General features: G+C 44.1%; 2 protein-coding genes across 8 annotated transcripts; one reads left to right on the top strand and one right to left on the bottom strand.

Moving 5' to 3' along the window:
• The first annotated feature begins 91,732 nt into the window (after positions 1 to 91,732).
• On the top strand, positions 91,733 to 154,929 carry FAM163A (family with sequence similarity 163 member A). 4 transcript variants are annotated; one of them, XR_008846189.1, is made up of 5 exons: positions 91,733 to 91,859; positions 137,795 to 137,888; positions 143,195 to 143,308; positions 146,422 to 153,772; positions 153,833 to 154,929. XR_008846189.1 is itself a non-coding variant. In XM_056529790.1 (4 exons), exons 3-4 carry the CDS (start codon positions 143,216 to 143,218, stop codon positions 146,728 to 146,730), a joined length of 402 nt encoding a protein of 133 aa, XP_056385765.1. In that variant the 5' UTR covers positions 91,733 to 91,859; positions 137,795 to 137,888; positions 143,195 to 143,215; the 3' UTR covers positions 146,731 to 154,929. The 4 variants fall into 4 exon arrangements, 3 of the variants coding, with proteins under 3 accessions (XP_056385765.1, XP_056385767.1, XP_056385766.1); XM_056529790.1 differs by having other exon boundaries at positions 146,422 to 154,929; XM_056529791.1 differs by lacking the exon at positions 91,733 to 91,859 and adding an exon at positions 126,099 to 126,228 and having other exon boundaries at positions 146,422 to 154,929.
• A 10,962-nt stretch (positions 154,930 to 165,891) lies between these two features.
• LOC130282101 (ADAMTS-like protein 2) lies at positions 165,892 to 285,615 on the bottom strand. 4 transcript variants are annotated; one of them, XM_056529998.1, is made up of 16 exons: positions 285,499 to 285,615; positions 215,756 to 215,875; positions 212,767 to 212,842; positions 210,871 to 210,973; positions 210,522 to 210,667; positions 207,290 to 207,407; positions 205,658 to 205,738; positions 198,538 to 198,713; positions 192,998 to 193,256; positions 189,069 to 189,312; positions 184,799 to 184,890; positions 178,300 to 178,426; positions 177,741 to 177,954; positions 176,978 to 177,133; positions 175,959 to 176,103; positions 165,892 to 166,970 (listed from the first exon to the last, which is right to left on the bottom strand). In XM_056529998.1, the coding sequence occupies exons 1-16, from the start codon at positions 285,513 to 285,515 to the stop codon at positions 166,852 to 166,854; spliced, it is 2,193 nt and encodes a 730-aa protein (XP_056385973.1). In that variant the 5' UTR covers positions 285,516 to 285,615; the 3' UTR covers positions 165,892 to 166,851. The 4 variants fall into 4 exon arrangements, with proteins under 4 accessions (XP_056385973.1, XP_056385972.1, XP_056385974.1 ...); XM_056529997.1 differs by lacking the exon at positions 285,499 to 285,615 and adding an exon at positions 244,597 to 244,800 and having other exon boundaries at positions 215,756 to 215,880; XM_056529999.1 differs by lacking the exon at positions 285,499 to 285,615 and adding an exon at positions 235,792 to 236,241.
• Positions 285,616 to 288,358: the final 2,743 nt, after the last annotated feature.

Below are 288,358 nucleotides of genomic sequence, written 5' to 3'. Positions count from 1 at the left end.
CGGTGATTGGTGCCTGGTCCTTCCCTTGTGTTATTTAAGGCCGTTCCTCCCCCTCTTCCCTGCCGAATCTTCAGTGCCCATTGCCTGAGATTAAGCGTACTTTTGTATGTTTGCCTTGCCCGTGTCCTAGACCCTTTCGCCATGTTTTTGAATACGCACCATTGCCACCTGCCTAGACCTTTCTGCTAAGTCAGACTACGCCTTTGCCTCATCCTTTTGTACCTCGCCTCACGCAGCTACCAGTGTGATCGAATCGTTTCGGGGGTAGCGACCTGGGTGTCACCTGCAAGCCCATGCAGCGGACTCTGGTGAAGACCAGTGGCACCTTAGACTCGGCATCGTGTCATCAGCCACACAGGTCAGTGGATCCACATTCAGCTCTGATACAAATTGAAGAAAAAATAGCATTTTGTAAATTTTGGAGGCTGCTCTACGCAGTACATTTTTCGAAGAAGTCAAGGGCTGTCCGGGCATGCTGGGAGTTGTAGTTTTGCAACATCTGAAGGTCCGTAGGTTGGAGACCACTGCACTAGCTCATTAGTTCCCTATACCATTAAAGAAGGGAGGGCTCAATATTCGTGAATATGCACATATAATTTTGCATATGCGCAAAAAAAATGAATATAATGAATATGCGAATTTCGCGAATATATGATGAATATTCGTCCATATATGCGCGAAATATCGTGAATTTGAATATGGCCTCTGCCGCTCATCACTTATCATAACCTCTGACTCCTGGACTACAAACTTACTATAGTGGGGGCAGGGTAACTTAAGCTGTCTGCTGCAGTAAAAGTTCCCTGAGAATTCCTACCATCCCGTGCGCTGTCAGACTGCCAGCTACCTATATTACCTGGATTCTGATAAAGAGCCTAATTCTTACTGTTGGGACATCATAATAGTAGTGAAATAGTATTACTGTCGGGATTTGAACCTGTGACCAGCCACATCCCAGGCAGTAGCCCTGCTTACTAGGCTACCGTCTTCTCTGGACATTCCTTCCTGAAACCTATCATGTAACCTTAGTTTTGACAAGCCTTGCTCATCACCCATGATTCCCCACACCTGGTACTTCACTATACAAGTCCAGCCCCTTGCACTCTAGCTTGCTGATTATTGAGCTCCTGAGCCTTGATCAAGCGTCTCCTCATCTACTGCTCTTGCTACTACTGAAGTCCACTGCTGACCAGGAATTGCCTACCGACTACTCTTCTGCTTTGTCCCTACTTACTGAACTGCTACCACCGTTGCCATCTAGATTTTCTGACCACGCTTACTGCTGCCTGCCCTGACCCACCGCCTGCCTACTGACTACGCCTCTGCCAGACTTCCTGCACTTACTACCTGCCTGTGGTCCTTGCCACTGGGCTCCACTCCTACCTCCAGCCAGTGGTCCTCTGACTCAGGTGAGCCTGTAGGATTGTTACAGAATAATCAGCCACACTATGGAGTCCGCAATGGCCTCTCTGCGTAAGCAGGTCTCCGAACTTCAAGAATTTGGCACTACATATCAGGAGAAATTTGCCCAGCTCCAAGGCGTAGTCCAAAGCCAACAGAGGGAGATTATTGAACTACAGAGGCAACTCCTGGACGTCTGCGGCGCATCCGCAGACACCCGCATGCCACTCCCATCAAGATTCAGCGGCGACAGACGCCAGTATCGGGGGTTTCTAAACCAATGCCGCATCTATTTTCAAATATACCCGGCCCCCTTCACCACCGAGAAAAAGAAGGTGCTATTTGTGGTCAATCTCCTGACGGATGAAGCATTAGCATGGGCATCACCATACGTAGAGACTAACAGTCACCTCCTGGACAACCTTAACAACTTCATCACCGCCATGAGCCAAGTCTTCGATGACCCCAACCGCTGTGCGACAGCCGAGGCGCGACTACATGGTCTGCGGCAAGTGAGACGCTCCGTCGCCGAATACACCGCCGAGTTTCGCCGTTGGGTCACGGACACCACCTGGAACCCAGCAGCACAGAGAAGCCAATTCCGGCGAGGCCTGTCCGAATTAATTAAGGACGAACTCGCCAGAGTTGAGGCCCCGGACGATCTGGATGACTTCATTCAGTTATGCATCCGGATAGATCAAAGACTCTCCGAGAGGAAAAAAGAAAGACTCTGGTCCTCGGACCACAGACCCACTTACTCCTTCTCTTCCACCGCCCAGCGCGACCCCCAGTCAGTAACTGAACCTATGCAGGTCGACGCTCTACGTAGGTCTCTATCCACAGCTGAGAAGGAGAGAAGGTTGGCCGAAAACCTCTGCCTCTACTGTGGGGAGCCAGGTCATTTTGCCATCAAATGTCCTCATAAGATCCGAAAGACTATTGCCGTCAAGGAGCTAAAGGAGCAACTACAGACTCCAACTCCGCCTGCAGCCCCCGAAAATAGCAACACGGCGGCTCATGGATCCCACTTCATCTTCCCCATCCTCATCGACATTGAGGGGCGACAACTTCCCTGTTCAGCGATGTTAGACTCCGGGGCGGGAGGCAACTTCATGGATTTAACCTTCGCCCGCGAAAAGAACATTCCACTGACAATCAAGGCAGCTCCCGTTGACCTGGAAACCGTTGACGGATCCCCACTCTCCTCGGGGCCGGCCACTCACGAGACCACCGAACTACAACTCCTCATAGAACCAGATCACTGTGAAAAGATCCACTTCTCTCTGATCGCCTCCCCGAAGTTCCCAGTGATCTTGGGCATCCCATGGTTGGCCACCCACAACCCCTCGGTGGACTGGGAAACCCGCTGCATACAATTCCCGTCCGAGTTCTGCTCGCTAAATTGCTCCCACAAACCCGTCCTTCCACCCGAAGACACCAACATCTCAAAACTATCGGTCAAGGATCTGCTACCCCCTCAATACCGCGAATTCCAGGATGTCTGCGAAAAGAAAAACGCAGACAAGCTGCCACCACACCGACCCTACGACTGCCCTATAGAACTGTTGCCCGGGGCCGAAATACCCTTTTGCAGTATCTACTCCCTCTCAGAGCCTGAACTCAAGGCTCTGAAAGAGTACCTGGACGAGGACCTGAGGAAGGGGTTCATCCGGCCCTCCACCTCCCCTGCCGGAGCCCCCTTTTTCTTCGTAGAGAAAAAAGACTCCTCCCTGCGTCCCTGCATAGACTACAAAAAGCTTAACGACATAACCGTAAAAAAACGGTACCCGCTCCCACTCATTTCAGAACTCCTTGAGAGACTCCGGGCAGCGAAGATCTTCACTAAACTCGACCTTCGAGGGGCCTACAATCTCGTCCGAATCCGCCCTGGGGACGAATGGAAGACAGCTTTCCGGACACGCTATGGTCATTTCGAGTACCTGGTCATGCCTTTCGGACTCTGCAATGCTCCCGCCACATTCCAGCACTTCATTAACGACGTCCTCAGGGACATGCTGGATCTGTTTGTAGTCGTTTACCTGGACGACATATTGATCTTCTCTGAAGACCTCGAGCAGCACCGAGAACACATCTGCAGGGTACTACAGAACTCTCTCTACATCAAGCTAGAGAAATGCGAGTTTGAGCGAACCACCACTCAGTTCCTCGGATACATCATCTCCCCAGAGGGCATAAGTATGGACCATGGGAAGGTCCAAGCTGTGATGAACTGTCCTGTTCCGAAAAACGAGAAGGAGATACAAAGATTCATTGGCTTCGCCAACTTCTATCGGAAGTTTATCCGGAACTTCTCCAAGGTCATAGCACCAATCACCCAACTCACCAAGAAGGCAGTCCCCTTCTCCTGGACACCTGAGGCCCAGGAGGCCTTCACCAAGCTGAAACTTCTCTTCACTTCTGCCCCAATCCTAATAGACCCGAACCCCGAGCTCCCATTTACAGTCGAAGTGGATGCATCAGACTCTGCGGTGGGGGCAGTTTTGTCACAACGGACAGGGGAGAGGATGCTATTACACCCATGTGCATTTTTCTCCCGCCAGATGTCCCCCTCCGAGGAGAACTATGACATCAGGAACAAAGAACTACTGGCGATCAAGGATGCCTTCTCCGAGTGGAGACACCTGCTGGAGGGAGCCACCAACCCCATAATCGTACTAACTCATAAATTAACGCAGCACTTGTTCCGGCCTGTACAGCCTTTTTCAACTGCATAACAACATAATGAACAGTGGCGCTGGCGCTATTTAAAGGCACCAAATGATTCAAATACACGTCATAGCATTAATCAACAAATCCCCAGACAGAAAGTGAACACCTCCCCTGTGGCGTCATACTCCCACGTGGAGCAACAGAACATAAATAAACAATACGTTTTCATGAATGAGAGCATAGTAAAGGGGAGGTGCTTCAGGTTGGGCGTTGTAGCTATGGAAAAAGACAGCACTGGGACATCCTGAAGAAATCCTATCCCAGGGTGGAAGAATTTAACGATCCCCCCCTCATCTGTAACAAGAGAGCCCCGAACATTAAAGATAAGGTGATACTGGCGGACATGGGTAGCAAAACTAAAAAAAGCAGACAATCTTTTCTCTGTACTCAGAAGACAGGTACATACCCCTGTTTGAATTGTGCACAGTGTTCCAACGTGATGTGGTCCAATAAAATTACTCACCCCCATTCCGTCAAAACGTTCCCGATCAATACATTTTTTACCTGTCAATCAAAAAATGTCATATACCTGATAAAATGCCCGTGCGGCCTCCTATACGTTGGGGAGACCACCCAGCATGTGGGAGACCGCATCAACAGACATAAATCTACAATCCGTTGTAAAAATCTTCTTTTTCCAATCCCTAATCATTTTCACAAACAGAGCCATAATATCTCTCAACTGCAGTTTCAAGTTATTGACGAGGTGATTCCACCACGACGAGGTGGTGATATCAAAAAACTACTTGCCCGCAAAGAAGCTTATTGGATACATAAGCTCGATACATTGGAACCTCGCGGCCTTAATCGCGAGTATGAACTGTCAAGTCTTTTGTACTGATTACATTGTATATACATACTAATTGATTTGTTTCTCTCGCTCTCTTTCTCCATAGCTACAATGCCCAACCTGAAGCACCTCCTCTTTACTATGCTCTCATTCATGAAAACGTATTGCCAAGGGGTTGTTATCAGTGTAGACCGTGTAGGGAGTAGCAGCCAGATAGTCCTTAACCCCTTAAGGACACAGACCATTTTCACCTCTAGGACGCAGACCTTTTTTGCACATCTGACCACTGTCACTTTAAACATTAATAACTCTGGAATGCTTTTACTTATTAATCTGATTCCGAGATTTTTTCCAATCTCCTATACGTTGGGGAGACCACCCAGCGTGTGGGAGACCGCATCAACAAACATAAATCTACAATCCGTTGTAAAAATCTTCTTTTTCCAATCCCTAATCATTTTCACAAACAGAGCCATAATATCTCTCAACTGCAGTTTCAAGTTATTGACGAGGTGATTCCACCACGACGAGGTGGTGATATCAAAAAACTACTTGCCCGCAAAGAAGCTTATTGGATACATAAGCTCGATACATTGGAACCTCGCGGCCTTAATCGCGAGTATGAACTGTCAAGTCTTTTGTACTGATTACATTGTATATACATACTAATTGATTTGTTTCTCTCGCTCTCTTTCTCCATAGCTACAATGCCCAACCTGAAGCACCTCCTCTTTACTATGCTCTCATTCATGAAAACGTATTGCCAAGGGGTTGTTATCAGTGTAGACCGTGTAGGGAGTAGCAGCCAGATAGTCCTTAACCCCTTAAGGACACAGCCCATTTTCACCTCTAGGACGCAGACCTTTTTTGCACATCTGACCACTGTCACTTTAAACATTAATAACTCTGGAATGCTTTTACTTATCAATCTGATTCCGAGATTGTTTTTTCGTGACATATTCTACTTTAACATAGTGGTAAATTTTTGTGGTAACTTGCATCCTTTCTTGGTGAAAAATCCCAAAATTTGATGAAAAAATTGAAAATTTAGCATTTTTCTAACCTTGAAGCTCTCTGTTTGTAAGGAAAATGGATATTCCAAATATTTTTTTTTTGGGATTCACATATAAAATATGTCTACTTTATATGAGTTTTTACTTTTGGAAGACACCAGAGGGCTTCAAAGTTCAGCAGCAATTTTACAATTTTTCACAAAATTTTCAAACTCGCTATTTTTCATGGACCAGTTCAGGTTTGAAGTGGATTTGAAGGGTCTTCATATTAGAAATACCCCATAAAAGACCCCATTATAAAAACTACACCCCCCAAAGTATTCAAAATGACATTCAGTAAGCGTTTTAACCCTTTAGGTGTTTCACAGGAAAAGCAGCAAAGTGAAGGAGAAAATTCAAAATCTTCATTTTTTACACTTGCATGTTCTTGTAGACCCAATTTTTGAATTTTTACAAGGGGTAAAAGGATAAAATGTATACTTGAATTTGTAGCCCAATTTCTCTCGAGTAAGGACATACCTCATATGTCTATGTAAAGTGTTCGGCGGGCGCAGTAGAGGGCAAGGAGCGACAAGGGGATTTTGGAGAGTACGTTTTTCTGAAATGTTTTTTTGGGGGCATGTTGCATTTAGGAAGCCCCTATGGTGCCAAAACAGCAAAAAAAAAAAAACATGGCATACCATTTTGGAAACTAGACCCCTTGAGGAACGTAACAAGGAATTAAGTGAGCCTTAATACCCCACAGGTGTTTCATGACTTTTGCATATGTAAAAAAAAAATAATAATTTCACTAAAATGTGTGTTTCCCCCCAAATTTCACATTTTTGCAAGGGTTAATAGCAGAAAATACCCCCCAAAATTTGTAACCCCATCTCTTCTGAGTAGGGAGGTACCCCATAAGTTGACCTGAAGTGCATTTCGGGCGAACTACAATGCTCAGAAGAGAAGGAGTCATATTTGGCTTTTTGAGAGCAAATTTTGCTCGGGGGGCATGTCGCATTTAGGAAGCCCCTATGGTGCCAGGACAGCAAAAAAAAAACAACATGGCATACCATTTTGGAAACTAGACTCCTTGAGGAACGTAACAAGGGATAAAGTGAACCTTAATACCCCACAGGTGTTTCACGACTTTTGCATATGTAAAAAAAAAAATTTTTTTTTTACCAAAAATGCTTGGTTTAGCAAAAATTTTACATTTTTAAAAAAGGTAATAGCAGAAAATACCCCCCAAAATTTGAAGCCCAATTTCTCCCGATTCAGAAAACACCCAATATGGGGATGAAAAGTGCTCTGCTGGCGCACTACAGGTCTCAGAAGAGAAGGAGTCACATTTGGCTTTTTGGAAGCAAATTTTGCTCTGGGGGCATGCCGCATTTAGGAAGCACCTATGGTGCCAGGACAGAAAAAAAAAAAACACATGGCATACCATTTTGGAAACTAGACCCCTTGGGGAACATAACAAGGGGTAAAGTGAACCTTAATACCCCACAGGTGTTTCACGACTTTTGCATATGTAAAAAAAAAAATTTTTTTTTTACACTAAAATGCTTGTTTTCCCCCAAATTTTACATTTTTACAAGGGATAATAGCAGAAAATACCCCCCAAAATTTGTAACCCCATCTCTTCTGAGTATGGAAATACCCAATAAGTGGACGTGAAGTGCACTGGGGGCGAACTACAATGCTCAGAAGAGAAGGAGCATCATTGAGCTTTTGGAGAGAGAATTTGGCCATGTGCATTTCCAAAGCCCCCCCGTGGTGCCAGAACAGTGGACCCCCCCACATGTGACCCCATTTTTAAAACTACACCCCTCATGGAAGGTAATAAGGGGTACAGGGAGAATTTACACCCCACTGGCATTTGACGGATCTTTGGAACAGTGGGCTGTGCAAATTAAAAATTTTATTTTTCATTTTCACAGACCCCTGTTTCAAAGATCTGTCAGACACCTGTGGGGTGTAAATGCTCACTGTACCCCTTGTTACATTCCGTGAGGGGTGTAGTTTCCAAAATGGGGTCACATGTGGGTATTTATTGTTTTGCACTTATGTCAGAACCGCTGTAAAATCAGCCACCCCTGTGCAAATCACCAATTTAGACCTCAAATTTACATGGTGCACTCTCCCTTCTGAGCCTTGTTGTGCGTCCCCAGAACACTTTGCGCCCACATATGGGGTATCTCCGTCCTCAGGAGAAATTGCGTTACAAATTTTGGAGGCTTTTTTTCTTTTACCGCTTGTGAAATTTTTAAGTATGGGGCAACACCAGTATGTTAGTGTACAAAAATGTTTTTTTTTTACACTAACATGCTGGTGTAGACCCCAACTTTACCTTTTCATAAGGGGTAAAAGGAGAAAAAGCCCCCCAAAATTTGTTAGGCAATTTCTCCCGAGTACGGCGATACCCCATATGTGGCCCTAAACTGTTGCCTTGAAATACGCCAGGGCTCCGAAGTGAGAGAGCGCCATGTGCATTTGAGGCATAAATTAGGGATTTGCATAGGGGTGGACATAGGGGTATTCTACACCAGTGATTCTCAAACAGGGTGCCTCCAGCTGTTGCTAAACTCCCAGCATGCTTGGACAGTCAATGGCTGTCCGGAAATGCTGGGAGTTTTTGTTTTGCAACAGCTGGAGGCTCCGTTTTGGAAACACTGCTGTAGGATACGTTTTTCATTTTTATTGGGGGGGGGGGGCAGTGTACGTGTGTATATGTAGTGTTTTACTCTTTATTTTATGTTAGTTTAGTGTTTTTAGGTTACATTCACACTGACGGCGGATTACACTGAGTCTCCCGCTAGGAGTTTGAGCTGCGGCTGCAGCTCAAACTTGAAGCAGGGAACTCACTGTAATCCGTCGCCAGTGTGAATGTAACCTGTACATTCACATGGGAGGGGGGGGGGGAATCTACAACTCCCAGCATGCACTGACAGAACGTGCATGCTGGGAGTTGTAGTTTTGCAACAGCTGGAGGCACACTGGTTGGAAAATACTGAGTTAGGTAATAGAACCTATTACCTAACTCGGTATTTCCCAACCAGTGTGCCTCCAGCTGTTGCAGAACTACAACTCTCAGCATGTACTGATTGCCAAAGGGAATGCTGGGAGATGTAGTTATGCAACAGCTGGAGGCACGCAAGTACAACTCCCAGCATGCCGAGACAGCCATTTGCTGTTCCTGAATGCTGGGAGTTGTAGTTTTGCAAGATTTAGATGGGTTCAGGCTGGAGATCACTGACAGTGGTCTCTAAACTGTGGCCCTCTAGATGTTGCAAAACTACAAATCTCAGCATGCTAAGACAGCAAACTGCTGTCTGGGCATGCTGGGAGTTGTAGTTTTGTAATATCTGGAGGGCTACAGTTTAGAGACCACTGTCAGTGATCTCCAGCCTGAACCCCTCTAAATCTTGCAAAACTACAACTCCCAGCATGCCAACACAGCAAAAAGCTGTCAAGGCATGGTGGGAGTTGTAGTTTTGCAACATCTGCAGGGCGACAGTTTAGAGACCACTCTCTAAACTGTCGCCCTGCAGATGTTGCTAGGCAACAGACTCCTGGACACACGGCGTCATACTTACCTCCACCGCCGCCGTAATCACAGCCGCCGCCGGGTAAGTGACCGCCGCTGCCGCCGCCGCTACTACACGGTTCCCCCCGCTGTGCCCGGACACCGATGGGTGGGCATAGCGGGGGGAACCGTACTTTAACCCCCCCCCGCCCCCAGTCTGCTATTGGTCGGCCGCTCCGCCGATCAATAGCAGGGATAGGAGGGGTGGCAACCCTGCCACCTCACTCCTATCTCTTCAAGGGGGATCGAGGGTGTCTTGGACACCCCCGATCCCCCTTATTTTATCGCGGCGCCGCGATTGATGGGCAGGGGGAGAGCGTTCCCCCTGCAAACACCGTAGATGCCGTGATCAGAACTGATCACGGCATCTATGGGGTTAATGCTGTTGGGACCGGCACGATCGCGGCCCTGGCAGCTGCGGTGGGACTCCGGCTGTGATTGACAGCTGAGTCCCACCCGCGATCTCCTGCGCTGCCTGCGGCACAGCAGGAGATCGCTTGGACGCATGCATACGTCCATTTGCGCGAACGTGTAATTCGCCTGGACGTATGCATACGTCCAATAGCGGGAAGGGGTTAAACTTCTCAGTAATAGCCCAAACCAGTGCCTGGAGTTCCAGCTTGAAGGAACTATAGTTAGCATCATTCTTCTCAGCACCTCGAAGATGCCGGCTGGCATAGGCAATCACCCTCTCCTTGATATCTTGCACTTGAGACAAAACCGCCCCCAGACCTTCAAAGCTAGTGTCTGTGTATAACCGGAACGGCAGGCTGTAGTCAGGATATGCCAATATGGGGGGTTCCGTGAGGAGATACTTCAGGGCTCGAAAGTCATCTTCTTGTTCTTCGGCCCACTGGATGGGAAGCCTCCCATTATAATTATCCCTGGCAGTCCCTCTCAGTAATTCGGTCAAGGGTCCAGCAATTTGCACAAAATGAGGGATGAAACGCCAGTAATATCCAGCAAACCACAGGAAACTTCGGATGTCTCGCACCGTCCTGGGTGTAGGCCACTCTTTCACAGCACTCACTTTGTCTGGATCAGGCTGGACTCCTTGAGCACTGACGACATGTCCTAAGTAGTGCACTTGAGGCTTTAGCAAGTGACATTTGGAAGGTTTAACCTTGAGTCCATGTTGGATAAGGACTTGGAAAACTTCTTTCAGGTGATCCAGGTGTTCCTGATATGTCCGAGAATAGACGATGACGTCATCTAAATACAACAGAACACTGGAAGTTAAGATGCCCCAAGCATCGCTCCATTAGGCGTTGGAAAGTAGCTGGTGCATTGCACAATTCAAAGGGCATACTTTTGAACTCGAAGAGACCCATAGGGGTCACAAATGCAGTCTTCTCTCTATCCTCTTCTGCCATTGGCACCTGCCAGTAGCCGCTCGTCAGATCCAGTGTGGAAAAGTAGGTGGCCGACCCCAACGCAGTCAAGGATTCTTCGATGCAAGGGAGGATAGGAATCCTTATGAGTTATGTTGTTTAACTTCCGGTAATCTACGCAAAAGCGGATGGTGCCATCTTTTTTCTTCACCAGGACCAAAGGTGCAGCCCAAGGATTCTGGCTTTCCTGGATGACATCGGCCTCTTTCATTTCCACGAGCATTTTCTTTATGGTCTGATACATCCCAGGAACCACAGGGCGATGTCTCTCTTTAAAGGGTGGATTGTCTCCAGTGAGAATCCTATGTTTGATCATGGCGGTCCTGCCAAAGTCTGTGGAGAACTTGCTGAAAGCTTCTTGATATTTCTTAGCCATCTGGATGACTCCTTCCACCTGTTTCTTGGGAGTATCTTCGCTTCGTATCTGTAGTTGGCTCCACCAAGGTTCGCAGGATTCTGGTAAGGTCCTCATTGAACCACTTGTGACTTCGAGACCACATCTCTGACATCTAAATGGTGTAGAGTGGCCACTGGGGTATACTTGGGTAGTTGGACCGCAACTTGAGAGAGGTTAATAAGTCTCACTGGAACCTTCCCATTACGTACGGTTACCAGGCTTCTAGCGGCTCGCACCAAGGGAATATCTTCCAGTAGAAGGGGTTCCAAGAGTGCTTGGTAATCTTGATTTTTCACCCCGGGTCGGGCACGGCACCAAATAACTGTCTCTGTCTGTGGCTGTAGACTAACGGCTCGGATATCTTGAATCCTTACTCGACAGATTTCTCCTTGATGATTCACGAACTTCTATTATGCTTGGAGGATTTTGAGGTGGTGTTGGGCAGCTTGCCGGCCTGGGGGTGACAGGTGAGGGAGAGATGCATGCAGTGCACAGACAATATCATCAAAACAGTGCCTCATAATATACATGCCTAAAATGAAATCCGCTGCCCCTTCATCCCTAACATTGGTGACAATCACACCCTGCCTTCCTAACATATGCTTTCCCACCTGCACCGTGGGCTCCCAGTAGCCATGCCTGGGTACTGGTTTCCCGTTCCCTGCAATTACTCTAAACTCCGCTTCCTTAGGTTCACACAACCTCTCTGGGCCCCAATACTTATAGAAAACCCCCTGCGGAATAGTGGACACCTGAGACCCCGTATCTATCAGAGCTTGTAACCGAATACCTTCAACTATCACCTGTACATACGGACAAGAAGCTACATACATAGACAGTCCCTTCTTGTCGCCGGTTGGTTCTGGACCTTCTTCCGTTAAAGCCCAGCATTGGCTCTTCCAATGTCCAATCTTACCATAATGGCTGCAGACAGGTCTCTGACTTCCAGGCAGTCTCACAGGAGGGGTATTAGGTGGATCAGCAGGGCGGGGTCAGGTTTCTTAGGTCGGAGTGTTGCAGATCTAGGGGGATTGGGCCGGACGGCCATTTTTTTAAAGGGCTTGGCTAACTGTCCAATGTCCTGCTTAATGTCTAGCAGATCAGCTGTCCAAGGGCTAGAAGAAGGTGTTGAAAGGGCAGGCTGAGAAGGGACAGGTGGCTGGGGCGAGGGCCCCGGAGATTCTGTAGCAGGAACACTAGCCTCCTCTGTCTGGGGTCTGGATTCGATCACTTTAACCGCTAGTCTCTTAAAAGCTGGGAAGGCCATGTCGGGATTTTGCACAGCTAGCATCCTAAATTGGGCCTTGTCCCATTTGTTCAGTGCCCCTTCTATAAAACGGTCCATCAGTACTCGGTTGCCCTGATCGGGCGTGAGGCCGTCCAGCTTCTGCACTCTAATGTGCCCTGTAAAGCTACCGCGTATGCTCTGAGAGTCTCACCTGGTTTCTGACGTCGTTCATATAGTCTGAGGCGTACCTCAGAGGGGGAATGAGATTTAAACACCTGAGAAAGTCCTTCAAAAATCTGTTCCACTGTGGCTTTATCAGCCACTGGCCAGGTGCGAAGTTCCTCCAAGGCAGGTCCCTGGAGCTGTCCCAGAAGCAACTGTATCTGTTGATGGGGCGGTAATGCATAAAATTCGAAGAGGCTGTAGAACTTTTCTTTAAAGTCTCTCAATGTGAAAGGGTCACCATTGTAGGTGGGAAGTTCAGGATTCTTTAAGAAGACAGGTGCAGCAACAGGGGCTCCCAATACATAGGGAGAGGCTGGAGGTTGACTTGCTGGATCCTGCTCTGCCTGTGACGAAGGTCTTGCTGGAATCACAGGGAGAGCACGTCTTTGTGAGGTAGAAAGCGTTGGTGAAGACGGCAGCACCCTTCTACCTAGTGGTGCAGGCCCCATTGGTGGGGTCACTGGAGCATCGCTCCCCTGTTGCTCAGGTGGGTACTGTGGCACTGCAGGCTCTGACATTCTTTTATTGAGTGTGCTGGCCCTTTAAATGGATCTTGGGTCTGTCCCCTTTGGGCTCCAGCAAGATGGCCGCCGTCACACCGCAGACTTTGGTGGGCAGAGTTTCTGGATCCTGCGCGCGGGAAGGCCTCGCGCCAGTCTTAACTCTTTCCAATGAGGATTACAGTTCCGCTGTAATCTTCGCCTCCCCCCTTACTTTTCGCGTGGTCCCCTTGTAACGTTCGCCACATGCGCCATTCTTGTACATTAAACACAGTCTCTTGAATAAATATAGTCTCTTATATGGGGGGAGTACAACTTCACTAGTGGCAACTGAAGTAGGCACACACCTGTATCTTGTTTGTGCAACGCCAAAAAGGCTTTGTGGTAGCCCTTGGGGGGTGTTGGTAGTGGGGGTATTGTTTCGGTAAATGAGGGGTTAATGTTAACCCTATAGTTTGTGACGCCAGGCTGAGGGCTAGTATGCTGAGGTAATTCTACGGCCTATCGCCGCCCTTCCCAGTAACGATAGGTGCATGTAATAAAATGACTGAAGATCCACAAAGTAGTTGAACTTTAACTTGAAGAACTTTACTTAGATGTTTGCGGTACATCCAAAGAACAATAACAGTCTCAGGCAAACAGTCTCTATATATCTCAATGACTGACAATTGTTGCGGACCTTGAATGAAATTAAAGTCTCTGAATTTAGGGTAATTATTGCACATCCGTCCGGATTTAGGGGATAGATAAGGTCCGGTGATCCTGCAGAGTGCTTAGGGATTGATACACTCGCGATCCTGAATATATCAGCCGTTGCCGCAAGGCTCAGGCCTAACTCACTGCGATAGACAGCTGCGCAGATCCTGCTAGTTTGACAGCCCGGGAACAAGAGAGAGAACAATTGCCACCGCTCCCTTATATGGTCAGGGGCGGGGTGAATCTGATTGGTCCGAACATCTTTCATTCACTGTTACACAGTGCGATGGGATTGACTACGTCACAGGGACCTCCAAAGGTCCTTAAGCAGAAATACCATAGAGTTCACCTGACCACGTGACCCGCAGGTCCTGCTACGCTATAGACAGGTAATTAAATATTTATAGACATTGATATCATATTTACATGCTTCCTAAATAAACTATTAGCGCAATAACTATCTGGATGAGAGGTGACCAGGGGTGAACGAGACAATGGGGACCCCGACGTCCTAGGGACTCTGGCTAAGGGGACCCACACACGCAGGTGCCGGATAGGATACGGTACCGGGACACCTCACATCTATGCACTCAGATATAGAGGACGGGACTGCATGTGTGTGAATAGCTCATACCACAGCGTCACATCAGCATTAGGGAAAGGCAGGAGTGCAGAGTGCTGTGCTGTTACTCTGAGAAGGATCATTGATTGCTAAACCTCCTATTCACGTTATTGAGCATTGCAGCAGAGAGGGGCAGATAGCTGTCAGCTGCCTCATACAGATCTCCAAGCTGCCTGAACTTTATCAACCATCTTATCTCCTCATTTTTCAGTGCAATTCAGTGATTTTTTTTTTGCTCCACAAATCATCTGCTGCTCAGAATTGTGTGTAGACTGTATAAAAACCGGCGCACACCATTCTACACTTTAGGGTTTAATCCCTGTATTTTTTTTATTGTGGTGCTGCACTGTTGGGTCCTGCTGCTGTTCACAAATACGTTATTTTTCAGCGGACTGTAGTGCATTTGTCTGCCCTCATATGTGCATAAATCTAAGGCAACATATAACCGAGTTGTATCCGTGACATATGTGTATGAACACAGCCCATACAACAGAGCTCCAGTATCTCTGTTCAGCAGTACTTGATAAGACTCAGGTGTATAGGGCAAACAACGGTCACGCCGGCAACTAGAGTTCAGGTGAGTGTACACATAAATGATAGTGACTCACGGTTTAGCAGAAAGACTTTCTTTCACGTTTATTCAAGTAATTTCAGGTACGTCGTCTCGCAGGACAAAGTTTAGCAGCGGTATTTCATAGCAGCATAGGTGATAACATGCTCCGTGCTCCAGTCTGGCCCAACGTTTCGAAAGTCATGCGCAGTAACTGACCGGCACAAGAACATATAAATAGTAGCATAGAAGCCGTGAGTATTAACCCTTTAGATACTTTTTAATATGCGCATTAATAATAAATAAACAGGGAAGGCTACTATGTAACTAATAAAGTGCTTCAGTATAATTAGCATCACTGCAGCGACGCAAAATTATGCAGCACTACAGGAATGCATTGAAAGTGCAGCATTCATTCATGCCTCTCGGTGTGAGTGTGTCAATTTCCGGGATCCAAAATGTTTCTCTTTGCAATAGCCTTTTACGGATTAAGTCTTCATTAGTCTGTATAGGTACCTGCTCCAACACTAACCATCTAAGGTCCGAAATTTGGTGTCCAGCCTCTTTGCAATGTCTTGCTACGGTGGTTTCCCCATACTTGGTGTGAACGCTATCCAACATCTCTTGTGCGTTTTTTTTGTAACATTCGCCTAATAGCTGATTTATGCTCTGTAATTCTAGTTTTTATGTTTCTAGAAGTTTGGCCAACGTATCCTTTGCCGCACGGGCATTTCAACAAGTAAATAACGTTGTCAGAGTTACATGTAAAAAAGCCTTTGCTTTTAATTTTAATACCTTTACTTGGATGGATGATGGTATCTCCCTTGACAACGTTATTACAGTTGGAACATGAGAGGCAGGGGTACGTACGTGCCTAGTTTTTTAGCTGCTAGAAAAGTCTTTCTGTCCTTTTTCCTTTTAAGAATGTCACTTTTGATAAGTTTGTCTCCATGGATTTACCCTTCTCAAGTCACTGCGCATGACTAAGGGGGTGTGCCCCCGAAACGTTGGGCCAGACTGAAAGGAGCACGGAGCATGTTATCACCTATGCTGCTATGAAATACCGCTACTAAACTTTATGTCCTGCCAGACAACGTACCTGAAATTACTTGAATAAACGTGAAAGAAAGTCTTTCTGCTAAACCGTGAGTCACTATCATTTATGTGTACACTCACCTGAACTCTAGTTGCCGGCGTGACCGTTGTTTGCCCTATACACCTGAGTCTTATGAAGTACTGCTGAACAGAGATACTGGAGCTCTGTTGTATGGGCTGTGTTCATACACATATGTTACGGATACCACTCGGTTACATGTTGCCTTAGATTCCTGGTTTCCAGATAACCTTGAATTTCTGAGAAAATTTCTTTTTCGGACATATCTCAAATGACTGACAATGCAGCTGATGTGTTTGCATTTTCCACCATAAGAGATCAATGCAAGGTGGACTATGTTAAAAAGCTCCAGATGCTCACTAAAAAAGAAATTAATTTGTCTTTCCATGCCTCAACGTTAACAGAATATTTGAAAGTGAAACGTATACCAAGAGGATTGCGGTGAATTGACCCCAAACTTATTGCCAGACGATGCGGTTTTCCACCAAAGGTGGTACGCCATGAACAATAGACATTCATTGGATCTCATGCTATTAACCGTACAGCACTTACAACTGGCCATAGATCCACTAAAGAAAGAGATTAAAGAACTTGAAATAAAAGTTAAGGAATTAAAATCAATAACCGAGTTTGAAACGATTAAAAGTGAACTTAACTGTGAAATGGAAAAATTGAAAACTGCTACATTACAAAGTAAATTACAGAAATTTGAGCGGGACATGCGGGACTACTTACATAACCGGGTGTATACATGGGCCGAAGAACGCTGGCAACAACGGTCTGCAAGACAACAGCAAAGAAATAATTAAAGCAATGCCTCCTCTACGGAGAACTCAGACGCGGACAATAGGAAACCGCAACGTATGAACACCCGCTCAGGACAAGAACCACCCCGTTTTTTAGGTCGGGGAAAGACTGCCAAAAAGAAAGATCAAACATCGACGGACATAGCAGAGACAACAGTGGGGACATCTACCCAACCGGAAAAAGAAAAGGAAGAAGACGACGAGTCAACAAAAAAAAGAAAAATAAACTAAAAAAGAAGTGAATGACTTAGTTATTAACATCTCAGATAAGACTCTATCTCAAGACGAACTTCAATTACTAAACAGGGGATTAAATTATGTTCCCTTATGTGTAAAGTCTAAATTTGACTTTAAAATAGAACTCTACAAATTTTGTAGAAATATTCGGATGCAAATGTTTGACATAAATCGTACAATGGAGAAACAAAGCTGTTTGGAGGAGATTCCATCATCTCTCAGAAAAAACTCCACCTGTGATCCTCCTATCATTAATGAGAACCTTGAAGTGTTTAAAAACACAGTAATTAAAGAAGTAGAAAATCAATGTCAGAACACCCCATATATAAGACCTAATCTGAACAAGGCTGAATATGTAGCGCTGCAGTCTCTGAAAAATGACCCCTCCCTTGTTATAAAGAGAGCTGACAAGGGAGGGGCCATTGTAGTTATGAATAAGTCTTATTATATGACAGAAATATACAATCAATTGTCGGATGACAAAGTGTACATGAAATTAAAGAAGGATCCTACTTGTGAATTCAAAAAGACAGTTGACGCCTATATCATGCAAAATATGGAGGATGGTATTATTTCAGAAAAATTGTCCAAATCTCTCATAGTGGACTATCCTAGAGTTCCTGTACTGTACACACTACCTAAGGTCCACAAGGATCGCGACAGGCCACCAGGGCGCCCGATCGTTTCTGGATCGGGCTCCCTATTGCAGCCCCTCGCGATCCTTGTGGATAGTTATTTACAGAAAGAAGTAAAAAAAATTACCTAGATGTTTAATTGATACAACAGATTTTTTGTTGCGTTTCGATAAAATAGATTTTCAGGATGTCCCCTATCTGTGTACTTTAGATGTACAAAGCTTGTACACTAATATCCCTCAAGAAGAAGGCTTTGAATCTATTAGGGAAATTCTAGCGAATAACCCTATTCTGAGCAATAGAATGTTAGCCTTTTTGATTACATTATTGGAGATGGTTCTTACAAAAAATTATTTCAGATTTGATACAAAGTTTTTTCTCCAAAAACATGAAGTTTCAATGGGGTCCTCAGTGGCCCCATCTTTAGCCAATGTATTCATGTCTAAGTTCGAGGATTTGTATGTTTTTTCCACAGGTTTGCTGAACACGTCGTCGACGTGGCTTCGCTACGTCGATGACGTGTTCATGCTTTGGTATGATACGAAAGAATCATTGCTAGGTTTTGTGAATCAATTAAATCAGGCACATGAAAGCATTTTCAACAAAAGTTTTTTTACTACTTTATATACAAAGCCAACAGACCGTAACAATGTGCTACAGAAAAACAGTCATCATGCACCCAATATTTTTAATAGTCTACCCCGTAGTCAATTTATTAGAGCCCGTCGTATAACAAGTACTGATATGACAAAATCAGTGAGAATATAGAAAAGAAGTTTATACAGAAAGGGTATAATAAAACCAAAATACAAAAAGAGCAAGAGAGGGTAAAATTACTTACCAGAGAACAACTTAGAAAAAGATCGGCGAAAAAAGAAAAGGATAAGAACCAGATTCTATATATAGGTACATATGACAAAAGGAGTAAAATTGTGAAAAAAAACTATTACTAAATATTGGGGATTATTATAAAATGATGCAAAATATGGACATCTGTTTAGCACACTGCCGAAGTATGTACACAAGAAGGGTAAATCCATAGGAGATCAACTTATCAAAAGTGACATTCTTAAAAAGAAAAAAGAAAAGAAAGACTTTTCTAGCAGCTAAAAAACTAGGCACGTACCCCTGCCTCTCATGTTCCAAATGTAATAATGTTGTCAAGGGAGATACCATCATCCATCCAAGTAAAGGTATTAAAATTAAAAGCAAAGGATTTTTTACATGTAACTCCTTCAACGTTATTTACTTGTTGAAATGCCCGTGCGGCAAAGGATACGTTGGCCAAACTTCTAGAAACATAAAAACTAGAATTACGGAGCATAAATCAGCTATTAGGCGAATGTTACAAAAAACCGCACAGGAGATGTTGGATAGCGTTCACACCAAGTATGGGGAAACCACCGTAGCAAGACATTACAAAGAGGCTGGACACCAAATTTCGGACCACGGATGGTTAGTGTTGGAGCAGGTACCTATACAGACTAATGAAGACTTAAACCGCAAAAGGCTATTGCAAAGAGAAACATTTTGGATCCCGGAACTTGACACACTCACACCGAGAGGCATGAATGAATGCTGCACTTTCAATGCATTCCTGTAGTGCTGCATAATTTTGCGTCGCTGCAGTGATGCTAATTATACTGAAGCACTTTATTAGTTACATAGTAGCCTTCCCTGTTTATTTATTATTAATGTGCATATTAAAAAGTATCTAAAGGGTTAATACTCATGGCTTCTACGCTACTATTTATACGTTCTTGTTCTGGTCAGTTACTGCGCATGACTAAGGGGGTGTGCCCCCGAAATATTGGGCCAGACTGGAGCACAGAGCATGTTATCACCTATGCTGCTATGAAATACCGCTGCTAAACTTTATGTCCTGCGAGACAACGTACCTGAAATTACTTGAATAAACGTGAAAGAAAGTCTTTCCGCTAAACCATGAGTCACTATCATTTATGTGTACACTCACCTAAACTCTAGTTGCTGGCGTGACCGTTGTTTGCCCTATACACCTGTGTCTTATCAACTCATACGTGCATACCACATGCCTACATCAAAGCAGTCTACTATTCTGTAAAAAGTCTAGATACATGGAAAGTCCTGGCAAAAGTATTCACTGGCTGGTGTTTTACAAAAATACAGATTTTTTTCTGCGTATTGTTGCGCATTTTTCTGCCCTCATCAGTGCATACCGCATACGTACATCCAAGTAGTGTACCATTTTGTACCTGTTAATCTGTCAAGGGCCTTCATACTGTGAAAGTCCAAACAATAGTACTCATCGGTTGTTGTTTTACAAAAATTACAGAGTTTTTAGGCTCATTGTAGTGCATTTTTCTGCCCTCATCAGTGGATACATCATACGTACATCCAAGTATTGTACCATTTTGTACCTGATAATCTGTCAAGGGCCTACATACTGTGAAAGTCCAAACAATAGTACTCATCGGCTGGTGTTTTACAAAAATACAGTTTTTTTCTGCGTATTGTTGCGCATTTTTCTGCCCTCATCAGTGCATACTGCATATGTTCATCCAAGTAGTGTACCATTTTGTACCTACAAATTTGTCAAGGGCCTACATACTGTGAAAGTCCAAACAATAGTACTCACCGGCTGGTGTTTTGCAAAAATTACAGAGTTTTTAGGCTCATTGTAGTGCATTTTTCTGCCCTCATCAGTGCATAACGCATATTTACATCCAAGTAGTGTACCATTTTGTACCTGTTAATCTGTCAAGGGCCTACATACTGTGAAAGGACAGCCAAAAGTGATCACCTGCTGCTGTTCTAGACAAATACTGTTTAAAGAGTAGTGAAGTATATTGTAATACCCTCATATACCCACTAAGTATGTCAGGCAGAGAAGTGCCAGGACATGCACAGAGGAGTGGCAGAGGCCTAAATACATCAGGCAGAGTTGGCAGCAGACTAGGGGCGAGTGGCAGCAGGAGTCGCAGCGAGAGGCCTGAGCTCCCGTTATCAGCCAACGGTCGTGTATCGACCAGCAACCCATCTGCCGTCTTCGATTGGTTAACACGCTCATCCACTTCATCACAAGTGACATCTGACACCCCCAATCAACAGTTGGTGGGTTCCTCAGGCACAACCCTCAGTTGGCATGGCCCGGGCGCAGTCCCTGTCCTACCATTGCCTTTGTCCTATGCTGTTCCCTGTCCTAGAGAAGTATCTTATGATGTGGGATCAGCTCCACTATTTACTGAGGACGATCTAATAGAGGACATTCAGCAGCTACTGCCCAGCCAAGAAGGGGAGGAGACATGTGCCGCTTGCTCCGCTAGGTGGCCAAGTGATTATGTTGGGAGTGACGTGGGAGGCGGTGTTGCCAGGGTTCAGGGTCCTGAAGCAGACACTGTTGGGGAATCTGAGGAGGACATCAGTGACATGCAGACACCTGTTGATGATGATGAAGCCGATCGCAATTGGGAGCCAGGTGCAGAAGGGGCTTCATCATCATCATCATCATCAGGAGAAGAGAGTTGCAGGTTGCCCCTGAGGTAGCAGCTGAGCCAGGGAGGCGGTAGCACGGTTGGCAGTCAGCATGGTGGCAGGAGTGGAAATTCTGGAGTAAAACATGCCCGGGGGAGACCACCTGCTTCCGGCAGCCTACCTATCTAGGAGGTAATGGAACAGAGGTTCCTGGAGACGGTGCCAGTAGCAGTCAACTAGTGCGGACTGTAGGTGGGAAAATCAGCTACTCGACGGTGTGGCAGTTTTTCATCAGGCATCCGGAGGAGGTGACCAGTGACACAGGGGGACCTCGTAGGCTTGCTGGGACTTGCAGTATATAGAGACACTTTAGTGCAGGCCACGGTGACTATATAGGAGACTTGACTTGACTGACTTGACAATTGACAGGAAGATGGCTTTGAGGTTACTTGAGCTTTTGGCTGCAGACTTTAGGCTTGAGGCCTCCAATGCTCTGGACACAGACTCAGAGACGACTGCACTGGACCTCAGCAGGAATAGCAATGAGCTAAGAGAGAGATTGTAGCTCCACCCCTGGTTTTATAGAGGGGTTGTGCAAAAAGCACATAGGTCACTTGGGGGGACACCTAGTCACTAGTGCCTCCTGGGTAACAATCACATGGTATGACAGTTAAAGAAACATTACACTTTTAATATATAACATGTGTACACTGGGGGTAACACTGCAGGGTGGCCCTGGGGACATTAAGGGACACTGCCTGGCAGGGCAGGAGAGGTACGGGGCAATACCCTCCCATACTGGGCCACCACAAACTCCCCCTCTTTAATGGAGTTGTCCTCGACGCCAAGTCCTGGAGGGCGGTGGACCAGAATGACCACAGGGGCAGCAGACAGTTCCTTGGGAATTTCAAACAACATCCATATTCCAGGTCTGATGTAGATGAACAGAGGAACACAGGAGTCCATGTAGCATAAAATGTCCTTACACGCTCCAAACATGTGAGGTGATTAGACCTAGTAACTTCTTTAAGAATACGACTATAGGACAATATACATGACTTTTTCGGATTGAGCTGCCAGAAGCTTTTTACCCAATGCCTTGGCTACTGGGGTCCCTTGGTTGGACACACTTCCCCCCAGAACTCAATATACATCACTAGACAACATTAGACATTGGTGTTACATTTTTACTGTGCGTGTGTGGTTAGTTATCAGGAATACCTTCTGGCCAGTAAAGAATCCTGGGCATGTGGACACAAGAAAATATTAGACATATAGGTATTTGTGGACTGGTTTTACTGTAAATGCTACAGCCCTAATGTAGATATAGACATACGTACATTATGTAGTATTAGTTAACTATGTGTGACAATTAACTTTATGTGGGACTTTAATCTTTATACCTGGCTGGGATTTGGCCTTCAGTGGACCGTTGGGACCTACACAGCACCACTTCTTGAGAATCAGGAACGCCTACTTCTTCAGGAGATCTTGACACAACTTTAGTTGGAGCAGGCTCTCTTTCATCGAATTCTAGAGTAGGTAGCTGTTCTGGATTGGCAGGACTTGGACTTGTAGGCAGAGACATTGGTGAGACAGGTGGTCTGGAGACTGGAGTATAGACCAGCGCAAACGGTGACAGGACGAGGGCTGGTGTGGTGACTAAGGTTTGTTGCACCGGTCCCGGGGTTTGCGCAATACAGAAGATTGCAAGTTGGCTCGAAGAGAACATTGGAACATCCATGGATGGATCGATCCCCTCTCCTGGCATGTACTCCTGTGTAGGTCCGACTGCTGGTGGAGAAGGTACGGGGAGCAAAGGTAGGTCTTCTTTGTGACATAGCTTAATTCTGTTATGATCGACAACTTGCTGCTCATACCCGAACTTTTGTACCTCGTACACGTCAGAGTCTGGATAGATTACAGCCGTCACTGTTTATGGTTCTGTCTCCCAGATAGAGTCCAGTTTATGATTTCTCAGGAACTTCCACAGCCAAACGTTATCACCAAGCTGGAGGGGTTTGACAGAGGCATGACGATTATAATCTTGCTGTTGTCTTGGTTCAGCCTCCCCCATCTTTTTGTCAACAATCTCTTTTGCTTCTTGGATCCTTCTTTGATGGTCAGAGACCCACTCCATGGAGGCTAAAGGGGAGTTATTGAATGGGGCCTGAAGCCCAAACATCCGGTCTTTCAGCAGCTGCCCATGCCGCACCATCATCAGGTAGAAAGGGGTGTACCCTGTAGAACAATGGACTGTGTTGTTATAAATCTCCAACAATTCGGGCAACAATCGGGGCCACTCTTCATGCTCGGATATAGAAGCTGCTTGCAACATGTGGAGGAAGACTTGATTGATGCGCTCACAGAGCCCGTTCCCTTGAGGGTGGTAAGCAGTATTCCAAAGTTCTTACAGGCGGGGAACTGACACAGCTTCTGGAAGAGTTGGTCCTCGAAGGCCATTCCACGGTCCGTTAGGACAGACTCTGGACACCCAAGGTTTTGTACCCAATTGGAGTAGAACAACTGGGTCGCTGTCGTGGCTGCGAGGTCTTTAACGGGTACAACGACATCGAGTAGTGATCCACCATGGTGAGAGCATAAGTGTACCCAGAACGGGTAGGAGGTTTATTCTCTCAAAGTTTCACCTGGCTTCTGTCGCCTTTCATACAGCCAGAGACGTACTTCTGATGGAGAATGTGACTGAAATACCTGGTACAGGCCTTCAAATATCTGCTCTACAGTCATCTTCTCGGAGGCTGATCAGGTGCGGACTTCCTCTAGTGCTGACCCCTTTAGTTGTCTTGTGAGCAATTTCACCTGTTTATTAGGAGAGAAAGAGTAAAAGACAAACAGACTCTGGATCCTCTCCTTGAAATCCCTCAGGGTGAAGGGGTCTCCATTGTAGGTAGGAAGGACAGGGTTTTCCATGAATACCGGTGCTGACACTGGAACACTGTCATACTTATTATAGGCCCCAAAAATGAATCACTTTGTTTCCTAGCATAATAGCATGATGTCGGCCATTTTGTTGTATATTTTAAATAGATCACAGTGTATTCAAAAGTTCTCCTATTCAAGGGCCAGTCTGGGAGTAGAATACTTGTTGTCTCTTTAGATATTTATGGCTGTTTAGATAAGACAGATAAGGGGGCTAGTTACATTCTCTAGACATTCACACATCTGTGTTAGAGAATCATCCATTGTATTATCGTTCCCATAAATTTGATAGTGTTGAAAATATCTAGTTGGTGACTCTATGATTGGAGAAACCATGTTTTAATTACTTATATATGTTAAAAATAATCCCTGAATTTTTAATTATGGCTCCAGACATCAAGTGTGGAATGTGGGTTTAAGACCAGTTATTGACAGTTAACCCTAAATGGTAATGATGCTAATTGCCTATACAATAGCACCCCCTAGGATATGAGTAGTTGACATTACACCGACGGGAAAGGCATTATGGGTGATATGCTCAATGCATTCTGGGTAATATAGTGATGTCATAGTCATTACCATATGTACACGCCCAACCTAAATTAATTGGGGAATTCCAATTTTGTAGGGTGTGTCTAACTAATTAAAAAGTCTGGTAAACCAGATATAAGGGACGGGAGAGAACACAAAGACACAGGAAAGGGGTCCAACAAGGTGGAAAAGCCATGTGAGATCCAAAAAAGACTGATCACACGGTACCAGACCAATGGCTATCCATGACGATGAGATTGGCCGTTCAGTGTTCCTAAAAGCCGAAGCGAGGTTCTTACATAGACTTGGTAAGAGACACAAAAATGGTATTCCATTTAATTAAGACCAATTGGGATAATGTGGTTGGGATTATACCATTTAGATTGGCAAATAAATAAAATAAAATAAAATAATTAATTATCTCCATATTGTGATTATAGTTTTAGGATATTGTGAGACTTCATTCTACCTGCAAAAGAATCAAGACTCATAATCTATCAAAGCATTAAATAATTGCTTAGATATTGATAGAACTCCTACTAGCCAAACTAAGTGTTATAAATATATTTCCCACACAGGAAACTTGTTTCAAGTTCTTACTCCTAAAATATAGTCTAGCGAGATCATAAAACTCTGCTATTTGTCTTAATGTCTTGCCAAGATCATGTATAGAAAATAGTCCAGAATGGGGCAGAAGTATATAAAATTTCTTCCATGTTTATTTCCTTAGATGGATTTGCCCATTCTTGGAGTCATGTGATTTGTAGTTGGTTAGAAGGGGGCGGGGAATGTATTTAGCATCCCATATTGATATGTCTATGAATAGATATTGCCCATCTTGATATCATGAGGTTCCTCTGGACACAGTAATATGTAACCTTTTTCTTATGATATTCCTAACCTAGTAGCTTTTGTTTCACTGTAACAAGTTACTTACTACTCACATGTATTGTTCTACTATATGTAGTTAATTAAAAAGCTTGTAATGTTTACTAATATTTCTAATTGATATTCAATTGCATATATCATTGTGTTTATTACTCATTCATGTTTATAATCTTATAACCAATAAATCTGTATACTTTTATAATACCTGTGTATTATTGTATATTGCAAAACTACATCCTTAAAGGGGTATTCCAGGCAAAAACTTTTTTTTTTATATATGAACTGGCTCCGGAAAGTTAAACAGATTTGTAAATTACCTATATTAAAAAATCTTATTCTTTCTAATAGTTATTAGCTTCTGAAGTTGAGTTGCTGTTTTCTGTCTAACTGCTTTCTGATGACTCACGTCCCGGGAGCTGTCCAGCTCCTATGGGGATATTCTCCCATCATGCAAGGGATATTCTCCCATCATGCACAGCTCCCTTGACGTGACATCATCATTGAGCAGTTAGACAGAAAACTTCAGAAGCTAATAACTATTGGAAGGATTAAGATTTTTTAATAGAAGTAATTTACAAATCTGTTTAACTTTCCGGAGCCAGTTGATATATAAAAAAATACCCCTTTAAGCGTTAATGTCATCCGGTCATAAAATAACTTGTTATTGTTATTGATATCTGAGGAAATAGTCGGGCTCAGATGTGAATTGTATTGATTGGCTCTGTCTACAATTCACCAGGTCATAATTTTGATATGTTTGATAATTTTCATAAATTTTTTTATTAATTATGAAAAAAATTGATTATGACCATAATTCATAATTGAGTTATTACCATTGCAGGCAGGACTGGTAGCATTCCGGCCGCTGGGACAGCAGATGATCTAGCTGCTGGAGATGAAGGGGCACTGTCACCTGGTTGATCGGGAGAGCTGAGTGCCGACATCCAGTGCGCTGTCACTTTAAGAATTAAATGCGCTGTCACTTTAAGATGAATTGAGTGCGCTGTCACTTTAAGATGCTGGCTGAGGTGCTGCAGCGGCCTAGTCTTGGCTGGTGGGAGCACTCTGGGAGGCGCTCCCCCTCTATTTTGCAGGTATCCATAAATACTGTTGTGCACTAGAGGATTAACGTGGCTAGTTACTGGCACCGGAGACTGGATACTGATGCCCGTAGGTATTTGCAGAGTCTGCGCTTCAGCAGGTGCCGGGTAGTAGACAGCAGAGCCGGACATAGCCGCCCAAACCTCCTATATGGCTGTGCCGAGGGGACTTCCTGTTTCGGTCCGGCTGGTAAAGTCTTCCCCTGTGTAACACAGGGCAGATCTTTAGTCCCTCCTCGCAACACTGAAGAGGCGTCACTGCTGAGGACTGACGGGCCAAAGCAGCGTCCGCTTGCGCACACAGGAAGCACCGGACCAATTTAACCCTTTCAGGTACCGACTCTTTACACTCCACAGCAGCAAACAACTATTTCTCTTTCACATCCCCCTCTATTTCACAAGCGCCACTAGTCAAACACTTCTCAATGATAAAGTCCCGTACACTTTCTGGCACAAACTTCTGTCGCATCGGCATTTGCAAATAGTTTTGTACACAGTTCAACTAGGGGGGGACTTGTGGCATATGGTGCACACCCGTATCCTGTTCGTGACGCCAAAAGTTGTGGTGTCAGCTTGGGTGCAATGCAGGGCAAACGTTATAACCCTAGGGGCAGATGTTATTAACCCCTTCTTGTTGTGATACCAGGGCATGGTTTATCCTTAACCACCTGAAGGTAATACCGCTGGTCCTGGGCTAGGCCCTTGGGCAATGAAAACACTGACGCCAAGTTTCGGACAACGTTAGCTTTACTGAGGGTAGACAGATGATACAGTCTATACAGTTCAGCCAATATTCCAAGGAGGTGACAGTGACACAGGGGGACCTCGCAGGCTTGCTTGGACTTGCAGTATGTAGAGACACTTTATTGCAGGCCACAGTGACTATGTAGAAGACTTGACTTGACTGACTCAACAATTGACATGAAGATGACTTTATCTTACTTGTAGATGACAGGTGGCTGCAGACTTTAGGCTTAAAGCCTCCAATGCTCTGGACACAGACACTGAGATGACTGCACTGGATTTCAGCATCAGCAGAAGAGATTGCAGACCCTCCCCTGGTTTTATTGGTGGGCTGTGCAAGGAGCCCATAGGTCACTTGGGGATCACCTGGTCACTAGTGCCTCCTCGGTAACAAACACATGGTATGACAGTTTAAGAAACATTACACTTTTAATACATAACATATATACACTGGGGGTAACACTGCAGGGGGGCCCTGGGGACATGAAAGGACACTGTCTGACAGGGCAGGAGAGGAATGGGGCAACACCATCCCGTACTGGGCTACCACACTAGGCCCTTAAGACTTTATCAGGAACAAAATAGTACACCACTTAGATGAACGTACGTGGTATGCACTTATGAGGGGAGGATAATGCACTCCAGTACGCTTAAAACAGTATTTGTGTACAACACCAGCAGTTCACACCTGTGCTGCAGCACAAAGTCGCTGTGTACTACACCCAAAATTGCACTCTCTCTCAGGCTCACTCCCTTCCCCATCAGTGCTTCTAGGCTGGATTTGGGCTTGAGGTGAATTGCTGCTGTTCTGTGCAACACACACTGCTCTCTGTCCCTCTCTGTAAGATCACAGATCACAAGCAGCCAGGACCCATGGCTGATGCCAGACATCGCTGTTTAGGCAGATGTCCGGCATTAACTCTTTAGACACGGCGATCAAAGTTGAAGTGAAAGCTTCCCGGCGGCTTAGTTGCGCTGATCGGGACTACCGCAATGAAAGCGCAGTGTCCTAATCAGCTAGGACGCACGAGGAGAGTCCAGACCGGAGCAGTCAAGCGGCGATAACACTGATCAATGCTATGCTATGACATAGCACTGAACAGTGTAAGAGATCAGTGTAATGCATGTTATGGTCCCCTATGGGAGCTATAACACTGCAAAAAAAAGTTGTAAAAAGCTAATAAAGATCATGTAACCCCTCCCCTAATAAAAGTTTTAATCCCTCCCCTTTTCCCATTTAAAAAAAATGTCCGAACTATAAAAATATATTGGTAATTAAACTGCATGGTCAATGGTGTATGCGCAAAAAAATTCCAAAGTCCAAAATAGCGTATTTTTGGTCACTTTTTATACCATTAAAAAATGAATAAAAAGCGATCAAAAAGTCTGATCAAAACAAAAAGGGTATCAGTAAAAACTCAAGATCGTGGCGCAAAAAAAAATCAGCCCTCATACCGTCCCGTATTCAGAAAAATAAAAAAGTTATAGGGGTCAGAAGATGACAATTTTAAACATATACATTTTCCTGCATGCAGTTATGATTTTTTCCAGAAGTGCGACAATATCACCTATATAAGTAGGGGATCATTATATTCGTATGGATCTACAGAATAAAGATAAGGTGTCATTTTTAACGAAATTTTTTTTGGCTTAGAAACGGAAGCCCCCAAAAGTTACAAAATTTTTTCTTCAATTTTGTCGAACAAATATTTTTTTTCTGTTACGCCATAGATTTTTGGGTAAAATGACTGATATCACTGCAAAGTAGAATTGGTGGCACAAAAAATAAGCCATCATATTTTTTGCACTTTCATTTTTTCCTCCTTACCTTTTAAAAATCATAACCCTTTCATTTTTAAAAGGTAAGGAGGAAAAAAAGAAAGTGCAAAAAACTGTAAACGCTATGTCCTTAAGGAGTTAATAATTTCAACACAAAATCTATGGCAAAACCAGGCGCAGGCCAAGTGAGTGTGTCTGTCTGTCTGTGTGTGTGTGTCTGTGATTGTCTGAGTCTGTCTGTGTGTGTCTGTGTGTCTGTCTGTCTGTCTGTGTGTGTCTGTGTGTCTCTGTGTCTGACTGTCTGTGTCTGTCTGTGTGTATCTGTGTGTATGTCTGTATGTGTGTCTGTGTGTCTGTCTGTCTTTCTTTCTGTCTGTCTGTGTCGGTCTGTCTGTGTGTGTGTGTCTGTCTGTGTGTGTGTGTGTGTGTCTGTGTCTGTCTGTCTTTCTGTCTGTCTGGGTCTGTCTGTCTATGCATCTGTATGTCCGTGTGTGTGTCTTCGTGTGTCTGTCTGTGTGTGTGTCTGTCTGTCTGTCTGTGTTTGTGTGTGTCTTTGTGTGTCTGTCTGTGTGTGTCTGTGTGTCTGTGTCTGTCTGTGTGTCTTTGTGTATCTTTGTGGGTCTGTGTGTGTCTGTCTGTGTGTTTGTCTGTGTGTGTCTGTGTGTGTGTTTTTGTCTGTCTGTGTTTGTGTGGGTCTGTGTTTGATGCCTATCTAATGTGGGGGAACTGCTGCCTATCTAATGTTGGGAAACTATGCTGCCTACCTAATGTTGAGAAACTATGCTGCCTATCTTATGTGGGGGAATTATGATGTCTATTTAATTTGGGGAAACTATGCTGCCTACCTAATGTGGGGGAACTATGCTGCCTACCTAATGTGGGGGAACTATGCTGCCTATCTAATGTGGGGGAACTATGCTGCCTACCTAATGTGGGGGAACTATGCTGGCTATCTAATGTGGGGGAACTATGCTACCTACCTTATGTGGGGGAACTATGCTGCCTATCTAATGTGGGGGAACTATGCTGCCTATCTAATTTGGGGGAACTATGCTGCCTATCTAATGTGGGGGAACTATGCTGCCTACCTGTGTCTGTCTGTGTGTGTGTCTGTGTCTGCCTGTGTGTGTGTCTATGTCTGTGTGTCTGCGTGTGTCTGACTGTGTCTGTGTGTCTTTCTGTTTCTGTCCGTGTGTGTGTCTGTGTCTGTGTGTGTGTCTGTGTGTGTCTGTCTATGTGTCTGTCTGTGTCTATCTGTGTCTATCTGTGTCTGTGTGTGTCTGTCTGTGTGTCTGTGTCTGTCTGTGTGTGTCTTTGTGTTTCTGTGTGTCTGTCTGTCTGTGTCTGTATCTGTCTGTCTGTTTCTGTGTGTGTCTGTGTTTGTCTGTCTGTGTGTGTGTGTTCGTCTGTGTCTGTCTGTGTGTCTGTCTGAGTCTGTCTCTGTCTGTGTGTCTGTTTGTGTCTGTGTCTGCCTGTCTGTGTGTTTTTCTGTGTGTGTGTGTCTGTCTGTGTGTCTATGTGTGTGTGTCTGTCTGTCCATCTATGCGTCTGTCTGTCTGTGTGTGTGAGTGTCTTTCTGTGTCTGTCTGTCTATATGTGTGTCTGTCTGTCTGTGTGTGTCCGTCTGTGTGTCTGTCTGTGTGTGTGTCTTTGTGTGTCTTTGTGTGTCTCTTTGTTTGTGTCTGTGTTTCTGTCTCTGTGTGTGTATGTCTGTGTGTGTGTCTGTCTGTTTCTGTCTGTGTGTGTCTGTGAGGCCTATCTGATGTGCGGGAACTGCTGGCTATCTAATGTTGGGAAACTATGCTGCCTACCTAATGTGGGGGAACTATGCTGCCTACCTAATGTGGGGGAAATATGCTGCCTACCTAATGAGGGGGAACTGTGATGCCTATCTAATGTTGAGAAACTATGCTGCCTATCTAATGTGGGGGAATTATGCTGCCTATTTAATGTGGGGAAACCATGCTGCCTACCTAATGTGGGAGAACTGTTGCCTACCTAACGTGGGGGAACTATGCTGCCTATCTAATGTTTTGAGAAACTATGCTGCCTATCTAATGGGGGGGACTGCTAATAATGTGGGGAAATTGTGCTGCCTATCTAATGTGTGGGAACTATGCTGCCTACCTAATGTGGGGGAACTGCTACCTATCTAATGTTGAGAAACTATGCTGCCTATCTAAAGTGGGGGAATTATGCTGCCTATTTAATGTGGGGAAACCATGCTGCCTAAATAATGTGGCAGAACTATGCTGCCTATCTAATATGAGGGAACTATGCTGCCTACCTAATGTTGGGAAACTATGCTGCCTACTTAATTCCGGGGAACTATGCTGCATACCTAATGTGGGGGAACTGCTGCCTATCTAATGTGGTGAAACTATGCGGCCTACGTAATGTGGGGGAACTATGCTGCCTATCTAATGTTGAGAAACTATGTGGTCTGTCTAATGTGGGGGAATTATGCTGCCTATTTAATGTGGGGGAACTATGCTGCCTACCTAATATGGCGGAACTATGCTGCCTATCTAATGTGGGGGAACTATGCTGCCTACTTAATATGGGTGAACTATGCTGCCTAACTAATGTTGGGGAACTGCTGCCTAACTAGTAGTGTTGAGCGGCATAGGCCATATTCGAATTCGCGAATATTCGCGAATATATGGACGAATATTCGTCATATATTCGCGTATATTCGCATATTCGTTATATTCCCGTTTTATTTTCGCATATGCGAACATTCGCGTATGCGAAAACTATCATATGTGCATATTAGCATATACAAAATTAACATACGCGGAAATTCGCATATGCGAAAATTCGCATGTGCTAATTTTCGCATATGTGAATTTTCACATATGCGTATTTTCGCATATGCGAATTTTCGCGCGCCAGTCTCACACAGTAGTATTAGAGCCTTCTTTACACCACACAAGCTGGAAGCAGAGAGGGATGATCACTGTGATGTGTACTGTGAAGAAAAAAAAAAAAAAAAAAAAAAAAAAAAAAAAACGAATATTCGTAATTACGAATATATAGCGCTATATTCGCGAAATTCGCGAATTCGCGAATATGCGATATTCGCGAATAATATTCGAATTGCGAATATTCGTGAGCAACACTACTAACTAGTGAGGGGAAACTATGCTGCTTACCTAATGGGGGGAACTATGTTGCCTAGCTAATGTTGGGAAACTATGCTGCCTATCTAATGTGGGGGAACTATGCTGCCTACCTAATGTTGGAAACTATGCTGCCTACTAAATGTTGGGAACTATGCTGCCTAGCTAATGTGGGGGAACTGGGCTGCCTATCTTTTTTTTTTTAAAACTGTTTATTTATGGGTTTAAAACATTTTTTTTCAAAACATGGAAAAATCACACATATAAAACATTAAAAAAGTCATAAACATCAAATGCTGCCTATCTAATGTGGGGGAACAATGCTGCCTACCTAATGTTGGGAACTATGCTGCCTACCCAATGTGGGGGAACTGCTGCCTACCTAATGTGGGGGATCTGCTGTCTCCCTAATGTGGGGAAACTATGCTGCCTACCTAATGTGGGGGAACTATGCTGCCTATCTAATGTGGGAGAATTATGCTGCCTATTTAATTTGGGGAAACTATGCTGCCTACCTAATGTGGTAGAACTATGCTGCCTATCTAATGTGGGGGAACTATGCTGCCTACCTGTGTCTCTCTGTGTCTGTCTGTCTGTCTGTCTGTCTGTGTCTTTGTGTGTCTGTGTGTGTGTGTGTGTGTGTGTGTGTGTGTGTCTGTCTGTGTGTATCTGTCTGTCTGTCTGTGTGTGCCTGTGTCTGTGTGTATGTCTTTGTGTCTGTGTGTGTGTGTCTGTGTGTGTGTCTCTGCCTGTGTGTGTGTGTGTGTCGTTGTGTGTGTGTGTGTGTGTGTCTGTCTGTCTGTCTGTCTCTGTCTGTGTGTATGTGTGTGTGTGTGTGTGCTGCCTATCTAATGTGGGGGAACTCTGCTGCCTATCTAATGTTGAGAAACTATGCTGCCTATCTAATGTGGGGGAATTATGCTGCCTATTTAACTTGGGGAAACTATGCTGCCTACCTAATGTGGGGAAACTATGCTGCCTACCTAATGTGGGGAAACTGTGCTACCTATCTTATGTGGGGGAACTGTGCTGCCTATCTTATGTGGGGCAGACTATGCTGCCTACCTAATGTGGGGGAACTGTGCTGCCTATCTAATGTGGGGGGACTATGCTGCCTACCTTATTTGGGGGAACTCTGTGTGTCTGTATGAGTGTCTGAGTGTATCTATCTGTGTGTCTGTGTGTGTCTGGCTGTGTGTCTTTGTGTGTCTGTGTGCGTCTGTCTGTCTGTGTCTGTCTGTCTCTGTCTGTCTGTCTATGCGTCTGTCTGTCTGTGTCTGTGTGTCTGTCTGTGTCTGTATCTGTCTGTGCGTCTGTCTGTTTCTGTCTGCCTGTGTGTGTCTGTCTGTGTCTGTGTGTCTTTCTGTGTCTGTCTGTCTGTGTGTGTGTTCGTCAGTGTCTGTCTGTGTTTGTCTGTCTGTGTGTCTGTCTGTCTGTGTGTCTGTCTGTGTCTGCCTGTCTGTGTATCTGCGTGTCTCTGTGTGTATGTGTGTGTGTGTCTGTCTGTCTGTGAGTCTATGTGTGTCTGTCTGTGTCTGTCTGTCTATCTATGCGTCTGTCTGTGTCTGTGTGTGCCTGTCTGTGTCTGCGTGTGTGTTTGTGTGTCTGTGTCTGTCTGTGTGCCTGTCTGTCTGTGTGTATGTGGTTCTGTCTGTGTCTGTCTGTCTGTATGTGTCTGTGTGTGTGTGTCTGTCTGTCTGTGTCTTTGTGTGTCTGTCTGTGTGTGTATGTGTGTCTGTCTGTGTGTGTGTCTGTGTTTGTCTGTGTCTGTGTTTGTCTGTCTGTCTGTTTCAGTCTGTGTGTGTCTGTGTTTGCTGTGTGTTACATCAAATATGGGGGAACTGTTGTTGGGAAACTATGTTGGGAAACTATGCTGCCTACCTAATGTGGGGGAACTATGCTGCCTAAGTAATGTTGAGAAACTATGATGCCTACCTAATGTGGGGGAACTATGCTGCTTATCTAATGTGGGGGAACTATGCTGCCTACCTGTGTCTGTCTGTGTGTGTCTTTGTGTGTCTGTCTGTCTGTGTCTGTCTGTGTGTGTGTCTGCGTCTGTGTACGTCTTTGTGTCTGTGTGTGTGTCTGTGTCTGTCTGTGTGTGTCTGTGTATCTGTCTGTGTGTGTGTCTGTGTGTGTGTCGTGTGTGTGTCTGTCTGTGTGTGTGTGTGTGTGTCTGTCTGTGTGTGTGTCATTGTGTGTCTGTCTGTCTGTGTGTCTGTATGTGTGTCTGTATGTGTGTGTCTGTCTGTGTGTGTGTGTGTGTGTCTGTCGGTGTGTGTCTGTGTTTTCTGCCTATCTAATGTGGGGGAACTATGCTGCCTATCTTATGTCGGGGAACTATGCTGCCTATCTTTTGTGGGGTGGATTATGCTGCCTACCTAATGTGACGGAATTGTGTTGCCTATCTAATGTGGGGGAACTATGCTGCCTACCTTATTTGGGGGAACTCTGTGTGTGTCTGTATGAGTGTCTGAGTGTGTGTATCTATCTGTGTGTCTGTGTCTGTCTGTGTCTGTCTTTGTGTGTCTATGCGTCTGTCTGTCTGTGTGTCTGTGTCTGTCTGTATCTGTCTGTGTCTGTGTGTCTGTCTGTGTGTGTCTGTTTCTGCCTGTCTGTGTGTGTCTGTGTCTGTCTGTGTGTGTGTGTGTGTGTGTGTGTGTGTGTGTGTGTGTTCGTCAGGGTCTGTGTCTGTCTGTCTGTGTCTGTCTGTGTGTCTGTCTGTCTCTGTCTGTGTGTCTGTGTGTCTGTGTCTGTGTGTCTGCCTGTCTCTGTGTGTGTGTCTATCTGTGTCTATGTGTGTCTGTCTGTCTGTCTGTGTCTGTCTATCTATGCGTCTGTCTGTCTGTGTCTGTCCGCGTGTGTGTCTGTCTGTATGTGGGTCTGTGTGTGTCTGTCTGTCTTTCTGTGTGTCTGTCTGTGTGTCTGTCTGTGTGTGTGTCTGTGTGTGTGTCTGTCTGTGTCTGTCTGTGTCTGTCTGTCTGTGTCTGTCTGTCTGTGTCTGTCTGTCTGTTTCTGTCTGTCTGTTTCTGTCTGTGTGTGTCTGTGTTTGCTGTGTGTTGCATCTAATATGGGGGAACTGCTGCCTATCTAATGTTGGGAAATGTGCTACCTATCTAATGTGGTGGAACTATGCTGCCTACATAATGTGGGGGAACTATGCTGCCTATTTAATGTTGAGAAACTATGCTGCCTACCTAATGTGGGGAACTATGCTGACTATGTAATGTTGAGAAACTATGCTGCCTATCTAATGTGGTGGAACTATGCTGCCTACCTAATGTGGGGGAATCATGCTGCCTATTTAATGTGGGGAAACTATGCTGCCTACTTAATATGGGGGAACTATGCTGCCTACCTAATGTGGCGGAACTATGCTGCCTATCTTATGTAGGGGAACTACGCTGCCTACCTAATGTTGGGAAACTATGCTGCCTACTTAATATGGGTGAACTATGCTGCCTACCAAATGTGGGGGAACTGCTGCCTATCTAATGAGGGGAAACTATGCTGCCTACCTAATGGGGGGGGACTATGCTGCCTAGCTAATGTTGGGAAACTATGCTGCCTACCTAATGTGGGGGAACTATGTTGCCTTCCTAATGTGGGGGAACTATGCTGCCTACCTAATGTTGGATAAATCTCCAATCCCCTTCAGGAGGGGAAACCCCCCTTTTCTGGGGAACAATACCCTAACTAATAACCCAATTAAAATTTAACTTTTATTATTGTTTGTTAAAATGTCCATAGAAAACGTGAAAATTCAATATAGGGATTTTAAAACTTTCAGGAGATACCGTGTGTCTTATAATAATTGCCCACTAGGTGGTGCTACAACGTTAGTTGTGGAGCTGTCCTATTTCTCACTATGCCGGTTCTCTACCGCTGCATAGTAACTCCTCCACTGAAGGGGATTGGAGATTTATTTAGTAGAGCCCATAACCCAATGGGACTCTTTTGTTGGTTTTGTACCTAATGTTGGAAACTATGCTGCCTACTAAATGTTGGGAACTATGCTGCCTACCTAATGTTGGGGAACTATGCTGCCTATCTAATGAGGGGAAACTATGCTGCCTACCTAATGGGGGGGAACTATGCTGCCTACCTAATATGGGGGAACTATGCTGCCTACTAAATGTTGGGAACTATGCTGCCTACCTAATGGGGGGGAACTATGCTGCCTAGCTAATGTAGGGGAACTGCTGCCTAGCTAATGAGGGAAAACTATACTGCCTACCTAATGGGTGGGAACTATGCTGCCTAGCTAATGTTGGGAAACTATGCTGCCTACCTAATGTGGGGGAACTATGCTGCCTATCTAATGTGGGGGAACTATGCTGCCTACCTAATGTTGGAAACTATGCTGCCTACTAAATGTTGGGAACTATGCTGCCTACCTAATGTGGGGGAAATATGCTGCGTAGCTAATGTGGTGGAACTGCTGCCTATCTAATGTGGGGAAATTATGCTGCCTACCTAATATTTGGGAACTGCTGCCTACCTAATGTTGAGAAACTATGCTGCCTATCTAATGTGGGGGAACTATGCTGCCTATCCTAATGTGGGGGGAATATGCTGTCTACCTTATGTGGGGGAACTATGCTGCCTATCTAATGTGGGGGAATTATGCTGCCTATTTAATTTGGGGAAACTATGCTGCCTACCTAATGTGGCGTTACTATGCTGCCTACCTAATGTGGGGGAACTATGCTTCCTACCTAATGCTGGGAAACAATGCTGCCTACTTAATATGGGGGAACTATGCTGCCTACCTAATGTGAGGGAACTGCTGCCTATCTAATGTGGGGAAACTATGTTGCCTACCTAATGTGGGGGAACTATGCTGCCTAGCTAATGTTGGGGAACTATGCTGTCTACCTAATGTGGGGTAACTATGCTGTTATTAGTCAGTGAAAACGAGCAGTGTGCACCTGTACACGTGTTTTATTTGGTTTGCAGATACTGACCATTTTTTGTTTTTAACTGTACTGGTATTATTGGTAATATGGGTAGATATGGTCCCTAACTGTATGGCGGTAATATGTATGGTGATAATATTTCTCCTTGTATACTAGTTTACTGTGCGTGATTGGGTGCGAATGAGGGTATGGGTAGGGGGCATGACTGAGGTGTGGTTAGGGGCATGACTGGGTGTGGTTAGGGGCGTGGCTTTCGCAGACCAAGCAACGTACCTGAATTTCGCATTTTGCGGAGAAAAAGAAGCCCCATTCACTTCAATGAGCTTCTACATTCGAATTCCACAAACATTTCCGAATTTCCATAGTGGAAATTCTGCAGTGTGAATGGGACTGCGGAATCCCATTGAAGTTCAAAAGACCGTAAACACATGCGGAATTTCCGACCTTTGAACATAGTCTAAGATGTCTGAATATTTGGCCTTCCGGCAAGCTGAGCTGAGTACTGCCCGGCTGGAGCGCCCTCCCAGGGGGTCTTCTTCTTACTAAATTCCCATCTGTGCTGGAGGTAGAACATAAGCAGCACACAAATATTCCTCCCTATTTTATTGTGATAACGCAGTGGACCAGGGGGTGATCCCCCTCGTTATTTCTTTAATTCAAGTTTTATCTGTTTGGGCTCATTAACCTGTTGACCTGTTGGGGACGGAGGGCGTACCTGTACGCCCACCGCCCACTCCCTGTCTATAGCGGGTCGGGCCCGGCACCTATCAACGGCTGGGAACCGTGGCAAATAGCACGCGGCACTGATCGCAGTGCTGCGCGCTATTAACCCTTTAGACGCGGCATTCAAAGTTGAATGCTGCATCTAAAGTGAAAGTAAAACATTGCTGGCTAGCTCAGGGGGCTGTTTGGGATCGCCGCAGCGAAATCGCGGCATCCCAAACAGCTCTAGGACAGCAGGAGGGTCCTTTACCTTGCCTCCTGTTGTCCGATCGCCGAATGACTGCTCAGTGCCTGAGATCCAGGCATGAGCAGTCAAGCGGCAGAATCATTGATCAATGGTTTCCTATGAGAAACCATTGATCAATGTAAAAGATCAGTGTGTGTGCAGTGTTATAGCCTCCTATGGGATAACAATGATCAGTTTGTGCAATGTTATAGTCTCCTATGAGATAACAATGATCAGTGTCTGCAGTGTTATAGTCTCCTATGGGATAACAATGATCAGAGTGTGCAGTGTTATAGTCTCATATGGGATAACAATGATCAGTGTGTGCAGTGTTATAGTCTCCTATGGGATAACAATGATCAGTGTGTGCAGTGTTATTTCCCCCTATGGCATAATAATGATCAGTGTGTGCAGTGTTATAGTCTCCTATGGGATAACAATGATCAGTGTGTGCAGTGTTATAGTCTCCTATGAGATAACAATGATCAGTGTGTGCAGTATTATAGTCTCCTATGGGATAATAATGATCAGTGTGTGCAGTGTTATTGCCCCCTATGGCATAATAACGATCAGTGTGTGCAGTGTTATAGTCTCCTATGGGATAACAATGATCCGTGTGTGTAGTGTTATAGTCTCCTATGAGATAACAATGATCAGTGTGTGCAGTGTTATAGTCTCCTATGGGATAACATTGATCAGTGTGTGCAGTGTTATAGCCTCCTATGGGATAACAATGATCAGTGTGTGCAGTGTTATAGTCTCCTATGGGATAACAATGATCAGTGTGTGCAGTGTTATAGTCTCCTATGGGATAACAATGATCAGTGTGTGCAGTGTTCTAGTCTCCTATGGGATAACAATGATCAGTGTGTGCAGTGTTCTAGTCTCCTATGGGATAACATTGATCAGTGTGTGCAGTGTTATAGCCTCCTATGGGATAACAATGATCAGTGTGTGCAGTGTTATAGTCTCCCATGGGATAACAATGATCAGTGTGTGCAGTATTATAGTCTCCTATGGGATAACAATGATCAGTGTGTGCAGTGTTATAGTCTCCTATAGGATAAAAAAGATCAGTGTGTGCAGTATTATAGTCTCCTATGGGATAATAATGATCAGTGTGTGCAGTGTTATTGCCCCCTATGGCATAATAACGATCAGTGTGTGCAGTGTTATAGTCTCCTATGGGATAACAATGATCCGTGTGTGTAGTGTTATAGTCTCCTATGAGATAACAATGATCAGTGTGTGCAGTGTTATAGTCTCCTATGGGATAACATTGATCAGTGTGTGCAGTGTTATAGCCTCCTATGGGATAACAATGATCAGTGTGTGCAGTGTTATAGTCTCCTATGGGATAACAATGATCAGTGTGTGCAGTGTTATAGTCTCCTATGGGATAACAATGATCAGTGTGTGCAGTGTTATAGTCTCCTATAGGATAAAAAAGATCAGTGTGTGCAGTGTTATAGTCTCCTATGGGATAACAATTAGAGATGAGCGAATCAAAGTTGGCGAACCCAAATTCGTTACGAATTTCATGAAAAATTGATTCACAATGAATGCGAATATCGCTGCGATTCGATCGCACGAATCGCTTAATTAAACTTCATTTTACAGCGCTCCAGGCTATTGGAGACCTAAAATGGCGGATCTACGTGTGAGTACATGGGGCAGGGGATTATGGGAGGGCAGGAAACTGCAGCGGGAATGAAGGTAGGCGGGCTGACCCTGAATCACATGTGAGATACAGCCTATCAGTGTTCACTGACCCCTGTGATGTCACAGCTCCTATATAATCGGCGGCCATCTTGCCTCTCTTCATTTCATCTATGCAGTCAGATGGAGAGGACGGGACTGCGTGTATGTGAATAGCTCATACCACAGCGTTACACTGCAACTGCTAGTCACATCAGCATTAGGGAAAGGCAGGAGTGCAGAGTGCTGTGCTGTGCTGTTACTCTGAGAAGGATCATTGATTGCTAAACCTCCTATTCACGTTATAGAGCATTGCAGCAGAGAGAGGCAGATAGCTGTCAGCTGCCTCATACAGATCTCCAAGCTGCCTGAACTTTATCAACCATCTTATCTCCTCATGGTTCAGCGCAATTCAGAATTTTTTTTGCTCCAGAAATCTTCTGCTGCTCAGAATTGTGTGACAGAGTGCAATTTAGGGTTTAATCCCTGTATTTTTTTTTATTGTGGTGCTGCACTGTTTGGTCCTGCTGCTGTTCAGAAATACATTCCTTTTCAGCGGACTATACTGCATTTGTCTTCCCTCATACGTGCATAACACATGCCTACATCAAAGTAGTCTACTATTCTGTATCTGTAACAAGTCTAGATACAGGGAAAGTCCTGACTCCTGGCAAAAGTAATCACCGGCTGGTGTTTTTAAAAAATACTTATTTTTTCTGCGTATTGTTGCCAATATTACTGCCCTCATCAGTGCATACCGCATAAGTACATCCAAGTATTGTACCATTTAGTACCTGTTAATCTGTCAAGGTGCTCTATACTGTCAAAGTCCAAACAATAGTATTCACCGGCTGGTGTTTTTAAAAAATACAGAGTTTTTTCTGCGTATAGTTGCGCATTTTACTGCCCTCATCAGTGCATACCGCATACGTACATCTAATTAGTGTACCATCTTGTACCTGTTAATATGTAAAGGGCCTACATACTGTGAAAGGACAGCCGTAAGTAATCACCTGCTGCTATTCTAGACAAATACTGTTTAAAGAGTAGTGTAGCGTATTGTAATACCCTCATATACGCACTAAGTATGTCAGGCAGAGAAGTGCCAGGATGTTCACAGAGGAGTGGAAGAGGCCTAAATACCTCAGGCAGAGTTGGCAGCAGACTAGGGGCGAGTGGCAGCAGGAGTCGCAGCAAGAGGCCTGAGTTCCCGTTATCAGCCAGCGGTCGTGTCTCCACCAGCAACCCATCTGCCGTTGTCGATTGGTTAACACGCTCATCCACATTATCACAAGTGACATCTGACACCCCCAGTCAACAGTCGGTGTGTTCCCCAGACACAACCCTCAGTTGGCATGGCCCAGGAGCAGTCCCTATCCTCCCATTGCCTTTGTCCTATGCTGTTCCCTCTCCTAGAGAAGTATCTTATGCTTTGGGTTCAGCTCCACTATTTACTGAGGACGATCTAATAGAGGACAGTCAGCAGCTACTGGACAGCCAAGAAGGGGAGGAGACATGCACCGCTTCCTCCGCTAGGTGGCTAAGTAGGGATGCGGAGAGTGACGTGGGAGGCGGTGTTGCCAGGGTTCAGGGTCCTGAAGCAGACACTGTTGGGGAACCTGAGGAGGACATCAGTGACGTGCACACACCTGTTGATGATGATGAAGCCGATCGCAATTGGGAGCCGGGTGCAGAAGGGGCTTCATCATCATCATCATCAGGAGAAGAGAGTTGCAGGTTGCCCTTGAGGCAGTAAGGCGGTAGCACGGTTGGCAGTCAGCGTGGTGGCAGGAGTGAAAATTCAGGAGCCAAACGTGCCCGTGGGAGACCACCTGCTTCGCGGCAGCCTACCTTTCCGAGAGGTAGTGGAACAGGGGTTCCTGGAGATGGCGCCAGTAGCAGTCAATTAGTGCGGACTGCGGGTGGGAAAATCAGCTACTCAGCAGTGTGGAAGTTTTTCATAAGGCATCAGGAGGAGGTCCACGTAGCCACATGCAAGATCTGTCGGCAGAAAGTGAAGCATGGCCAGGGTCCCAATGTCGGCACCATGGTCCTGTGTCAACACATGCTTTGCCACCATAAAGCAGCCTGGGGGAACCGTGGCTCCGATGTAGTGGTCCAGCCTGCTGCATCACCCAGTCTCCATCCTTCATTCAGCCAAGGCTCCACCACCTCAGCCGAAGGGAGCTGTGTGTCAAACCCTCCTTCTGTCGCTCCTGCTTCTCCCGCTTTTAGTCAGCCATTCTGCCAACAATCCATCGGCGAAACCATGTCTAAGAGACAACGGTATGCGCCCACTCATTCAACGGCACAGAAGTTGAATGTGCTCCTGTCCAAGTTGCTGGTGTTGCAGTCCCTCCCTTTCCAACTGGTGGACTCTGCACCTTTCAGAGAATCGATGGCTTGTGCCGAGCCGAGGGGGAGAGTCCCAAGCCGTCATTTCTTTGCGAAGAAGTCAGTACCAGCCCTGCATAAGTATGTACAAGAGAAGGTGGGCCAGTCCTTGAGCCTGTCGGTGTGTTCAAAAGTGCACGGCAGTGCCGACGTGTGGAGCTGTAACTACGGGCAGGGACAATACTTGTCTTTTACGGCCCACTGGGTAAATGTGGTTCCTGGACAGCCACAACAGCAACTTGGACAGGTCACACCGCTTCCTCCTCCACGCTCTCACTCTCAGGCAGTTGGTCCTGTTAAAGTGTGCGGCGCCACCTCTTCATCCTCCACCATGTCCTCGGCCTCCACTGCACATCCAAATCTCGGTGGCCCTTCATCCTACCATGTGTGTAGGGCACGACGGTGTCAAGCTGTTCTTCACATGGCGAACGGAGTCACACAGGGAAGGAACTGCTAGAGTTAATTCGTAAAGAAATCCGTGTATGGCTTACTCCACGAAATCTGGAAATGGGAACCATGGTGACCGACAACGGGAAGAACATTGTGTCCGCGCTGCGACAAGGAAGTGTGAAACATGCGCCCTGCATGGCACGCGTGTTGAATCTGGTTGTCAAGCACTTCCTCAAGTCTTCACCCCATTTCCAAAATATTCTGAAAATGGCAAGGAAACTGTGCATGCACTTCAGCCACCTGTACACCGCCAAGCACACCTTCCTTGAGCTGCAGCGTCAGAACGGTATCCCACAACATAGTCTTATTTGTGACGTTGCCACACGTTGGAATTCCACCCTCCATATGTTGGACAGACTATTTGAACAAAGAAAAGCCATCACTGATTTCTTGATGATCCAAGCAGATAGGAGTACTCCCCTGTGTAACTCCAATGTGAACCAGTGGCAGCTCATACGTGACACCTGCAGTTTGCTAAGGGCCTTTGAGGAAGCCACATTATTTGTAAGTCACCTGGATTACGCCATGAACGATGTAATTCCACTCCTACATTTCCTACAACAAATGATTGAAACCATGGTTATTCACGGCAATGGAGACGTTGCGCCTACATCTCAAGGCTACATGAGCCCTGTGGGGGCTGAACTGGAGAAGGAGGAGGAGGATGAGGGGCAGAGCGGAGCACAGTTTAGGGTGGATGAGATGGCCGGTGTTTCTAGTCATCTGACAGGAGAGGAGGAGCAGGAGCAGCCAGAGGAGCTGGAGGGTTATGAGGAAGGCGAGACAGAGGACCCAGACACACCGTGGCAGTATGCAGTGGAGATGGAGGCAGGTAGTCCCTTCGAGTCACTGGCGCAAATGGCACGATGCATGCTCAGTTGTTTGCGTAGTGACCCCCGAATTGTCAAAATTCATCAGCGGGATGACTTCTGGATCTCCACCTTATTAGACCCCCGCTACCGGCCCAGAATGGGGGGCCTTTTTTACACCCACTGAGAGAGAGGACAAACTGACCTACTACAGAGAGATTCTACGTAGTCAGTTGGCCGATGCCTATCGGCCACATGGTCCGTCCACTCGCAGGTCTGACTTGGGGGGCCCTCTGCGCTCACCTTCCACTGCCATGGCTGCTGGGGAGGGGTGGGAGGAGCAGTACCAGCTCAATCAGCAGCAGCCTGAGTCTACAGTCGCTGATGAGTAGCTTTCTTCACCCGCATAGTGAAGCAACTCATCAGCAGCAGGTAGACATGGAGCAGGACCTGAACCAGCAGGTGGTGGCATACCTTGACATGGCCATGCCAACAACCATTGAAGATCCGCTGGACTTCTGGGCAGCCAAACTAGATTTATGGCCGCAACTAGCAGAGTTTGCCCTGGAAAAGCTGTCCTGCCCGGCCAGTAGTGTGCCATCAGAACGGGTGTTTAGTGTGGCCGGGGCCATAGTCACCCCACGGCGAACTCGTCTGTCCACTAAAAATGTGGAGAGACTGATGTTTGTCAAGATGAATCAAGGATGGATCAGCCAGGATTTCCAGCCACCAATGCCAGATGCCTCAGAGTAGATTGACCATGCTGCTACACCAACATTTCCCAATTATGGTTGGTTATGAAACCCTCTTGGGTTATCAATTAGGGTTATGAAACCCTCTTTGGTACTGCCATTGCCTGCTCTTGGCTCATCCTGTGTCTTTCAGGAACTACATGCCTCACTGATACTTCTGGCCTTGGGCCTTTAATTTTGGAAGTTTAGAAGTAGCTAAATACATGCTTAATGCAAATTTCAACATTGATCTTTAAATGTAAGGGGTTATGAAACCCTCTTTGGTACTGCGAATGCCTGCTCCTGACTCATCCTGTGTCTTTCCGGAACTACTTGCCTCACTGACGCTTCTGGCCTTGGGCCTTAATTTTTGGATGTTTAGCAGTAGCTAAATACATGCTTGATGCAAATTTCAACATTGATCTTTAAATGTAAGGGGTTATGAAACCATATTGGGTACTGCGAATGACTGCTCCTGACTCATTCTGTGTCTTTCAGGAACTACTTGCCTCCCTGATGCCTCAGGCCTTGGGCCTTAAATTTTTGGATGTTTAGCAGTAGCTAAATACATACTTAATGCAAATTTCAACATTGATCTTTAAATGTAAGGGGTTGGTTATGAAACTCTCTTGGGTACTGTGAATGACTGCTCCTGACTCATTCTGTGTCTTTCAGGAACTACTTGCCTCCCTGATGCCTTGGGCCTTTAATTTTTGGATGTTTAGCAGTAGCTAAATACATGCTTAAGGCAAATTTCAACATTGATCTTTAAATGTAAGGGGTTATGAAACCCTCTTGGGTACTGCGAATGCCTGCTCCTGACTCATCCTGTGTCTTTCAAGAACTACTTGCCTCAATGACGCTTCTGGCCTTGGGCCTTTAATTTTTGGAAGTTTAGCAGAAGGTAATACATGCTTAATGCAAATTTCAACAATGATCTTGAAATTCTCGGCGCTCTGCCAGGGCCTTCTCCTACCCCGCCGGGCCGATCCGAGGACCTCACTAAACCATCCAATCGGTAGTAGAGACATGCGGTGTGTTCAAAGGGCAGGGACCTAATGAACCCGAGCTTATGACCCGCACTTAGTTGGGATTCTTCTTTCCTGGCAAATAATTGCAATCCCTGATCCCTATTGCGAACGGGGTTCAGCGGGTTACCCACACCTGTCGGTGAAAGATAGACACACGCTGGTCTGTTATTGCTCGATCTCGCGATTGATCGTGCAATGTAAGGGGTTATTAAAGCCTATTGGGTACTGCTGATGCCTACTCCTGACTGCTCCTGTGTTTTTCAGGAACTACTTGAATTCATGATGCTTCTGGGCTTGGGCCTTTAATTTTAGGATTTTTTAAATACATACATACATGCTTAAATTTAAATGTCAACATTTATGGTTCAATGTATGGGGTTATTAAACACTCTTGGGTAGTGTTCTTTTCAAATTTTCTGATAATTATCACAGTAATAAACTTGAATTTTCCAGAATAATAACCATTACGCCATTGAACGATTGTTGCATGTGATTTTTTTAACTAAAATTTTCATTTCATTTCATAAAATTTATTTTATAGAAGAAAGTCTTTTGGTGTTCCACCATCCTGCATTATTGAGTCTTCTGGACTATTGGATATGCGCTTGTTCTTCAACAAAGGTACAAAAAACAAAAATGGCCGGTCAGGGCTATGGAGACGTTGCACCTACGTCTTACGGCCACATGAGCCCTGCGGGTGCGGTTTACTGATGCCGCTACTGGGCCTGGGTCTGGGAATTTAAAATATTCTCATAGGTAGCACCGCTATCCAAAAGTCTTCTTCATAAATTTCTACAATTGTTGTGTTTTTTGGGGGAGATTGTGAAGCCCTGGTGTGTACTCATGCATCAGCCAACTCCAGGCTGTGTAATTCAGGCAATATATGGGTTACTGATGCCGCTGTGGGGCCTGGGTCTGGGAACTTCAAATTTTCTCATAGGTAGCACCCGCTATCCAAAATCTTTTTCAAAAATTTCTAAAATTGTGGTGTTTTTGGGGGGGGATTGTGAAGCCCTGCTGTGTACTCGTGAATCAGCCAACTCCAGGCTGGTTCATTCAGGCAATATATGCTTTACTGATGTTGCTGTGGGGGCTTGTTGGATTTGGTCTTTCGTACCCACACGATGGGGTCCGGGACACTCAAAGTTTGTTTTAATTTTCAAATTAAAAAATGATGGCGCTGCTTGGCCTGGGTCTGGGAATTTCAAATTTTCTCATAGGTAGCACCCGCTATCCAAAACCTTTTTGAAAAATGTTTAAACTTGTATTGTTTTTTGGGGGGGATTGTGAAGCCCTGGTGTGATCTCGTGCATCAGCCAACTCCAGGCTGTGTCATTCAGGCAATATATGGGTTACTGATGCCGCTGTGGGGCCTGGGTCTGGGAATTTTAAATTTTCTCATAGGTAGCACCCGCTATCCAAAATCTTCAGTTTAAATTTCTTAATTCATCTTTTAATCTTAGGGATTGTGAAGGCCTAATGCCTAATCGTGCTGCTGGCAACTCCGGGCTGTGCCATTCATCCACTATATGGTCTCCTCATGCTGCCAACACCTCCACGCTGTGCCATTCATCCACTATATGGTCTCCTCATGCTGCCAACACCTCCACGCTGTGTCATTCAGCCACTATATGGTCTCCTCATGCTGCCATCTCCACGCTGTGCCATTCAGCCACTAAATGGTCTCCTCATGCTGCCAACACCTCCACGCTGTGCCATTCAGTCACTAAATGGTCTCCTCTTGCCATGCTATGTCCACGCTGTGTTATTCAGCCACTATATGGTCTCCTGACACTGATGCCACCTCCAGGCTCTGTCATTGTTCTGCTGTGCGGCAGTGATTCTAAGAGCGATGCCGGTAATCTGCATGCTATTCTGAATAACAGTATTATTTCACTACCCCAGCACCCTCCATATGCGTTTTAGTACACAGCAAAGTGATCTATACCCCTATAGAGGCTGTATGTAGGCTAGAAATAGCTTTTTTTTATAGATTCGCGGCGAAAAAATTCGGATCGAAACAAACTTTTTGGGAAAATTCGGCGAATCGGCCGAATCGAATTTTTGAAAAGTTCGCTCATCTGTAATAACAATGATCAGTGTGTGCAATGTTATAGGTCCCTATGGGATAACAATGATCAGTATAAGAGATCAGTGTGTGCAGTGTTATAGTCTCCTATGGGATAATAATGATCAGTATAAGAGATCAGTGTGTGCAGTGTTATAGTCTCCTATGGGATAATAATGATCAGTATAAGAGATCAGTGTGTGCAGTGTTATAGTCTCCTATGGGATAATAATGATCAGTATAAGAGATCAGTGTGTGCAGTGTTATAGGTCCCTATGGGATAACAATGATCAGTATAAGAGATCAGTGTGTGCAATGTTATAGGTCCCTATGGGATAACAATGATCAGTATAAGAGATCAGTGTGTACAGTGTTATAGGTCCCTATGGGATAATAATGATCAGTATAAGAGATCAGTGTGTGCAGTGTTATAGGTCCCTATGGGATAACAATGATCAGTATAAGAGATCAGTGTGTGCAGTGTTATAGTCTCCTATGGGATAACAATGATCAGTATAAGAGATCAGTGTGTGCAGTGTTATAGGTCCCTATGGGATAACAATGATCAGTATAAGAGATCAGTGTGTGCAGTGTTATAGTCTCCTAGGGGAGCTATAACACTGCAAAATAAAAAGTGAGAAAAAAAAGTGAATAAAGATCATTTAACCCCTTCCCTAATAAAAGTTTGAATCACCCACCTTTTCCCACAAAAAAAAAAACAGTGTAAATAATAAAAAAAGCATATGTGATTTTGCCGCCTGCGGAAATGTCCAAATTATAAAAATATATACTTAATTAAACCGCACAGTCAATGGCGTACGCGCAAAAAAAATTCCAAAGTCCAAAATAGCGAATTATATGTCACTTTTTATGTCACGAAAAAATTTATAAAAAGCGTTCAGAAAGTCCGATCAATACAAAAATGGTACCGCTAAAAATTTCAGATCACGGCGCAAAAAATTAGCCCTCATACCGGCCCATGCGTGAAAAAAATTAAAGGGTTAGAAGATGACAATTTTAAACGTATACATTTTCCTGCATGTAGTTAGGATTTTTTCCAGAAGTGCGACAAAATCACCTATATAAGTCGGGGATCATTTTAACCGTATGGACCTACAGAATAAAGAGAAGGTGGAATTTTAACCAAAAAATGTACTGCGTTGAAATGGAAGCCCCCAAAATTACAAAATGGCGTTTTTTTCTTCTATTTTGCCGCACAATGATTTCTGTTTCTGTTTTGCCGTAGATTTTTGGGTAAAATGACTGACGTCACTGCAAAGTAGAATTGGTGGCGCAAAAAATAAGCATCATATGGATTTTTAGGTGCAAAATTGAAAGAGTTATGATTTTTAAAAGGTAAGGAGGAAAATGAAAATGCAAAAACGGAAAAACCCTCCGTCCCCAAGGGGTTAAAAATTGTGCCGTCGTACCAGTCCACATGGGTCAGTTAACCCCATCAGTGCTGCTGTTAGGACATAAGGGAAAACCTTCTATTCACCTATTACACCTGACACATCACTGATATGTTACTACGTAAAATACGCGGCACACAATTCGCCGTTTTTTTCCACTAAGGCCCACAAGCAAACATGGCATCGGCATCGCGCCAAAGGAATAAAATGGCGTCCAAAGGGTAAAAAAAATCAGATGTTATTCACTAAATAAATCTGTGTGTCTCTAAGGTTTGGATCAGACGTCGTAAAATTTACCGATATAGTTTATTTTACACGCTTATTTTTGCGCAAATTGAAAAACAGCCCTTTTTTTTATTTATTTTTTATTTTTTTGGGCGATTTTGGACAAAAAATTTACAATGTGTAAACTTGGCCTACAATAAAAAAAAATGCCTGGAAATGCAAAAAATTACGAAGAACGTGATGTTTAAATGGTGACCACTAGATGGCGGAATAGAACCGTTTAATTGCACAATGTCACCAGTAGAGATAAGCGAACTTACAGTAAATTCGATTCGTCACGAACTTCTCGGCTCGGCAGTTGATGACTTTTCCTGCATAAATTAGTTCAGCTTTCCGGTGCTCCGGTGGGCTGGAAAAGGTGGATACAGACCTAGGAAAGAGTCTCCTAGGAATGTATCCACCTTTTCCAGCCCACCGGAGCACCGGAAAGCTGAACTAATTTATGCTTAAAAGTGATCAACTGCTGAGCCGAGAAGTTCATGACGAATCGAATTTACTGTAAGTTCGCTCATCTCTAGTCACCAGATTCTTTCACAATGGTCTCCAAGAATGTTCGTCTAGGACAGTATTTCCCTACCAGGGTGCCTCCAGCTGTGGCAAAACTACCACTCCCAGCATGCCCGGACAGCCTTCGGCTGTCCGGGCATGCTGGGAGTGGTAGTTTTGCAACTTGCTGAATTTACCAAAATCCCAGTTGTCAATTCCATCCGGTTACATGAAAATGTCTACGTTTTCTCGTTACAAGTCACGTGATTCTTTCATCATGTGACTCAAAGATTTCTATTGAAGAATTGGGGGGGGAGGCTAGCACACATGGCGTTTTTCCCATCTACATAAGTTTATAAAAATTAATTAATTTTTTGGGAGTTTTAGTCTTTGCATGTCTCTTTTTGGCATTTTATTTTTTCTTTGGCGTTGGCCTAGAATAGAATTTTTTGTTGTTGTTGTGGTTCTTTTTTTTATTTCAAGAAAATTTCTCAAGAATTGATAAATAAATATATATAATGTATATATATATATATATATATATATATATATATATATATGTATATATATATATATATATATATATATATATATAAAAAAAATATATATATATATATATATATAAATACACACGTATACATATATATATATATATATATATATATATATATATATATATATATATACACATATATATGAACATGATGTTCCGGTGGTGACCACTAGATGGCAGAATATGAATGTTTAATTGCACAATGTTACCAGTTTCTTGCACTGGACTCCCAAGTATATTTGGCTAGACCAGGGTGCCTCCTGCTGTTGCAAAACTACAATTCCCAGCACGCCCATTCAATCTTTGGCTGTGTGGGCATGCTGGGATTTGTAGTTTTTCAATTTACTGAGTTTACTGAGAAAAAAAATGCTAACACACACAGCGTTTATTTTTTACATTAGTTTATAGGAGGAAAAAACGCCACAGTTTGTTAAAAAGTAAAACACTATATATAGCGGCCATTTTGAAAAATGCCACAATGCAGCGAGTATGGCGTATTTCTTTTTTCTTTTTTTTTTTTTTGTCTTTGTTTTTTTAACCTAAAGAAAAACAAATAGGAAACAAAAAACTGTCCCCTCATTTTGTGTTCCCAAAATGCATTTTTTTTGTTTGTTTGTTTGTTTGTTTGTTTGTTTTTTATATTGGGTTTCACTCTTGAATATTGTCTTTTTTGCTTTGACATTTTGTTTTTGGTTTGTTTTTGTTTTAGTTTTTTGTTTGTTTTTGTGGCCTTTTTGCATTGGCCTAGAATGGAATTATTATCTATTTACTTTTATTTGAGGAAAATGCCAAAATATATATATATATATATATATATATATATATATATATATATATATATATATATATATATATATATATATATACACTGTATATGAAAAACATTTCTTTAGTTGTGACCACTAGATGGCAGAATATAATTGTTTAATTGCAAAGTGTTACCAGTTTCTATATTGGTGTAGACCACGGGAGCCATTGGCTGTCCGGGCATGCTGGGAGTTGTAGTTTTGCAATTTACCAAGTTTATGGAATTGTCAAATCTATCCAGTTACATGAAATTTCCTATGTATTTTCTCATTACTAGTCATATAATTCTTTCATCATGTGACCCAAGGATTTCTATGGAAGAATTTGGGAGATGGGGGTGGGTGGGGGAGGGGAGGAGGTAGATAAAATGTCAATGTTATACCCACATTGCATTTTTTGGGAGTTTTTTTCTTCTCCCATAGAAGTCTACAGAAGAAAAATAAACTTAAAAAAAAAAGTGGAGTGAAAAAAAAAAAAAACTACTCAGTAACAAAAAAATGAAAAAAAAATATCAAAGAGGAGTAAAAAAAAAAACCACAAAAACACTGCCATTTCATGATTTTTAAATATCATAAATAACTAGAAATGAATTATAAATAATATAAATATAACTTAAACATAAACGAGTATAAATAAATGGATGGAAATAAGTTAAATAAATAAATAGTTAAATAAATGTAAATTAACTAAAATAAATAAATATAAATATATTAATATAAATTATTATTTGAAAATAAATAAATTATGCCATGTGGCGATTTGGGCGTTTTTTTTTTTTTGGGGTGGGGGCATTTTTTGCATAAAAAAAAAATAATAAAACAAGTGGAAACCCAGTTTGAGGGAGACGACCCAGCAGGATGGGGACAAGTATCTAATCCAGCATTTTCTGACCGTGGTGCCTCCAGCTGTTGCAAAACTACAACTCCCATCATGCCCAGACAGCCAATAAACCCATGAACGTGCACTGTGACTGCATTGACCTGGGGGATAAGGGGGTCTCCACTCCCCTGAACAGTGGGGGGTCCCATGGGTCAGACCCTCGTCACCAATCCTCAGGTCAGGTGATCACTTTTATTCTTATGATACATGAAGCTTTTATGGTTGAAGCACCTGCCGGATCTTGATTCCTGGACGATCACTGAGCGTGCTGAGGCTTTATACACATGATTAAGGCTTCCGTCTGCTCAGTGATCATGGGATCTATGTAAAAATTGCATTGACGGAAAAAATTTGCTTTTTATTTCTACATATTCTTGAGAAGGCGTCTGGCGGTGGCGATGGATGACATCGTACCTGAGGATGAACGTACTAGATGCTTCCGCAGACTGACCTCCCGCTGACCCTCATCTCTGCCGCCTCCTATTAGGATGAGAGAAGCCAGGCATGGTCCGCCGCTGCCAGCCACCTGCACCGCACACTCTGGGGAATGGCTGAGATATACGGGGGGATGGGATGACGACCCCTGGGGAATGGCTGAGATATACGGGGGATGAGATGACGACCCCTGGGGAATGGCTGAGATATACGGGGAATGAGATGATGACCCCTGTGGAATGGCTGAGATATACGGGGGATGGGATGACGACCCCTGGGGAATGGCTGAGATATACGGGGGATGGGATGACGACCCCTGGGGAATGGCTGAGATATACGGGGGATGGGATGATGAACCCTGGGGAATGGCTGAGCTATACGGGGGATGGGATGATGACGACCCCTGGGGAATGGCTGAGATATACGGGGGATGGGATGATGACCCCTGGGGAATGGCTGAGATATACGGGGGATGGGATGACAACCCCTGGGGAATGGCTGAGATATACGGGGGATGGGATGACAACCCCTGGGGAATGGCTGAGATATACGGGGGATGGGATGACGACCCCTGGGGAATGGCTGATATATACGGGGGATGGGATGATGATGACCCCTGGGGAATGGCTGAGATATACGGGGGATGGGATGACGACCCCTGGGGAATGGCTGAGCTATACGGGGGATGGGATGATGACGACCCCTAGGGAATGGCTGAGATATACGGGGGATGGGATGATGACAACCCCTGGGGAATGGCTGAGATATACGGGGGATGAGATGACGACCCCTGGGGAATGGCTGAGATATACAGGGGATGGGATGACGACCCCTGGGGAATGGCTGAGATATACGGGGAATGAGATGATGACCCCTGTGGAATGGCTGAGATATACGGGGGATGGGATGATGACCCCTGGGGAATGGCTGAGATATACAGGGGATGGGATGACGACCCCTGGGGAATGGCTGAGATATACGGGGGATGGGATGATGACGACCCCTGGGGAATGGCTGAGATATACAGGGGATGGGATGACGACCCCTGGGGAATGGCTGAGATATACAGGGGATGGGATGATGACTCCTGGGGAATGGCTGAGATATACGGGGGATGAGATGATGACGACCCCTGGGGAATGGCTGAGATATATGGGGGATGGGATGACGGCCCTTGGGGAATGGCTGAGATATACGGGGGATGGGATGACGACCCCTGGGGAATGGCTGAGATATACGGGGGAGGGGATGATGACGACCCCTGGGGAATGGCTGAGATATACGGGGGATGGGATGATGACCCCTGGGGAATGGCTGAGATATACGGGGGATGGGATGAAAACCCCTGGGAAATGGCTGAGATATACGGGGGATGGGATGATGACGACCCCTGGGGAATGGCTGAGATATACGGGGGATGGGATGACGACCCCTGGGGAATGGCTGATATATACGGGGGATGGGATGATGACGACCCCTGGGGAATGGCTGAGATATACGGGGGATGGGATGACGCCCCCTGGGGAATGGCTGAGCTATACGGGGGATGGGATGATGACGACCCCTGGGGAATGGCTGAGATATACGGGGGATGAGATGACAACCCCTGGGGAATGGCTGAGATATACGGGGGATGAGATGATGACGACCCCTGGGGAATGGCTGAGATATACGGGGAATAAGATGATGACCCCTGGGGAATTGCTGAAATATACGGGGAATGAGATGATGACGACCCCTGGGGAATGGCTGAGATATACGGGGGATGGGATGATGACGACCCCTGGGGAATGGCTGAGATATACGGGGGATGAGATGACGACCCCTGGGGAATGGCTGAGATATACGGGGGGATGAGATGATGACCCCCGGGGAATGGCTGAGATATACTGGGAATGAGATGATGACGACCCCTGGGGAATGGCTGAGATATACGGGGGATGGGATGATGACGACCCCTGGCGAATGGCTGAGCTATACGGGGGATGAGATGATGACGACCCCTGGCGAATGGCTGAGATATACGGGGAATGAGATGATGACTCCTGGGGAATGGCTGAGATATACGGGGGATGGGTGTTAGGGTTCGGCAGGCTGGATGTGGATCCTCTGTGTCAGCGAGGGATTGGCGTGGACCATGTCGGTGGACCAGTTCTAGGGTTGCTACTGGTATTCACCAGAGCCCACCGCAAAGCGGGATGGTCTTGCTGCGGCGGTAGCAACCAGGTCGTATCCACCGGCAACGGCTCAACCTCGCTGACTGCTGAGAAGGCGTGGGACAGAAGGACTAGGCAGAGGCAAGGTCAGACGTAGCAGAAGGTCGGGGCAGGCGGCAAGGTTCGTAGTCAATAGCAACAGCAAGAGGTCAGGTACACTGGTAAGCCAAACACTGTAACGCTTTCTCTGGCACAAAGGCAACAAGATCCGGCAAGGAAGTGAGGGGGAAGTGAGGTTAAATAGACAGGGAGCAGGTGGAGGCTAATAGACTGATTGGGCCAGGCACCAATCATTGGTGCACTGGCCATTTAAATCTTAGAGAGCTGGCGCGCGCGCCCTAAGGAGCGGAGCCGCGCACGCCAGGACGTGACAGCCGGGGACCGGGACAGGTGAGTGACCTGGGATGCGATTCGCGAGCGGGCGCATCCCACTATGCGAATCGCATCCCCGCCGGCAAGGTCATTGCAGCGCTCCCGGTCAGCGGGTCTGACCGGGGCGCTGCAGAGAGAGGAACGCCGCGAGCGCTCCGGGGAGGAGCAGGGACCCGGAGCGCTCGGCGTAACAGTACCCCCCCCCCTTAGGTCTCCCCTTCTTTTTGTCCGATTGTCGCTCCACCAGAGACGAGGACTTTGGGAGCGATTGTAGAGTCCTCTTCTTGAGGACAGTGAAGTCCTGGGTATGGTCATCAACGGCAGGCAGTTCAGAAGGAATGGGAATGGGGAGGGGGGGCAGAGGGTGAAGCTTGGTATGGGGCAGAGTGTTACCAGGATGGGGGCTATGAGGAGGCAAAGCATAGTCCTGATAGGCCTTGGGTAGACCAGGTGTAGGAGGAGGCACTGAGGCTTGCCTGACGGGACTGGGAGCAGACGTGAGGCATTTTTTGTGGTAAGAAGTACCCCAGCACTTGATTTCCCCGGTGGTCCAGTCAAGGGTAAGAGAGTGGTGGAGCCATGGCAGACCGAGGAGGACTTCAGAGGTGCAGTTGGGCAAAACAAAAAATTCTATTTTTTCGTGATGCAGTCCAATGCTCATGAGCAGGGGTTCTGTGCGGTAACGCACGGTGCAGTCCAATTTAACTCTGTTGACCGAGGAAATGTAGAGCGGCTTGACAAGACGGGTCACAGGGATTTTGAACTTATTAACAAAAGAGGCCAAAATAAAATTTCCCGCAGAACCAGAGTCCAAGAAGGCCATAGCTGAGAAGGAGGAGTTGGCAGAAGGAGAAATCCGTACGGGCACAGTGAGACGTGGAGAAGCAGACTTCAGACCAAGAGACGCCACTCCCACGTGAGCTGGGTGCGTGCGTGCGTTTCCCAGACGTGGAGGACAAATAGGGCAATCCACCAAGAAATGTTCGGTACTAGCGCAGTACAGACATAAATTTTTATCTCTGCGGCTAGTCCTCTCTTCATGGGTCAGGCGAGACCAATCCACTTGCATAGCCTCCTCGGCGGGAGGCACAGGGGTAGATTGCAAAGGATACTGTGAGAGAGGTGCCCAGAGATCAAGGTCTTTTTCCTGGCAGAGCTCCTGGTGTCTTTCAGAAAAGCGCATGTCAATGCGGGTGGCCAAATGGATAAGTTCATGCAGGTTGGCAGGAATTTCTCGTGCGGCCAGCACATCTTTGATGTTACTGGATAGGCCTTTTTTAAAGGTCGCGCAGAGGGCCTCGTTGTTCCAAGATAGTTCTGAGGCGCGGGTACGAAATTGGATGGCGTATTCGCCTACAGAAGAATTTCCCTGGATCAGGTTCAGCAAGGCAGTTTCGGCAGAAGAAGCTCAGGCTGGTTCCTCGAAGACACTACAAACCTCAGCGAAGAAGGACTGTGCAGTGGCAGTGACAGGATCATTGCGGTCCCAGAGCGGTGTGGCCCATGACAGGGCCTTCCCAGACAGGAGACTGACCACGAAAGCCAACTTTGACCATTCTGTAGGAAATTGGTCCGACAACATCTCCAAATGTAGGAAACATTGCGACAGGAAACTCGACAAAGTCTAGAGTCCCCATCAATTTTGTCCGGCAGGGACAAGCGGAGGCCAGGAGCGGGCACTCGCTGTGCAGGAGGTGCAGGAGCTGGCGGAGGAGATGGTTGCTGCTGTAGCTGTGGCAGAAGTTGCTGTAGCATGGCAGTCAACTGCGACAGCTGCTATCCTTGTTGGGTGAACTTGGGCGTCCAAGTTGCTCTATTTGTTGAGACTGCTGGGCGACCACCGTGGTAAGGTCAGCGACAACTGGCAGCGGGACCTCAGCGGGATCCATGGCCGGATCTACTGTTAGGGTTCGGCAGGCTGGATGTGGATCCTCTGTGTCAGCAAGGGATTGGCGTGGACCGTGTTGGTGGACCGGTTCTAGGGTTACTACTGGTATTCAACAGAGCCCGCCGCAAAGCGGGATGGTCTTGCTGCGGCGGTAGCAACCAGGTCGTATCCACCGGCAACGGCTCAACCTCGCTGACTGCTGAGAAGGTGTGGGACAGAAGGACTAGGCAGAGGCAAGGTCAGACGTAGCAGAAGGTCGGGGCAGGCGGCAAGGTTCGTAGTCAATAGCAATAGCAAGAGGTCAGGCAAACTGGTAAGGCAAACACTGTAACGCTTTCTCTGGCACAAAGGCAACAAGATCCGGCAAGGAAGGAAAGGGGAAGTGAGGTTATATAGACAGGGAGCACTTGGAGGCTAATTAGACTGATTGGGCCAGGCACCAATCATTGGTGCACTGGCCCTTTAAATCTTAGAGAGCTGGCGCGCGCGCGCGCCCTAAGGAGCGGAGCCGCGCGTGCCAGGACGTGACAGCCGGGGATCGGGACAGGTGAATGACTTGGGATGCGATTCGCGAGCGGGTGCGTCCCGCAATGTGAATCGCATCCCCGCCGGCAAGGTCATTGCAGCGCTCCCGGTCAGCGGGTCTGACCGGGGCGCTGGAGAGAGAGGAACGCCGCGAGCGCTCTGGGGAGGAGCAGGGACCCGGAGCGCTCGGCGTAACAATGGGATGACGACCCCTGGGGAATGGCTGAGATATACGGGGGATTGGATGAAGACCCCTGGGGAATGGCTGAGATATACGGGGGATGAGATGATGACGACCCCTGGGGAATGGCTGAGATATACGGGGGATGAGATGACGACCCCTGGGGAATGGCTGAGATATGCAGGGGATGAGATGATGACGACCCCTGGGGAATGGCTGAGATATACGGGGGATGGGATGACGACCCCTGGGGAATGGCTGAGATATATACGGGGGATGAGATGATGACGACCCCTGGGGAATGGCTGAGATTTACGGGGGGTGGGATGAAGACGACTCCTGGGGAATGGCTGAGATATACGGGGGATGGGATGACGACCCCTGGGGAATGGCTGAGATATACAGGGGACGGGATGATGACCCCTGGGGAATGGCTGAGATATACGGGGGGATGAGATGATGACACCCGCTGGGGAATGGCTGGGATATACGGGGGATGGGATGACGACCCCTGGGGAATGGCTGATATATACGGGGGATGGGATGACGACTCCTGGGGAATGGCTGAGATATACAGGGGATGGGATGATGACCCCTGGGAATGGCTGAGATATACGGGGGGATGAGATGATGACGCCCGCTGGGGAATGGCTGGGATATACGGGGGATGGGATGACGACCCCTGGGACCCTGCACATAGAATCTAGAGGGGGGGCGTTGTCTCATCTTCTCATGTATATGACCAGAATATAGCTCGAAACTTTCTTTCTCAGCTGTTTCGTGCAAAAGCGTATGAAACAGCTGTCTCACCTGCACCTGTGGATGTTGCCGGCATCTTTACGGTACATGCATTTGTACGCCGCACATCGCACCTTGCTTTAAGATGCTTCTTTATAGGGGCTCTCCTGTAGAAAACAAGTTGTCTTCAAGTCAACTGGTGCCAGAAAGTTCTACAGATTGGGAGGGGGGGGGGGGTGCTGGGTGTTGTATCTCAACGGAACATACACCATTTATTCTGATGTAAAAAAATAAATAAAACATAACTCAGAAAATTTGGCGCTCATCACTTTACAACAATGAAAATAAAGGATTGTCAGAAAGTAGGCCTGTCTCTACCACATACTTAAGGACATAATGCAGAGTTATCCTCACAGCACCCCCCCCCACCCCACACACACACACCCACACACACACACACACACACACGTCTCTTCATTACACTCTCCCGTCTCTTCATTACCCTCTCCAGTCTCTTCATTACACTCCCCAGTCTCTTCATTACACTCCCCAGTCTCTTCATTGTAAGCCCCTGTCTCTTCATTACACCCCTTTCTCTATATTTCACCTCCCTGTCTCTATATTTCACCTCCCTTAACTTTCATTACAATCCTCTGCCTCTTCATTACATCCCAGTCTTTTTATTACACTAAGACTCCCCCCCCCCCCCCCCCGTCTTTTCATTACTCTTTAGTCACGCCTACTGACAGCATTTTTGGCGCCATTTCAAAAGCGCCATTGTGCCTCCCATGGTGCTGCGGCTCCTCCTTTCTTCTCCCTTCATTACTTTCCAATAGCAGGTAGATCTTGTGCTCTAATTCTGTCTGATGTGATTTATGAATTATGTCATTTTCTGCTCTATCGTAGATCAGACCCATTAGCATTAACAACAGGAATGATGGAGGACGTCTATGTACTGGGGTGAGATGTGATAAAGGATGTCTACGTACTGGGGTGAGATGTGATGGAGGATGTCTATATACTGGGGTGAGATGTGATGTACGACATCTACAGGCTGGGGTGAGATGTGATGGAGGACGTCTATGTACTGGGGTGAGATGTGATGGAGGACGTCTATATACTGGGGTGAGATGTGATGGAGGACGTCTATGTACTGGGGTGCGATGTGAAGGAGGACGTCTATATACTGGGGTGAGATGTGATGGAGGACGTCTATATACTGGGGTGAGATGTGATGGAGGACGTCTATATACTGGGGTGAGATGTGATGGAGGACGTCTATATACTGGGGTGAGATGTGATGGAGGACGTCTATGTACTGGGGTGAGATGTGATGGAGGACGTCTATATACTGGGGTGAGATGTGATGGAGGACGTCTATATACTGTGGTGAGATGTGATGAGGGATGTCTATGTACTGGGGTGAGATGTGATGTACGACATCTACAGGCTGGGGTGAGATGTGATGGAGGACGTCTATATACTGGGGTGTGATGTGATGGAGGACGTCTACGTACTGGGGTGAGATGTAATGGAGGACGTCTATATACTGGAGTGAGATGTGATGGAGGACATCTACGTACTGGGGTGAGATGTGATGGAGGACGTCTATGTACTGGGGTGAGATGTGATGGAGGATGTCTATGTACTGGGGTGAGATGTGATGGAGGACGTCTATGTTTTGGGGTGAGATGTGATGGAGGAAGTCTATGTACTGGGGTGAGATGTGATGGAGGATGTCTATGTACTGGGGTGAGATGTGATGGAGGACGTCTATGTTTTGGGGTGAGATGTGATGGAGGACGTCTATATACTGGGGTGAGATGTGATGGAGGACGTCTATATACTGGGGTGAGATGTGATGGAGGACGTCTATATACTGGGGTGAGATGTGATGGAGGACGTCTATATACTGGGGTGAGATGTGATGGGGGACGTCTATACACTGGGGTGAGATGTGATGGAGGACGTCTATATACTGGGGTGAGATGTGATGGAGGACGTCTATATACTGGGGTGAGATGTGATGGGGGACGTCTATATACTGGGGTGAGATGTGATGGAGGACGTCTATATACTGGGGTGAGATGTGATGGAGGACGTCTATATACTGGGGTGAGATGTGATGGGGGACGTCTATATACTGGGGTGAGATGTGATGGAGGACGTCTATATACTGGGGTGAGATGTGATGGAGGACGTCTATATACTGGGGTGAGATGTGATGGAGGACGTCTATATACTGGGGTGAGATGTGATGGAGGACGTCTATATACTGGGGTGAGATGTGATGGGGGACGTCTATATACTGGGGTGAGATGTAATGGAGGACGTCTATATACTGGGGTGAGATGTGATGGGGGACGTCTATATACTGGGGTGAGATGTGATGGAGGACGTCTATATACTGGGGTGAGATGTGATGGGGGACGTCTATATACTGGGGTGAGATGTGATGGAGGACGTCTATATACTGGGGTGAGATGTGATGGGGGACGTCTATATACTGGGGTGAGATGTAATGGAGGACGTCTATATACTGGGGTGAGATGTGATGGGGGACGTCTATATACTGGGGTGAGATGTGATGGAGGACGTCTATATACTGGGGTGAGATGTGATGGAGGACGTCTATATACTGGGGTGAGATGTGATGGAGGACGTCTATATACTGGGGTGAATGTGATGGAGGACGTCTATATACTGGGGTGAGATGTGATGGGGGACGTCTATATACTGGGGTGAGATGTAATGGAGGACGTCTATATACTGGGGTGAGATGTGATGGGGGACGTCTATATACTGGGGTGAGATGTGATGGAGGACGTCTATATACTGGGGTGAGATGTGATGGAGGACGTCTATATACTGGGGTGAGATGTGATGGAGGACGTCTATATACTGGGGTGAGATGTGATGGGGGACGTCTATATACTGGGGTGAGATGTAATGGAGGACGTCTATATACTGGGGTGAGATGTGATGGGGGACGTCTATATACTGGGGTGAGATGTGATGGAGGACGTCTATATACTGGGGTGAGATGTGATGGAGGACGTCTATATACTGGGGTGAGATGTGATGGAGGACGTCTATATACTGGGGTGAATGTGATGGAGGACGTCTATATACTGGGGTGAGATGTGATGGGGGACGTCTATATACTGGGGTGAGATGTGATGGAGGACGTCTATATACTGGGGTGAGATGTGATGGAGGACGTCTATATACTGGGGTGAGATGTGATGGAGGACGTCTATATACTGGGGTGAGATGTGATGGAGGACGTCTATATACTGGGGTGAATGTGATGGAGGACGTCTATATACTGGGGTGAGATGTGATGGGGGACGTCTATATACTGGGGTGAGATGTGATGGAGGACGTCTATGTGTTGGGGTGAGATGTGATGGAGGACGTCTATATACTGGGGTGAGATGTGATGGAGGACGTCTATATACTGGGGTGAGATGTGATGGAGGACGTCTATATACTGGGGTGAGATGTGATGGAGGACGTCTATATACTGGGGTGAGATGTGATGGAGGACGTCTATATACTGGGGTGAGATGTGATGGAGGACGTCTATATACTGGGGTGAGATGTGATGGAGGACGTCTATATACTGGGGTGAATGTGATGGAGGACGTCTATATACTGGGGTGAGATGTGATGGGGGACGTCTATATACTGGGGTGAGATGTGATGGAGGACGTCTATATATAGTTAGTACGGTCGAAAAAAGACATATGTCCATCAAGTTCAACCAGGGAATTAAGGGGTAGGGGTGTGGCGCGATATTGGGGAAGGGATGGGATTTTATATTTCTTCATAAGCATTAATCTTATTTTGTTCCAGGAATGTATCTAATCCTGTTTTAAAGCTGTTAATTGTTCCTGCTGTGACCAGTTCCTGAGGTAGACCGTTCCATAAATTCACAGTCCTCACGGTAAAGAAGGCGTGTCGCCCCTTGAGACTAAACTTTTTCTTCTCCAGACGGAGGGAGTGCCCCCTCGTCCTTTGGGGGGGTTTAACCTGGAACAGTTTTTCTCCATATTTTTTGTATGGGCCATTTATATACTTATATACGTTTATCATATCCCCCTTAACCCCTTAAGGACCGGAGGTTTTTCCGTTTTTGCATTTTCGTTTTTTGCTCCTTGCCTTTAAAAAATCATAACTCTTTCAAATTTACACCTAAAAATCCATATGATGGCTTATTTTTTGCGCCACCAATTCTACTTTGTAATGACGTCAGTCATTTTGCCCAAAAATCTATGGTGAAGCGGGAAAAAAAATCATTGTGCGACAAAATTTAAAAAAAAAACGCTGTTTTGTAACTTTTGGGGGCTTCCGTTTCTACGTAGTACATTTTTCGGTAAAAATGACACCTGATATGTATTCTGTAGGTCCATACGATTAAAATGATCCCCGAATTATATAGGTTTGATTTTGTCGGACTTCTGGAAAAAATCATAACTACATGCAGGAAAATTAATACGTTTAAAATTGTCATCTTCTGACCCCTATAACTTTTTTATTTTTCCGTGTATGGGGCGGTATGAGGGCTCATTTTTTGCGCCGTGATCTGAAGTTTTTAACGGTACCATTTTTGCATTGATAGGACTTATTGATCGCTTTTTATTCATTTTTTCATGATATAAAAAGTGACCAAAAATGCACTATTTTGGAGTTTGGAATTTTTTTGCGCGCACGCCATTGACCGTGCGGTTTAATTAACGATATATTTTTATAATTCGGACATTTCCGCACGCGGCGATACCATTTATGTTTATTTTTATTTTTATTTACACTGTGTTTTTTCTTTTATGGGAAAAGGGGGGTGATTCAAACTTTTAATAGGGAAGGGGTTAAATGATGTTTATTCACTTTTTTTTTGCAGTGTTATAGGTCCCATAGGGACCTATAACACTGCACACACTGATCTTTTACATTGATCACTGGTTTCTCATAAGAAACCAGTGATCGATGATTCTGCCGCATGACTGCTCATGCCTGGATCTCAGGCACTGAGCAGTCATTCGGCGATCGGACAGCGAGGAGGCAGGTAGGGGCCCTCCCGCTGTCCTGTCAGCTGTTCGGGATGCCGCGATTTCACCGCGGCTATCCCGAACAGCCCACTGAGCTAGCCGGCATGCTTTCGATTTCACTTTAGACGCGGCGTTCAACTTTGAACGCCGCGTCTAAAGGGTTAATAGCGCGCGGCACAGCGATCAATGCCGCGCGCTATTAGCCACGGGTCCCGGCCGTTGTTAGAGGCCGGGCCCGACCCGCTATGACGCGGGGCCACGCCGTGGCCCCGCGTTATAGATCGGGAGTGGACACATGACGTTCCAGTACGTCATGTGTCCTTAAGGGGTTAAACGTCTCTTCTCAAGACTAAACAATTGTAACTCCTTTAATCGCTCCTCATAGCTAAGATGTTCCATGCCCCATATTAGTTTAGTCGTGCGTCTCTGCACCCTTTCCAACTCCGCAGTGTCCCTTTTATGGACAGGTGCCCAAAACTGAACAGCATATTCCAGGTGAGGCCGTACCAATGCTTTATAAAGGGGGAGTATTATGTCCCTGTCCCTTGAGTCCATGCCTCTTTTTATACATGACAATATCCTGCCGGCTTTGGAAGCAGCAGCCTGACATTGTGCTATTCTGTAGTCTGTGATCTACAAGTACACCCAGATCCTTCTCTACCAGTGACTCTGCCAGTTTAATCCCCCCTAAGACATACGATGCTGCAGGTTATTAGTACCCAGATGCATAACTTTACATTTATCCACATTGAACCTCATTTGCCAAGTGGATGCCCAGACACTTAGTCTATCCAAGTCATCTTGTAACTTATGCACATCCTCTATAGACTGGACCGTGCTACAAAGCTTGGTGTCATCTGCAAAGATAGAAACAGAGCTGTTAATACCATCCTCTATATCATTGATAAATAAATTAAACAACAGCGGGCCCAGTACTGAACCTTGGGGTATACCACTAATTACCGGGGACCAATCAGAGTACGAATCATTGACCACCACTCTCTGGGTACGATCCATGAGCCAGTGTTCAATCCAGTTACAAACTAAAGTTTCCAAGCCCAAGGACCTTAACTTACCTGTCAGACGTCTATGAGGGACAGTATCAAATGCTTTAGCAAAATCCAGAAACACTATATCCACAGCCATTCCTCTATATACAGAGCCCCCCTCTATATACACAGCCCCCCTCTATATCCACAGCCATTCCTCTGTCAAGGCTTCTACTCACCTCTTCATAAAAGCAAATTAGATTGGTTTGACAACTTCTATCCTTAGTAAACCCATGCTGGCTATCACTTATAATACAATTATCCCCTATGTATTCCTGTATGTAATCCCTTATAAGTCCTTCAAACAATTTACCCACAATGCACGTTAAACTTACCGGTCTATAGTTTCCTGGGGAAGACCTAGAGCCCTTCTTGAAGATTGGCACCACATTCGCCTTGCGCCAGTCCCTTGGCACAATACCAGACACCATAGAATCTCTAAATATCATGAACAGGGGTACAGATATTACTGAACTTACCTCTCTAAGAACTCTTGGGTGTAGTCCATCCGGCCCTGGGGATTTGCTTACATTTATATCACTTAACTTACCTTGTACCATCTCTACATTAAGCCAGTTCAGTACATTACATGATGTGTTACCAGCACTGACCTGTACATGATGTGTTACCAGCACTGACCTGTACATGATGTGTTACCAGCACTGACCTGGCCAATGTCAGCTCCTTTTTCCCTAGTATATACAGAACTAAAGAACCCATTCAGTAGCTCCGCCTTCTCTTGATCGCCCGTGACAACCTCCCCATTATCATTATTAAGGGGTCCTACATGCTCTGTCCTTGGTTTTTTTGCATTTATATATCTAAAAAAATATTTAGGATTAGTTTGGCTTTCTTTGGCCACCTGTCTCTCATTTTGAATTTTTGCTGTTTTTATTACATTTTTACAGATTTTATTAAGCTCCTTGTACTGTTTAAATGTTATCGCTGACCCATCAGATTTGTATTTTTTGAAGGCAATTTTTTTGTTGTTTATTGCTCTTTTAACATCATGTGTCAGCCATGTAGGATTTAATTTTAATCGTTTATATTTGTTCCCCTTTGGTATATATTTAGCTGTATAGTTATTTAGAGTTGATTTAAAGATGTCCCATTTCCCTTCTGTATCAGTATTTGAGAACACCTCCCCCCAGTCTATGTCCTGTAGTGCAGCCCTCAACCCAGGGAAATTTGCCTTTTTAAAGTTATATGTTTTTGCCTTCCCTGTCTGTCTTTGTTTTCTACATTTTAAGTCAAAAGTAACTATATTGTGGTCGCTATTACCAAGGTTTTCCCGCACTGTTACATTACCAACCAGCTCTGTGTTGTTGGAAATGATCAGATCCCACAAGGCATCACTTCTTGTTTGGTCCTCCACAAACTGGCCCATAAAATTATCCTGCAATAAATTTAGGAATTGTCGCCCCTTTGTAGTTTTAGCCAACCCCGGACCCCAATCTATATCTGGATAGTTAAAATCTCCCATTATTACCACTGTACCTGCCCGGGCGGCCCTCTCTATTTGTTTATGAAGCCGAACATCTATCTCTTCAGTGATATTAGGGGGTCTGTAGATTACCCCAAATATTATTTTTTCAGTATTTCCCTCCTTTTGTAATTCTACCCACAATGATTCCACATCCTCAGAATCATCACACACTATGGCATCGTTCACACTGACTTTCATACCACTTCTTACATACAGACAGACTCCACCACCTTTTCTGTTCATTCTATCCTTGCGAAACAATGTAAACCCCTGCAGATTGACAGCCCAGTCATGCGAGGAGTCCAGCCATGTCTCAGTGACCCCAACTATATCACCAGCCATGTCTCAGTGACCCCAACTATATCACCAGCCATGTCTCAGTGACCCCAACTATATCACCAGCCATGTCTCAGTGACCCCAACTATATCACCAGCCATGTCTCAGTGACCCCAACTATATCACCAGCCATGTCTCAGTGACCCCAACTATATCAATATGTTCCTCCAGTATCAAGGCCTCAAGCTCCCCCATTTTATTTGCTAGGCTTCTGGCATTTGTGAACATACACTTTACATTTCCATCCTTTATGTTATTGGGGTTAATGGGATTCAAGGGTGTAAGTTTTATTTTCCTATGAAGCCTATTCCTATTAACTATTCTAACCCCTCCCTCCGGTCCACCCCCAGGTACATTTATAATTCCCACCTCTCTATCTACACTATCTTCCCCCTCTTTGCTGTAGGTTCCCTCCCCCCAAGTCCCTAGTTTAAACACTCCTCCACCCTTCTAGCCATCTTCTCCCCAAGCAAAGCTGCACCCTCCCCATTGAGGTGCAACCCGTCCCCACGGTAGAGCCGGTAACCGACAGCGAAGTCAGCCCAGTTCTCCATGAACCCAAACCCTTCCTTCCTACACCAGCTTCTGAGCCACTTGTTTACCTCCCTGATCTCCCGCTGCCTCTCTGGTGCGGCTCGTGGTACAGGTAATATTTCAGAAAATACTACCTTGGAGGTCCTTGCCTTAAGCTTGCGGCCTAAGTCCCTGAAATCATTTTTAAGGACACTCCACCTACCTCTTACTTTGTCATTGGTGCCAATATGTACCATGACTGCTGGGTCCTCTCCAGCCCCGCCCAGCAACCTGTCAACCCGATCCGCGATGTGCCGAACTCGTGCGCCAGGCAGACAACACACTGTTCGGCGATCCCGGTCTTTGTGACAGATTGCCCTGTCTGTCCCCCTAATAATTGAGTCCCCCACCACTAGTACCTGTCTGGCCTGCCCTGTACTCCTCCCTCCCTCCTTACTGGAGCAGACACCCCCCTGTCGGTCAGAGGAGGTATCCTGCTGCAGTTCTGCTAGCTCTGTAATGGCATCCCCCTCATCTGCCAAGCGGGCAAACTTGTTGGGGTGTGCCAGTTCAGGACTAGCCTCCCTGACACTTTTTCCCCTACCCCTCTTTCTAACTGTAACCCAGCTAACTGCCTGACTGTCCTGCAACTCCGTCCCACTGTCCTCCCCCACCTCTATTCCCGAGAGTGCCTGCTCAGTGAGCACGAGACTCCTCTCCATGTTGTTAATGCTTCTCATTGTTGCCAGTCGCCCCTCTAGATCCAGGATCTGGGCTTCCAAACGGACAACTAGCACACATCTCGCACAACAATATGCACCCTCAAACTGTTGTTCAAGGATTGCATACATTGAACAGGATGTACATTGGACTGCATTTTCCAACATGGAGGCCATCTAGTTATGGGGATTTCACAAATGTATAGGAAAAAACAGACAGTCAAAATGACACTTAAAATTTTTTGTAGACCTTGTGGGTTCAGAAATTAACACTCACAGCGATCTCAACCTCCTGCTTTCAAACTCCTGTTTTTGTAACTCCTCTTTCACGCCCCCTCTTACACAGCAACACTCAGAAGAGTGAGATGTGATGGAGGACGTCTATATACTGGGGTGAGATGTGATGGAGGACGTCTATATACTGGGGTGAGATGTGATGGAGGACGTCTATATACTGGGGTGAGATGTGATGGAGGACGTCTATATACTGGGGTGAGATGTGATGGGGGACGTCTATATACTGGGGTGAGATGTGATGGAGGACGTCTATATACTGGGGTGAGATGTGATGGAGGACGTCTATATACTGGGGTGAGATGTGATGGAGAACGTCTATATACTGGGTTGAGATGTGATGGAGGACGTCTATATACTGGGGTGAGATGTGATGGAGGACGTCTATATACTGGGGTGAGATGTGATGGAGGACGTCTATATACTGGGGTGAGATGTGATGGGGGACGTCTATATACTGGGGTGAGATGTGATGGAGGACGTCTATATACTGGGGTGAGATGTGATGGAGGACGTCTATATACTGGGGTGAGATGTGATGGAGAACGTCTATATACTGGGTTGAGATGTGATGGAGGACGTCTATATACTGGGGTGAGATGTGATGGAGGACGTCTATATACTGGGGTGAGATGTGATGGAGGACGTCTATATACTGGGGTGAGATGTGATGGAGGACGTCCATATACTGGGGTGAGATGTGATGGAGGACGTCTATATACTGGGGTGAGATGTGATGGAGGACGTCTATATACTGGGGTGAGATGTGATGGAGGACGTCTATATACTGGGGTGAGATGTGATGGGGGACGTCTATATACTGGGGTGAGATGTGATGGGGGACGTCTATATACTGGGGTGAGATGTGATGGAGGACGTCCATTTTTCTGCCCTTTGTCCCCTCTCGTCATTTTGGTTTCTCTGGCCCGTTTGTGGCCACTGGGGGTAGTCAGGAAGCCTAAAGCAGTTTAAAGGGGTACTCCGCTGCCCATGCATTCGGAACATCTTGTATCCAACCCTTGGAGCGGGCAGCAGGGTCGTGATGTCCACGGGCTGCTGCCACGCCCCCTCCCATAGACTTGCGTTAAGGGGGCGTGGCCGTGACATCACAACCCCACCGCCCGCTCCCAGCATTCTAAAGAAAGCTGGGTGCTGCACAGAGATGGCGGGGGACTCAGCAGCGGAACCCCATGATTAGAAATCTTATCCCCCATCCTTTGAATAGAGGATAAGATTTCTAGGGGCGGAGTACTCCTTTAAGTTAGGAAGTTACACTATTTGCTAAACTCCCATTGACTTTAATGAGAATTGCGCAAACAGCACGCAACTTCCGAAAAACGCAAAACAATATAGATCATGGGGGCGACGGCCTTTGTGCAAATTGTATAACACCCACACTGGGGGTGATGGGAATACCCCTTTAAATTATCCCTTATGGTAAAGTGCGCCCCCCCACGATGGTCCCAGCGTCAGGATCGGAGCTCACGACTAAAACGATCTGGAGACGTATTTTCTGGGGACGTTTCTTATTTTAACCATGTGATTACTGACCCAAACGCACATGATTGTAGGGGTCCTGGCTCTGTACCTTATAGTCAGGCGGGGGCGCTCTGCCCTATTATGTGGGTGTAGTAGGCGGAGTCAGACTTTGTTGCACTTGCTGATGCTTCCGTCGCCTCCAGAATAATCCGATTCACATCAATGGAAATCTCTGCAACAAAAACGTTCTGCGTGTGAATCCTCCCCGAACGACGTATCCCAGCATTCTCTGCTCCTCAAACCTCCCAAGTATCTGGGGATTTCTCCGGCTTTCTACGCAATTTCCAACATAAAGAGTCCAATTGAATTAGGATGTGGATACTCTGCAGATCTGGGCGCAGACCATGTAAATATGAAGGATTGTGGGGCTGTAATTGATTTTGGAGGCGAGGACCAGACCCCGCACACGTTCAGGCAGCGCGCAACAATCATCTTATCTGTGAAAGCTGATTCCAGGGCCGGGGGCCCAGCTGGGGCCGAGTCTATCAGGTAATTACCGCACAGGCCTCTAATCTAATCTCCAGCCTCATTACGTATGCGCCGAGCGCCGGGGCCGCTGCATTATTAAAGATCTCAGCGCAATAATTACCTGATATACGGGAGAGGCGAGGAGCCGCCATGTGCCGGAATCTTCATACCTAGATATCGCGTCTATCCTGTCTGGATCCGCACCCTGCAGAGTTATACACATATTCACACTAAGGATTTTATACTGCGATTTTATTTGTCAGAATAAAACCGGATACATATGTGGTGTCCCAGCACAGGACTGTCTCGGGCAGCACAAGGTGTCGGGCCCAACCAGGGACTTACAGTTAGAGGGGTACTCCGGTGGAAAACTTTTTTTTTTTTTTTTTAATCAACTGGTGCCAGACACTATATGGGGAAGAATTTCGGAGGGTTCCCATTGGCAGGCAGGGTCACATGGGGTTCACTGATCTCATTTAAGGGCGCAGTAACACAGAATAATATATTTATACGTATAACAATACTGTAATTAAAGGGGTACTCCGCTGCTCAGCGTTTGAACTATTCCGAACGGTGGAGCCGGGAGCTCGTGACGTCCTAGCCCCGCCCCCATGACATCACGCCCTGCCCTCTCAATGCAAGTCTACAGGAAGGGGCGTGACATCCGTCACGCCCCTTCCTGTAGACTTGCATTGAGAGGGCAGGGCGTGACGTCATGAGGGGGCGGGGATATGACGTCACAAGCTCCCGGCTCCAGCTTTCGGAACAGTTCAAACGCTGAGCAGCGGAGTACCCCTTTAATTTAAAAAAAAAGTTTTCCACCAGAGTACCCCTTTAAATCAAGTATGTTTATATCCTATTCCTATAGTGAGATATTTTTCTGAATTAACCCCTTGGGGACCGAGCCCATTTTGACCCCAAGGACAAGAGCATTTTTTGCGATTCTGACCACTGTCACTTTAAGCATTAAAGGGGTACTCCGCCCCTAGACAGATCGCACTGCACGTAATGACGGGCCGGAGCATCGTTATGTCACAGCTCCGCCCCTCGTGACGTCACGGCCCGGCCCTTTCAATACAAGTCTATGGGAGGGGGCGTGGCTGTTGTCACGCCCCCTGCCATAGACTTACATTAAGGGGACGGGCCGTGATGTCACGAGGGGCGGAGCCATGACGCTACGCTGCTCCGTCCCCTGTATCGCCCATCATTACGCACAGAGCAAACTCGATCTGTGCTGTAATGATAGCACGGTGCCACAGCGGGGATCCCCGGGGTCCCCAGCAGCGGGACCGCGGCGATCTGACATCTTATCCCCTATCCTTTGGATAGGGGATAAGATGTCTAGGGGCGGAGTACCCAGGGGTTATCCAGGAAATTTTATATATATATATATATATATATATATATATATATATATATATAATCAACTGGCTCCAGAAAGTTAAACAGATTTGTAAATTACTTCTATTAAAAAATCTTAATCCTTTCAGTACTTATGAGCTTCTGATGTTAAGGTTGTTCTTTTCTGTCTAAGTTCTCTCTGATGACATGTGTCTCGGGAACCATCCAGTTTAGAAGAGGTTTGCTATGGGGATTTGCTTCTACTCTGAACAACCTTAACTTCAGAAGCTCATAAGTACTGAAAGGATTAAGATTTTTTTTTATAGAAGTTATTTACAAATCTGTTTAACTTTCTGGAGCCAGTTGATATATAAAAAAAAAATTTTTTTTCCTGGATAACCCCTTTAATAATTTTGGAATGCTTCTACTTATGAATTTAATTCCGAGATAGTTTTTTCGAGACATATTCTACTTTAACATAGTGGTACATTTTCATCGATACTTGCATAATTTCTTGTGAAAAACTCAAAAATTTCATGAAAAATTTTAAAATGTAGCATTTTTCAAACTTTGAAGCTCTCTGCTTGTAAGGAAAATAGACATTCCAAAGAAATTATATATTGATTCACATTCATATTTATATCTGCATTATATTTGCATTATAAAGTTGAGATGTTTTTACTTTTGGACGACATCAGAGGCTTCAAAGTTCAGCAGCAATTTTCTAATTTTTCAAGTAAATTTCTAAATCTGAATTTTTCAGGGACCAATTCAGTTTTGAAGTGGATTTGAGGGTCTTTATGTTACAAATACCCAATAAATGACCCCATTATAAAAACTACACCGCCCCCCCCCCCCCCCCCCCGAGTATTCAAAATGACATTCAGAAAGTTTGTTAACCCTTTAGGTGTTTCACAGAAATAGCAGCAAAGTGGAGGCAAAAATTCAAAATCTTAATTTTTTACGCTAACAGGTTCTTGTAGACCCGTATTTTAAATTTTTACAAAGGGGAAAAGGAGAAAAAGCCCCCAAAATATGTAACCCAATTTCTCTCGAGTAAGGAAATACCTCATATGTGTATGTCAAGTGTTCGGCGGACACAGTAGAGGGCTCGGAAGGGAAGGAGCGACAACGGGATTTTTGAGAGCGAATTTTGCAGAAATGGTTTTTGGGGGGCATGTTGCATTTAGGGAGCCCCTATGGCGCCAGCACAGCAAAAAAAACACCCCACATGGCATACTATTTGGGAAACTAAACCCTTCAAGGAACGTAACAAGTGGTAGAGTGAGCCTTAACAACCCACAGGCGTTTGACGAATGTTCAATAAAGTTGGACGTGAAAATGAAAAAAAAAATGTTCAACAAAATACTGATGTTACCCCAAATTTTTCATTTTCACAATGAGGAATAGGTAAAAATGTCCCCCAAAATTTTAAACCCCATTTCTCTCGAGTAAGGAAATACCTCATATGTGGATGTAAAGTGCTCTGTGGGTGCACTACAATGCTCAGAAGGGAAGGAGCGGCATTGGGCTTTTGGAGAGCAAATTTTTCTGAAATGGTTTTTGGGGGGCATGTCACATTTAAGAAGCCCATATGGTGCCAGGATAGCAAAAAAACACCCCACATGGCATACTATTTAGGAAAGAAACTCCTCAAGGAACGAAACAAGGGGTGCAGTGAGCATTTACGCCCCACTGGTGTTTGACAGATGTTTGTAACAGTGGGCTGTGCAAATGAAAAATTACATTCTTCAACTGTTCAAAAATCTGTCAGTCACCTCTGTGGTGTTAAGGCTCACTATACCCCTTGTTACGTTCCGTAAGGGGTGTAGTTTCCAAAATGGGGTCACATGTGGGTTTTTATTTTTTTGCGTTTATGTCAGAACCGCTGTAACCAGCAGCCACCCCTGTGCAAATCACCAATATACTGTAGGCCTCAAATGTACATAGTGCGCTCTCACTGCTGAGCCTTGTTGTGCGCCCGCAGAGCATTTTACACCCACATATGGGGTATTTCCGTATTTGGGAGAAAGTGTGCTACAAATTTTGTGGGTCTTTATTTCCTTTTACCTCTAAAGAGAAAAGAATGGGGCAACACCAGCATGTTAGAGTAAAAAAAACATTTTTTTTTACACTAACATGCTGGATTAGACCCCAACTTTGCCTTTTCATAAGGGGTAAAAGGAGAAAAAGCCACCAAAAATTTGTAGTGCAATTTCTCCTGAGTATGGAAATACCCCATTTGTGGCCCTAAACTGTTTCCTTGAAATACGACAGGGCTCCGAAGTGAGAGAGCGCCATGCGCATTTGAGGCCTAAATGAGGGATTTTCATAGGGGTGGACCTGGATGCAAGCGTTATACTTGCCTCCAATACCAAAAATACTGTACGTCAGTTTTCCCCAATAAGGATGCCTCCAGCTGTTGCAAAACTCCCAACATGCCAGGACAGTCAATGGTCTTCCGGCAATACTGGAAGTTATTATTTTGCAACAGATGGAGGCTCTGTTTTGGAAAAACTGACGTACAATACTTTTTTTTATATTTTTATTGTGGGGGATGAACACAGTGTAAGGGTGTAGTGTATATGTATTTTTACAGTGTAGGGGTGTATATGTAGTGTTTTACCCTTTATTTTGTGTTAGTGTAGTCTAGTGTATATGTAGTGTTTTACTCTTTATTTAGGGTGTGTGTTGTGTAGTGTAGCGTTTTTAGAGTACATTCACACAAGTGGACGTTTACAGTGAGTTTCCCGCTGCAGCGGAAAATTTGCCATATTTCAAACTTGAAGCGGGAAACTTGCTGTAAACCCCCGCCCATGTGAATGTACCTTGTACCCTGTACATTCATGTGGGGGAGGGGGGGAGGGGCAAAACTACAACTCCCAGCATGCACTGACCGACCATGCATGCTGGAAGTTGTAGTTATGCAACAGCTGGAGGCACACTGATTGGGATTGGGAAACACTGAGTCAGGTAACAGACTACTGCAATGTTTCCGCACCACTGTCTGTTTCCTAACTCAGTTTTTGCCCACCCGTGTGCCTTCAGCTTTTGCAAAACTACAACTCCCAGCATGCATGGTCCATCAGTGCATGCTGGGAGTTATAGTTTTGCAACCAGGGCCGAAATCAGGCGGGTACAACCCATACACTTGTTTGGGGCCTGGAGCGTCAGGGTGGCCCGGATGTCCCTGTACCTTTTTTTTTTTCCGGCTTGTCAGTGAGTAACTGCGACTGTCACTCACTGACTCCTGGCTGGGTGCCCGTCAGAACTATGACCGGGCCTCATAGTCCGGGGGGCCTGCAGGACTATGAGGCCCACTCTTTCTAGGGTGCAGGCCCCTTAAGAAGTATGGCAGGGCCGGACAGGCCAGGGGCTGATGGGAGTCGACGTGCCCCGCGCAGGCACGCACGTCTACTCCAGTCACCTGACCTGTCCTGGCGTAATCTCCAGTCCAGCATTCACCCGACGGATCCTCCCCGTGCAGTGGAACACTGTGACAGGAGCAGCAGCTGTACCGAACCCCGCAGCAGGGTAAGTGAAGGGGCGGGGGGGGGGGTGTTGTTTGCAGACTACAATGGTGATGAGAGGTGCTTGGGGTGTTATAGGGGTGATGAGAGGTGCATGGGGAGGTTATGGGGGTGATGAGAGGGGGGTTATGGGGGTGATGAGAGGGGGGGTTATGGGGGTAATGAGAGGTGCAGGAGGGTGTTGTGGGGGTGATGAGAGGGGGGGTTATGGGGGTAATGAGAGGTGCAGGAGGGTGCTATGGGGGTGATGAGAGGGGGGTTATGGGGGTAATGAGAGGTGCAGGGGGGGTGTTATGGGGGTGATGAGAGGGGGGTTATGGGGGTGGTGAGAGGTTCAGGAGGGTGTTATGGGGGTGATGAGAGGGGGGTTATGGGGGTAATGAGAGGTGCAGGAGGGTGCTATGGAGGTGATGAGAGGGGGTTATGGGGGTAATGAGAGGTGCAGGGGGGTGTTATGGGGGTGATGAGGTGATGGGGAGGTTATGGGGGTGATGAGAGGGGGGGTTATGGGGGTAATAAGAGGTGCAGGGGGTGTTATGGGGGTGATGAGAGGGGGGGTTATAGGGGTGATGAGAGATGCAGGGGGTTATGGGGTGATGAGAGGGGGGGTTATGGGGGTGATGAGAGATGCAGGGGGGTTATGGGGTGATGAGAGTTGCAGGGGGGTGTTATGGGGGTAATGAGAGATGCAGGGGGGGTTATGGGGGTAATGAGAGGGGGTGTTATGGGAGGGATGAGAGGGGGGTTATGGGGGTAATGAGAGGTGCAGGAGGGTGCTATGGGGGTGATGAGAGGGGGGTTATTGGGGTAATGAGAGGTGCAGGGGGGTGTTATGGGGGTGATGAGGTGATGGGGAGCTTATGGGGGTGATGAGAGGGAGGGTTATGGGGTAATGAGAGGTGCAGGGGGTGTTATGGGGGTGATGAGGGGGGGGGTTATGGAGGTGATGAGAGATGCAGGGGGGTTATGGGGTGATGAGAGGGGGGTTATGGGGGTGATGAGAGATGCAGGGGGGTTATGGGGGGATGAGAATTGCAGGGGGGTGTTATGGGGGTAATTAGAGATGATGGGGGGTTATGGGGGTAATGAGAGGGGGTGTTATGGGGGTGATGAGAGGTGCTGGGGGGTGTTATGGAGGTGATGAGAGATGCAGGGGGGTGTTATGGGGGTGATGAGAGGAGCAGGGGGTGTTATGGGGGTCATGAGAGGTGCAGGGGGTGTTATGGGGGTGATGAGAGATGCAGGTTATAGTAGTGATGAGAGGTGTGGGGGGTATAGTAGTGATGAGGAGAGGTGCGGGGGGTTATAGTAGTGGTAAGGAGAGGTGCGGGGGGTTATAGTAGTGATGTGGAGAGGTGTAGGGGGGGGGTTATAGTAGTGATGAGGAGAGGTGCGGGGGGGTTATAGTAGTGATGGGTTGAGGTGCGGGGGGTTATAGTAGTGATGAGGAGAGGTGCAGGGGGGTTATAGTAGTGATGAGGAGAGGTCTGGGGGGGTTATAGTAGTGATGAGGAGAGGTGTGAAGGGTTATAGTAGTGATGAGGAGAGGTGCTGGGGGGGTTATTAGTAGTGATGAGGAGAGGTGCGGGGGGTTATAGTAGTGATGAGGAGAGGTGCGGGGGGTTATAGTAGTGATGAGGAGAGGTGCGGGGGGTTATAGTAGTGATGAGGAGAGGTGTGGGGGGTTGTAGTAGTGATGAGGAGAGGTGCGGGGGGTTAAAGTAGTGATGAGGAGAGGTGTGGGGGGGTTATAGTAGTGATGAGGAGAGGTGTGGGGGTTATAGTAGTGATGAGGAGAGGTGCAGGGAGGGGGTTATAGTAGTGATGAGGAGAGGTGCGGGGGGGTTATAGTAGTGATGAGGAGAGGTGCGGGGGGTTATAGTAGTGGTAAGGAGAGGTGCGGGGGGTTATAGTAGTGATGAGGAGAGGTGCGGGGGGGTTATAGTAGTGATGAGGAGAGGTGCAGGGGGGTTATAGTAGTGATGAGGAGAGGTGCAGGGGGGGTTATAGTAGTGATGAGGAGAGGTGCGGGGGGGGTTATAGTAGTGATGAGGAGAGGTGTGGGGGGGTATAGTAGTGATGAGGAGAGGTGCGGGGGGTTATAGTAGTGATGTGGAGAGGTGCAGGGGGGGTTATAGTAGTGATGAGGAGAGGTGCGGGGGGGTTATAGTAGTGATGGGTTGAGGTGCGGGGGGTTATAGTAGTGATGAGGAGAGGTGCAGGGGGGTTATAGTAGTGATGAGGAGAGGTCTGGGGGGGTTATAGTAGTGATGAGGAGAGGTGTGAAGGGTTATAGTAGTGATGAGGAGAGGTGCTGGGGCGGTTATTAGTAGTGATGAGGAGAGGTGCGGGGGGTTATAGTAGTGATGAGGAGAGGTGCGGGGGGTTATAGTAGTGATGAGGAGAGGTGCGGGGGGTTATAGTAGTGATGAGGAGAGGTGTGGGGGGTTGTAGTAGTGATGAGGAGAGGTGCGGGGGGTTAAAGTAGTGATGAGGAGAGGTGTGGGGGGGGTTATAGTAGTGATGAGGAGAGGTGTGGGGGTTATAGTAGTGATGAGGAGAGGTGCAGGGAGGGGGTTATAGTAGTGATGAGGAGAGGTGCAGGGGGGTTATAGTAGTGATGAGGAGAGGTCTGGGGGGGTTATAGTAGTGATGAGGAGAGGTGTGAAGGGTTATAGTAGTGATGAGGAGAGGTCTGGGGGGGTTATAGTAGTGATGAGGAGAAGTGTGAAGGGTTATAGTAGTGATGAGGAGAGGTGCTGGGGGGGTTATTAGTAGTGATGAGGAGAGGTGCGGGGGGTTATAGTAGTGATGAGGAGAGGTGCGGGGGGTTATAGTAGTGATGAGGAGAGGTGCGGGGGGGTTATAGTAGTGATGAGGAGAGGTGCGGGGGGTTATAGTAGTGGTAAGGAGAGGTGCGGGGGGTTATAGTAGTGATGAGGAGAGGTGCGAGGGGTTATAGTAGTGATGAGGAGAGGTGCGGGGGGGTTATAGTAGTGATGAGGAGAGGTGCGGGGGGGTTATAGTAGTGATGAGGAGAGGTGCAGGGGGGTTATAGTAGTGATGAGGAGAGGTGCAGGGGGGGTTATAGTAGTGATGAGGAGAGGTGCGGGGGGGTTATAGTAGTGATGAGGAGAGGTGTGGGGGGTTATAGTAGTGATGAGGAGAGGTGCAGGGGGTTATAGTAGTGATGAGGAGAGGTGTGGGGGGTTATAGTAGTGATGAGGAGAGGTGCAGGGGGTTATAGTAGTGATGAGGAGAGGTGCAGGGGGGTTATAGTAGTGATGAGGAGAGGTGCGAGGGGTTATAGTAGTGATGAGGAGAGGTGCGGGGGGGTTATAGTAGTGATGAGGAGAGGTGCGGGGGGTTATAGTAGTGATAAGGAGAGGTGCGGGGGTTATAGTAGTGATGAGGAGAGGTGCTGGGGGGGTTATAGTAGTGAGTAGTGTTGAGCGGCATAGGCCATATTCGAATTTGCGAATATATGGACGAATATTCGTCATATATTCGCGGATATTCGCATATTCGTAATATTCTCGTTTTATTTTCGCATATGTGAAAATTCGCGAATGCGAAAATTAACATATGCGAAAATGAGCATATACAAAATTAGCATAAGGGAAAATTTGCATATGCGAAAATTCGCACACCAGTCTCACACAGTAGTATTAGAGCCTTCTTTACACCACACAAGCTGGAAGCAGAGAGGGATGATCACTGTGATGTGTACTGTGGAAAAAAAAAAAAAAGAATATTCATATTTATGAATATGTAGTGCTATATTCGCGCATTGCGAATATTCGCGAGCAACACTAGTAGTGATGAGGAGTGGTGCGGGGGGGTTATAGTAGTGATGAGGAGAGGTGCAGGGGGGTTATAGTAGTGATGAGGAGAGGTCTGGGGGGGTTATAGTAGTGATGAGGAGAGGTGCTGGGGGGGTTATAGTAGTGATGAGGAGAGGTGCGGGGGGTTATAGTAGTGATGAGGAGAGGTGCGGGGGGGTTATAGTAGTGATGAGGAGAGGTGCGGGGGGGTTGTGGTAGTGATGAGGAGAGGTGCGGGGGGTTATAGTAGTGATGAGGAGAGGTGTGGGGGGGTTATAGTAGTGATGAGGAGAGGTGTGGGGGTTATAGTAGTGATGAGGAGAGGTGCAGGGGGTTATAGTAGTGATGAGGAGAGGTGCAGGGGGGTTATAGTAGTGATGAGGAGAGGTGCGGGGGGTTATAGTAGTGGTAAGGAGAGGTGCGGGGGGTTATAGTAGTGATGAGGAGAGGTGCGGGGAGTTATAGTAGTGATGAGGAGAAGTGCGGGGGGGTTATAGTAGTGATGAGGAGAGGTGCAGGGGGTTATAGTAGTGATGAGAAGAGGTGCGGGGGGGTTATAGTAGTGATGAGGAGAGGTGCGGGGGGGTTATAGTAGTGATGAGGAGAGGTGCGGGGGAGGTTATAGTAGTGATGAGGAGAGGTTCGGGGGGGTTATAGTAGTGATGAGGAGAGGTGCAGGGGGTTATAGTAGTGATGAGGACAGGTGCGGGGGGGTTATAGTAGTGATGAGGAGAGGTGCGGGGGGGTTATAGTAGTGATGAGGAGATTATTTTTAGTGGGTACAGTGTGTGGCAGTATTATATTCAGGGTACAGTGCATAGCAGTATTATATTCAGGGTACAGTTTGGGGCAGTATTTTATTTAGGGTACAGTGTGGGGCAGTATTTTATTTAGGGTACAGTGTGGGGCAGTATTTTATTTAGGGTACAGTTTGGGGCAGGATTTTATTTAGGGTACAGTGGGGGGCAGTATTATATTTATGGTACAATGTGTGGCAGTATTTTATTTAGGGTACAGTGTGGGGCAGTATTATATTTAGGGTACAGTGTGGGGCAGTATTTTATTTAGGGTACAGTGTGGGGCAGTATTATATTCTGGGTACAGTGTGTGGCAGTATTTTATTTAGGGTACAGTGTTGGGCAGGATTATATTTAGGGTACAGTGTGGGGCAGTATTTTATTTAGGGTACAGTGTGGGGCAGTATTTTATTTAGGGTACAGTGTGGGGCAGTATTTTATTTAGGGTACAGTGTGGGGGCAGTATTTTATTTAGGGTACAGTGTGGGGCAGTATTTTATTTAGGGTACAGTGTGGGGCAGTATTATATTCAGGGTACAGTGTGGGGCAGTATTATATTCAGGGTACAGTGTGGGGCAGTATTTTATTTAGGGTACAGTGTGGGGCAGTATTATATTCAGGGTACAGTGTGTGGCAGTATTATATTCAGGGTACAATGTGTGGCAGTATTATATTCAGGGTACAGTGTATAGCAGTATTATATTCAGGGTACAGTGTGTGGCAGTATTATATTCAGGGTACAGTGTGGGGCAGTATTATATTCAGGGTACAGTGTGGGGCAGTATTATATTTAGTGGGTACAGTGTATGGCAGTATTATATTCAGGGTACAGTGTTTGGCAGTATTATATTTAGTGGGTACAGTGTATGGCAGTATTATATTCAGGGTACAGTGTATAGCAGTATTATATTCAGGGTACAGTGTATGGCAGTATTATATTCAGGGTACAGTGTGGGGCAGGATTATATTAAGGGTACAGTGTGGGGCAGTATTATATTCAGGGTACAGTGTGTGGCAGTATTATATTCAGGGTACAGTGTGTAGCAGTATTATATTCAGGGTACAGTGTGTGGCAGTATTATATTCAGGGTACAGTGTGGGGCAGTATTCTATTCAGGGTACAGTGTGAGGCAGTATTATATTCAGGGTACAGTGTATAGCAGTATTATATTCAGGGTACAGTGTATGGCAGTATTATATTCAGGGTACAGTGTGGGGCAGTATTATATTTAGGGTACAGTGTGGGGCAGGATTTTATTTAGGGTACAGTGTGGGGCAGTATTATATTTAGGGTACAGTGTGGGGCAGTATTATATTTAGGGTACAGTGTGGGGCAGGATTTTATTTAGGGTACAGTGTGGGGCAGTATTATATTCAGGGTACAGTGTGGGGCAGTATTATATTCAGGGTACAGTGTATAGCAGTATTATATTCAGGGTACAGTGTATGGCAGTATTATATTCAGGGTACAGTGTGGGGCAGGATTTTATTTAGGGTACAGTGTGGGGCAGGATTTTATTTAGGGTACAGTGTGGGGCAGTATTATATTTAGGGTACAGTGTGGGGCAGTATTATATTTAGGGTACAGTGTGGGGCAGGATTTTATTTAGGGTACAGTGTGGGGCAGTATTATATTTAGGGTACAGTGTGGGGCAGTATTATATTCAGGGTACAGTGTATAGCAGTATTATATTCAGGGTACAATGTGGGGCAGTATTATATTCAGGGTACAGTGTGGGGCAGTATTTTATTTAGGTTACACTTTCTGGCAAGGTTATAATGATTACTGTCTTCATGCAGAGGATGAGGATCTGCTGACAAAGTGAGAAGCCAATGATGTCTGTATGTCAGACTCTGCAGAGAAGATGGAGCTGGGGGAAGACCTGGTCTCTGGACCAGATGAAGAAGAAAAGATAACAGAGAATATATCACTCAAGTCAGAAGACGTCACTCGGGTCACTGATATCATTGTGTGTTCTCCTGACTGTCCCATCAGAGCTGTAGTCACTGATATCATTGTGTGTTCTCCTGACTGTCCCATCAGAGCTGTAGTCACTTGTAAGTTCTGCAGTGATGATGGGTAAAACTGTGTCCAATCTGTGTCTCTCCAGCTGTTACAAAACTACAACTCCCATAATGCCTGAGGCTCTCCAGAGATGATGGGAGTTTTAACTTTCCAACAGCTGGAGAACCACTTCAACTGAGGTGATCGGTGGGGGTCTCAGCAGTCAGACCCCCACCAAAAAAATTAGCTGCTTATACTAAAATGCCCGGGCCTTGGAAGGGGGGGGGTAGCCGTTAAAGGAGTAATCTGGTGAAAAATAACTTATCCTCTATCCAAGGATAGGAGATAAGTTATAGATCGCGGGGGTCTGAGCATTGGGCCCCTTGTGATCTCCTGCACGGGGTCCCGGCAGTGATGTCTGTACCCCGCAGGAAGCCGCGGCCGGCACACCCCCTCCATGAATGCTCTAATCTAATTAGAAATATATATCTAGAAGATAAAATAAAATTGGGGGCAGGCCACGGGGGTTTTGGGGGGGGGGGGGGGGCAGGCCTTGAGTTGTGTAATGGGCCCCGAAATTCAGAGACCCAATCAGCCCAGAATCGCCGCAAATCGCCAATCTAAATTGATTGGCCATTTGCGGCGATCGCAGGCCCCCCCCCCCCCCCCCCCCAGGCATTTGCACGGGATGCCTGCTGAATGATTAAGCAGGCATCCCGTTCCGAACCCCGTCCGGATAGCGACCGGGATCAAAATTCCCATGGGCGTACAGGTACACCCTTGGTCCTTAAGTACCAGGACGCAAGGGCGTATCCATACGCCCGTGGTCCCCAACAGGTTAAAGGGGTACTCCGCTACTCAGCTCTTGGAACAAACTGTTCCAAACGCTGGAGCCGGGAGCTCGTGACGTCATATCCCCGCCCCCTCATGTCATGCCCCCTCCCATAGACTTGCATCGAGAGGGCGGGGCGTGACTTCATGAGGGGGCGGGGATATGACGTCACGAGTTCCCGGCTCCAGCATTCGGAACAGTTCAAACGCTGAGCAGCGGAGTACCCCTTTAATTACAGCATTGTTATATTTATATATGTTATTCTGTGTTACTGTGCCCTTAAAGGAGAGCAGTGAACCCCATGTGACCCTGCCTGCCAATGGGAACCCCGAATTTCTTCCCTATTTAGTGTTTAGAGGGAGGCGTTTTTCAGTTTAGTGAGGTTCAGGTGTGCTGTGTGTCGTGTGCTCTGAGGAGAGGCTTAAATCTGATCTCTCAACCGGACATCCTGCAAGAAAATACTCCCAAGGAAGTTCATGCCCCTGCGGAGAAGTCTTCCGACCTTGACAGGACCCTACCTACCAGGATTCATCCTTACGTCTCACAAGTAAGTATTAATCTGTTTGGTGAAAGCACCACAAATCCCAGCAAGGCAACAGGACTCCCAAGGGGTCACGCTGCACTCTCTCACCTAAAGCCAACTGTCTGTGTATTACCATCTGCACCAGCTCAGGAAAGACAGTTATCTGTCTTCATTGTGTTCATTTATTCCCTGTGTCTGGCCCAGGAGAAGCTGTCTCCAACCTCAGACTGTGTACAGGATAACGGTGCCCTGGCGTCATGAAGTGATCAGGTATTTCCACCATCACCACCCTGTGTCCCCACATATATAAAATGCTAAATACAACAAATAATAACTATAATCCTCCTGATCCTTCACTACACAACCATGTGCTCAGCTGAGAATTCATGTCTTCTGAATGTAGGGGGGGGAGGGGGGAGAGACCCTTCTGTCCTCCTCCAGACTACTCCGTCCTCCTCCTCCAGACTCCTCTGTCCTCCTCCTCCAGACTCCTCTGACCTCCTCCCCCAGACTCCTCTGTCCTCCTCCTCCCCCAGACTCCTCTGTCTTCCTTCTCCACACCCCTTTGTCCTTCTCCTCCAGACTCCTCTGTCCTCCTCCTCTGTCCTTATCCTCCTCCTCCAAACTCCTCTGTCCTCCTCCTCCTCCTCCAGACTCCTCTGTCCTCCTCCTCCTCCCCCAGACTCCTCTGTCCTCCTCCCCCAGACCCCTCTGTCCACCTCCTCCTTCTCCAGACTCCTCTGTCCTCCTCCTCCAGACTCCTCTGTCCTCCTCCTCCTTCCCCAGACTCCTCTGACCTCCTCCTCCTTCTCCAGACTCCTCTGACCTCCTCCCCCAGACTCCTCTGTCCTCCTCCTCCTCCAGACTCCTCTGTCCTCCTCCTCCAGACTCCTCTGTCCTCCTCCTCCTCCCCCAGACTCCTCTGTCCTCCTCCTCCAGACTCCTCTGTCCTCCTTCCTCAAACTCCTCTGTCCTCCTACTCCAGACTCCTCTGTCCTCCTCCTCCAGACTCCTCTGTCCTCCTCCAGACTCCTCCGTCCTCCTCCTTCCAGACTCCTCTGTCCTCCTCCTCCAGACTCCTCTGTCCTCCTCCTCCAGACTCCTCTGTCCTCCTCCTCCAGACTCCTCTGACCTCCTCCCCCAGACTCCTCTGTCCTCCTCCCCCAGACTCCTCTGTCCTCCTCCTCCAGACTCCTCTGTCCTCCTCCTCTCCCAGACTCCTCTGTCTTCCTCCTCCACACCCCTTTGTCCTTCTCCTCCAGACTCCTCAGTTCTCCTTTCCCAGACTCCTCTGTCCTCCTTCTCCCCCAGACACCTCTGTCCTCCTTCAGACTCCTCTGTCCTCCTCCTCCAGACCCCTCTGTCCTTCTCTTCCTCCAGACTCCTCTGTCCTTCTCCTCCTCCAGACTTCTCTGTCCTCCTACTCCTCCCCCAGACTCCTCTGTCCTCCTTTAGACTCCTCTGTCCACCTCCTCCAGACTCCTCTGTCCTCCTTCTCCAGACTTCTCTGACCTCCTCCCCCAGACTCCTCTGTCCTCCTCCTCCCCAGACTCCTCTGTCCTCCTTCAGACTCCTCTGTCCTCCTCCCCCAGACCCCTCTGTCTACTACCTCCAGACTCCTCTGTCCTCCTCCTCCTCCCCCAGACTCCTCTGTCCTCCTCCTCCACACCCCTTAGTCCTTCTCCTCCAGACTCCTTCGCCAGACTCCTCTTTCCTCCTCCTCCTCCAGACTCCTCTATTCTCCTCCTCCAGACTCTTCTATTCTCCTCCTTCAGACTCCTCTGTTCTGCTTCCCCAGACTCTTCTGTCCTCCTCCCCCAGACTCCTCTGTTCTCCTCCTCCACACCCCTTTGTCCTTCTCCTCCAGACTCCTCTGTCCTATTTCGCCAGACTCCTCTTTCCTCCTCCAGACTCCTCTGTCCTCCTCCAGACTCCTCTATTCTCCCCCTCCAGACTCTTCTATTCTCCTCCTCCAGAATCCTCTGTCCTCCTCCGCCAGATGCTTCTGTCCTCCTCCTCCACACCCCTCTTTCCTCCTCCAGACTCCTCTGTCCTCCTTCCCCAAACTCCTCTGTCCTCCTCCTACAGACTCCTCTGTCCTCCTCCAGACTCCTGTCCTCCTCCAGACTCCTCCGTCCTCCTCCCTCCAGACTCCTCTGTCCTCCTTCCCCAGACTCCTCTGTCCTCCTCCTCCAAACTCCTCTGTCCTCTCCTCCCCCAGACTCCTCTGCCCTCTCCTCCTCCTCCAGACCCCTCTGTCCTCCTCCTCCAGATTCCTCTGTCCTCTCCTCCTCCAGACTCCTCTGTCCTCTCCTCCTCCAAACTCCTCTGTCCTCTCCTCCTCCAGACTCCTCTGTCCTCTCCTCCTCCAGACTCCTCTGCCCTCTCCTCCTCCAGACCCCTATGTCCTCCTTCCCCAGACTCCTCTGTCCTCTCCTCCCCCAGACCCCTCTGTCCTCCTCCCTCCAGACTCCTCGGTCCTCTCCTCCTCCAGACTCCTCGGTCCTCTCCTCCTCCAGACTCCTCGGTCCTCTCTTCCTCCAGACTCCTCGGTCCTCTCCTCCTCCAGACTCCTCGGTCCTCTCCTCCTCCAGACCCCTCTGTCCTCCTCCCCCAGACCCCTCTGTCCACCTCCCTCCAGACTCCTCGGTCCTCTCCTTCTCCAGACTCCTCGGTCCTCTCCTCCTCCAGACTCCTCGGTCCTCTCCTCCTCCAGACTCCTCGGTCCTCTCCTCCTCCAGACTCCTCGGTCCTCTCCTCCTCCAGACTCCTCGGTCCTCTCCTCCTCCAGACTCCTCTGTCCTCTCCTCCTCCAGACCCCTCTGTCCTCCTACTCCAGACTCCTCTGACCTCCTCCTCCAGACTCCTCTGTCCTCTCCTCCCCCAGACTCCTCGGCCCTCTCCTCCTCCTGCTCCAGACCCCTCTGTCTTTCTCCTCCAGACTCCTCTGTCCTCCTTCCCCAGACTCCTCTGTCCTTCTCCTCCAGACTCTTCCGTCCTCTTCTAGACCAAATTTTATGTCACAATCTGCACAGAATCCTCGTCAAATCTTTGTCTCATTGAAATTTGTCTTGTCACTTCTTGGCACAGATTCTGCAGGGATTGGGTGTCCTGGATGATGATTATTATAAACCACAATGCAAATAATGCTCCATTTTATGGCTTTTTGTGTTATTTTTTTAATCATAGGATTCTGTTCCCAAAATAATAAACACCGTAAAAGACACATATTAGAAATGTTACAAATTGGAAATGATGTCACTGGAATAACCGTAAAATAAATAATTAAATATATGAATAAATAAATTGCTTTAAATTAGAATGAAATGTTAAGTGATATTCCAAGGAGGACATCATTGGGGGGGGGGGGGGGGGGGGGGGGGGGGGGGGCCTGTGTCACCGTGACCAGATGGACAGTGACTTTAACACCTTCATCGTGGGGGTAGACAATAATCAATACGCGTAATGTAAAAATCTAATAGACAGCTAAGAAAGAGCCTGAAGGCAAGAAGGAGACATGTGACTAATAACTGGAGTAATGTCCTATCGGGGTCACTGGGGGTCACTGCGGCAGGATGGGGGCTCGTCCGGGATCTGTGAATAGTCAAAGGAAGTCATGTGACCAGGAGGACAGACACGTTGTCTTTTTCCATTATCTCCCAATATGAGCCCAGAAAATATGAAGAAATATAATAAAAATTAAATCACCCCCCCCCCCCCCCCCCCCCAGATTCGTCAATAGTGTCCGACCATTGGACGGTCTGAACAGAAGCCGATTCTTTGCACTAGGTTCAGTTGGCTAAAACTTAACTCCAGAACATTACACCGCAGTTTTGGCACAGCATTTGAACCATGGAGTCATACGCAAGCCACACCCCCTTTCCAAGAAGACCGTACACAACTGCTGAGAGTTGTAGTTTCACAACAGCTGGAGGCACCCTGGTTGGGAAACACTGGACCATTCTGTCCATAGACATCAGTCCAGACTGTAGCACAAGGGGTTAACCCTTCACTGCCCCCAGACCACTAGAGATGTTATTAACCCTTTCCCTGCTGGCGCATTAACCTTTTCACTGCTCTAGCCTACAAAGGATCTAAGAATTAACCCTGTCACTGCCCCCAGACTACTAGAGATGTTATTAACCCTTTCACTGCTGGAGCATTAACCTTTTTCACTGCTCTGGTCGACAAATTATCTAAGAATTAACCCTTTCACTGCCCCAAAGTACGAGAGATGTTATTAACCCCTTCACTGGCGGAGCATTAACCTTTTCACTGCCCTAGCCTATAAAGGATCTAAGAATTAACCCCTTGACTGCCCCAAAGTAAGAGAGATGTTATTAACCCCTTCACTGGCAGAGCATTAACCTTTTCACTGCCCTAGCCTACAAACTATCTAAGAATTAACCCCTTCACTGCCACATAGTACAAGAGATGTTATTAACCCCTTCACTAGCGGAGCACTAACCTTTTCACTGCCCTAGCCTATAAACGATCCAAGAATTAACCCCTTCACTGCCCAAAAGTACGAGAGATGTTATTAAACCCTTCACTGGCGGAGCATTAGCCTTTTCACTGCCCTAGCCTACAAAGGGTCTAAGAATTAACCCCTTCACTGCCCCAAAGTATGAGAGATGTTATTAACCTCTTCACAGCCGGAGCATTAACCTTTTAACTGCCCTAGCCTACAAAGGGTCTAAGAATTAACCCCTTCACTGCCCCAAAGTATGAGAGACGTTATTAACCCCTTCAATGCCAGAGCATTAACCTTTTCACTGCCCTAGCCTACAAAGGATTTGAGAATTAACCCCTTCACTGCTTAAAGTTTCACCGTCTGAGATGTTATCCTTTACCTTTTCTCTGCCATAGACTACAAAAGATTTTACTATTACCCCATTCAGTGCCCAAGATATTTTATCTTTAACCCCTTTATTGTCACTAACCCTTGCCTAATTTCACAAACAATTCTTCTACTAACCCCTTCACTGTCTGAGGGCATGTTCACAGGGTTCAAACCCATGGTGGTTTGGATGCAGAATATGCCCCAATCTCTGCGTCCCAAACAATCCATCTCTGGTTGACAACAATGTGAAGGTTTCCCCAGAGTAAAAAAATCTGATGGTTCAGGGAAGAGAAAAAAAAAAGTGCCTGTGCGTTTCTTTATGGCGTCGCTGCAGATTTCTCCACGGATTTCAGACTTGTGTTTCCACAAAAATAGCCCCGAGATATTTGTTTTTTATTAACCCTTTCTCTGCCCTAGCCTACAGAGGATCCTATTATTAATCTGAAATCAACAGGGCTGTAACTGTTAACACCTTATTTGCCTTAAATCACCAGGGATGTTACCATTAACTCCTTCATTGCTCTTGCATATATGAAATTATATATATATATATATATATATATATATATATATACACATATATAGGTGGTCTTCAACCTGCGGACCTCCAGATGTTGCAAAACTACAACTCTCAGCATGCCCGGACAGCCAACGGCTGTCCAGGCATGCTGAGAGTTGTAGTTTTGCAACATCTGGAGGTCTGCAGGTTGAAGACCACTGATATATATATATATATATATATATATATATATATATATATATATTCCATCACTACCTGAGCCCACAGGGGTGATATCATTAACCCTTTTTTTTTGCCCTATTAATCTTTTCAATGCCTAAGAATCACTATCCTATTATTTTCCTCTTTAGTGCCTCAGACCACCAGCGATCTTAACTCGTTCACTGCCATAGCCCACTATACAGAGGATCCTACTATTAACCTCCTCAAAGACCATGATCACCAGAGAACTCATTTATTGCCTTAGATCCCAAAGGAATGTTGTTAACCCTTGCACTGCCTTAGCCTACAAAAGATCCTACTATTAACCCACGCAATGACTGAAATCTTTAGAGATGTTGTTATTCTTAACACCTTCATTACTCTGGACTACAAGGGATGTTACATATCCCCTCACTACCCAGGCACACAGGAATGGTATCATTAACCCTTTCACTTCTCTAGCCCACAAAGGCGCCTACTATTAACTCTTTCAGTGCCCTTGATCACCATGTTCTTATTAACTCTTTCACTGAGACACTTTCATTGACCCTTTCTCTGCCCTAGCCTCAAGGGATCCCTCAGTGCCTGAGATCACCTGGAATGATGTTATTAACCCTTTTACATCCCTCAGATTTCAAGGGATGTTACTAATAACCCTTTCACTACTCAAGACTATTAAAGATTGTAACTCATCGCTGCAAGCGAGAAATAAAACAGACAAGATCAGCAATATATCAAATGAGCACTATAACGTGACAGCGATGCAGGTTCTGTTATATGGACTTAACTTATTGAATCGTATAATACAGATTGATGTAATATATCATCAAGGGAATTTATACAGAGTAGTGTATAATGGATTTATATATGTCTTAATAGGAGGCCATAGATGTGATGCAGGTCAGTGTTCGCCAAAGTGTCGCTCCTTAGCTGTTGCAAACCTACAACTCTCATTGCACCCTGACAGCCTGCATGCTGGGAGTTGTAGTTTAGCAACTTCTGGAGACCCACACATTGGTGAACAATGATTTAAGCAGTGATTTCAAAGCCATGGTCCTCAGGCTGTTGCAAAAACTGGAACTCTTAGCATGCCCGGACAGCCACGTTGGCGCTGTCCTGTTCACTACACCATGTTGGCGCCATCCTATTCACTACACCATGTTGGCACCATCCTTTCCACTACAGTATGTTGGCACCATCCTATCCACTACACAATGTTGGCACCATCCTATCCACTACACCATGTTGGCACCATCCTATCCACTACACCATGGTGGCACCATCCTATCCACTACACCATGTTGGCACCATCCTACCCACTATACTATATTGGCGCCATCCTATCCACTACACCATGTTGGCACCATCCTATCCACTACACCATGTTGGCACCATCCTATCCACTACACCATGTTGGCACCATCCTATCCACTACACTATGTTGGCGCCATCCTATCCACTACACCATGTTGCCACCATCCTATCCACTATACTATATTGGCGCCATCCTATCCACTACACCATGTTGGCACCATCCTATTCACTACACCATGTTGGCACAATCCTATCCACTACAGTATGTTGGCACCATCCTATCCACTACACCATGTTGGAACCATCCTATACACTACACCATGTTGGCAACATCCTATCCACTACACCATGTTGGCACCATCCTATCCACTATACTATATTGGCGCCATCCTATCACCTACACCATGTTGGCACCATCCTATCCACTACACTATGTTGGCACCATCCTATCCACTACACCATGTTGGCACCATCCTATCCACTACACCATGTTGGCACCATCCTATCCACTACACCATGTTGGCACCATCCTATCCACTACACCATGTTGGCACCATCCTATCCACTACACCATGTTGGCACCATCCTATCCACTACACCATGTTGGCACCATCCTATCCACTACACCATGTTGGCACCATCCTATCCACTACACCATGTTGGCGCTGTTCTTTTCCTCCCATAACGCCTCTGGGGATAACCCATTAATCTCATTAATCCTAGCAGTGATGTTCCTTTAGGGGCCCCATAGCAAATAATGATAAGGGCCCTTATTATGGGGTCTGATTATGCCCAAAAAACAGAACAGTCTAGTTATTTATTTCCATGACCCATTGGTCCATGCCGCCCACCATTACTATGGTGACAATGCAGTTCCCTGGAGAGAGGAGTTCTGCAAAGTTTCTTAGGGATGGGACCAACCAAGACGGGGCCCTCTCTCTCCAAGAGCCCCTCAGCAGCCGTACGCCTTCCAATGATTTTCCCAGGACACCTTGACTCAGCACCATGGACAGCGCCGGGGCTGTAGGGCTCATACTGTGGTGGGTGGATGATGGGAGCATCAGCTGGGTGGATGATGGGGGTATCAGCTGTGAGGATGATGGGGGTATCAGATGGGTGGATGATGGGGGTATCAGATGTGAGGATGATGGGAGTACGAGCTGGGTGGATGATGGGAGTACCAGCTGGGTGGATGATGGGAGTATCAGCTGGATGGATGATGGGGGTATCAGCTGGGTGGATGATGGGGGTATCAGCTGGGTGGATGATGGGGGTATCAGCTGGATGGATGATGGGGGTATCAGCTGGATGGATGATGGGGGCATCAGCTGGGTGGATTATGGGAGTATCAGCTGGGTGGATGATGGGGGTATCAGCTGGGTGGATGATGGGGATACCAGCTGGATGGATGATGGGGGCATCAGCTGGGTGGATTATGGGAGTATCAGCTGGGTGGATGATGGGGGTATCAGCTGGATGGATGATGGGGATACCAGCTGGGTGGATGATGGGGGTATCAGCTGGGTGAATGATGGGAGTATCAGCTGGGTGGATGATGGGGGAATCAGCTGGGTGGATGATGGAGGTATCAGTAGGTGGATGATGGGAGTATCAGCTGGGTGGATGATGGGGGTACCAGCTGGGTGGATGATAGATGTATCAGCTGGGTGGATGATGGGGGTACCAGCTGGGTGGATGATAGATGTATCAGCTGGGTGGATGATGGGAGTATCAGCTGGGTGGATGATGGGGGTATCAGCTGGGTGGATGATTGGGGTATCAGCTGGGTGGATGATGGGGTATCAGCTGGGTGGATGATGGAGGTACCAGCTGGGTGGATGATGGGGGGTACCAGCTGGGTGGATGATGGGGGGTACCAGCTAGGTGGATGATGGGGGGTACCAGCTGGGAGGATGATGGGGGTAACAGCTGGGTGGATGATGGGGGTATCAGCTGGGTGGATGATGGGGGTACCAGCTGGGTGGATGATGGGGGTATCAGCTGGGTGGACGATGGGGGTAACAGCTGGGTGGATGATGGGGGTAACAGCTCGGTGGATGATGGAGGTATCAGCTGGGTGGATGATGGGGGTATCAGCTGGGTGGATAATGGGGGTATCAGATGGGTGGATGATGGGGGTAAAAGCTGGGTGGATGATGGGGGTCTGGTTTCTTTACATGTGTTGATGGCAGCTGTCACTGATAGGGTGACGCCGGTCGTGCTCAGAGGAAGGGGCAGATCCCACGGTTTCTAACATTATTTCCCTTCATTGGATGATCCGGTACTGGGGGAGGGGAGGATACGTTCCCATGTTTCTGTTCTCATTGAGTGTGGAAGCAGCTGCAGACAGCTTAGAGGCTGCACCGACATCCGCACACGAGCAGCAGGTGAGACCACATTCACCATCATCTCATCCTCCATTGTAGGGAACATCTGACCTCATTCATTCACCCGCCTCATGTCCTGGATGTAGCATTAAGATAAAGCATTGTGTAATGTGCTGGGTATTGTGTAATGTGCTGGGTATTGTGTAATATACTGGGTATTGTATAATGTACTGGGTATTTGATAATGTACTGGGTATTGTATAATATACTGGGTATTGTGTAATATACTGGGTATTGTATAATATACTGGGTATTGTATAATGTACTGGGTATTGTATAATGTACTGGGTATTGTATAATATACTGGGTATTGTATAATGTACTGGGTATTTGATAATGTACTGGGTATTGTATAATATACTGGGTATTGTGTAATATACTGGGTATTGTATAATATACTGGGTATTGTATAATGTACTGGGTATTGTATAATGTACTGGGTATTGTATAATGGGCTGGATGTAGCATTGTATAATATACTGGGTATTTGATAATGTACTGGGTATTGTATAATATACTGGGTATTGTATAATGTACTGGGTATTGTATAATATACTGGGTATTGTGTAATATACTGGGTATTGTATAATATACTGGGTATTGTATAATGTACTGGGTATTGTATAATGTACTGGGTATTGTATAATGGGCTGGATGTAGCATTGTATAATATACTGGGTATTTGATAATGTACTGGGTATTGTATAATATACTGGGTATTGTATAATGTACTGGGTATTGTATAATGTACAGGGTATTGTATAATGTACTGGGTATTGTATAATGTACTGGGTATTGTATATTGTACTGGCTATTGTATATTGTACAGGGTATTGTATAATATACTGGGTATTGTATATTGTACTGGGTATTGTATATTGTACCGGGCATTGTATAATGTACTGGGTATTGTATAATATACTGGGTATTGTATAATGTACTGGATGTAGCATAGTATTTTGTGGTATACTTGATGTCAGTATAGGTTGGTAGCTTTGTATTGTACTATATTGTATATTAGATGTCAGTACAGGTTACCAGCATTGTATTGTATTGTATTGTATTGTATTGTACTGTATTGTATTGTACTGTTTTGTATTGTATTGTATTGTATTGTACTGTATTGTATTGTACTGTATTGTATTGTACACCCCCCTTGTTGCTGAGCGGCAGGATGTATGGGCACCTGGGGGGATGACGACTCTCATCATTGTTTATTAACCAACCTGATAGGTGGGAAGGTAAAGTGTATGGTGTATGGAATACATAAGCGTATATACATGAGCGGTATAGATAAGAGGAAATACAGTATACTAGTATAGTCAAGTGCTATAATATGGTCTAAGGGGAAAATAGTATAGTAGGAGTAACGTATGGTACAATAAAGTCTAGAAGAAATATAGTATAGTAGGCGTATATTATGGTATTATATAGTATGCTATAATATAGTGAAGAAAAATATAGTATACAACAGTATAGTATAGTAAAGCGTGGTATAATATAGTATAGTAAGAGTACAGTCTAGCAGTATATTAAAGTCTAGTAGTATAGCATAGCATAGTATAGTCTAGTAGTAAAGCAAATTACAGTTTAATCTAGGAGGGCAGTGTAACATAATATAGTACAGTATAATATAGTAGTATAGCACAGAGTATAGTATAAAATAGTAGGATAACATAGTATAGTATAAAATAGTACGATAGTATAGTATAGTCTAGTAGGATAGTATAGTATAACATAGTAGGATAGCATAGTATAGTATAAATGAGTAGAATAACATAGTATAGTATAAAATAGTAGGATAGCATTGTATAGTATAAAATAGTAGGATAACATAGTATAGTATAAAATAGTAGGATAACATAGTATAGTATAAATGAGTAGGATAGCATAGTATAGTATAAAATAGTAGGATAACATAGTATAGTATAAAATAGTAGGATAACATAGTATAGTATAAAATAGTACGATAGTATAGTATAGTCTAGTAGGATAGTATAGTATAACATAGTAGGATAGCATAGTATAATATAAATGAGTAGGATAACATAGTATAGTATAAAATAGTAGGATAGCATAGTATAGTATAGTCTAGTAGTATAGCATAGTATAGTATAAAATAGTAGGATAACATAGTATAGTATAAAATAGTAGGATAACATAGTATAGTATAAATGAGTAGGATAGCATAGTATAGTATAAAATAGTAGGATGACATAGTATAGTATAAAATAGTAGGATAACATAGTATAGTATAAAATAGTACGATAGTATAGTATAGTCTAGTAGGATAGTATAGTATAACATAGTAGGATAGCATAGTATAGTATAAATGAGTAGGATAACATAGTATAGTATAACATAGTAGGATAGCATAGTATAGTATAGTCTAGTAGTATAGCATAGTATAGTATAAAATAGTAGGATAACATAGTATAGTATAAAACAGTAGGATAACATAGTATAGTATAAAATAGTAGGATAGCATTGTATAGTATAAAATAGTAGGATAGCATAGTATAGTATAGTATAGTATAACATAGTAGGATAGCATAGTATAGTATAAAATAGTAGGATAGCATAGTATAGTATAAAATAGTAGGATAGCATAGTATAGTATAAAATAGTAGGATAACATAGTATAGTATAAAATAGTAGGATAACATAGTATAGTATAAAATAGTAGGATAGCATAGTATAGTATATTATAAAATAGTAGGATAGCATAGTGTAGTATAGTCTAGTAGTATAGCATAGTATAGTATAAAATAGTAGGATAACATAGTATAGTATAAAATAGTAGGATAACATAGTATAGTATAAAATAGTAGGATAACATAGTATAGTATAAAATAGTAGGATAACATAGTATAGTATAAAATAGTAGGATAACATAGTATAGTATAAAATAGTAGGATAACATAGTATAGTATAAAATAGTAGGATAACATAGTATTGTATAAAATAGTAGGATAGCATAGTATAGTATAAAATAGTAGGATAGCATAGTATAGTATAAAATAGTACGATAGCATAGTATAGTATAGTAGGATAGCATAGTATAGTATAAAATAGTAGGATAACATAGTATAGTATAAAATAGTAGGATAGCATAGTATAGTATAAAATAGTACGATAGTAAAGTATAGTCTAGTAGGATAGCATTGTATAGTATAAAATAGTAGGATAGCATAGTATAGTATAAAATAGTAGGATAGTAAAGTATAGTCTAGTAGGATAGCATAGTATAGTATAAAATAGTAGGATAGCATAGTATAGTATAAAATAGTAGTATAGCATAGTATAGTATAAAATAGTACGATAGTAAAGTATAGTCTAGTAGGATAGCATAGTATAGTATAAAATAGTAGGATAGCATAGTATAGTATAAAATAGTAGGATAGCATAGTATAGTATAAAATAGTACGATAGTGTAGTATAATATAGTAGGATAGCATAGTACAGTATAAAATAGTACGATAGCATAGTATAGTATAAAATAGTAGGATAGCATAGTATAGTATAAAATAGTAGGATAGCATAGTATAGTATAAAATAGTAGGATAGTATAGTATAGTATAGTCTAGTAGGATAGCATAGTATAGTATAAACTAGTACAATAGCATAGTATGGTATAAAATAGTAGGATAGCATAGTATAATATAAAATAGTAGGATAGCATAGTATAGTATAAAATAGTAGGATAGCATAGTATAGTATAAAATAGTAGGATAGCATAGTATAGTATAAAATAGTAGGATAGTATAGTACAGTCTAGTAGATAAGCATAGTATAGTATAGTAGGATGGCATAGTATAGTATAAATTAGTACAATAGCATAGTATAGTATAGTCTAGTAGGATAGCATAGTATAGTATAAAATAGTAGGAGAGCATAGTATAGTATAGTCTAGTAGGATAGCATAGTATAGTATAAATTAGTAGGATAGCATAGTATAGTATAAAATAGTAGGATAGTATAGTACAGTCTAGTAGATAAGCATAGTATAGTATAGTAGGATGGCATAGTATAGTATAAATTAGTACAATAGCATAGTATAGTATAGTAGGATGGCATAGTATAGTATAAATTAGTACAATAGCATAGTATAGTATAACATAGTAGGATAGCATAGTATAGTATAGTCTAGTAGGATAGCATAGTATAGTATAGTCTAGTAGGATAGCATAGTATAGTATAAAATAGTAGGATAGCATGGTATAGTATAGTCTGGTAGGATAGCATAGTATAGTATAAAATAGTAGGATAGCATAGTATAGTATAACATAGTAGGATAGCATAGTATAGTATAAAATAGTAGGATAGCATAGTATAGTATAAAATAGTAGGATAGCATAGTATAGTATAGTCTAGTAGATAAGCATAGTATAGTCTAGTAGGATGGCATAGTATAGTATAAATTAGTACAATAGCATAGTATAGTATAACATAGTAGGATAGCATAGTATAGTCTAGTAGTATAGCATAGTATAGTATAGTCTAGTAGGATAGCATAGTATAGTATAGTAGGATAGCATAGTATAGTATAAAATAGTAGGATAGCATAGTATAGTATAGTATAAAATAGTAGGATAGCATAGTATAGTATAGTATAACATAGTAGGATAGCATAGTATAGTATAAAATAGTAGGATAGCATAGTATAGTATAGTATAACATAGTAGGATAGCATAGTATAGTATAAAATAGTAGGATAGCATAGTATAGTATAAAATAGTAGGATAGCATAGTATAGTATAAAATAGTAGGATAACATAGTATAGTATAAAATAGTAGGATAACATAGTATAGTATAAAATAGTAGGATAGCATAGTATAGTATATTATAAAATAGTAGGATAGCATAGTGTAGTATAGTCTAGTAGTATAGCATAGTATAGTATAAAATAGTAGGATAACATAGTATAGTATAAAATAGTAGGATAACATAGTATAGTATAAAATAGTAGGATAACATAGTATAGTATAAAATAGTAGGATAACATAGTATAGTATAAAATAGTAGGATAACATAGTATAGTATAAAATAGTAGGATAACATAGTATAGTATAAAATAGTAGGATAGCATAGTATAGTATAAAATAGTAGGATAACATAGTATTGTATAAAATAGTAGGATAGCATAGTATAGTCTAAAATAGTAGGATAATATAGTATAGTATAAAATAGTAGGATAACATAGTATAGTATAAAATAGTAGGATAACATAGTATAGTATAAAATAGTAGGATAACATAGTATAATATAAAATAGTAGGATAGCATAGTATAGTATAAAATAGTAGGATAACATAGTATTGTATAAAATAGTAGGATAGCATAGTATAGTATAAAATAGTAGGATAGCATAGTATAGTATAAAATAGTAGGATAACATAGTATTGTATAAAATAGTAGGATAACATAGTATTGTATAAAATAGTAGGATAGCATAGTATAGTATAAAATAGTAGGATAGCATAGTATAGTATAAAATAGTACGATAGCATAGTATAGTATAGTAGGATAGCATAGTATAGTATAAAATAGTAGGATAACATAGTATAGTATAAAATAGTAGGATAGCATAGTATAGTATAAAATAGTACGATAGTGTAGTATAGTCTAGTAGTATAGCATAGTATAGTATAAAATAGTAGGATAGCATAGTATAGTATAAAATAGTAGGATAGTAAAGTATAGTCTAGTAGGATAGCATAGTATAGTATAAAATAGTAGGATAGCATAGTATAGTATAAAATAGTAGTATAGCATAGTATAGTATAAAATAGTACGATAGTAAAGTATAGTCTAGTAGGATAGCATAGTATAGTATAAAATAGTAGGATAGCATAGTATAGTATAAAATAGTAGGATAGCATAGTATAGTATAAAATAGTACGATAGTATAGTATAATATAGTAGGATAGCATAGTATAGTATAAAATAGTACGATAGCATAGTATAGTATAAAATAGTACGATAGTATAGTATAGTCTAGTAGAATGGCATAGTATAGTATAAAATAATAGGATAGCATAGTATAGTATAAAATAGTAGGATAACATAGTATAGTATAAAATAGTAGGATAGCATAGTATAGTATAAAATAGTAGGATAGCATAGTCTAGTATAAAATAGTACGATAGTAAAGTATAGTCTAGTAGGATAGCATAGTATAGTATAAAATAGTAGGATAACATAGTATAGTATAAAATAGTAGGATAGCATAGTATAGTATAAAATAGTAGGATAGCATAGTATAGTATAAAATAGTAGGATAGCATAGTATAGTATAAAATAGTAGGATAGCATAGTATAGTATAAAATAGTAGGATAGCATAGTATAGTATAAAATAGTACGATAGTATAGTATAGTATAGTAGGATAGCATAGTACAGTATAAAATAGTATGATAGCATAGTATAGTATAAAATAGTACGATAGTATAGTCTAGTCTAGTAGGATAGCATAGTATAGTATAAAATAGTAGGATAGCATAGTATAGTATAAAATAGTAGGATAGCATAGTATAGTATAAAATAGTAGGATAGTATAGTATAGTATAGTCTAGTAGGATAGCATAGTATAGTATAAACTAGTACAATAGCATAGTATGGTATTAAATAGTAGGATAGCATAGTATAATATAAAATAGTAGGATAGCATAGTATAGTATAAAATAGTAGGATAGCATAGTATAGTATAAAATAGTAGGATAGCATAGTATAGTATAAAATAGTAGGATAGCATAGTATAGTATAAAATAGTAGGATAGCATAGTATAGTATAAAATAGTAGGATAGTATAGTACAGTCTAGTAGATAAGCATAGTATAGTATAGTAGGATGGCATAGTATAGTATAAATTAGTACAATAGCATAGTATAGTATAGTCTAGTAGGATAGCATAGTATAGTATAAAATAGTAGGAGAGCATAGTATAGTATAGTCTAGTAGGATAGCATAGTATAGTATAAATTAGTAGGATAGCATAGTATAGTATAAATTAGTAGGATAGCATAGTATAGTATAAAATAGTAGGATAGTATAGTACAGTCTAGTAGATAAGCATAGTATAGTATAGTAGGATGGCATAGTATAGTATAAATTAGTACAATAGCATAGTATAGTATAGTAGGATGGCATAGTATAGTATAAATTAGTACAATAGCATAGTATAGTATAACATAGTAGGATAGCATAGTATAGTATAGTCTAGTAGGATAGCATAGTATAGTATAAAATAGTAGGATAGCATAGTATAGTATAAAATAGTAGGATAGCATAGTATAGTATAAAATAGTAGGATAGCATAGTATAGTATAGTCTAGTAGATAAGCATAGTATAGTCTAGTAGGATGGCATAGTATAGTATAAATTAGTACAATAGCATAGTATAGTATAACATAGTAGGATAGCATAGTATAGTCTAGTAGTATAGCATAGTATAGTATAGTCTAGTAGGATAGCATAGTATAGTATAGTAGGATAGCATAGTATAGTATAAAATAGTAGGATAGCATAGTATAGTATAGTATAAAATAGTAGGATAGCATAGTATAGTATAGTATAAAATAGTAGGATAGCATAGTATAGTATAGTATAAAATAGTAGGATAGCATAGTATAGTATAAATTAGTACAATAGTATAGTATAAAATAGTAGGATAACATGGTATAGTATAACATAGTAGGATAGCATAGTATAGTATAAAATAGTAGGATAGTATAGTATAGTCTAGTAGGATGGCATAGTATGGTATAAATTAGTACAATAGCATAGTATAGTATAACATAGTAGGATAGCATAGTATAGTATAGTCTAGTAGGATAGCATAGTATAGTATAAAATAGTAGGATAGTATAGTATAGTCTAGTAGAATGGCATAGTATGGTATAAATTAGTACAATAGCATAGTATAGTATAACATAGTAGGATAGCATAGTATAGTATAGTCTAGTAGGATAGCATAGTATAGTATAGTCTAGTAGGATAGCATAGTATAGTATAGTCTAGTAGGTTAGCATAGTATAATATAAAATAGTAGGATAGCATTGTATAGTATAGTCTGGTAGGATGGCATAGTATAGTATAAATTAGTACAATAGCATAGTATAGTATAACATAGTAGGATAGCATAGTATAGTATAGTAGGATAGCATAGTATAATATAAAATAGTAGGATAGCATAGTATAGTATAACATAGTAGGATAGCATGGTATAGTATAGTCTGGTAGGATAGCATAGTATAGTATAAAATAGTAGGATAGCATAGTATAGTATAACATAGTAGGATAGCATAGTATAGTATAGTAGGATAGCATAGTATAATATAAAATAGTAGGATAGCATAGTATAGTATAACATAGTAGGATAGCATGGTATAGTATAGTCTGGTAGGATAGCATAGTATAGTATAAAATAGTACAATAGCATAGTATAGTATAACATAGTAGGATAGCATAGTATAGTATAAAATAGTAGGATAGCATAGTATAATATAAAATAGTAGGATAGCATAGTATAGTATAACATAGTAGGATAGCATGGTATAGTATAGTCTGGTAGGATAGCATAGTATAGTATAAAATAGTACAATAGCATAGTATAGTATAACATAGTAGGATAGCATAGTATAGTATAGTAGGATAGCATAGTATAATATAAAATAGTAGTAAAGTTTATCATAATATAGAATAACCTAGTAGGGTACTGTAGTATAACATCCTTTGGACCCAGGCGGCACCTTCACAGAGGCGGCATACTCCTGCCCCAAGAAGATTTTTAACCCAATCCCAACCGATGATATACCAGTACGTCATGGGACGGGTGAGGGGAATATGGCACAGCCCACTGGTCGGGTCTGTGTCATAATCAGCAGTTCCCCTCTCCTATGAGCAGCTGACATCTGCCCATAATGACTGATGTTGGAGTTGGCTCCAATGTCCGTCATTTAAATGGTTGAATGCCGTGATCAATAGCGATCACTAAACATGCCGGTCCTCCCTGGGGACTAGGGGACCCATCTGCAGCTCCACCATGTAATCCCAGGCTGCAGATGGGTTGCTGGGGAGGAACGGGGACTCACCCATCCTTCCCGGTGTACAGCCACTCAGCAATTATTTAATGATGCCTTAGGAAGCCCTTCATAATCGAGCACCAAAAACATTTAATGTTTAGTGATCGCTATTGATCATGGCATTCAACAGTCATGTTATACGTCGTAGGACGCGCAATGCGATATGTGCAATTGGCAGTACTGTGAGGGGTGTCCAGGGGGCCCCGGCCTGAGATGTGTAAGGGGCCCCAAAATTTCTGATGACAGCCCTGACAGTACAGCATAGTATAGTATAGTATAGTATGGTCTAGTAGTACAGTACAGCATAGTGTAGTATGGTATATTATGGTCTAGTAGTACAGTACAGCATAGTATAGTATAGTATAGTATAGTATATTATGGTCTAGTAGTACAGTACAGCATAGTATAGTATAGTATGGTCTAGTAGTACAGTACAGCATAGTGTAGTATAGTATAGTATAGTATGGTCTAGTAGTACAGTACAGCATAGTATAGTATAGTATAGTATGGTCTAGTAGTACAGTACAGCATAGTGTAGTATGGTATAGTATAGTATGGTCTAGTTGTACAGTACAGCATAGTATAGTATAGTATGGTCTAGTAGTACAGTACAGTATAGTTGTCACGATGCCGGCTGGCAGGAGGTGGATCCTCTGTGCCAGAGAGGGATTGGCGTGGACCGTGCTAGTGGACCGGTTCTAAGTCACTACTGGTTTTCACCAGAGCCCGCCGCAAAGCGGGATGGTCTTGCTGCGGCGGTAGTGACCAGGTCGTATCCACCGGCAACGGCTCAACCTCTCTGACTGCTGAAGATAGGCGCGGTACAAGGGAGTAGACAGAAGCAAGGTCGGACGTAGCAGAAGGTCGGGGCAGGCAGCAAGGATCGTAGTCAGGGGCAACGGCAGGAGGTCTGGAACACAGGCTAGGAACACACAAGGGAACTCTTTCACTAGGCACAAGGGCAACAAGATCCGGCGAGGGAGTGCAGGGGAAGTGAGGTATATATATGGAGTGCACAGGTGAACACACTGATTAGAACCACTGCGCCAATCAGCGGCGCAGTAGCCCTTTAAATCGCAGAGACCCGGCGCGCGCGCCCTAGGGAGCGGGGCCGCGCGCGCCGGGACAGGACCGATGGAGAGCGAGTCAGGTACGGGAGCCGGGGTGCGCATCGCGAGCGGGCGCCACCCGCATCGCGAATCGCATCCCGGCTGGAGGCGGTATCGCAGCGCACCCGGTCAGTGGATGTGACCGGGGCGCTGCAGTAACGAGAGTGTAGCGAGCGCTCCGGGAGGAGCGGGGACCCGGAGCGCTCGGCGTAACAATAGTATAGTATGGTCTAGTAGTACAGTACAGCATAGTATAGTATAGTATAGTATGGTCTAGTTGTACAGTACAGCATAGTATAGTATAGTATAGTATAGTATGGTCTAGTAGTACAGTACAGTATAGTATAGTATAGTCTGGTCTAGTAGTACAGTACAGCATAGTATAGTATAGTATGGTCTAGTAGTACAGTACAGTACAGTATAGTATGGTCTAGTAGTACAGTACAGCATAGTATAGTATAGTATGGTCTAGTAGTACAGTACAGTATAGTATGGTCTAGTAGTACAGTACAGCATAGTATAGTATAGTATAGTATAGTCTGGTCTAGTAGTACAGTACAGCATAGTATAGTATAGTATAGTATGGTCTAGTAGTACAGTACAGCATAGTATAGTATAGTATAGTATAGTATGGTCTAGTAGTACAGTACAGCATAGTATAGTATAGTATAGTATAGTCTGGTCTAGTAGTACAGTACAGCATAGTATAGTATAGTCTGGTCTAGTAGTACAGTACAGCATAGTATAGTATAGTATAGTATGGTCTAGTAGTACAGTACAGCATAGTGTAGTATAGTATAGTCTGGTCTAGTAGTACAGTACAGCATAGTATAGTATAGTATAGTATGGTCTAGTAGTACAGTACAGCATAGTGTAGTATAGTATAGTATAGTCTGGTCCAGTAGTACAGTACAGCATAGTATAGTATAGTCTGGTCTAGTAGTACAGTACAGCATAGTATAGTATAGTATAGTCTGGTCCAGTAGTACAGTACAGCATAGTATAGTATAGTATAGTATGGTCTAGTAGTACAGTACAGCATAGTATAGTATAGTATAGTCTGGTCCAGTAGTACAGTACAGCATAGTATAGTATAGTCTGGTCTAGTAGTACAGTACAGCATAGTATAGTATAGTATAGTATGGTCTAGTAGTACAGTACAGCATAGTATAGTATAGTATAGTATGGTCTAGTAGTACAGTACAGCATAGTATAGTATAGTATAGTCTGGTCCAGTAGTACAGTACAGCATAGTATAGTATAGTATGGTCTAGTAGTACAGTACAGCATAGTATAGTATAGTATGGTCTAGTAGTACAGTACAGCATAGTATAGTATAGTATGGTCTAGTAGTACAGTACAGCATAGTATAGTATGGTCTAGTAGTACAGTACAGCATAGTATAGTATATTATGGTCTAGTAGTACAGTACAGCATAGTATAGTCTGGTCTAGTAGTACAGTACAGCACAATATAGTATATTATGGTCTAGTAGTACAGTACAGAATAGTATAGTATAGTATGGTCTAGTAGTACAGTACAGCATAGCATAGTATAGTTTGGTCTAGTAGTACAGTACAGCATAGCATAGTATAGTATGGTCTAGTAGTACAGTACAGCATAGCATAGTATAGTATGGTCTAGTAGTACAGTACAGCATAGTATAGTATAGTATAGTATAGTATGGTCTAGTAGTACAGTACAGCATGGTGTAGTATAGTATAGTATAGTATAGTCTGGTCTAGTAGTACAGTACAGCATAGTATAGTATAGTATGGTCTAGTAGTACAGTACAGCATAGCATAGTATAGTATGGTCTAGTAGTACAGTACAGCATAGTATAGTATAGTATAATATGGTCTAGTAGTACAGTACAGCATAGTATAGTATAGTATAGTATGGTCTAGTAGTACAGTACAGCATAGCATAGTATAGTATGGTCTAGTAGTACAGTACAGTATAGTATAGTATAGTATAGTATAGTCTGGTCTAGTAGTACAGTACAGCATAGTATAGTATAGTATAGTATAGTCTGGTCTAGTAGTACAGTACAGCATAGTATAGTATAGTATGGTCTAGTAGTACAGTACAGCATAGTATAGTATAGTATAGTCTGGTCTAGTAGTACAGTACAGCATAGTATAGTATAGTATGGTCTAGTAGTTCAGTACAGCATAGTGTAGCATAGTATAGTATGGTCTAGTAGTACAGTACAGCATAGTATAGTATAGTATAGTATAGTCTGGTCTAGTAGTACAGTACAGCATAGTATAGTATAGTATGGTCTAGTAGTACAGTACAGCATAGCATAGTATAGTATGGTCTAGTAGTACAGTACAGCATAGTATAGTATAGTATAGTATAGTATGGTCTAGTAGTACAGTACAGCATAGTATAGTATAGTATGGTCTAGTAGTACAGTACAGCATAGCATAGTATAGTATGGTCTAGTAGTACAGTACAGCATAGTATAGTATAGTATGGTCTAGTAGTACAGTACAGCATAGTATAGTATAGTATAGTATAGTATGGTCTAGTAGTACAGTACAGCATAGTATAGCATAGTATAGTATAGTATGGTCTAGTAGTACAGTACAGCATAGTATAGTATAGTATAGTATAGTATGGTCTAGTAGTACAGTACAGCATAGTATAGTATAGTATAGTATGGTCTAGTAGTACAGTAAAGCATAGTATAGCATAGTATAGTATGGTCTAGTAGTACAGTACAGCATACTATAGTATATTATGGTCTAGTTGTACAGTACAGCATAGTGTAGCATAGTATAGTATGGTCTAGTAGTACAGTACAGCATAGTATAGTATAGTATGGTCTAGTAGTACAGTACAGCATAGTATAGTATGGTCTAGTAGTACAGTACAGCATAGTATAGTATATTATGGTCTAGTAGTATAGTACAGCATAGTATAGTACAGCATAGTATGGTCTAGTAGTACAGTACAGCATAGTATAGTATAGTATGGTCTAGTAGTACAGTACAGCATAGTATAGTATGGTCTAGTAGTACAGTACAGCATAGTATAGTATAGTATGGTCTAGTAGTATAGTACAGCATAGTATAGTACAGCATAGTATGGTCTAGTAGTACAGTACAGCATAGTATAGTATGGTCTAGTAGTACAGTACAGCATAGTATAGTACAGTATGGTATAGTAGTACAGTACAGCATAGTATAGTATAGTATAGTACAGTATGGTATAGTAGTATAGTACAGCATAGTATAGTATAGTACAGTACAGTATGGTATAGTAGTATAGTACAGCATAGTATAGTATAGTACGGTATGGTATAGTATAGTATAGTACGTTATGGTATAGTAGTATAGTACAGCATAGTATAGTATAGTATAGTCTGGTCTAGTAGTACAGTACAGCATACTATAGTATATTATGGTCTAGTAGTACTGTACAGCATAGTATAGTATAGTATGGTCTAGTAGTACAGTACAGCATAGTATAGTATAGTATAGTATAGTATGGTCTAGTAGTACAGTAAAGCATAGTATAGCATAGTATAGTATGGTCTAGTAGTACAGTACAGCATACTATAGTATATTATGGTCTAGTAGTACAGTACAGCATAGTGTAGCATAGTATAGTATGGTCTAGTAGTACAGTACAGCATAGTATAGTATAGTATGGTCTAGAAGTACAGTACAGCATAGTATAGTATGGTCTAGTAGTACAGTACAGCATAGTATAGTACAGTATGGTATAGTAGTATAGTACAGCATAGTATAGTATAGTATAGTACAGTATGGTATAGTAGTATAGTACAGCATAGTATAGTATAGTACAGTATGGTATAGTAGTATAGTACAGCATAGCATAGTATAGTATAGTAGTAAAGTATATCATAGTATAGTGTGGTCCAGTAGTATAGCATAGTATAGTATAGTATGGTCTAGTAGTACAGCACAGCATAGTATAGTATAGTATAGTCTGGTCTAGTAGTACAGTACAGCATAGTACAGTATAGTATAGTATGGTCTAGTAGTACAGCACAGCATAGTATAGTATAGTATGGTCTAGTAGTACAGTACAGCATAGTATAGTATAGTATAGTATAGTATGGTCTAGTAGTACAGTACAGCATAGTATAGTATAGTATAGTATGGTCTAGTAGTACAGTACAGCATAGTATAGTATAGTATGGTCTAGTAGTACAGTACAGCATAGCATAGTATAGTATAGTATGGTCTAGTAGTAAAGTACAGCATAATATAGTATAGTATAGTATAGTATGGTCTAGTAGTACAGTACAGCATAGTATAGTATAGTATAGTATAGTATGGTCTAGTAGTACAGTACAGCATAGTATAGTATAGTATAGTATGGTCTAGTAGTACAGTACAGCATAGTATAGTATGGTCTAGTAGTGCAGTACAGCATAGTATAGTATAGTATGGTCTAGTAGTACAGTACAGTATAGTATAGTATGGTCTAGTAGTACAGTACAGCATAGTATAGTACAGTATGGTATAGTAGTACAGTACAGCATAGTATAGTATAGTATAGTACAGTATGGTATAGTAGTATAGTACAGCATAGTATAGTATAGTAAAGTACAGTATGGTATAGTAGTATAGTACAGCATAGTATAGTATAGTACAGTATGGTATAGTAGTATAGTACAGCATAGCATAGTATAGTATAGTAGTAAAGTATATCATAGTATAGTGTGGTCCAGTAGTATAGCATAGTATAGTATAGTATGGTCTAGTAGTACAGTACAGCATAGCATAGTATAGTATAGTATAGTCTGGTCTAGTAGTACAGTACAGCATAGTACAGTATAGTATAATATGGTCTAGTAGTACAGTACAGCATAGTATAGTATAGTATAGTATGGTCTAGTAGTACAGTACAGCATAGTATAGTATAGTATAGTATGGTCTAGTAGTACAGTACAGCATAGTATAGTATAGTATAGTATGGTCTAGTAGTACAGTACAGCATAGCATAGTATAGTATAGTATGGTCTAGTAGTACAGTACAGCATAGTGTAGTGTAGTATAGTATAGTATGGTCTAGTAGTACAGTACAGCATAGTATAGTATAGTATAGTATGGTCTAGTAGTACAGTACAGCATAGTATAGTATGGTCTAGTAGTACAGTACAGTTCAGTATAGTATGGTCTAGTAGTACAGTACAGCATAGTATAGTATAGTATGGTCTAGTAGTACAGTAAAGTACAGTATAGTATGGTCTAGTAGTACAGTATAGCATAGTATAGTATAGTATGGTCTAGTAGTACAGTACAGCATAGTATAGTATAGTATGGTCTAGTAGTACAGTACAGTACAGTATAGTATGGTCTAGTAGTACAGTACAGCATAGTATAGTATAGTATGGTCTAGTAGTACAGTACAGTACAGTATAGTATGGTCTAGTAGTACAGTAAAGCATAGTATAGTATAGTATGGTCTAGTAGTACAGTACAGTACAGTATAGTATGGTCTAGTAGTACAGTACAGCATAGTATAGTATAGTATGGTCTAGTAGTACAGTACAGCATAGTATAGTATAGTATGGTCTAGTAGTACAGTACAGTACAGTATGGTATAGTATAGTACAGTATGGTATAGTAGTACAGTACAGCATAGTATAGTATAGTATAGTACAGTATGGTATAGTAGTATAGTACAGCATAGTATAGTATAGTACAGTATGGTATAGTAGTATAGTACAGTATAGTATAGTATAGTAGTAAAGTATATCATAGTATAGTGTGGTCCAGTAGTACAGCATAGTATAGTATAGTATCGTCTAGTAGTACAGTACAGCATAGTGTAGTATAGTATAATATGGTCTAGTAGTACAGTACAGCATAGTATAGTATAGTATGGTCTAGTAGTACAGTACAGCATAGCATAGTATAGTATAGTAGTAAAGTATGTCATAGTATAGTGTGGTCCAGTAGTATAGCATTGTATAGTATAGTAGGGTCTAGTAGTACAATACAGCATAGTGTAGTATAGTATAGTCTGGTCTAGTAGTACAGTACAGCATAGTGTAGTATAGTATAGTATGGTGTAGTAGTACAGTACAGCATAGTATAGTATAGTATGGTCTAGTAGTACAGTACAGTATAGTATAGTATAATATGGTCTAGTAGTACAGCATAGCATAGTATAGCATAATACAGTATAGTATAGTATGGTCTAGTAGTACAGTACAGCATAGTGTAGTATAGTATAGTATGGTATAGTAGTATAGTACAGCATAGTATAGTATAGTACAGTATGGTATAGTAGTATAGTACAGTATAGTATAGTATAGTACAGTATGGTATAGTAGTATAGTACAGCATAGTGTAGTATAGTATAGTATGGTCTAGTAGTACAGTACAGCATAGTATAGTACAGCATAGCATAGTATAGTATGGTATAGTAGTATAGTACAGCATAGTGTAGTATAATATAGTACAGTATGGTATAGTAGTATAGTACAGCATAGCATAGTATAGTATAGTATGGTATAGTAGTATAGTACAGCATAGTATAGTATAGTATAGTATAGTACAGTATGGTATAGTAGTATAGTACAGCATAGCCTAGTATAGTATAGTATGGTATGGTATAGTAGTATAGTACAGCATAGTATAGTATAGTACAGTATGGTATAGTAGTATAGTACAGCATAGTATAGTATAGTATGGTATAGTAGTATAGTACAGCATAGCCTAGTATAGTATAGTATGGTCTAGTAGTACAGTACAGCATAGTATAGTATAGTATAGTACAGTATGGTATAGTAGTATAGTACAGCATAGTATAGTATAGTACAGTATGGTATAATAGTATAGTACAGCATAGTATAGTATAGTACAGTATGGTATAGTAGTATAGTACAGCATAGAATAGTATAGTATAGTAGTAAAGTATATCATAGTATAGTGTGGTCCAGTAGTATAGCATAGTATAATATAGTATGGTCTAGTAGTACAGTACAGCATAGTGTAGTATAGTATAATATGGTCTAGTAGTACAGTACAGTATAGTATAGTATAGTATGGTCTAGTAGTACAGTACAGTATAGTATAGTACAGTATGGTATAGTAGTACCGTACAGCATAGTATAGTATAGTACAGTATGGTATAGTAGTATAGTACAGCATAGAATAGTATATTATAGTAGTAAAGTATATCATAGTATAGTGTGGTCCAGTAGTATAGCATTGTATAGTATAGTAGGGTCTAGTAGTACAATACAGCATAGTGTAGTATAGTATAGTATGGTCTAGTAGTACAGTACAGCATAGTATAGTATAGTATGGTCTAGTAGTACAGTACAGTACAGTATAGTATAGTATAATATGGTCTAGTAGTACAGTACAGCATAGTATAGCATAATACAGTATAGTATAGTATGGTCTAGTAGTACAGTACAGCATAGTGTAGTATAGTATAGTATGGTATAGTAGTATAGTACAGCATAGTATATTATAGTATAGTACAGTATGGTATAGTAGTATAGTACAGTATAGTATAGTATAGTATAGTATGGTATAGTAGTATAGTACAGCATAGTGTAGTATAGTATAGTATGGTCTGGTAGTACAGTACAGCATAGTATAGTACAGCATAGCATAGTATAGTATGGTATAGTAGTATAGTACAGCATAGTATAGTATAGTATAGTACAGTATGGTATAGTAGTATAGTACAGCATAGTATAGTACAGTATGGTATAGTAGTATAGTACAGCATAGTATAGTATAGTACAGTATGGTATAGTAGTATAGTACAGCATAGTATAGTATAGTACAGTATGGTATAGTATAGTACAGCATAGTATAGTATAGTACAGTATGGTATAGTAGTATAGTACAGCATAGTATAGTATAGTACAGTATGGTATAGTATAGTACAGTATAGTATAGTATAGTAGTAAAGTATATCATAGTATAGTGTGGTCCAGTAGTATAGCATAGTATAGTATGGTCTAGTAGTACAGTACAGCATAGTGTAGTATAGTATAGTATGGTCTAGTAGTACAGTACAGCATGGTGTAGTATAGTATAGTATAGTCTGGTCTAGTAGTACAGTACCAAATAGTATAGTATAGTATGGTCTAGTAGGACAGTACAGCATAGTATAGTATAGTATGGTCTAGTAGTACAGTACAGCATAGTATAGTATAGTATGGTCTAGTAGTACAGTACAACATAGTGTAGACAATGAGAGAGGGAGTCCCCTTCTACTAATCCAAGTGCCCGGCAGTCTCCACACACAGTATGCAGGAAAGAAGGCAAGAGCCAGCACTATGAGTCTTCAGTTTTAATCGAGGTAAAACAAAGAACAGGACAGTTACACATACCGGCACACTGGGAAGATAGTGATGCATTTCAGGTCACGTGACCCTTCGTCAGACTGACGAAGGGTCACTTGACCTGAAACGCGTCACTATCTTCCCAGTGTGCCGGTATGTGTAACTATCCTGTTCTTTGTTTTACCTCGATTAAAACTGAAGACTCATAGCGATAGCATAGTATAGTATAGTAGTAAAGTATACCATAGTATAGTGTAGTCCAGTACTATAGTATAGTATAGTGTGGTACAGTAGTATAGTATAGTATAGTATCGTAGTAAAGTATACCATAGTATAGTGTGGTCCAGTAGTATAGTATAGTATAGTAGTAAAGTATACCATAGTATAGTGTGGTCCAGTAGTATAGTATAGTATAGTAGTAAAGTATACCATAGTATAGTGTGGTCCAGTAGTATAGTATAGCAGAAAAGTATACCATAGTATAGTGTAGTCCAGTAGTATAGTATAGTATAGCAGAAAAGTATACCATAGTATAGTGTAGTCCAGTAGTATAGTATAGTATAGTAGTAAAGTATACCATAGTATAGTGTAGTCCAGTAGTATAGTATAGTATAGCAGAAAAGTATACCATAGTATAGTGTAGTCCAGTAGTATAGTATAGTATAGTAGTAAAGTATACCATAGTATAGTGTAGTCCAGTAGTGTAGTATAGTATAGTATAGTGTGGTCCAGTAGTATAGTATAGTATAGTGTGGTCCAGTAGTATAGTATAGTATAGTAGTAAAGTATACCATAATATAGTGTGGTCCAGTAGTATAGTATAGTAGTAAAGTATACCATAATATAGTGTGGTCCAGTAGTATAGTATAGTATAGTATAATAGTAAAGTATACCATAGTATAGTGTAGTCCAGTAGTATAGTATAGTAGTAAAGTATACCATAATATAGTGTGGTCCAGTAGTATAGTATAGTAGTAAAGTATACCATAATATAGTGTGGTCCAGTAGTATAGTATAGTAGTAAAGTATACCATAGTATAGTGTGGTCCAGTAGTATAGTATAGTATAGTAGTAAAGTATACCATAGTATAGTTTAGTCCAGTAGTATAGTATAGTAGTAAAGTATACCATAATATAGTGTGGTCCAGTAGTATAGTATAGTATAGCAGTAAAGTATACCATAGTATAGTGTGGTCCAGTAGTATAGTATAGTATAGTGTGGTCCAGTAGTATAGTATATTGTGATCCAGTAGTATAGTATAGTATATTGTGGTCCAGTAGTATAGTATATTGTGGTCCAGTAGTATAGTATAGTATAGTATAGTATAGTGTGATCCAGTAGTATAATATAGTATAGTGTGGTCCAGTAGTATAGTATATTGTGGTCCAGTAGTATAGTATAGTGTGGTCCAGTAGTATAGTATAGTATAGTATAGTGTGATCCAGTAGTATAATATAGTATAGTGTGGTCCAGTAGTATAGTATATTGTGGTCCAGTAGTATAGTATAGTGTGGTCCAGTAGTATAGTATAGTGTGGTACAGTAGTATAGTGTGGTATAGTGTGGTACAGTAGTATAGTGTAGTATAGTGTGGTCCAGTAGTATAGTATAGTATAGTATAGTGTGGTCCAGTAGTATAGTATAGTATAGCAGTAAAGTATACTATAGTATAGTGTGGTCCAGTAGTATAGTATAGTGTGATCCAGTAGTATAATATAATATAGTGTGGTCCAGTAGTATAGTATAGTGTGGTCCAGTAGTATAGTATAGTGTGGTCCAGTACTATAGTATAGTGTGGTCCAGTAGTATAGTATAGTATAGTAGTAAAGTATACCATAATATAGTGTGGTCCAGTAGTATAGTATAGCAGTAAAGTATACCATAATATAGTGTGGTCCAGTACTATAGTATAGTATAGTGTGGTCCAGTAGTATAGTATAGTATAGTGTGGTCCAGTAGTATAGTATAGTGTGGTCCAGTAGTATAGTATAGTATAGTGTGGTCCAGTACTATAGTATAGTATAGTGTGGTCCAGTAGTATAGTATAGTATAGTGTGGTCCAGTACTATAGTATAGTATAGTGTGGTCCAGTAGTATAGTATAGTATAGTGTGGTCCAGTAGTATAGTATAGTATAGTGTGGTCCAGTACTATAGTATAGTATAGTGTGGTCCAGTACTATAGTATAGTATAGTGTGGTCCAGTAGTATAGTATAGTATAGTGTGGTCCAGTAGTATAGTATAGTATAGTGTGGTCCAGTAGTATAGTATAGTATAGTGTGGTCCAGTAGTATAGTATAGTGTGGTCCAGTACTATAGTATAGTATAGTGTGGTCCAGTATAGCAGTAAAGTATACCATAGTATAGTGTGGTCCAGTAGTATAGTATAGTATAGTATGGTCCAGTATAGCAGTAAAGTATACCATAGTATAGTGTGGTCCAGTAGTATAGTATAGTATAGTGTGGTCCAGTAGTATAGTATAGTGTGGTCCAGTACTATAGTATAGTATAGTGTGGTCCAGTATAGCAGTAAAGTATACCATAGTATAGTGTGGTCCAGTAGTATAGTATAGTGTGGTCCAGTAGTATAGTATAGTATAGCAGAAAAGTATACCATAGTATAGTGTGGTCCAGTAGTATAGTATAGTATAGTAGTAAAGTATACCATAGTATAGTGTGGTCCAGTAGTATAGTATAGTATAGTAGTAAAGTATACCATAATATAGTGTGGTCCAGTAGTATAGTATAGTATAGTAGTAAAGTATACCATAATATAGTGTGGTCCAGTAGTATAGTATAGTATAGTGTGGTCCAGTAGTATAGTATAGTTTAGCAGTAAAGTATACCATAATATAGTGTGGTCCAGTAGTATAGTATAGTGTGGTCCAGTACTATAGTATAGTATAGTGTGGTCCAGTAGTATAGTATAGTATAGTGTGGTCCAGTAGTATAATATAATATAGTGTGGTCCAGTAGTATAGTATAGTGTGGTCCAGTACTATAGTATAGTGTGGTCCAGTAGTATAGTATAGTATAGTAGTAAAGTATACCATAATATAGTGTGGTCCAGTAGTATAGTATAGTGTGGTCCAGTACTATAGTATAGTATAGTGTGGTCCAGTAGTATAGTATAGTATAGTGTGGTCCAGTACTATAGTATAGTATAGTGTGGTCCAGTAGTATAGTATAGTATAGTGTGGTCCAGTAGTATAGTATATTGTGGTCCAGTACTATAGTATAGTATAGTGTGGTCCAGTACTATAGTATAGTATAGTGTGGTCCAGTAGTATAGTATAGTATAGTGTGGTCCAGTAGTATAGTATAGTATAATAGTAAAGTATACCATAATATAGTGTGGTCCAGTAGTATAGTATAGTATTAAAGTATACCATAATATAGTGTGGTCCAGTAGTATAGTATAGTAGTAAAGTATACCATAATATAGTGTGGTCCAGTAGTATAGTATAGTGTGGTCCAGTACTATAGTATAGTATATTGTGGTCCAGTAGTATAGTATAGTATAGTGTGGTCCAGTAGTATAGTATAGTATAGCAGTAAAGTATACCATAGTATAGTGTGGTCCAGTAGTATAGTATAGTGTGGTCCAGTAGTATAGTATATTGTGGTCCAGTAGTATAGTATAGTGTGGTACAGTAGTATAGTGTGGTACAGTAGTATAGTGTAGTATAGTGTGGTCCAGTAGTATAGTATAGTATAGTGTGGTCCAGTAGTATAGTATAGTATAGCAGTAAAGTATACTATAGTATAGTGTGGTCCAGTAGTATAGTATAGTGTGATCCAGTAGTATAATATAATATAGTGTGGTCCAGTAGTATAGTATAGTGTGGTCCAGTAGTATAGTATAGTGTGGTCCAGTACTATAGTATAGTGTGGTCCAGTAGTATAGTATAGTATAGTAGTAAAGTATACCATAATATAGTGTGGTCCAGTAGTATAGTATAGTATAGCAGTAAAGTATACCATAGTATAGTGTGGTCCAGTACTATAGTATAGTATAGTGTGGTCCAGTAGTATAGTATAGTGTGGTCCAGTACTATAGTATAGTATAGTGTGGTCCAGTACTATAGTATAGTATAGTGTGGTCCAGTAGTATAGTATAGTATAGTGTGGTCCAGTACTATAGTATAGTATAGTGTGGTCCAGTAGTATAGTATAGTATAGTGTGGTCCAGTAGTATAGTATAGTGTGGTCCAGTAGTATAGTATAGTATAATAGTAAAGTATACCATAATATAGTGTGGTCCAGTAGTATAGTATAGTATTAAAGTATACCATAATATAGTGTGGTCCAGTAGTATAGTATAGTATAGTAGTAAAGTATACCATAATATAGTGTGGTCCAGTAGTATAGTATAGTAGTAAAGTATACCATAATATAGTGTGGTCCAGTAGTATAGTATAGTGTGGGCCAGTACTATAGTATAGTATACTGTGGTCCAGTAGTATAGTATAGTATAGTGTGGTCCAGTAGTATAGTATAGTATAGCAGTAAAGTATACCATAGTATAGTGTGGTCCAGTAGTATAGTATAGTGTGGTCCAGTAGTATAGTATAGTATAATAGTAAAGTATACCATAATATAGTGTGGTCCAGTAGTATAGTATAGTATTAAAGTATACCATAATATAGTGTGGTCCAGTAGTATAGTATAGTATAGTAGTAAAGTATACCATAATATAGTGTGGTCCAGTAGTATAGTATAGTAGTAAAGTATACCATAATATAGTGTGGTCCAGTAGTATAGTATAGTGTGGGCCAGTACTATAGTATAGTATACTGTGGTCCAGTAGTATAGTATAGTATAGTGTGGTCCAGTAGTATAGTATAGTATAATAGTAAAGTATACCATAATATAGTGTGGTCCAGTAGTATAGTATAGTGTGGTCCAGTAGTATAGTATAGTATAATAGTAAAGTATACCATAATATAGTGTGGTCCAGTAGTATAGTATAGTATAATAGTAAAGTATACCATAATATAGTGTGGTCCAGTAGTATAGTATAGTAGTAAAGTATACCATAATATAGTGTGGTCCAGTAGTATAGTATAGTAGTAAAGTATACCATAATATAGTGTGGTCCAGTAGTATAGTATAGTGTGGGCCAGTACTATAGTATAGTATACTGTGGTCCAGTAGTATAGTATAGTATAGTGTGGTCCAGTAGTATAGTATAGTATAGCAGTAAAGTATACCATAGTATAGTGTGGTCCAGTAGTATAGTATAGTGTGGTCCAGTAGTATAGTATAGTATAATAGTAAAGTATACCATAATATAGTGTGGTCCAGTAGTATAGTATAGTATAATAGTAAAGTATACCATAATATAGTGTGGTCCAGTAGTATAGTATAGTAGTAAAGTATACCATAATATAGTGTGGTCCAGTAGTATAGTATAGTAGTAAAGTATACCATAATATAGTGTGGTCCAGTAGTATAGTATAGTGTGGGCCAGTACTATAGTATAGTATATTGTGGTCCAGTAGTATAGTATAGTATAGTGTGGTCCAGTAGTATAGTATAGTGTGGTCCAGTAGTATAGTATAGTATAGCAGAAAAGTATACCATAGTATAGTGTGGTCCAGTAGTATAGTATAGTATAGTAGTAAAGTATACCATAATATAGTGTGGTCCAGTAGTATAGTATAGTATAGTGTGGTCCAGTAGTATAGTATAGTATAGTGTGGTCCAGTACTATAGTATAGTATAGTGTGGTCCAGTAGTATAGTATAGTATAGTGTGGTCCAGTAGTATAGTATAGTATAGTGTGGTCCAGTAGTATAGTATAGTATAGCAGTAAAGTATACCATAGTATAGTGTGGTCCAGTAGTATAGTATAGTATAGTGTGATCCAGTAGTATAATATAATATAGTGTGGTCCAGTAGTATAGTATAGTGTGATCCAGTAGTATAGTATAGTGTGGTACAGTAGTATAGTGTGGTATAGTGTGGTACAGTACTATAGTATAGTATAGTGTGGTCCAGTACTATAGTATAGTGTGGTCCAGTAGTATAGTATAGTATAGTAGTAAAGTATACCATAATATAGTGTGGTCCAGTAGTATAGTATAGTATAGTGTGGTCCAGTACTATAGTATAGTATAGTGTGGTCCAGTAGTATAGTATAGTATAGTGTGGTCCAGTACTATAGTATAGTATAGTGTGGTCCAGTACTATAGTATAGTATAGTGTGGTCCAGTAGTATAGTATAGTATAGTGTGGTACAGTAGTATAGTATAGTATAGTGTGGTCCAGTAGTATAGTATAGTATAGTGTGGTCCAGTAGTATAGTATAGTATAGTGTGGTCCAGTAGTATAGTATATTGTGGTCCAGTAGTATAGTATAGTGTGGTCCAGTACTATAGTATAGTATAGTGTGGTCCAGTAGTATAGTATAGTATAGTGTGGTCCAGTAGTATAGTATAGTATAGTGTGGTCCAGTAGTATAGTATAGTATAATAGTAAAGTATACCATAATATAGTGTGGTCCAGTAGTATAGTATAGTATTAAAGTATACCATAATATAGTGTGGTCCAGTAGTATAGTATAGTATTAAAGTATACCATAATATAGTGTGGTCCAGTAGTATAGTATAGTAGTAAAGTATACCATAATATAGTGTGGTCCAGTAGTTTAGTATAGTGTGGTCCAGTACTATAGTATAGTATATTGTGGTCCAGTAGTATAGTATAGTATAGTGTGGTCCAGTAGTATAGTATAGTATAGCAGTAAAGTATACTATAGTATAGTGTGGTCCAGTAGTATAGTATAGTATAGTGTGGTCCAGTAGTATAGTATAGTGTAGTATAGTGTGGTCCAGTAGTATAGTGTAGTATAGTGTGGTCCAGTACTATAGTATAGTATATTGTGGTCCAGTAGTATAGTATAGTATAGCAGTAAAGTATACCATAGTATAGTGTGGTCCAGTAGTATAGTATAGTATAGTGTGGTCCAGTAGTATAGTATAGTATAGTGTGGTCCAGTAGTATAGTATAGTGTGGTCCAGTAGTATAGTATAGTATAGTGTGGTCCAGTACTATAGTATAGTATAGTGTGGTCCAGTAGTATAGTATATTGTGGTCCAGTAGTATAGTATAGTGTGGTCCAGTAGTATAGTATAGTATAGTGTGGTCCAGTAGTATAGTATAGTGTGGTCCAGTAGTATAGTATAGTATAGTGTGGTCCAGTACTATAGTATAGTATAGTGTGGTCCAGTAGTATAGTATATTGTGGTCCAGTAGTATAGTATAGTGTGGTCCAGTAGTATAGTATAGTATAGTGTGGTCCAGTAGTATAGTATAGTGTGGTCCAGTAGTATAGTATAGTATAGTGTGGTCCAGTAGTATAGTATAGTATAGCAGTAAAGTATACCATAGTATAGTGTGGTCCAGTAGTATAGTATAGTATAGCAGAAAAGTATACCATAGTATAGTGTGGTCCAGTAGTATAGTATAGTATAGTATAGTAGTAAAGTAGACCATAGTATAGTGTGGTCCAGTAGTATAGTATAGTATAGTAGTAAAGTATACCTTAATATAGTGTGGTCCAGTAGTATAGTATAGTATAGTGTGGTCCAGTAGTATAGTATAGTATAGCAGTAAAGTATACCATAGTATAGTGTGGTCCAGTACTATAGTATAGTATAGTGTGGTCCAGTAGTATAGTATAGTGTGGTCCAGTACTATAGTATATTGTGGTCCAGTAGTATAGTATAGTATAGTGTGATCCAGTAGTATAATATAGTATAGTGTGGTCCAGTAGTATAGTATATTGTGGTCCAGTAGTATAGTATAGTGTGATCCAGTAGTATAGTATAGTATAGTATAGTGTGGTCCAGTAGTATAGTATATTGTGGTCCAGTAGTATAGTGTAGTATATTGTGGTCCAGTAGTATAGTATATTGTGGTCCAGTAGTATAGTATAGTATAGTATAGTGTGATCCAGTAGTATAATATAGTATAGTGTGGTCCAGTAGTATAGTATATTGTGGTCCAGTAGTATAGTATAGTATAGTGTGATCCAGTAGTATAATATAGTATAGTGTGGTCCAGTAGTATAGTATAGTGTGGTCCAGTAGTATAGTATAGTATAGTGTTGTCCAGTAGTATAGTATAGTGTGGTCCAGTATTATAGTATAGTATAGTGTGGTCCAGTAGTATAGTATAGTATAGCAGTAAAGTATACCATAGTATAGTGTGGTCCAGTAGTATAGTATAGTATAGTATAGTGTGGTCCAGTAGTATAGTATAGTGTAGTATAGTGTGGTCCAGTAGTATAGTGTAGTATAGTGTGGTCCAGTACTATAGTATAGTATATTGTGGTCCAGTAGTATAGTATAGTATAGCAGTAAAGTATACCATAGTATAGTGTGGTCCAGTAGTATAGTATAGTATAGTGTGGTCCAGTAGTATAGTATAGTGTGGTCCAGTAGTATAGTATAGTATAGTGTGGTCCAGTACTATAGTATAGTATAGTGTGGTCCAGTAGTATAGTATATTGTGGTCCAGTAGTATAGTATAGTGTGGTCCAGTAGTATAGTATAGTATAGTGTGGTCCAGTAGTATAGTATAGTGTGGTCCAGTAGTATAGTATAGTGTGGTCCAGTAGTATAGTATAGTATAGTGTGGTCCAGTAGTATAGTATAGTATAGCAGTAAAGTATACCATAGTATAGTGTGGTCCAGTAGTATAGTATAGTATAGTGTGGTCCAGTAGTATAGTATAGTATAGTGTGGTCCAGTAGTATAGTATAGTATAGTGTGGTCCAGTAGTATAGTATAGTGTGGTCCAGTAGTATAGTATAGTATAGTGTGGTCCAGTAGTATAGTATAGTGTGGTCCAGTAGTATAGTATAGTATGGTCCAGTAGTATAGTATAGTGTAATAGTAATGTATATCATAGTATAATGTGGTCCTGTAGTATAGTATAGTAATAAAGTATATTATGGTGTAGGATGGTCCAGTAGTATAGTATAGTATGGTCCAGTAGTACAGTACAGCATAGTATAGTATAGTATAGTATGGTCTAGTAGTATAGTACAGCATAGTATAGTATAGTAGTAAAGTATATCATAGTATAGTGTGGTCCAGTAGTATAGTATAGTAATAAAGTATATTATGGTATAGGATGGTCCAGTAGTATAGTATAAGTATATTATGGTGTAGGATGATCCAGTAGTATAGTATAGTAATAAAGTACATTATGGTGTAGGATGATCCAGTAGTATAGTATAGTAATAAAGTACATTATGGTGTAGGATGATCCAGTAGTATAGTATAGTATGGTCCAGAAGTATAGTGTAGTAGTAATGTATATCATAGTATAATGTGGTCCAGTAGTATAGTATAGTAATAAAGTATATGATTGTATAGGATGGTCCAGTAGTATAGTATAGTATGGTCCAGTAGTATAGTATAGTGTAGTAGTAATGTATATCATAGTATAATGTGGTCCAGTAGTATAGTATAGTAATAAAGTATATTATGGTGTAGGATGGTCCAGTAGTATAGTATAGTATGGTCTAGTAGTATAGTTCAGCATAGTATAGTGTAGTAGTAATGTATATCATAGTATAGTGTGGTCCAGTAGTATAGTATAGTGTAGTAGTAATGTATATCATAGTATAGTATAGTGTAGTAGTAATGTATACCGTAGTATAGTATAGTAGTAATGTATATCATAGTATAGTATGGTCCAGTAGTATAGTATAGTAAGAAAGTACATCATGGTATAGGATGGTCCAGTAGTATAGTATAGTAGTAATGTATATAATAGTATAGTATGGTCCAGTAGTATAGTATAGTAATAAAGTACATTATGGTATAGGATGGTCCAGTAGTATAGTATAGTAATAAAGAACATAATGGTATAGGATGGTCCAGTAGTATAGTATAGTAAGAAAGTACATCATGGTATAGGATGGTCCAGTAGTATAGTATAGTAGTAATGTATATAATAGTATAATGTGGTCCAGGAGTATAGTATAGTAATAAAGTATATTATGGTATAGGATGGTCCAGTAGTATAGTATAGTAATAAAGTACATTATGGTATAGGATGGTCCAGGAGTATAGTATAGTAATAAAGTATATTATGGTATAGGATGGTCCAGGAGTATAGTATAGTGTGGTCCAGTAGTATAGTATAGTAATAAAGTACATTATGGTATAGGATGGTCCAGTAGTATAGTATAGTAATAAAGTACATTATGGTATAGGATGGTCCAGGAGTATAGTATAGTAATAAAGTATATTATGGTATAGGATGGTCCAGGAGTATAGTATAGTGTGGTCCAGTAGTATAGTATAGTATAGTATAGTGTGGTCCAGTAGTATAGTGTAGTATAGTAGTAATGTATATCATAGTATAGTATAGTAGTAATGTATATCATAGTATAGTATGGTCCAGTAGTATAGTATAGTGTAGTAGTGATGTATATCATAGTATAGTATAGTGTAGTAGTAATGTATACCATAGTATAGTATAGTATAGTGTAGTAGTAATGTATACCATAGTATAGTATAGTATAGTGTAGTAGTAATGTATACCATAGTATAGTATAGTAGTAATGTATATCATAGTATTGTATGGTCCAGTAGTATAGTATAGTATAGTAGTAATGTATATCATAGTATAGTATAGTAGTAATGTATATCATAGTATAGTATAGTAGTAATGTATATCATAGTATAGTGTAGTAGTAATGTATATCATAGTATAGTATAGTAGTAATGTATATCATAGTATAGTATAGTAGTAATGTATATCATAGTATAGTATAGTAGTAATGTATATCATAGTATAGTATGGTCCAGTAGTATAGTATAGTGTAGTATAGTAGTAATGTATATCATAGTATAGTATAGTAGTAATGTATATCATAGTATAGTATGGTCCAGTAGTATAGTATAGTGTAGTATAGTAGTAATGTATATCATAGTATAGTATAGTAGTAATGTATATCATAGTATAGTATAGTGTGGTCCAGTACTATAGTATAGTATAGTGTGGCCCAGTAGTATAGTATATTGTGGTCCAGTAGTATAGTATAGTGTGGTCCAGTAGTATAGTATAGTATAGTGTGGCCCAGTAGTATAGTATATTGTGGTCCAGTAGTATAGTATAGTGTGGTCCAGTAGTATAGTATAGTATAGTGTGGTCCAGTAGTATAGTATAGTATAGTGTGGTCCAGTAGTATAGTATAGTATAGTAGTAATGTATATCATAGTATAGTATGGTCCAATAGTATAGTATAGTAATAAAGTACATTAAGGTATAGGATGGTCCAGTAGTATAGTGTAGTAGTAATGTATATCATAGTAAAATGTGGTCCAGGAGTATAGTATAGTAATAAAGTATATTATGGTATAGGATGGTCCAGGAGTATAGTATAGTAATAAAGTACATTATGGTATAGGATGGTCCAGGAGTATAGTATAGTAATAAAGTATATTATGGTATAGGATGGTCCAGGAGTATAGTATAGTGTGGTCCAGTAGTATAGTTTAGTATAGTGTGGTATAATATAGTATTTAGTCGGCAGGAGTGATGTATGCTTCAAATTAGTGCTAGCAGTCAACTGTGCCATGGCCAGGACTTTCTTTGTTTCTTGTAGCCTAAGTGTATCACTACGCCCCTTTTTTAAGTTTTTTTTCCTGCACAGCACCACTCCCAGCCTGAGCAGGGAACTGCAGCCAGCCCCATTCACTTCCATAGACAGGTGGTTAGACCACAGCACTGCGTCCCCTTAATTCTCAAGATCATGGGAGACCCCAGAGGTCAGACATCCCCAGCCCCCCCACTGGTCATAATAAAATGACACCAAATAGCAGCAACAATATAAGACATAGGAGAAGCGCATAACCTGACGGGTTTCGGACCTGTAAGATCCTTACTCATGGTTTCATATAGAGCGTTAAAATCACCAAGCAAGTTGTACACGTTACTTTGTTTCCTGTTTTACCCTTTTAATCCCCTGAGGATATAAGGATCAGACATGGAGACTCTCTCTACTCTGTGATACATGAAAATGACTGCTCGTAGTGTAGGGTAAGATGTATCCGAGCCTTCCCCTGCCATCTCTGATCAACTCCGTGCTTGGCCAGGTTAGCGTAGCTGCAGCCTGCAGACGGATATCCCAGATCTCAGAGCGTTACTCCACGCACCGCGATACGCGTGATAGACGGAGATCCAGGCCGCCGCTCGTTCACGTCGCTCTTATCTTCCCACACATCCAGCTCGGCTACATCTGTTCCCAGGGTCCAGACTTCTCCTCTGATGATATGATGGCGGTGAACTGTACACGTAGCCTTCACCGCTGCTTTAATAAGCCTGTACTGTAAAATACGTCACCTACAGACACAGCTCGACGTGTCATGAATGGAAATTATATTACACATATATCATAAGAGCCACATAAAATCAATAAAATGGAGCTGCGTATGGAGAATATACAATAATGGGTTAAAGGGGTACTCCGTGGCTCAGCCAGCATTTGGAACAAAATGTTCCGAATGCTTAGAGCCGGCGGCAGGAGCTGGTGACATCATAGCCCCACCCCTCATGACGTCACGCTCCACCCCCTCAATGCAAGTCTATTGGAGGGGGCGTGGCAGCCGCCACGCCCCCTCCCATAGACTTGCATTGAGGGGGTGAGGCGTGACATAATGAGGGGCGGGGCTATGACATAACGAGCTCCCAGCTCCGGCTCTAAGCGTTCCGAACATTTTGTTCCAAAAGGCTGAGCAGCGGAGTACCGCTTTAAATACATAACAAATGTCTGGATACCGACCACATATGTTCTGCCCCAACGCACCTTTCAGTGGCTTGCTTCCTCAGGGGATGACCTGGCTGGATGTCATACGAGCCTGAGCTTATATACCTGTCCTAGGTGTCATTATAAAGATCAAACACGGGAAGGTTAACCCCGAAAAAGGCTACGATAAATTAATCCAAATGAGAATGTGCAGCATAGGCAAATCCAATCTGACACCGACCGGTCAGAGAGCCCAGAGGAGCGGAGATGACCTAAGGCTGATATGTTTAATAAAGTTTTTACATTCATGACTTAAAGAGACAAGGTTTGTAGGCTATTTACTATTGTAAATAGTCCTCAATGATTGTATGTGGTTACAGTGAAATAAGGCCTGTACGGATATTTGTGGCCCATAGCCCTTTAGTTGAAAATGTAGAATTTGTTTAGCTTTTATTTTACTACGACACCCGTAGAAAACTGGAGTTGTTCCACTAACAAGGGAGAATGTACCACAGGGAAGACGATGCGGCTACTATGGGGCCCCTGGAGAGAGGGGGCCCCAACCTGATTGCTCCAGTTTCTAGGAAACATTGCAGAACTCCACACAACAGTTATCTGCATTGTCAGAAAATTAATGGAGGGGGTGGGGGGGTTGACCAATGGGTCATGAGAAGCAATGGGGAAATGTAAATTAGACTTTTCTGTTCTGGGGAGCTAAATTAGACACCATAATAGGGGTCTGTATCGATATTTGCTATGGGGCCTCATACATTTTAGGTGTAACTTGAAGTTTCAGGGCCTGAAGGCAAAATCTATAACAGGACCCCTTGTCTTCTGTGCGCCATTTATAATACAGTGGCCCTGAACATACGATGGTAATTGGTTCCAGGCGGACCATCGTATGTTGAGGGATTCGTTCCAATGATATGTGCAATGATACTCACGTGTCCCTGCCGCTCCGGCCCATCTCTTTGCCGCTCCTCTGATGCCGTATCACTATGTCACCGCTGCCCTGGCGTTGTTCTCCATTGCCGTCATCACGTGGCCGATGGAGAATGACGGTGCAGGGCAGCAAAGACATAGTGATGGCGGCAAAAGAGAGCAAAGGCGCAGGGAAGTGGCAGCAGAGGAGCGGCAAAATGACGGGATGGGGGGTCGGGGACGTTTAAGTTTCATTCAGTGGGGCACATGGGGCACATTAAATGGCTATCCTGCGGCAGCTGAAGCAGTCAGCGCTGCCGGATAGCCGTTTTTGGGATGGCCCCGACACACAGAAGCATCATATGTTGATGCTGCCTTCAACAATGATCATATGTGGGGGCCATCGTATGTTGGGGGACCACTGTACTGATGTTTTGTTATATGGCTGAGGTGCCTTCGAGCCCCCTTAAGCACCAGGGCCCCCATGTGACTGTTACCTCTGCACCCCCTATAGTTATGCCTCTGATGCCAGTGTTCAGACCCCAACCGATCACAATCTCGTTCTCTGCCGACTCTGTGTCACGTGACCTGGGCGGGCTCATAAAGTAAATCTATGGGGCTTATGGAGTGAGGAGAGAAGCTTGAGGCAGCACACTTCTTACCCTTCTTACATCAGGGTCTAAGCACTCTAAACTTTTCACCTGTTCCTAGGTCATGTCAAAAGTTTTTTATTAACAGGTTGACTTTAATAAAGACCTATACATTTCACCGGTGTTTACAGTATGCTGTTTTGCTGTTTATAAATTTAGCCGAAATTGGGATTTAGAAAGATTTTCATCCATTTCCTTCTCGTGGCTCTGAAGAGCGATATATCACCATTACAGCTGTAGGTCATCGGTCACGTATCTGTGTAGTGACCCCCATGTGTTGGTTGGGGGGTCTATTAGATATGGAGTGCTCAGATGACCCCGACCTCTTGGTGCTGATATCACCTCCTTTTCCCACTAACTGCTGGTACAAGTCCCCAGACACCAGACCCACTCCTGATTGATGTTACGGGAACGGGAGCATTTGTGCCTTTCACTTCGCATCACTCGCCTGACTGCTCCCACAATCCTTCTCTCCACCCGGCCCTGGCTCACAGCTCCACAGAGACCCAACAAACATTTAACAATTTCTTGCAAGGCTTTCAAGAACATCACAGTTCATTTTCCACGCTACATGACCAGAGCTCTTACATGTTTTTTTTTTTTCATACATCCACACTGGGATTTGTAGACCGGAATGGAATAAAGTACTGATACTGATGTAGAAGAGCTGAGTTTGTCCTTGTCCACTGTACAGCAGAGCTAACTTAGGGACTCAGTGCTCAAAAACCTTGCATATAATCATCCCATAATGCACCAAGGAACAATAATGGACAATACATATGTGATGTATATCCTTACATGAAGACGTAGAAGAGCTGAGTCTGTCCTTGCCAGCAATGCATCCAGTGCTTAAAAAACTCAAATATAATCATCCCATAATGCACCAAGGAACAATAATGGACAATACATATGTGATGTATATCCTTACATGAAGACGTAGAAGAGCTGAGTCTGTCCTTGTCCACAATGCATCCAGTGCTTAAAAAACTCAAATATAATCATCCCATAATGCACCAAGTCCATTAATTTTCTTACAATGGTCAAATAAACCAGACAAGTAATGGATGGATGTAATGATATGTGATGTATGTCCTTACATAAAGACGTAGAAGACCCAAGTCTGTCCTTGTCCACCATGCGGTAAAGTTAACTTAATGACCCGGTGCTCAAAAACTTTGCATACAATATATAATAATACAACAAGGAACAATAAAAGACAATAAGATAAACAGAACAAGGAAAGGATTGAAGTACTAATATATTATACATATGTGATGTATATCCTGACATGAAGACGTACAAGAGCTGTGTTTGTCCTTGTCCACAATGTGGCCAGGTTAACTTTTGGCGCGGTGCTCAAAAACCTGGAATATAGTCAAACTATAATGCCTCATCAGAAACAATAGTGTTCTTACACTGGACAATGAGATAAACAAGACAGGGAATGGATTGAAGTACTTATATGTTAAACATATGTGATGTATATCCTGACATGAAGACGTAGAAGAGCTGTGTCTGTCCTTGTTCACAATATGGCCAGGTAAACTCTCGACGCGGTGCTCAAAAACCTGAAATATAGTCAAACTATAATGCCTTTTCAGTAACAATAGTGTTCTTACAATGGACAAGGAAAAGATTGAAGTACTGATATGTTATCCTTGCATGTATATCCTTACATGAAGACGTAGAAGTGCTGTGTTTGTCCTTGTCCACAACGTGGCCAGGTTAACTCTCGACACAGTGCTCAAAAACCTGAAATATGACCAAACTATAATGCTTCAAGTAACAATACGTACTCAATGTAGGGAACTTCTCCAGTCTTTGGATAAGTGACCCCTATCAGTTATTTTTGGCTCTAATACTAAGCTTGTTTTGTTTATTTGGCTTCATTCCATGTATAGGTCGAATGGTTTGGTGGTCAATTTGATGAATTTTGTGTATTATAGGGCAGAGTTTCCCAACCAGTGCCACTCCAGCTGTTGCAAAAATACAACTCTCAGCATGCCCGGACAGCCGTTGGCTGTCCAGGCATGCTGGGAATTGTAGTTTTGCAACCTCTGGAGGCACCCTGGTTAGGAAGCACTGCTGTAAGGCTACAATTCTCCTTTCCTCTGCGAATGATTCTTGGTGTTTCCACCAAGTGGGTCAGATGCTCTGCCTTCATGCGTAATCCCACTAGACAGTCGGCTCCTGTGACACTTGGCTCCTGTGTCTATATCGGTTCGGGCCTCTTACAGGCCATCTTCCCTCTCTCTCGGGCCCCTCGAGTAGACGAGTGAATGAGGGTCTCACCGGATGGACGGACGTCTTCTGATTTTCTGCCCCAGTGAGACTTGACTATATGTATACGACTTAGGCTGCATTCACACCTCGTTTTTAGCCTACGGTTGCCGGATCCAGCTGGGAGAGGGGAAAACTGGGCTCTCCTGTACCCCAGCCGGACCGGCACTGAAATCCATTTCCTTCAATGAGCCGACCGGAGTGAAACGGTGACTTTGGTCGGCTCATTTTTTATCCCTATCGGATTTTGTGACCGGACCTAAAACCGTAGTAGGTCCGGCTGGGGTACGGGAGTGCCCAGTTTTCCCCTCCCCCAGCCAGATCTGGCAACCGTAGGCTGAAAACGAGGTGTGAATGCAGCCTAAGTAGGGCCAGACCTTGTAGAAAAATCCGGAGAAACAATGGGGGGTATTTACGAATAATGGCTGGGGTGTGTTTTTTTTTACTTTTTTCATGGGTGGTTTTTTAACTCACTGCACCAAATTTACAAAAGTGCGCAAGTCAGGCTATAAATTTGGTGCAATTTGAAAAAATGTCATATGTGTGAATTTACCCACCTTTCAGTTCAGTTCTCTTTCAGAGGTGATACCTTATACGTTACATCGGGGCGGTTTAGTAGCTTCATTGTGAATGTCCTTTATTTTACATTTTATTTAAAATGTTTTCATCAGCTCACAGGGTTATAAATCTGATGAGGGGAAGGGGGCGTGTCCCTTGTGGGGGTGGGACTGGGCATGTCCCTTGTGGGGGTGGGATGTGATTGGTGCACCTGCTCACCTGCTCATGCTGCCTTGTCCATGAGTCTTCTCTTGTCCATGACTCATGGACAAGCCTGTGGCTGCTGCAGGACTGGTTAGTGTCCCAGTAGGTATGGGGATTCTGATGAGCCGTTTTTTTTTTTTTTTTTTTTATAAACTACTAGAAAATTGTAAAACAAACATATTACAAAAGGTGTCTAATTTGCATCCGTAAAAACGTAGTAATTTTAATTTTAAAGTAATAATTTGGATAAACCTGTAAACAAGTTCAGTTTGTAAACTTCATTGTACCAAGTATCCAGACTTGTAAACATGTCCATCCTAATCATATTAGAAAATGTTTATAAATTTAAAAAAAAAAAAATTTACATATCTATTTCAAATAACAAAGGGATTTGCTTATATTAATGAGAAACTTCAACAAATTTTTGTAATGTGTGTTTTTATCCCACTTTTTTTATGCTGGTGACTTGTGGCATTTTTAATTGGTTGCGCCAAATTTTGCACCTTTAAAAAAAAAAAAAAAAAAAAAAAAAGTCGCATTTTCATAAATTCCTGACTACTGCAAAAACCCAAATCAAAACACGTATACCACAGCCAAATGAATGTGCGTATAAGAAAAATCACAAAAAACACAATCACAACCACAATATTGATTTTACCCAAGAAAACAAGGGTTAAATGCTTCATAAATACCCCCCAATGTATCTGACCAAACCTTGTAGGTAAACAATGTATCTGACCAGACCTTGTAGAGAAACAATGTATCTGACCAGACCTTGTAGAGAAACAATGTATCTGACCAGACCTTGTGGATAAACAATGTATCTGACCAGACCTTGTAGAGAAAACAATGTATCTGACCAGACCTTGTCGGGAAACAATGTATCTGACCAGACCTTGTAGGGAAACAATGTATCTGACCAGACCTTGTGGATAAACAATGTATCTGACCAGACCTTGTGGATAAACAATGTATCTGACCAGACCTTGTAGAGAAAACAATGTATCTGACCAGACCTTGTCGGGAAACAATGTATCTGACCAGACCTTGTAGGGAAACAATGTATCTGACCAGACCTTGTGGATAAACAATGTATCTGACCAGACCTTGTAGAGAAAACAATGTATCTGACCAGACCTTGTCGGGAAACAATGTATCTGACCAGACCTTGTAGGGAAACAATGTATCTGACCAGACCTTGTGGATAAACAATGTATCTGACCAGACCTTGTGGATAAACAATGTATCTGACCAGACCTAGTAGAGAAACAATGTATCTGACCAGACCTTGTAGAGAAACAATGTATCTGACCAGACCTTGTGGATAAACAATGTATCTGACCAGACCTTGTGGATAAACAATGCATCTGACCAGACCTTGTAGAGAAACAATGTATCTGACCAGACCCTGTAGAGAAACAATATATCTGACCAGACCTTGTGGATAAACAATGTATCTGACCAGACCTTGTAGAGAAACAATGTATCTGACCAGACCTTGTAGGGAAACAATGTATCTGACCAGACCTTGTAGGGAAACAATGTATCTGACCAGACCTTGTAGAGAAACAATGTATCTGACCAGACCTTGTAGATAAACAATGTATCTGACCAGACCTTGTAGGGAAACAATGTATCTGACCAGACCTTGTAGGGAAACAATGTATCTGACCAGACCTTGTGGATAAACAATGTATCTGACCAGACCTTGTGGATAAACAATGTATCTGACCAGACCTTGTAGGGAAACAATGTATCTGACCAGACCTTGTAGGGAAACAATGTATCTGACCAGACCTTGTAGGGAAACAATGTATCTGACCAGACATAGTAGGGAAACAATGTATCTGACCAGACCTTGTGGATAAACAATGTATCTGACCAGACCTTGTGGATAAACAATGTATCTGACCAGACCTAGTAGGGAAACAATGTATCTGACCAGACCTTGTAGAGAAACAATGTATCTGACCAGACCTTGTAGGGAAACAATGTATCTGACCAGACCTTGCGGATAAACAATGTATCTGACCAGACCTTGTAGGGAAACAATGTATCTGACCAGACCTTGTAGAGAAACAATGTATCTGACCAGACCTTGTAGGGAAACAATGTATCTGACCAGACCTTGTAGGGAAACAATGTATCTGACCAGACCTTGTAGAGAAACAATGTATCTGACCAGACCTTGTAGATAAACAATGTATCTGACCAGACCTTGTAGGGAAACAATGTATCTGACCAGACCTTGTAGGGAAACAATGTATCTGACCAGACCTTGTGGATAAACAATGTATCTGACCAGACCTTGTGGATAAACAATGTATCTGACCAGACCTTGTAGGGAAACAATGTATCTGACCAGACCTTGTGGATAAACAATGTATCTGACCAGACCTTGTGGATAAACAATGTATCTGACCAGACCTAGTAGGGAAACAATGTATCTGACCAGACCTTGTAGAGAAACAATGTATCTGACCAGACCTTGTAGGGAAACAATGTATCTGACCAGACCTTGTGGATAAACAATGTATCTGACCAGACCTTGTAGGGAAACAATGTATCTGACCAGACCTTGTGGATAAACAATGTATCTGACCAAACCTTGTAGGGAAACAATGTATCTGACCAGACTTTGTAGGGAAACAATGTATCTGACCAGACCTTGTAGATAAACAATGTATCTGACCAGACCTTGTAAGGAAACAATGTATCTGACCAGACCTTGTAGGGAAACAATGTATCTGACCAGACCTTGTAGAGAAACAATGTATCTGACCAGACCTTGTAGGGAAACAATGTATCTGACCAGACCTTGTAGAGAAACAATGTATCTGACCAGACCTTGTAGGGAAACAATGTATCTGACCAGACCTTGTGGATAAACAATGTATCTGACCAGACCTTGTAGGGAAACAATGTATCTGACCAGACCTTGTAGATAAACAATGTATCTGACCAGACCTTGTAGAGAAACAATGTATCTGACCAGACCTTGTAAGGAAACAATGTATCTGACCAGACCTTGTAGAGAAACAATGTATCTGACCAGACCTTGCAGAGAAACAATGTATCTGACCAGACCTTGTAGGGAAACAATGTATCTGACCAGACCTTGTAGAGAAACAATGTATCTGACCAGACCTTGTAGAGAAACAATGTATCTGACCAGACCTTGTAGAGAAACAATGTATCTGACCAGACCTTGTAGAGAAACAATGTATCTGACCAGACCTTGTAGAGAAACAATGTATCTGACCAGACCTTGTAGAGAAACAATGTATCTGACCAGACCTTGTAGAGAAACAATGTATCTGACCAGACCTTGCAGAGAAACAATGTATCTGACCTGACCTTGTAGGGAAACAATGTATCTGACCAAACCTTGTAGAGAAACAATGTATCTGACCAGACCTTGTGGATAAACAATGTATCTGACCAGACCTTGTAGGGAAACAATGTATCTGACCAGACCTTGTAAGGAAACAATGTATCTGATCAGACCTTGGAGGGAAACAATGTATCTGACCAGACCTTGTAAGGAAACAATGTATCTGATCAGACCTTGTAGATAAACAATGTATCTGACCAGACCTTGTAGAGAAACAATGTATCTGACCAGACCTTGTAGGGAAACAATCTATCTGACCAGATCTTGTGGGGAAACAATGTATCTGACCAGACCTTGTAGAGAAACAATGTATCTGACCAGACCTTGTAGATAAACAATGTATCTGACCAGACCTTGTAGGGAAACAATGTATATGACCAGACCTTGTAGGGAAACAATGTATCTGACCAGACCTTGTAGGGAAACAATGTATCTGACCAGACCTTGTGGATAAACAATGTATCTGACCAGACCTTGTAGAGAAACAATGTATCTGACCAGACCTTGTAGGGAAACAATGTATCTGACCAGACCTTGTAGGGAAACAATGTATCTGACCAGACCTTGTGGATAAACAATGTATCTGACCAGACCTTGTAGAGAAACAATGTATCTGACCAGACCTTGTAAGGAAACAATGTATCTGACCAGACCTTGTAAGGAAACAATGTATCTGACCAGACCTTGTAGAGAAACAATGTATCTGACCAGACCTTGTGGATAAACAATGTATCTGACCAGACCTTGTGGGAAATTTAAAAAGTCCCCCCTCTGATCAGTTACTATGTCATATGTCCCCCCCCCCCTCCCCCTCTGATCAGTCACTATGTCATATGTCCCCCCCCTCCTCTGATCAGTCATTATGTTATATGCCCTCCTCCTCTGATCAGTCACTATGTCATATGTCCCCCTCCTCTGATCAGTCACTATGTCACATGTCCCCCCCTCCCCTGATCAGTCACTATGTCACATGTCCCCCTCCTCTGATCAGTCACTATGTCACATGTCCCCCCCCTCCCCTGATCAGTCACTATGTCACATGTCCCCCTCCTCTGATCAGTCACTATGTCACATGTCCCCCCCTCCTCTGATCAGTCATTATGTTATATGCCCCCCCTCCTCTGATCAGTCACTATGTCATATGTCCCCCCCTCCTCTGATCAGTCACTATGTCACATGTCCCCCTCCTCTGATCAGTCACTATGTCACATGTCCCCCCCTCCTCTGATCAGTCATTATGTTATATGCCCCCCCTCCTCTGATCAGTCACTATGTCACATGTCCCCCCCTCCTCTGATCAGTCACTATGTCATATGTCCCCCCCTCCCCTGATCAGTCACTATGTCATATGTCCCCCCTCCCCTGATCAGTCACTATGTCATATGTCCCCCCCTCCCCTGATCAGTCACTATGTCAAATGTCCCCCCGTCCTCTGCTCAGTCACTGTTATAAGCCCCCCTCCTCTGATCAGTCACTATGTCATATGTCCCCCCCTCCTCTGATCAGTCACTATGTTATATGCCTCCCTCTTCTGATCAGTCACTATGTCATATGTCCCCCCCTCCCCTGATCAGCCACTATGTCATATGTCCCCCCGTCCTCTGATCAGTCACTGTTATATGCCCCATTCCTCTGTTCAGTCACTATGTCATATGTCCCCCACCCTCCTCTGATCAGTCACTATGTCATATGCCCCCCTCTTCTCTGATCAGTCACTATGTTATCTGTTCCCCCCTCCTCTGATCAGTCACTATGTCAAATGTCCCCCTCCTCCTCTGATCAGTCACTATGTCATATGTCCCCCCCCTCCTCTGATCAGTCTCTATGTCATATGTCCCCCCTCCCCTGATCAGTCTCTATGTCACATGTCCCCCCCCCTCCTCTGATCGGTCACTATGTCATATGTCCCCCCCCTCCTCTGATCAGTCACTATGTCATATGTCCCCCCTTCTCTGATCAGTCACTATGTCATATGTCCCCCCTCCTCTGATCAGTCACTATGTTATATGTCCCCCCTCCTCTGATCAGTCACTATGTTCTATGCCCCCCCTCCTCTGGTCACTGTCATATGTCCCCCCTCCTCTGATCAGTCTCTATGTCATCTGTCCCCCCCTCCCCTGATCAGTCACTATGTCATATGTCCCCCCTCCTCTGATCAGTCACAATGTCTTATGTCCCCCCTCCTCTAATCAGTCACTATGTCACATGTCCCCCCCTCCTCTGATCAGTCACTATATCATATGTCCCCCCCTCCTCTGATCAGTCACTATGTTATATGTCCCCCTCCTCTGATCAGTCACTATGTTATATGCCCCCCCTCCTCTGATCAGTCACTATGTCATATGTCCCCCCCTCCTCTGATCAGTCACTATGTCACATGTCCCCCCCTCCTCTGATTAGTCACTATGTCATATGTCCCCCCCTCCCCTTATCAGTCACTATGTCATATGTCCCCCCTCCCCTGATCAGTCACTATGTCATATGTCCCCCCCTCCCCTGATCAGTCACTATGTCATATGTCCCCCCGTCCTCTGCTCAGTCACTGTTATAAGCCCCCCTCCTCTGATCAGTCACTATGTCATATGTCCCCCCCTCCTCTGATCAGTCACTATGTTATATGCCCCCCTCTTCTGATCAGTCACTATGTCATATGTCCCCCCCTCCCCTGATCAGCCACTATGTCATATGTCCCCCCGTCCTCTGATCAGTCACTGTTATATGCCCCATTCCTCTGTTCAGTCACTATGTCATATGTCCCCCACCCTCCTCTGATCAGTCACTATGTCATATGCCCCCCTCTTCTCTGATCAGTCACTATGTTATCTGTTCCCCCCTCCTCTGATCAGTCACTATGTCAAATGTCCCCCCCTCCTCTGATCAGTCACTATGTCATATGTCCCCCTCCCCTGATCAGTCACTATGTCATATGCCCCCCCCTCCTCTGATCAGTCACTATGTCATATGTCCCCCCTCCTCTGATCAGTCACTATGTCATATGTCCCCCCTCCTCTGGTCAGTCTCTATGTCATATGTCCCCCCTCCCCTGATCAGTCTCTATGTCACATGTCCCCCCCTCCTCTGATCGGTCACTATGTCATATGTCCCCCCCCTCCTCTGATCAGTCACTATGTCATATGTCCCCCCTTCTCTGATCAGTCACTATGTCATATGTCCCCCCTCCTCTGATCAGTCACTATGTTATATGTCCCCCCTCCTCTGATCAGTCACTATGTTCTATGCCCCCCCTCCTCTGGTCACTGTCATATGTCCCCCCTCCTCTGATCAGTCTCTATGTCATCTGTCCCCCCCTCCCCTGATCAGTCACTATGTCATATGTCCCCCCTCCTCTGATCAGTCACAATGTCTTATGTCCCCCCTCATCTGATCATTCACTATGTCACATGTCCCCCCCTCCTCTGATGAGTCACTATATCATATGTCCCCCCCTCCTCTGATCAGTCACTATGTTATATGTCCCCCTCCTCTGATCAGTCACTATGTTATATGTCCCCCCTCCTCTGATCAGTCACTATGTCATATGTCCCCCCCTCCTCTGATCAGTCACTATGTTATATGTCCCCCTCCTCTCATCAGTCACTATGTTATATGTCCCCCCTCCTCTGATCAGTCACTATGTCATATGTCCCCCCCCTCCCCTGATCAGTCACTATGTCATATGTCCCCCCTCCTCTGATCAGTCACTATGTCATATGTCCCCCCCCTCCTCTGATCAGTCACTATGTTATATGTCCCCCTCCTCTGATCAGTCACTATGTTATATGTCCCCCCTCCTCTGATCAGTCACTATGTCATATGTCCCCCCCCTCCTCTGATCAGTCACTATGTTATATGTCCTCCTCCTCTGATCAGTCACTATGTTATATGTCCCCCCTCCTCTGATCAGTCACTATGTCACATGTCCCCCCCTCCTCTGATCAGTCACTATGTTATATGCCCCCCCTCCTCTGATCAGTCACTATGTCATATGTCCCCCCCTCCTCTGATCAGTCACTATGTTATATGCCCCCCCTCCTCTGATCAGTCACTATGTCATATGTCCCCCTCCTCTGATCAGTCACTATTTCATATGTCCCCCCTCCTCTGATCAGTCACTATGTCATATGTCCCCCCTCCTCTGATCAGTCACTATGTCATATGTCCCCCCTCCTCTGATCAGTCTCTGTCATATGTCCCCCCCTCCCCTGATCAATCACTATGTCATGTGTCCCCCTCCCCTGATCAGTCACTATGTCATGTGTCCCCCTCCCCTGATCAGTCACTATGTTATATGTCCCCCTCCTCTGATCAGTCACTATGTAATGTGACCCCCCTCCTCTGATCAGTCACTATGTCACATGTCCCTATGTCACATGTCCCCCCCCTCCTCTGATCAGTCACTATGTCATGTGTCCCCCTCCTCTGATCAGTCACTATGTCATATGTCCCCCCTCCTCTGATCAGTCACTATGTTATATGCCCTCCTCCTCTGATCAGTCACTATGTCATATGTCCCCCCTCCTCTGATCTCACTATGTCATATGTCCCCCCCCCTCCTCTGATCAGTCTCTGTCACATGTCCCCCCTCCTCTGATCAGTCACTATGTCATGTGTCCCCCTCCTCTGATCAGTCACTATGTCATATGTCCCCCCCTCCTCTGATCAGTCACTATGTCATAGGTCCCCCCTCCTCTGATCTCACTATGTCATATGTCCCCCCTCTCCTCTGATCAGTCTCTGTCACATGTCCCCCCTCCTCTGATCAGTCACTGTCACATGTCCCCCCTCCTCTGATCAGTCACTGTCATATGTCCCCCCTCCTCTGATCAGTCACTATGTCATGTGTCCCCCTCCTCTGATCAGTCACTATATCATATGTCCCCCCCCTCCTCTGATCAGTCACTATGTCATGTGTCCCCCTCCTCTGATCAGTCACTATGTCATATGTCCCCCTCCCCTGATCAGTCACTATGTCATGTGTCCCCCTCCTCTGATCAGTCACTATGTCATGTGTCCCCCTCCTCTGATCAGTCACTATGTCATATGTCCCCCTCCCCTGATCAGTCACTATGTCATATGTCCCCCTCCTCTGATCAGTCACTATGTCATGTGTCCCCCTCCTCTGATCAGTCACTATGTCATGTGTCCCCCTCCCCTGATCAGTCACTATGTCATGTGTCCCCCTCCTCTGATCAGTCACTATGTCATGTGTCCCCCTCCTCTGATCAGTCACTATGTCATGTGTCCCCCTCCTCTGATCAGTCACTATGTCATATGTCCCCCCCTCCTCTGATCAGTCACTATGTCATGTGTCCCCCTCCTCTGATCAGTCACTATGTCGTGTGTCCCCCTCCTCTGATCAGTCACTATGTCATATGTCCCCCTCCCCTGATCAGTCACTATGTCATATGTCCCCCTCCTCTGATCAGTCACTATGTCATGTGTCCCCCTCCTCTGATCAGTCACTATGTCATGTGTCCCCCTCCCCTGATCAGTCACTATGTCATGTGTCCCCCTCCTCTGATCAGTCACTATGTCATGTGTCCCCCTCCTCTGATCAGTCACTATGTCATGTGTCCCCCTCCTCTGATCAGTCACTATGTCATATGTCCCCCCCTCCTCTGATCAGTCACTATGTCATGTGTCCCCCTCCTCTGATCAGTCACTATGTCATATGTCCCCCTCCCCTGATCAGTCACTATGTCATGTGTCCCCCTCCTCTGATCAGTCACTATGTCATGTCCCCCCCTCCTCTGATCAGTCACTATGTCATGTGTCCCCCTCCTCTGATCAGTCACTATGTCATGTGTCCCCCTCCTCTGATCAGTCACTATGTCATGTGTCCCCCTCCTCTGATCAGTCACTATGTCATGTGTCCCCCTCCTCTGATCAGTCACTATGTCATGTGTCCCCCTCCTCTGATCAGTCACTATGTCGTGTGTCCCCCTCCTCTGATCAGTCACTATGTCATGTGTCCCCCTCCTCTGATCAGTCACTATGTCATGTGTCCCCCTCCTCTGATCAGTCACTATGTCATGTGTCCCCCTCCTCTGATCAGTCACTATGTCATATGTCCCCCTCCCCTGATCAGTCACTATGTCATGTGTCCCCCTCCTCTGATCAGTCACTATGTCATGTCCCCCCCTCCTCTGATCAGTCACTATGTCATGTGTCCCCCTCCTCTGATCAGTCACTATGTCATGTGTCCCCCTCCTCTGATCAGTCACTATGTCATATGTCCCCCTCCCCTGATCAGTCACTATGTCATGTGTCCCCCTCCTCTGATCAGTCACTATGTCATGTGTCCCCCCCCTCCTCTGATCAGTCACTATGTCATGTGTCCCCCTCCTCTGATCAGTCACTATGTCATATGTCCCCCCCTCCTCTGATCAGTCACTATGTCATGTGTCCCCCTCCCCTGATCAGTCACTATGTCATGTGTCCCCCTCCTCTGATCAGTCACTATGTCATGTCCCCCCCTCCTCTGATCAGTCACTATGTCATGTCCCCCCCTCCTCTGATCAGTCACTATGTCATGTGTCCCCCTCCTCTGATCAGTCACTATGTCATGTGTCCCCCTCCTCTGATCAGTCACTATGTCATGTGTCCCCCTCCTCTGATCAGTCACTATGTCACATGTCACATATCCTCACACAACCCTTATACATTACAGGGCCGGTCGTCTATAGGATTCAGCTGAGGTGACTGTGTGGCCCCGGACCCCAGAGGAGCCTCCGCCATCTGCTCCCCGACCTACAGTCTCTGTGGTGAGTCATGTCTGTGCGGAGCCTCCTCTATCTTTATTACAGCACAATGTGATTATACCGCAATATAACTGTAATAGAGAACCAGGACAGATGTATGATGGGAAATGACGAGGATAAAACAGGACGGGGGGAGAATATGAGAAAGAGAGAGAGAGAGAGAGAGAGAGATATGAGATAGATATATGATAGATAAATATGAGAAAGAAAGAGATAGATAGATATGAGATAGATAGATAGATAGATAGATAGATAGATAGATAGATAGATATGAGATAGATATGAGATAGATAGATATGAGATAGATAGATATGAGATAGATAGATAGATATGAGATAGATAGATATGAGATAGATAGATAGATAGATAGATATGAGATAGATAGATAGATATGAGATAGATAGATATGAGATAGATAGATAGATAGATAGATATGAGATAGATAGATAGATATGAGATAGATATGAGATAGATATAAGATAGATAGATATGAGATAGATAGATATGAGATAGATAGATATGAGATAGATAGATAGATATGAGATAGATATGAGATAGATAGATATGAGATAGATAGATATGAGATAGATATGAGATAGATAGATATGAGATAGATATGAGATAGATAGATATGAGATAGATAGATAGATAGATAGATAGATAGATATGAGATAGATATATATGAGATAGATAGATAGATATGAGATAGATATATATGAGATAGATAGATATGAGATAGATAGATATGAGATAGATAGATATGAGATAGATATGAGATAGATAGATATGAGATAGATAGATATGAGATAGATAGATAGATAGATAGATATGAGATAGATAGATATGAGATAGATATGAGATAGATAGATAGATAGATAGATAGATATGAGATAGATATGAGATAGATATGAGATAGATAGATATGAGATAGATAGATAGATAGATAGATATGAGATAGATATGAGATAGATATGAGATAGATATGAGATAGATAGATATGAGATAGATAGATAGATAGATAGATATGAGATAGATATGAGATAGATATGAGATAGATAGATAGATAGATAGATATGAGATAGATATGAGATAGATATGAGATAGATAGATATGAGATAGATATGAGATAGATAGATAGATATGAGATAGATATGAGATAGATATGAGATAGATAGATATGAGATAGATATGAGATAGATATGAGATAGATAGATAGATATGAGATAGATATGAGATAGATATGAGATAGATATGAGATAGATAGAAAGATAGATAGATATGAGATAGATATGAGATAGATATGAGATAGATAGATAGATAGATAGATATGAGATAGATAGATATTATATAGATATGAGATAGATATGAGATATATATGAGATAGATAGATATGAGATAGATAGATAGATAGATAGATAGATAGATATGAGATAGATATGAGATAGATAGATATGAGATAGATAGATAGATAGATAGATATGAGATAGATATGAGATAGATATGAGATAGATAGATATGAGATAGATATGAGATAGATATGAGATAGATATGAGATAGATATGAGATAGATATGAGATAGATAGATAGATAGATAGATAGATATGAGATAGATATGAGATAGATAGATAGATAGATAGATATGTGATAGATAGATATGAGATAGATAGATAGATATGAGATAGATAGATATGAGATAGATAGATATGAGATAGATAGATAGACATGAGAGAGATAGATAGATATGAGATGGATAGATATGAGATAGATATGAGATAGATATGAGATAGATAGATGGATATGAGATAGATAGATATGAGATAGATAGATAGATAGATATGAGATAGATAGATAGATATGAGATAGATAGATATGAGATAGATAGATATGAGATAGATAGATAGACATGAGAGAGATAGATAGATATGAGATGGATAGATATGAGATAGATATGAGATAGATATGAGATAGATAGATGGATATGAGATAGATAGATATGAGATAGATAGATAGATAGATATGAGATAGATAGATATGAGATAGATAGATAGATATGAGATAGATAGATATGAGAGAGATAGATAGATATGAGATAGATAGATATGAGATAGATAGATATGAGATAGATAGATAGATATGAGATAGATAGATATGAGATAGATAGATATGAGAGAGATAGATATGAGATAGATAGATAGATATGAGATAGATAGATAGATATGAGAGAGATAGATATGAGATAGATAGATAGATAGATATGAGATAGATAGATAGATAGATATGAGATAGATAGATATGAGAGAGATAGATAGATATGAGATAGATAGATAGATATGAGATAGATAGATAGATAGATAGGTAGATATGAGATAGATAGATAGATAGATAGATAGATAGATAGATATGAGATAGATAGATAGATATGAGATAGATAGATAGATAGATAGATAGATATGAGATAGATAGATAGATAGATAGATAGATAGATAGGTAGATATGAGATAGATAGATAGATAGATAGATAGATATGAGATAGATAGATAGATATGAGAGAGATAGATATGAGATAGATAGATAGATATGAGATAGATAGATATGAGATAGATAGATATGAGAGAGATAGATAGATATGAGATAGATAGATAGATATGAGATAGATAGATAGATAGGTAGATATGAGATAGATAGATAGATATGAGATAGATAGATAGATAGATAGATAGATAGATATGAGATAGATAGATAGATAGATAGATAGATAGGTAGATATGAGATAGATAGATAGATAGATATGAGATAGATAGATAGATATGAGATAGATAGATATGAGATAGATAGATATGAGATAGATAGATAGATATGAGATAGATAGATATGAGAGAGATAGATAGATATGAGATAGATAGATAGATAGATATGAGATAGATAGATAGATAACATCCAATGATTCCACAGCACACAGGAGTTTTTCCAAAAAAAGAGAAGGTGATTTATTCCATTCCCAGTGTTACAAAATAGGTGCTACGTTTCAGCAGCCTCTCGCCGCCATTTTTAAGATGCTTGAAAATGGCGGCGAGAGGCTGCTGAAACGTAGCACCTATTTTGTAACACTGGGAATGGAATAAATCACCTTCTCTTTTTTTGGAAAAACTCCTGTGTGCTGTGGAATCATTGGATGTTATATACTGAAGGAGTCCGTTACCTAGACTCTGACCTCTGCGAGCACCTCTTCATTTTTTCATTTTTAAATTTGTTGCTGTGCTGTTCTGTTTGGGATTATCTAGATAGATAGATAGATAGATAGATAGATAGATAGATAGATAGATAGATAAATAGATAGATAGATAGATATGAGATAGATAGATAGATAGATATGAGATAGAGAGATAGATAGATATGAGATAGATAGATAGATAGATAGATAGATAGATATGAGAGAGATAGATATGAGATAGATAGATATGAGATAGATAGATATAAGATAGATAGATATGAGATAGATAGATATGAGATAGATAGATATGAGATAGATGGATATGAGAGAGAGAGATAGATATGAGATAGATAGATATGAGATAGAGAGATAGATAGATATGAGATAGATAGATAGATAGATAGATATGAGATAGATATGAGATAGATAGATATGAGATAGATAGATATGAGATAGATAGATATGAGATAGATAGATATGAGATAGATAGATATGAGATAGATAGATAGATAGATATGAGATAGATAGATATATAGGTAGATAGATAGATAGATAGATATGAGATAGATAGATATGAGCTAGATAGATAGATAGATAGATAGATAGATATGAGATAGATAAATGTGAGATAGATATGAGAGAGATATCTATCTATCTACCTTATGTACTATATACACCCTATATACCATATACACTATATGTACTATATACACCCTATATACCATATACACTATATACTATATACACCCTATATACCATATACACTATATGTACTATATACACCCTATATACCATATACACTATATGTACTATATACACCCTATATACCATATACACTATATACTATATACACCCTATATACCATATACACTATATGTACTATATACACCCTATATACCATATACACTATACGTACTATATACACCCTATATACCATATACACTATATGTACTATATACACCCTATATACCATATACACTATATACTATATACACCCTATATACCATATGTACTATATACACCCTATATACCATATGTACTATATACACCCTATATACCATATACACTATATACTATATACACCCTATATACCATATGTACTATATACACCCTATATACCATATGTACTATATGTACTATATACACCCTATATACCATATGTACTATATACTATATACACCCTATATACCATATGTACTATATACACCCTATATATCATATGTACTATATACACCCTATATACTATATACACTATATACTATATACACCCTATATACCATATACACCATATATACTATATACACCCTATATACCATATACACCCTATATACCATATACACCATATATACTATATACACCCTATATACCATATACACCATATATACTATATACACCCTATATACCATATACACCCTATATACCATATACACCATATATACCATATACACCTTATGTTCTCTCACCAGTCAGATATTAATGAAAACATCAAAATGTCCAGATAAACCGATCGTTTCCTTCACACATCAGATACAAAGAACTTCTCTTCGCCACATTATCTGAGCGATAGGTTCACATACCGTCATACGGCGTGTCAATCCGTCGTGGCGCGTTTTGTATAATGACAATATCACCAGATGATTGGTAGTGAAGTCATCACAACATGAATCCTCCAATACATTTCCTCCTGGGGTCTCTATAGTTCTTCTGCTGCTGAGACCGCGCTGAAATTACCATATCAAAGAACAGTGATAAAGACCACCGGCGCCTCCCGCAGGGCGGATTTAATCACTGCACAAAGTGATCCTTAAAGGGGTACTCCGCCGCTCAGCGTTTGGAACACTCCTTTTCGAATGCTGGAGTCGGCATCGGGAGCTCGTGATGACATAGCCCCACCCCCTCATGATGTCACGCCCCGCCCCCTTCAATGCCAGTCTATGGGAGGAGGCGTGACAGCTGAGCAGCGGAGTACCCCTTTAATGGTCCTTAATGATGTGCTCAATGTTGTATCATTAATTCAGACGTGTGCTCGTCCTTCTGTTTCCACCATCAGACAGAACATTTTTAGACGCTGTTCACACTTATTATATTTTATTTCCAGGTTTGATGGGGGATTGTTCGGATGACAGCGGGAACTGTTGTGATCACAGGAGGAATCCTAGCGACTGTGATACTGCTATGCATCATTGGAGTCCTGTGCTACTGCAGACTTCAGGTGAGAGGCCCAGCACCACATCGCTTCTGTCATTAATGTCTTGTATAATCACAAGAATAAGTAAGTGAACCCATTGGGATTCCCTGGATTCCTGCATAGATTATTTATAAAATGTGATCTGATCTCTGAATCGCAATTATAGATAAACACAATGTAAGCGAACTAATAACACAGACCGTTGTACCAATCATGTCTTTTATCTACCACATTGAGTAAACATTCACAGTGCAAGTGGAAAAAGTAAGTCAACCCATTGGAATTCCCTGGATTCTTGCATAGCTTATTTATAAAATGTGATGTGATCTCTGAATCGCAATTATAGATAAACACAAGGCAACTAAGTTAATAACGCACAGACCATTGTACCCTTCATGTCTTTAATCGAGCACATTGAGTAAATATACACCATGCAGGTGGAAAAAGTAAGTGAACCCATTGGAATTCCCTGGATTCCTGCATAGATTAATTATAAAATGTGATCTGATCTCTGAATCGCAATTCTAGACCAACACAATGTAAGTGAACTAATAATACAGACCGTTGTACCAATCATGTCTTTTATCGACCACATTGAGTAAATATCCACCATGCAGGTGGAAAAAGTAAGTGAACCCTTTGGAATTCCCTAGATTCCTGCATAGATTATTTATAAAATGTGATCTGATCTCTGAGTCGCAGATACAGACAAAACACAAAGTATCGAAACTGATACAGTGGGGTTCAAAAGTTTGGGCACCCCAGGTAAAAATTTGTATTAATGTGTATAAAAAAGCCAAGGAAAGATGGAAAAATCTCCAAAAGGCATCAAATTACAGATTAGACATTCTTATAATATGTCACCAAAAGTTACATTTTATTTCCATCATTTACACTTTCAAAATAACAAAAAACAAAAAATGGCGTCTGCAAAAGTTTGGGCATCCTGCTGAATTTATAGCATGCACTGCCCCCTTTGCAAAGCTGAGACCTGCCAGTGTCATGGATTGTTCTCAATCATCATCTGGGAAGAGAAGGTGATGTCAATCTCAAAGGTTTTAAATGCCCAGACTCATCTGACCTTGCCCCAACAATCAGCACCATGGGTTCTTCTAAGCAGTTGTCTAGAAATCTGAAACTGAAAATAGTTGAGGCTCACAAAGCTGGAGAAGGCTATAAGAAGATAGCAAAACCTTTTCAGATGTCAATATCCTCTGTTCGGAATGTAATTAAGAAATGGCAGTCATCAGGAACAGTGGAAGTTAATGCAAGATCTGGAAGACCAAGAAAAATATCAGACAAAACAATTCAAAACCCACGTTTGACTGCACAATCCCTCCAGAAAGATCTGGCAGACACTGGAGTTGTGGTTCACTATTCAACTATAAAGAGATACAAATATGGTCTTCATGGAAGAGTCATCAGAAGAAAACCTCTTCTACGTCCTCACCACAAAAATCGGTGTTTGATCTTTGCAAATGAACATATAGACAAGCCTGGTGCATTTTGGAAACAAGTTCTGTTGAACGATAAGGTTAAAATTTTACTTTTTGGCCGGAATGAGCAAAGGTATGTTTGGAGAAGAAGGGGAACAGAATTTAATTAAAAGAACCTCTGTCCAACTGTTAAGCATGGGGGTGGATCAATCATGCTTTGGGGTTGTATTGCAGCCAGCTGCACAGGGAACATCTCACGAGTAGAAGGAAAAATGGATTCAATACAATTTCAGCAAATTGTGGATGCTAACTTGATACCATCTGTGAAAAGCTACAAATGGATAATGATCCTAAACACACCTCGAAATCCACGGGGGATTACATCAAGAGGTGTAAACTGAAGGTTTTACTATGGCCTTCACAATCTCCTGACCTCAACATAATTGAAAATCTATGGATAGACCTTAAAAGAGCAGTGTGTGACAGACAGCCCAGAAATCTCAAAGAACTGGAAGACTTTTGTAAGGAAGAATGGGCAAAAATACCTCAAAGAAGAACTGAAAGACTCTTGGCTGCTACAAAAAGCGTTTACAAGCTGTGATACTTGCCAAAGGGGCAGTACAAGATATTAACTCTGCAGGGGGCACAAACTTTTGCAGACGCCATTTTTTTGTTTTCTGTTATTTTGAAAGTGTAAATGATGGAAATAAAATGTAACTTTTGGTGACATATTATAAGAATGTCTCATCTGTAATTTGATCCTTTTGGAGATTTTTCCGTCTTTCCTTGGCTTCTTTATGCTCATTAATACAAATTTTTACCTGGGGTGCCCAAACTTTTGAACCCCACTGTAACACAGACTTGTAGCGTCCATATCTTCTCTTAAGCACATTTTATTACACCGGTCATGTAAACTTTGCACCAGAATTTTCATGTAAACACATTAATTTGAAACGTAGTGCAGTGTTTTTTCCAAACAGTCTTCCTCCAGCTTTTGTGTAACAACCTCATGGGGCACAAACGGGTCTCGGGAAAAATGGGGCCCTCAATTCCTGCCCTGGATCCCCAGCTCTTAACTGCATGTGTGTCCTTAGGACGCAATAAAAACATAACTTTTGGTTGCAGGTTTACAGCGGAGGTTTCGCTGGGACCTCGGCGATCTTTGCGGCCTCACCCCAGACATCAGGTGCATGGAGCGAACTTTGCTCTGTACCTGATGACTAGAGATGCAGCACTGATGTCATGGTCACACCCCCCTCGTGACGCCCTCCCTCTCAATTCAAGTCTATGGGAGGGGCCGTGACATCACGAGCCTCCATTGCAGCAGCCGGCGTCACGAGCCTCCATTGCAGCAGGCGGTGCAGCAGGGAGATTGCAGGGGGGTCCCAGTGGCGGGACCCCCCGCTATAAGACATCTTATCCCCTATCATAGGGGATAAGATGTCTAGGGCCGGAGTACCCCTTTAAGTTGATCACTTGTGCAGCCAAAAGATTAATGTTGCCGCGTGAAGGTTCATGGTGATCAGCGAGATCGGCGATCATCATCCTCCCCCCTCCATTGTTTGTCAATAGTTGTGACTTACAGACCAGTCAGATCCCATTTTATTAATGATCAATACAGAAGTCCAGGAGACGTCTCCATCTGTATCACCCAGAAGTTTACATACAGTACTGTGATAACTCTCCCTGTGTTCTCTATAGTATTACTGCTGTAAGAAGGACGACCTGAATGAGGAGGCCGAGGAAGATTCCAGTCACCGGTCCCACTCCCACTTTCCTTGCCATGACTGCTCCTCATCCCACCTGGATGGGGCCTTCCCCCCATACACCACTCCGGCCTACTCTCCATACGGCTCCCCATACATCATACGGACTGCAGACACCATGTGCAATGGAAGGGAGAGGGATTCATACACTCCCACTCACTATGCAGAAGCTGGACCCCTTCTTGTGATGGGGGGCACCCCTAGACTCTCCAGGGGGCTGCAGGCTCTCAGTACCCAAGTATGAACTGGAAATGACCAACACGACCAACATCAGGACTCTCTAATGTTCTCCTCTTGCCAAGGATTTTATTCCGCACAGGTCGGACATTTTTACAATTATTCTCTGAACTTTTTTTGGAACAAGTTTAGTTAAGATGATGAATGTCCATAACACATTGTGAGAAGGATAACGCAACATCTGACCATGGAGGAGAATCGGGGGCCATGACTTTGCCTGAACAGATGACTTGTAAAGTGTTTGACTTTATTTTTTCAAGGAAAAAGAAAGAAAAGATATAATATTTATGGGGTTTTTAATGCTATGTTATGGGGTGAATATGATTATATGGGATATATTATAGAGACATTTTCTAAGGTAACTAAGTCAGTGATGGTGAATCCAGCAGACTGAGCCCGGACATACACATTAGATAGGTGTCAAATGCTTATCGAGGTGACAACTATCCTTACATGAAGGCCCCACCATCACCACCATCATCACCACCACTACCATCATCACCACCACCATCATCACCTTCATCACCACCATCATCACCACCACTACCATCATCACCACCACCATCATCACCTTCATCACCACCATCCTCACCATCATCACCACCATCATCACCATCACTACCATCATCACCACCACCATCATCACCTTCATCACCACCATCCTCACCATCATCACCACCATCATCACCATCACTACCATCATCACCACCACCATCATCACCTTCATCACCACCATCCTCACCATCATCACCACCATCATCACCATCACTACCATCATCACCACCACCTTCATCACCACCATCATTACCACCATCATCACCTTCATCACCATCACCATCATGACCACCATCATCACCACCACCCTCACTCCACCATCACCACCATCATCACCACCCTCACCCCACCACCATAACCATAATCACCATAATCACCACAACCATCATCATCATCATCACCACCACCTTCATCACCACCATCATTACCACCATCATCACCTTCATCACCATCACCATCATCACCACCACCCTCACTCCACCATCACCACCATCATCACCACCCTCACCCCACCACCATAACCATAATCACCATAATCACCACAACCATCATCATCATCACCACCACCATCACCACCATCATCATAACCATCATCATCACCATAACCATCACCACTACCATCACCCTCACCCCACCACCACCATCATCACCACATCATCACCACCATCCATGGACACTTGGCAACCTCCCTTCAGAAGAGAATTGGAGTAATTGAAACTTAAGTTTTGGATCATTCCCTCCCCCAACATCTGTCAATGAGAAAGAGTTAAAAATTATCCATACCCATAAGATAGTAGGCCGTAATCAAAGAGTATGGCTACAAACTCAGATGAAGAGGTGTCCATGTGACCAACCTCTCCCCCCTACCCAACTTTTACCAATGGGGAAGAGTTGGGAAGCTCTAATACAATTAAAGGGGTACTCCAGGGAAGTATTAATATAAATAAAAAATAAAAAAAAGCCCCAAAGCCACCACACTTCCTGAATATGTTCCCTGCAATCCATCATGCCTGATATGCATGGCTCCTGTGACCCCTGTTGTCTTCTCTGGCTGATTGATATTCATTGCCTTCCTTTCCTCCCATTGCCTACATCTCCTAGCAATCAGCTCTGCCAGTTGGCTCACTCTCTGAGAGCAGCCCCCACCCTCCTGCTCTGAGCATGACTTATCAGTGCAGGGCAGAAACCACATGGTCTGTATCTCACAGGAGGGTGGGGGCTGCTTTTAGAGAGGGATTTGGACAGAGAAAGAGTGGATGACTAAATGATATAATTCCCTCATTTAGGGGGAGGGGAAACAGCTCTATATAGCTAATGAATGATATTTAGACTATGAAATAGGTTGGTGAGAGGTAAAGGATGGGCTCTTGGTTTAGCTCCCCAGAGTACCCCTTTGAAGAAGGTCAGCTGAAATCAAATATCTTGGCCCGTAGACATTTGGTAATCTCCCTTTTGAAGAAGAGGATTGGACTCTTCCAGACTTCCAGATTCTTCTCTTCTCTGACATCTGTGAACGGGGAAGGGTTTTGGAAGCCCCCATACATATAAGATGGTCAACTGAAATCAAAGGGTTTGGCCAAGTTTAGTCTTATCTATATGGCCACCACTCGAAATCTGACTTTAGTATCAGAACTAACACTGTTCATATCTACCTTGTGATGGATCAATTGCACCAATAGAGTCTGATGGATCCAACCTGGATGAGGTTCCATCCGTTAGCACCAGCCGGACAATATAGACATATCCGGTCAATATGACATCTCGGCTCCACGTTGTAAACTCATTCACAGCCTCGATGACATCACTGACCTCAAAATAATGAAATATAATTTTACTGACCTTTTTTAGTATTTTGAACAAAGTGATTTCCCGGGAGCTTTTCAGTGCTTTAGTGATGCCACATATCATATATATCTTATGGTTAAGACCAAGACTAGATAGTGACCTCCAAAACACAGCGTGACCTCCAGTGTAAGGATATGTTCACACTTGTTTGGACTTCATTCAGGGTGTAATTCCATAAAATTTTGTAGGTGCATGAAAATTGACCAAACATCGTCACTAGTAGACTACATTTGGTCCATGGCTCGGGTATTCGGCTTGATATGTCGGCATACTGTTGTGTGGGTATGCTGACATATACCCCAAACATAGTCCACTGAACCTAGTCTAAGGCCTCCCCAATGTCTATTTACTAGGGAGACTACATAAGGAACCATATGTAGGAGATGTTGTCCTATTATGGAGATGCTTCTAGGTCAGAGGTCCCAAACCCATCCCTCGAGGCCACCAGCCATCCAGGATCTGAATTCTTCCCTTTTCTAGTCCAATAGAGTAATGGGAAAAAATCTAGAACATTGATGGCCTTGAGGACTGTGTTGGGGACCACTGTTTTAGGTGAAAATACATCTGTTATATGGTGTCCAGTGGAGAACTTCACCACCAGAAATCAAAGAAATCTTGGTGTTTGGAAAGCCTGAGCCCTACATGTTTTTTATCTAATGAAAGTCATCAGGGGAACAATAAACCTTCTGCTATGGATGGGGAACAAGTACAAAGCTCTACCACATTTTTCCATTTTTCCAACCGATTGAGCATTTTCCATATAGCCCAGTTGACCCTTATAGATGCCCCATGAGAGCTCCATATGATTCTGAGGTCGTACGGAGCCGTAATACAGCCATGTGTAAGAGGACTTACAAAAGAGCCAAGAACGGCGACTCATCCAGCCTGACTTATGTAAAATGACATAAAGGGGTACTCCACTGGCCAGTGTTCGGAACATTTAGCACCCAACACTGTGTGCCCACTGCGGGGGTCAGCCCTTCAATGCAAGTCTACGGGAGGGGGGACGTGACAGCCGCCACGCCCCCTCCCATAGACTTGCATTGAGGGGGCGTGGCTGACCCCTGCAGCGCGCACAGAGCTGCTGGCCAGAGGAGTACCCCTTTAAAGGACAAGTATAATGTAAAAAAAATGTATCACCTATCCGAAGGATAGAGAGGAGTTTTAGATCATGGGGGGTCCAAGCGCTGGGTCTCCTGTTTAGAGCCCCGGCTCTCTTATACAGCGGCGTGTCACGACCCCTGTCCAAATTGGGGGCCACCACGCCCCCTCTATATAGTTCTATGGGAGAGCCAAAGATAACCGAATGGCTTTCCCATAGAGCTATATAGAGCGGGCGTGGTGGCCCCAGGCGAGGGTCGTGACGCGCCACTGTATAGGAGAGCCGGGGTTCTAAACCGGAGATCGCATGGGGCCCCAGCGCTCGGACCCCTCTCCCCCCATCTTTATTAACATGATACTTGTCCTTTAAGTAAGATTCCTGGGATTTTCCGGTCCAGTTGATGCGCATTACAACTTGATATTTCACCTTCACGAGAAACGTCCCAGTCATCAATTGGCCGCGGTCAACCTGCAAAATGGGAGAAAAAGAAATAAACATAAAAAATTATAATTCAGGGTGTTGGGTGTTTTCTCCACTGATTCCCATGATTTAGGGATAGAAAAATATTTTAAAACTTTTTTGCTAGAAATATAACTAAAGAAATTACATATTTAATGTTTATTTACGAATGTTTGAAGAATTTAAAGTGAATTTAAAGTTGCCAAATCCGATTTAAATCGCAAATATATTTTTTTAAAGTTCTATTTACGCAGATGTAGCCATATATTTCAGATATATATGTATATTCTTTAAGTTTTTTTTTTCTTTTTGGTCTATTTTAGTCTGTATCCTCTATGGTTGATAGTTTAAAGGGAAACTCCGTCCCTAGACATCTTATCCGCCATCTTAAAGGGGTGCTGCGGCGTTCTGAACATTTTGTCCAGAATGCTCGGAGCAGGAGGCCGTGATCGGGACGTAACATTGTTCATAATGTTGAAAAAAGACCAGAGTCCATCAAGTACAACCTATAACCCTAATGAGTCCCTATTGAGTTGATCCAGAGGAGGCAAAAAAAAAACCTCATACTAGAGGTAAAAATTCCTTCCCGACTCCAAATATCAGAATAAATCCCTGGATCAATGTTCTGTCCCTATAAATCTAATATACATAACAAGCGATGTTATTATTCTCCAAAAATACATCCAGACCCTTTATATTCTATTACAGAGGTCACCATGACACCTCCTCCGGGAGAGAATTCCACAGTCTCACTGCTCTTACAGTAAAGAACCCCCATCTGTGCTGGTGTAGAAACCTTCTTTCCTCTAGACGTAGAGGATGCCCCCTTGTTATATATACAGTCCTGGGTATAAATAGATCATGGAGAGATCTCTGTACAGTCCTGATATATTATATATATTATTAGGTCACCTCCTTGTTATATATACAGTCCTGGGTATAAATAGATCATGGAGAGATCTCTGTACTGTCCTGATATATTATATATATTATTAGGTCACCTCCTTGTTATATATAAAGTCCTGGGTATAAATAGATCATGGAGAGATCTATGTACTGTCTCCTGATATATTTATACATAGTTATTAGGTCGCCCCTAAGCCCTCTTTTTTCTAAACTAAATAACCCTAATTCTGATAATCTTTCTGGGTACTGTAGTCCTCCCATTCCCCGTATTACTCTGGTTGCCCGTCTTTGAACCCTCTCCAGCTCCATTATATCTTTCTTGTACACTGGTGCCCAGTACTGTACACAGTATTCTATGTGTGGTCTGACCAGTACTGCACACAGTATTCTATGTGTGGTCTGATCAGTACTGTACACAGTATTCTATGTGTGGTGTGACCAGTACTGTACACAGTATTCCATGTGCGATCTGACCAGTACTGTACACAGTATTCCATGTGTGGTCTGACCAGTACTGTACACAGTATTCCATGTGTGGTCTGACCAGTACTGTACACAGTATTCCATGTGTGGTCTGACCAGTACTGTACACAGTATTCCATGTGTGGTCTGACCAGTACTGTACACAGTATTCCATGTGTGATCTGACCAGTACTGTACACAGTATTCTATGTGTGGTCTGACCAGTACTGTACACAGTATTCCATGTGTGATCTGACCAGTACTGTACACAGTATTCTATGTGTTGTCTGACCAGTACTGTACACAGTATTCTATGTGTGGTCTGACCAGTACTGTACACAGCATTCCATGTCTGACCAGTACTGTGCACAGCATTCCATGTGTGGTCTGACCAGTACTGTGCACAGTATTCCATGTGTGGTCTGACCAGTACTATGCACAGTATTCCATGTGTGGTCTGACCAGTACTGTGCACAGTATTCCATGTGTGGTCTGACCAGTACTGTGCACAGTATTCTATGTGTGGTCTGACCAGTACTGTACACAGTATTTCATGTGTGGTCTGACTAGTGATTTGTACAGCAGTAGAATTATTTCCTTGTCATGGGCATCTATGCCCCTATTGATGCACCCCATTATTTTATTTGCCTTGGCAGCAGCTGCCCGACACTGGTCACTACAGCTAAATTTACTGTTAATTAAGACTCCCAAGTCCTTTTCCACATCAGTCATCCCAAGTGTTCTCCCATTTAATACATAATCCCAGCCCGGATTTTTCCTCCTCATGTGCATTACCTCACATTTATCAGTGTTACCTCATCTGCCACTTCCCAGCCCAAAACTGCAACCTATCCAGATCCATTTGTAATAGTGGACTGTCCTCTATTGTGTTATCTACTATACACAGTGCACTGTCCTCTATTGTGTTATCTACTATACACAGTGCACTGTCCTCTATAGTGTTTACCGCTTTACAGAGTTTAGTATCAGCTGCAAAGATTGTTACTTTACTATTCAACCCCTCTACAAGGTCATTCATAAATATATTAAATAGGACAGGACCCAAGACTGACCCCTGTGGTCCCCACTAGTAACAGTCACCCAATCAGAATAAGTACCATTAATAACCACCCTCTGTTTCCTATAATTGAGCCAGGTACAAACCCACTTACACACATTCTCCCCCAGCCCAATCCTTCTCATTTTATGCACCAATGTTTTATGTGGAACCGTCTCAAATGCTTTGGAAAAATCCAGATATACGACATCCAGGGATTCCCCCTGGTCCTGTCTGGAGCTCACCTCCTCATAAAAGCTGATCAGGTGACAGGACCGATCCCTCATGAAACCATGTGATATGGAGTCATACATTTATTTTTATCAAGATATTCCAAAATGGCATCTCTTAGAAAACCCTCAAACAATTTGCATAGAACGGAGGTTAAACTGACAAGTCTATAATTCCCAGGGTCACCTCTCGACCCCTTTTTAAGTATTGGCACATTTGCCATGCGCCAGTCCTGGGGAACAGTCCCTGTTACTATAGAGTCCCTGAATATTAAAAATAGGGGTCTGTCTATCACATTACTTAATTCCTTTAGAACACGGGGGGTGAATGCCATCTGGACCTGGTTATTTGTCTACTTTGATTTTTTGTTGGCGGCACTGTACTTCTTCCTGGGTTAGACAGGTTACCTGCACTTCTTCCTGGGTTAGACAGGTGACCTGTACTTCTTCCTGGGTTAGACAGGTTACCTGTACTTCTTCCTGGGTTAGACAGGTTACCTGTACTTCTTCCTGGGTTAGACAGGTGACCTGTACTGGGGAGTTTACCCTATCTCGCTGTATTTCATCTGGCATTTCATTTTCCTCGGTGAATACAGTGGAGAAGAATTTGTTTAATATATTTGCTTTTTCCTGATCCCCGTTTATAATTTATTTGCTATTTATATAGTTAAAGAACATTTCGGGGTTAGTTTTACTCTCTTTGGCAATGAGTCTTTCTGTCTCTATTTTTGTGGCTTTTATCAGTTTTTTACATATTTTACATTTTTTTCTATAGCTTTTTAATGCTTCTTCCCTACCGTCCTGTTTTAGTAGTTTAAATGCTTTATTTTTTATCATTTTTTGCCCCCTTAACATTTTTATTCATCCATATTGGTTTTCTTTTATTTCTGACCCTTTTTTTCCTATAAGGTATATACATTGAGAATTAAAGATATTTTTAAAAGTTTCCCGACCCGCCCCCTCCTATAGACATGAATGGAGGAGGCATTGTGTGATGGCACATGGGGCGTGGCCGTGGCGGCACGACCACTACTGCAGAAACCCGGCGTTTGTTTAGAACCCTGGGTGCTGTAGGAGATCCTTTGGATAGGGAATAAGATGACTAGCAACGGACTAGCAGCGGAGTACCCCTTTAAGCATAGGGGATAAGATGTCTGATCGTGAGGGGTCTGGCCATTTAAGTTCACGCCCCTTCCATTCATATCTATCGGAGGGGGCGTGACGGCTGTGGTCGTGAGACCACAGCCGTTACGCCCCTTCCCATAGACATGAATGGAGTAGGCGGAGCATGACATGACGACATGGTGTTTAAGAATGCCGGTTTGCCGGGCCAGAGATTAGACATTAGACATGTTTTATAATTTACGTAAAAAGGGAAATTGTATCAAAAAATTAAAAAATTTGGCTTTAATAAATCCGCCTTGGTCCCATTGGCCGTAATGTTTAGAATATTTTACAGGAGAAGCAACAATCTTTGTTAGAACTCGAAAAAAAAATCTCCAAAATGTCGACTCATAACCAACGTACTGTAAATGTTCACGGGATTTGTCTTCTTATTGTTATTTCCAATAAAGATTTGTCAATTTTCTTACCTATATTTGCATTAATAAAGGGGAAAATTAAAGTGGATCTCCAGACATGACATCTGTTCACAGCCTGGGTGTTTATGTGAAGTCCCTCTCGCGGCTTTCGGACATAAAGGGGGGGACATGTTTGGGACCAAAGGTAACTCCACCTCCACCATTCCAGCCCTGATGGGCTCTTACAGTCCTTTGTGATTTTAAAGGGGTACTCCGCTGGGAAAAAAATTAATAAAAAATTCAAATCAACTGGTGCCAGAAAGTTAAACAGATTTGTAAATTACTTCTATTTAAAAATCTTAATCGTTCCAGTACTTCTCAGCTGCTGTATGCTCCACAGGAAGTTGTGTAGTTCATTCCAGTCTGACCGCAGTGCTCTCTGCTGACACCTCTGTCCATTTTAGGAACTGTCCAGAGCAGCAAATGTTTGCTATGGTGATTTTCTCCTGCTCTGGACAGTTCCTGACATGGACAGAGGTGTCAGCAGAGAGCACCGTGGTCAGACTGGAAAGAACTAAACAACTTCCTGTGGAGAATACAGAAACTCCTGGGCAATTTCCACAGCCTGCAGGGACTTGTAGTACCATGATGGTACTAATCCCCATAGCAAACCTCTCCTGCTCTGGAAACTTCCTGATATAGACAGAGATGTCAGCAGAGAGCACTATGGTCAGACAGAAAGGAAATTCTAAAAGAAAAGAACTTCCTGTGGAGCACACAGCAGATGATAAGTACTGGAAGGATTGAGATTTTTTTAATAGAAGTAATTTACAAATCTGTTTAACTTTCTGGCACCAGTTGATTTAAAAGAAATAATTTTTCCAGTGGAGTACCCCTTTAAGGACTGGTTGGCCTTCAGCGATCTACCTCGCCCTTCACCCTGTAGACTTAGAAGTGACTAGGCACAGGTGTGAACTTAACTTTAATAATGACAGTGATGGGCGGGATTACACAGTCAGGGGGTGTGTCTTAGGCAGACACACCCCTCAATTTACAACATTTACATCCCCTGAGTGTATAATCTCGTCCATCAACTGATTCTCAGATGAACAATAAAACCCTCATATCTCAGGAACGGGAGGCGCATCAATAAACGGTAAGATGGTCCCAGTCTGATCTTTATTCATTGGTCAATAAGGATCCTGGGAAGAATTTTACAACATGTTTTTGCTTTGGCAGTGAAAATACTTTGATCAAGTGAGTTGTGGTTCGCGTAAGTGACTCCCTGCCGGGGGGGGGGGGGGGTTCCCAGGTGCCTGATGGGAACTGTGACCCCGACAGCATAGGGAAATGTCACACCCTGAGGTACTGTATATATGATATCATAGTGCAGGGATGTGATGTAATATGAAGAGCTGAGATATGAAGAGATGAGATATGAAGAGCTGAGACATGAAGAGATGAGATATGGAGAGATGAGATATGGAGAGATGAGATATGGAGAGATGAGATATGGAGAGATGAGATACGGAGAGATGAGATATGAATAGATGAGATATGGAGAGATGAGATATGAAGAGATGAGATATGGAGAGATGAGATACGGAGAGATGAGATATGGAGAGATGAGATATGAAGAGATGAGATATGGAGAGATGAGATATAAAGAGATGAGATATGGAGAGATGAGATATGGAGAGATGAGATACGGAGAGATGAGATATGAAGAGATGAGATATGGAGAGATGAGATACGGAGAGATGAGATATGGAGAGATGAGATATGGAGAGATGAGATATGAAGAGATGAGATATGGAGAGATGAGATATGAAGAGATGAGATATGGAGAGATGAGATACGGAGAGATGAGATATGGAGAGATGAGATATGGAGAGATGAGATATGGAGAGCTGAGATATGAATAGATGAGATATGGAGAGATGAGATATGAAGAGATGAGATATGGAGAGATGAGATATGGAGAGATGAGATATGGAGAGCTGAGATATGAATAGATGAGATATGAAGAGCTGAGATATGGAGAGATGAGATATGGAGAGATGAGATATGAAGAGCTGAGATATGAAGAGCTGAGATATGAAGAGCTGAGATATGAAGAGCTGAGATATGGAGAGATGAGATATGGAGAGATGAGATACGGAGAGATGAGATACGGAGAGATGAGATATGGAGAGATGAGATATGGAGAGATGAGATACGGAGAGATGAGATATGGAGAGATGAGATATGGAGAGATGAGATATGGAGAGATGAGATACGGAGAGATGAGATATGGAGAGCTGAGATATGAAGAGATGAGATATGGAGAGATGAGATACGGAGAGATGAGATATGGAGAGCTGAGATATGGAGAGATGAGATATGGAGAGATGAGATACGGAGAGATGAGATATGGAGAGCTGAGATATGAAGAGATGAGATATGGAGAGATGAGATATGGAGAGATGAGATATGGAGAGATGAGATATGAAGAGATGAGATATGGAGAGATGAGATATGAAGAGATGAGATATGGAGAGATGAGATACAGGGAGCTGAGATATGAAGAGATGAGATATGGAGAGATGAGATACGGAGAGATGAGATATGGAGAGATGAGATATGGAGAGATGAGATATGGAGAGATGAGATATGGAGAGATGAGATATGAAGAGATGAGATATGGAGAGATGAGATATGGAGAGATGAGATATGGAGAGATGAGATATGAAGAGATGAGATATGAAGAGATGAGATATGGAGAGATGAGATATGAAGAGATGAGATATGGAGAGATGAGATATGGAGAGCTGAGATATGAAGAGATGAGATATGGAGAGATGAGATATGGAGAGATGAGATATGGAGAGATGAGATATGAAGAGATGAGATATGGAGAGATGAGATATGAAGAGATGAGATATGGAGAGATGAGATACAGGGAGCTGAGATATGAAGAGATGAGATATGGAGAGATGAGATACGGAGAGATGAGATATGGAGAGATGAGATATGGAGAGATGAGATATGAAGAGATGAGATATGGAGAGATGAGATACGGAGAGATGAGATATGGAGAGATGAGATATGGAGAGATGAGATATGGAGAGATGAGATATGGAGAGATGAGATATGGAGAGATGAGATATGGAGAGATGAGATATGGAGAGATGAGATACGGAGAGATGAGATATGGAGAGATGAGATATGGAGAGATGAGATATGAAGAGCTGAGATATGAAGAGCTGAGATATGGAGAGATGAGATATGGAGAGATGAGATACGGAGAGATGAGATACGGAGAGATGAGATACGGAGAGATGAGATATGAAGAGATGAGATATGGAGAGATGAGATATGAAGAGATGAGATATGGAGAGATGAGATATGGAGAGATGAGATATGGAGAGATGAGATATGGAGAGATGAGATATGAAGAGATGAGATACGGAGAGATGAGATATGAAGAGATGAGATATGGAGAGATGAGATATGGAGAGATGAGATATGGAGAGATGAGATATGGAGAGATGAGATACGGAGAGATGAGATACGGAGAGATGAGATATGGAGAGATGAGATATGGAGAGATGAGATACGGAGAGATGAGATATGGAGAGCTGAGATATGGAGAGATGAGATATGGAGAGATGAGATACGGAGAGATGAGATATGGAGAGATGAGATATGGAGAGATGAGATATGAAGAGCTGAGATATGAAGAGCTGAGATATGGAGAGATGAGATACGGAGAGATGAGATACGGAGAGATGAGATATGGAGAGATGAGATATGGAGAGATGAGATACGGAGAGATGAGATATGGAGAGATGAGATATGGAGAGATGAGATATGGAGAGATGAGATACGGAGAGATGAGATATGGAGAGATGAGATATGGAGAGATGAGATACGGAGAGATGAGATATGGAGAGATGAGATACGGAGAGCTGAGATATGAAGAGATGAGATATGGAGAGATGAGATATGAAGAGATGAGATATGGAGAGATGAGATACAGGGAGCTGAGATATGAAGAGATGAGATACGGAGAGATGAGATATGGAGAGATGAGATATGAAGAGATGAGATATGGAGAGATGAGATATGAAGAGATGAGATATGGAGAGATAAGATATGGAGAGATGAGATATGAAGAGATGAGATATGAAGAGATGAGATATGGAGAGATGAGATATGGAGAGATGAGATATGAAGAGCTGAGATACGGAGAGATGAGATATGAAGAGATGAGATATGGAGAGATGAGATATGAAGAGATGAGATATGGAGAGATGAGATATGGAGAGATGAGATATGAAGAGATGAGATATGAAGAGATGAGATATGGAGAGCTGAGATATGAAGAGATGAGATATGGAGAGATGAGATACGGAGAGATGAGATACGGAGAGCTGAGATATGGAGAGCTGAGATATGGAGAGCTGAGATACGGGGAGATTAGATATGAAGAGATGAGATATGGAGAGATGAGATATGAAGAGCTGAGATACGGAGAGATGAGATATGGAGAGATGAGATATGAAGAGCTGAGATACGGAGAGATGAGATATGGAGAGATGAGATATGGAGAGATGAGATATGAAGAGATGAGATATGGAGAGATGAGATATGGAGAGATGAGATATGAAGAGATGAGATATGAAGAGATGAGATATGGAGAGCTGAGATATGAAGAGATGAGATATGGAGAGCTGAGATACGGAGAGATGAGATATGGAGAGATGAGATACGGAGAGATGAGATATGGAGAGCTGAGATATGAAGAGATGAGATATGGAGAGCTGAGATATGAAGAGCTGAGATATGAAGAGCGGAGATATGGAGAGATGAGATATGGAGAGATGAGATATGGAGAGCTGAGATATGAAGAGATGAGATATGGAGAGATGAGATATGGAGAGATAAGATATGGAGAGATGAGATATGGAGAGATAAGATATGGAGAGATGAGATACGGAGAGATGAGATATGGAGAGATAAGATATGGAGAGATGAGATACGGAGAGATGAGATATGGAGAGATGAGATATGGAGAGCTGAGATACGGAGAGATGAGATATGGAGAGCTGAGATACGGAGAGATGAGATACGGAGAGATGAGATACGGAGAGATGAGATATGGAGAGATGAGATATGGAGAGCTGAGATACGGAGAGATGAGATATGGAGAGCTGAGATACGGAGAGATGAGATACGGAGAGATGAGATACGGAGAGATGAGATACAGAGAGATGAGATATGGAGAGATGAGATATGAAGAGATGAGATATGGAGAGCTGAGATATGGAGAGATGAGATATGGAGAGCTGAGATACGGAGAGATGAGATATGGAGAGATGAGATATGAAGAGATGAGATATGGAGAGATGAGATATGGAGAGATGAGATACGGAGAGATGAGATATGGAGAGATGAGATATGGAGAGCTGAGATACGGAGAGATGAGATATGGAGAGATGAGATATGGAGAGCTGAGATACGGAGAGATGAGATATGGAGAGATGAGATATGGAGAGATGAGATATGGAGAGCTGAGATATAGAGAGCTGAGATACGGAGAGATGAGATACGGAGAGATGAGATACGGAGAGATTAGATATGGAGAGATGAGATATGGAGAGATGAGATATGGAGAGATGAGATATGGAGAGCTGAGATACGGAGAGATGAGATATGGAGAGCTGAGATACGGAGAGATGAGATATGGAGAGATGAGATATGAAGAGATGAGATATGGAGAGCTGAGATATGGAGAGATGAGATATGGAGAGATGAGATATGGAGAGATGAGATATGGAGAGATGAGATATGAAGAGATGAGATATGAAGAGATGAGATATGGAGAGATGAGATATGAAGAGATGAGATACGGAGAGATGAGATATGGAGAGGAGATATGAAGAGATGAGATATGGAGAGATGAGATATGGAGAGATGAGATATGGAGAGATGAGATATGGAGAGATGAGATATGAAGAGATGAGATATGAAGAGATGAGATATGGAGAGATGAGATATGGAGAGATGAGATACGGAGAGATGAGATATGGAGAGATGAGATATGGAGAGATGAGATATGGAGAGCTGAGATATGAAGAGATGAGATATGGAGAGATGAGATATGAAGAGATGAGATATGAAGAGATGAGATATGGAGAGATGAGATATGGAGAGATGAGATACGGAGAGATGAGATATGGAGAGATGAGATACGGAGAGATGAGATATGGAGAGATGAGATATGGAGAGATTAGATATGGAGAGATGAGATATGAAGAGATGAGATACGGAGAGATGAGATATGGAGAGACGAGATATGGAGAGATGAGATACGGAGAGATGAGATACGGAGAGATGAGATATGGAGAGATGAGATATGGAGAGATGAGATACGGAGAGATGAGATATGGAGAGATGAGATACGGAGAGCTGAGATATGGAGAGATGAGATACGGAGAGATGAGATATGGAGAGATGAGATACGGAGAGATGAGATATGGAGAAATGAGATACGGAGAGATGAGATATGGAGAAATGAGATATGGAGAGATGAGATATGGAGAGATGAGATATGGAGAGATGAGATATGGAGAGATGAGATACGGAGAGATTAGATATGGAGAGATGAGATATGGAGAGATGAGATATGGAGAGCTGAGATATAGAGAGCTGAGATACGGAGAGATGAGATACGGAGAGATGAGATACGGAGAGATTAGATATGGAGAGATGAGATATGAAGAGCTGAGATATGGAGAGATGAGATATAGAGAGCTGAGATACGGAGAGATGAGATACGGAGAGATGAGATATGGAGAGCTGAGATATGGAGAGATGAGATATGGAGAGATGAGATATGGAGAGATGAGATATGAAGAGCTGAGATATGGAGAGATGAGATACGGAGAGATGAGATATGGAGAGATGAGATACGGAGAGCTGAGATATGGAGAGATGAGATATGAAGAGATGAGATACGGAGAGATGAGATACGGAGAGCTGAGATATGGAGAGATGAGATACGGAGAGATGAGATATGAAGAGATGAGATACGGAGAGCTGAGATATGGAGAGATGAGATACGGAGAGATGAGATACGGAGAGCTGAGATATGGAGAGATGAGATACGGAGAGATGAGATATGGAGAGATGAGATATGGAGAGATGAGATATGGAGAGATGAGATACGGAGAGATGAGATATGGAGAGATGAGATACGGAGAGCTGAGATACGGGGAGATGAGATATGAAGAGATGAGATATGGAGAGATGAGATATGAAGAGCTGAGATACGGAGAGATGAGATATGGAGAGATGAGATATGAAGAGATGAGATATGAAGAGCTGAGATATGGAGAGATGAGATATGGAGAGATGAGATATGGAGAGCTGAGATATAGAGAGCTGAGATACGGAGAGATGAGATACGGAGAGATGAGATACGGAGAGATGAGATATGGAGAGCTGAGATATGGAGAGATGAGATATGAAGAGCTGAGATATGGAGAGATGAGATACGGAGAGATGAGATATGGAGAGCTGAGATATAGAGAGCTGAGATACGGAGAGATGAGATACGGAGAGATGAGATACGGAGAGATGAGATATGAAGAGATGAGATATGGAGAGATGAGATACAGGGAGCTGAGATATGAAGAGATGAGATATGGAGAGATGAGATATGGAGAGATGAGATATGGAGAGATGAGATACGGAGAGCTGAGATATGGAGAGATGAGATACGGAGAGATGAGATATGGAGAGATGAGATACGGAGAGCTGAGATATGGAGAGATGAGATACGGAGAGATGAGATATGGAGAGATGAGATACGGAGAGATGAGATATGGAGAGATGAGATACGGAGAGATGAGATATGGAGAGATGAGATATGGAGAGATGAGATATGGAGAGATGAGATATGGAGAGATGAGATACAGAGAGATGAGATACGGAGAGATGAGATACGGAGAGATGAGATATGGAGAGATGAGATATGAAGAGATGAGATACGGAGAGATGAGATACGGAGAGATGAGATATGGAGAGCTGAGATATGGAGAGATGAGATATGAAGAGATGAGATACGGAGAGATGAGATACGGAGAGATGAGATATGGAGAGCTGAGATATGGAGAGATGAGATATGAAGAGATGAGATACGGAGAGATGAGATATGGAGAGATGAGATACGGAGAGCTGAGATATGGAGAGATGAGATATGAAGAGCTGAGATATGGAGAGATGAGATACGGAGAGATGAGATACGGAGAGATGAGATATGGAGAGATGAGATACGGAGAGCTGAGATATGGAGAGATGAGATACGGAGAGATGAGATATGGAGAGATGAGATACGGAGAGATGAGATACGGAGAGATTAGATATGAAGAGCTGAGATACGGAGAGATGAGATACGGAGAGATGAGATATGGAGAGATGAGATACGGAGAGATGAGATATGAAGAGATGAGATACGGAGAGATGAGATATGGAGAGATGAGATATGGAGAGATGAGATATGGAGAGATGAGATACGGAGAGATGAGATATGGAGAGATGAGATACGGAGAGATGAGATACGGAGAGCTGAGATACGGAGAGCTGAGATATGGAGAGCTGAGATACGGAGAGATGAGATACGGAGAGATGAGATATGGAGAGATGAGATATGAAGAGATGAGATACGGAGAGATGAGATATGGAGAGATGAGATATGGAGAGATGAGATATGGAGAGATGAGATACGGAGAGATGAGATATGGAGAGATGAGATACGGAGAGATGAGATATGGAGAGATGAGATACGGAGAGCTGAGATACGGGGAGATGAGATATGAAGAGATGAGATATGGAGAGATGAGATATGAAGAGCTGAGATACGGAGAGATGAGATATGGAGAGATGAGATATGGAGAGATGAGATACGGAGAGATGAGATATGGAGAGATGAGATACGGAGAGCTGAGATACGGGGAGATGAGATATGAAGAGATGAGATATGGAGAGATGAGATATGAAGAGCTGAGATACGGAGAGATGAGATACGGAGAGATGAGATATGAAGAGATGAGATATGAAGAGCTGAGATATGGAGAGATGAGATATGGAGAGATGAGATATGGAGAGCTGAGATATAGAGAGCTGAGATACGGAGAGATGAGATACGGAGAGATGAGATACGGAGAGATGAGATATGGAGAGCTGAGATATGGAGAGATGAGATATGAAGAGCTGAGATATGGAGAGATGAGATACGGAGAGCTGAGATATGGAGAGCTGAGATATAGAGAGCTGAGATACGGAGAGATGAGATACGGAGAGATGAGATATGGAGAGATGAGATATGGAGAGATGAGATACAGGGAGCTGAGATATGAAGAGATGAGATATGGAGAGATGAGATATGGAGAGATGAGATATGGAGAGATGAGATACGGAGAGCTGAGATATGGAGAGATGAGATACGGAGAGATGAGATATGGAGAGATGAGATACGGAGAGCTGAGATATGGAGAGATGAGATACGGAGAGATGAGATATGGAGAGATGAGATACGGAGAGATGAGATATGGAGAGATGAGATACGGAGAGATGAGATATGGAGAGATGAGATATGGAGAGATGAGATATGGAGAGATGAGATATGGAGAGATGAGATACAGAGAGATGAGATACGGAGAGATGAGATACGGAGAGATGAGATATGGAGAGATGAGATATGAAGAGATGAGATACGGAGAGATGAGATACGGAGAGATGAGATATGGAGAGCTGAGATATGGAGAGATGAGATATGAAGAGATGAGATACGGAGAGATGAGATACGGAGAGATGAGATATGGAGAGCTGAGATATGGAGAGATGAGATATGAAGAGATGAGATACGGAGAGATGAGATATGGAGAGATGAGATACGGAGAGCTGAGATATGGAGAGATGAGATATGAAGAGCTGAGATATGGAGAGATGAGATACGGAGAGATGAGATACGGAGAGATGAGATATGGAGAGATGAGATACGGAGAGCTGAGATATGGAGAGATGAGATACGGAGAGATGAGATATGGAGAGATGAGATACGGAGAGATGAGATACGGAGAGATTAGATATGAAGAGCTGAGATACGGAGAGATGAGATACGGAGAGATGAGATATGGAGAGATGAGATACGGAGAGATGAGATATGAAGAGATGAGATACGGAGAGATGAGATATGGAGAGATGAGATATGGAGAGATGAGATATGGAGAGATGAGATACGGAGAGATGAGATATGGAGAGATGAGATACGGAGAGATGAGATACGGAGAGCTGAGATACGGAGAGCTGAGATATGGAGAGCTGAGATACGAAGAGCTGAGATATGGAGAGATGAGATACGGAGAGATGAGATACGGAGAGCTGAGATACGGAGAGCTGAGATATGAAGAGCTGAGATATGAAGAGCTGAGATATGAAGAGCTGAGATACGGAGAGCTGAGATACGGGGAGATTAGATATGAAGAGCTGAGATACGGAGAGCTGAGATACGGGGAGATTAGATATGAAGAGCTGAGATATGGAGAGCTGAGATATGGAGAGATGAGATACGGAGAGATGAGATATGAAGAGATGAGATACGGAGAGATGAGATATGGAGAGCTGAGATATGGAGAGATTAGATATGGAGAGATGAGATACGGAGAGATGAGATACGGAGAGATGAGATATGGAGAGCTGAGATATGGAGAGCTGAGATACGAAGAGCTGAGATATGGAGAGATGAGATACGGAGAGATGAGATATGAAGAGCTGAGATATGAAGAGCTGAGATACGGAGAGCTGAGATACGGGGAGATTAGATATGAAGAGCTGAGATACGGAGAGCTGAGATACGGGGAGATTAGATATGAAGAGCTGAGATACGGGGAGCTGAGATATAAAACAGTGAAGATATTTGCATAATGTTTTTTAACTAAATATCAGGAGTAAAATAAAAAAACCTGAAGTAAAGGACAATCTTTGTTTCTTTTATTAGAATAATAAAATACATCTCTTACAGCCATTGACATTATAGCAGGAGCCATTGTCTCAAGAATACAAAACAAGATTCTGCCATGGGCCATACAGTGGGTGGAGGAGCCCGAGGACTTGGTTCTCATCATACATTCCGCCTCTGGACAGATGTCTAGGCACTCCACCTGCATACGACCCCCATCTGACATGATGCTGAGGAGTTGGTCATGTGATGATACTTTATCCCCGGCCACAGGATAGGTGATCGGTGTCTGATTGGTGGGGAGGGGGGGGACCACTGGGAGGTCCATCGATCACAAAAACTAGGGTCACCACTCGGATGTCTTCATCAGTCAGTCTGACTCAACTAGCGCTCCATCCAACACCTGTTCCCACCATCAATGGGGAGTCCTAGTGGTCAGGCCCCGATACGTTGTCATCTTTGGAAAACTCCTTTATATATATATTATTGTTTAGGTTTAGGCCTAGTCATTTCTACGTATCTGTATCCATCCAAAAACCCATGAAAGAATAGAACAGATTCGAATGGATTAAGGAGTTTTCAGGACTGGGCTAGGAATGAAGGATGTCTATGTGCCCATTATAGCCTATAATGCCCACAGTAATACGCAATAAAAACAACCAATGTAAACGTCCCATGATTCCTATAAGATAGCACCTATGGACTCCGGAGCTTCAGCCCGGCGCACAGAGAGGTGGCCATATACAGATCTAGTGCAATAGAGTCATCTTATTCACAGGTCGATGACCGAGCACTAGAAAATTCTGTTAAAATGAAGAGGTAAAAAAAATAATAATAAAAATAACTTCTGCCGAACACACCTTGTGCATCCATCTAATTCACCTCCGGAAGGGTGGTCGGCAGGGTTATCACCATAGAAGCACCTGGCATCACCCGTAATGTACAAAATTCACAAATCTAAGGGTGGAACTCCTGATGAAGCCGCGGTCAGGAGGCTTTCCCCCCGCAGGCCCGGCAGCAGGCCTTCTGGTAGTACCAGTGCGAGCACAGCTTCAGCTTCAGCACCAAGGAACAGTTCGCAGTCGTCTTGTCTTCACAGTTCTCATCTGTTTGGACACAAGAACGAAGACGCTTGAAATGTTATTACTCTTACAATGAGACGTTTTCACATTGAATAATTCCATTAGACCAGTGGTATCCGAAATGTGGCATTTTCTGGAGAGCTACAATTTGGAGACCGCTGCATTAGTCCATTTAGACCATTAGATCTTCTGCCACACACTGACTCACTTCCTGCAGCCAGCTCTTTTATATTACCTACTATTGATTTTGGCTATGACAGAGCCACCTAGTGGTAACAGTTAATATTTCAGTTTAAACTTTTCTACATTGAACGACATATAAATAGTAACAAGTGAACACAGTCACGTAGTCAGACCGGTCAGTACGGGGTGGTAAAACTCAACCTTCTTTATAAACTTTAATATATTATTAATTGTGCCAGATACTCAATATGCATCATGTGTTGGGCACCGTGATTTATTTTTACCTGTTTTGCAAAGAAACATTGAAATCCCAAGTACCTGTCATCAGTGTGATCCAACTTGTTAGCCCACCGACCCCCGGAAGGCACGTCGGAAGACATGGGGCCCAGTTACAAATCTTTCTTTGCAGCCCAGAAGCTACGTTACCTCTGGTACTCGAAACAGCTCAGCAACCGAATGCTTGCAGCGAGCGGCGGGGGGACGTCACAGCCATGCCCCTTTTGATGTCACACCACGCCCGCTCGATGCAAGTCTATGGGAGGGGGAGTGGCATCGACCACGCCCCCTCCCATAGACTTGCATTGAGGGGGTGTGGTGTTATGTCACAAGGGGCGTGGCCAAGATGTAACGACCCCCGCCGCCCGCACGCAGCGTTCAAAACGAATGCCGGGTGCAGCACGGAGAACCCAGGGGTCCCAGCTGCGGGACCCCTGCAATCAGACATCTTATCCCCTATCCCTTGGATAGGGGATAAGATGTTTAGAGGTGGAGTACCCCTTTAAAACCCTTCCTGTAAGCGGGTCTCCCAACAATAGGTGCACCATTATGGCACACTGAGGCTGGCTGTGAGTGACACTGCTCCGGTATAGGGGGTATAGTGACGGGAGTTTCATATAGTGAAGGGAGGATCCATCAGACCCCATTATTACAGCCGACAGCCTCAATATTACAGACAGGAAGCTTCTGACTATGGGAAAGCTGGGTGGCATGCAGTACACAGTGCAGCTTTCAGTACTCACCCAGCATGCAGTACGCACCCAGCTTTCCCAGTCTCTGTATGGTAAAGTAGCTATATTGAAGCTCTTCAGGAGACTGGGAAAAGCTGGGTGGCATGCATTCTGCGTGCCACCCAGCTTTCCCAGTCTCCTGAAATACTTCAATATAGCTTCATTACCATACAGAGACTGGGAAAGCTGGGTGGCATGCAGTACACAGTGCAGCTTTCAGTACACACCCAGCATGCAGTACGCACCCAGCTTTCCCTGTATGGTAAAGTAGCTATATTAAAGCTCTTCAGGAGACTGGAAAAAGCTGGGTGGCATGCATTCTGCATGTCACCCAGCTTTCCCAGTCTCCTGAAATACTTCAATATAGCTTCTTTACCATACAGAGACTGGGAAAGCTGGGTGGCATGCAGTACACAGTGCAGCTTTCCGTACACACCCAGCGTGCAGTACGCACCCAGCTTTCCGAGTCTCTGTATGGTAAAGTAGCTATATTGAAGCTCTTCAGGAGACTGGGAAAAGCTGGGTGGCATGCATTCTGCATGTCACCCAGCTTTCCCAGTCTCCTGAAATACTTCAATATAGCTTCTTTACCATACAGAGACTGGGAAAGCTGGGTGGCATGCAGTACACAGTGCAGCTTTCCGTACACACCCAGCGTGCAGTACGCACCCAGCTTTCCCAGTCTCTGTATGGTAAAGTAGCTATATTGAAGCTCTTCAGGAGACTGGGAAAAGCTGGGTGGCATGCATTCTGCGTGCCACCCAGCTTTCCCAGTCTCCTGAAATACTTCAATATAGCTACTTTACCATACAGAGACTGGGAAAGCTGGGGGGCATGCAGTACACAGTGCAGCTTTCAGTACACACCCAGCATGCAGTACACACCCAGCTTTCCCAGTCTCTGTATGGTAAAGTAGCTATAGTGAAGCTCTTCAGGAGACTAGGAAAGCTGGGTGGCACGCATTCTGCATGCCACCCAGTTTTCCCAGTCTCCTGAAGCCCCAGCACTTATAGACAGCTCGTCCTCCTAGCACTCCTCCCTGCAGATACCCTCTCCCTGCCCCCTCACTCTTCTCCAAGCCTGCAATAAATCTTCTCCCTCGTCAAAAGGGGTGCTCCTTATCTTACTTTATTACATTAAAGTGGTACTCTGGGGAAAATAAATGTTTTCAAACCAGAATGTTGTACATATTTGTAAATTACTTGTATATAAAAATCTTAATCCTTCCAGTACTTATCAGCTGCTGTATGCTCCACAGGAAGTTGTGTAGTTCTTTCCAGTCTGACCACACTGCTCTCTGCTGACACCTCTGTCCGCGTCAGGAACTGTCCAGAGCAGCATAGGTTTGCTATGGGGATTTTGCTTCTACTCTAGAAAGTTCCTGACACGGACAGAGGTGTCAGCAGAGAGCACTGTGGTCAGACTGGAAAGAACTACACAACTTCCTCCGGAGCCGGGCAATCTCCACAACCTGAGAGTAATGTGATCAGAAATGTAATGGAAGTCCCATAAACTTGCAGGGGACTTCCGGTACTATGATGGTTAAATGGAAATATATCCAGCCATTGGAATGTTATGCTAGGTATGTCATATGTCGATATCAGGTTTAAGGAAGCACATATCTTATCCAAGAGAAGCTGGGTAAAACATGGGGAATCCAGGAAATAGTTAAATCCCTGGGAGGACTATCTTTCTTGGGAGTTTTCGTAAACCCTAAAATCAGGCCTGGGTTTTTATGTGATGAAAGTCAGGTTTGGTGGTGGGGCATTTTTACTCCATTCCCCGGCCTCTCCAGGTTTACAGTCTAGCCCAGATCAGCATAGGTGCTGAAGACAACTTGTTATTGAGCTTTAAAATGAGGTGAGAGTCAGCCTGCGAGGGAGGCTGAGAGGAGCCTGCACCACTGATGGAGGTCTGAATCCTCAGGTTTGCGGGCTCAAATTGTCGTGACACTACTGTTGATTGTTTTGTTGGGTGGCTGGTAGTAAGCCACCTGTAAAGACAGGGACAATTTCTGTATAGTTATTGTAACAGTCAGGGTATAGTGGATCAGCTGTGCCTGTGTGAATGATGGCTTGGGCCGTGTCAGGGAGCGGAGTCTAAGGTGTTGCTGGTTTTCACCAGAGCCCGCCGCAAAGCGGGATGGACTTGCTGCGGCAGGCGGCACCCATGTCGCTACACCTGGCACGACTCGTTCACACAGGTTGCTGAGGAGATAAGTGGCACAGGCGGATGCAGGCAACTCGTTGTCAGGATAGCAGGTGGCACAGATGCGAGGTCACGAATGTGGCATAAGGTCAATAGGCAGGCGGCACAGGAGCAAGGTCAGGTCACGGAACAGAGGGTCAGAACATGGCAGGGCAAGCACAGAATAACACTTTCACAATGGCACAAGGCAAACAAAGATCTGGCAAGGAGTGATGGGAGGTGCAGAAGGTGTGTACTGGCCCTTTAAATCTTTGAGCACCGGCGAGCGTGAGCTCTAAAAGGCGGGGGGACGCGCGCCAACGCTGTGAGGACACAGTAGGGACAACGGACAAGGGAGGTGAGTGACGGGCGGGGATTGGCATGCGGGTGCATCCCGCGATGCGAATCCCGGCCCCACCGGCAGAGGTGGCCAGGGTAGGAAAGCGCTCATGGCCAGAGTGTCTGTCCGGAGCGCAGGACATAACAGTTATTACTGGACAAACTGGATTTATTTAGTGTTTATGACATTTATGTGCAAGGAGAAGTCCTGTTTAAATGCTACTTCTGTGTCTCTGACTGTCATTTTGCCATTATTCCCCTGGCTCTACAGAGCTAATCTCCTATAATATACATAGTGAATAAATACAATTGAGTCAGGGGTCATGTACACGGCTACACTAAGGCTTCGTTCTGCGGCCCTGTGACCTTCGTCACCACCACACACGATCTACGCAGACGGATCTACTGGTGATGGTGAAGAACAGGAACGCTGCAAATGATTCTCCTCGACTGCCGTCAACAAATCTGGGAGAGAATGTGATGATCCAGAAGAGGGGAAAAAAACACAGCCGGAGAGACTACAAAACATCTTCCTGACAATACAAATGAAGCACAAAGATGGTTAAACCGGCGCGGCCGAAGACGTGTGCGGAGACGCCAGTGATGCGCGCGCTGTATGTCCTCTGGGATCTGTCACTATGTTTACGTGTTGTCTACACATGATCTGTATATAAACCACTTCGGCCATGTGTGGAGTAAAGCATTCACGTCTGTTTATTTGTAGAGTTCCTCCAGGTCTGTGTGGGTGCACCGCCACGTCTTCATTCCATCTTTATCAACTTAAAGGGGTACTCCGGTGGAAAACTTTTTTTTTTTTTTTAATCAACTGGTGCCAGAAAGTTAAACAGATTTGTAAATGACTTCTATTAAAAAATCTTTATCCTTCCTGTACTTATTAGCTGCTGAATGCTACAGAGGAAATTCTTTTCTTTTTGTAACCCAGAGCTCTCTGCTGACATCACGAGCACAGTGCTCTCTGCTGACATCTCTGTCCATTTTAGGAACTGTCCAGAGCAGCATATGTTTGATATGGGGATTTTCTCCTACTCTGGACAGTTCTTAAAATGGACAGAGATGTCAGCAGAGAGCACTGTGGTCATGATGTTAGCAGAGAGCTCTGTGTTCCAAAAAGAAAAGAATTTGTTCTGTAGTATTCAGCAGCTAATAAGTACTGGAAGGATTAAGATTTTTTAATAGAAGTCATTTACAAATCTGTTTAACTTTCTGGCACCAGTTGATTAACAAAAAAAAAAAAAAAGTTTTCCACCGGAGTACCCCTTTAAAGAAAAAAAAAGCGCTTCCTTGTGCCGGATCATCAACAGACGATCAAGGTGAGTAGGAAAAGGTAACGTGCTCACCTGGATGGGTTGTGCAGAATACAGGCACAACACTTTCAAAGGCGTATCATGGGGGAATCAGCTGCTGCGGCTTCCCACGCCGAGAGCATTGGCGTCAATACTGAGCAGAAGAGGAAGGTGAAAAGGGAAGCTTATAATAACTTTATTATTTTCACACAACGTGTTTCTGGGAGTAAACCCTTTCATCAGGCATGATCACGCCTGATGAAAGGGTTTACTCCCAGAAACGCGTTGTGTGAAAATAATAAAGTTTATCCAGCATTCCTAACGATTCCCGATCTTCGTTGATCCCGACCGAGTCCTCTCAACAGCGCGGTCACAGCTTCCCTCTTCACCTTCCTCTTCTACCCATTATCAACTTAAAGGGAACCTGTCGCTTGATTCGAGGCCCCTGAATCAGCACCAGCCTATATTTACATCATTAACTTACAATGTAGTGCATGCTGTATGCTAATTATCAATAAAGAGCCACGAGGGAGGTGCTGGCACCGAGGAGTTGTGAGGCTATTGCCTGTTATCCAGAAGAGTCATGGCAGTGGTGCACTGTTCTGAAGATTGATAGATAGATTCCGCAATCCTGTAGAGTCATGGGGCGCTGCTGCTGTCCAGAAGAGCTTCCACCCACCCTCATAAATTTTCAGGATAGCAGCTCTGTCCCTCTGACTCTTCAGGATAGCGTCAACACTTCATGGTTCTCACAAATCCTTAGTATCGAGGCACAACCCCATGAGTTTTAGAAATAGCGGCACCTTCCCGATGACCCTTTGGGATAGTGGCACTGCCCCCATAACTCTTCAGGATAACAAAACTGACTGATGACTTTCCAAAATAGCATCATCCCCATAATATTTTCATAATAACTTTGCCACTCCTGTGACTCTTCAGGATAATGGCACCACCCCTTTGACTCTTCAGGACAATGGCACCACCCCTGTGACTCTTCAGGATAATGGCACCACCCCTGTGACTATTCAGGATAATGGCACCACCCCTGTGACTCTTCAGGATAATGGCACCACCCCTGTGACTTTTCAGGATAATGGCCCTCCCCATGACTCTTCAGGATAATGGCACCACCCCTGTGACTCTTCAGGATAATGGCACCACCCCTGTGACTATTCAGGATAATGGCACCACCCCTGTGACTCTTCAGGATAATGGCACCACCCCTTTGACTCTTCAGGACAATGGCACCACCCCTGTGACTCTTCAGGATAATGGCACCACCCCTGTGACTATTCAGGATAATGGCACCACCCCTGTGACTATTCAGGATAATGGCACCACCCCTGTGACTTTTCAGGATAATGGCACCCCCCATGACTATTCAGGATAATGGCACCACCCCTGTGACTTTTCAGGATAATGGCACCCCCCATGACTCTTCAGAATAATGGCACCACCCCTATGACTCTTCAGAATAATGGCACCACCCCTATGACTCTTCGGGATAATGGCACATCAACAGCACATCCATGTGGTGGAGCTCGGAATGAGCGGGCCATCTCCCGTATCATGCAGCTTGTAGAAAAGAGGTGTCCAGCTCTCTAACCAATAGTACGGATTAAAACTTCACCTTTAATGCATTCCGGTTAAAAACATGGAGCAAACAGAAAACAATAAAATAATAAGATGAAACGATGTCTTATATTTTATTGTTTTCTGTTTGCTCCATGTTTTTAACCGGAATGCATTAAAGGTGAAGTTTTAATCCGTACTATTGGTTAGAGAGCTGGACACCTATTTCTCTTTTTCTACAAGCTGCATAATGGCACCACCCCTGTGACTTTCCAGGATAATGGCACCACCCCTGTGACTCTTCAGGACAATGGCACCACCCCTCTGACTCTTCAGGTTAATGGCACCACCCCTCTGACTCTTCAGGATAATGGCACCACCCCTCTGACTCTTCAGGATAATGGCACCACCCCTCTGACTCTTCAGGTTAATGGCACCACCCCTCTGACTCTTCAGGATAATGGCACCACCCCTCTGACTCTTCAGGACAATGGCACCACCCCTCTGACTCTTCAGGATAATGGCACCACCCCTCTGACTCTTCAGGATAATGGCACCACCCCTCTGACTCTTCAGGTTAATGGCACCACCCCTCTGACTCTTCAGGATAATGGCACCACCCCTCTGACTCTTCAGGATAATGGCACCACCCCTGTGACTCTTCGGGATAATGGCACCACCCCTGTGACTCTTCAGGATAATGGCACCACCCCTATGACTCTTTAAGATAGTGGTATAATCCCCACGAATCTTCACGATAGAAGCACTGCCCCCATGACTCTCCAGGACAGCAGCAATGTTCCCTTGACCTGTCAGCATAACAGCGCCACCCCCATGACTCTTTGCTTAGCTAACAGCAGGTCCTACATTATACATTTTTATTTATTGGTGGTTTAGGGGCCTGAAACCAACGGACAGGTTCTATTTCATGGAGTTTTATGACAGTAGAGAACACGTCTACATCTTCTAGTAACAGCTCCACTCCTGTCTATGGGCTGTGTCCGGTATTGCAGTTCAGCTCCATTTTAGTAAACTAGGTAAGATCTTCACTAACACCCAATGGTGCCGGGAGTCCAATATATACAGCAGGAAGATTCCTATATTTGTTATTTATTCTACCTATGAAAAGGTCAAGTAAAGGTAGAAAAGGTAACACAAAGCTCTATATCACCCCGGTCTGCATCCTACTCTGTTTTCTATCCAGACAATCTCTGCGCTGACATCATGTGCACAGCATAAGAGTAAGGTAGAGCCCGGCACTCACCAAGTTTACTTGACGAAGCGGAAGGTTTATTTTCATCACAAGGAAATGAACAGGACGCGTTTCAGCATAAGCCTTCATATGCTAACAAGAGTGGAAGGCTTATGCCAGAACGCGTCCTGTTCATTACCTTGTGATGTAAATAAACCAACTTCTCCAAGTAAACTTGGTGAGTGCCGGGCTCTGCCTTACTTATATTCTCGACTTATTTGCCACGTGCACTACTGCCACCAAGAAAGTGCTGATCTACATTTTACTATTATGTGCACCGCTGACATAGTTCTAGGAAGTTGCCTCCGACCCCCATTACCCCTTGACTATTCTTTATACCCCAGTGAGGTACATCGGGCCATAAAAATGTATCTCCAGGTACACGTCATCCAATATGATTACATTAAAGGGGTACTTCACCCCTAGACATCTTATCCCCTATCCAAAGGACAAAGGTCCCGCCGCTGGAACCCCTACAATCTCTGCTGTGGCACTCCAGTCATCTGGTGCACTGAACGAACTTTGCATAGAGGGGGCGTGGTTTGATGTAACAAGAGGGCGTGGTTGTGACGCCATAAGCCTCCAGCACCCCTGGAGGCTCATTCTAAGCGAACGCCGTGTTCTGCAGGGACATAGCAGGGGGGGTCCCAGCGCCAGGAACCCCGTGATCAGATATAACTGGTGCCAAGGTCAGATATAACTGGTGCCATCATCAGCTGTTATTGTCAATTACTTCTAACCCCAGTGTTTGTCCCCTGATGATCCCGGCACCACTTGGAAGAAACACGTTGGGATGCTTTACACTATACATGATTTAGTCAATCTCCTATGAATATGATACTTGGTATACTTTACAGACTGCATATTTTGGTTGTCTGGGTTGTGTTTCCATAGTAAGTCGATATATACCGTACATTTTTCGATATGTACTCTATTTTGGAGGGTTATTTTGCTTTTTATAGTTTAAATAGGATCTTTTAACGTATTAAATAGGATCTTTTAACATATTCTTATGAAGGTCATGGTTTAGCACTTTGAACAGTGATATGGGTAGAATCCATTATTATTGATTATTATGGAGAAAAGCGAAAAAAACTTTATCATAGCAAAATGGAGACAAAGTCATCCCTACACGTTCATATAATACTGAAGGCCTGAGTTATCTTACCGGGGGCGTCGGTGGGGCACGGGCCGGTGTTGCAGACCTGTCTGCTCTCTGGTTTCGTGGACAGATCACATCCCTGGCTCAGCTCGTCCCCCTGATAACACTTCACGTCTCTCAGCTGGTGTCCAGACCCACACGTCTTAGTGCACTGTAGAGACAGAAGGAATCTAAATGAAAACCACGCGAGATCTCCGCGAGACCTGTACAGGGGGTAGATATACAGTAAGAGAAGGCACGGACCCTTTTAGTACCAGCAACACTGAAAAAAAAGAAATGATATTGGTCTCTTGGGAGTTTACTTATACTCAGGGGTCTCTGTGGCCCCACTGGAGATTTATTATCAGGAGCAATGTGAAAAGACCATCGTACAAAGAAAGAGCTAAATGCAAAGTAAATGTTGTAATTTAAACAGGAGTCTAGAGGTGGATTAAAGGGGTACTCCAGAAAAATGTATTTAAAGGGGAACTCTGCCCCTAGATATCTTATCCGCTATCCAAAGTATAGGGGATAAGATGTCTGTTCGCGGGGGTCCCGCCGCTTCGCTCCTTGCCAGATGACTGGCGATGCGGGGAAGAGGGTCGTGACGTCACGGCCGCACCCCGCTCGTGACATCACGACCACGCCCCCTCAATGCAAGTCTACGGAAGGGGGCGTGATGTCCGTCACGCCCCCTTCCATAGACTTGCATTGAGGAGGCGTAGCCGTGACGTCACAAGCGGGGCGTGGCCGTGACGTCATGAGCCTCTGGCGCTGCACCCAATGCTCTAAACAAATGTTGGGTACAGCAGGAAGATTGCGGGGGTCCCCAGTGGCTGGTTCAGGCAGAAAAGACCAAAGGCTGCACAATTATTCAGTTTCAGTTTGGCAGCTTCACCAGCAATATCGGGTGGACATTGGCCGCCACTTACAGACGTGGTTTTGTCCACACTCTATCCTAAGGCTCGTTCCTATGAGAGGATATACAGGAGCCTACACTACATCTGACCCAGCATGCTCTAGTCTCTATTCCTTATAAGACTCACCGGCCCCCATTCGGTGGTGGTCCAATGATGGTCGCAGGGTGGGCCCAGACATGGCTTCTCACTTGGAGGCTTTATACTCTCATCGCACTGACTGGACTCTGCAGAGCATTTCACTTCCCTCGTCATCACTCTCTCTGTCCCGCAGGCTGCAGAGCACTGGATGAAAGAGTAAGGAAAGACATTTTATGGTTGTTTTACATATGGGAAGGAGGGGTGGAGTGAGGGTGACCCGGCAAGAATATTTAGGTGGAATCAGTGATGGATTTCATGTAAATATGTATTAAATGGGGATTCCGGTCTTTTATTTTAATAAAAAATAATAATATGGTGCTGGGGTGGGGAGAAAAGAAGAAAAACCTATACTTACCTAGCCCAGTCCCCCACAGCTCCCGTTCGCCTTAATTTGTTCCCCCAATCTTCTCACTTCTTTCTGCTTCCAAGACGAGCACTGGGAATAGGACCTGCCGGCTCAGCCAATCACTGACTGAGACATCACACCACTGCGGCCAGGGATTGGCTGAGATGGCAGGTCCTGCTCCAAGCACTCCTCTTAGATGTCGAAGGAAGGGAGGCGATTAAGGGACCGTATGGAGACGTCAGGAGCTGCGGGGAACTCAGGCTAGGTAAGTATGTTTTTCTTCCTATTTTCTGCTTGTCCCAGCAGCATATTATTATTATTTTTTAGAAATTACTGAATAACCTCTTGTATTTCCATCCTTTTTAAATTAGACCTATTTAAAGACCTGTAAAGTCTTCCACATACCTCCGACCAGTCTGAGAACTCCCACTGAGGGCCACATGGCTTATTCTTACACACTTTCTTCTGTGGTGGTTTGGGAAGCTGGGCACTCTCACATTGTTCATCATATACAGAACTGTCCAGCCCTGGAGCGAGCATCTTCCAGCAGCGCACAGAGCGAACCTGGACTCCTTGACCGCAGCTCTTTGAGCACTCGCTCCAACCACTGGACTCCCATCTGCAAGAAGAAAAAATGGGAGAGGAGTATGAAGTACGGTCAGCAGAGAAGTTTTCAAGTATCCACGCTATTTCTCTTAGTATAATTGGACTTGGGGTTCATCTTCACACTTAAAGGGGTACTCCGCCCACAGACATCTTATCCCCTATTCATAGGATAGGGGATAAGATGTCTGATTGCAGGGGTCCCGCCGCTGCAGACCCCCGCGATCTCGGCTGCGGCACTCCAGACATCCGGTGCACGGAGCGAACTCCTTTAGACAGGGGATAAGATGTCCACAAAGTACCCATTTGACCTTTATTCCACCCAAACTAGACAGAAAGCACAGCATGTCTTCTCCCGTACCTTGGCATACACTCCCGTCCCGTGCAGAATTCCTGAGTAGGTTCTGGCTTGGTGGATGGATCGCAGTGCGACTCATCCACTTCCCTCCCGTCATAACGAATGCACAAAGCGAAGGCTGAACTTAGACCTGTAAAGACATCGAGGAGAACCATTCAGATGTGACGGAACGTATGAGAAGAGCAGGGAACAGACAAGACTGTCAGTCCAGCTCAGTATACTCTATAAAGTCTATATGATATAGTCACACAATTAATATATGCTGACTGGACCCTTAGTTAGAGCCCACGACCCTCTCATGATTGATGCCCCCTGTATGGACATTAAACCAATGACCATAGTGTGCAGCCAAAGATCCGGGGATCAGTTTTCTGTGAATCAGTTTCAGTTTGAATCCACAATAGATTTGTAGTAAGGCCTGGAGGAGACTACGTGGGGCCAAGACCTCACTGCCAGCCTTATCTGGCGTTTTTATGTCATGTTGTAGAGAGTTCATGAAGAATGGTGCGATAAAACTAAAAACATCAAGTGAAAGGATCACTGTGGAGAAACATGGCCTGGTCAGATGGATCCAGATCTCTATAGAAAAACATGGCCTGGTCAGATGGATCCAGATCTCTATAGAGAAACATTATCTGGTCAGATGGATCCAGATCTCTATAGAGAAACATGGCCTGGTCAGATGGATCCAGATCTCTATAGAGAAACATGTCCTGGTCAGATGGATCCAGATCTCTATAGAGAAACATGGCCTGGTCAGATGGATCCAGATCTCTATAGAGAAACATGGCCTGGTCAGATGGATCCAGATCTCTATAGAGAAACATGGCCTGGTCAGATGGATCCAGATCTCTATAGAGAAACATGGCCTGGTCAGATGGATCCAGATCTCTATAGAGAAACATGACCTGGTCAGATGGATCCAGATCTCTATAGAGAAACATGGCCTGGTCAGATGGATCCAGATCTCTATAGAGAAACATGTCCTGGTCAGATGGATCCAGATCTCTATAGAGAAACATGGCCTGGTCAGATGGATCCCGATCTCTATAGAGAAACATGGCCTGGTCAGATGGATCCAGATCTCTATAGAGAAACATGTCCTGGTCAGATGGATCCAGATCTCTATAGAGAAACATAGCCTGGTCAGATGGATCCAGATCTCTATAGAGAAACATGACCTGGTCAGATGGATCCAGATCTCTATAGAGAAACATGGCCTGGTCAGATGGATCCAGATCTCTATAGAGAAACATGACCTGGTCAGATGGATCCAGATCTCTATAGAGAAACATGGTCTGGTCAGATGGATCCAGATCTCTCTAGAGAAACATGGCCTGGTCAGATGGATCCAGATCTCTATAGAGAAACATGACCTGGTCAGATGGATCCAGATCTCTATAGAGAAACATGACCTGGTCAGATGGATCCAGATCTATATAGAGAAACATGGCCTGGTCAGATGGATCCAGATCTCTATAGAGAAACATGACCTGGTCAGATGGATCCAGATCTCTATAGAGAAACATGGCCTGGTCAGATGGATCCAGATCTCTATAGAGAAACATGACCTGGTCAGATGGATCCAGATCTCTATAGAGAAACATGACCTGGTCAGATGGATCCAGATCTATATAGAGAAACATGGCCTGGTCAGATGGTTCCAGATCTCTATAGAGAAACATGGCCTGGTCAGATGGTTCCAGATCTCTATAGAGAAACATGGCCTGGTCAGAGGGATCCAGATCTCTATAGAGAAACATGTCCTGGTCAGAGGGATCCAGATCTCTATAGAGAAACTTGGCCTGGTCAGATGGATCCAGATCTCTATAGAGAAACATGACCTGGTCAGATGGATCCAGATCTCTATAGAGAAACATGACCTGGTCAGATGGATCCAGATCTCTATAGAGAAACATGGCCTGGTCAGATGGATCCAGATCTATATAGAGAAACATGGCCTGGTCAGATGGATCCAGATCTCTCTAGAGAAACATGACCTGGTCAGATGGTTCCAGATCTCTCTAGAGAAACATGTCCTGGTCAGATGGATCCAGATCTCAATAGAGAAACATGTCCTGGTCAGATGGATCCACATCTATATAGAGAAACATGGCCTTGTCAGATGGATCCCGATCTCTATAGAGAAACATGGTCTGGTCAGATGGATCCAGTTCTCTATAGAGAAACATGGCCTGGTCAGATGGATCCAGATCTCAATAGAGAAACATGTCCTGGTCAGATGGATCCACATCTATATAGAGAAACATGGCCTTGTCAGATGGATCCCGATCTCTATAGAGAAACATGACCTGGTCAGATGGATCCAGATCTATATAGAGAAACATGGCCTGGTCAGATGGATCCCGATCTCTATAGAGAAACATGGCCTGGTCAGATGGATCCAGATCTCTCTAGAGAAACATTGCCTGGTCAGATGGATCCAGATCTCTATAGAGAAACATGGCCTGGTCAGATGGATCCAGATCTCTATAGAGAAGCATGTCCTGGTCAGATGGATCCAGATCTCTATAGAGAAACATGGCCTGGTCAGATGGATCCAGATCTCTATAGAGAAACATGTCCTGGTCAGATGGATCCAGATCTCTATAGAGAAACATGGCCTGGTCAGATGGATCCAGATCTCTATAGAGAAACATGGCCTGGTCAGATGGATTCAGATCTCTAGAGAGAAACATGTCCTGGTCAGATGGATCCAGATCTCTATAGAGAAACATGGCCTGGTCAGATGGATCCAGATCTCTATAGAGAAACATGGCCTGGTCAGATGGATCTAGATCTCTATAGAGAAACATGGCCTGGTCAGATGGATCTAGATCTCTGTTTGTAAAAGTGGCCATCATAGATGGGCCCCAGAACCATGACAGTGAGATATTATCCAACCCCAGCAAAAAGTCATGTTTACCGCTCAGATCCCCCATAACTGCTGTTCCAATGCTCTTGGCTGCTGTGGCCATGTCTGAGGTGAGTGACTGCTGTGGCCATGACTGAGGTAAGTGACACCTGTGGCCATGTCTGAGGTGAGTGACTGCTGTGGCCATGACTGAGGTGAGTGACTGCTGTGGCCATGTCTGAGGTGAGTGACTGCTGTGGCCATGTCTGAGGTGAGTGACTGCTGTGGCCATGACTGAGGTGAGTGACACCTGTGGCCATGACTGAGGTGAGTGACACCTGTGGCCATGACTGAGGTGAGTGACTGCTGTGGCCATGACTGAGGTGAATGACTGCTGTGGCCATGACTGAGGTAAGTGACACCTGTGGCCGTGACTGAGGTGAGTGACTGCTGTGGCCATGACTGAGGTGAGTGACTGCTGTGGCCATGACTGAGGTGAATGACTGCTGTGGCCATGACTGAGGTAAGTGACACCTGTGGCCGTGACTGAGGTGAGTGACTGCTGTGGCCATGACTGAGGTGAGTGACAGCTGTGGCCATGTCTGAGGTGAGTGACTGCTGTGGCCATGACTGAGGTGAGTGACTGCTGTGGCCATGACTGAGGTGAGTGACTGCTGTGGCCATGTCTGAGGTGAGTGACTGCTGTGGCCATGACTGAGGTGAGTGACTGCTGTGGCCATGACTGAGGTGAGTGACTGCTGTGGCCATGACTGAGGTGAGTGACTGTTGTGGCCATGTCTGAGGTGAGTGACTGCTGTGGCCATGACTGAGGTGAGTGACTGCTGTGGCCATGACTGAGGTGAGTGACAGCTGTGGCCATGACTCAGGTAAGTGACACCTGTGGCCATGACTGAGGTGAGTGACTGCTGTGGCCATGACTGAGGTGAGTGACACCTGTGGCCATGACTGAGGTGAGTGACTGCTGTGGCCATGACTGAGGTGAGTGACTGCTGTGGCCATGACTGAAGTGAGTGACTGCTGTGGCCATGACTGAGGTGAGTGACTGCTGTGGCCATGACTGAGGTGAGTGACTGCTGTGGCCATGACTGAGGTGAGTGACTGCTGTGGCCATGACTGAGGTGAGTGACTGTTGTGGCCATGTCTGAGGTGAGTGACTGCTGTGGCCATGACTGAGGTGAGTGACTGCTGTGGCCATGACTGAGGTGAGTGACAGCTGTGGCCATGACTGAGGTGAGTGACACCTGTGGCCATGACTGAGGTGAGTGACTGCTGTGGCCATGACTGAGGTGAGTGACTGCTGTGGCCATGACTGAGGTGAGTGACTGCTGTGGCCATGACTGAGGTGAGTGACTGCTGTGGCCATGACTGAGGTGAGTGACTGCTGTGGCCATACCTGGGGTCAATGCGTCACAGGAACCAGGAAGCAGTGGTGAGCACAGGGGATCAGAGGCGGCTCCAGGGGATCAAGGGCGGCTGCAGGGGGTCAGGGGCGGCTGAAGGGGGTCAGGGGCGGCTGCAGGGGATCAGGGGCGGTTGCAGGGGATCAGGGGCGGCTGCAGGGGATCAGGGGCGGCTGCAGGGGATCAGGGGAGGCTGCAGGGGATCAGGGGAGGCTGCAGGGGATCAGGGGCGGCTGCAGGGGATCAGGGGCGGCTGCAGGGGATCAGGGGGCTGCAGGGGATCAGGGGGGCTGCAGGGGATCAGGGGGGGCTGCAGGGGATCAGGGGCGGCAGCAGGGGATCAGGGACGGCTGCAGGGGATCAGGGGGGGCTGCAGGGGATCAGGGGGGGGCTGCAGGGGATCAGGGGCGGCTGCAGGGGAGGCTGCAGGGGATCAGGGGAGGCTGCAGGGGATCAGGGGCGGCTGCAGGGGGTCAGGGGCGGCTGCAGGGGATCAGGGTCGGCTGCAGGGGATCAGGGGCGGCTGCAGGGGATCAGGGGGGCTGCAGGGGATCAGGGGCAGCTGCAGGGGATCAGGGGCGGCTGCAGGGGATCAGGGGCAGCTGCAGGGGGGCTGCAGGGGATCAGGGGCGGCTGCAGGGGATCAGGGACGGCTGCAGGGGATCAGGGGCGGCTGCAGGGGATCAGGGGCGGCTGCAGGGGATCAGGGACGGCTGCAGGGGATCAGGGGGGGCTGCAGGGGATCAGGGGCGGCTGCAGGGGATCAGGGGGGGCTGCAGGGGATCAGGGGGGGCTGCAGGGGATCAGGGGCGGCTGCAGGGGATCAGGGGCGGCTGCAGGGGATCAGGGGCGGCTGCAGGGGATCAGGGGCGGCTGCAGGGGATCAGGGGCGGCTGCAGGGGATCGGGGGGCTGCAGGGGATCGGGGGGGCTGCAGGGGATCGGGGGGGAGGTTGCAGGGGATCAGGGGCGGCTGCAGGGGATCAGGGGCGGCTGCAGGGGATCAGGGGCGGCTGCAGGGGATCGGGGGGCTGCAGGGGATCGGGGGGGCTGCAGGGGATCGGGGGGGAGGTTGCAGGGGATCAGGGACGGCTGCAGGGGATCAGGGCAGGGAGAGATTACTTGTTTTTATTCTAGGTCCCTGGGCCAATTGTAATTTTTTGCTGGAGAGGGAGAACCCCTTTAATCCTCTGGACATCTCTGGGATGAGGAAGAACAGGCAGTTAAGGGTGCGCCAGGACCTCCATCCAATGTGCGCTGACGGGGGTCGTCACCTGACCGTAATTTTACCAGCACAGCCGGTACTTTGGCCACCCCACCAGTATTTTCATATTAAAAATACCGGCAATGGCTGGAATTTATCCAATCAATCCTCCAACTCCCTGAATGTTACACCATATACTATACCAGTGTTTCCCAACCAGAGCGCCTTCAGCTGTTGCAAAACTACAACTCCCAGCATGCCCGGACAGCCAATGGCTGTCCAGGCATGCTGGGAGTTGTAGTTTTGCAACAGCTGGAGGCACCCATGGTTGGGAAACACAGACCTATACTGTATACTACTATATAGTCCAACATGCTGGGAGTTGTAGTTTTGCAACAGCTGGAGGCACTCCTGGTTGGGAAACACTGACCTATACTGTATACTACTATATAGTCCAACATGCTGTGAGTTGTAGTTTTCATTTGGGGCAGCTGCTGAGCCACAGGCTGTATCAGGGCATGCTGGGAGTTGTAGTTAGTAACCAACTGCAACTCCTGAATTTAATAAGAAAAAGCGATCAAAAAGTCCCATCAAAACAAAAACGGTTCCGTTAAAAACTACAGATCGGGGCGCAAAAAATAAGACCTCATACCGGACCGTATAAGGAGAAATAAAAAAGTTATAGGGGTCAGAATAGGACAAAATTTCCCCTGCACACGTGTATCCTGTGATGTCACGCATGTATAATGAATTATGCAAATTAGCATGGCCGGTATGTTTTTAGCAAGAAAGGTGGCGACCCTGGTGGTGACTGCCAGAAGCCGTCCTGTCCTCACGGGCCGAACCAATTCATCATATAGAGGAATCTACATCATGATAAATTACGGAAGGGCCAACCCAATAATAGATAGGGGGGGGGGGCTCAGTGTCATATGGTCTCCGTGTCCTTATGTTACAGACAGGACATCATACATGGGTCATACATAACATTATCCTCTTATAATAAAGGAACACCACGACTTACCTGAGCTGCAGGTGGAGCTGCACGGTGAATAGGCGGAAACCTTCCAGCGATACATGTCGGCGCGACTGATGTCATGACTGGTGATCAGCTCACTACAACAAGAAGAACACACGAAAAGCTCCAGAGAACCAGACATAACCTAGATCAGTGTCTCCCAACCAGGAGCCCAACTCCGACCAAGGGCCCTGACCCTGAGATGGGCGGGGCTAAGCACTTCTATCTCATTGTTACGATCTATTGTAAGTTTGTCGCGTGGAAGAGAACGGTAAAATCGTGAACCGCGGTAAAACACAGAACACCATCACGTCTGGATCAGCTGCTGCGCAGGCGCAAGAACACGCAACCGCACGGCGCACGCCCCTCCCCGCTGTGATCGCCAAAACTAACATCACAGCCTGGAAGTGATTCTCTGGCCTCCTAGTGCTAAACGCAAGGGGAGGGGGTTAAGTTAGGGGATATTGTACCCTATCCCTAACCACACACCCTGACACCCCTATCCCTAACCACACACCCTGACTAACACCCCTATCCCTAACCACACACCCTAACACCCCAACACCCCTATCCCTAACCACACACCCTGACTAACACCCCTATCCCTAACCACACACCCTAACACCCCTATCCCTAAACACACACCCTAACACCCCTATCCCTAACCACACACCCTAACACCCCTATCCCTAACCACACACCCTAACACCCCTATCCCTAACCACACACCCTAACACCCCTATCCCTAACCACACACCCTGACACCCCTATCCCTAACCACACACCCTAACACCCCTATCCCTAACCACACACCCTGACTAACACCCCTATCCCTAACCACACGCCCTAACACCCCTATCCCTAACCACACACCCTAACACCCCTATCCCTAACCACACACCCTGACTAACACCCCTATCCCTAACCACACACCCTAACACCCCTATCCCTAAACACACACCCTAACACCCCTATCCCTAACCACACACCCTAACACCCCTATCCCTAACCACACACCCTAACACCCCTATCCCTAACCACACACCCTAACACCCCTATCCCTAACCACACACCCTGACACCCCTATCCCTAACCACACACCCTAACACCCCTATCCCTAACCACACACCCTGACTAACACCCCTATCCCTAACCACACGCCCTAACACCCCTATCCCTAACCACACACCCTAACACCCCTATCCCTAACCACACACCCAAACTAACACCCCTATCCCTAACCACACACCCTAACACCCCTATCCCTAACCACACACCCAAACTAACACCCCTATCCCTAACCACACACCCAAACACCCCTATCCCTAACCACACACCCTAACACCCCTATCCCTAACCACACACCCTAACACCCCTATCCCTAACCACACACCCAAACTAACACCCCTATCCCTAACCACACACCCTAACACCCCTATCCCTAACCACACACCCAAACTAACACCCCTATCCCTAACCACACACCCAAACACCCCTATCCCTAACCACACACCCTAACACCCCTATCCCTAACCACACACCCAAACTAACACCCCTATCCCTAACCACACACCCTAACACCCCTATCCCTAACCACACACCCAAACTAACACCCCTATCCCTAACCACACACCCTAACACCCCTATCCCTAACCACACACCCAAACTAACACCCCTATCCCTAACCACACACCCTAACACCCCTATCCCTAACCACACACCCTAACACCCCTATCCCTAACCACACACCCCAACACCCCTATCCCTAACCACACACCCTAACACCCCAATCCCTAACCACACACCCTAACACCCCTATCCCTAACCACACACCCTAACACCCCTATCCCTAACCACACACCCTAACACCCCTATCCCTAACCACACACCCTAACACCCCAATCCCTAACCACACACCCTAACACCCCTATCCCTAACCACACACCCTGACACCCCTATCCCTAACCACACACCCTAACACCCCTATCCCTAACCACACACCCTGAATAACACCCCTATCCCTAACCACACACCCTAACACCCCTATCCCTAACCACACACCCTAACACCCCTATCCCTAACCACACACCCTGACACCCCTATCCCTAACCACACACCCTGACTAACACCCCTATCCCTAACCACACACCCTAACACCCCTATCCCTAACCACACACCCTGACACCCCTATCCCTAACCACACACCCTGACACCCCTATCCCTAACCACACACCCTAACACCCCAACACCCCTATCCCTAACCACACACCCTAACACCCCAACACCCCTATCCCTAACCACACACCCTAACACCCCTATCCCTAAACACACACCCTAACACCCCTATCCCTAACCACACACCCTGACTAACACCCTTATCCCTAACCACACACCCTAACACCCCTATCCCTAAACACACACCCTAACACCCCTATCCCTAACCACACACCCTAACACCCCTATCCCTAACCACACACCCTAACACCCCTATCCCTAACCACACACCCTAACACCCCTATCCCTAAACACACACCCTAACACCCAACACCCCTATCCCTAACCACACACCCTAACACCCCTAACCACACACCCTGACACCCCTATCCCTAACCACACACCCTAACACCCCTATCCCTAAACACACACCCTAACACCCCTATCCCTAACCACACACCCTGACTAACACCCCTATCCCTAACCACACACCCTGACACCCCTATCCCTAACCACACACCCTGACTAACACCCTTATCCCTAACCACACACCCTAACACCCCTATCCCTAACCACACACCCTAACACCCCTATCCCTAACCACACACCCTAACACCCCTATCCCTAACCACACACCCTGACACCCCTATCCCTAACCACACACCCTAACACCCCTATCCCTAACCACACACCCTGACTAACACCCTTATCCCTAACCACACACCCTAACACCCCTATCCCTAACCACACACCCTGACACCCCTATCCCTAACCACACACCCTAACACCCCTATCCCTAACCACACACCCTAACACCCCTATCCCTAACCACACACCCTAACACCCCTATCCCTAACCACACACCCTAACACCCCAACACCCCTATCCCTAACCACACACCCTAACACCCCAACACCCCTATCCCTAACCACACACCCTGACTAACACCCCTCTCCCTAACCACACACCCTAACTAACACCCCTATCCCTAACCACACACCCTAACACCCCTATCCCTAACCACACACCCTAACACCCCTATCCCTAAACACACACCCTAACACCCCTATCCCTAACCACACACCCTGACTAACACCCTTATCCCTAACCACACACCCTAACACCCCTATCCCTAAACACACACCCTAACACCCCTATCCCTAACCACACACCCTAACACCCCTATCCCTAACCACACACCCTAACACCCCTATCCCTAAACACACACCCTGACTAACACCCCTATCCCTAACCACACACCCTAACACCCCTATCCCTAACCACACACCCTGACTAACACCCCTATCCCTAACCACACACCCTGACACCCCTATCCCTAACCACAAACCCTAACACCCCTATCCCTAACCACACACCTTGACACCCCTATCCCTAACCACAAACCCTAACACCCCTATCCCTAACCACACACCCTGACACCCCTATCCCTAACCACACACCCTGACACCCCTATCCCTAACCACACACCCTAACACCCCTATCCCTAACCACACACCCTAACACCCCTATCCCTAACCCACAACCATGCTGGGAGTTGTAGTTTTGCAACAGCTGGAGGCACCCCTGGTTGGGAAACACTGACTGACTACTAGAGGCCAACATGCTGGGAGTTATAGTTTTTTTGGGGGGCAGCCGCTGAGCCACAGGTTGTATCAGGGCATGCTGGGAGTTTAGTTAAAAGCGATCAAAAAGTCTCATTAAAACAAAAATTATCCTGTTAAAAACTACAGATCGGGGCGCAAAAAATGAGCCATAATACAGGTCCATATAAGGGGAAATAAAAAAGTTATAGGGGTCAGAATAGGACACAATTTCCCCCGCACACGTGTATCCTGTGATGTCACGCATGTATAATGAATTATGCAAATTAGCATGGCCGGTATTTTTTGGCAAGAAAGGTGGTGACCCTACTTATTGCCTGCGTCTCCCGCTACGTGGGTGTACGAGGACACGATACGGCTCAGGACTGGATGAATAGGCGTCTGTTAGAAATCCCATTGGGCTTAAATAATAATATCCGAGAGCGTCCACAGCTGCGTACCTGCTGAAGCCGGGAGCCTGGAATGCCTCTGTGAGCGAAAGCGATCCAAGATGTTCATAAGCAGCTGTCAGCATCAGAGCGTCCCGGAGATGTTCTGCTTCCTGCGTGGACTCTGCGAGGGTCGGACCCCCAGGACCGCCACCCAAGAGAGATTGGCAGAGAGCGGGGTGGCTGTGCTGATCACACAGTCTCCATAACTCACTCGACAGGAATCCCCGCGGAGCCTCAGTGCTGGGCTGGAGGCCTGAAACGGGGGAAGCGCAACATCTGACATATGGAGAAGGACTGCGACTCTCCCACCGTCCCGCCATGTGGCTTTTATTTCTCGCACAGTTAAACAATACGGAATGATAAACATGTGGAGACACTTAGCGGAGTCCTCGCTTAACCATCCGAGGCCGAGACCATCACATGAAGAGACTGCGGAAAATGTCTGGGGCGACAACATCTCGGGCTACGTTCACACACAGTGTATTTGAAAGGCTTAAAGGGGTACTCCGGCGCTAAGAAAGAAAAGGGGATAACATGCCTGATCGCGGGGGTCCCGCTGCTGGGGACCCCTGTGATCTTGCACGCAGCACCCGTGTGACGTCACGCTCCGCCCCCTCAATGCAAGCCTATGGGAGGGGGCGGAGCGTGACGTCACAATGCTCCGGCCCCGTGATCGCCAGTCATCAGACCCGGAGCGAACATGCTCCGGGGACTGATTGTAACGGGGTGCTGCGTGCAAGATCACGGGGGTCCCCAGCAGCGGGACCCCCGCGATCAGGCATCTTATCCCCTTGGATAGGGGATAAGATGTCTTAGCCCCAGAGTACCCCTTTAAAAATATGCAATTTTGACATGGGGACCCTAAAGGTGGTTAGTTGGAATCTTAGGGGGGAACGGTTTAAAGGAGTACTCCGGTGGAAAACTTTTTTTTTTTTTTTTTTTAATCAACTGTTGCCAGAAAGTTAAACAGATTTGTAAATTACTTCTATTAAAAAACAATCTTAATCCTTCCAGTACTTATTAGCTGCTGAATACTACAGAGAAAAAACACAGTGCTCTCTGCTGACATCATGACCACAGTGCTCTCTGCTGACATCTCTGTCCATTTTAAGAACTGTCCAGAGTAGGAGAAAATCCCCATAGAAAACATATGCTGCTCTGGACAGTTCCCTAAAATGGACAGAGATGTCAGCAGAGAGCACTGTGCTTGTGATGTCAGCAGAGAGCTCTGTGTTCCAAAAAGAAAATAATTTCCTCTGTAGTATTCAGCAGCTAATAAGTACCGTAAGGATTAAGATTTTTTAATAGAAGTAATTTACTAATCTGTTTAACTTTCTGGCACCAGTTGATTAAAAAAAAAGTTTTCCACCGGAGTACCCCTTTAAAGCCTGGTCCTTGCTCCCTCTATCCCTAGCTGGTAGGATCAAAATATTCAAAACGATTTACCTTCCCAAGTTTCTTTACCTTTTTCCCCTAATTCATCCTAGTCGCCGCCGATGTGTATAACTATTTTCTCGCCTCCCTGCTGGGACTGCCTATAGCAGTGGTCTTCAACCTGCGGACCTCCAGATGTTGCAAAACTACAACTCCCAGCATGCCCGGACAGCCAACGGCTGTCCGGGCATGCTGGGAGTTGTAGTTTTGCAACATCTGGAGGTCCGTAGGTTGGAGACCATTGGCCTATAGTATTGGAGCACAGGTCAAACCAGGCGGAGGAAGGTAAGAGACCTCCGCCCGACCTTTGGTCATCACGATTGTGGTCCTGATCAACTTTGATTGCAGAGTGCAAAGGGTTAAAGGGGTTATCCAGGAAAAAAAACTTTTTTTTTTATATATATATATATATATCATATATATATCAACTGGCTCCAGAAAGTTAAACAGATTTGTAAATTACCTCTATTAAAAAATCTTAATCCTTTCAGTACTTATGAGCTTCTGAAGTTAAGGTTGTTCTTTTCTGTCTAAGTGCTCTCTGATGACAGGTGTCTCGGGAACCGCCCAGTTTAGAAGCAAATCCCCATAGCAAACCTCTTCTAAACTGGGCGGTCCCCGAGACACGTGTCATCAGAGAGCACTTAGACAGAAAGGAACAACCTTAACTTCAGAAGCTCATAAGTACTGAAAGGATTAAGATTTTTTAATAGAAGTAATTTACAAATCTAGAAAACGGAAGATGTCCAGCACCAGGAAGGCAGGTAAAAACGTATTTATTGAGGTACAAAAATAACAAACAGAATATCGAGGAGCGTAGAGCCTACGCGTTTCAGGCTAAAGAGCCCTTAGTCATGCCATGACTAAGGGCTCTTTAGCCTGAAACGCGTATGCTTTACGCTCCTCGATATGCTGTTTGTTATTTTTGTACCTCAATAAATACGTTTTTACCTGCCTTCCTGGTGCTGGACATCTTCCGTTTTCTACTGTTTGCACGTGGAACGGAACGCCACCCTGCCGGTCTGCAGCACAGAAGCCAGGATACGGGGATAGAGCAGTACCTTTGCACTGTTGTCTAATTTACAAATCTGTTTAACTTTCTGGAGTCAGTTGATATATATATATATAAAAGTTTTTTCCTGGATAACCCCTTTAAATGGGTACTTCGCCCCTAGACATCTTTTTCCCTATCCAAAGGATAGGGGATATGATGTCTGATCGCAGGGGTCCCCAGCTGCACCCGGCGTTCGTTTAGAGCATTAAGTGCAGCGCCGGAGGCTCGTGACATCATGGCCGTGAACGCTCAATGCAGGTCTATGGAAGAGGACATGAGAGCCCGCCCCCTCCCATAGACTTGCATTGAGGTGGCGCGGCCATGACATCAGAAGCGGGGTGTGACCGTGACGTCCCAGGCTTCCGCCCCGCATCGCCAGTCATCCGGAAGTTGGCTGAGATCATGGGGGTCCCCAGCGGCACGCCCTTTGCGATCAGATATCTTATCTCCTAACCTTTGGATAGGGCATAAGATGTCTAGGGGCGGAGTACCCCTTTAATAACAGACATCGGCCTAATCGGCAATGTCCGGCATTAGCCATGGGTCCCGGCTGCTGGTTTGAAGCGCACTTAGTCTCATCAATGCAAACTAGTTCCCTCCCGGTCTAGATTACAGACGGAACACCTTCATATGTCCAGGTCTATGACTCCAGAAACACCTATACAGTGGTCCCTCAACATACGATGGGAATCCGCTCCAAATGGACCATCGTTTGTTGAAACTATCGTACGTTGAGGGATCCGTGCAATGTAAAGTATAGGAAGCTGTACTCACCTGTCCCCTCCGCTCCGGACCCGTCACCGCTGCCCTGGATGTCGCCCTCCATTGCTGTCACCGTGTCCCCGTGGTGTCCCCGCCGCTCCGGACCCGTCACCGCTGCCCTGGATGTCGCCCTCCATCGCTGTCGCCGTGTCCCCATGGTGTCCCCGCCGCTCCGGACCCGTCACCGCTGCCCTGGATGTCGCCCTCCATCGCTGTCACCGTGTCCCCGTGGTGTCCCCGACGCTCCGGAATATCGGGATCCTCACTCTCTGCTTTCCGTCATAACGTCACTACGCACACACGCCGCTCCTATTGGATGATGGGACGGCGTGCGCGTGACGTGATGACGATGATGGAGAGCGCCGACGATGGAGGGGATCCTGAAGAGGACGCTCCGGAGCCCCGAGGACAGGTAAGTGATCGTCAGCGGACCACACGGGGCACTTTAAACGGCTATCCGGTGGCAGCTGAAGCAGTCTGCGCTGGAGGATAGCCGTTTATACGATGGCCCCGACATACAAAAGCATCGGATGTTGATGCTGCCTTCACCATGTGATGGTCTCTGAGACTGATCGTATGCTGAAATGATCGTATGTCGGGGCCATCGTAGGTCGGTGGGTCACTGTATACATCCAAACTATACGCTCCATAATATCACGGTTGAAGGATCGGTGAACATCGGACTTACCGTCTGTCTGATCTTCCAATATCTCCTGTTCTTTTGGAGTCCCTTCTCCATGTCCATAAGCTCTGTCCGTATCCTCGGGGTTCCCCCAGTTATAGGTGTCAGGAGACCCGGGCAGGCTGCTATCGGATTTGCTCGCGCCTCCACTTTGTACCTTGCTTGGAGCTTGAGGAAGAGGTTGTATTGATTCTGGAGCCTCTGGGGCCCGAGGGGCCGTGTACTCATACGTAATGTGTGGAATCTTCCCATTGAAGTTATAATACTAAAAAAAAGCAAAGAGGAATGAATATGGGGGCAGCGGTATCATCAGAGTCAATGTCCACCATAGAGCAAAGTAGGGATGTGCGCACATAGACTCAAAAGGGGGAGCTAACATGACTGCCAGAGGTCCCTCACCTCAGGAATTGTTTGTAAGGTTTTTACAAGCATTTTTTGTATTAATTGGTGCCCCTATTTTTGTACGTGTGCCCCAGCCCCCCAAAATGTCTGTGCATGTCCCTGTAGCAAACATCCAGTCATCAAGATATACAGTGAACCAGAGCTGTCTGTCCTTCATGGGGTCCCTGGTGCTGACTCAATGGTGGCCTCCAGAAGAGCAGAAGACAACTCCACTTGGGCCCCGACTCTGGAGCCAATCGCTTCCCAGTAGGATGTGTTGGTTATAGGCTGATCTACTCTATGACCATGTTGGTCCCACCAAAAAGTAAAAAAACATTGGATATGTACAAGTTTCCCAAAGGGCGAGGACAGACGTCCAGATGCATTTCCTCTAATGGTCCCTAAGAATCCATGTCTAGTACGGCACTTTTTGTTTTGTTTTTTGGGTAACCAGTGGTTCTGTAGAACCAAAGAAGCTAAATCCAAGATTCTGAAATCTGCCTTAAAGGGGTACTCCACCCCTAGACATCTTATACCCTATCCGTGCCGGATGACTGGCGATGTAGGGCCAGAGGATCGTGATGTCATGGTCTCGCCACCTCGTGACATCACGGCCATGCCCCCTCAATGCAAGTCTATGGGGGGGGTGAAGATCACAAGGCTTGCTGGATATGCTGGTGTAGTCGTCTAATGGAAAGAAATGGACACTTTTCGGAATTGACAACGTTAAAGGGGTACTCCGCTGCTCAGCGTTTTGGAACAGACTGTTCCGAACACTGGAGCCGGCGCCGGGAGCTCGTGACATCATAGCACCGTCATGACGTCACGCCCCGCCCACTCAATGCAAGTCTATGGGAGGGGGCGTGACGGCTGTCACGCCCCCTCCCATAGACTTGCATTAAGGGGGCATGGCTGTGATGTCACCAGCGGGTGTGGCCGTGACGTCACAAGCCTCCGGCACTGACCCAATGCTCTAAATGAATGCAGAAGCGGGACCCTCACGATCAGACATTTCATACCCTATCCTTTGGATCGGGGATAAGATGTCTAGGGGCTTGTGGTCCTAGGCTTGGAGGCAGGTTCCAATGCAGGACCATAATGGTTCTTGAAAAATATTTTCAATCAGTTTTCAAAATTTCTGTCAAGCCAATAAGGCTGGGTTCACATCATGTTTTGTCCCATACGGGACCGCATACGGCAGGGGGAGCTGAAAACTTGCGCTCCCGTATGCCTTCGTATGCGGTCCCGTATGTAATTCATTTCAATGAGCTGACCGGAGTGAAACGCTGACTCCGGTCGGCTCATTTTTGCCCCGTATGCGGTTTTCCCACCGGACCTAAAATCGTGGTGGACTACGATTTTAGGTCCGGTGGATAACCGCATATGGGGCAAAAATGAGCCGAGTAAGCGTTTCACTCCGGTCAGCTCATTGAAATGCATTACATACGGGACCGGATACGAAGGCATACGGGAGCACAAGTTTTCAGCTTCCCCTGCCGTATGCGGTCCCGTATGGGACAAAACGTGATGTGAACCCAGCCTAAGGCTAAATTTAGGAAAATTTCAATAAAACCACGAGAATACTGGAACAGAACCACAGTGTAACCAGTATAACCATGGCCTCAACCGGCACCGCAGTACAAGTACAGTCTAAGACAGTCTGGAGGACACTGCGTGGGAAACACATAGGAGCAGCTCAGGTCTTCCATGGATTCCAAAATTTTCAAATGGGGAAAAAAAATTATAATTCAAATTACCCCTAATAGAAAAAACAAAAAAAACAATAATAATAACAATAAAAAAATAATGATTATTATATGTATTGTTATTGCTATTGTATATTATAGTATTATTATGACAATTATTAATATTAATAATAATAGTAGTAAATATAATAGCAATAAAAATAATTAATATTCATATATAATTATATATAATAATAAATAATACTATGAATAGTAATACTAATAAAATAATAATATAATAATAATTATTAAATGTATTATTTATTGTATTTATTATTAGTAGTATATATTGTTATTATTATAATTATAATTATTATTAACAGATACGGGTCTCAAAATATTAATTAATAAATGAATAAAAATATATGAGGTAACAAATTAAAAAATCGGGACCATCAAGTGCACATAATTACTTCAAGGTATCCGATGATTCAGTATCACAACCATTCAGACATTAAAGGGGTACTCCGATGGAAAACAAATGTTTTCAAATCAACTGGTGACAGAAAGTTCTACAGATTTGTAAATTACTTCTATATTAAAATCTTAATCCTTCCAGTACTTATCAGCTGCTGTATGCTCCACAGAAAGTTGTGTGGTTCTTTACTGTCTGACCACAGTGCTCTCTGCTGACACCTCTGTCCATGTCAGGAACTGTCCAGAGTAGGAGCAAATCCCCAAAGCAAACATATGCTACTCTGGACAGTTGCTGACATGCACAGAGGTGGCAGCAGAGAGCACTGTGGTCAGACTGGAAAGAACTACACAACTTCCAGTGGAGCATACAGCAGCTGATAAGTACTGGAAGGATTAAGATTTTTATATAGAAGTCATTTAGAAATCTGTAGAACTTTCTGGCACCAGTTGGTTTGAAAATGTTTTCCACCGCAAACACCCCTGGTGACCTGGTGGATCTACAAATATTTAGGGGGGGGGGAATGTAATTTTTCTCCTAATTCTTGTATAAGATGTAAGAAGCTTCTGATCTACTCATCATTTATAGTCAGTAACGTCCTGAATGGATGAACAGTAACCACATCAGTGCTTTAAGTGGGCCGGTGCGCAGCGGTACTCAGTACCGCCACATCCAAAAATGGCTCTTTGGAGTACCAGCACCCCTCCGTGCGCCCAGAACGTGGTTTTATCGTACCGGAAGGCAGGAGCACTCCCCTCTCTCTGCCGCCACCTTCACTTCTCGCCTAGTTTCCCCCTCTGGCGCCCGGCAGATGGTGCGCGCCGGTACCGGTGTGAGGTGGATTTTTCTAAATCATGCAAAAGTCGGACTGCGCCGCTCCCCGAAGTTTTCCGAAGCTAGAGCGGGGAGGAGCGAGGGCAGAGCCCGAGGTCACACGTCTGCATGAGGGGGGGGGGGGGGGTAGTACCGGCACCTAATAGAGTACCGACACCTCTTTTGGCCCACTTAAAGCACTGAACCACATTGCAACGTGCCATAAAGCATGGAGACTCCAAACATGAGGAGGGTCACAGGGGCGGCCACAGCCGTCCACATTCTTCTCCATATTGGCTGTTACAGACCTATAAACCGGCCGCACACGATCAATGACACCGGGAGAAGTATATAGAGGAAACCGGTCCAGAAGAAAAGTTGCTGAGTTGCCCATAGCAACCAATCAGATGACTTCTATCATTTTTGAAAAGGCCTCTGTAAAATGAAAGCAGCGATCTGATTGGTTGCTATGGGCAACTCAGCAACGTTTCCTGTGGACAGGTTTTGATAAATCTCCCCCAAAGGATCCACCGCTCCATGGATAAAAGATCTTACATTTTTTCGACCTTTTTGCTGGATCCATCGTTCGTGGATCAGACTCCAAGTTTAAACAAAACCGAATTCTGTCAATACGACGGCCATCAACCAAAAACGGTCGTTGACAATTGTCTCGGTTAAAATGCTCTGTTTTTTATCAACTTCAGCCTATGGTGTGTAGGCGACCTTAAAGGGGTCCTCCGATGATGACAGCTGATCATCAAGTGTCTGATCTGTGGGGCCCGAGCCGAGCGCTGTACTCGTCGTATGAGTAGAGTTAGAGTGGAGGGGCTGCACTCACGTGAGACCCCAGTACTTGTGGTTGGATAAAGTCCTAGTGGTCGGTTGTCATCCTGGGGAACCCCTCTAACACCTGACTACATCCTGAATCAGTCTCTTCAGCTCTTCTGGTCAATGGTTCATACAGATCAGTCTCTACAGCTGCCATATACTTCATATAGACATTGGCATTTTGTTCCCTCGCATCCCCCCCCCCATGCATGTGGTAGCTGTTCTACATAACTCAATAGGAAGGGGGGGGGGGGGGTACTGATGCCAGACACCTCCGCCCTCCTCCAGACTCCTCTATCCTCCTCCAGTCACCTCTGTCTTCTCCAGTCTCCTCTGTCCTCCTCCAGACTCCTCTGTTCTCCTCCAGTCTCCTCTGTCCTCCTCCAGTCTCCTCTGTCCTCTCCAGTCACCTCTGTCCTCCTCCAGTCTCCTCTGTCCACCTCCAGTCTCCTGTCCTCCTCCAGACCCCTCTGTCCTCCTCCAGTCACCTCTGTCCTCTCCAGACCCCTCTGTCCTCCTCCTCCAGTCTCCTGTCCTCCTCCAGACTCCTCTGTCCTCCTCCAGTCTCCTCTGTCCTCTCCAGACTCCTCTGTCCTCTCCAGACCCCTCTGTCCTCCTCCTACAGTCTCCTCTGTCCTCTCCAGACCCCTCTATCCTCTCCAGACCCCTCTGTCCTCCTCCTCCAGTCTCCTCTGTCCTCTCCAGACCCCTCTGTCCTCCTCCTCCAGTCTCCTCTGTCCTCTCCAGACCCCTCTGTCCTCCTCCTCCAGTCACCTCTGTCCTCACCAGACTCCTCTGTCCTCCTCCAGTATCCTCTGTCCTCTCCAGACTCCTCTGTCCTCTCCAGACCCCTCTGTCCTCCTCCTCCAGTCACCTCTGTCCTCCTCCAGTCTCCTCTGTCCTCTCCAGTCTCCTCTGTCCTCTCCAGACCCCTCTGTCCTCTCCAGACCCCTCTGTCCTCCTCCTCCAGTCTCCTGTCCTCCTCCAGACCCCTCTGTCCTCCTCCTACAGTCTCCTCTGTCCTCTCCAGACCCCTCTATCCTCTCCAGACCCCTCTGTCCTCCTCCAGACTTCTCTGGTTTACCTGAATGCTAAATCCCAACTATTCAATCCTTCTTCCAGTCAGGACATGGCCACTCACACTGGACGGTCAGCTGTCGCACCAATATTGGTGGGTTCGTAAACACTTATACAATGCGGCCTCTTAATCTTACCTGAACTATTGTAATGTCTCTGCCCAATATATTGTATGACAGAAGCGGCACACGTCATCTATGAACATATAACAGACGAGGAGACGGAACGTTTAGACACACGGATATAAGTTACGGACATGCAGATAGGCCGGAGTCTCACACACACACCATGACGCTGAGGGACTGGTTGGTCGGCCCCGGTGTAGTCAGATACTCCAGTCCCTCACTGTGGACATTCGGGGGTCGTCGATACTTCACCAAGGTCCCTGCGACCCGAAAGTTCTGAGGATTATCCATCATCATGTTCCCGTTGATGTAGAAATTCCCAGCAGAGTCCGCAAGAGCTGAGGAGAAAAAGAGGACAGGAGCAGGGGGGTGAGGGGTGCCCCAAAAACCCCAGTGTAATGTATGGTGATATGATCATGTGACCTCCACATATATAAAGGCCCCAGTGTAATGTACAGTGATATGATCATGTGACCTCCACATATATAAAGGCCCCAGTGTAATGTATGGTGATATGATCATGTGACCTCCACATATCTAAAGGCCCCGGTGTAATGTACAGTGATATGATCATGTGACCTCCACATATCTAAAGGCCCCAGTGTAATGTACAGTGATATGATCATGTGACCTCCACATATATAAAGGCCCCAGTGTAATGTACAGTGATATGATCATGTGACCTCCACATATATAAAGGCCCCAGTGTAATGTACGGTGATATGATCATGTGACCTCCACATATATAAAGGCCCCAGTGTAATGTACAGTGATATGATCATGTGACCTCCACATATATAAAGGCCCCGGTGTAATGTACAGTGATATGATCATGTGACCTCCACATATATAAAGGCCACAGTGTAATGTACAGTGATATGATCATGTGACCTCCACATATATAAAGGCCCCGGTGTAATGTACAGTGATATGATCATGTGACCTCCACATATATAAAGGCCCCGGTGTAATGTACAGTGATATGATCATGTGACCTCCACATATATAAAGTCCCCAGTGTAATGTACGGTGATATGATCATGTGACCTCCACATATATAAAGGCCCCAGTGTAATGTACAGTGATATGATCATGTGACCTCCACATATATAAAGGCCCCAGTGTAATGTACAGTGATATGATCATGTGACCTCCACATATATAAAGGCCCCAGTGTAATGTACAGTGATATGATCATGTGACCTCCACATATATAAAGGCCCCAGTGTAATGTACAGTGATATGATCATGTGACCTCCATATATATAAAGGCCCCAGTGTAATGTACAGTGATATGATCATGTGACCTCCACATATATAAAGGCCCCAGTGTAATGTACAGTGATATGATCATGTGACCTCCACATATATAAAGGCCCCAGTGTAATGTACAGTGATATGATCATGTGACCTCCACATATATAAAGGCCCCAGTGTAATGTACAGTGATATGATCATGTGACCTCCACATATCTAAAGGCCCCAGTGTAATGTACAGTGATATGATCATGTGACCTCCACATATATAAAGGCCCCAGTGTAATGTACGGTGATATGATCATGTGACCTCCACATATATAAAGGCCCCAGTGTAATGTACAGTGATATGATCATGTGACCTCCACATATCTAAAGGCCCCGGTGTAATGTACAGTGATATGATCATGTGACCTCCATATATATAAAGGCCCCAGTGTAATGTACAGTGATATGATCATGTGACCTCCACATATCTAAAGGCCCCAGTGTAATGTACAGTGATATGATCATGTGACCTCCACATATCTAAAGGCCCCAGTGTAATGTACAGTGATATGATCATGTGACCTCCACATATATAAAGGCCCCAGTGTAATGTACAGTGATATGATCATGTGACCTCCACATATATAAAGGCCCCAGTGTAATGTACAGTGATATGATCATGTGACCTCCACATATATATATAAAGGCCCCGATGTAATGTACGGTGATATGATCATGTGACCTCCACATATATAAAGGCCCCAGTGTAATGTACAGTGATATGATCATGTGACCTCCACATATATAAAGGCCCCAGTGTAATGTATGGTGATATGATCATGTGACCTCCACATATATAAAGGCCCCAGTGTAATGTACGGTGATATGATCATGTGACCTCCACATATATAAAGGCCCCGGTGTAATGTATGGTGATATGATCATGTGACCTCCACATATATAAAGGCCCCAGTGTAATGTACAGTGATATGATCATGTGACCTCCACATATATAAAGGCCACAGTGTAATGTACAGTGATATGATCATGTGACCTCCACATATATAAAGGCCCCGGTGTAATGTACGGTGATATGATCATGTGACCTCCACATATATAAAGGCCCCAGTGTAATGTACAGTGATATGATCATGTGACCTCCACATATATAAAGGCCCCAGTGTAATGTACAGTGATATGATCATGTGACCTCCACATATATAAAGGCCCCAGTGTAATGTACAGTGATATGATCATGTGACCTCCATATATATAAAGGCCCCAGTGTAATGTACAGTGATATGATCATGTGACCTCCACATATATAAAGGCCCCAGTGTAATGTACAGTGATATGATCATGTGACCTCCACATATATAAAGGCCCCAGTGTAATGTACAGTGATATGATCATGTGACCTCCACATATCTAAAGGCCCCGGTGTAATGTACAGTGATATGATCATGTGACCTCCACATATATAAAGGCCCCAGTGTAATGTACAGTGATATGATCATGTGACCTCCACATATCTAAAGGCCCCAGTGTAATGTACGGTGATATGATCATGTGACCTCCACATATATAAAGGCCCCAGTGTAATGTACAGTGATATGATCATGTGACCTCCACATATATAAAGGCCTCAGTGTAATGTACAGTGATATGATCATGTGACCTCCACATATATAAAGGCCCCAGTGTAATGTACGGTGATATGATCATGTGACCTCCACATATATAAAGGCCCCGGTGTAATGTACAGTGATATGATCATGTGACCTCCACATATATAAAGGCCCCAGTGTAATGTACAGTGATATGATCATGTGACCTCCACATATATAAAGGCCCCAGTGTAATGTACAGTGATATGATCATGTGACCTCCACATATATAAAGGCCCCAGTGTAATGTACAGTGATATGATCATGTGACCTCCACATATATAAAGGCCCCAGTGTAATGTACAGTGATATGATCATGTGACCTCCACATATATAAAGGCCCCAGTGTAATGTACAGTGATATGATCATGTGACCTCCACATATATAAAGGCCCCAGTGTAATGTACAGTGATATGATCATGTGACCTCCACATATATAAAGGCCCCAGTGTAATGTACAGTGATATGATCATGTGACCTCCACATATCTAAAGGCCCCGGTGTAATGTACAGTGATATGATCATGTGACCTCCACATATCTAAAGGCCCCAGTGTAATGTACAGTGATATGATCATGTGACCTCCACATATCTAAAGGCCCCGGTGTAATGTACAGTGATATGATCATGTGACCTCCACATATCTAAAGGCCCCAGTGTAATGTACAGTGATATGATCATGTGACCTCCACATATATAAAGGCCCCGGTGTAATGTACAGTGATATGATCATGTGACCTCCACATATATAAAGGCCCCGGTGTAATGTACAGTGATATGATCATGTGACCTCCACATATATAAAGGCCCCAGTGTAATGTACAGTGATATGATCATGTGACCTCCACATATTTAAAGGCCCCAGTGTAATGTACAGTGATATGATCATGTGACCTCCACATATATAAAGGCCCCAGTGTAATGTACAGTGATATGATCATGTGACCTCCATATATATAAAGGCCCCAGTGTAATGTACAGTGATATGATCATGTGACCTCCACATATATAAAGGCCCCGGTGTAATGTACAGTGATATGATCATGTGACCTCCACGTATCTAAAGGCTTCAGTGAAATGTACAGTGATATGATCATGTGACCTCCACATATATAAAGGCCCCAGTGTAATGTACAGTGATATGATCATGTGACCTCCACATATATAAAGGCCCCGGTGTAATGTACAGTGATATGATCATGTGACCTCCACATATATAAAGGCCCCGGTGTAATGTACAGTGATATGATCATGTGACCTCCACATATCTAAAGGCCCCGGTGTAATGTACAGTGATATGATCATGTGACCTCCACATATCTAAAGGCCCCGGTGTAATGTACAGTGATATGATCATGTGACCTCCACATATATAAAGGCCCCAGTGTAATGTACAGTGATATGATCATGTGACCTCCACATATCTAAAGGCCCCGGTGTAATGTACAGTGATATGATCATGTGACCTCCACATATATAAAGGCCCCAGTGTAATGTACAGTGATATGATCATGTGACCTCCACATATATAAAGGCCCCAGTGTAATGTACAGTGATATGATCATGTGACCTCCATATTTATATAAAGGCCCCAGTGTAATGTACAGTGATATGATCATGTGACCTCCACATATATAAAGTCCCCAGTGTAATGTATGGTGATATGATCATGTGACCTCCACATATATAAAGGCCCCAGTGTAATGTACAGTGATATGATCATGTGACCTCCACATATATAAAGGCCCCGGTGTAATGTACAGTGATATGATCATGTGACCTCCACATATCTAAAGGCCCCGGTGTAATGTACAGTGATATGATCATGTGACCTCCACATATATAAAGGCCCCAATGTAATGTACAGTGATATGATCATGTGACCTCCACATATATAAAGACCCCAGTGTAATGTACAGTGATATGATCATGTGACCTCCACATATCTAAAGGCCCCAGTGTAATGTACGGTGATATGATCATGTGACCTCCACATATATAACGACCCCAGTGTAATGTACAGTGATATGATCATGTGACCTCCACATATCTAAAGGCCCCAGTGTAATGTACGGTGATATGATCATGTGACCTCCACATATCTAAAGGCCCCAGTGTAATGTACGGTGATATGATCATGTGACCTCCACATATATAAAGACCCCAGTGTAATGTACAGTGATATGATCATGTGACCTCCACATATATAAAGGCCCCAGTGTAATGTACAGTGATATGATCATGTGACCTCCACATATCTAAAGGCCCCAGTGTAATGTACAGTGATATGATCATGTGACCTCCATATATATATAAAGGCCCCAGTGTAATGTACAGTGATATGATCATGTGACCTCCATATATATAAAGGCCCCAGTGTAATGTACAGTGATATGATCATGTGACCTCCATATATATAAAGGCCCCAGTGTAATGTACGGTGATATGATCATGTGACCTCCACATATATAAAGGCCCCAGTGTAATGTACGGTGATATGATCATGTGACCTCCACATATATAAAGGCCCCGGTTCAGACAATACATGTGACACATATCTAGACGTGAAGGTCGTCTCAGGGACTTGAGAACATTTCTTAGGGTATGTTCACACAATGGGAAAATCTTCATAGAACCCATAGCAAGAATCCGAAGCCTGGATGTGGGTTTGTCTTATTCAATGGGTCAAATACGACTCCAGGCTACACAATGGAAAATCCGCAGGGATCCTGGGTCACATGACTAACACAGAAAGTCGGAAAAGTCCACCAGGGGACGCGGGAGACACGTCTGTCCATACAATGAGGATAGACACCCCACAGACCTCACAGACACAGAGTTTACCTTTCAATACTCAAATAGCTAGGGGTGTACTGGTTCTTAAAGGGGTACTCCGCCCCTAGGCATCTTATCCCCTATCCAAAGGATAGGGGATAAGATGTCTGATCGTAGGGTCCCACCGCTGGAGGCTTGTGACATCACAGCCGCGTCCTGCACGTGACATCATGGCCACGCCCCCTCCCATAGACTTGCAATGAGAGGGCATGGCTATGACGTCACAAGCGGGGTGTGACCGTGACGTCACGAGCCTCCGCCCCGCATCGCCAGTCATCCTACATGGAGCCAACTTCGCTCTGTGCACCGGATGTCTGGGGTGCCACAGCCGAGATCGCGGGGGTCCGATCAGACATTTTGTATCCTATCCTTTGCATAGGGAATAAGATGTCTAGGGGCGGAGTACCCCTTTAATGAGGAGATCCAGCTAGAGTATGGAGTCTTGCAATGCTACATAGAAAAAAAAATATGCAGATAAACTCTCCTCAAGCAGAAATTAAAGGAGTACTCCAGCCAAAATGAACTTATCCTCGATCCACAGGATAGGTGATAATTAGCTGATCGTGGTGGACCCCGACTCTCGTAGTGAGGTGCGCGTGTTGTCCACTGTTTATGCCCGAGTGTTGTATTTGGGTCTTTTTGGCGCTCCCATAGAAATGATTGGAGTGCGTGCTGTCTACCGCACACACTCCTCACTGAGAGCCTGGGGTCCCATTTTAGAGATCACTTGTGGTCCCAGCGGTCGGACCCCCAGCGATCAGCTACCAGTTAATTTTGGCTAGAGTTCTCTTTTAAAGGGGTACTCCGGTGGAAAAACTATTCTTTTAGAATCAACTGGTGCCAGAAAGTTAAACAGATTTGTAAATGACTTCTATATAAAAATCTTAATCCTTTCAATACTTATCAGCTGCTGTATGCTCCACCGGAAGTTGTGTGGTTCTTTCCAGTCTGACCACAGTGCTCTCTGCTGACATCTCTGTCCATGTCAGGAACTGTCCAGAGTAGAAGAGGTTTGCTATGGGGATTTGCTCCTACTCTGGACAGTTCCTGACATGGACAGAGGTGTCAGCAGAGAGCAGTGTGGTCAAACTGGAAAGAACTACACAACTTCCTGTGAAGCATACAGCAGCTGATAAGTACTGGAAGGATTAAGATTTTTATATAGAAGTAATTTACAAATCTGTAGAACTTTCTGGCACCAGTTGATTCTAAAAATTTGTTTTCCACCGGAGAACTCCAGAAAAAATGAACTGGTAGCTGATCGCTGGGGGTCCGACCGCTGGAAACCCCAGTGATCTCCAAAATGTGACATAAACCCTGTTCACACTGCACCCATTTATGACCGCACACTCTGGTGGTCCGTCACCCAACAGATCCCACCGGTGACTTACAACGCGATGCAGCGGGTTTCAATTGTGACATTCATCATTTTGACAGTACGAATAGAAATACATGCGGCACATTAGAACTAGTGACACAGCCCGATGTGAATGTGAACAGAGACGTGTACGGGACCAACGCTCCTCATTCTTACCCAGAATATTCTCAGTATTCCTCTTCTCTGTGATAAGAATGTCGAAGGATCCGGCAGGAATAGTCGTGATGAGAGCGTAACCTGCAACACAGAAGGAAAACGTGACACAAAGCAGTGGCATTCCTCCTGACAGCGAGCACAGTGACTCCCCCTAGTGGGAGGAATTGGTTGTATGACTTCTTGGTTAATGTGAATGTCAACCCGATATATAGAACAGTGGCGCAGGCTCTATAATCTGGGGCGTCTTTAAGGCCACAATAATAATCCAGTAAAATATGTCTTGCGCGAGACTTGCGCGAGACTACTGGTGTTCAATCTACCGATTTTGTGAAGTCCCGTGCAAGTCAAAGGCCTTGCACCAAATCCTTGGAGTGAACGTCTGTAGCCTTGCACAAGTCTGGGGTTCAGGTGGTGGCATAAAATTTTAGGTATATATCCTGCCCCCTGACAGTATAGAAAATATTAGTCGGCTTACTTCATGACTAAATTTTGCTGCAATTTTTGGCACATAATATTGCATTCCAGCCATGACCCTCTGTCTGCTAAAGCTCAAAGGTATTTAAAACAAATAAAATAATGTGGCGCAGGACATGTGGTGCAGGACATGTACAGTACACCATTTTTGTGGCACAATTTGCACTTGAAATCTGACGCAGTTGCACCTAAAGTCAATTCAACAATGCCGCCCCCCCCCCCCCCCCCCGTGCACAGTTTGGTATGGAGAGAAGCAGCTCACACTTGGCGGTTGGGTTAAGAACAACTGTATGATGCCTGGCAAATCCTATTAAAGGGGTACTCCATCCCTAGACATCTTATCCTCTATCCAAAGGATAGGGGATAAGATGTCTGATCGCGGGGTCCTGCCGCTGGGGACCCCCACGATCTCCCTGCTGCACTCGACGTTCATTTATAGCATCAGATTCAGTGCCGGAGGCACGTGACGTCACTGCCGCACCCCACTTGTGATGTCCCGGCTACGCCCCCTCTATGCAAGTCTATGGGAGGGGGCGTGACGTCATGACCGTAGGGATAGTAGTAGGGATCTGACTGCTGGGATAGTAGAGATCAGACTGCTGGGATAGTAGGGATTCGACTGCTGGGATAGTAGGGATCCAACTGCTGGGATAGTAGGGATCCGACTGCTGGGATAGTAGAGATCCAACGGCTGGGATAGTAGGGATCCGACTGCTGGAATAGTAGGAATCCGACTGCTGGGATAGTAGGGATCCAACTGCTGGGATAGTAGGGATCCGACTGCTGGGATAGTAGGGCTCCGACTGCTGGGATAGTAGGGATCTGACTGCTGGGATAGTAGGGATCCGACTGCTGGGATAGTAGGGATCCGACTGCTGGGATAGTAGGGATCCGACTGCTGGGATAGTAGGGATCCGACTGCTGGGATAGTAGGGATCCCACTGCTGGGATAGTAGGGATCCGACTGGAGGGATAGTAGGGATCCCCATTGACCATGATACCAGGTGTCCCTGTCCCCCCGAGTGAGCTGCACGCGCTCCACCACTGTATTCACTCTCTATGGGACTTCAGAAGATCAGTGAGAACAGCGAGATCAGTGGAGGTCCCATGATAACTCCTATAACTCCTACATCCCGATCAGGCAGTTACTGAACTCACCCAAGAAGGATTTCCTGAAGTTCCCGGACACCCTATAGCAGGCACTGCCATCGCCCCCGCAAACACCACATCGGTCCAGTGACCTGGATGAGTACAGCTTCCCGTCACATCCTACCGGCTGCGGAAAGAGAGACATATATGAAGACCGCTGTGTACGCCATACTGACCGCCACATTATAAGATGGAGATCTCCACAGATGCCTCCTATCATTATGTAGGGGAGAACTATAAAATGAGGATCGTGGCTAAAATATGACAAATAAAGACATTTTATACACTGAATTCACATTTCTATGATCTAACGCCCTATGGAACCGATCATGGATCATACCGGAAAACATCTAACTTAAAGCGTGTTAACATTTCAGACCTTGATTTGTAGGACCAGGATAGGTGGGCACACAGTGGGCAGATGTATTAACTGCCTTAAATATAGACAACTTAGACCTAGAACAGATGCCCCATATTTATCACAGGGGTTCATGATGTAGACGATTTCAAGCCACATCACCTTTTTATTAGGCCAAGCCCCAATGTTCTCCAAATCCTGCCCCCTTGTCTAGGGAGGCACATGAATGAGTCACATGGGGTGTGCACCTCAATTCCAGGGGAATTCTATAAGAGAATTCTATAACATTTTGATTAATAATTCTGCCCCAGAGTGGTCTTAGTTTGCCTCACGCACCTTAATGTACATGTTTAAAAGTTTTTACCAATGCTTATAAGAGATAGTGACAATTGCTAACTGCTCCAGGATTAATTGTGTAACCTCATCTATTCTCTAGGCTTGATCCTGTTACCACATCTAAACTCTAGGCTTGATCCTGTTACCACATCTATTCTCTAGGCTTGATCCTGTTACCACATCTATACTCTAGGCTTGATCCTGTTACCACATCTATTCTCTAGGCTTGATCCTATTACCACATCTATACTCTAGGCTTGATCCTGTTACCACATCTATACTCTAGGCTTGATCCTGTTACCACATCTATTCTCTAGGCTTGATCCTATTACCACATCTATACTCTAGGCTTGATCCTGTTACCACATCTATTCTCTAGGCTTGATCCTGTTACCACATCTATACTCTAAGCTTGATCCTGTTACTGCATCTATTCTCTAGACTTGATCCTGTTACCACGTTTATTATCTAGGCTTGATTGTGTAACCACATACTGTATATTCTTTACGCTTGATCCTTTTACCACATTTACTTGATGTTGTTACTATATCTATTTTCTAGGATTGATCCTGTTTCCACATTTACTATTCAGGCTTGATCATGTTACCACATCTATACTCTAAGCTTGATCCTGTTACCACATCTATACTCTAGGCTTGATCCTGTTACCACATCTATACTCTAAGCTTGATCCTGTTACCACATCTATACTCTAGGCTTGATCCTGTTACCACATCTATACTCTAGGCTTGATCCTGTTACCACATCTATACTCTAAGCTTGATCCTGTTACCACATCTATACTCTAGGCTTGATCCTGTTACCACATCTATACTCTAAGCTTGATCCTGTTACCACATCTATACTCTAGGCTTGATCCTGTTACCACATCTATACTCTAAGCTTGATCATGTTACCACATCTATACTCTAAGCTTGATCCTGTTACCACATCTATACTCTAGGCTTGATCCTGTTACCACATCTACACTCTAGGCTTGATCCTGTTACCACATCTATACTCTAAGCTTGATCCTGTAACCACATCTATACTCTAGGCTTGATCCTGTTACCACATCTATACTCTAAGATTGATCCTGTAACCACATCTATACTCTAGGCTTGATCCTGTCACCACATCTTTTCTCTAGGCTTGATCCTGTTACCACATCTATACTCTAGGCTTGATCCTGTTACCACATCTATACTCTAAGCTTGATCCTGTTCCCACATCTTTTCTCTAGGCTTGATCCTGTTACCATATCTATACTCTAGGATTGATCCTGTTACCACATCTATACTCTAGGCTTGATCCTGTTACCACATCTAAACTATAGGCTTGATCCTGTTACCACATCTATACTCTAGGCTTGATCCTGTTACCACATCTATACTGTTACCACATCTATACTCTAGGCTTGATCCTGTTACCACATCTATACTCTAGGCTTGATCCTGTTACCACATCTATACTCTAGGCTTGATCCTGTTACCACATCTATACTCTATGCTTGATCCTGTTACCACATCTATACTCTAGGCTTGATCCTGTTACCACATCTATACTCTAGGCTTGATCCTGTTACCACATCTATACTCTAGGCTTGATCCTGTTACCACATCTATACTCTATGCTTGATCCTGTTACCACATCTATTCTCTAGGCTTCATCCTGTTACCACATCTATACTATAGGCTTGATCCTGTTACAACATCTATACTATAGGCTTCATCCTGTTACAACATCTATTCTCTAGGCTTGATCCTGTTACAACATCTATTCTCTAGGCTTGATCCTGTTACAACATCTATTCTCTAGGCTTGATCCTGTTACAATATCTATGCTCTAGGCTTCATACTATTACTGCTTACATTTTTTTAGGTTTTATCCTGTTAACACATCTATTCTCATTAAAAGACCAAAAAATCCCAATGTCCAGTTTTTAATTAAAATATGGTATTTTTATTTAAAGCTTTAGTGTCATTTATATAATCTTACAACATGTCATACAGACATGTTAAAAAATTAGATTGCACCCGATCTCAGTCCATCTATTTTCTAGGCTTGGTTCTGTTATCACTCCTATATTCTAGGCTTGGTTCTGGTACCATATCTTTGAAGGTAGCATGTACAGTTGCAATAAAAATTAAGACAACCCTTTAGAATTACCTAAATTTCTGCACTGAAACAGCTTGAACCAATTATCTCGGAGAAGTTACTAACAGAGAGGTTCACTTACTTTTTCTCCCTGCACTGTGGACATTTGCTCAATGTGTTCAATAAAGAACTGTGGCAGCACAACTTTTGGTGTGTTTTTAGTTTAGTTACATTGTGTTTGTCTATAATTCTGAATTATAGACTCGGTAATCGATGCAGAAATCTAGGTCATGTCATAAGGGTTCCCTTACGTTTTCCCTGCACTGTGGATGTTTACTGAATAGTTCCATTGTAGTGATTTTTATAATAGCAACTTAGATATCTGTATGGATGCATAAAAAAAACATCATTCATAAGACATGCTGGTGACATATACCGCCCCGGAGGTACCTCACATTTGCCGCTGATACAAACTCCCTGATAGGTCCTGTCTCTACAGCTTGTGCCGTCGTGGGCCGGTACCAGTAGTTGGCGCTCCCTGGTGGTGCTGGTGCACTGAAGATCACAAGGCTTGCTGGATATGCTGGTGTAGTCGTCTAATGGAAAGAAATGGACACTTTTCGGAATTGACAACTTTAAAGGGGTACTCCGCCGCTCAGCCTTTGGAACGAACTGTTCCGAAACGCTGAAGCCGGCGCCGGAAGCTCGTGGCGTCATAGCCCCGTCATGACGTCATGCCCCGCCCGCTCAATGCAAGTCTATGGGAGGGGGCGTGACGGCTGTCTAGCGAATCTTTTACCTGGATATAGCGGTATCCAGCGGTGATACAGTTTCCCGAAAGCCTTGGCATTAAATGCAGAGCACTGATACTGCTTGAAGCTCGCAGATACTGCAGGGCAAAACTGGAGAGAAGGAACAAAAAAAATCGGCAACAAAAATCACTGTGGTGCGAAGGGTTAAATAACTACTCCGACATACGTAACAGCAGCAGATATAGCATACTATGTATAAGGGGGAAATGTAGAAGAATCTCCGTCCACTTCAAAGCCCTGGCAGAGGACGAGGTGGCGCTGTACGCAGGACGGATGGCGCTGTACGGGGTAATGACACGCTGTATAAGGAGTAATGACAGGGCGAGGTGTGGAGGATTACAGGCTGCTACATCCCAGGAAGAGTCATGGGAAATCTATGGGCATGCTGGGAGTTGTAGTTTTGTAACAGCTGGAGGCACCCTGGTTGGGAAACACTGCTCTGTGGTATTAAAGGGGTACTCCGCTGCTCAGCGTTTGGACCAAAATGTTCCAAATGCTTAGAGCTGGCACCGGGGGTTCGTGATGTCACGGCTACGCCCCCTCAATGCATGTCTATGGGAGGGGTCGTGAAGTTGCACCCCTTCCCATAGACTTGCATTGAGGTGGCTGTGACATCACGAGCCTCCGGCGCTGCACCCGAGGCTCTAAACTAATGCCGGGTGCAACAGGAACACCACAGGGCGGGGCTATGACGTCACGAGCTCCCGACGCCGGCTCTAAGCATTCGGAACATTTTGATCCAAATGCTGAGCAGCGGAGTACCCCTTTAAATAATTCAAAAAATCTTGTACTTTTCATTCAGACCACTAAGGCCTCCTGTTCTGTACAGATCCCTTATCCCCAGCAGTCTCCTCCTTATCTTACGTGACTACATTAAGGCTACTTTCACACGGGCGGATTTTTTTGCGGGTTTCCCGCTGCGTATTTGAAAGTGGGCGGGCTCTACTCGGCTGCCCGCAGCAGATTTTCCGCCACAGTCCCTACTGACTTCAATGGAGCTTGCAGCGGATTTTCCACAGCGTAGATTCCGCCGTGAAAAATCTGCTGCGGACATCCGAGAGAGAAGAGCCCGCCCACTTTCAAATACGCAGCTGGAAACCCGCAAAAAAAATCCGCCCGTGTGAACGTACCCTAAAGGGGTACTCCGGTGGAAAATGTTTTCAAATCACCTGGTGCCAGAAGGTTCTACAGATTTGTGAATTACTTCTAAAGAAAAATCTTAATCCTTCCAGTACTTGTCAGCTGCCTTATGCTCCACATGAAGTTGTGTAGACGTAATTTACAGATCGGTTGATTTGAAAACATTTGTTTTCCACTGGAGTACCACTTTAAAAGGAGCAAAAGTTCACCGCTCCGACCTCCACCTGTGCCGGGACGTGATCAGCAGCGTTTCCAATCTCCACAAGTCCAAGACAAAAAGGAGGTCCGGCACAAGATGTACAGTAAAAACTTGGAGATCTTTATTGGAAAAACGTAATGTGGAACAAGTAACGCCGACGCGTTTCGGGTCCGGAAAGCGTCGGCGTTACTTGTTCCACATGAAGTTTTTTAAAAAAAGATCTCCAAGTTTTTACTGTACATTTTGTGCTGGACATCCTTTTTGTCTACCCCTTTAAAAGGTGACGCCAGTGTATAGATAAGATATGATCAGACCTTTCACAGTAGGTGATGATCACAGCTCTCCTCTGCACAGGTCACAGAGCATGCCCACAAATCTCTCTGCACATTCAGAGCTGCATTCACAATTTTGCCAGTTAGCAGACTCTTATAGATTTCCTATGAACATTTATTGTACGGTGTCGGGACAGTAACTGAGCCAGCAGGGGGCGCACAGATATGTTGTCTCAGCAGTCAATCCATGGGTGTCTGTTGCTGTCACCTACCTGTTCCTGACAGAGCTGATACTGCCGGGCCTGTCCGCCGCACACTGTGTTATCCAGTCCGGCTATAGTCTGGAGTCTGCAGAGATAAATCACGACAATTCAGACAGATTCCATCCATAGAGTCCATATAGATAATCATATCCGGGCTGTACCAAACACAGTCTTGGGGGGGGGGGGGACACACCTTCATCCAGTTCTTAAACTCACTTTCTGCACCGCAGCCCAGTATAAAGACGCTGCATGAGGTTAAAGTAACACACTAGAGTTTGGTATCATTTTGCACATATCCTGCACACTCATCATCACTTGTCCTACAGCGTAATCTGTTTTATTCCAGCACAGCTGCATCCATGGGTTTAATTACTGTATTTGGGTCATGTGATCCCCAGCCTGACCCACAGAAAATCACAATGTTTAATGTGTCTGTCCTGAGTCAGCTGACTTCCTGTAATCTACAGAATGACATCATCCCCATTAAATCGCTCTTGCTAATTCCCAGACCCCTCCCCTCCCGCTCTATCTGTATACTGCTGCTACCTCTATGAAATCAGAATATATAGTAGTTATACATCTCCCCTCTAGCCCTATCTGTATACTGCTACTGCTATCTCTATGAGATCAGGATATATATAGTAGTTATACACCTCCACTCCTGCTCTACCTGTGTACTGCCACTATCTCTATGGGATCAAGATATAAAGTAGTTATACACCTCCCCTCCAGCTCTATCTGTATACTGCCACTATCTCTATGGGATCAAGATATAAAATAGTTATACACCTCCCCTCCAGCTCTATCTGTATACTGCTGCTATCTCTATGGGATCAAGATATAAAGAACTTATATACCTCCCCTCCAGCTCTATCTTTATACAGCTACTATCTCTATGGGATCAAGATATAAAGTAGTTATACACCTACCCTCCAGCCCTATCTGTATACTGCTGCTATCTCTATGGGATCAGGATATATAGTAGATATACTACTCCCCTCCAGCTCTATCTGTATAATGCTACTGCTATCTCTATGGGATCAGGATATATAATAGTTATACACCTCCCCTCCAGCTCTATCTGTATACTGTTGCTATCTCTATGGGATCAGGATATATAATAGTTATACACCTCCCCTCCAGCTCTATCTGTATACTGCTGCAATCTCTATGGGATCAGGATATATAATAGTTATACACCTCCCCTCCAGCTCTATCCGTATACTGCTGCAATCTCTATGGGATCAGGATATATAATAGTTATACACCTCCCTTCCAGCTCTATCTGTATACTGCTGCTATCTCTATGGGATCAAGATATAAAGTAGTTATACACTTCCCTTCCAGCTCTATCTGTATACTGCTGCTATCTCTATGGGATCAGGATATATATAGTAGTTATACACCTCCCCTCCAGCTCTATCTGTATACTGCTGCTATCTATATGGGATCAGGATATATAGTAGTTATACACCTCCCTTCCAGCTCTATCTGTATACTGCTGCTATCTCTATGTGATCAGGATATATAGTAGTTATACACCTTCCCTCGAACACTATCTGTATACTGCTGCTGCTATCTCTATGAGATCAGGATATATAGTAGTTATACACCTCCCCTCCAGCTCTATCTGTATACTGCTGCTATCTCTATGGGATCAGGATATATATAGTAGTTATACACCTCCTCTCCAACACTATCTGTATACTACTACTATCTCTATGAGATCAGGATATATAGTAGTTATATACCTCCCCTCCAGCTCTATCTGTATACTGCTGATATCTCTATGGGATCAGGATATATAGTAGATATATACCTCCCCTCCAGCACTATCTGTATACTGCTGCTATCTCTATGGGATCAGGATATATAGTAGTTATACACCTCCCCTCCAGCTCTATCTGTATACTGCTGCTATCTCTATGGGATCAGGATATATATAGTAGTTATACACCTCCTCTCCAACACTATCTGTATACTTCTGCTATCTCTATGAGATCAGGATATATAGTAGTTATATACCTCCCCTCTAGCTCTATCTGTATACTGCTGCTATCTTTATGTGATAAGGATATAAAGTAGTTATACCCCTCCCCTCCAGCTCTATCTGTATACTGCTGCTATCTCTATGAGATCAGGATATATAGTAGTTATACACCTCCCCTCCAGCTCTATCTGTATACTGCTGATATCTCTATGGGATCAGGATATATAGTAGTTATATACCCCTCCTCCAGCTCTATCTGTATGCTGCTGCTATCTCTATGGGATCAGGATATATATAGTAGTTATACACCTCCCCTCCAACACTATCTGTATACTTCTTCTATCTCTATGGGATCAGGATATATAGTAGTTATATACCTCCCCTCCAGCTCTATCTGTATACTTCTTCTATCTCTATGGGATCAGGATGTATAGTAGTTATATACCTCCCTCTAGAAGCCTTATTGCTCTCTGCTTAATGCTGCGTATACATAAACATTCATCCTAAGCCCTTGTTCACACCTATCCAGCACCAATCTAAGGGTTATATTAGTCAGAAGAGCGGAGAATGGGCGACAACACTTTTGAGCCTCACTGGAAAACAGTAAACACTCAAAAATGTTCCGGACACAGTCCCTTTTGGACCACATTTGGCACATTCAATTGACTGGGTCGGCCTGGGTCCAGCTGTGGGATCCACCAGCTCTGAATAGGTGTGAACGAGGCCTAACGCAAGATGTGTGGTTCTGGGATCTTACAGGATTCAGTGTTGGATTATCTGCCCCATCTGTACCGTGCTTTACCGAAATGACCCAAGTCCGGCCCAGATGGCCTGACCACCATAACGACTGGTGAACAATGGCGTTCGGCTGCGCACATCACCAATGGCGTAGTCCAACCAAACCATCCTCCATTTAATAAAACTAAAAAACTACATTGCAAATACTGTAAAGTTTTACACCCCAATCCCCTATATGTAGTCACAACCATGGTCCTAATGGTCACCTACCTCTGACGCAGGCAGTGCCTCTCTCGAGTCATCACTCCCCCTCCGCAGGTTCGGGAGCAGGTGGACCACGAGCTCCATTCTCCCCACCATTCAGTCACATCTTCATCCCACACCTCACTGCTGTCCTGACAAGACCAGAGAGCGTCAGCAAAGAAAACACCAAATGACAAATCCATCAAATACGAAGGACAACATAAGGGGAAAAGGAAGAGCGAAACCTCAAAAAACACAAAAATCATCATCTACATAGTCACAGGGGGCTGGAAAGGTTTTACTCATGGCTGGTAGAACTACAATGTTCAGTCTCCATAATCCAGTTCCAGATTTTCTGTTAAAAAGTCAAATCATCCCCGCCCTGCCCCCAAACCCTCCCCTCCACAGCACCATCACACCATACACTGATTGCTGGGGAAGAGTCAGGAGGCCCCAATACACTGATTGCTGGGGAAGAGTCAGGAGGCCCCGATACACTGACTGTTAGGGAAGAGACAGGAGGCCCCAATACACTGACTGTTGGGGAAGATTCAGGAGGCCCCAATACACTGACTGGAGTCAGGAGGCCCGATACACTGATTGTTGGGGAAGAGACAGGAGGCCCCAATACAGTGACTGTTGGGGATGAGTCAGGAGGCCCCAATACACTGACTGTTTGGAAGAGTCCAAAGGCCCCAATACACTCATTGTTGGGGAAGAGTCAGGAGGCCCCAATACACTGACTGTTGGGAGTCAGGAGGCCCCAATACACTGATTGTTGGGGATGAGTCCAGTGGCCCCAATAAACTGACTGTTGGGAAGAGTCAGGAGGCCCCGATACACTGACTGTTGGGGAAGAGTCCAAAGGCCCCATTACACTAACTGTTGGGAATATTCAGGAGGCCCCATTACACTCACTGTTGGGGATGAGTCAGGAGGCCCCAATACACTGATTGTTGCAGAAGAGTCAGGAGGCCCCGATACACTGTTTGTTGGGGAAGAGTCAGGAGGCCCCGATACACTGGTTGTTGGGGAAGAGAGAGGAGGCCCCCGATACACTGGTTGTTGGGGAAGAGAAAGGAGGCCCCAATACACTGACTGTTGGGGAAGAGTCAGGAGGCCCCAATACACTGATTGTTGGGGAAGAGACAGGAAACCCTGATACACTGACTGTTGGGGAAGAGTCAGGAGGCTCCAATACACTGATTGCTGGGGAAGAGTCAGGAGGCCCCAATACACTGATTGTTGGGGATGAGTCAGGAGGCTCCAATACACTGATTGCTGGGGAAGAGTCAGGAGGCCCCGATACACTGATTGTTGGGGAAGACACAGGAGGCCCCAATACAGTGACTGTTGGGAAAGAGTCAGGAGGCCCCAATACACTGATTGTTGGGGAAGACACAGGAGGCCCCAATACAGTGACTGTTGGGAAAGAGTCAGGAGGCCCCAATACAGTGACTGTTGGGAAAGAGTCAGGAGGCCCCAATACACTGATTGTTGGGGAAGAGTCAGGAGGCTCCAATACACTGATTGTTGGGGGAGAGACAGGAGCCCCCAATACAGTGACTGTTGGGGAAGAGTCAGGAGGCCCCAATACAATGATTGCTGGGGAAGAGTCAGGAGGCCCCAATACACTGACTGCTGGGGAAGAGTCAGGAGGCCCCAATACACTGATTGCTGGGGAAGAGTCAGGAGGCCCCAATACACTAATTGCTGGGGAAGAGTCAGGAGGCCCTGATACACTGACTACTGGGGAAGAGTCAGGAGGCCCCAATACACTGATTGCTGGAGAAGAGTCAGGAGGCCCCAATACACTGACTGCTGGGGAAGAGTCAGGAGGCCCCAATACACTGATTGCTGGGGAAGAGTCAGGAGGCCCCAATACACTGATTGCTGGGGAAGAGTCAGGAGGCCCCAATACACTGACTGCTGGGGAAGAGTCAGGAGGCCCGATACACTGACTGCTGGGGAAGAGTCAGGAGGCCCCAATACACTGACTGTTGGGGAAGAGTCAGGAGGCCCCAATACACTGACTGTTGGGGAAGATTCAGGAGGCCCCGATACACTGACTGCTGGGGAAGAGTCTAAAGGCCCCAATACACTGACTGTTGGGGAAGAATCAGGAGGCCCCAATACACTTATTGTTGGGGATGAGTCCAGAGGCCCCAATACACTGACTGTTAGGGAAGAGTCTGGAGGCTCCAATACACTGACTGTTAGGGAAGAGTCTGGAGGCCCCAATACACTGACTGGAGTCAGGAGGCCCGATACACTGATTGTTGGGGAAGAGACAGGAGGCCCCAATACAGTGACTGTTGGGGATGAGTCAGGAGGCCCCAATACACTGACTGTTTGGAAGAGTCCAAAGGCCCCAATACACTCATTGTTGGGGAAGAGTCAGGAGGCCCCAATACACTGACTGTTAGGGAAGAGTCTGGAGGCCCCAATACACTGACTGGAGTCAGGAGGCCCGATACACTGATTGTTGGGGAAGAGACAGGAGGCCCCAATACAGTGACTGTTGGGGATGAGTCAGGAGGCCCCAATACACTGACTGTTTGGAAGAGTCCAAAGGCCCCAATACACTCATTGTTGGGGAAGAGTCAGGAGGCCCCAATACACTGACTGTTGGGAGTCAGGAGGCCCCAATACACTGATTGTTGGGGATGAGTCCAGAGGCCCCAATAAACTGACTGTTGGGAAGAGTCAGGAGGCCCCGATACACTGACTGTTGGGGAAGAGTCCAAAGGCCCCATTACACTAACTGTTGGGAATATTCAGGAGGCCCCATTACACTCACTGTTGGGGATGAGTCAGGAGTCCCCAATACACTGATTGTTGCAGAAGAGTCAGGAGGCCCCGATACACTGATTGTTGGGGAAGAGACAGGAGGCCCCAATACACTGTTTGTTGGGGAAGAGTCAGGAGGCCCCGATACACTGGTTGTTGGGGAAGAGAGAGGAGGCCCCGATACACTGGTTGTTGGGGAAGAGACAGGAGGCCCCAATACACTGACTGTTTGGAAGAGTCCAAAGGCCCCAATACACTCATTGTTGGGGAAGAGTCAGGAGGCCCCAATACACTGACTGTTAGGGAAGAGTCTGGAGGCCCCAATACACTGACTGGAGTCAGGAGGCCCGATACACTGATTGTTGGGGAAGAGACAGGAGGCCCCAATACAGTGACTGTTGGGGATGAGTCAGGAGGCCCCAATACACTGACTGTTTGGAAGAGTCCAAAGGCCCCAATACACTCATTGTTGGGGAAGAGTCAGGAGGCCCCAATACACTGACTGTTGGGAGTCAGGAGGCCCCAATACACTGATTGTTGGGGATGAGTCCAGAGGCCCCAATAAACTGACTGTTGGGAAGAGTCAGGAGGCCCCGATACACTGACTGTTGGGGAAGAGTCCAAAGGCCCCATTACACTAACTGTTGGGAATATTCAGGAGGCCCCATTACACTCACTGTTGGGGATGAGTCAGGAGTCCCCAATACACTGATTGTTGCAGAAGAGTCAGGAGGCCCCGATACACTGATTGTTGGGGAAGAGACAGGAGGCCCCAATACACTGTTTGTTGGGGAAGAGTCAGGAGGCCCCGATACACTGGTTGTTGGGGAAGAGAGAGGAGGCCCCGATACACTGGTTGTTGGGGAAGAGACAGGAGGCCCCAATACACTGACTGTTGGGGAAGAGTCAGGAGGCCCCAATACACTGATTGTTGGGGAAGAGACAGGAAACCCCGATACACTGACTGTTGGGAAAGAGTCAGGAGGCTCCAATACACTGATTGCTGGGGAAGAGTCAGGAGGCCCCAATACACTGATTGTTGGGGATGAGTCAGGAGGCTCCAATACACTGATTGCTGGGGAAGAGTCAGAAGGCCCCGATACACTGATTGTTGGGGAAGACACAGGAGGCCCCAATACAGTGACTGTTGGGAAAGAGTCAGGAGGCCCCAATACACTGATTGTTGGGGAAGACACAGGAGGCCCGAATACAGTAACTGTTGGGAAAGAGTCAGGAGGCCCCAATACAGTGACTGTTGGGAAAGAGTCAGGAGGCCCCAATACACTGATTGTTGGGGGAAGAGTCAGGAGGCTCCAATACACTGATTGTTGGGGGAGAGACAGGAGGCCCCAATACAGTGACTGTTGGGGAAGAGTCAGGAGGCCCCAATACACTGATTGCTGGGGAAGAGTCAGAAGGCCCCAATAAACTGACTGTTGGGGAAGAGTCAGGAGGCCCTAATACACTGACTGTTGGGGAAGAGTCAGGAGACCCCAATACAGTGACTGTTGAGCCCCCGATACACGGACTATTGGGGAAGAGTCTTAAGGCTTTAATACAATGACTGTTGGGGAAGAGTCCGGAGGTTCTATTACACTGACTATTGTAGAAGAAGAGTCTGGAGGCCTCAATACACTGCCCGTTGGGGAAAAGTCAGGAGTTGTAGTTTTGCAACAGCTGGAGGCACCCTAGATGGACGGCCCACACTCGGGTAATGCCTGTAGTCAGAGTCGCTCTTCAAATTCACCGCAATATTTTGTAAATCTAAAAGGCTTCATAATATATTTTTCCCCATAAAGTTTCCATCAACCAAGCAGGGACCGTAAGGCCCTATGGTCCCCGGAGACCCCCATAGTAAGTGCCCGCCCTGTCTATCCCTCTTTTCTTCTGCTGCTTTCATGGTGGTAAATAGGGAGCTGAGGCGTCCATGAGACACGCCAGGAATTTAGGAAACAATTAGAGGGTCTGAGAGAAGAATAACCCCCCATAACATTAGGATTGATTGTGGGAGAAGCCCCTAAGTGCAGGTCATCTGTCTTCTCCTCTGCCCCCGGGGGCTCTGGGGTGAGACGCCGTAAACCTTACTCCACACTTTGATCTCCTACTTAAAAGGGACGCCAGCCGAGGCGGAGGGTCCACCCCTTCAGTGCTGGAGGGGCACCAGCAGAAGGAAAGGATTAGGAAGATGGTGTGAGGTGATAGATGGGGGATGAGAGGGACCCGAAAAGATTAAGCGCTGACAGATGGATCTCAGGGGCCACAGCTGGAGGACGGCTGCTGCCAGACACCATAGGGACCGGGGAACGGCACGTATAAGGGGAGACGGTTAAAGTATACATCTCTGGTGCGGAGGACCTGGATATAGGGGGGCTCCGAAACAAGTCATGTGACTCCTGGGGTAACCTGAGGTCTCACCATACTGTAACCCTAAATTTTGACGGTTCCGTCAGAGATAGATATGAATAGATAGATATAAATAGATGGATAGATAGATAGATAGATAGATATAAATATATGGATAGATAGATAGATATGAGATAGATAGATATGAGATAGATAGATGGATAGATAGATAGATATGAGATAGATAGATAGATATGAGATAGATAGATAGATAGATATGAGATAGATAGATATGAGATAGATAGATGGATAGATAGATAGATATGAGATAGATAGATAGATATGAGATAGATAGATGGATAGATAGATAAGAGAGACAAATTTACGAGCTAAGTGCCTCACTATCTCATAGTTTCACATTTGCATCTATTACACCATAGCTGTATAGTCTCCATGTTTTATCTGCATGTTCATGTTTCACCTATATCCTTGTGCTGGCAGTGTGCTGCTGCATTCTTCTGTTGCTAGATAGATAGATAGATAGATAGATAGATAGATAGATAGATAGATATGAGATAGATAGATAAATATGAGATAGATAGATAGATAGATATGAGATAGATAGATAGATAGATATGAGATAGATAGATATGAGATAGATAGATATGAGATAGATAGATAGATAGATATGAGATAGATAGATATGAGATAGATGGATATGAGATAGATAGATATGAGATAGATAGATATGAGATAGATAGATAGATAGATAGATATGAGATAGATAGATAGATAGATAGATATGAGATAGATAGATATGAGATAGATAGATATGAGATAGGTAGATAGATAGATATGAGATAGATAGATATGAGATAGATGGATATGAGATAGATAGATATGAGATAGATAGATATGAGATAGATAGATAGATATGAGAGAGATAGATATGAGATAGATAGATATGAGAGAGATAGATATGAGATAGATAGATATGAGAGAGATATATATGAGATAGATAGATATGAGATAGGTAGATAGATAGATATGAGATAGATAGATATGAGATAGATAGATATGAAATAGATAGATATGAGATAGATAGATAGATAGATAGATAGGAGATAGATAGATAGATAGATAGATAGATATGAGATAGGTAGATAGATAGATATGAGATAGATAGATATGAGATAGATAGATATGAAATAGATAGATATGAGATAGATAGATAGATAGATAGATAGGAGATAGATAGATAGATAGATAGATAGATAGATAGGAGATAGATAGATATGAGATAGATAGATAGATAGATAGATATGAGATAGAGAGATAGATATGAGATAGATGAATAGATAGATAGATAGATAGAAGATAAAAAGTCTACACACCCTTTTAAAAAGTCTAGGTTCTTGTGAAAGTTTTTGTGATATTATAGTAAAATGACTCAATGTGATTTATAAACTGAACAACAAACTGAAATCTTTCAGGAGAAAGAAAATACCCCCCCCCCCCCCCCCCCCATAGTCTGGCTACATAAGTCTTCACACCCTCCTATACCTGGGGATGTGTCTGTGTTCAGGATGAACCAATCACATTCAGACTCCTGTTATATGGATTCAGTATACACCGGCCATCATTTATAGTGACAAATGACAAATACACTTCAGCTGTTCTAGTAGGATTATTCTGAAATTTTCATTTGCCATGGTCCGCAAATAGCTTCCATGGTCCTCGGAGAGGTCCCAACCATCAGAGGGATAGCAAAAATATCAGTCAAAAGAAGGAACCGAAGAAATTCCAAAGCATCAGATCTACCATGGACCACAGTGAGGACGTCATCATCATGTCTGGAGGAAACCAGGCACTGCCCATCACCTGCCCAATACCATCCCTACAGTGATCATGGTGGGGTCATCATCATGTCTGGGGGAAACCAGGCACTGCCCATCACCTGCCCAATACCATCCCTACAGTGATCATGGTGGGGGCAGCATCATGTCTGGGGGAAACCAGGTACTGCCCATCACCTGCCCAATACCCTCCCTACAGTGATCATGGTGGGGGCAGCATCATGTCTGGGGGAAACCAGGTACTGCCCATCACCTGCCCAATACCCTCCCTACAGTGATCATGGTGGGGGCAGCATCATGTCTGGAGGAAACCAGGCACTGCCCATCACCTGCCCAATACCATCCCTACAGTGATCATGGTGGGGGCAGCATCATGTCTGGAGGAAACCAGGCACTGCCCATCACCTGCCCAATACCATCCCTACAGTGATCATGGTGGGGGCAGCATCATGTCTGGAGGAAACCAGGCACTGCCCATCACCTGCCCAATACCATCCCTACAGTGATCATGGTGGGGGCAGCATCATGTCTGGAGGAAACCAGGCACTGCCCATCACCTGCCCAATACCATCCCTACAGTGATCATGGTGGGGGCAGCATCATGTCTGGGGGAAACCAGATACTGCCCATCACCTGCCCAATACCCTCCCTACAGTGATCATGGTGGGGGCAGCATCATGTCTGGAGGAAACCAGGCACTGCCCATCACCTGCCCAATACCATCCCTACAGTGATCATGGTGAGAGCAGCATCATGTCTGGAGGAAACCAGGCACTGCCCATCACCTGCCCAATACCATCCCTACAGTGATCATGGTGGGGGCAGCATCATGTCTGGAGGAAACCAGGCACTGCCCATCACCTGCCCAATACCATCCCTACAGTGATCATGGTGGGGGCAGCATCATGTCTGGGGGAAACCAGGCACTGCCCATCACCTGCCCAATACCATCCCTACAGTGATCATGGTGGGGGCAGCATCATGTCTGGGGGAAACCAGGCACTGCCCATCACCTGCCCAATACCATCCCTACAGTGATCATGGTGGGGGCAGCATCATGTCTGGAGGAAACCAGGTACTGCCCATCACCTGCCCAATACCATCCCTACAGTGATCATGGTGGGGGCAGCATCATGTCTGGGGGAAACCAGGCACTGCCCATCACCTGTCCAATACCATCCCTACAGTGAATCATGGTGGGGGCAGCATCATGTCTGGAGGAAACCAGGCACTGCCCATCACCTGGCCAATACCATCCCTACAGTGATCGTGGTGGGGGCAGCATCATGTCTGGAGGAAACCAGGTACTGCCCATCACCTGCCCAATACCATCCCTACAGTGATCATGGTGGAGACAGCATCATGTCTGGAGGAAACCAGGCACTGCCCATCACCTGCCCAATACCATCCCTACAGTGATCATGGTGGGGGCAGCATCATGTATGCAGGAAACCAGGCACTGCCTATCACCTGCCCAATACCATCCCTACAGTGATCATGGTGGGGGCAGCATCATGTCTGGAGGAAACCAGGCACTGCCCATCACCTGCCCAATACCATCCCTACAGTGATCATGGTGGGGGCAGCATCATGTCTGGAGGAAACCAGGCACTGCCCATCACCTGCCCAATACCATCCCTACAGTGATCATGGTGGGGGCAGCATCATGTCTGGAGGAAACCAGGCACTGCCCATCACCTGCCCAATACCATCCCCACAGTGATCATGGTGGGGGCAGCATCATGTCTGGAGGAAACCAGGTACTGCCCATCACCTGCCCAATACCATCCCTACAGTGATCATGGTGGGGGCAGCATCATGTCTGGAGGAAACCAGGCACTGTCCATCACCTGCCCAATACCATCCCTACAGTGATCATGGTGGGGGCAGCATCATGTCTGGAGGAAACCAGGCACTGTCCATCACCTGCCCAATACCCTCCCTACAGTGATCATGGTGGGGGCAGCATCATGTCTGGAGGAAACCAGGTACTGCCCATCACCTGCCCAATACCATCCCTACAGTGATCATGGTGGGGGCAGCATCATGTCTGGAGGAAACCAGGCACTGCCCATCACCTGCCCAATACCATCCCTACAGTGATCATGGTGGGGGCAGCATCATGTCTGGAGGAAACCAGGCACTGTCCATCACCTGCCCAATACCATCCCTACAGTGATCATGGTGGGGGCAGCATCATGTCTGGGGGAAACCAGGCACTGCCCATCACCTGCCCAATACCATCCCTACAGTGATCATGGTGGGGGCAGAATCATGTCTGGGGGAAACCAGGCACTGCCCATCGCCTGCCAAATACCATCCCTACAGTGATTATGGTGGGGGCAGCATCATGTCTGGAGGAAACCAGGCACTGCCCATCACCTGCCCAATACCATCCCTACAGTGATTATGGTGGGGGCAGCATCATGTCTGGAGGAAACCAGGCACTGCCCATCACCTGCACAATACCATCCCTACAGTGATCATGGTGGGGGCAGAATCATGTCTGGGGGAAACCAGGCACTGCCCATCGCCTGCCCAATACCATCCCTACAGTGATTATGGTGGGGGCAGCATCATGTCTGGAGGAAACCAGGCACTGCCCATCACCTGCCCAATACCATCCCTACAGTGATCATAGTGGGGGCAGCATCATGTCTGGGGGAAACCAGGCACTGCCCATCACCTGCCCAATACCATCCCTACAGTGATCATGGTGGGGGCAGCATCATGTCTGGAGGAAACCAGGCACTGCCCATCACCTGCCCAATACCATCCCTACAGTGATCATGGTGGGGGCAGCATCATGCTTTTGGGTTGTTTTTCTTCCGATGGACCCAAATTTAGTCAGGGAGGAAATATGAACAGTTCTAAATACCAGGACATTTTGGCCCAAAACCTTTAGGTGTCTGTTAATCTGATGATCCCCTCACAGCACAAAAAGAACCCAAAGCTCACAAATCCACAAAAGCTTCATCAGAATAAGATTAAAGTTCCGGAATGGCCCAGCCTGAGCCCAGACCTTAGTCCTATGGACCATGTGTAGGGTGACCTGAAGAGGACGGTGCCCAGGAAATGTCCTCGCTAGGAAGAGTGGGCGAATATTACCAAGATGTGCCCCGCTAATAGACTCCTTCCCAAAAAGACTGATCGCTGGAATAACGTTACAAGGAGCTTCAACAAAGTATTAGTGTGAGGGTGTGTAGACTTAGGGTTTGTTTGTTTTTTTCTTTCCCTGCTCAGAATTTCAGTTTGTTTTGCAATTGAATTATCATGACCCGTCCTGGTTCTGGCAGAAGGGTTAGGTTTTCTGGTGTTTGGATGAAGTGTTGCTGTGACGACACCCGGGCCAATCACATCTCTGGTCTCTCTCCACGCCCTTCTCAGGTGGATATAAAGTCCCAGCCAGCCTGTCTTTCCTTGCTTGTGTTTGTATCTGTCTGCACTAACTCTTATACTGCTCCTAGCTTGTACTATTCTGTGTATTATGACCTCGGCTTGTTACACGTTTATTCTCTCCTTAGTGATTTGGTAGCTTTGCTGCCGTCTCAGTTTGAACCTGGCTCTTCTCTTTATCTGTTTGCTTATCCTGTGTTTTGTTCCCTGTACTTGTCTGTTAACCCTTTGTGTTCTGATCTGCTTCTCTAACTTGTATACACTGTCACTTAGCGTTTTGTACTTCTACACCCCTGTACTTACTCAGTACAGGGACCCCCATCCAGTTGAGGATCTGTCAGTTAGTGCGGATACACAAGTAGGCTGATAAGTGGCTGTGGGTGAACTCAGGACTGAACATATCCCTGCCCTTCGTTACAAAAACACAAGCCCAATATACTTGCACTGATGGCACTTTTGGCTGCCATAGTAGACCAGATGCAAGGACTTCTTAGGTGGTCCGTCCTGGCCGTCTTAGCAGGACCCCAACAGAAGTCATTCCAGAATCAGACCAGGTTGGTCAAGGATTTGATTGAGAAGCTCCATAACCAGGAGCTGCTTATTCAGAGTTTGCTTGTTAGAATTGAGGATCTAGAGTCATTACGTGCCCAAATTTCATCTGCCCCTTTATCTGTTCCCTTGGAACATTGGGTTATTCTTCCTGGTCGTTTTCCAGGGATTAGAAGTCTTTTAGGACCTTTTGGGAAAGTTGCAGACTTTATTTTGGAGTAAGATCTTACCCTTTGGATACTGAGGCCCAAAGTTTGGGATAATTATGTCCCTCCTGTAAGGGGGTCCCAATACTGAGTTGTTTTTTACCTTTGCCCTGCACCCCTGAATTATCCTCAGTGGTTTCTTTATTTTCTGCAGTGGGTCTCTTATATGCCAAATTAGAAAGGGCCGCACCAGCTGAATTGCAGCTCAGGGAACTGAAACCAAATTTTGGAAATGGTGCATGGCTTCTTAGTGTAATGGCCCTGATTCTTACACGTTTATTCTCTCCTTAGTGATTTGGTACCTTTGCTGCCAACTCAGTTTGAACCTGGCTTGTTAGACCACTCAGTATCTGTTGGCCTGTGTATCCTGTGTTTTGTTCCCTGTACTTGCCTGTTAACCCTTTGTGTCTTGACCTGCTTCCCTGACTTGTATCAGTGTTGTTTATTGTTGTGTACTTCTATGTCCCTGAGTATAGGGGCCGCCGTCAAGTTAAGGATCTGTCACTCATGGCGGATACTCAAGTAGGCAAGAAAGTGGCTATGGATGAGCTCAGAGCTGCACATATCCCTGCCCTACATAACATGAAATGTTCACATTATTGGTGAAAAAAGTTCTGACAGGATTTATTTTTGTTTCATTCTTTAACATGAATAGAACCTGGCATTTTAAAAGGGCATGTATCCACTGTAGATAGATAGATAGACAGATAGAAAGATAAATAGATATGAGATAGATAGATAGATACAGTAGATAGATAGATATGCGATAGATAGATAGATAGCAACAGTAGAATACAGCAGCACACTGCTAGCACAAAGATATAGATAAAACATGAGTATATAGATAAACCATGAAAAGCTATACAGCTATGGTGTAATAAATGGAAATATAAAATTATGAAGTTATGAAATAGTGAGGTACTTAGCTTGCAATTTGGCGGGCAAATAGCTTGGACCGTCCCACCGCGGTAAGGTGACCTCATTTGGGAAGGACCCTACACTATGAATATGCCTCTGTGTGATCAGTTCAGCAGGCATTGCAGGATCTGAAACATCCCAGACACCTTATATACACCTGATAGAGGTGGGGTGCAAGAACCAACATGGAGGTAGCCACTCCCCCGTATGTGTAATACAAACAAAGAATAAGTTGGCCAGCACTATTGATTCCAAACTATTATATGGACCTGGCTTACAGGAGCAGGCTGCTGGGCTAAATATACAGCAACAGAAGACTACAGCAGCACACTGCTAGCACAAAGATATAGATAAAACATGAGTATATAGATACAACATGAAAAGCTATTCAGCTATGGTGCAGTAATGAAATAGTGAGATACTTAGCTTGCAATTTGGCGGCCAAATAGCTTGGACCATCCCACCACGGTGAGGTGACCTCATTTGGCAACTCTATCAGGTGTATATAAGGTGTCTGGGATGTTTCAGATCCTGCAATGCCTGCTGAACTGATCATACAGATTCATAGTGTAGGGTCCGTCCCAATGAGGTCACCTTACCGCGGTGGGATGGTCCAAGCTATTTGGCCGCCAAATTGCAAGCTAAGTACCTCACTATTTCATAACTTCATAATTTTATATTTCCATTTATTACACCATAGCTGTATAGCTTTTCATGTTGTATCTATACACTCATGTTTTATATATATCTTTGTGCTAGCAGTGTGCTACTGTATTCTTCTGTTGCTGTAAATTTAGCCCAGCAGCTTGCACCTGTAAGCCAGGGCCATATAATAGTTTGGAATCAATAGTGCTGGCTGACTTATCCTCTAGATAGATAGCTAGATAGATATGAGATAGATAGATATGAGATAGATATTAGATAGATAGATAGAATGATAGATATGAGATAGATAGAATGATAGATATTAGATAGATAGATAGATAGATATGAGATAAATAGATATGAGATAGATAGATATATACGAGATAGATAGATATGAGATAGATAGATAGATAGATATGAGATAGATATGAGATAGATAGATATGAGATAGATATGCGATAGATTGATTGATTGATAGATAGAATGATACACAAGCATAAAGTAGGCAGCACAACCTCAACAATGCAGCTGGAGTAGATAGGGGTGCAGGCGATGACTATGGTCCCAGTCGCAGACCGTGTCCATCGGTATATACTCCAAAGAAGTCGCAGCACACCCAGGTAGCATATAGTGCAAAATAAGTGAGCTTTATTGGCCCATGTTATACGACGTTTCGATGGTATCCCACCATCTTTATCAAGCATGCTTGATAAAGATGGTGGGATACCATCGAAACTTCGTATAACATGGGACAATAAAGCTAATTTATTTTGCACTATATGCTACCTGGGTGTGCTGCGACTTCTTTGGAGTATAGATAGAATGATAGATATGAGATAGATATGAGATAGATAGATATGAGATAGATAGATATGCGATAGATAGATATGAGATAGATAGATAGATAGATATGAGATAGATAGATATGAGATAGATAGATAGATAGATAGATATGAGATAGATAGGAGATAGATAGATAGATATGAGATAGATAGATATGAGATAGATAGATAGATAGATATGAGATAGATAGATAGATAGATAGATATGAGATAGATAGATAGATAGATGTCACGATGCCGGCTGGCAGGTAGTGGATCCTCTGTGCCAGAGAGGGATTGGCGTGGACCGTGCTAGTGGATCGGTTCTAAGTCACTACTGGTTTTCACCAGAGCCCGCCGCAAAGCGGGATGGTCTTGCTGCGGTGGTAGTGACCAGGTCGTATCCACTAGCAACGGCTCAACCTCTCTGGCTGCTGAAGATAGGCGCGGTACAAGGGAGTAGACAGAAGCAAGGTCGGACGTAGCAGAAGGTCGGGGCAGGCAGCAAGGATCGTAGTCAGGGGCAACGGCAGGAGGTCTGGAACACAGGCTAGGAACACACAAGGAAACGCTTTCACTGGCACGATGGCAACAAGATCCGGCGAGGGAGTGAAGGGGAAGTGAGGTGATATAGGGAAGTGCACAGGTGATAACACTAATTGGAACCACTGCGCCAATCAGCGGCGCAGTGGCCCTTTAAATCGCAAAGACCCGGCGCGCGCGCGCCCTAGGGAGCGGGGCCGCGCGCGCCGGGACAGGACTGACGGAGAGCGAGTCAGGTACGGGAGCCGGGGTGCGCATCGCGAGCGGGCGCTACCCGCATCGCGAATCGCATCCCGGCTGGAGGCGGTATCGCAGCGCCCCGGGTCAGTGGAACTGACCGGAGCGCTGCAGTGAGGAGAGTGTAGCGAGCGCTCCGGGGAGGAGCGGGGACCCGGAGCGCTCGGCGTAACAGTACCCCCCCCCTTGGGTCTCCCCCTCTTCTTGGAGCCTGAGAACCTGAGGACCAGACTTTTGTCCAGGATATTGTCCTCAGGTTCCCAGGACCTCTCTTCTGGACCACAACCCTCCCAATCCACTAAAAAGAAGGTTTTCCCTCTGACCTTTTTTGATGCTAAAATCTCTTTGACGGAGAAGATGTCCGAGGAGCCGGAGACAGGAGTGGGAGGAACAGATTTGGGAGAGAAACGGTTAATGATAAGTGGTTTAAGAAGAGAAACGTGAAAGGCATTAGGAATACGAAGAGAAGGAGGAAGAAGAAGTTTGTAAGAGACAGGATTAATCTGGCGCAAAATTTTGAAAGGACCAAGATAGCGTGGTCCCAACTTATAGCTAGGGACACGGAAGCGGACATATTTAGCGGAGAGCCATACCTTGTCTCCAGGGGAAAAAATGGGAGGAGCTCTTCTTTTCTTATCCGCGAATTTCTTCATGCGTGAAGAAGCCTGTAAGAGAGAATTTTGGGTCTCTCTCCATATGATGGAAAGATCACGAGAAATTTCATCCACAGCGGGCAGACCAGAGGGCAAGGGGGTAGGGAGGGGAGGAAGAGGGTGACGGCCGTACACCACGAAAAATGGGGATTTGGAGGAAGATTCAGAGACTCTGAAATTATACGAGAATTCAGCCCAAGGTAGAAGATCTGCCCAGTCATCCTGGCGGGAGGAAACAAAATGTCGTAAATAATCACCCAAGACCTGGTTAATTCTTTCTACTTGTCCATTGGATTGAGGATGATATGCAGAAGAAAAATTTAATTTAATCTTGAGTTGTTTACAGAGAGCCCTCCAGAATTTAGACACGAATTGGACGCCTCTATCCGAGACGATCTGCGTAGGCAACCCGTGAAGACGAAAAATGTGTACAAAAAATTGTTTAGCCAACTGAGGCGCTGAAGGAAGACCAGGAAGAGGGATGAAATGTGCCATTTTGGAGAATCGATCAACGACCACCCAAATAACAGTGTTGCCATGGGATGGGGGTAAGTCAGTAATAAAATCCATACCAATCAGAGACCAAGGCTGTTCGGGGACAGGCAGAGGATGAAGAAAACCAGCGGGCTTCTGGCGAGGAGTCTTATCCCGGGCACAGATAGTGCAGGCTCGCACAAAGTCCACCACATCAGTCTCTAGAGTCGGCCACCAATAGAAGCGAGAGATGAGTTGCACAGATTTCTTGATGCCCGCATGACCTGCGAGATGGGAGGAGTGACCCCATTTGAGGATTCCGAGGCGTTGGCGTGGAGAAACAAAGGTCTTTCCTGGAGGAGTTTGCCTGATGGAGGCTGGAGAAGTGGAAATCAGGCAGTCAGGAGGAATGATGTGTTGCGGAGAGAGTTCAACTTCAGAAGCATCTGAGGAACGAGAGAGAGCATCGGCCCTAATGTTCTTATCGGCAGGCCGAAAGTGAATTTCAAAATTAAATCGGGCAAAGAACAGAGACCACCTGGCCTGACGAGGATTCAGCCGTTGGGCAGACTGGAGGTAGGAGAGGTTCTTGTGATCGGTGTAAATAATAACTGGAAATCTTGATCCCTCCAGCAGATGCCTCCATTCCTCAAGTGCTAATTTAATGGCTAGAAGCTCTCGATCCCCGATGGAGTAGTTCCTCTCCGCCGGAGAGAAGGTCCTAGAAAAAAAACCACAAGTAACAGCATGCCCGGAAGAGTTTTTTTGTAGAAGGACAGCTCCAGCTCCCACTGAGGAGGCATCAACCTCCAATAGGAAGGGTTTAGATGGGTCAGGTCTGGAGAGCACGGGAGCCGAAGAAAAGGCAGACTTGAGCCGTTTAAAGGCGTCTTCCGCTTGAGGAGGCCAAGACTTGGGATCGGCATTTTTTTTGGTTAAAGCCACAATAGGAGCCACAACGGTAGAAAAATGTGGAATAAATTGCCTGTAATAATTGGCGAACCCCAAAAAACGTTGGATGGCACGGAGTCCGGAGGGGCGTGGCCAATCTAAGACGGCAGAGAGTTTGTCTGGATCCATTTGTAGTCCCTGGCCAGAGACCAAGTATCCTAGGAAAGGAAGAGATTGGCATTCAAACAGACATTTCTCTATTTTGGCATAGAGTTGATTGTCACGAAGTCTCTGAAGAACCATACGGACATGCTGGCGGTGTTCTTCTAGATTGGCAGAAAAAATCAGGATATCGTCCAGATATACAACAACACAGGAGTATAGGAGATCACGAAAAATTTCATTAACAAAGTCTTGGAAGACGGCAGGGGCGTTGCACAGGCCAAAGGGCATGACCAGATACTCAAAGTGTCTATCTCTGGTGTTAAATGCCGTTTTCCATTCATCCCCCTCTCTGATGCGGATGAGATTATAAGCACCTCTTAAGTCCAGTTTGGTAAAAATGTGGGCACCTTGGAGGCGATCAAAGAGTTCAGAGATGAGGGGTAGGGGGTAGCGGTTCTTAACCGTGATTTTATTAAGACCGCGGTAGTCAATGCAAGGACGTAGAGAGCCATCTTTTTTGGACACAAAGAAAAATCCGGCTCCGGCAGGAGAGGAGGATTTACGGATAAAGCCCTTTTTTAAATTTTCCTGGACGTATTCAGACATGGCAAGAGTCTCTGGGACGGACAGAGGATAGATTCTGCCCCGGGGTGGAGTAGTGCCCGGGAGGAGGTCAATAGGACAATCATAAGGCCTGTGAGGAGGTAGAGTCTCAGCTTGTTTTTTGCAAAAAACGTCCGCAAAGTCCATATAGGCCTTAGGGAGACCGGTTACAGGAGGAACCACAGAGTCACGGCAAGGGTTACTGGAAACCGGTTTTAGGCAGTCCTTGGAACAAGAGGGCCCCCAACTCCTGATCTCCCCAGTGGACCAATCCAGGGTTGGGGAATGAAGTTGAAGCCAGGGAAGTCCAAGGAGAATTTCAGAAGTGCAATTGGGGAGGACCAAAAGTTCAATCCTCTCGTGATGAGATCCGATGCACATTAGAAGGGGTTCCGTGCGGAAACGTATGGTACAGTCCAATCTTTCATTGTTTACACAATTGATGTAGAGGGGTCTGGCGAGACTGGTCACCGGGATGTTGAACCTGTTGACGAGAGAGGCCAAAATAAAATTTCCTGCAGATCCGGAGTCCAAGAAGGCCACAGCAGAGAAGGAGAAGGCAGAGGCAGACATCCGCACAGGCACAGTAAGACGTGGAGAAGCAGAGTAGACATCAAGGACTGTCTCACCTTTGTGCGGAGTCAGCGTACGTCTTTCCAGGCGGGGAGGACGGATAGGACAATCCTTCAGGAAGTGTTCGGTACTAGCACAGTACAGGCAGAGATTCTCCATGCGGCGTCGTGTCCTCTCTTGAGGTGTCAGGCGAGACCGGTCGACCTGCATAGCCTCCACGGCGGGAGGCACAGGAACAGATTGCAGGGGACCAGAGGAGAGAGGAGCCGGGGAGAAGAAACGCCTCGTGCGAACAGAGTCCATATCCTGGCGGAGCTCCTGACGCCTTTCGGAAAAACGCATGTCAATGCGAGTGGCTAGGTGAATGAGTTCATGTAGATTAGCAGGGATTTCTCGTGCAGCCAGAACATCTTTAATGTTGCTGGATAGGCCTTTTTTGAAGGTCGCGCAGAGTGCCTCATTATTCCAGGATAATTCTGAAGCAAGAGTACGGAATTGTACGGCATACTCGCCAACGGAAGAATTACCCTGGACCAGGTTCAACAGGGCAGTCTCAGCAGAAGAGGCTCGGGCAGGTTCCTCAAAGACACTTCGAATTTCCGAGAAGAAGGAGTGTACAGAGGCAGTGACGGGGTCATTGCGGTCCCAGAGCGGTGTGGCCCATGACAGGGCTTTTCCAGACAGAAGGCTGACTACGAAAGCCACCTTAGACCTTTCAGTGGGGAACTGGTCCGACATCATCTCCAAGTGCAATGAACATTGGGAAAGAAAGCCACGGCAAAACTTAGAGTCCCCATCAAATTTATCCGGCAAGGATAGTCGTAGGCCTGAAGCGGCCACTCGCTGCGGAGGAGGTGCAGGAGCTGGCGGAGGAGATGATTGCTGGAGCTGTGGTAGTAACTGTTGTAGCATAACGGTCAGTTGAGACAGCTGTTGGCCTTGTTGCGCTATCTGTTGTGACTGCTGGGCGACCACCGTGGTGAGGTCGGCGACAACTGGCAAAGGAACTTCAGCGGGATCCATGGCCGGATCTACTGTCACGATGCCGGCTGGCAGGTAGTGGATCCTCTGTGCCAGAGAGGGATTGGCGTGGACCGTGCTAGTGGATCGGTTCTAAGTCACTACTGGTTTTCACCAGAGCCCGCCGCAAAGCGGGATGGTCTTGCTGCGGCGGTAGTGACCAGGTCGTATCCACTAGCAACGGCTCAACCTCTCTGGCTGCTGAAGATAGGCGCGGTACAAGGGAGTAGACAAGAGCAAGGTCGGACGTAGCAGAAGGTCGGGGCAGGCAGCAAGGATCGTAGTCAGGGGCAACGGCAGGAGGTCTGGAACACAGGCTAGGAACACACAAGGAAACGCTTTCACTGGCACGATGGCAACAAGATCCGGCGAGGGAGTGAAGGGGAAGTGAGGTGATATAGGGAAGTGCACAGGTGATAACACTAATTGGAACCACTGCGCCAATCAGCGGCGCAGTGGCCCTTTAAATCGCAAAGACCCGGCGCGCGCGCGCCCTAGGGAGCGGGGCCGCGCGCGCCGGGACAGGACTGACGGAGAGCGAGTCAGGTACGGGAGCCGGGGTGCGCATCGCGAGCGGGCGCTACCCGCATCGCGAATCGCATCCCGGCTGGAGGCGGTATCGCAGCGCCCCGGGTCAGTGGAACTGACCGGAGCGCTGCAGTGAGGAGAGTGTAGCGAGCGCTCCGGGGAGGAGCGGGGACCCGGAGCGCTCGGCGTAACAATAGATATGAGATAGATATGAGATAGAAAGATAGATATGAGATAGATAGATATGAGATAGATAGATATGAGATAGATAGATAGATAGATAGGAGATAGATAGATGATATATATGAGGTAGATATGAGCTAGATAGATATTAGATAGATAGATAGATAGATAGATATGAGATAGATAGATAGATAGATGATAGATAGATAGATAGATATGAGAGATATATAGATATGAGATAGATAGGTATGAGATAGATAGATAGATAGATAGATATGAGATAGATAGATATGAGAGATATATAGATATGAGATAGATAGATATGAGATAGATAGGTATGAGATAGATAGGAGATAGATAGATATGAGATAGATAGATATGAGATAGATAGATATGAGATAGATAGATAGATATGTAGAAAAACAGCAGCACTCCAGGATATAAGTGAATAATGTGTGGCTTTATTCACCAAAACATCAGAGATTACGAAGTTTCAGCCTTCTCACAAGGCTTTTGTCAAGATAGATAGATAGATATGAGATAGATAGGTATGAGATAGATAGATAGATAGATAGATAGATAGATATGAGATAGATAGGTATGAGATAGATAGATAGATATGAGATAGATAGATATGAGAGAGATACAAGTATATGGATCTTCCAGTACCTTACTCCACATCTGCATCTCCTAATGAATGTGTCAGTCCAGCTTGCAAGCCACACCCCATCTCAGAGATATGCCCACTGTTTAAGCTCCACCTCTTTTATCTACCCTTTCTGTGCATCAGTCTGGCTTGAAAATCCGGTTCAGTCCCCCAAAGCCACGTCCCCTTCTATTTTCAGCTTACAATATCTTCATCACAAATCAGTCCCACCTAAGGACAGGATATGAGGATGGGACATAAGGACGGGATATGAGGACAGCATATGAGGATGGGATATGAGGACAGGATATGAGGTTGGGATAGGAGGACGGGATGAGAATGGGACATAAGGACGGGATGAGGTGGGGATATGTGGTCGGGATATGAGGTTGGGATATGAGGATGGGATATGTGGTCGGGATATAAGGACGGGATATGATGTTGGGATATGAGGTCGGGATATAAGGATGGGATATGAAGATGGGATATGAGGTTGGGATATGAGGTTGGGATATGAGGTCAGGATATAAGGACGGGATATGAGGTCGGGATATGAGGTCGGGATATGAGGTCAGGATATAAGGACGGGATATGAGGTCGGGATATGAGGTCGGGATATGAGGTCGGGATATGAGGTCGGGATATAAGGACGGGATATGAGGTTGGGATATGATGTTGGGATATGAGGTCGGGATATAAGGACGGGATATGAGGTCGGGATATGAGGTCGGGATATGAGGTCGGGATATGAAGATGGGATATGAGGTTGGGATATGAGGTCAGGATATAAGGACAGGATATAAGGACGGGATATGAGGTCAGGATATGAGGATGGGATATGAGGTTGGGATATGAGGTCGGGATATGAGGTCGAGATATGAGGTCGAGATATGATGTTGGGATATGAGGATGGAATATGAGGTCGGGATATAAGGATGGGATATGAGGTTGGGATATGAGGACGGGATATAAGGACGGGGTATGAGGTCGGGATATGATGTTGGGATATGAGGATGGAATATGAGGTCGCGATATGAGGTCGAGATATGAGGACAGGATATGAGGTTGGGATATGACAACAATATATGAGGACGGGATATGAAGTCAAAATCTTCCTCCTTTCTTGATATCCTCCCCAACAAGGATTAGGAAGGAAAAACTGGGAAACACCGGGTACTCAGCTAGTATATATATATATACACAGTCGGTCACACTATACACTATATATATATACAGCCGGTCACACTATACACTATATATATATACAGCCGGTCACACTATACACTAGATATATATATACAGCCGGTCCCACCATACATTATATACACATATACTTATATATATACAGCCGGTCCCACTATACATTATATACACATATACTTATATATATACAGCCGGTCCCACCATACATTATATACACATATACTTATATATATACAGCCGGTCCCACCATACATTATATACACATATACTTATATATATATATATATAGCTGGTCCCACTATACATTATATACACATATACTTATATATATACAGCTGGTCCCACTATACATTATATACACATATACTTATATATATACAGCCGGTCCCACCATACATTATATACACATATACTTATATATATACAGCCGGTCCCACCATACATTATATACACATATACTTATATATATATATATATACAGCCGGTCCCACTATACATTATATACACATATACTTATATATATACAGCCGGTCCCACCATACATTATATACACATATACTTATATATATATATATATATATACAGCCGGTCCCACTATACATTATATACACATATACTTATATATATACAGCCGGTCCCACCATACACTATATACACATATACTTATATATATACAGCCGGTCATACTATACATTATATACACATATACTTATATATATACAGCCGGTCCCACTATACATTATATACACATATACTTATATATATACAGCCGGACCCACTATACACTATATACACATATACTTATATATATACAGCCGGACCCACTATACATTATATACACATATACTTATATATATACAGCCGGACCCACTATACACTATATACACATATACTTATATATATACAGCCGGCCCCACCATACATTATATACACATATACTTATATATATATATATACAGCTGGTCCCACTATACATTATATACACATATACTTATATATATACAGCCGGACCCACTATACACTATATACACATATACTTATATATATACAGCCGGTCCCACCATACATTATATACACATATACTTATATATATATATATATAGCTGGTCCCACTATACATTATATACACATATACTTATATATATACAGCCGGTCATACTATACATTATATACACATATACTTATATATATATACAGCCGGACCCACTATACATTATATACACATATACTTATATATATACAGCTGGACCCACTATACACTATATACACATATACTTATATATATACAGCCGGTCCCACTATACATTATATACACATATACTTATATATATACAGCCGGACCCACTATACATTATATACACATATACTTATATATATACAGCCGGACCCACTATACATTATATACACATATACTTATATATATATATACAGCCGGTCCCACTATACACTATATACACATATACTTATATATATACAGCCGGTCCCACTATACATTATATACACATATACTTATATATATACAGCCGGTCACACTATAAACTATATATATATATACAGCCGGTCCCACTATACATTATATACACATATACTTATATATATACAGCCGGACCCACTATACATTATATACACATATACTTATATATATATATACAGCCGGACCCACTATACACTATATACACATATACTTATATATATACAGCCGGACCCACTATACATTATATACACATATACTTATATATATATATACAGCCGGACCCACTATACACTATATACACATATACTTATATATATACAGCCGGCCCCACCATACATTATATACACATATACTTATATATATACAGCCGGTCCCACTATACATTATATACACATATACTTATATATATATACAGCCGGTCCCACTATACACTATATACACATATACTTATATATATACAGCCGGACCCACTATACATTATATACACATATACTTATATATATATATACAGCCGGTCCCACTATACACTATATACACATATACTTATATATATACAGCCGGTCCCACTATACATTATATACACATATACTTATATATATATATACAGCCGGTCCCACTATACATTATATACACATATACTTATATATATACAGCTGGTCCCACTATACATTATATACACATATACTTATATATATACAGCCGGACCCACTATACATTATTTACACATATACTTATATATATATATACAGCTGGTCCCACTATACACTATATACACATATACTTATATATATACAGCCGGACCCACTATACATTATATACACATATACTTATATATATATATACAGCCGGTCCCACTATACATTATATACACATATACTTATATATATACAGCTGGTCCCACCATACACTATATACACATATACTTATATATATATATATACAGCCGGTCACACTATAAACTATATATATATATACAGCCGGTCCCACTATACATTATATACACATATACTTATATATATACAGCTGGACCCACTATACATTATATACACATATACTTATATATATATATACAGCCGGACCCACTATACATTATATACACATATACTTATATATATATATACAGCTGGTCCCACTATACATTATATACACATATACTTATATATATACAGCCGGTCCCACCATACATTATATACACATATACTTATATATATATATACAGCTGGTCCCACTATACATTATATACACATATACTTATATATATATATACAGCCGGTCCCACTATACATTATATATATACAGTAGGTCCCACTATACACTATATATATATACAGCCTGTCCCACTATACACTATATATATATATATATATATATATATATATATATATATATACAGCCGGACCCACTATACACTATATACACATATACTTATATATATACAGCCGGTCCCACTATACATTATATACACATATACTTATATATATATATATACAGCCGGTCCCACTATACATTATATACACATATACTTATATATATATATATATACAGCCGGTCCCACTATACATTATATACACATATACTTATATATATATATATATATACAGCCGGTCCCACCATACATTATATACACATATACTTATATATATATATACAGCTGGTCCCACTATACATTATATACACATATACTTATATATATACAGCCGGTCCCACCATACATTATATACACATATACTTATATATATATATACAGCTGGTCCCACTATACATTATATACACATATACTTATATATATACAGCCGGTCCCACCATACATTATATACACATATACTTATATATATATACAGCTGGACCCACTATACATTATATACACATATACTTATATATATATATACAGCCGGTCCCACTATACATTATATATATACAGTAGGTCCCACTATACACTATATATATATACAGCCTGTCCCACTATACACTATATATATATATATATATATACAGCCGGACCCACTATACACTATATACACATATACTTATATATATACAGCCGGTCCCACTATACATTATATACACATATACTTATATATATATATATACAGCCGGTCCCACTATACATTATATACACATATACTTATATATATATATATACAGCCGGTCCCACTATACATTATATACACATATACTTATATATATATATATATATACAGCCGGTCCCACTATACACTATATACACATATACTTATATATATACAGCCGGTCCCACCATACATTATATACACATATACTTATATATATACAGCCGGTCCCACTATACATTATATACACATATACTTATATATATATATATACAGCCGGTCCCACTATACATTATATACACATATACTTATATATATATATATACAGCCGGTCCCACTATACATTATATACACATATACTTATATATATATATATATACAGCCGGTCCCACTATACACTATATACACATATACTTATATATATACAGCCGGTCCCACCATACATTATATACACATATACTTATATATATACAGCCGGTCCCACTATACATTATATACACATATACTTATATATATACAGCTGGTCCCACTATACATTATATACACATATACTTATATATATACAGCCGGACCCACTATACACTATATACACATATACTTATATATATACAGCCGGTCCCACCATACATTATATACACATATACTTATATATATACAGCCGGTCCCACTATACATTATATACACATATACTTATATATATATATATACAGCCGGTCCCACTATACATTATATACACATATACTTATATATATATATATATATATATATACAGCCGGTCCCACTATACACTATATACACATATACTTATATATATACAGCTGGACCCACTATACATTATATACACATATACTTATATATATACAGCCGGACCCACTATACATTATATACACATATACTTATATATATACAGCCGGACCCACTATACATTATATACACATATACTTATATATATATATATATATACAGCCGGTCCCACTATACACTATATACACATATACTTATATATATATACAGCTGGACCCACTATACATTATATACACATATACTTATATATATACAGCCGGACCCACTATACATTATATACACATATACTTATATATATATATATACAGCCGGTCCCACCATACATTATATACACATATACTTATATATATACAGCTGGACCCACTATACATTATATACACATATACTTATATATATATACAGCCGGTCCCACTATACACTATATACACATATACTTATATATATATATATACAGCCGGTCCCACTATACATTATATACACATATACTTATATATATACAGCTGGTCCCACTATACATTATATACTTATATATATATATATATACAGCCGGTCACACTATAAACTATATATATATATACAGCCGGTCCCACTATACATTATATACACATATACTTATATATATACAGCTGGACCCACTATACATTATATACACATATACTTATATATATATATACAGCCGGACCCACTATACATTATATACACATATACTTATATATATATATACAGCCGGTCCCACTATACATTATATAAACATATACTTATATATATACAGCTGGTCCCACTATACATTATATACTTATATATATATATATATATATATACAGCCGGTCACACTATAAACTATATATATATATATACAGCCGGTCACACTATACACTATATATATATATACAGCCGGTCCCACTATACATTATATACACATATACTTATATATATACAGCTGGACCCACTATACATTATATACACATATACTTATATATATACAGCCGGTCCCACTATACACTATATACACATATACTTATATATATATATATATATATATATACAGCCGGTCCCACTATACATTATATACACATATACTTATATATATACAGCTGGTCCCACTATACATTATATACACATATACTTATATATATACAGCTGGACCCACTATACACTATATACACATATACTTATATATATATATATACAGCCGGTCCCACTATACACTATATACACATATACTTATATATATATACAGCCGGTCCCACCATACATTATATACACATATACTTATATATATACAGCCGGTCCCACTATACATTATATACACATATACTTATATATATACAGCTGGTCCCACTATACATTATATACTTATATATATATATACAGCCGGTCACACTATAAACTATATATATATATACAGCCGGTCCCACTATACATTATATACACATATACTTATATATATACAGCTGGACCCACTATACATTATATACACATATACTTATATATATATATACAGCCGGTCCCACTATACATTATATATATACAGTAGGTCCCACTATACACTATATATATATATATATACAGCCTGTCCCACTATACACTATATATATACACACAGCCGGTCCCACTATACACTATATACACATATACTTATATATATATATACAGCCGGTCCCACTATACACTATATATACAGCCGGTCCCACTATACACTATATATATATATATACAGTAGGTCCCACTATACACTATATATATACACAGCCGGTCCCACTATACACTATATATATATATATATATATACAGCCGGTCCCACTATACATTATATATATACAGTAGGTCCCACTATACACTATATATATATCCAGCCTGTCCCACTATACACTATATATATACACACAGCCTGTCCCACTATACACTATATATATACACACAGCCGGTCCCACTATACACTATATACACATATACTTATATATATATACAGCCGGTCCCACTATACACTATATATACAGCCGGTCCCACTATATATATATACAGTAGGTCCCACTATATATATATACAGCCGGTGACACTATACACTAGATATATATACACAGCCGGTCCCACTATACACTATATTTATATATACAGCCGGTCCCACTATACATTATATATATACAGTAGGTCCTACTATACACTACATATATATACAGCCTGTCCCACTATATATATACACACAGCCGGTCCCACTATACACTATATATATATACAGCCTGACCCACTATATATATACACACAGCCGGTCCCACTATACACTATATATATATATACAGCCGGTCCCACTATACATTATATATATACAGTAGGTCCCACTATACACTATATATATATACACAGCCTGTCCCACTATATATATACACACAGCCGGTCCCACTATACACTATATATATATACAGCCTGACCCACTATATATATACACACAGCCGGTCCCACTATACACTATATATATATACAGCCTGACCCACTATATATATACACACAGCCGGTCCCACTATACACTATATATATATATATACAGCCGGTCCCACTATACATTATATATATACAGTAGGTCCTACTATACACTACATATATATACAGCCTGTCCCACTATATATATACACACAGCCGGTCCCACTATACACTATATATATACAGCCTGACCCACTATATATATACACACAGCCGGTCCCACTATACACTATATATATATATATACAGCCGGTCCCACTATACATTATATATATACAGTAGGTCCCACTATACACTATATATATATACACAGCCTGTCCCACTATATATATATACACACAGCCGGTCCCACTATACACTATATATATATATATACAGCCGGTCCCACTATACATTATATATATACAGTAGGTCCCACTATACACTATATATATATACAGCCTGTCCCACTATACACTATATATATATATATATATACACAGCCGGTCCCACTATACATTATATATATACAGTAGGTCCCACTATACACTATATATATATATACAGCCGGTCCCATTATACATTATATATTTACAGTAGGTCCCACTATACATTATATATATACAGTAGGTCCCACTATACACTACATATATATACAGCCTGTCCCACTATACACTATATATATACAGCCTGTCCCACTATATATATACACACAGCCGGTCCCACTACACATATACAGCCGCTCATGCCCCCTCCCGTAGCGCCCTGTACACACAGGTGCGGACACCAGGTGCGGATCGCAGGTCCCTGCACGGTGTTACCTTAGGGGCGGCGGCTCCGGGGCTCGGGCACAGCAGGAGGAGCAGCGGCAGGAGGAGCCCGGGGGGGCGGCGGAGCGGCGGACACATCCCTGGACTGCGGCAGGAGAAGCCTCGGCACCGGCTGCTGCCCGCCCCGCATGGCCAAGTAATTACAGGCTGCGAGCGGGATGAGGCTGGGGGAGCCGGGACAGGGGGAGGGGGCACAGGAGGGACAGCCGAGGGGAGAAGAAGACAGGGGTCACGGGGGGAGAGAGGGGGGATGGAGGAGAGGGGCCCCAGGAGACTGCCCAGGTCAGAGGAGCCCCGGGCACCCGAGAGGAGGAGGAAGACCCCAGAGACCCACCTCCATCTGATCACCAGTGAGGGAGGAGGAAGGGTAAGACCCCAGAAAGAAACCCACCAACATCTGATCATCAATGAGAGAGGAGGAAGGGTAAGACCCCAGAAAGAAACCCACCAACATCTGATCATCAATGAGAGAGGAGGAAGGGTAAGACCCCAGAGACCCACCTCCATCTGATCATCAATGAGAGAGGAGGAAGGGTAAGACCCTAGAGACCCACCTCCATCTGATCATCAATGAGAGAGGAGGAAGGGTAAGACCCCAGAGACCCACCTCCATCTGATCATCAATGAGAGAGGAGGAAGGGTAAGACCCCAGAAAGAAACCCACCTCCATCTGATCATCAATGAGAGAGGAGGAAGGGTAAGACCCCAGAAAGAAACCCACCAACATCTGATCATCAATGAGAGAAGAGGAAGGGTAAGACCCCAGAGACCCACCTCCATCTGATCATCAATGAGAGAGGAGGAAGGGTAAGACCCCAGAAAGAAACCCACCTCCATCTGATCATCAATGAGAGAGGAGGAAGGGTAAGACCCCAGAAAGAAACCCACCAACATCTTATCATCAATGAGAGAGGAGGAAGGGTAAGACCCCAGAAAGAAACCCACCAACATCTGATCATCAATGAGAGAGGAGGAAGGGTAAGACCCTAGAAAGAAACCCACCAACATCTGATCACCAGTGAGGGAGGAGGAAGGGTAAGACCCCAGAAAGAAACCCACCAACATCTGATCACCAGTGAGGGAGGAGGATGGGTAAGACCCCAGAAAGAAACCCACCAACATCTGATCACCAGTGAGAGAGGAGGAAGGGTAAGACCCCAGAAAAAAAACCACCTCCATCTGATCATCAATGAGAGAGGAGGAAGGGTAAGACTCCAGAAAGAAACCCACCTCCATCTGATCATCAATGAGAGAAGAGGAAGGGTAAGACCCCAGAAAGAAACCCACCTCCATCTGATCATCAATGAGGGAGGAGGAAGGGTAAGAGCCTAGAAACAAACCCACCTCCATCTGATCATCAATGAGAGAGGAGGAAGGGTAAGACCCCAGAAAGAAACCCACCAACATCTGATCATCAATGAGAGAAGAGGAAAGGTAAGACCCCAGAGACCCACCTCCATCTGATCATCAATGAGAGAGGAGGAAGGGTAAGACCCCAGAAAGAAACCCACCTCCATCTGATCATCAATGAGAGAGGAGGAAGGGTAAGACCCCAGAAAGAAACCCACCAACATCTGATCATCAATGAGAGAAGAGGAAGGGTAAGACCCCAGAGACCCACCTCCATCTGATCAATGAGAGAGGAGGAAGGGTAAGACCCCAGAAAGAAACCCACCTCCATCTGATCATCAATGAGAGAGGAGGAAGGGTAAGACCCCAGAAAGAAACCCACCAACATCTTATCATCAATGAGAGAGGAGGAAGGGTAAGACCCCAGAAAGAAACCCACCAACATCTGATCATCAATGAGAGAGGAGGAAGGGTAAGACCCTAGAAAGAAACCCACCAACATCTGATCACCAGTGAGGGAGGAGGAAGGGTAAGACCCCAGAAAGAAACCCACCAACATCTGATCACCAGTGAGGGAGGAGGATGGGTAAGACCCCAGAAAGAAACCCACCAACATCTGATCACCAGTGAGAGAGGAGGAAGGGTAAGACCCCAGAAAAAAAAACCACCTCCATCTGATCATCAATGAGAGAGGAGGAAGGGTAAGACTCCAGAAAGAAACCCACCTCCATCTGATCATCAATGAGAGAAGAGGAAGGGTAAGACCCCAGAAAGAAACCCACCTCCATCTGATCATCAATGAGGGAGGAGGAAGGGTAAGAGCCTAGAAACAAACCCACCTCCATCTGATCATCAATGAGAGAGGAGGAAGGGTAAGACCCCAGAAAGAAACCCACCTCCATCTGATCATCAATGAGAGAGGAGGAAGGGTAAGACCCCAGAAAGAAACCCACCAACATCTGATCATCAATGAGGGAGGAGGAAGGGTAAGACCCCAGAAAGAAACCCACCAACATCTGATCATCAATGAGAGAGGAGGAAGGGTAAGACCCCAGAGACCCACCTCCATCTGATCATCAATGAGAGAGGAGGAAGGGTAAGACCCCAGAAAGAAACCCACCTCCATCTGATCATCAATGAGGGAGGAGGAAGGGTAAGACCCCAGAAAGAAACCCAGCTCCAACTGATCATCAATGAGAGAGGAGGAAGGGTAAGACCCCAGAAAGAAACCCACAAACATCTGATCATCAATGAGAGAGGAGGAAGGGTAAGACCCCAGAAAGAAACCCACCAACATCTGATCATCAATGAGAGAGGAGGAAGGGTAAGACCCCAGAAAGAAACCCACCTCCAACTGATCATCAATGAGAGAGGAGGAAGGGTAAGACCCCAGAAAGAAACCCACCTCCATCTGATCATCAATGAGAGAGGAGGAAGGGTAAGACCCCAGAAAGAAACCCACCTCCATCTGATCACCAGTGAGAGAGGAGGAAGGGTAAGACCCCAGAAAGAAACCCACCTCCATCTGATCATCAATGAGAGAGGAGGAAGGGTAAGACCCAGAAAGAAACCCACAAACATCTGATCATCAATGAGAGAGGAGGAAGGGTAAGACCCCAGAAAGAAACCCACCAACATCTGATCATCAATGAGAGAGGAGGAAGGGTAAGACCCCAGAAAGAAACCCACCAACATCTGATCATCAATGAGAGAGGAGGAAGGGTAAGACCCCAGAAAGAAACCCACCTCCAACTGATCATCAATGAGAGAGGAGGAAGGGTAAGACCCCAGAAAGAAACCCACCTCCAACTGATCATCAATGAGAGAGGAGGAAGGGTAAGACCCAGAAAGAAACCCACCTCCATCTGATCACCAGTGAGAGAGGAGGAAGGGTAAGACCCCAGAAAGAAACCCACCTCCATCTGATCATCAATGAGAGAGGAGGAAGGGTAAGACCCAGAAAGAAACCCACAAACATCTGATCATCAATGAGAGAGGAGGAAGGGTAAGACCCCAGAAAGAAACCCACCAACATCTGATCATCAATGAGAGAGGAGGAAGGGTAAGACCCCAGAAAGAAACCCACCAACATCTGATCATCAATGAGAGAGGAGGAAGGGTAAGACCCCAGAAAGAAACCCACCTCCATCTGATCATCAATGAGGGAGGAGGAAGGGTAAGACCCCAGAAAGAAACCCAGCTCCAACTGATCATCAATGAGAGAGGAGGAAGGGTAAGACCCCAGAAAGAAACCCACAAACATCTGGTCATCAATGAGAGAGGAGGAAGGGTAAGACCCCAGAAAGAAACCCACCAACATCTGATCATCAATGAGAGAGGAGGAAGGGTAAGACCCCAGAAAGAAACCCACCTCCAACTGATCATCAATGAGAGAGGAGGAAGGGTAAGACCCCAGAAACCCACCTCCATCTGATCACCAGTGAGGGAGGAGGAAGGGTAAGACCCCAGAGACCCACCTCCATCTGATCATCAATGAGAGAGGAGGAAGGGTAAGACCCCAGAAAGAAACCCACCTCCATCTGATCACCAGTGAGAGAGGAGGAAGGGTAAGACCCCAGAAAGAAACCCACCAACATCTGATCATCAATGAGAGAGGAGGAAGGGTAAGACCCCAGAAAGAAACCCACCTCCATCTGATCATCAATGAGAGAGGAGGAAGGGTAAAACCCCAGAAAGAAACCCACCTCCAACTGATCATCAATGAGAGAGGAGGAAGGGTAAGATCCCAGAAAGAAATCCACCTCCAACTGATCATCAATGAGAGAGGAGGATGGGTAAGACCCCAGAAAGAAACCCACCAACATCTGATCATCAATGAGAGAGGAGGAAGGGTAAGACCCCAGAAAGAAACCCACCAACATCTGATCATCAATGAGAGAGGAGGAAGGGTAAGACCCCAGAAAGAAACCCACCTCCAACTGATCATCAATGAGAGAGGAGGAAGGGTAAGACCCCAGAAAGAAACCCACCTCCATCTGATCATCAATGAGAGAGGAGGAAGGGTAAGACCCCAGAAAGAAACCCACCTCCATCTGATCACCAGTGAGAGAGGAGGAAGGGTAAGACCCCAGAAAGAAACCCACCTCCATCTGATCATCAATGAGAGAGGAGGAAGGGTAAGACCCAGAAAGAAACCCACAAACATCTGATCATCAATGAGAGAGGAGGAAGGGTAAGACCCCAGAAAGAAACCCACCAACATCTGATCATCAATGAGAGAGGAGGAAGGGTAAGACCCCAGAAAGAAACCCACCAACATCTGATCATCAATGAGAGAGGAGGAAGGGTAAGACCCCAGAAAGAAACCCACCTCCATCTGATCATCAATGAGGGAGGAGGAAGGGTAAGACCCCAGAAAGAAACCCAGCTCCAACTGATCATCAATGAGAGAGGAGGAAGGGTAAGACCCAGAAAGAAACCCACAAACATCTGATCATCAATGAGAGAGGAGGAAGGGTAAGACCCCAGAAAGAAACCCACCAACATCTGATCATCAATGAGAGAGGAGGAAGGGTAAGACCCCAGAAAGAAACCCACCTCCATCTGATCATCAATGAGGGAGGAGGAAGGGTAAGACCCCAGAAAGAAACCCAGCTCCAACTGATCATCAATGAGAGAGGAGGAAGGGTAAGATCCCAGAAAGAACCCCACAAACATCTGGTCATCAATGAGAGAGGAGGAAGGGTAAGACCCCAGAAAGAAACCCACCTCCATCTGATCATCAATGAGAGAAGAGGAAGGGTAAGACCCCAGAGACCCACCTCCATCTGATCATCAATGAGAGAGGAGGAAGGGTAAGACCCCAGAAAGAAACCCACCTCCATCTGATCATCAATGAGAGAGGAGGAAGGGTAAGACCCCAGAAAGAAACCCACCAACATCTTATCATCAATGAGAGAGGAGGAAGGGTAAGACCCCAGAAAGAAACCCACCAACATCTGATCATCAATGAGAGAGGAGGAAGGGTAAGACCCTAGAAAGAAACCCACCAACATCTGATCACCAGTGAGGGAGGAGGAAGGGTAAGACCCCAGAAAGAAACCCACCAACATCTGATCACCAGTGAGGGAGGAGGATGGGTAAGACCCCAGAAAGAAACCCACCAACATCTGATCACCAGTGAGAGAGGAGGAAGGGTAAGACCCCAGAAAAAAAAACACCTCCATCTGATCATCAATGAGAGAGGAGGAAGGGTAAGACTCCAGAAAGAAACCCACCTCCATCTGATCATCAATGAGAGAAGAGGAAGGGTAAGACCCCAGAAAGAAACCCACCTCCATCTGATCATCAATGAGGGAGGAGGAAGGGTAAGAGCCTAGAAACAAACCCACCTCCATCTGATCATCAATGAGAGAGGAGGAAGGGTAAGACCCCAGAAAGAAACCCACCTCCATCTGATCATCAATGAGAGAGGAGGAAGGGTAAGACCCCAGAAAGAAACCCACTAACATCTGATCATCAATGAGGGAGGAGGAAGGGTAAGACCCCAGAAAGAAACCCACCAACATCTGATCATCAATGAGAGAGGAGGAAGGGTAAGACCCCAGAGACCCACCTCCATCTGATCATCAATGAGAGAGGAGGAAGGGTAAGACCCCAGAAAGAAACCCACCTCCATCTGATCATCAATGAGGGAGGAGGAAGGGTAAGACCCCAGAAAGAAACCCAGCTCCAACTGATCATCAATGAGAGAGGAGGAAGGGTAAGACCCCAGAAAGAAACCCACAAACATCTGATCATCAATGAGAGAGGAGGAAGGGTAAGACCCCAGAAAGAAACCCACCAACATCTGATCATCAATGAGAGAGGAGGAAGGGTAAGACCCCAGAAAGAAACCCACCTCCAACTGATCATCAATGAGAGAGGAGGAAGGGTAAGACCCCAGAAAGAAACCCACCTCCATCTGATCATCAATGATAGAGGAGGAAGGGTAAGACCCCAGAAAGAAACCCACCTCCATCTGATCACCAGTGAGAGAGGAGGAAGGGTAAGACCCCAGAAAGAAACCCACCTCCATCTGATCATCAATGAGAGAGGAGGAAGGGTAAGACCCAGAAAGAAACCCACAAACATCTGATCATCAATGAGAGAGGAGGAAGGGTAAGACCCCAGAAAGAAACCCACCAACATCTGATCATCAATGAGAGAGGAGGAAGGGTAAGACCCCAGAAAGAAACCCACCAACATCTGATCATCAATGAGAGAGGAGGAAGGGTAAGACCCCAGAAAGAAACCCACCTCCATCTGATCATCAATGAGGGAGGAGGAAGGGTAAGACCCCAGAAAGAAACCCAGCTCCAACTGATCATCAATGAGAGAGGAGGAAGGGTAAGACCCCAGAAAGAAACCCACAAACATCTGATCATCAATGAGAGAGGAGGAAGGGTAAGACCCCAGAAAGAAACCCACCTCCAACTGATCATCAATGAGAGAGGAGGAAGGGTAAGACCCCAGAAACCCACCTCCATCTGATCACCAGTGAGGGAGGAGGAAGGGTAAGACCCCAGAGACCCACCTCCATCTGATCATCAATGAGAGAGGAGGAAGGGTAAGACCCCAGAAAGAAACCCACCTCCATCTGATCACCAGTGAGAGAGGAGGAAGGGTAAGACCCCAGAAAGAAACCCACCAACATCTGATCATCAATGAGAGAGGAGGAAGGGTAAGACCCCAGAAAGAAACCCACCTCCATCTGATCATCAATGAGAGAGGAGGAAGGGTAAAACCCCAGAAAGGAACCCACCTCCAACTGATCATCAATGAGAGAGGAGGAAGGGTAAGATCCCAGAAAGAAATCCACCTCCAACTGATCATCAATGAGAGAGGAGGATGGGTAAGACCCCAGAAAGAAACCCACCAACATCTGATCATCAATGAGAGAGGAGGAAGGGTAAGACCCCAGAAAGAAACCCACCAACATCTGATCATCAATGAGAGAGGAGGAAGGGTAAGACCCCAGAAAGAAACCCACCTCCATCTGATCATCAATGAGAGAGGAGGAAGGGTAAGACCCCAGAAAGAAACCCACCAACATCTGATCATCAATGAGAGAGGAGGAAGGGTAAGACCCCAGAAAGAAACCCACCAACATCTGATCATCAATGAGAGAGGAGGAAGGGTAAGACCCCAGAAAGAAACCCACCAACATCTGATCATCAATGAGAGAGGAGGAAGGGTAAGACCCCGGAGACCCACCTCCATCTGATCACCAATGAGAGAGGAGGAAGGGTAAGACCCCAGAGACCCACCTCCATCTGATCACCAATGAGAGAGGAGGAAGGGTAAGACCCCAGAGACCCACCTCCATCTGATCATTAATGAGAGAGGAGGAAGGGTAAGACCCCAGAAAGAAACCCACCTCCATCTGATCATTAATGAGGGAGGAGGAAGGGTAAGACCCCAGAAAGAAATCCACCAACATCTGATCATCAATTAGGGAGGTGGGTGGGTAAGACCCCAGAAAGAAACCCACCTCCATCTGATCATCAATGAGAGAGGAGGAAGGGTAAGACCCCAGAAAGAAACCCACCAACATCTGATCATCACTGAGAGGAGGAAGGGTAAGACCCCAGACAGAAACCCACCAACACCTGATCATCAATGAGGGAGGAGGAAGGGTAAGACCCCAGAAAGAAACCCACCTCCATCTGATCATCAATGAGAGAGGAGGAAGGGTAAGACCCCAGAGACCCACCTCCAGCTGATCATCAATGAGGGAGGAGGATGGGTAAGAAACCAGAAAGAAACCCACCAACATCTGATCATCAATGAGGGAGGAGGGTAGGTAAAACCCCAGAAAGAAACCCACCAACATCTTATCACCAGTGAGGGAGGAGGATGGGTAAACTCTAGAAACCCACCTCCATCTCATCACCAGTGAAAGAGGAGGATGGGTAAGACCCCAGAAAGAAACCCACCTCCAACTGATCATCAATGAGGGAGGAGGGAGGGTAAGACCCCAGAAAGAAATCCATCAACATCTGATCATCAATGAGGGAGGAGGAAGGGTAAGACCCCAGAGACCCACCTCCATCTGACCACCAGTGAGGGAGGAGGATGGGTAAGACCCCAGAAAGAAACCCACCTTCATCTGATCATGAATGAGGGAGGAGGAAGGGTAAGACCTCAGAGACCCACCTCCATCTGATCATCAATGAGGGAAGAGGAAAGGAAAGACCCCATAAACCCACCTCCATCTGATCAATGAGAGAGGAAGATGGGTAAGACCCTAGAAACCCACCTCCATCTGATCATCAATGAGAGAGGAAGAAGGGTAAGACCCCAGAAAGAAACCCACCTCCAACTGATCATCAATGAGGGAAGAGGAAGGATAAGACCCCAGAAACCCACCTCCATCTGATCACCAGTGATGGAGGAGGAAGGGCAAGACCCCAGAAAGAAACCCACCTCCATCTGATCATCAATGAGGGAGGAGGGAGGGTAAGACCCCAGAGACCCACCTCCATCTGATCAGCAATGAGGGAAGAGGAAAGGAAATACCCCATAAACCCACCTTCATCTGATCATCAATGAGAGAGGAAGAAGGGTAAAACCCTGGAAATCCACCTCCATCTGATCATCAATGAGACAGGAGGAAGGGTAAGACCCTAGAAATTAGGGATCGACCGATTATCGGTATGGCCAATATTATCGGCCGATAATCACGATTTTGGGCATTATCGGTATCGGCAATTACCTTGCCGATAAGCCGACAATGCCCCGCCCCGCGACCGCCCCCCCGACCCGCCGCACTGCGACCACCCCACCCCCCCGACCCGCCGCACCGCGTTGCACCCCCCACCGCACCGGCCTCATTGCCTCCCCCATCCCCGGTTTTATAATTACATGTTCCCGGGGCCCACGCTACTTCTTGCTCCTGCTGCGTCCTGCGTTACGCTGTGCGCAATGACGAGTGACGTGACGTGTGCGACGTGACGTCACCATCAGTGCGCACAGTGACAGTTCAGGAGGACGCCACCGGAGCCAGATGTAGAGTGGACCCCGGTAACAGGTAATTATAAAAGCGGGGATGGGGGAGGCAATGGGGCCGGGGTGGTGCGGGCAGTTGCGGGGGGGCAGTTGCGGTGCGGCGGTGGGGGGAGCGGTGGCAGTTATAGGTCTCAGGACCCCCGGACAGGCAGGGGGAGAGAAGCGGGTGGCTGCGGCGGCCTATGGCACCGTAAAAGCCACTGCAGTGCATTGATTTTAAGCGCCCGCTTTAAATCAATGATCTGCAGCGGTGTCGCGGGGGGATAAATAGCCGATAGCTTATACCGGAATATCGGTATAAGTTATCGGCTATCGGCCCTAACCTCCACCGATTATCGGTATCGGCCCTAAAAAAACGATATCGGTCGATCCCTACTAAAAACCCACCTACATCTGATCATCAATGAAGGAGGAGGAAGGGTAAGAACCCAGAAACCCACCTCCATCTGATCATGAATGAGGGAGGGAGGAGGAAGGGTAAGACCCCAGAGACCCAGCTCCATCTGATCATCAATGAGGGAGGAGGAAGGGTAACACCCCAGAGACCCACCTCCATCTGATCATGAATGAGGGAGGGAGGAGGAAGGGTAAGACCCCAGAGACCCAGCTCCATCTGATCATCAATGAGGGAGGAGGAAAGGTAACATCCCAGAGACCCACCTCCATCTGATCACCATTGAAGGACACTTTAAGTATTGTCCCACTGACCCCATAAAGAGAAGTGAATGAATACATTGTATCATTGTGCAGACAGAGGTATCGATCTCTAGGGACACATAGATATCTATTATAGGTTATCGTCCTCTGTCAGAAAATCTTGTATCTTTTTTCTGTGGCATTTATAGAAGGTTCTTCTACAATAACAGCGACATGATGGATGTCAACACCGAGCGTCACCTGGAGAGCTGGCACATTACTGATAAGGTCAAAACTAGTCCAACTATAACCTATTGTGCTAAGCCAAGGAAGGCAAAAACCCTTATGACGCCAAGTGCCCCCTAACGTGTAAAATTTCTTCCCAACACCAAATCTAATAATCAACATGAAACAGAGAGCTGAGGCCTCTGTGTGAGAAACAGTGTGTGATCTCTGTGCTGCCCATCACCCGAGTGAGGGGTTCCTCTAAAGCTTCCATACCTATCATATCGGGACTGGCCTGCCAATGTATCCTCATGATGGGGGGTAGGTGTCTGATTACAGGGGTGGTCAAACCTCTGGGACCCCCCTCATGATTGCCAAAATGGGTACACAACTTTCCCAGCAGAATGGAGTGGATGGGTCATCAGACGCACAATTAATTCTCTAGGAAGCCTCCGGAGATAGCCGAGTGATGTACTTAATTATGTCCAGCAGTTTCATAGAGTATGAATGGGGAGCATGCTGCCCCACCTCTCCATTCAGAGATGTCAATTGGGTCCCTATTCCCACAATCATTGGAGGTCCCAAAGATCAAACCTCCCCATGATCAGACACTTATCCTCTGAATGGGGGATACGTTTTTATTGCTGGAATAAATTTGAAAGAGTTTTTTTTTAGTAGCCAAATAGGTGTTACCTTTCCCTGCTCCCTGGTGGCTCACTTACAGCTTCATCTCACCCCTTCAAACCAGGGAAGAAGACATCGGATTGAGCCGGTGCATTGCCGTAGATTGTGATTTGCCAAAGATTGTGATGGAGTGACTCAGCAGTTTTCCCTGCTCGAGCACTCCGCCTCCATTACATTCTATAGGCTGACACTCGCACACCACAAGTGTCATGTGACATATTTAATCATCACGCATCGCAGCTCACGGCAGTCTCACTTGGGCTATCACAGGGAGAGGATCTCTCCCTGTGATAGCCGAAGCTGCACGGAGCTCTCATGGCCTCTGTGGCCGCCAGCGTACTCGATCGCCATCGCTATCGGGATCCCTATGCCCGATAGCACTGTCATCCACTTGCCTCCCGCCAGCGCGATCGGTCGACAGCGCTATCGGGATCCCTATGCCCGATAGCGCTGTCAACCGCTTGCCTCCCTGCCCGCTGCTCTACTCCCCGTCCCCTGTTAACGCTAAGGGAACGGGGAACAGAAAGTAGAGCAGTGGGCGCAGCTAAAGTAGTACTGCGCATGCGCAGCACTATGCAGATAGCGTAGGTAGGTAGATTAGTGTAGGTTGTAATTTAGCATAGTTTAGGCACCACAACTCCCAGCATGGGAGTTGTAGTTTAGGACAACAACTCCCAGCATGCCCAGACAGCTAAAGGCTGTCCAGGCATGCTGGGAGTTGTAGTTTAGCTTAGATTAGACAGCGAATGGACTACAACTCCTAGCATGCCCAGACAGCTAAATGCTGCCCAGGCATGATGGGAGTTGTTGTCCTAAACTACAACTCCCATGCTGGGAGTTGTGGTGCCTAAACTATGCTAAATTACAACCTACACTAATCTACCTATCTACGCTATTTGCGTAGTGCTGCGCATGCGCAGCATAGGGATAGGGATCCCGATAGCGCTGTCGACCGATTGCGCTGGCGGGAGGCAAGTGGATGACATCGCTATCGGGCATAGGGATCCCGATAGCAATGGCGATCGAGCACGCTGGCGGCCACAGAGGCCATGAGAGCTCCGTGCAGCTTCGGCTATCTCAGGCAGAGATCCTCTCCCTGTGATAGCCCAAGTGAGACTGCTGTGAGCTGCGATGCGTGATGATTAAATATGTCACGTGACACTCGCACACACACACCCCCCCAGCCCCCCGCAGTAACCAATGGTTGGGGGATGGTGTGCGAGTGTCAGCCTATGGAATGTAATGGAGGCGGAGCGCTCGAGCAGGGAAAACTGCTGAGTCACTCCATCACAATCTATGGCAAATCACAATCTACGGCAATGCACCGGAAGTGAGCCACCAGGGAAAGGAGAAAGTATAAATTTAAAATACCCCATGTAACCCCTTTGCAGTGGTCATCACTTATACACAGGACAGAATGGGGGGGGGGGGGGTAACAAACCTCTGGGACACTTACAGATCATAAGAACAGTTGATGGAGTGGCCGCACATACTGTAGGTATGGCCACTGCGCCACACATTTTGTATAGCACTCATTAAGATTGCCAAGTGCCTATATTTGGAAGTTCCATAAAAAGAGAATGGAGCAATAGTCAAGCATGCATGCCTCTCTGTTCACACGGGGACAAGAACCTCTGTTCTCATGATCAATAGTGATACCAGGGGTTGGACACCCACCAGTTTATAATCGCATATCCTGTGGACAAAATATAATGTATCTTCTGATCTGGCCGTACACATTAGATAGATGGAGACATATACTGTGGCCCAGAACACCTCGCCAGCATTCTGATGAAGGGAGATGTTACCCTCGAAACACATTATTGTCCTATTTATTTTAGCTCCGCTGTGACGGTGGGAGGATTCCTATAAGCAGTGCTGGTACAGTGTTTGTACATATTCTAATGGGTGCCTGAAATGGACACCAAATGAGGCACTTTATGCTTTACCTCAATATCAGGTGAGAGACCCTCCTCACAGGATCACACATGGCACTGTCCTCCTATTATGTGTTTTTTCCCCATCTCTATCTGAACGGTTCTGTCATTGTGTCTTATATGAATCTGACAGCCAATCCAGCTGCAGGAATATGTACAGACACCTATGGAGACACAGGAGTCAAAAATATGTACATACACCTATAGAGATAGGAGTTAATAATATGTACAGACACCTATAGAGACACAGGAGTCAGGAATATGTACAGACACCTATAGAGACACAGGAGTCAGGAATATGTACAGACACCTATAGAAACACAGGTATCAGGAATATGTACAGACACATATAGAGACACAGGAGTCAGGAATATGTACAGACACCTATAGAGACAGGAGTCAGGAATATGTACAGACACCTATAGAAACACAGGTATCAGGAATATGTACAGACACATATAGAGACACAGGAGTCAGGAATATGTACAGACACCTACATAGACACAGGAGTCAGGAATATGTACAGACACCTATAGAGACACAGGAGTCAGGAATATGTACAGACACCTACAGAGACACAGGAGTCAGGAATATGTACAGACACATATAGAGACACAGGAGTCAGGAATATGTACAGACACCTATGGAGACACAGGAGTCAAAAATATGTACAGACACCTATAGAGACACAGGAATATGTACAGACACCTATAGAGACAGGAGTCAGGAATATGTACAGACACATATAGAGACACAGGAGTCAGAAATATGTACAGACACCTATAGAGACACAGGAGTCAGGAATATGTACAGACACCTATAGAGACAGGAGCCAGTCAGGAATATGTACAGACACCTATAGAGACAGGAGTCAGGAATATGTACAGACACATATAGAGACACAGGAGTCAGGAATATGTACAGACACCTATAGAAACACAGGAGTCAAGAATATGTACAGACAACTATAGAGACACAGGAGTCAGGAATATGTACAGACACCTATAGAGACACAGGAGTCAGGAATATGTACAGACACATATAGAGACACAGGAGTCAGGAATATGTACAGACACATATAGAGACACAGGAGTCAGGAATATGTACAGACACCTATAGAGACAGGAGTCAGGAATATGTACAGACACCTATAGAGACACAGGAGTCAGAAATATGTACAGACACCTATAGAGACACAGGAGTCAGGAATATGTACAGACACCTATAGAGACACAGGAGTCAGGAATATGTACAGTCACCTATAGAGACACAGGAGTCAGGAATATGTACAGACACATATAGAGACACAGGAGTCAGGAATATGTACAGACACATATAGAGACACAGGAGTCAGGAATATGTACAGACACCTATAGAGACACAGGAGTCAGGAATATGTACAGACACATATAGAGACACAGGAGTCAGGAATATGTACAGACACATATAGAGACACAGGAGTCAGGAATATGTACAGACACCTATAGAGACAGGAGTCAGGAATATGTACAGACACATATAGAGACACAGGATGGACACCAAATGAGGCACTTTATGCTTTACCTCAATATCAGGTGAGAGACCCTCCTCACAGGATCACACATGGCACTGTCCTCCTATTATGTGTTTTTTCCCCATCTCTATCTGAACGGTTCTGTCATTGTGTCTTATATGAATCTGACAGCCAATCCAGCTGCAGGAATATGTACAGACACCTATGGAGACACAGGAGTCAAAAATATGTACATACACCTATAGAGATAGGAGTTAATAATATGTACAGACACCTATAGAGACACAGGAGTCAGGAATATGTACAGACACCTATAGAGACACAGGAGTCAGGAATATGTACAGACACCTATAGAAACACAGGTATCAGGAATATGTACAGACACATATAGAGACACAGGAGTCAGGAATATGTACAGACACCTATAGAGACAGGAGTCAGGAATATGTACAGACACCTATAGAAACACAGGTATCAGGAATATGTACAGACACATATAGAGACACAGGAGTCAGGAATATGTACAGACACCTATAGAGACAGGAGTCAGGAATATGTACAGACACATATAGAGACACAGGAGTCAGGAATATGTACAGACACCTATGGAGACACAGGAGTCAAAAATATGTACAGACACCTATAGAGACACAGGAATATGTACAGACACCTATAGAGACAGGAGTCAGGAATATGTACAGACACCTATAGAGACACAGGAGTCAGAAATATGTACAGACACCTATAGAGACACAGGAGTCAGGAATATGTACAGACACCTATAGAGACAGGAGCCAGTCAGGAATATGTACAGACACCTATAGAAACACAGGAGTCAAGAATATGTACAGACAACTATAGAGACACAGGAGTCAGGAATATGTACAGACACCTATAGAGACACAGGAGTCAGGAATATGTACAGACACCTATAGAGACACAGGAGTCAGGAATATGTACAGACACATATAGAGACACAGGAGTCAGGAATATGTACAGACACATATAGAGACACAGGAGTCAGGAATATGTACAGACACCTATAGAGACACAGGAGTCAGGAATATGTACAGACACATATAGAGACACAGGAGTCAGGAATATGTACAGACACCTATAGAGACAGGAGTCAGGAATATGTACAGTCACCTATAGAGACAGGAGTCAGGAATATGTACAGACACCTATAGAGACACAGGAGTCAGAAATATGTACAGACACCTATAGAGACACAGGAGTCAGGAATATGTACAGACACCTATAGAGACACAGGAGTCAGGAATATGTACAGACACCTATAGAGACAGGAGTCAGGAATATGTACAGTCACCTATAGAGACACAGGAGTCAGGAATATGTACAGACACATATAGAGACACAGGAGTCAGGAATATGTACAGACACATATAGAGACACAGGAGTCAGGAATATGTACAGACACATATAGAGACACAGGAGTCAGGAATATGTACAGACACCTATAGAGACACAGGAGTCAGGAATATGTACAGACACCTATAGAGACACAGGAGTCAGGAATATGTACAGACACATATAGAGACACAGGAGTCAGGAATATGTACAAACACCTATAGAGACACAGGAGTCAGGAATATGTACAAACACCTATAGAGACACAGGAGTCAGGAATATGTACAGACACCTATAGAGACACAGGAGTCAGGAATATGTACAGACACCTACAGAGACACAGGAGTCAGGAATATGTACAGACACCTATAGAGACACAGGAGTCAGGAATATGTACAGACACCTATAGAGACACAGGAGTCAGGAATATGTACAGACACCTATAGAGACACAGGAGTAAGGAATATGTACAAACACCTATAGAGACAGGAGTTAGGAATATGTACAGACACCTATAGAGACACAGGAGTCAGGAATATGTACAGACACCTATAGAGACACAGTAGTCGGGAATATGTACAGACACCTATAGAGACACAGGAGTCAGGAATATGTACAGACACCTATAGAGACACAGGAGTCAGGAATATGTACAGACACCTATAGAGACACAGGAGTCAGGAATATGTACAGACACCTATAGAGACACAGGAGTCAGGAATATGTACAGACACCTATAGAGACACAGGAGTCAGGAATATGTACAGACACCTATAGAGACACAGTAGTCAGTAATATGTACAGACACCTATAGAGACACATGAGTCAAGAATATGTACAGACACCTATAGAGACAGGAGTCAGGAATATGTACAGACACATATAGAGACACATGAGTCAAGAATATGTACAGACACCTATAGAGACACAGGAGTCAGGAATATGTACAGGCACCTATAGAGACAGGAGTCAGGAATATGTACAGACACCTATAGAGACACATGAGTCAAGAATATGTACAGACACCTATAGAGACACAGGAGTCAGGAATATGTACAGACACATATAGAGACACAGGAGTCAGGAATATGTACAGACACATATAGAGACACAGGAGTCAGGAATATGTACAGGCACCTATAGAGACACAGGAGTCAGGAATATGTACAGACACCTATAGAGACACAGGAGTCAGGAATATGTACAGACACCTATAGTGACAGGAGTCAGGAATATGTACAGACACCTATAGACACAGGAGTCAGGAATATGTACAGACACCTATAGAGACACAGGAGTCAGGAATATGTACAGACACCTATAGAGACACAGGAGTCAGGAATATGTACAGACACCTATAGAGACACATGAGTCAAGAATATGTACAGACACCTATAGAGACACAGGAGTCAGGAATATGTACAGACACATATAGAGACACATGAGTCAAGAATATGTACAGACACCTATAGAGACAGGAGTCAGGAATATGTACAGACACATATAGAGACACAGGAGTCAGGAATATGTACAGACACATATAGAGACACAGGAGTCAGGAATATGTACAGGCACCTATAGAGACACAGGAGTCAGGAATATGTACAGACACCTATAGAGACAGGAGTCAGGAATATGTACAGACACCTATAGACACAGGAGTCAGGAATATGTACAGACACCTATAGAGACACAGGAGTCAGGAATATGTACAGACACCTATAGAGACACAGGAGTCAGGAATATGTACAAACACCTATAGAGACACAGGAGTCAGGAATATGTACAGACACCTATAGAGACACAGGAGTCAGGAATATGTACAAACACCTATAGAGACACAGGAGTCAGGAATATGTACAGACACCTATAGAGACACAGGAGTCAGGAATATGTACAGACACCTATAGAGACACAGGGGTCAGGAATATGTACAGACACCTACAGAGACACAGGAGTCAGGAATATGTACAGACACCTATAGAGACACAGGAGTCGGGAATATGTACAGACACCTATAGAGACACGGGAGTCAGGAATATGTACAGACACCTATAGAGACACAGGAGTCAGGAATATGTACAGACACATATAGAGACACATGAGTCAAGAATATGTACAGACACCTATAGAGACAGGAGTCAGGAATATGTACAGACACCTATAGAGACACAGGAGTCAGGAATATGTACAGACACCTATAGAGACACAGGAGTCAGGAATATGTACAGACACCTATAGAGACACAGGAGTCGGGAATATGTACAGACACCTATAGAGACACAGGAGTCAGGAATATGTACAGACACCTATAGAGACACAGGAGTCAGGAATATGTACAGACACCTATAGAGACACAGGAGTCAGGAATATGTACAGACACCTATAGAGACACAGGAGTCAGGAATATGTACAGACATCTATAGAGACACAGGAGTCAGTAATATGTACAGACACATATAGAGACACATGAGTCAAGAATATGTACAGACACCTATAGAGACAGGAGTCAGGAATATGTACAGACACATATAGAGACACAGGAGTCAGGAATATGTACAGACACCTATAGAGACACAGGAGTCGGGAATATGTACAGACACCTATAGAGACAGGAGTCAGGAATATGTACAGACACATATAGAGACACAGGAGTCAGGAATATGTACAGACACCTATAGAGACACAGGAGTCGGGAATATGTACAGACACCTATAGAAACACAGGAGTCAAGAATATGTACAGACAACTATAGAGACACAGGAGTCAGGAATATGTACAGACACCTATAGAGACACAGGAGTCAGGAATATGTACAGACACCTATAGAGACACAGGAGTCAGGAATATGTACAGACACCTATAGAGACACAGGAGTCAGGAATATGTACAGACACCTATAGACACAGGAGTCAGGAATATGTACAGACACCTATAGAGACACAGGAGTCGGGAATATGTACAGACACCTATAGAGACACAGGAGTCAGGAATATGTACAAACACCTATAGAGACACAGGAGTCAGGAATATGTACAGACACCTATAGAGACACATGAGTCAAGAATATGTACAGACACCTATAGAGACACAGGAGTCAGGAATATGTACAGGCACCTATAGAGACAGGAGTCAGGAATATGTACAGACACCTATAGAGACACATGAGTCAAGAATATGTACAGACACCTATAGAGACACAGGAGTCAGGAATATGTACAGACACCTATAGAGACAGGAGTCAGGAATATGTACAGACACATATAGAGACACAGGAGTCAGGAATATGTACAGACACATATAGAGACACAGGAGTCAGGAATATGTACAGGCACCTATAGAGACACAGGAGTCAGGAATATGTACAGACACCTATAGTGACAGGAGTCAGGAATATGTACAGACACCTATAGACACAGGAGTCAGGAATATGTACAGACACCTATAGAGACACAGGAGTCAGGAATATGTACAGACACCTATAGAGACACAGGAGTCAGGAATATGTACAGACACCTATAGAGACAGGAGTCAGGAATATGTACAGACACCTATAGACACAGGAGTCAGGAATATGTACAGACACCTATAGAGACACAGGAGTCAGGAATATGTACAGACACCTATAGAGACACAGGAGTCAGGAATATGTACAAACACCTATAGAGACACAGGAGTCAGGAATATGTACAGACACCTATAGAGACACAGGAGTCAGGAATATGTACAGACACCTATAGAGACACAGGAGTCAGGAATATGTACAGACACCTACAGAGACACAGGAGTCAGGAATATGTACAGACACCTATAGAGACACAGGAGTCAGGAATATGTACAGACACATATAGAGACACAGGAGTCAGGGATATGTACAGACACCTATAGAGACACAGGAGTCAGGAATATGTACAGACACCTATAGAGACACAGGAGTCAGGAATATGTACAGACACCTATAGAGACACAGGAGTCAGGAATATGTACAAACACCTATAGAGACAGGAGTCAGGAATATGTACAGACACCTATAGAGACACAGGAGTCAGGAATATGTACAGACACCTATAGAGACACAGGAGTCGGGAATATGTACAGACACCTATAGAGACACAGGAGTCAGGAATATGTACAGACACCTATAGAGACACAGTAGTCAGTAATATGTACAGACACATATAGAGACACATGAGTCAAGAATATGTACAGACACCTATAGAGACAGGAGTCAGGAATATGTACAGACACATATAGAGACACAGGAGTCAGGAATATGTACAGACACCTATAGAGACACAGGAGTCGGGAATATGTACAGACACCTATAGAGACAGGAGTCAGGAATATGTACAGACACCTATAGAGACAGGAATCAGGAATATGTACAGACACCTATAGAGACAGGAGCCAGTCAGGAATATGTACAGACACCTATAGAAACACAGGAGTCAGGAATATGTACAGACACCTATAGAGACAGGAGTCAGGAATATGTACAGACACCTATAGCGACACAGGAATATGTACAGACACCTATAGAGACAGGAGTCAGGAATATGTACAGACACCTATAGAGACAGGAGCCAGTCAGGAATATGTACAGACACCTATAGAAACACAGGAGTCAGGAATATGTACAGACACCTATAGAGACAGGAGCCAGTCAGGAATATGTACAGACACCTATAGAAACACAGGAGTCAAGAATATGTACAGACAACTATAGAGACACAGGAGTCAGGAATATGTACAGACACCTATAGAGACACAGGAGTCAGGAATATGTACAGACACCTATAGAGACAGGAGTCAGGAATATGTACAGACACCTATAGAGACACAAGAGTCAGGAATATGTACAGACACCTATAGAGACAGGAGTCAGGAATATGTACAGACACCTATAGAGACACAAGAGTCAGGAATATGTACAGACACCTATAGAGACAGGAGTCAGGAATATGTACAGACACCTATAGAGACACAGGAGTCAGGAATATGTACAGACACCTATAGAGACACAGGAGTCAGGAATATGTACAGACACCTATAGAGACAGGAATCAGGAATATGTACAGACACCTATAGAGACAGGAGCCAGTCAGGAATATGTACAGACACCTATAGTGACAGGAGCCAGTCAGGAATATGTACAGACACCTATAGAAACACAGGAGTCAGGAATATGTACAGACACCTATAGAGACAGGAATCAGGAATATGTACAGACACCTATAGAGACAGGAGCCAGTCAGGAATATGTACAGACACCTATAGTGACAGGAGCCAGTCAGGAATATGTACAGACACCTATAGAAACACAGGAGTCAGGAATATGTACAGACACCTATAGAGACAGGAGTCAGGAATATGTACAGACACCTATAGCGACACAGGAATATGTACAGACACCTATAGAGACAGGAGTCAGGAATATGTACAGACACCTATAGAGACAGGAGCCAGTCAGGAATATGTACATACACCTATAGAAACACAGGAGTCAGGAATATGTACAGACACCTATAGAGACAGGAGCCAGTCAGGAATATGTACAGACACCTATAGAAACACAGGAGTCAAGAATATGTACAGACAACTATAGAGACACAGGAGTCAGGAATATGTACAGACACCTATAGAGACACAGGAGTCAGGAATATGTACAGACACCTATAGAGACAGGAGTCAGGAATATGTACAGACACCTATAGAGACACAAGAGTCAGGAATATGTACAGACACCTATAGAGACAGGAGTCAGGAATATGTACAGACACCTATAGAGACACAGGAGTCAGGAATATGTACAGACACCTATAGAGACACAGGAGTCAGGAATATGTACAGACACCTATAGAGACAGGAATCAGGAATATGTACAGACACCTATAGAGACAGGAGCCAGTCAGGAATATGTACAGACACCTATAGAGACAGGAGCCAGTCAGGAATATGTACAGACACCTATAGAAACACAGGAGCCAGGAATATGTACAGACACCTATAGAGACAGGAGTCAGGAATATGTACAGACACCTATAGCGACACAGGAATATGTACAGACACCTATAGAGACAGGAGTCAGGAATATGTACAGACACCTATAGAGACAGGAGCCAGTCAGGAATATGTACAGACACCTATAGAAACACAGGAGTCAGGAATATGTACAGACACCTATAGAGACAGGAGTCAGGAATATGTACAGACACCTATAGAGACAGGAGCCAGTCAGGAATATGTACAGACACCTATAGAAACACATGAGTCAAGAATATGTACAGACACCTATAGAAACACATGAGTCAAGAATATGTACAGACACCTATAGAGACAGGAGTCAGGAATATGTACAGACACCTATAGAGACAGGAGTCAGGAATATGTACAGACACCTATAGAGACACAGGAGTCAGGAATATGTACAGACACCTATAGAGACACAGGAGTCAGGAATATGTACAGACACCTATAGAGACACAGGAGTCAGGAATATGTACAAACACCTATAGAGACAGGAATCAGGAATATGTACAGACACCTATAGAGACACAGGAGTCAGGAATATGATAGTGTATGATGGTGTATGATAGTGTATGATGATGTAGGATAGTGTATGATGATGTAGGATAGTGTATGATGGTGTATGATAGTGTATGATGATGTATCATAGTGTATGATAGTGTATGATGATGTATGATAGTGTATGATGGTGTATGATAGTGTATGATGATGTATCATAGTGTATGATGGTGTATGATGATGTATGATAGTGTATGATGGTGTATGATAGTGTATGATGATGTATGATAGTGTATGATGGTGTATGATGATGTAGGATAGTGTATGATGGTGTATGATGATGTATGATAGTGTATGATAGTGTATGATGATGTATGATAGTGTATGATGGTGTATGATAGTGTATGATGATGTAGGATAGTGTATGATGGTGTATGATAGTGTATGATGATGTAGGATAGTGTATGATGGTGTATGATGATGTATGATAGTGTATGATGGTGTATGATAGTGTATGATGATGTATGATAGTGTATGATGGTGTATCATAGTGTATGATAGTATATGATAAGATATGATGGTGTATGATAGTGTATGATGGCGTATGATAGTGTATGATGGTGTATGATAGTGTATGATATGTGTATGTGTATAGTGTATGACATGATATGTCTAAGAGAGTGTATGATGGTATATGATACTGTGTGGTGGTGTATGATAGTCTATGACGGTATATGATAGTGTAGGATAGTGTATGTTGGTTTATTATGTCTATGATGGTGTATGATCATGTATGATACTGTATGATGGTAAACAATTGTGTATGATAGTGTATGATGTTGTATGATAGTGTATAATGGTGTATGATAGCAAATAATGGTGTATGATGGTATATGATGGTGTATGATAGTTTGAAATAGTGATTGATAGTGTATGATAGAGTATGACTGTGTATAATGGTATATGATAGTGTATGGATAGTGTGTGATGGTGTATGACAGTCTATGATGGTATACGATGGTGTATGATAGTGTAGGATAGTGTATGTTAGTAAATGATGGTGTATGATAGTGTATGATGGTCAATGATGGTGTATGATAGTGTATAATGATGTATGATGGTGTATGATATTGTGAAATAGTGGTTGATAGTGTATGATAGTGTGTGATGGTGTATGATAGTCTATGATGGTATATGATGATATATGACAGTGTAGGGTGGTGTATGTTGTAATATCATGGTCTATGATAGTATATGATGGTGTATGATAGTTTAAGATGATGTGTGATGAAGTATGATAGTGTATGATGGTGTATGATGATATATGATGGTGTATGATAGTTAAAGATGGTATATGATGGTGTATGATAATGTATGATGGTGTATAAAAGCGCATGATGGTGTATGATGGTATATGATAGTGTATGGTAGTATATGATGGTGTATGATAGCGTGAGATAGTTATAGTGTATGATAGTTTATGAAGGTGTAGGATAGTGTATGACTGTGTATGATGGTATATGATAGTGTATGATTGTGTGTGATGATGTATGATCGTGTAGGATAGTGTATGTTGGTATATGATAGTTTATGATGGTGTATGATGATTTATGATAGTATATGATTCTATATGCTAGTGTGTGATTGTGTGTGATGGTGTATGATAGTGTAGGATAGTGTATGTTGGTATATGATAGTTTATGATGGTGTATGATGATGTATGATAGTGTATGATAATGTATGATAGTGTTTGATGATTTATGATAGTATATGATGGTATATTATAGTGTGTGATTGTGTGTGATGGTGTATGATAGTGTAGGATAGTGTATGTTGGTATGTTATGGTCTGTAATGGTGTATGATGATGTATGATAGTGTATGATGATGTATGATAGTGTATGATAGTGTATGATGATGTATATGATAGTGTATGATGATGTATGATAGTGTATGATTGTGAATGATGGTTTATGATGGTGTATGATAGTGTATGATGATAGTGTATGATAGTGTATGATGATTTATGATAGTATATGATGGTATATTATAGTGTGTGATTGTGTGTGATGGTGTATGATAGTGTAGGATAGTGTATGTTGGTATGTTATGGTCTGTAATGGTGTATGATGATGTATGATAGTGTATGATAGTGTATGATGATGTATGATAGTGTATGATAGTGTATGATGATGTATATGATAGTGTATGATAGTGTATGATGGTGTATGATTGTGAATGATGGTTTATGATGGTGTATGATAGTGTATGATGATGTATGATAGTCTATGATGGTACATAATTGTGTATGATAGTATATGATGGTGTATGATGATATATGAAACTTTATGATGGTGAATGATGATGTATGATACTGTATGATGGTGTATGATCGTGTATAATAAGTGTATGGTAGTGTTGGATGGTGTATGATAGTGATTAATAGTGTATGACTGTGTATGATGATATATGATAGTGTATGATAGTCTATGATGGTATATGATAGTGTATGGTTGTGTATGATTGTGAATGATGGTGTATGATGTGTCTGATAGTGTATGATAATATATGATAGTGTATGATAGTGTATGATAGTGTATGATAGTGTATGATAATATATGATAGTGTATGATAATATATGATAGTGTATGATGGTGTATGATGTGTATGATAGTGTATGATAATATATGATAGTGTATGATAGTGTATGATAGTGTATGATAATATATGATAGTGTATGATGGTGTATGATAGTGTATTATGATGAATGGCAATAGAAATAGTAGATTGTCCAGCGCAGAAGCTCGGTAAAATCTCTGTTGGTTTCTTTATATCTTTATTGGTTTCCGAACACAGACATACAGGAATAACAGGTGACGTGTTTCGGCTATCTTGACTAAGGCTACGTAAGATAGATGAACCACGTCACCTGTTATTCCTGCATGCCTGTGTTCAGAAACCAATAAAGATTTCACAGAGTTTCTGCGCTGGACAATCTACTACTTATATTGCTGAACACGAGGAGTTGGTCCGCTCCAGTCCGTGCTGCAGTGGAGCTTATACCAGGGGTGAGCTGGAGTGCTATTGCTTGTGGATGATGATGTATGATACTGTATGATGGTGAATGATAGTGTATAAGGTGTATGATAGTGTATAATAGTGTATGATAGTCTGTGATGGTAGTATGATGGTATATGATCATGTATGATGGTGTATGATGATGTATGATACTTTATGATGGTGAATGATACTGTATGATGGTGAATGATAGTGTATAAGGTGTATGATAGTGTATAATAGTGTATGATAGTCTGTGATGGTAGTATGATGGTATATGATCATGTATGATGGTGTATGATACTGTATGATGGTGAATGATAGTGTATAAGGTGTATGATAGTCTATGATAGTCTATGATGGTAGTATGATGGTATATGAACATGTATGATGGTTTATGATGATTTATGATACTTTATGATGGTGAATGATGATGTATGATACTGTATGATGGTGAATGATAGTGTATAAGGTGTATGATAGTGTATAATGGTGTATGATAGTGTATGATAGTCTATGATGGTAGTACGATGGTATATGATCATGTATGATGGTGTATGATGATGTATGATACTGTATGATGGTGAATGATAGTGTATAAGGTGTATGATAGTGTATAATGGTGTATGATAGTGTATGATAGTCTATGATGGTAGTACGATGGTATATGATCATGTATGATGGTGTATGATGATGTATAATACTTTATGATGGTGAATGATGATGTATGATACTGTATGATGGTGAATGAAAGTGTATGAGGTGTATGATAGTGTATGATAGTCTATGATGGTAGTACGATGGTATATGATCATGGATGATGGTGTATGATGATGTATGATACTTTATGATGGTGAATGATGATGTATGATACTTTATGATGGTGAATGATAGTGTATAAGGTGTATGATAGTGTATAATGGTGTATGATAGTGTATGATAGTCTATGATGGTAGTACGATGGTATATGATCATGTATGATGGTGTATGATGATGTATAATACTTTATGATGGTGAATGATGATGTATGATACTGTATGATGGTGAATGATAGTGTATAAGGTGTATGATAGTGTATAATGGTGTATGATAGTGTATGATAGTCTATGATGGTAGTACGATGGTATATGATCATGTATGATGGTGTATGATGATGTATAATACTTTATGATGGTGAATGATGATGTATGATACTGTATGATGGTGAATGATAGTGTATAAGGTGTATGACAGTGTATAATGGTGTATGATAGTCTATGATGGTAGTACAATGGTATATGATCATGTATGATGGTGTATGATGATGTATAATACTTTCTGATGGTGAATAATGATGTATGATACTGTATGATGGTGAATGATGATGTATGATATTGTATGATGGTGTATGATCGTGTATAATGGTATATAGGATGGATGTTGATGATATAGTATGTGACGATGTGTAATGGTGTATGATGATGTATATTGGTGTATGATGATGTATAATGGTGTATGATGATGTATGATAGTGTATAATAATGTGTATGATAGTGCATGATGGTATATGATAGGGTATGATAATGTAGGATGGTGTATGACCACCTATGATTGTATATGATGGTGTATGATGGTAAATGATGGTGTATGAGCACCCATACAGGTAGAAGAGCTGATTGCACACTTGCCGGTGTGGAACTTGCATAGTGTATGATAGTTTATGATCGTGTATCATGATGTATGATGATCTATGATGGTATATGATGAAGTATGATAGTGTATGATGGTATATGATGATGTATGTTGGTGTATGATAGTACATGATGGTATATAATAGTCTGTGATGGCAACTTATGGTGTATGATGGTAAATGATGGTGTATTATGATGTATGCTAGTGGATGATGGTATATGATAGTCTATGAAGGGAAATTATGGTGTATGATAGTCTATGATGGTAAATGATGGGTATGACGATGTATGATAGTGTATGATGATAGTGTATGATGGTGTATGATGATAGTGTATGATGGTGTATGATAGTGTATGATAGTGTATGATGATAGTGTATGATGGTGTATGATAGTGTATGATGATAGTGTATGATGGTGTATGATAGTGTATGATGATAGTGTATGATAGTGTATGATGATAGTGTATGATGATAGTGTATGATGGTGTATGATAGTGTATGATGATAGTGTATGATAGTGTATGATAGTGTATGATGGTGTATGATAGTGTATGATAGTGTATGATGGTGTATGATAGTGTATGATAGTGTATGATGATAGTGTATGATGGTGTATGATAGTGTATGATGATAGTGTATGATAGTGTATGATTATAGTGTATGATGGTGTATGATAGTGTATGATGATAGTGTATGATAGTGTATGATGGTGTATGATAGTGTATGATAGTGTATGATGGTGTATGATAGTGTATGATGATAGTGTATGATAGTGTATGATGATAGTGTATGATGGTGTATGATAGTGTATGATGATAGTGTATGATAGTGTATGATGATAGTGTATGATGGTGTATGATAGTGTATGATAGTGTATGATGGTGTATGATAGTGTATGATGATAGTGTATGATAGTGTATGATAGTGTATGATGATAGTGTATGATAGTGTATGATAGTGTATGATAGTGTATGATAGTGTATGATGATAGTGTATGATAGTGTATGATAGTGTATGATGGTGTATGATAGTGTATGATAGTGTATGATGGTGTATGATAGTGTATGATGATAGTGTATGATAGTGTATGATGGTGTATGATAGTGTATGATGATAGTGTATGATAGTGTATGATGATAGTGTATGATAGTGTATGATGATAGTGTATGATGGTGTATAATGGTGCATGACAGTGTATGATGTGTATTAAGATGTATGATAGTGAGTAATCATGTGATATATGATAGTGTGAGATATTGTTTAATAGTGTATGATGGAATTTAATAGTGTATGATGGGATATGATGGCACATTGTAGTTTTCTATATATAGAATTCTTCTTTATTGTAGTCTTCTATATGTAGAATCTTCTATATTTGGAACCTTCCATATTGTAGTGTTCTATATGTAGAATATTCTATATCGTAGTGTTCTATGTGTTCTATATGTAGAATCTTCTTTATTGTAGTGTTCTATATGGAGAATCTTTAGTATCGTAGTCTTCTATATGTAGAATTCTCCCTTACTGTAGACTTCTACATGTAGAATCTTTTTTATTGTAGTCTTTTATATGTAGAATCTTCTATATGACAGTCTTCTTTATGTAGAATCTTCTATATCACAGTCTTCTATATGTAGAATCTTCTATATCGCAGTCTTCTATATGTAGAATCTTCTATATCTCAGTCTTCCATATGTAGAATCTTCTAAATGACAGTCTTCTTTATGTAGAATCTTCTATATCACAGTCTTCTATATGTAGAATCTTCTATATCGCAGTCTTCTATATGTAGAATCTTCTATATCTCAGTCTTCCATATGTAGAATATTCTATATCACAGTCTTCTATATGTAGAATCTTCTATATTGTAGTGTTCTATATGTAGAATCTTCTATATTGCAGTCTGCTATATGTAGAATCTTCTATATCACAGTCTTATATATGTAGAATCTTCTATATCGTAGTGTTCTATATGTAGAATCTTCCATATTGCAGTGTTCTATATGTAGAATATTCTATATCGCAGTCTTCTATATGTAGAATCTTCTTTATCGTAGTGTTCTATATGTAGAATGTTCCATATTGCAGTGTTCTATATGTAGAATCTTCCATATTGTAGTGTTCTATATGTAGAATCTTCCATTTTGCAGTGTTCTATATGTAGAATCTTTCATATTGTAGTGTTCTATATGTAGAATATTCTATATTGCAATGTTATATATGTAGAATCTTCTCTATTGTAGTCTTCTATATGTAGAATCTTCCATATCGTAGTGTTCTATATGTAGAATCTTCCATATTGCAGTGTTCTATATGTAGAATATTCTATATTGCAGTCTTCTATATGTAGAATCTTCTTTATTGTAGTGTTCTACATGTAGAATATTCTTTATTGTAGTCTTCTATATGTAGAATCTTCTCTATTGTAGTGTTCTATATGTAGAATCTTCTTTATTGTAGTCTTCTATATGTAGAATCTTCTTTATCGCAGTCTTCTATATGTAGAATCTTCCATATTGTAGTGTTCTATATGTAGAATCTTCCATATTGTAGTGTTCTATATGTAGAATCTTCTTTATTGTAGTGTTCTATATGTAGAATCTTCTCTATTGTAGTGTTCTATATGTAGAATCTTCTTTATTGTAGTGTTCTATATGTAGAATCTTCTTTATTGTAGTGTTCTATATGTAGAATCTTCTTTATTGTAGTGTTCTATATGTAGAATCTTCTCTATTGTAGTGCTCTATATGTAGAATATTCTATATTGCAATGTTCTATATGTAGAATCTTCCATATCGCAGTGTTCTATATGTAGAATCTTCCATATCGTAGTCTTCTATATGTAGAATATTATATATCGCAGTGTTCTATATGTAGAATCTTCCATATTGCAGTGTTCTATATGTAGAATCTTCCATATCGCAATGTTCTATATGTAGAATCTTCCATATCGCAGTGTTCTATATGTAGAATCTTCCATATCGCAGTCTTCTATATGTAGAATCTTCCATATCGCAGTGTTCTATATGTAGAATCTTCCATATCGTAGTGTTCTATATGTAGAATCTTCTATATCGCAGTGTCCTATATGTAGAATCTTCCATATCGCAGTGTTCTATATGTAGAATCTTCCATATCGCAGTCTTCTATATGTAGAATCTTCCATATCGCAGTGCTCTATATATGTAGAATATTCTATATTGCAATGTTCTATATGTAGAATCTTCCATATCGCAGTGTTCTATATGTAGAATCTTCCATATCGTAGTGTTCTATATGTAGAATATTCTATATCGCAGTGTTCTATATGTAGAATCTTCCATATCGCAGTGTTCTATATGTAGAATATTCTATATTGCAGTGTTCTATCTGTAGAATCTTCTATATGGTATTGTTCCATACGTGGTGGCCCATACGTGTGCTCCAGGACACATGATGTTTTTGGGGTTAGCCTCCTCCTCCCACTGGTTTTCCAGTCTATAAGCCCCCGGTCTTCTGGTTTTCTCGGATCAGTATTGGGGGATGTGACTTTCCTCTGTAAGACGAACCTTGGAAAAATCCCCCCGAAGCCCCTCAGAATAGGAAGGTTATGGCGCAGACAGTAAATGATGCTTAGGGGGATACGACTAAAGTAAATACGACTTCCAAGTAGTACCCCCTACTGGCAGGAGGAGGGGGGTGTCACAAATCACCCGTCACAGAATGATGTAAAGTGGAATCAGGTGTGTGACCCGGAGGGGGGTCTGCGCAGCACATGTGGCCGCTGATCTGAGGGTCCCGCTATCCCCTGCAGATAAATGGCTCCATCTGTCCTGGGACCGATTCCATATGGCGGACGTTCCTCATACACTTGTGAACAGGATCGGGAGCCGAGTCATGTCCCCGCGCACGCACTTCATTACTGACATATGAGGGATGACATCACAGAGGACCCCCCTCCTCCAAAATCATGGATTCTCCTGCAGCTGAACGCACCCGCAATATGGCATCCGGGGATCCATACTGCCCCCCACCAATCTCTATGGGATCAGGATATATAGTAGTTATACACCTCCAGCTCTATCTGTATACTGCTGCTATCTCTATGGGATCAGGATATATAGTAGTTATACACCTCCCCTTCAGCTATATCTGTATACTGCTGCTAAATCTATGGGATCAGGATATATAGTAGTTATACACCTCCTCTCCAGCTCTATCTGTATACTGCTGATATCTCTATGGGATCAGGATATATAGTAGTTATACACCTCCCCTCCAGCTCTATCTGTATACTGCTGCTATCTCTATGGGATCAGGATATATAGTAGTTATACACCTCCCCTTCAGCTCTATCTGTATACTGCTGCTATCTCTATGGGATAAGGATATATAGTATTTATACCCCTCCAGCTCTATCTGTATACTACTGCTATCTCTATGGGATCAGAATATATAGTAGTAATACACCTCCCCTCCAGCTCTATCTGTATACTGCTGCTATCTCTATGGGATTAGGATATATAGTAGTTATACACCTCCTCCAGCTCTATCTGTATACTACTACTATCTCTATGGGATCAGGATATATAGTAGTTATACACCTCCTCTCCAGCTCTATCTGTATACTGCTGCTATCTCTATGGGATTAGGATATATAGTAGTTATACACCTCCTCCAGCTCTATCTGTATACTGCTGCTATCTCTATGGGATCAGAATATATAGTAGTAATACACCTCCCCTCCTGCTCTATCGGTATACTGCTGCTATCTCTATGGGATTAGGATATATAGTAGTTATACACCTCCTCCAGCTCTATCTGTATACTCCTGCTATCTCTATGGGATCAGGATATATAGTATTTATACCCCTCCCCTCCAGCTATATCTGTATACTGCTGCTATCTCTATGGGATCAGGATATATAGTAGTTATACACCTCCAGCTCTATCTGTATACTGCTGCTATCTCTATGGGATCAGGATATATAGTAGTTATACAACTCCCCTCCAGCTCTATCTGTATACTACTGCTATCTCTATGGGATCAGGATATATAGGAGTTATATACCTCCCCTCCAGCTCTATCTGTATACTGCTACAATCTCTATGGGATCAGGATATATAGAAGTTATACACTTCCTCCAGCTCTATCTGTATACTGCTGCTATCTCTATGGGATCAGGATATATAGTAGTAATACACCTCCCCTCCAGCTATATCTGTATACTACTACTATCTCTATGGGATCTGGATATATAGTAGTTATACACCTCCCCTCCAGCTCTATCTGTATACTGCTGCTATCTCTATGGGATTAGGATATATAGTAGTTATACACCTCCTCCAGCTCTATCTGTATACTACTACTATCTCTATGGGATCAGGATATATAGTAGTTATACACCTCCTCTCCAGCTCTATCTGTATACTGCTGCTATCTCTATGGGATTAGGATATATAGTAGTTATACACCTCCTCCAGCTCTATCTGTATACTACTACTATCTCTATGGGATCAGGATATATAGTAGTAATACCCCTCCCCTACAGCTCTATCTGTATACTACTACTATCTCTATGGGATTAGGATATATAGTAGTTATACACCTCCTCCAGCTCTATCTGTATACTACTACTATCTCTATGGGATCAGGATATATAGTAGTTATACACCTCCTCTCCAGCTCTATCTGTATACTGCTGCTATCTCTATGGGATTAGGATATATAGTAGTTATACACCTCCTCCAGCTCTATCTGTATACTGCTGCTATCTCTATGGGATCAGAATATATAGTAGTAATACACCTCCCCTCCTGCTCTATCTGTATACTGCTGCTATCTCTATGGGATTAGGATATATAGTAGTTATACACCTCCTCCAGCTCTATCTGTATACTCCTGCTATCTCTATGGGATCAGGATATATAGTATTTATACCCCTCCCCTCCAGCTCTATCTGTATACTGCTGCTATCTCTATGGGATCAGGATATATAGTAGTTATACACCTCCAGCTCTATCTGTATACTGCTGCTATCTCTATGGGATCAGGATATATAGTAGTTATACAACTCCCCTCCAGCTCTATCTGTATACTACTGCTATCTCTATGGGATCTGGATATATAGGAGTTATACACCTCCTCCAGCTCTATCTGTATACTCCTGCTATCTCTATGGGATCAGGATATATAGGAGTTATATACCTCCCCTCCAGCTCTATCTGTATACTGCTACAATCTCTATGGGATCAGGATATATAGAAGTTATACACTTCCTCCAGCTCTATCTGTATACTGCTGCTATCTCTATGGGATCAGGATATATAGTAGTAATACCCCTCCCCTACAGCTCTATCTGTATACTACTACTATCTCTATGGGATCTGGATATATAGTAGTTATATACCTCCCCTCCAGCTCTATCTGTATACTGCTGATATCTCTATGGGATCAGGATATATAGTAGATATATACCTCCCCTCCAGCTCTGTTACGCCGAGCGCTCCGGGTCCCTGCTCCTCCCCGGAGCGCTCACGGCGTCTCTCTCCCTGCAGCGCCCCGGTCAGACCCGCTGACCGGGAGCGCTGCACTGACATTGCCGGCGGGGATGCGATTCGCATAGCGGGACGCGCAACCTCCCGAATCGCATCCCAAGTCACTTACCCGTCCCGGTCCCCGGCTGTCATGTGCTGGCGCGCGCGGCTCCGCTCTCTAGGGCGCGCGCGTGCCAGCTCTCTGAGACTTAAAGGGCCAGTGCACCAATGATTGGTGCCTGGCCCAATTAGCCTGATTAGCTTCCACCTGCTCCCTGGCTATATCACCTCACTTCCCCTGCACTCCCTTGCCGGATCTTGTTGCCTTGTGCCAGTGAAAGCGTATAGTGTTGTCCAAGCCTGTGTTACCTGATCTCCTGGTATCCATATTGACTACGAACCTTGCCGCCTGCCCCGACCTTCTGCTACGTCTGACCTTGCCTCTGCCTAGTCCTTCTGTCCCGCGCCTTCTCAGCAGTCAGAGAGGTTGAGCTGTTGCCGGTGGATACGACCTGGTTGCTACCGCCGCAGCAAGACCATCCCGCTTTGCGGCAGGCTCTGGTGAACACCAGTAGCATCTTAGAACCGGTCCACCGGCACGGTCCACGCCAATCCCTCGCTGACACAGAGGATCCACTACCTGTAAGCCGAATCGTGACAGTAGATCCGGCCATGGATCCCGCTGAGGTGCCGCTGCCAAGTCTCGCTGACCTATCCACGGTGGTCGCTCAGCAATCGCAGCAGATTGCCCAACAAGGACAGCAGCTGTCGCAGTTGACCGCCGCGTTACAGCAACTTCTGCCACTGCTACAGCAGCAACCATCTCCTCCGCCAGCTCCTGCACCTCCTCCGCAGCGAGTGGCCGCTCCTAGCCTCCGCTTGTCCCTGCCGGACAAATTTGATGGGGACTCTAGACTCTGCCGTGGATTTCTGTCTCAGTGTTCCCTGCATATGGAGATGTTGTCGGACTTGTTTCCTACAGAACGGTCTAAGGTGGCGTTCGTAGTGAGCCTTCTTTCAGGAAAGGCCTTGTCTTGGGCCACACCGCTCTGGGACCGCAATGATCCTGCCACCGCCACAGTCCAGTCCTTCTTCGCTGAAGTCCGTAGTGTCTTCGAGGAGCCAGCCCGAGCTTCTTCTGCCGAGACTGCCCTGCTGAACCTGGTCCAGGGTAATTCTTCAGTGGGCGAGTACGCCATCCAATTTCATACTCTCGCTTCCGAATTATCTTGGAATAACGAGGCCCTCTGCGCGACCTTTAAAAAAGGCCTATCCAGTAACATCAAGGATGTGCTGGCCGCACGAGAGATTCCTGCCAACCTGCAAGAACTTATCCATTTGGCTACCCGCATTGACATGCGTTTTTCTGAGAGACATCAGGAGCTCCGCCAGGAAAAAGACTTAGATCTCTGGGCACCTCTCCCACAGCATCCTTTGCAGTCTACGCCTGGGCCTCCCGCCGAGGAGGCTATGCAAGTGCATCGGTCTCGCCTGACCCAGGAAGAGAGGAATCGCCGTAGGGAAGAAAATCTCTGTCTTTACTGTGCCAGTACCGAGCATTTCTTGGTGGATTGCCCTATTCGTCCTCCACGTCTAGGAAACGCACGCACGCACCCAGCTCACGTGGGTGTGGCGTCTCTTGGTTCGAAGTCTGCTTCTCCACGTCTCACGGTGCCCGTGCGGATTTCTCCTTCTGCCAACTCCTCCCTCTCTGCCGTGGCCTGCTTGGACTCTGGTGCCTCTGGGAATTTTATTCTGGATTCTTTGGTGAATAAATTCTGCATCCCGGTGACCCGTCTCGTCAAGCCGCTCTACATTTCCGCGGTCAACGGAGTTAGATTGGATTGCACCGTGCGTTACCGCACAAAACCCCTCTTAATGTGCATTGGACCCCATCACGAAATGATTGAATTTTTCGTCCTTCCCAACTGCACCTCTGAAGTCCTCCTCAGTCTGCCATGGCTCCAGCATCATTCTCCCACCCTTGACTGGACCACCGGGGAGATCAAGAACTGGGACTCTGCTTGCCACAAGAAATGCCTCTACCCCCCTCCCAGTCCCGTCAGGCAAGCCTCAGTGCCTCCTCCTACACCTGGTCCCCCCAAGGCTTATCTGGACTGTGCCTTGCCTCCTCATGGCCCCCGTCCTGGTGACACCCTGCCCCGTGCCAAGCTTCACCCTCTGCCCTCCCTCGCCATTCCCACTCCTGCTGTACTGCCTGCCTTTGAGGAAACCCTACATTCACTCCCGGTGTCCTCGTCCCAGGTAAAGCAGTTGCCGGACAAAAAAAGGGGGAGACCTAAGGGGGGGGGGTACTGTTATGCCGAGCGCTCCGGGTCCCTGCTCCTCCCCGGAGCGCTCACGGCGTCTCTCTCCCTGCAGCGCCCCGGTCAGACCCGCTGACCGGGAGCGCTGCACTGACATTGCCGGCGGGGATGCGATTCGCATAGCGGGACGCGCAACCTCCCGAATCGCATCCCAAGTCACTTACCTGTCCCGGTCCCCGGCTGTCATGTGCTGGCGCGCGCGGCTCCACTCTCTAGGGCGTGCGCGCGCCAGCTCTCTGAGACTTAAAGGGCAAGTGCACCAATGATTGGTGCCTGGCCCAATTAGGCTAATTAGCTTCCACCTGCTCCCTGGCTATAATACCTCACTTCCCCTGCACTTCCTCGCCGGATCTTGTTGCCTTGTGCCAGTGAAAGCGTTTAGTGTTGTCCAAAGCCTGTGTTACCTGATCTCCTGCTATCCATATTGACTACGATCCTTGCCGCCTGCCCTGACCTTCTGCTACGTCTGACCTTGCCTCTGCCTAGTCCTTCTGTCCCACGCCTTCTCAGCAGTCAGCGAGGTTGAGCCGTTGCTAGTGGATACGACCTGGTTGCTACCGCCGCAGCAAGACCATCCCGCTTTGCGGCGGGCTCTGGTGAAAACCAGTAGCCTCTTAGAACCGGTCCACAGGTGCATTGCCGTGGAATGAGATTTGCCATAGAATGAGATGGTCCGCCTCCATCACATCCTATTGGCTCTCTCTTGCCACGTGACATATTTAAACGTCACGCATCGATGCGCACAGCAGTGTCAGTTTGGCTATCACAGGGAGAGGATCTCCCCACCCTGTGATTGCTGAAGGTGTACGGAGCTCTCGTGGCCCGACAGAAGTTCACACATGTACGCAGCTCATGCGGCTGCCTCATATACATTTACTGTTGATCCACAGCGCTATCGGGATCCCGATGCCCGATGGCGCTGTCATCAGGATCCCCACGCCCGCAGCTCTACACCCCGTCCCCCGCATCTCTACTCCCCGTCCCCCGCAGCTCTACTCCCCGTCCCCCGCAGCTCTACACCCCGTCCCCCGCATCTCTACTCCCCGTCCACCGCATCTCTACTCCCCGTCCCCCGCATCTCTACTCCCCGTCCCCCGCAGCTGTACTCCCCGTCCCCCGCAGCTCTACTCCCCGTCCCCTGTGAACGCTCAGGGAGCGATCCACAGCGCTATGGGGATTCCTACGCCCGATGGCGCTGTCATCAGTGTGCGTCCCCGCGAGCGCCCCATGCCCGCAGCTGTACTCCCCGTCCCCCGCATCTCTACTCCCCGTCCCCCGCATCTCTACTCCCCGTCCCCCGCAGCTCTATTCCCCGTCCCTCCGTAGCTCTACTCCCCGTCCCGTTAACGCTCAGGGAGCGAGGAACAGAAAGTAGAGCATCGGGCGCAGGTAAAGTAGTACTGCGCATGCGCAGCACTACGCGAATAACTTAACCTGCGCCCGATGCTCTACTTTCTGTCCCCCGCTCCCTGAGCGTTAACGGGACGGGGAGTAGAGCTGCGGGGGACGGGGAATGGAGCTGCGGGCGTGGGGTGCTCGCGGGTACGCACACTGATGACAGCGCCATCGGGCATCGGGATCCCGATAGCGCTGTGGATCAACAGTAAATGTATATGAGGCAGCCGTATGAGCTGCGTACATGTGTGAAATTCTGTCGGGCCACAGAGGCCATGAGAGCTCCGTACAGCTTCAGCTATCACAGGGTGAGGAGATCCTCTCCCTGTGATAGCCAAATTGACACTGCTGTGCGCATCGATGCGTGACGTTTAAATATGTCACGTGACAAGAGAGAGCCAATAGGATGTGATGGAGGCGGACCATCTCATTCTATGGCAAATCTCATTCCACGGCAATGCACCGGCACGGTCCACGCCAATCCCTCGCTGACACAGTGGATCCACAACCTGTAAGCCGAATCGTGACAAGCTCTATCTGTATACTGCTGATATCTCTATGGGATCAGGATATATAGTAGTTATATACCTCCCCTCCAGCTCTATCTGTATACTCCTGCTATATCTAGGGGATCAGGATATATAGGAGTTATATACCTCCCCTCCAGCTCTATCTGTATACTGCTACAATCTCTATGGGATCAGGATATATAGTAGTTATACACTTCCTCCAGCTCTATCTGTATACTGCTGCTATCTCTATGGGATCAGGATATATAGTAGTTATACCCTTCCTCTCCAGCTCTATCTGTATACTGCTGCTATCTCTATGGGATCAGGATATATAATAGTTATACCCTTCCTCTCCAGCTCTATCTGTATACTGCTGCTCTCTCTATGGGATCAGGATATATAGTAGTTATACACCTCCTCCAGCTCTATTTGTATACTCCTGCTATCTCTATGGGCAATACACAGATGTAGGGCAATTGTATATAGGATGCACGCCAGCTTAGCTTCACCACAACTAGTGAGAACACATTCAAGACCTAACACGGTTTAGTAGAAGTGCGCTTCATGATTTTTTATTCACTCCTTTTCATTTTTCACATGGAATCGTCTCCCCAGACAAGGTGCAGCAGCAAGAAGTAATAACATTCGCTTTAGCTTCCACGGTAACTACACATCTTCCTGTGGATCACACAGCACCTGATAAGTACTGGAAGGGTTAAAGGGGTACTCCGGTGGAAAACTTTTTTTTTTTTTTTACATGAACTGGTGCCAGAAAGTTAAACAGATTTGTAAATTACTTCTATTAAAAAAATCTTAATCCTTTTCGTACTTTTCAGCAGCTGTATGCTATAGAGGAAATTGTTTACTTTTTGAATTTCTTTTTTGTCTTGTCCACAGTGCTCTCTGCTGACACCTCTGTCCATGTGAGGAACTGTCCAGAGCAGGAGAGATTTGCTATGGGGGATTTTCTCCTGCTCTGGACAGTTCCTGACACGGACAGAGGTGTCAGCAGAGAGCACTGTGGACAAGACAAAAAAGAAATTCAAAAAGTAAAGATTTTCCTCTGTAGCAAACAGCTGTCAAAAAGTACTGAAAGGGTAAAGATTTTTTAATAGAAGTAAATTACAAATCTGTTTAACTTTCTGGCACCAGTTCATTAAAAAAAAAAAAAAAAAAAGTTTTCCACTGGAGTCCCCCTTTTAACTCCTTAAGGACACATGACGTACTGGAACGTCATGTGTCCGCTCCCGATCTATAACGCGGTGCCACGGCGTCATAGCGGGTCGGGCCCGGCCTCTAACAACGGCCGGGCCCCGTGGCTAATAGCGTGCGGCATTGATCGCGGTGCCGCGCGCTATTAACCCTTTAGACGCGGAAAAAAGATAAGGTGTCATTTTTACCGAAAAATTTACTACGTAGAAACGGAAGCCCCCAAAAGTTACAAAACAGCGTGTTTTTTTAAATTTTGTCGCACAATGATTCGGAACAGTTTGTTCCAAACCCTGAGCAGCGGAGTACCCCTTTAAACCCAATGGGGGACATTTGTCATTGGCTTTACACCACTTTAATGTTCTAAATATCCTTGCAAATTTTGCACAATTGTTGTGCAATTTTCGGTAGAACATTTTTCCAAGTTGTCTACTATAATTGTGCAGAATTCATCGTCTGTGCGCCATTTTGGTAAATTTTGACAAACTGTGTAAAAAAAATACAGCAAGTAAACGGGTAAAGGGGAAGATTTATCAAAACTTGTGCAGAGGAAAAGTTTCCCAGTTGCCCATAGCAACCAATCAGATTGATTGTTTCATTTTGTAGAGGACTTTTTTTAAATGAAAGAAGCGATCTGATTGGTTGCTATGGGTAACTGGACAACATTTCCTCTACAAAGGTTTTGATACATTTCTCCCCAAATCTCTACTCCCTCAAACCAACATTGATAAATCTCCCCCTATGAGGACGATATCAATTGCCCCATACGAGGGTCAAAAACTCCTTCCCGACCCCAAATAAGATCTCCCGAGATTTTACTTAATGAATTGAACAGAGTTCAGACAGGTTTATTGTACCTGAGTATTGTCCATATCCACGGACACGGACAGAGGTGTCAGCAGAGAGCACTGTGGACAAGACAAAAAAGAAATTCAAAAAGTAAAGATTTTCCTCTGTAGCAAACAGCTGTCAAAAAGTACTGAAAGGGTAAAGATTTTTTAATAGAAGTAAATTACAAATCTGTTTAACTTTCTGGCACCAGTTCATTAAAAAAAAAAAAAAAAAAAGTTTTCCACTGGAGTCCCCCTTTTAACTCCTTAAGGACACATGACGTACTGGAACGTCATGTGTCCGCTCCCGATCTATAACGCGGTGCCACGGCGTCATAGCGGGTCGGGCCCGGCCTCTAACAACGGCCGGGCCCCGTGGCTAATAGCGTGCGGCATTGATCGCGGTGCCGCGCGCTATTAACCCTTTAGACGCGGAAAAAAGATAAGGTGTCATTTTTACCGAAAAATTTACTACGTAGAAACGGAAGCCCCCAAAAGTTACAAAACAGCGTGTTTTTTTAAATTTTGTCGCACAATGATTCGGAACAGTTTGTTCCAAACCCTGAGCAGCGGAGTACCCCTTTAAACCCAATGGGGGACATTTGTCATTGGCTTTACACCACTTTAATGTTCTAAATATCCTTGCAAATTTTGCACAATTGTTGTGCAATTTTCGGTAGAACATTTTTCCAAGTTGTCTACTATAATTGTGCAGAATTCATCGTCTGTGCGCCATTTTGGTAAATTTTGACAAACTGTGTAAAAAAAATACAGCAAGTAAACGGGTAAAGGGGAAGATTTATCAAAACTTGTGCAGAGGAAAAGTTTCCCAGTTGCCCATAGCAACCAATCAGATTGATTGTTTCATTTTGTAGAGGACTTTTTTTAAATGAAAGAAGCGATCTGATTGGTTGCTATGGGCAACTGGACAACATTTCCTCTACAAAGGTTTTGATACATTTCTCCCCAAATCTCTACTCCCTCAAACCAACATTGATAAATCTCCCCCTATGAGGACGATATCAATTGCCCCATACGAGGGTCAAAAACTCCTTCCCGACCCCAAATAAGATCTCCCGAGATTTTACTTAATGAATTGAACAGAGTTCAGACAGGTTTATTGTACCTGAGTATTGTCCACATCCATAGATGTCACATCCCAAGGGAACAAGAACTTAATGAGGCTCCAGAATTAAGATGAAGCCATCGAATGAGACCCGGATTAACGCCTCTCCGAACATTGGGGGAGATTTATCAAATCCTGTGTAGAGGAAACATTGCAGAGTCCCCCATAGCAACCAATCAGATCACTTTCATTATTCAGAGGCCTCTTCAAAAATGAAAGAAGCGATCTGATTGGTTGCTATGGGCAACTCAGTAACTTTTCCTCTACACAGGATTTAATAAATCTCCCCCATTGTTCTGGGGTCTCTGTTCTGTTGTCTCATGTTCTGGGGTCTCTGTTCTGTTGTCTCTCATGTTCTGGGGTCTCTGTTCTGTTGTCTCTCATGTTCTGGGGTCTCTGTTCTGTTGTCTCTCATGTTCTGGGGTCTCTGTTCTGTTGTCTCTCATGTTCTGGGGCCTCTGTTCTGTTGTCTCTCATGTTCTGGGGTCTCTGTTCTGTTGTCTCATGTTCTGGGGTCTCTGTTCTGTTGTCTCTCATGTTCTGGGGTCTCTGTTCTGTTGTCTCTCATGTTCTGGGGTCTCTGTTTTGTTGTCTCTCATGTTCTGGGGTCTCTGTTCTGTTGTCTCTCATGTTCTGGGGTCTCTGTTCTGTTGTCTCTCATGTTCTGGGGTCTCTGTTCTGTTGTCTCATGTTCTGGGGTCTCTGTTCTGTTGTCTCTCATGTTCTGGGGTCTCTGTTCTGTTGTCTCTCATGTTCTGGGGGTCTCTGTTCTGTTGTCTCTCATGTTCTGGGGTCTCTGTTCTGTTGTCTCATGTTCTGGGGTCTCTGTTCTGTTGTCTCTCATGTTCTGGGGTCTCTGTTCTGTTGTCTCTCATGTTCTGGGGGTCTCTGTTCTGTTGTCTCTCATGTTCTGGGGTCTCTGTTCTGTTGTCTCTCATGTTCTGGGGTCTCTGTTCTGTTGTCTCTCATGTTCTGGGGTCTCTGTTCTGTTGTCTCATGTTCTGGGGTCTCTGTTCTGTTGTCTCTCATGTTCTGGAGTCTCTGTTCTGTTGTCTCTCATGTTCTGTGGTCTCTCATGTTCTGTTGTCTCTCATGTTCTGGGGTCTCTGTTCTGTTGTCTCTCATGTTCTGGGGTCTCTGTTCTGTTGTCTCTCATGTTCTGGGGCCTCTGTTCTGTTGTCTCTCATGTTCTGGGGTCTCTGTTCTGTTGTCTCTCATGTTCTGGGGTCTCTGTTCTGTTGTCTCTCATGTTCTGGGGTCTCTGTTCTGTTGTCTCTCATGTTCTGTGGTCTCTGTTCTGTTGTCTCTCATGTTCTGGAGTCTCTGTTCTGTTGTCTCATGTTCTGGGGTCTCTATTCTGTTGTCTCTCATGTTCTGGGGTCTCTGTTCTGTTGTCTCATGTTCTGGGGTCTCTATTCTGTTGTCTCTCATGTTCTGGGGTCTCTGTTCTGTTGTCTCTCATGTTCTGGAGTCTCTGTTCTGTTGTCTCTCATGTTCTGGGGTCTCTGTTCTGTTGTCTCATGTTCTGTGATCTCTGTTCTGTTGTCTCTCATGTTCTGGAGTCTCTGTTCTGTTGTCTCTCATGTTCTGGGGTCTCTGTTCTGTTGTCTCTCATGTTCTGGGGTCTCTGTTCTGTTGTCTCATGTTCTGGGGTCTCTGTTCTGTTGTCTCCCATGTTCTGGGGTCTCTGTTCTGTTGTCTCTCATGTTCTGGAGTCTCTGTTCTGTTGTCTCTCATGTTCTGGAGTCTCTGTTCTGTTGTCTCATGTTCTGGGGTCTCTGTTCTGTTGTCTCTCATGTTCTGTGATCTCTGTTCTGTTGTCTCTCATGTTCTGTGATCTCTGTTCTGTTGTCTCTCATGTTCTGGGGTCTCTGTTCTGTTGTCTCATGTTCTGGGGTCTCTGTTCTGTTGTCTCTCATGTTCTGGGGTCTCTGTTCTGTTGTCTCTCATGTTCTGGGGTCTCTGTTCTGTTGTCTCTCATGTTCTGGGGTCTCTGTTCTGTTGTCTCTCATGTTCTGTGGTCTCTGTTCTGTTGTCTCTCATGTTCTGTGGTCTCTGTTCTGTGGTCTCATGTTCTGGAGTCTCTGTTCTGTTGTCTCATGTTCTGGGGTCTCTGTTCTGTTGTCTCATGTTCTGGAGTCTCTGTTCTGTTGTCTCTCATGTTCTGGGGTCTCTGTTCTGTTGTCTCTCATGTTCTGGAGTCTCTGTTCTGTTGTCTCATGTTCTGGGGTCTCTGTTCTGTTGTCTCATATTCTGGGGTCTCTGTTCTGTTGTCTCTCATGTTCTGGGGTCTCTGTTCTGTTGTCTCTCATGTTCTGGGGTCTCTGTTCTGTTGTCTCATGTTCTGGGGCCTCTGTTCTGTTGTCTCTCATGTTCTGGGGCCTCTGTTCTGTTGTCTCATGTTCTGGGGTCTCTGTTCTGTTGTCTCTCATGTTCTGGGGTCTCTGTTCTGTTGTCTCTCATGTTCTGGGGTCTCTGTTCTGTTGTCTCTCATGTTCTGCGGTCTCTGTTCTGTTGTCTCTCATGTTCTGCGGTCTCTGTTCTGTTGTCTCATGTTCTGGGGTCTCTGTTCTGTTGTCTCATGTTCTGGGGTCTCTGTTCTGTTGTATCTCATGTTCTGGGGTCTCTGTTCTGTTGTCTCTCATGTTCTGGAGTCTCTGTTCTGTTGTCTCTCATGTTCTGGGGTCTCTGTTCTGTTGTCTCTCATGTTCTGGAGTCTCTGTTCTGTTGTTTCTCATGTTCTGGGGTCTCTGTTCTGTTGTCTCTCATGTTCTGTGATCTCTGTTCTGTTGTCTCTCATGTTCTGTGATCTCTGTTCTGTTGTCTCTCATGTTCTGGGGTCTCTGTTCTGTTGTCTCAT

The sequence above is a fragment of the Hyla sarda genome, chromosome 7 (assembly GCF_029499605.1).
Source record: "Hyla sarda isolate aHylSar1 chromosome 7, aHylSar1.hap1, whole genome shotgun sequence".
NCBI lineage: Eukaryota > Metazoa > Chordata > Amphibia > Anura > Hylidae > Hyla > Hyla sarda.
Note: the sequence above shows the minus strand (reverse complement) of the source record. Positions and strands in the feature narration are given on the sequence as shown.

What these genes read in the sequence shown, in the direction of transcription:
- FAM163A (XM_056529790.1), top strand. Translation starts at nt 143,216, where the DNA reads ATGACAGCGGGAACTGTTGTGATCACAGGAGGAATCCTAGCGACTGTG. An exon ending in TGTGCTACTGCAGACTTCAG is followed by an intron (nt 143,309 to 146,421) that starts GTGAGAGGCCCA and finishes TGTTCTCTATAG; the next exon opens with TATTACTGCTGTAAGAAGGA.
- LOC130282101 (XM_056529997.1), bottom strand. Translation starts at nt 244,683, where the DNA reads ATGTGTCCGCCGCTCCGCCGCCCCCCCGGGCTCCTCCTGCCGCTGCTC. An exon ending in ATCAGCTCTGTCAGGAACAG is followed by an intron (nt 210,974 to 212,766) that starts GTAGGTGACAGC and finishes CCTTCTCTCCAG; the next exon opens with TTTTGCCCTGCAGTATCTGC. An exon ending in GAATACTGAGAATATTCTGG is followed by an intron (nt 198,714 to 205,657) that starts GTAAGAATGAGG and finishes TTTTCTCCTCAG; the next exon opens with CTCTTGCGGACTCTGCTGGG.